The sequence below is a fragment of the Echeneis naucrates genome, chromosome 15 (genome assembly GCF_900963305.1).
Source record: "Echeneis naucrates chromosome 15, fEcheNa1.1, whole genome shotgun sequence".
Lineage (NCBI taxonomy): Eukaryota > Metazoa > Chordata > Actinopteri > Carangiformes > Echeneidae > Echeneis > Echeneis naucrates.
This window is the reverse complement of record NC_042525.1, coordinates 15153310-15441667: the sequence shown is the minus strand read 5'-3', so window position 1 is coordinate 15441667 and position 288358 is coordinate 15153310. Positions and strand designations below refer to the sequence as shown.

The 288358-nt window shown below is 40.3% G+C and overlaps 13 protein-coding genes across 27 annotated transcripts in view; 4 read left to right on the top strand and 9 right to left on the bottom strand.

Moving 5' to 3' along the window:
• Positions 1-59261: 59261 nt before the first annotated feature.
• c1d (C1D nuclear receptor corepressor) lies at positions 59262-61702 on the bottom strand. Of its 3 annotated transcripts, none has more exons than XM_029521483.1 (5): positions 61603-61702; positions 61198-61339; positions 60554-60620; positions 60190-60245; positions 59262-60091 (listed from the first exon to the last, which is right to left on the bottom strand). In XM_029521483.1, exons 2-5 carry the CDS (start codon positions 61333-61335, stop codon positions 59885-59887), a joined length of 468 nt encoding a protein of 155 aa, XP_029377343.1. In that variant the 5' UTR covers positions 61336-61339; positions 61603-61702; the 3' UTR covers positions 59262-59884. The 3 variants fall into 3 exon arrangements, with proteins under 3 accessions (XP_029377343.1, XP_029377342.1, XP_029377341.1); XM_029521482.1 differs by having other exon boundaries at positions 61569-61628; XM_029521481.1 differs by having other exon boundaries at positions 61598-61625.
• An 11978-nt stretch (positions 61703-73680) lies between these two features.
• On the bottom strand, positions 73681-78459 carry dnaaf10 (dynein axonemal assembly factor 10). The gene is made up of 8 exons (XM_029520424.1): positions 78129-78459; positions 77175-77275; positions 76872-77002; positions 76675-76776; positions 76241-76356; positions 75666-75800; positions 74955-75052; positions 73681-74858 (listed from the first exon to the last, which is right to left on the bottom strand). Exons 1-8 carry the CDS (start codon positions 78312-78314, stop codon positions 74651-74653), a joined length of 1077 nt encoding a protein of 358 aa, XP_029376284.1. The 5' UTR covers positions 78315-78459; the 3' UTR covers positions 73681-74650.
• A 171-nt stretch (positions 78460-78630) lies between these two features.
• pno1 (partner of NOB1 homolog) lies at positions 78631-82675 on the top strand. The gene is made up of 7 exons (XM_029520425.1): positions 78631-78922; positions 79668-79814; positions 79942-80025; positions 80498-80558; positions 80685-80802; positions 81009-81079; positions 81183-82675. The coding sequence occupies exons 1-7, from the start codon at positions 78719-78721 to the stop codon at positions 81248-81250; spliced, it is 753 nt and encodes a 250-aa protein (XP_029376285.1). The 5' UTR covers positions 78631-78718; the 3' UTR covers positions 81251-82675.
• Positions 81521-107588, bottom strand: LOC115055041 (calcineurin subunit B type 1). The gene is made up of 6 exons (XM_029520426.1): positions 107307-107588; positions 98395-98434; positions 89695-89871; positions 88478-88537; positions 87883-88067; positions 81521-83863 (listed from the first exon to the last, which is right to left on the bottom strand). The coding sequence occupies exons 1-6, from the start codon at positions 107307-107309 to the stop codon at positions 83816-83818; spliced, it is 513 nt and encodes a 170-aa protein (XP_029376286.1). The 5' UTR covers positions 107310-107588; the 3' UTR covers positions 81521-83815.
• Positions 107589-110973: 3385 nt separating this feature from the next.
• On the bottom strand, positions 110974-113918 carry cnrip1b (cannabinoid receptor interacting protein 1b). Its single transcript, XM_029521650.1, has 3 exons — positions 113740-113918; positions 111646-111790; positions 110974-111138 (listed from the first exon to the last, which is right to left on the bottom strand). The coding sequence occupies exons 1-3, from the start codon at positions 113916-113918 to the stop codon at positions 110974-110976; spliced, it is 489 nt and encodes a 162-aa protein (XP_029377510.1).
• Positions 113919-117249: 3331 nt separating this feature from the next.
• LOC115055450 (potassium voltage-gated channel subfamily KQT member 5-like) lies at positions 117250-204251 on the top strand. 4 transcript variants are annotated; one of them, XM_029521269.1, is made up of 17 exons: positions 117250-117782; positions 177006-177096; positions 178064-178190; positions 178709-178884; positions 179621-179746; positions 181045-181155; positions 181277-181372; positions 185119-185213; positions 185849-185875; positions 188371-188424; positions 190638-190879; positions 192683-192791; positions 196337-196468; positions 196725-196841; positions 198344-198457; positions 199514-199640; positions 199895-204251. In XM_029521269.1, exons 1-17 carry the CDS (start codon positions 117442-117444, stop codon positions 200957-200959), a joined length of 3150 nt encoding a protein of 1049 aa, XP_029377129.1. In that variant the 5' UTR covers positions 117250-117441; the 3' UTR covers positions 200960-204251. The 4 variants fall into 4 exon arrangements, with proteins under 4 accessions (XP_029377129.1, XP_029377130.1, XP_029377131.1 ...); XM_029521270.1 differs by lacking the exon at positions 188371-188424; XM_029521271.1 differs by lacking the exons at positions 188371-188424; positions 198344-198457.
• A 447-nt stretch (positions 204252-204698) lies between these two features.
• ddx43 (DEAD (Asp-Glu-Ala-Asp) box polypeptide 43) lies at positions 204699-213344 on the top strand. Its single transcript, XM_029521834.1, has 16 exons — positions 204699-205038; positions 205203-205258; positions 205913-206006; positions 206652-206816; positions 207179-207260; positions 207898-208057; positions 210252-210370; positions 210548-210658; positions 210758-210899; positions 211131-211231; positions 211564-211655; positions 211785-211908; positions 212078-212187; positions 212364-212502; positions 212600-212687; positions 213186-213344. The coding sequence occupies exons 1-16, from the start codon at positions 204699-204701 to the stop codon at positions 213342-213344; spliced, it is 2082 nt and encodes a 693-aa protein (XP_029377694.1).
• Positions 213345-214967: 1623 nt separating this feature from the next.
• cgasa (cyclic GMP-AMP synthase a) lies at positions 214968-218260 on the bottom strand. The gene is made up of 5 exons (XM_029521500.1): positions 217450-218260; positions 217123-217336; positions 216693-216959; positions 216255-216354; positions 214968-215776 (listed from the first exon to the last, which is right to left on the bottom strand). The coding sequence occupies exons 1-5, from the start codon at positions 218239-218241 to the stop codon at positions 215443-215445; spliced, it is 1707 nt and encodes a 568-aa protein (XP_029377360.1). The 5' UTR covers positions 218242-218260; the 3' UTR covers positions 214968-215442.
• Positions 218261-218602: 342 nt separating this feature from the next.
• Positions 218603-223274, bottom strand: LOC115055870 (elongation factor 1-alpha 1-like). Its single transcript, XM_029521909.1, has 8 exons — positions 223198-223274; positions 221824-222004; positions 221387-221566; positions 220905-221201; positions 220376-220526; positions 220030-220286; positions 219556-219790; positions 218603-219419 (listed from the first exon to the last, which is right to left on the bottom strand). Exons 2-8 carry the CDS (start codon positions 221965-221967, stop codon positions 219295-219297), a joined length of 1389 nt encoding a protein of 462 aa, XP_029377769.1. The 5' UTR covers positions 221968-222004; positions 223198-223274; the 3' UTR covers positions 218603-219294.
• A 1071-nt stretch (positions 223275-224345) lies between these two features.
• slc17a5 (solute carrier family 17 member 5) lies at positions 224346-234444 on the bottom strand. The gene is made up of 11 exons (XM_029521104.1): positions 234110-234444; positions 232111-232307; positions 231399-231632; positions 230776-230863; positions 230586-230672; positions 229670-229788; positions 228429-228590; positions 227538-227670; positions 227277-227424; positions 226893-226983; positions 224346-226083 (listed from the first exon to the last, which is right to left on the bottom strand). Exons 1-11 carry the CDS (start codon positions 234192-234194, stop codon positions 225961-225963), a joined length of 1467 nt encoding a protein of 488 aa, XP_029376964.1. The 5' UTR covers positions 234195-234444; the 3' UTR covers positions 224346-225960.
• Positions 234445-237604: 3160 nt separating this feature from the next.
• On the top strand, positions 237605-248598 carry arhgef33 (Rho guanine nucleotide exchange factor (GEF) 33). The gene is made up of 16 exons (XM_029521833.1): positions 237605-237692; positions 239754-239797; positions 241014-241178; positions 241695-241803; positions 242563-242658; positions 242801-242960; positions 243820-243952; positions 245029-245136; positions 245431-245523; positions 245769-245917; positions 246024-246113; positions 246363-246535; positions 246658-247118; positions 247199-247420; positions 247590-247732; positions 247902-248598. The coding sequence occupies exons 1-16, from the start codon at positions 237605-237607 to the stop codon at positions 248029-248031; spliced, it is 2364 nt and encodes a 787-aa protein (XP_029377693.1). The 3' UTR covers positions 248032-248598.
• Positions 248599-252876: 4278 nt separating this feature from the next.
• LOC115055057 (mitogen-activated protein kinase kinase kinase kinase 3) lies at positions 252877-287611 on the bottom strand. 10 transcript variants are annotated; one of them, XM_029520469.1, is made up of 35 exons: positions 287394-287611; positions 277963-278020; positions 277467-277557; positions 277175-277239; positions 276957-277012; positions 276568-276615; positions 276066-276108; positions 275751-275823; positions 275135-275266; positions 274628-274690; positions 274397-274478; positions 273771-273887; positions 271277-271355; positions 271074-271132; positions 268845-268907; positions 266537-266589; positions 266100-266138; positions 262902-262976; positions 260475-260526; positions 259930-260299; positions 258229-258335; positions 257534-257575; positions 257110-257194; positions 256910-256989; positions 256729-256789; positions 256503-256620; positions 256353-256411; positions 256009-256112; positions 255533-255704; positions 255365-255433; positions 255129-255221; positions 254883-254953; positions 254494-254549; positions 254340-254393; positions 252877-253572 (listed from the first exon to the last, which is right to left on the bottom strand). In XM_029520469.1, the coding sequence occupies exons 1-35, from the start codon at positions 287490-287492 to the stop codon at positions 253485-253487; spliced, it is 2976 nt and encodes a 991-aa protein (XP_029376329.1). In that variant the 5' UTR covers positions 287493-287611; the 3' UTR covers positions 252877-253484. The 10 variants fall into 10 exon arrangements, with proteins under 10 accessions (XP_029376329.1, XP_029376330.1, XP_029376336.1 ...); XM_029520470.1 differs by having other exon boundaries at positions 257534-257572; XM_029520476.1 differs by having other exon boundaries at positions 260098-260299.
• A 710-nt stretch (positions 287612-288321) lies between these two features.
• The window catches only part of thumpd2 (THUMP domain containing 2), a 5174-nt gene continuing 5137 nt past the window's right edge, over positions 288322-288358 (bottom strand). The window contains exon 11 of the mRNA XM_029521319.1: positions 288322-288358. This exon is cut by the window's right edge and continues 762 nt beyond it. The gene's annotated coding sequence lies outside the window, so the exon portion shown is untranslated.

Sequence of the window (288358 nt, the reverse complement as noted above, 5' to 3'; positions counted from 1 at the left end):
CCTATAAACATCTAGCACCGGGGCAATAACAATCGCATCAGGCCAAACGAAGTTATCTGAGAATGGAATTAAACTCGGTGTGACCCCGCTGTCTGCTCGGCTCACAGGCCCGCCATTAATAATGCCTAATCTAATCAAGGAGCTAAGATGGATGGATGGGAGGCCTGTGTGTGTGTGTGTGTGTATGTGTCCTTTCTGCAAATATGTGAGTCTGCACATATCTGCTTTTATTTTTCATATGCATGCATTGGTGTGTGCGCACAGCATGTGAGTGCACATACATGGATGGTGCATATGTACGTATGCCTGTGTGAGAGTGTGTTACAGAGAATCAGGGCCAATGCCAGGCCCTACGCCAGACCAATATTCTTCTATTCAGGCTCAAACCAGACCCACGCCTGCTGTACTGGGCTAATGAACACAAACAGAAGATGGAGGAGAAAAATATGAGGGGGGGTTGTGAATAAGAGTGTGTGTGGGTAAAGGAGGAAAATGAGGACGGAGGAAATGGAGGCATAGAAGGAGGGATGAAGAGGGGAAAACAGACAAAAGAGGGTGGAGGCTAGACTGAGAGGGTATGAGAGAAAGAGGACAAACACATGGTTTCATCCTCTGTTATCTCATTCTTGGCAAAGACATGTCCTTGTAACTGATATACAAATAACCCTACTGTGACTGATAAAGCCTGGTTGCAGATGGAGAAAGGGGAGTATAGAAAAAAATGGAAAGGACGGGGAGGAAATGAGAAACAAGGGGAAGGAGAAAAGGCACACAGAACGAGACAAAGAAAGAAAAGAGGATGGGTAAAGATGAAGGGAGGGGATGAGATGGGACAGAGGGAGGGAAGAAAGACTGTGCGAGTGTAAAGGACAGGAAGGAACAGGAGTGGGATGGAGTTATGGACGGGAAAGGAGATGGAGAGACTGAGGGAATGAGAGAGAGACGGAAGGAATGACAGCCCATGCAGACAGGGCTATACAGAGAGCTGTGACATGACTCATTCAGTATGAAGATTACTGGGAGAACAAGACCTCCTCTTCCTGTTATGAACTGTTTTCTTTTTGAAATACAAAACCATTATTAAGACTTCGACACACATATCACAACATAACTATATCCACACTATGATCCTATATAACTAACTATATACACTCTTAAGATGTGACGCTGGGGAAAATTAGGTAAAAACAACATAAAAACACACTGTGCCATTTAGAAGGCAAATATAATGTTGTCCTCTTACAGGTCACAGAATATAGTGTTAATGCCCACAGTATACCGAGAGCGAGGCTTCTTTCTCAAGTTATCACTGGAAGTCTTTAACACGTTGGACTTTGTGGATGTAAAATTTAAAAAAAAAAAAAAAAACTTTGGTGGTGTGGTGAGATCAGAGAGAGAGGGAGCGGCAAAAGAGACTAAGCACGAAGTTTGTGAAAGTTTTGATCATTGGTCATTGTAAACGTGGAGTCTGATCAGTCAGAGCCAATCCCTGTCTTGGTCCCCCATCCCACAAAAACAGCAGCTTTGACGGTACCTGTACTCCACAACACCAGTGGCCAGCAATATTAACGCTCTGGTGGCTGAGTGGAAGCTAATCCCTGCAACCAGGTTCCAAAATCGTGGAAAGCCTTCCCACAAGGAGGCTGTTAGAGAAATCCATTAATCCCTCTGGTTAGAGAATGACATTCCCTAACACACTTATACTCTCAGGGAGTCCATACACTCTTAGACATGATGGCTTTGTGTGTTTTACGTCACGAAATGTAACTTTTTTCTTTCCATCTAAATGACCAGATGTGTGAATGAAAACTATTTATGGTGGAAAGCACGAAGTTGTCTAACCTCTAAATGTTGGTGGAACCGGCTGTGTTGCTGTAAAAATTGGAAGATTCTGAGTTATTTCATTACACAGCATAGAGATCTGTGAAAGTCCAGAAAACCCTCTCCAGCTGATGCTCCGCACAGTTGGCTTTTAAATATCCCTGAGAGGAAAAAAATCCCATTATAAAACAATGGCTGTCCAGTCTGTGTTTGACATGACATTTTTCTGAAACATCTGGTCATCGAACTGAAAACTGAGGAGGAGCTATGAGTTTTCAAAGATGGAAAAAAATAAATAAATCGTGATGTCAATGAATAGAGAAAAAGAAAAAAGGGAGGGGGGGGGGCGATGAAGAAAGCAAACAGGAAGTCTGTGGAAGTGCAGAGACAGTACATTAGTTTAACAATAGACAGTATGACTGTGAGAAAAGAGAAATGAGGGAAAAAGAGATGGTTCAAAAGCTTTTGGCTCTTGGAAAATCATCTCAATAAAAACAATCTGTCTCCTGGTTTGATGATGTTTCACAATATCTGAGGGAACTAAACATGGGAATTTTTAAATGAGAGCCAGACGTAGTATAATATTTGCAAACAGCATTCATGGCTTGCTTTAACTCATTTTGAGTTTCTGGTGGTGAAACCACAAAAAGACATTGACGAAAGTACCATAATATTTAGACATTAGACATAAAAAAATATATATAGATATATATATATATATATATATATATATATATATATATATATGATTCTTCATGTAAAGCAGTTTCCGATAGACAGGGCAGGTTTAAACAAAAGTCTGCATGATTAGTGTATAATGAGGCATATTTGTTATTTTTGAGTGATGGTTTAGTCAGTCTAAATTTCATGGAAAATCAATCACCAACTCTGACTGTTGTAGCCTGGGTCTGTAGTCATATGCTGAGTGTTGAAAATCTGGTTTGTGAAGTGTGGCTTTGAGAACAATGAAATGTATCCTGTGAAATTTTATTGTAAACTTATTAATCTTGTGAATAGTTGTGTTTACACTCAGTGTTTCATTGCGTGTATACTTGAGACTTAACAAACCTGTTGGATGCATTTACATTATTTGCAAAGATATTTTTTTAGGATAATTGCAACCTACGTTGATTATGTGCCAATAGCTCGGGTCCTTTTTATCCCCAAGTTTTTCTGCGGCATTGCAGCTGCTCCTTGAGGTGATGGCACAAACAGCTGCTGATGAGTGGACAGCATGAAACAGATATTTCATCTGATGTGCACGGCAAATTCTTCGGCTGAACTCCCCTTTCATTTACCACCACAATGAGCCAATTGACATGCTGGCTTTACCTTCACAGCTTGACATGCTAATCTGTTTGAAGCCGTCAGTCATGTTTCTTGTTCAACTTCCTCTCGCTTGTAAGCATCACTCTTGCACAGCTGAGTGTGGTTTCTCGTCAGGAGCAGGTGGTGTCACTCGACAGAAGCTTCTGCCATCGCTTTGGGTTTGAGTATAAAACGCCCTCTGAGCAGTGCTTTATCATCAGGGCAGCTTAGAGGCTGGGTTGAGTTAAAAGATAGCAGGTTAGCATGCTAACGTCAGAAGAGGACAGGCCATTATAGAGAAATAAACACTAGCACCGCTTTCCTTCATTCAAAAAGGAGAATTTAAGTTTAATGCCAAACTATCAGTGTTTTGTTTTATTTTATTTTTATCTGGTAAATAAGGAGCTGTTAATGGTTGTTTCATAGTGATGCAGACTATTTAAAAAATTGCAAAACTTCACAGTCTTCCTTTACAGCATCTGTCTCTCAATTTGTCCAGAGATAGTATCAGTTTTTATGAAATGAGATTATAGTAATTGTTGCAGTGTGGCTATAGATTGAGCAGCATGTTTCCAGGAAACTAATGCATGTGGGTTGAATATATCTTGAGGAAGTGACATTATGACTACAGTATGTGTTTTGGTAAGAGAAACAAAATCATGTGTCGGTGTGAACGCTGGAATGTCATGTGTAAATATGAAAAACACAGACAGTACATCAAATCCAGAAATAATCTGGATACAAGATTCGCCTTAGTTTCAGGTGGGAAGGAAGCCTCCATCATTTCATTCATCTGTTCATTAAACATACTGCCTACAGTATATTCTCCATCACTGTGCACACCTCTATCTCCACCATCTGCTTCCGATGTCTCTCTTTTTCTCTTTATCAGCCCCATGGCTGGTTTTAAATTTATGACGTCTTATCTTTATATCACTGCTCTTCTTTTTTTATTAGATGATTTCTCAGCTGTGAACTGTGTTGGGATTTCTGGACCGTGGACATTTCTCTTTTTCATGGGAACATCATTTCTATCACCTGAATAAAACACAAGCTGTAGGTAAGCAGAGCCTTATCGCGAGCTTGTCTCAGCGTTCATGTGAGCTCTACCCACCAGCATTGCTCAGGATGGCCTCCTGTTTACTTTCATAACAGGAATTTACAAACACTCCACGCCATGTTATAAATGATTACATTTTAAACTGCTGACAGCCCGGAATCGCAAAAATAATAGTTGGTACCAAAAATAATAATTTTGCTTTTATGGTTCATTGAATTTATTTCGCCAAATGCTACTTGGAATAATGAGAATATTAGTGAAAATTCTAACAACAGAAGGAGGTATTATCATGGTATTCAGAGGTGTGTGTCACTGATGAAATAACTTAATAATTAGCTACATTGAAATGTTCATAACTTTATGAAAAGTATGTTCTTTTGTCTTTTTATAAGATTTTATATGATTTTGGTTTCATTACCTTTGTTATCTTTATTTTGATTTTATTACTCTTTCCTACTCATCTGCAGGAATTTCTTTTGCTCAGGTCTGATTTTTTTATTTTGCTTGTTCATTCCTGATTTTATTACTGCATCTAAGGTTTCCTCTGACAAAGAGGGGTTTTTTTTTACGTCCGAAATGAAATGAACCGGGCTAAGAAAGTGCATGCTGCACTACTTACAATATAAAAGATGGCTTGTGTTGCTGAAAAAGGCATTCCAGTGAAGCTAACTACTGGGGGCACATATTGGATGAGACATAAAGAATCAGATAAGCTCACCAACTAGCTTACCTTGCTGTTCCTTGTCCAGCACTCAGCCCTCAGCCTCTTCCGCCCCTCTCCTCCTTCACTTTCTGACATAAACAACTCTCTAATTTACGACCAATAATATCCTGATTCAATCACCTGATTGATTTTGGACTTGTGTCCCACTAATAAATCTTAGCTCTTCTTCTCTTATTGAGTCCTCAATTGGATCTCCACACACACTCCCCCACCCAAACACACACACACACACATATATATATAGTCTAATGGTATTAGAAAATCAAAGTCTCTCATTTTGTCTCAGTGTATCCGCAGGGCCTGGTAATAGATCTGGCCGTACTTATATCCGGAGAAGAAGGAAGGAGGAGCAGAAGAGGACGATAAAAAGAAGGAGGACAACGACTACAGGAATAAGTGGAATTAAGCTGAATAAGATGAAGCAGATATAGAGAAGACTAAAATTGAGAGAAAAGAGCAGCGCATTTTTATCTGCTTGACAGCAGAGGGACAAGAATAGCAAACCAAAAGAGGCAGCCATCGTAAAATTCTCTCCTCTATGAAAAAACCTAATTTCAAGACATTGCAATTTATGTTTGTGTTCATGATTAATTTCATTTTCCTTTTACTCCCCCAACTAAATTTTCGAATGACACATAAAATAAAACATCAGGTCCCACATGGAGGTCCTCAGTCCTTAAGCATTTTCATTATTAATAATAAAATGAGAATTTAAGTTTACATAACTAACCCAAAGTCCTGGACTGAAATCGTCATGAAATCCAAAGAAGAAAAACAGCGTATATCATGAAGGAACGTTGGAGGAGCTATCACAACTTTGTGTTTTAACAAATTATATCTCTGTTTATTTAGATAAATACTATACGTCATTCACAAACAATGAAACCCTGTGTCGGAGATTCGTAGCTAACTTTATTCAGGACAGAGGCGCAGGCTACGGTGTGAATGTTACTCAACACTCAACTTTTTTCTACATGATCTACCTAAGAGAAGAAAAAAATATATACATTTGTGATTTATACAAATACTTTTACAAAGTCCAGGAAATACAGTCCAGTCATATTGTGGTCAAATTATTTTTAAGCTCATACTTGGCGATCGTTACTACAGGTTGCCATTAGTCTAAACTCACCCCTTTTCTGGCATACCCCCCTTCAGTGGCCAAAAGCAGCCAGAAAAATTCCCTCATCATCCAGTTTTTTGGTCATTAAAAATGTTAGTGGAAACAACTAATAACAGGTCCATTCACACCCTATTTTTCCTCTGGGCATAACGCTCTACCAGGAGGCCAGGAGGCCAGCCCCCCCAGGGTGGAAACCACCGGTCTTCAGTTTGTTTTGTAGTGCCTGCATGTACAGACATACGCAACCGCGAGCAATGGCAGAGCTGTGTATGTGGCCACTGTAATCACATCTGCGTTTACATCCTTGTACACGTTTGCCAATCCTCTTGCTGTGCACCTTGCCCCCCCCCCCCCCCCCCCCCCCCGCCCTCCCACCAGCCCCCCAATATAATTAAATTCTACTACAAACTTTCCCTTTGAAACTAATTAATTAAGATGCTATTATTTAGCCATTGAGAGGTTAATGACCACCATTAGCAACAAAGGCTACATCCACCATCATCAGCCAAACTTGGTTATTTGGTCCATTCTGGTCATTTACTGAGTCTGAGATTGATGGCTCCTGATACTGCTGGTGACGCTAATTAGCTTTTAAAACATAACATACTCAATCACTGCTCAGGACCGTACAGCAGCTAGAGAACCATCCCATCATACTTTGCTGCTGTCTGAACTTAGAGGACAGAGAGTTAAATGAAAATGTATCTCTCTGTCCTTTATGCATTCAGCATAGTGTATTTAAAATGAAACATTGTGCAGTAATTCCAATATTATTATTATTAAGAACCCATAAAATATTAAAAGCCATAATCAAAAACGCTTTTAGCTATACTCTTTGCAGTTGTTTGTTCTTCAATGGCAATATTATGTTTTAATTATGTTTTCAATTATTATATCAAGGTATATCATTTTCCCAATCATGGGAAAAGTGATTAAAGACAAACGCTTGTGTCGACATCATGCAAATTTGTGTGACTTTGTATGCTTATGTTAAAGTGCTGAATACATATTTGCTTTGTGGTGTTAAGTGTGAAATTTTGCAACTGTTCAATGAATCACATTTGCTCAAAACCACTTAAACTTAAAATCCAAAGGTGGTTTAAGTTTCAGTGTACAGTTGAAACACCAATATTTAAAATGAGCTCATTAAAAAAAAAAAAAGAAAAACAATGCATGGGAATGTCCATGACCTGTCCAGAGAGGCCCTAACTTGAATACTGGGCCTCTTTGCTGGACATTGATCCCAGTCCCACACAGGGACTACTGTTGATGCCAAGGCCCTGTGCAAAGATTCCACATCACATCAGGCAAATAAACTAATCTACCGCAGTGACAACAATAATCCTGTTCCACAAATACACAAATGATCCCACCCATAACAGCGACATATTTAAGAGACGATAACCTTTTCCTTCCCCTTCGATTCACGTTCAACAGAGTTGAATTAATGGCCAGGCATCATGATGTCATCATGAGGACAGCCAGGGTCTAGTGGATGTTACACACGGCCCCATCGGGTCACGTGATTGGTGGACCCTGAAGCCACGGCCAATGGGAGCAGAGGTTGAAATCACAGTGGGGACCAGATGAGTAATGGCCTCACCAGTAAAGGGCATTCAAATGACATTGTGGGGATAACAGAACTTATTGTCAAGCGTTTACACCGGGGGCGATTTACAGCCGCTCCATAAATGTTTATTAGCTTTCCCTCTATTTATAACTTCTGAAAATCATGATGGTCCTGACTATGCTCCTGTGTCTCTGCACTTTTATGATCTCGGTGAACACACCCTGACGAGAAGAACTGTGGGATCTTTGTGTGTGTGTGATTTCCTATGGTTTTATGTGCCTACAGTATATTTGTGCACATGTATGTGTTTTCATAAGCCTCCTATGCAAACTTTTTCATATCTAAAACACATAACTTCTCTATTCCCTGTAGCTTCTCTCTCTCTCTCTCTCTCTCTCTCTCTCACTCACTCACTCAGGCAGATGTTCTGTGGAGGCATGTGATTTAAGATGGATGTGGCAGGCTTTTATCAGCGTGTGCGTAAATCAGCAAACTTACATCAGGAGGAAGCTAGCACTTTAAAACAGCAATACACAGTCAGGAAAAAAGGAAGCGGAGGAAACATTCCCTCACACACACCTCTATGAGAACGCCTGAAGATGGTTTGTTTAAATGAAATCATTTCTATTGTTGCTTATCTCTATTCAATTCCAGTGACAGGATTTTTCATGGTTGTGAATTTCTAACATTTACCTTTCCTACACTTGTTTTTCATCCTAATGTCAAAATCTGATCATGGCGTGATTTTAAAGATTTTAAAGCTAAATAATAACATGCAACTTCACAGCTATAGCTGAAAACTTGTGCCAGCAGTGATTCATTTTTGGCTGTTCAACCCAACGGGAAAATTCATTCTTCCTCCATCACAATCACATACTTGTGTGATTATTCATTTGAAAGTCAAACAAATATGGCTTAATGGGATTATTTTATAAGACAACCTCTCACAGCTCATCAATTACGGAAGATACACTCCTTTATGTCTGTGTAATTGCAGCATGTGGTGTAGCCATGAAGAATTTCAGACAAGAGGGACTATAGAGTATATAATATAGCTGTTCTCTGAAGCCCCATTGTCCTGTTGATTGGCTGATTGGGTAGATGTGTCAAAACAAAACAAAACATTTTCCTGTGAGACTTTTTCCTCATATGACTGATTGGTATTGGTAGGGGAGGGTACAGTTTTGCCCCAGTCTGTCCTCTGCCTCCATGTGCTTGCCATGCAGAAGCTTCTCTCATTGGCTTTTAAGTGTGGGCCACCTGTGGTCATCTGTGACAGCAGAGGTGTAACTTCATGAAATAATTACTTCACAGGCCTTCAGAGTATGTTGAGGGCTGAAAATAAACAGGACTATCGGAGAGGTGGGGGACAGAAGGGGGAGGAAAGGCAGAATGGAGGGAAGGCCAGTGAATGAAATGCAAATGCCTCTACCCCCCCCAGAGACAGAGATTTATGAGAGATGTACATGTTATGGCAGAAGCTCAGAAGTGGGGTCTCTCCCTCTCTCTCTCTCACTTGCTCCCCCCCCTCCCTTGATCCCATCGCAGCTGTTCTAGTCCTGTCCCACTTGCTGCACCTGCCCAAAAAGGCCCTCGATCAAGGGTAGCAAGAACAAATCTAATAGCTCTTAAAGGGGATACTGCTTTTTACCAAGACATACACGTCACTTCAAACCTAAATTACTGCAGCCTTAGAATGCCTGTTGGTGTTTTAAACTTTCAGATATCCTTCTTGATGGTAACTCCCTTCAGACTTTGAGACTGCTCATATTTACAGCATTGCCCGTTAACCCTGAGTCACATGATTCTTCTGTGCTGTAACTACTCCTGGCACTGGCTGAACAGAGGTTGTCTAGTGCTAGTCCCAGTGTCTGGGCTTCCTGGTTGATTTATTTGACTGAGAGTCTGGTGAAAATCATCACAGACTCCTTGTCCCAGACAGGAAATCAGAGAGAGGAAGACAGCATAATCAGTGGTGCAGCCTGACCTGGACTCGGAGTGCCCAGAAACCTCTGGAACAAGGCGGACAGCTGCTGTTACTTCAGGCCTGGCTACAGCTTGATATCAACCAGAGTATATTTTACACTCTGAAGATCATTCTGGGAAACGGAGAAACAAAACTGTACAATATGCATTGCAACAGAAATGTGTGCCAAAAGGCTCACTGAATTAATACTCTTGTGACTTAGGCTGGGATGGTCCTGATTTGTCATCTACACTAGGATCTGAACCTTAGCTGTCAATGACCCTCTTATTCAGCCTAGATGCTCCTGTGTACATTTAGGTTTTTATTGAGCATTCATTAAAAAGTCTCCTTGGTATCCTTCTGAAGGGCATAACTCACTGTGAACAATTATTATAGCCAGGTGAAGACACTGACAATTATGTATATGAAGGTATAGATTAAAGTGATTGTGAAAGGCCTTGGATAAGATTATGCTTGTTTATGTGTCTGTGTGCGCACACAAGTATGTATGGAAATGGTCAATATGCATATTTGCACATGCAAATGTGAGAGTGTGCTCATGTATCTTAGTGAAGTATGTGCCTCTAATTCTCGTTAGAGCCTTAATGTAGCCATGAGTTGACAGACTGCCTCAGCCAAGCGCCGTGTGCATTAAAGTGACGGAGAGAAGATAAACGCACAGTAGCCAGATTAAAGTGACAAATAGACTCAGCATGCAAAGTGGCAAAGGTAAATTGTGTTGCTAAATGCGAGCGGAGACAGTTTCCGTGACTGCTGCATGCAGACTATCTGTGATAAATGAGGGACAAGTGCTAAAACACTAAAGTCGAAGACATTAAATTTCACACTGCCCTCTGACCACTTATTTCCCTCCGAAAACATCAAGGCTCTGGTTGTAAATCAAGTAAATGCACTGATATGTAAAATCCATTCCATTTTAAATGAACCTCTGCAGTTTTTTTTCCACTGTTGTGTGAACTACTTCAGGGTGCACACTGCACTCTGGGGAGAGAGGGAGCAACAGTCATACAACACGACTGGCAACTCTCCAGTCGGAGAGAAAAAGAACACTTCTGATAGTTTATGCTTAAGCATCAAGACGAACTGGAACTGGAGTTCATGATATCATAGAACTTAATTAGCCTTTTTATGGGTTCATCAGAGATGACCTCTGACATCTGACACTGACATAAAAGAACTGAATCACTGACATGCATGCTGCAGTGTAATGACGTCTTTACAGGTTTCCCCAATAGCTGTCGTCATAGTCCCACATTAGTCTCTGACAGGTATGCAGTCGCTGATCTTAAACGTGCTGCAGCGGCTAGGAGCAGACCATGCACCAAAACCGTGTCTACAACTTTTCCCTCCCGCATGACAGCTTGTGAAATTTCATACTCAAGTGATACAGTAGCAGCAGCAGTTTTGACAACAGGTTTGGTTAAACACAGTGACAGGGAATTTGATGGCAGCAATTTAAGGAGAATGCTCTAAGATTTAAAATTCAGATTCCAGCCGTGAGGAATTGTGAAATTTTCGATCTCAGACAAGGCAATCAATAGAAAGCAGTAAAAAAATGAAGTGCACATGCATTCACTTAAGCTGAAAATTTGTTACGATGGGTGTGGAGGAGCAGTAAGAGACATACTGTAGTGACAACACAACTTATTAACAGCATTCAACCATACAAATCATGTTCATTTGCAACTTCTTCATGCTGATCCAGTGCCATTAGGTTGCCATTTCCTCAGTGCATGACAAAATATTCAACGGCAAGATTTTTTATTGATTATTTTTATCATTTCCATTACGAGAGAATCTCTTAAGTTAAAAATTAGGGCCAATAACAGCTTTGGTTATGTTTGAATAATAAACATGTGTCATCTGTAAAACATGATGTGAAAATAAGAAAATTATGTCCAAGGCAAATGATTATGCACTTACTGAGCAGCCTGCTCCACATACCTTGTTTTTTACTGTGCCTCACATGACTCACTGTACTAGCACATAAGAAAAAATAAGATCAGTGGTTGTGAACGACTGTTGCACAAAAATAAATCATAACACCTTGGTTAAGAGTGGCATCAACATTACCACAGGAGTTGTTACTGCTTGTAGCAGAAGTGCAAACGTGTGTAAACTGATTTGTGTCAGTGAGAAAGAGAGACCGTGGGGTGATCAAAGATAATCGTGATGCAGTGCAGGAAATGTTGATTTATTACTCTATTTGCATCTTTGACAAACTGCGTTGAAACACAACTCACTTCCTCTGGCTGTGAGGCGCCAAATTACAACTATACTCCTCACCTGCACCTGTGCCTTAATCATTCAGACCCACACACAGTCGTGCCAAAACTGCATGTTGGCAAGAAGAATGTGCACAAAGTTTCACATACGACAACGTGAGGTGAGAAGAGCTGGATCCTGCAGGCTGCAGGAACCATTTGAGATTGATTGTTAGGTAGTTCGTTGTAGTTTTGGTTTCTAAAGTAAACAAAAGAAGTGTTGCAGCTCAATTATCAGACACAGAGGCTTAACTTCAGGAATTTATGCTGAAAGTTTAACCGAGTGGCAAGTTGGATATGCTTGAGTCCCAGAAAGCAACTTTTCTGTTCATGCTTTTTCAAGTTTAATGCTCAATATCAAAGATAAAAGATTGTAGTTATCTGTATTTACTGCACTTGTTTTGTTTTTTTATTTTGATAGTTACCACTTAATTTTACTTACTCATGGACCCATTCACTTTAATTGTCCCTTACGTTCGAGTGCTTTATTTTATATTCTATTTCTACATCTATCCTGGATCGCCTGAAACAACAAGAATTTGCCCTTGGGATTAAGGAAGTATTTCTGATTCTGATAAAATACAAAAAGATTTCTAATTAAGAGATACTGACCATATACTGACCGTTCCTTTATGAAACAAATGGGTTTCAAAGGGGTAGAACATGATTTTTTTCTTTAAAAATATAACTTAAGAGACGCTGTTTCTCATTAAGCTTTGATCTGACTTATGTCTTGTTGCACTTATTGCACAAATGTGGTAATGTTATTCTCACCTGCAAATGCACTGACAGCCCAGTAAACACGCTCATTAAGTGGTACTCAGCCTTCCTAAATTGGAGACTAACTGATGATATGACTCGCACCTTTCTTTACTACTGGCCAGTCCGTCGCTGTTGGTGTGCACATGGATATTTTTGTGTGCGTGTGGCGGTGTGTATGTAAGCGCATTTGGGTCTGGCACATGTCGTCGTGTTTGCGCTTGAAGACGCACGCTCCTCTGAGTTGTGTGTGTCGGCATGTCGAGTGTTTATGTGTTTCGACACAGACCTGCCACTTTGACCTTCGAGGCTGAAACATGAACCAACAGAGCAAAGTTTACATCAGTACACAGCAATCACAGGAGCGAACTTCCCAAAAAGACTTGTCTCTGACCAGATCAGGGTGGCCTTGGAAACATAAACACACTTGATTTAAGCAATGATATAGACATATAAAAAAGGTGAATGAACTACATTTTACATTTGCCCTTTAGACATTTAACTGGCAACCTTATCCAGAGTGACATTTGTTTTGAATTTCTCTTAGTGATCACTGCAAGGGGGAAAGCCATCATGTTTTCATACCATTTGCTTTCATTTCAACTAAGCAACTTTGTTCTCTGGTGGCAGAAGGAAATAAGCAGTTCAACAGCTGTATGTTTAAACCGCTTTATTACTCCTTAATTATCCAGTTGGATTTAGCCAAAGTGAATTGTGCTGTATGATTTCTCTGTTTTCAAACTTCTCATTACAATAATTTAGAATTGATGGTATCTCTTTTGAAAGTAAAGCTCCTCGCTATTGTGACATTTTAGTTATTTTCTCCAGTGTACTGTTTTAATGAAAATTTAGATTAGATAAAATAACATGTACTTACCTCTCTCGCTTACTGTCTAAAAGCACATTTATCTGAAGCTTAAAAAGCAAGGCGAACAATGGACAAAACCAGCCATGTCCAGCATTAGACATTACCAAAGATTGACATGTGCTCTGACTAACAGTTGCAGCTCTTAAAAACAACTATGTCTGAGAGGACGAGTCAACTTTTGTTTTGGTTCTTTAACTCTAACTCGGATGTAGAGCTGTAGATTTCCTGATGTTGTGTTTTTTTTGTGTCCCCCACCCCACCCCCCAACTAAAAGGGCAAAAGCATTGCAAACAACTATCCTTCCAGCTGCTGCTGATGCAAGCTGTTGTTGGGAGATTTACAGCGCAAACCAGTGGAAGTTTTAAAGTATGGAGAAAATTCCACCCCCCCACCCCCCGTCATAAAACGGGAGGGGATTTAATCTACTGTATTTTTTTTGTGAAACTATGCAATTTTTCCCCTACTTTGAGTTCAGGCAAAGGAGGAGGAGGATGATATAAATCAGATGAAGGGCCTCCATCCTCGGGGCCGAGAGAGTTGAAACCCAAACCAAGTCGAGGTTAATGGAAGTTCAACTCTTGATTTATTTTAATTATTCCATTGTAATTTCTTGAACTCAAACAAAATGTCTCCTTTGTTGAAGTCACTTACTAAATTATACCACATCTGTAGTGGAAAATGTGAAAGTGTCAAAAAAAAAAAAAACAACCTTTTTTCCACTGACTTTGGGTTAAATGAATGTGTGATACGTTGTTTAGCTCAGTGATTAAAAGTCCAGAGAGGGAATACTATAATTCCCAAAAGGAAATGAGAAAATATGAGGACAGATTTCTTTTCTTGTTTTTCTTTTCTCTTCAACTAATTTAAACAGCAGATTTCTTAATGACTGCTTTCTTCTTTCAGTAATTCATCAGTTTATTCAAAGCATTACATTGCTGAGGCTTAGCTTTTAACATGTAGCTGCAAGGAAAAGGATTTTTCACAAGGTTAAAAATATCAATGATTTCATATTTACAGAATAAGTCAATTGAGGGATAATTATTCACCCATTTTAATAAAAGTATCCACTTAATGAAACCACACTGTGCACTGACTCCCAGTGGGAGACTCACACAAGAGCCGGTCTCTTTCATTAGATGACAAGCAAATTAATTACTCAACAGGAGTTACTCTGGAGCTTTAATGAATTTTAACAAAAGTATGTGTACCTCAAAGTGACGGTCTGTAAATAACCATTAGACAGGTGTAGCATTGCAAGCATACAATGAAGGCCAACTTTTTCCCTTGAAGGGTGAGCCAACCAGCGTCTGTCCTTGATTTCTGCCAGGGAACTTGAAGCATGGTTCTGCATGAATCAGTCCAAGAAGACACCACATGAAGCGTGAAAACCGCACAGGCCAGCTTTGGTATGAGCGTTTTCAAACAGGAACTAGCCTGCAATCTGCTCCTCCCTCCCTCCCTCCATGCCTGCAGCCCCAGCTGTGCAGGGGCCTATTTTAAACATCCAAACTACATGCTGCGATACACCGACACACAGTGAGCATTAATCAGAATGTCTTGCCATGATGGGAGCAGATGATAGGGCTATTACTAATCACCGAAATAACTTCCTGCCACCTGCCTTACTGTTACCTTGTGCCAAAGTACAACGCATAGTGATGAAACTGTTGAAGGAGCTTCCACGGGGCTGACAGCTGATGAAGGAAACTAACATGCTAAGCTCTGCCAAATATAATGCTTACTTTACTGGAGTTACAATGAAGGTGATGTGAACATTTTCAGATTGACTAAACGTTACTTTTAGCAGTGGTTCAGTCCAGTTTTTGCAGTGCTGAATACACAGTAGCCGATGTTTGGCAGCAGCCATAGAAGATGAAGACGACCAGGATAGTCAGCCACCTACAGAAAGTGACATTTTATCAGCAGAGGAGCAGAAACCTGTCCAGTTACTTATGCGGTACATTGTGACTCACACTTTAAGTTGTTTAATGGGATCAGTTATTTATAATATCTCATTACAAAACAGTGTGGACGTACCATTATTAGTGACACTGTGTTAACTATTTTTTCCAAATGCCTGTTCAGATATAGATCCGTACAAAGTATTTAAAAGATGTCTCTTTAGAAATGCTAAGCTCTTCAATTCTGCAGTATTTTAGCTGCAGGTTTGCCTCTGCTGTTGTAGTGTCACATATGTCTTACTGCAAAACGATGATCAGTATGTTAGTTTTTAAGGAGGGATGAAAAGATAATGATTGCTCATTCCAAAAAGGTAAAAAGAGGAGCATTGGTAGCCTTCAAGTCTTTTTCCTGGAAGTGTATAAAATCATGACCCACGACTGGAAGGATGGACATAAACTATTTTCTGTGGTGCTAATCCATCCTGAGTCATCGCCACTACCCTGAATCAGTCTGCCCCAACTTACATCCATCTTCAGCCGCACTAAGTACCAGAGCTCATGTAACTCACGCCAGCACAGATTTGCCTTGCCTCTTTAACACCTCTTCTAACTGGTCAAAGTGCTGAGCCAGCAAGGCAATGCTGAAATGAAGACCCTTTTAACGTTGCACATTTTCAATCTGTCAAATTCTGTGGCCCATTTGATGAATCCCAACACTATGGATCTTTGAATATTAGATCACACACACACGCGTCTTTGTGCTTTACCCCGCAACAACTTCTGCTCTGTAAGTAATTTTGTGCTCATAAATGGTGACTACCACCTGAGTTTCTGGCACCCATACAATCATGATCCAACACATCACCTTGTGCCCAGGTAACAGGTCATTTCATTGTATTCCTGTCATTCTTACTTGGTGTCTAAATTGATTTAATAATAGTTAGTGTGGCATGAACTGAATACCAGCCAGTCTTTGCTGGTCTAGCTAACTAGTTAGCCTGATATTACTAGTCAACTAGTGAAAAAAAACGTAAAACTCCATCGATATCATCATCATCATCATCATCATCATCATTGCTGCCAGCTAGTTACAGAATCAAGTAATATAGCAAACATTGTTACTTAGATTGATACACTGAATTTGTTCTCTGGGACCGTGTTTATCTTGTGTGGTATACCTACATTATTCACAAACTCACATCACAACTTCAGGCTGTCAGAAGAGCAGTGACCCCTTTTAGCTGGTCTGGGCTGGTTTGGAGCCACAGTCATTAATCTAGGATTTGTGACACAGATACCTCCGTTACTTACTTACTAGCCTTGCTGTCCCCCTTTCTTGTTTTAGATTTGAATATTATTACTATTCCATTACTCATCACCTGCTCCATCCATTTTTCCAGCCACAGCACTGACCCTGTAGAGTGAGACCAACGCGAAGTCTGTCACTATGTCAATTTTACAGCTCCATGTGCTAGAAGACAAATGGTTGTAAGTATACCCGCTACACTCCCTGGCATGATGGAACACAGTGCCAGACATACCCGGCTGGTCCACAACAACACCATCATCCACTAAAGTACAAGCTGCTGGTGTTCAAACCTAGTCTGCTATCTGGGAGCAGAGACTGAGACGCTGATATTTCACACTGTCTTGATTTCCTCCCGGGCTAGACGATGCTTGGTCGGCAGCCATGTTGGAGCCGTAACAGCAGAGGAAGATAAGTGTCATGACTCCGAGGTTTCATTACCCACTGCACGGTTTAGCACTGGATAACATTAGCTGTTAATGGCCCTTCTAACTAAAAAGGGTGATTCAGACAGACAGCATTCAGCCCATAAAGCCACCATGGAAAGCATCCTGCTAAATAAGGATACACTCTTAAAACACAGGGTGTCATTTTCAACACTCCATGTGTCTACTTTCAGAGAGTATGCATTTGTGTCACTTTTCATGTGTATTAAAGTTTTAATAACACATACTGAAATGCAAAGCATGCAATTATTGGACTTTCCGTTTGAAATTGATCTAATTTACCTTAAACTAATCATCAAATTAAGGGCTTTGTAAATTTTGTCAGCCTTGATGAATTAACAGTTAATTAATAGATTTCTTGTGTTAAACGATGACTCATTAAAATTTCATCATCATTTGTACTGCTAGAGCTAAGGGAGGCCATCGCCACAAGTAAATTAATATTTGCTTTAAAAGTTGCCTTGATGGTCATAAGACAAAAGCTGTACCTGAGCTCATCTACAAGTGTGTAACAAGGTTAGGAAGATTTCATTACAAGGAATCTAAATTTAGCTGGGCAACTTATCAAATCAAGTAGAAAAAAAGATGTACAATCAGAGTTTGGGGCTGCTAAGATCCATTATTTAATAAGAAAGCCCCAATGTAATCTATAGTGTATCCAAGAAATTTACTGCTGTGCACTGATGTTCCTGAAATTAGATCTGTCTTATTTGTTTTTTATTCATATGTCTAATGTGCATGTGTGTGAATAAATATATGACATAATTTCATTGTTCTGCTTGAGTCTGCTCAATTTGTACCTGTAAAATGAAATAAAGATTGCGCATGTGCTTGGTCGTACTCGGCTGTAATAGATTCTCAGCAGGGACTTTGTCCAATTCCACAACACTAATCCAAGATTTTCCATTTGCTTTAGTTACGTAGTGTGTTTCAGTCGTGTCAGTGTGTGCGTGCGTGTGTGTGTGTGAACAACGAAAAGAAGAAAATAGACATTCACTATCCTCACTGTGCCAATATCTGTCACAGTGTTATGACTGTATTGTTAGTCATGCATATATCGGTTGACTGTTAAACAAATTTAGACCTTTTTTTCCTGTATTCATTTTACAATGTAGGAAATTAAGGTGCAGACGCTGGCAAAAGTTCACTGAAGAGCACACACTTGCTCTGACAGCCCAGGACTGCCAAACACCTTGTCATTCTGGCTCTGTTAATGGCAGTAAATCTTAAATTGAGACGTTTATTGGGGCCCTGGGTTGGCCTTTGACAGGGCATACATTTATTATATGCTAAGTTACGGTCTACAGTATACTGCCCGTGTATGGGCTGTGCGACTAGGTTTTCCATGCTGTAAACTTGGTTATAAAAGGTCAAGGGCCATTTGAGCATGTCAAGTGGGTTTGGCAGCACATAACAAGCATCTTGTCTCTGTGATGGGTAATAAAAGCTAACAAATTAAAAGCCCAATGCCGCTCCCAGAGATTGGTGACATTTACACACTGATCACCCTGTTTATGGCAAAGGCATTTGCCAAACCCCTGCTGTTGTCTCGACATGTGTCACTGACCTATTTTTCTCCCAAATATAGTGTGTTATGTTGGCATCTTTGCACTTGTGGGAAGGGCAGTGTGATAGTGGCAGCTTTTACATCACAGAAGGTCAAATGTATACTTGACTGGGCTTCTGGATGTACACTATAGTGAATGTTAATGAATAGTGCAGCATTTGTTTCTGCTCTTTGTGCGTATTGGGTGTTTTCAATTTCCAATCAGAAACGTTACCTTACTGACCATGACAAGTAATTAGCACATGTTCAAATTACAATTTCTTTAAAAATTCAAAACAACAGCTGTCAAGTGGCAGTGTGAGCCATTTTCCATTAAAACAAGCATATGTGCTACTAACCTGATATGCCCCTTAACTCCCTGACAGTCTGAGAGTTCTGACGAGGTCTGATCTAACCCAATGCCCTTCCATGCCTCTTTGATATGATGATTTATGGCATACACACAGTATAGGAACATAATGTCAAAACATAGCATGATGTCGGCAGGGGATACAGGCTCAAAGACTGTTTGTACGGGTTCACAATGTTCAGCGGTTCTATCATTCCAAGACTAATCCTGCTTGTTCGTCCCTCGACTCACAAACAGCAGAGTCAGGTTTCCAGCCCTCCTCAGTCTACTCTGGGACTGTGATGACAGGGGACAATCCTGTAATAGAGTTCAGCTCTTATTATCAACATGCTATAAAACTGTATGAAGGTGATTTTCATGTGCTAACATGGAATCACACCTGTTCTATTTGTAACAGCTATTGATCTGATACGCACACACATATGCAATGTACAATACAGCAACACACTTGATTTATAGGTACCACTATATAAAGTTCACTCTTGCCCATTTAACTTACGTTTGACCGACAAATACACATTTGCTTATGTTTAAACGTTGAAACCCAGCTGATGGAAATCTTTAACAAATTTAGAATACATAACATGCTATCAGCTCTAGACAGGTCTGTGCCAGAAGCACAACTGGTGTCCCCACATAAATCATTTCAGCCTCTCTGGGAGAATGGTTGTCCTCAAAAGTTGTTCTTCCTGCCTGGATATATCAAACCTGGTAGAACAATCAAGAGGCATTAAAAAGAAAAAAGAAAAAAAAAAAAAAGTGCACCGTACGCACACACCAAAATAGGCTGTCACCCCCATACAACATTTAGACCCCCCCCCCCCCTCCCCTTTGTCACTCATCCTAAATGGTCTGTTGCTGCCCTCTAGAGTACTATTACACCTCCATCTTCCTCTCTATCTCACACACATACATGCACAAACACATGAACACAAATCAACACATATTTTTCAGTCACATCGGGGCTGTAGAGCACTCCCTTCTCAGAGCAATGAAGCAAGGAGAGTCCACATAAGTCATGACATGGAGCAGTTTGACATTTCCTGAGTTAGTGATCCCTTGTCTGCTCCACAGAATTTTAAATTTGGATTCTCATATTCCAAATATTTATTATTCTTTAATGCAAAATTAGATTGCTTACTCTTTACATGCTAAACATAAATGTATGTTGAGTTCAGACAAAATGGATGCCAGACATAAGAGTAAGTGGTTGTGATAGTAACAGAGGTACAGAAACTTTTAAAGGTGGAGTTGGACTTTAGGAGAAGTGGTGGTAGTGACTGTCGCATTAATACAATGAGCAGCAGTGATAATGGTGATAGAGTGATAGAAATGGCATGAGTAAAAGTAGCTGCAGTAATTTATTTGTAGAAGTATCAAAATTACTGACAGTATACTTTGGGAGTTAGCTACAATCAACGAGTGCTGCTTCAGTGTGCAATTGCACTGGTTAAAACTCTTAAAAACATGATGGTGCCTGCAGTCAGGGGATTCATCTCTCCCTTTGCATAGCTTTGTGGTGATGTCTTCATCACTGAGGCGTGTAGCAAGTTGCTTCCGTGATCCGTCTAGTGTCGGCAGAAGTCCTACATGTCCCCTCAGGTAAGCCTCTGTCAGACTGCAGACAGATAAAGCAATATGAAGAATAACAAAGTGGAGGACGTATCCCAGAGTTCTTCCTTGAGGCAATCGGGCAGTTTGTTTTTGCCCAAGACCTGTCAAATTCTGAAGAAGGGCTTAAAGTGGAGAATAACCCCAAGAGATGAGAAAATGGAGAGACAAAAACCAGACGTTCAGCCTTCCAACTTTTTAGTGAAAATATGCTCAATAAGATCTAAACCACACCATTGACAACGTTAATCATGCCGTGTAATTATTTATGAAGTAGAAATTAAATATTAAGAAATATTTCTCCTTATTTATGTGTCAGTAGTTCTACTAATCCAGCAAAATTATTGTGAGAAGTTTTTGCTTGATAATGACCTTGCTTTAGGTTGGATGGCGTTGACAGGGACACTGAGCCGACCCTTTCTTTCTTTTTTTTTTTTGACTGGCTGCTGAGTGGCCATCCAGGGTGGGCAAGGTGTCAGGCAGCCTCATGGGTCCTCAGGCCATCTGTTTGGGGTCCTACTTTAGCAGGGGAGATGTGTGGCCGTTTTCTGCTTAATTAGGTCCAGTAAACAGGCACTCATCAAAAAGCAGCTGCTAGCGTCCCCATTAAGAGACAAACACACACACACACGAGGGCACAAAAACAGACGTGCCATAGAAATAAAAATCACACAAACACCTCAGTAATGGCCGTGGTGATGATTAAGGTCAGTTCGGGGGCTGAAATCTCTCACCTTGACCACTTGACCTACACTGACACCTGTGAGCCTCCTCCTGTCTACGTATTTTGTAACAAAGCTGAGACACAAGGCATGTTTGGAATCCAGAGTGTCTTAATCTATGTCGTTTACCACAGCATTACCTTAGCACACTGCGCTGTGTGTTGACAGTGAATGTGTGTGTTGCACATGTGTATAAAGATGGAACAGTTGCCACATTATCACCTCAGAAAAATTACAGGGAGCATGAGAGTGCAAACAATCCAATGCCTAATAGCACAATTATGGAGCTGTGTGGATCGCCCCCACACTAAAATAAAACAAGCCAACAGGAGAAGCAGGAGCTGCATTTCCACATTTCACACCCAACCTCCTTGTTTGTGATTTCACACAACAAAGTTGTAAACTGGAGGGAAATATACTTAACCACACTGGACGTTTGCCAAATTTCCATAGGGCATTAGCAACCAACTGGTGCAGGCTCATTAAAGAGCAGAGAAACGTATAACCATTAAAAGGCCATTAAGCAGCATGTAATTTTGTGGAACTAAATGGTGGGGAGTAATCAAAAGCACATGAAGCCCAGCTGGGCGACTGGGCAAACTGTTTCGATTAGGGAGAAATCCATCATCAACAATGGCAGCATTTTGGGGGGTCAATTTTCCTGTGCACTTGATTCTTTCCTTCTGTCACTTTCACTCACTCCCTTTCTCTGTCTGCAGTTTCCATGCTCTTCGTCATTAGGACCGTTATTACAGCTACACCGCAACTGACAGAATTTCCATGTATACACCTGCATTACCGTACTAAATCACACAATGAAGCTGAAATGTCAGCTCCTCTAGCAGAGAGATAATAAGATACATTATCCACATTTGCCCACAGTAAATCCCTATGTCAGGAGGAGCAGAGTTCAAACTTTATGTTACAGACGACCCGCAAGGGACAAACTGTCTGCTAAAGTTGTCCATTCAGTTGACTGAGGACTCATCTTTACTTTTATGTTGACATCTATGTGTCCTGGTTGTGTTATCTGATACAAGACAACCAAAGACCAGTCATATTAGTACACAGCTGTGTCTCCATATATTCAGCAATGGAAATGCTTCTTGTTCAGGTTTTCAGCCTAACTTTATATTTACTTTTACCGTAATTAACAGATTACTGGGTGAAAATATTTCATGCAAATGATTTACCAAAGTAAAACTGGTAATATGTCACTCTTCATAGATGGGGAATTTTAACAACATTCATCAGATTCAATCTCAGTCTGAATCACTAACGACCCATCAGTTGTACACATGCACTAGATCCATTCACAAACTTCACTATAAATTTAACTGCAGGCAAAGGCATTTTAGAGAAAGTCAGCTACCATGGGTCTTGTAAAAGTCATGTCAAATTCTCAGACTGGCTCCCTGTAGTGGTAAATCGTGTCCAAGAGTAAGTTTATTACGTGTAAAATGTCATTAGGCCAGTCAAGGCACATATTTCTCAGGCTGTTCTGGCTTTGGAGGCCATTTTGTCAGGCCAGACTCTGATTAGTCAAATTAGGAGTGAATTTGGACAGACACGCCTTTCACGGGTTAAGTCAAGTGCATGCCACCTTGTTTCAATCAAAGCGCGTTCACCCTCAGAGCAGAACATTGGGAACATCCATCCTCTCCGCATTAAAGCTTAAAAGTCTTAAGTACACATTTTGGTCACTGGAGAGGGTGTTGATCGGAAAAGAGCAGCTTTTAAGTACCATATCAGAAATTATTCACAGGAGCCAGACAAAAGAAGTGTTGATGTTCACGTATGACATTCTCACAGAAGATTTTTCTGTATAGACCCTTCATATGTGGAAAACGGGTACCAGGTACTATTCAAGTCACCAAGTTTTATGATTTTGAGTTATACTCAACCACTGCAGTGCCATAAACATTCATCCATGGCTCTTAGAAATCAAACACAACAAGTTTTGAGGAGCGATCATTTGCTCCTTATTTTGATCAACCGGACAAAATAAAGGAGTTCACAGCAGGTGAAGATGCTGATTTAAGTCGGTTCACATCATTTCTTCAAAAAGAGAGAAGAAAGAAGGGGAAATTGTGCAATCATGTGGACAGTGACGCTTGACTGCATGGAGATGTTCACAGTCAACATTGACACAAAACATGCAATATCTATACCTCTCCGTTTTGCAAGTTTATGTCATTCAGTCGTTAAAAATAGTAATAGTTATATAATATTATGTGAATGGAATATAAACTACTATATCCCAGTCACATCTTTATTCAGCCCAGAAGAACAGCATCTACTGTTGGGGCCATTAGTTATTATTAGTTAACCTTAAATCAGATTTAACCAGCAGATTTTTTAATCTGATGCATTTTTTGATTTTTGTTTTTTTTTTTCTTAATTTTAGATAAATAATAGTACTATTAACATAATAAGAACTTTGAAACTTTGAGGGGTTGCTGGATCAGTATGTGGGTGCTCCATCATACATACAGACCAGGATTCTGAGTATGTACGGACAAAGAGAGAAGAAACTAGAAATTGAGGATGACAGCAAGCTCATCAAGTGCAAGAACTGGAGAAAAATGGAGGAGGATATGATATGTCAGTGGTGGAAGGTTGGGGGGGAGAAGGACATGAGGAATTTATCCTTTCCACACCTCATTTACTACCGCTACACATCTGTCTGTTAAAGCAGTCAGAGCACATAGGAAATATCAGGGCTTCACACGCTGCTCATTCTTCACAATAAAACCGTATGAAGGCCATGGTGGCCGAAGGGGAATCCCAAACCTGAAATGGAGTGCTAGATCTACTCACTCATTGATCTGTTCATCTACAGCAGTTTGTGGATGTTTGACATACAAATGGATGAAATGTAAGATTTCAATTTTGGCTTAGAATGTATTACACAATATTCTGAACATGACAGCGTACTTTCCATTGCACAATAACAGCAAGCAATGCAGTCTTTTAGTACTGCCAAGGTCTATTGCGCTCACTGTGAATAACAGCATCAAGTATATTTGTGAGTTACCTCCATTTAATCTCAAAGAGTGCTCAGAACACTTTGCAGAAATGCTAATTTACTCCAACAGTTTTATTTGCTCATTTTTGTAGAGGACAGATGCTGCAAATCCAACTCAGTTTAGTTGATTTCATTTATTTTACAGAGTTATTGACATCAAGCCAAGACTTTAACGTGCTGGCCAGTTAATCTGGAAAATGAAGGAGAGAAAGTGAATATTTGCCTCATAAAGGTGCAAAACGCCTTTGCAAAAGAAAGTAAAGTTTGAGAACACAATTCATTACCTTCTATTTATGGCTTTCAAAACACAGAGAAAAGCTTTTTGTTTCAGTTTGATGAGTAGCTTAAATGTTGTGTTTGTGAACACCTCTGAATGTGCAACAACTGCATTTCCACTATATGCTCAATCTGTGTTTCTACTTTTCTGACTGCTTTCCTGTATGACTAAAATAAAACAAACAAACAAACAAGATGCATGTATCTATGAGCTAGATCAAGTTTATTTTTTTTATTATTTTAATTAATTGTATTGCTGGCTTATATTTCACTTAATTCAACAACAAATTACAAAATAGTTAACAGTTTATGTCCAGATGGTAGGAGCAAAAACTGACAATTGTATTTTGTGTGTTTGGTTGATAGTTTTTTTCAATGGCTTCTGCAGAGTGGGCGATAAGCATCAAGGCCAATGAAAGGAGATAAACGGGTTAACAATGGAGGCTTTAATTTAACTGATATCAAGTTGAAACTAATTCATACTGAGCCGTAATACTTTTGAGAACATTAAGTATCTTGTTCATATTGTAGGATATAATTTCAGTTAAATGATTTCTAAATAAATCACAAGAACTGCAGAACAGAAAGATATTTAACATTTCTATGTGTATCTTCTTATAAGATGACCCCTACAATCAATACTAATAATGTACAGTATGTATCTACCAGCCACCATCTATGTAGTGTATCCTTTCTGAGACACCATCATCTTTAAAGAGTATTAGAGATTTACTCTGGCTGTAGGGCAGAGTCAGGTGATGCAATGTCTCATACCTCTCTGATGAAAAGACTGTGACTTGTCCCACTGTGAAAGTCAACTAATTATTTCACATGTTTTACAGGTGATAAATAGTGGAGAGTCAGGTGAAAACAGCAACTCTGAGCTCATTAAGGACTGTGTATTACAGAGAGTTTGGCACTTCAGACGGTTTCTGTCTGTTTGAAGTTGGGAAGGAACGTGGAGAGTTTCATTAATTCCGAGCATGGAAAACAGACAACCTTTACAGAGGTGATAAGTCAGAAGCACAAACTAATGTGGAATCACGTATGACTTGTCACACAAGCCGTCAATTAAAACTATGGGTTCAACTGTTACATAGCTTTTAGTGCATTAGTTATAACCCATGTTGTTAGCATTTACTTATGCTATGATTAAAAAGAACATGAGTTCCAGTGTCCAGCTTTCTGTGTTAAAAAAAATGTCATTGAGACATTTACAAGAACCACAAATAACTCATTTTAATCATTCCATCAATATACAGTATAAGACAAATCACACAAAAAAAAATAATTCATTAACTTCTATTTGGCAATCTTTAGAGGCCCTGACCCAACACTCTTCATTCAATGCACTGAGAGGTAGATAATTTTGTCCTCTCACTGAGAAGGGGGAAGCAAAGAAGGGTGTTAAAATCATCATACTGATGAAAAGCTTGGATGAGAGTCTAAAGTTGTAACTCTCCAGCTAAAGCTAGCAGATGTCTGTGTCACTGTGACCCAGTACACTGCCTGCAGCACATTAACAATGATATTAAAGTCATTATTTTGGCTTTCCTGTAGCTTAAAATATGGACGAAGCAGACAGCAAGAAACTCCTCTGTTGTTTATGAATGTTAGTTGCGGGCTTGCCAACAGGTCCATGCTTCAAACCCAAACCCCTTTTCAACAGTTGAAGTAGACACTATGACAGGAAGAAGGTTTATGTCTACTTAAGAACAGTATAATAAAACTTTTTATAAGGTTTGTGGTATTTTCCTGGAGAACATTCTTGCTGACTTCACACTCTTAGATATCCAAAGCTAATCATATTTTGATGAAGATTCAATCCAAGGTTGAATCCATTCATTATCATATAAATATTATATACATAAATAATGGGAATGGGTTGGAAAGAGTGGAAAATGCAATTTATGTTGGTGAAAAAAATATTTTCAAGTCACATAAGATAGCCGTTGTGTTAGTCAAATGTTTTCTTCAGTTATTTTCAGGATTTAGTTAAAATAGACACAGATTTTTCCTCAAGCCTATGCATTTTGTTGAAGACACATGTGGGTATCATAATATCTCAAACTAAATCTCTTTTGCAAAAGAATAATAAAAAATCATTTTTTATTGTATTCGGTCGTACTGACTCATCTCCATCGATACAGGACACACGGGGGTAGAACATAAAAAACTACTGTGAGCAGTATCCTGTCTCTTGCAGTGTTCACGTACAACTAAGGTGTTAAAGCCGTATTCACATCAACTATAGCAGAGCCCCTAAGACAATGCGGTCACACCAGACATCAAATGCTGTCCTGTCGAGCTGGACCGAGCTAACCATAAACACAGAGCGATATTTAGTGATATTGAGTTTGTATAAAATAAATTGTTTGCTCAGCAGATTACGGCACATTCCCTCTTCAGAAGATGGAAAAAGTGAAGATTATTTCCTTTAAATCCTCTCGTCAAGTCTTCTGTTTTGTAATATTAGCCATAGAGTTTCCAACTGTTTCCCACCCCACAATAAGACTAACATCAATTTTCATTTATTTATATTGGATCAGTAGAACTATTGACCCACTTGCAGAGGTTACAGGAGGTGCTCATTTAGTTGATGACATTCAAGCTAAAATTTTGACAGACTTTCCATACCCCAGATGAGACTCAGTGAGTATTTTGTACAATGGAGCAACTCTATCTCCTCAGCTTGGTCACTCACTCTCCCGCCTCCTCAGTGATGTCTGACTGATGTGTCCCTTGGCTGTGTGAGGCACTTAAGCCCCTGACTTGTCTGATTTACAGGGACGAAAAAGGGGGAGTTGTTAGCCAATAAGCTGCAGCTATGCTATCTTTCAGCGCTGTCTTCACGCCACTGTAATAGTATTTTACCGCTGCCCAACAAACACTACATTTAGCTTTTGGCTTTTCAGGAGTTCCAGCCAAAGAGAGAACAAGGCCAAGAAAGTCCTGCTGTCCCAGGCAACTGCACACAGCCAATTCATGCACAACCAACAACACAGACGAAAGCAAATAATTATCATCTGGCCTGGCAGGAGACTCTGATGTTAATTATATTACTGACATTCTAGTTATCCAAACAATGCCATCAGAATTAATTCCAGATTATGCATGATGCGGTTCAACAGTTTCCATTACGCTGCTTCAGGTTGCAAGATGCTTCTTATCATTCAATCCAGTTTTAGTTTATGCCTTATTTCCTTTTTTTGGGGTGCCACATTTGTGTGATTATTATTATTTATTTTATTTTTTTTCAAAACATAATGGAATAAGTAAGATATCTCAATTCTGCATCGCCGAATTGCAGAACTGAGATATCCCAAAACATGAAATTACTTTCTTTTTGCATAAATTAGACACATTATTATAAAGTCAAATCATCATTAACAAACAACATTTTTCATCATATTGTCCAAAATCTGATTGAATTCAATACAACAGTTGCGTTCGAAGAAACGCAAACTCCTGTTGAGCATCACGTGTCACAGATCTCTTCCTCCCGCCACAAATTCATCCCACTTTTCCACATCAACATCAGCCTGGCTCGAATGTGTGGGGCATTGAAAAGCCCCACTATGCACCCATACTCACACACAATGCATCATATCTCAAGCTAAGAACTTAGAAACCCAATATCTGGAGTTTCCCTTTGGTTTGCAGGCATTCCCACCCACCCCTGAGGTCCACCCTTGGCTTTCGCCCCATGATTAACTGAGGACAGAAAAGGCAGCGTGGAGACATGTAATCCATTACTAGACGAGACGGGGGGAGCGAGAGGAGGGAAATATGGTGTGGGGGGTGGCAGGGGAATGGACAGGAGGAGTAGAGATGGCGGGAGATATGCAGAATGGAGGACTGCAGACAGGGGAATTCTATGCTAGCCCTAGCCCTGGACTGCAACAGTTCACAACAAGACAACACAGGAAAAGTAGAGATGCTGGGCTGGGATAGGGTGGTCAAGTAAAATAAAAAGGTCATCCATGCTGATACTGTCAACACGATAAGTGTATCCTCTCATTTCCAGCTGCCTATTTAATTTCCGTCATACATACCTATTTTCTGGCTACACACATCAAGTGTAATAATGGCTCAACAGGGCGACGAAACAGAGTTAAATGTCAATTCTGCTGCGGGATGCAAAAAAACTCATTCTTGCCATGCCCATAAAAGCAGGGGTCTTGTCTCATCTGTCTCCTCAGCAGACTTAACAGAAGCACCCACTGCCAAATATCTGCCATGTTGTCCCCTTCATCATGTCCCTCTTCAGGTGAAGACAGAAACAGCGGAGGCAATCCTCAGATCTCTCAGTCTCTTTCTGTTTTCTGACATTTTGTTGTAGTTTCCTTCATTGTTTACCTGTACAATGTCTTCCTTGATAGTTTCCCTCTTCTGCCAAAGTCACCAACCCGCCCCGCTACACTTAACCTGCCGTCAGTCCTTCTAGAGGGAACTTCACAACCTGCCCACCATGCCTTTAGGTTACTGTATATGAAGCTCTTTTTGTCTGCCTTCAGTCTGATTAGATTGTCTGTTTCCAGTAGCATCCCAGCCATTTCTGTCTATTTGCCTGACTTTTGACTGTATTGCTTAACAGTAAGCTCACGATCTTTCATTCATTCATTCATTCGTTCTTCTTCTACCACTTATCCGTTTCCGGGTCGCAGGGGGTGCTGGAGCCAATCCCAGCTCACACTGGCGAGGGTGGGGTAACCCTGGACAGGGCCAACACACAGAGATGCACAACCACTCACACTCAGACCTACGGAAAGTTTAGAGTCACCAGTTAGCCCAAACATGTCTTTGGATGCTGGGAGGAAACCGGAGTACCTGGAGGAAACCCATGCAGGCACGGGGAGAACGTGCAAACATGCAAAGGAAAGACCCCAGGCCAGGGAATCGGACCCACAACCTTCTTATTGTGGGGCCACAGGGCTAACCACTAAGCTGCCATACTGCCCCCGGTAAAGATCATTTCAGCCATTTCTCGGAGGGTCATGTTTCTGCTTTTGGAACCACAATATATCTACAATAAAAGCACAAAATAAGAGTTTACATATAATATTTCCTTCTGAGGATAGGTATATTCCCAAGTGCTCTGTGCTTCCTCTGCTATGTCTTCTGCTGTCCACCTTTTCCTTTTATTCTCTTTTGTAACCTTTGATTATTTTGTGTTGTACTTTGTGACATAAGTTACTTTCATTCATTCTATTCCTACTTACCCTTTTCCAGGTCGCAACTCCCGCGACCTGGAAACGGAGCCAACCCTAGCCCACATTGGGCGAGGGCAAGGTACAGCCATCTCAGGGCCTACATACAGATACCAACAACCACTCACAGTCAGACCTACAGACAATTTAGAGTCACCAATTAACCCAAACATGATGTCTTCGGATGGTGGGAGGAAACCGGAGTACCCTGAGGAAACCCATGCAGGCACAGGGAGAACTTGCAAACTCCACACAGTAAGGCCCCAGGCTCGGGAACCAAAGCTGCGACCTTCTTATTGTGGGGCAACAGCGCTAACCACCGTGCTGCTGTGCTGCCGACCTAGGCTACTTAGTTATTTCTAGTCTCCTGCCAACAGTAAATACCTCAACTTCAAGTTCTCAAAAACAACCTGTTTTGTGCTTTGCTTCAGGAAGTAGTTGAACAAGTAGCCAGATGTTTACAACAGCAAAAATTTGCTTATTTATCAATGTCAAAAAAAATTTTAAATTTGAAATAATATTTATATTTTAAATATAGCAAAGTTTATGAAAGTCGCAGAAAAGAAGGCCAACTGCAAATCAGTGCTGTACTCTCCACTCATGACAAACTGCATTCAGTTACATTAAACAGGTTGATACAGACTGGCATGCAAATACTGTGTTCAACTGTCCTCAAATAACCACAGACAATCTCAAAGCGCTGTCTCTTAAGACCCTTGCTGTCACCCAAAAATGTATCTCCTTTGCTCCACAGGATCCCTGCTGCTTTTGTGGTGAGTTGTCTGTTTTTATTTATATCAACTGGGAGGAGAGGTGGAGAAAGCTGAGATGACGAGGGGGAAGGATTACCCCCCACCCTCACCTCACCCAGCACATACTGGGACAGGACACTCCAGAGTGCCCTGCACCTGCTGTGGCCCCCAGGCATGCAAGGCTCATCTCCACAAACACCTCATATTATAGACACACACACACACACACACACACACTTACACGTACTTACAATGTTGCATCTGCAGTCGTAATCCTTGGCCTATCCATACTCAGCCATACTTTCATTTTGAGTCTCAGAAAAGAACAAGTCATTGAAAATGACTGCTTTGTTTGTTGCTAACTATGATACATGATGGTAAGCTTCAATAAGAATTCCCTCAGCAGTCAGAGGCAATAACCTTTATATTGGTGAGTGCTGAGTGCAGGTTGTTAATAAAATCTTTCATACTACAACACTTCGTAAATAACATTGACATGCTTCAAAAATATTAGCCTTTTGGTGAAGCAGCATGTCCTTACTCATTGGACAGGGGGGTGCTATGGTCATTTGGCCTTGCATCGACTATGGAGGCCTTGCTATATCCAATAGCTAACAACTGGGTTTCCACGAAGCAGAAGGCATCAGTAAAGGTAAGATATGGAATCTAGCATATTTGAAAGCATAGTACATAAATAACACCATAGACAACTGGAAATAAGAGGATGCACTTACTGTGGCAACAATATCAGCAGAGTAATGAAAGACCTTTTTAAAAAAAAAAAATAGTCTATGATAACTGAAACGTTATATTTGAAATGGGTAAAGTATTTATTTTGTATTGTGTAAAAAAAAAAAAAAAAAAAAAAAAAGATACATTAACTTTAATAAGATAAACAGATTCAAACCAAACCATCAAATACCTGTATGACAATCACATATGTAACAGGGATTAGGCAGGTCTTCCTGCAAGGCAAAAAAGTTTGCTTCTGCAACCAAGTTCAGCAAAAAACGGGTCCTAAACAGTAAACAAACAAATCATTTTCAAGTCTACCAAGAGATTGAGGCCTTTACTGTAACAACACACATATAGCAACAATACAGATTCAAATGGTATACCAGAAAGTTTGACACACGAGTCATAGCCAGACAAAGTGGTTTGATGGTTTCTATATGCCTCGTGTTAATTAGGGAGATAATCTAAAGATTAGATCTAAAGATAATCTAAAGAAATAACACAATAACTCAAGTGTTGACAAGAGTTGACATTTTGATGTCTCATCAAAATGCCAGCCCTTCAGACCAAACAAAACAAAAATGCACAACTTCTAGGAGGTCTTACATGCTGTCAAATGCTGATTTAAACTTCATTAATTGTTAAAGAGAGGCTACATAAATCATCATACTTTTTTATTGAATACGTGCTTCCCTGTTAAAGCTCAGAGGTATTTGACACACTTTGAAGCCTCCACCTCTCACATAACATCACAAGCCATCACTGTTCCAATTTTGACAGATTAATCTTAAATCTCTGATTCAAAACGATGCCACATCCTATTCTAGATCCACTCCTGTCATTAAATCACTCCACTGCTGCCCACATTACAAGAAACCAAATGGACTCTGATAAAAATCTATGTCTACATGCTGGATTTGGTTACACGGGTAAAACATTTGAAAACACTGATTTGAGAGGGCATATTTTTTTCTTTCCTTGGTATGTGGTCACTTATACAATATGCGGTATGTTCTAAAATGGCTGTTAGGGCAAAAGGTAATTACCTGTCTGGAAAGCTCCAGTCCATTGCAGCGTTTGGCCTATTCAGCGGAGCGGTGGTCGGACATGAGGGGATTGTTTATTTGTCAAACGTGGTTATTACATCTGTCAGGCCCCCTTTTGAAATCTCAGGTCTTAGAATCACTGATCATGATGTGAAAGTGAAAGTCTTTTTTTAGTCAATTTAAGCCTCAGAAAAGTCAAACAATAAACAGGCAGCTCGAAAAGATAATATTTTCTGAATCAGGTATTTATTTAAAAGGCAACGCTGGACGAGCTACAGATTATTTGTGTGATCAAAAAGTGCTTTTTGCCGCTGAGTCCGCAAAGCTTTCAAGTCTGGCCACGTCCAAATAAATAGGGAAAATGGCCTGAAGTTTAAAATCACACACAGATGATGAGAGTTGATGTGTGTAGTCACACGCTGTGGGAGCCCATGTGCTCACTGCAGGAATATAAATGGAGTTTTTAATTGTTTCTGACTCAGGTCTGTGGGCTGGGTCTGAGTAAAGCCAATTAGGAGACTGGAGGAAACAGTGAAGGATTGTCTGCGGAAAAGGGCTATGACTTTCTGGTAGGCAGGCGGACAGTGCATGCAGCTGTGTGTTATTTAGCACACATGTATCCGTCTGTGCACGTCACGTGAGACTACTAGAGCATACTTTGGGACTGCATCTGCACGTGTGCATGTGAGTGCTTTTCTGCCTTTCTGACCGTCTGTGCCAGTGAGTGCACTTTGAGTTCGAAGGAAGAAAATGTCGTATGGCATATCTGATTACGTCTTGCGATGTTTTTTTGTACAGTATTTAGCTTTTTTTTTTCCTCCCCCCTGACACTGAAAGCCCTGGCCACTGCAAAAGTATCTGGAGATTGAAATCAGACCCAGAACTCTGGTCAGACTTGGAAGCAAAACAGAGGGAAAAGCAATGCTGAGAAACCAGCTCTTTGGTTTTATATGACTTATGTGGCGCTTGAATTTCACCCATTGTTTTGCATAGTCAAAACAGTGTTTCAGGATGAAGAGAAAAGCGGTCAGTAAAATTTATGGTGCATTTCACCAATGTGAAACTTCATACAGTGTGTGGGGTCGATGTCACTGTGTACTGTGGAGCTCCACGACTAGCTCTCCAAGACAGGTTCCTTTAATTTTATTGTATTTGGCATTTTAAGTAATTATAAATCTAAAGTACAACATTCAAGAGGCAGACAGAAACAGACGGGCAGGCAAGAGGAGTGCGTTTATACTGAGCAACAAAAACACTTTGCCTTTTGTTTGAGACATGTGGTGAATTATATGGTCCCACTCTTCTCCATAGCCACTATACAGCCTATAATGATTGCTTTCTGTCGTATTCTGGAAGTGAATGTGGCTGCTGAATCACTCCTTTGTATCGGCACTTTAAACAGTTCTTAACTAAAATTCATGGCATTTATGTTGTGCCCATTATCCACAAAGGGAAGAAAAATGCACCACAAAACAACGACAAATTCCTTCGCAGATTTAAAAGGAACATCTTCTTTTGCTCCTACATAGTTTAAACTCACTCCTTCTGATGCTATCATGGCATCAAAACTTGAAAAATTTTAAGCGCTCCTTCATGGAAAGCTCCATAGCAGCGTGATTTATTCAATTTGAAATTTCTGTATGAGGGTGAAGAAACTAAGAAAGAAGAACAAGTCCCTATTTATACCTCATATATTTACAATGCAGTGTTATTATAAATAATGAGGTCCCAAAGGTTTGCATGCTGACAGTGTGGTGGTTGTTACCAGCAGCTTTTAGCCACACTGAGCTCCCTGGTGGCCTTTAGAATCCCGGAAAGAGAGCACTGCAACACCACAGTGCTCATTTCACCACGGCTACTCAGAAAGCACATTACCCCAATGTGAATGAAATCACACACTCACATATACAGTGAAGTATGTGAGTGTAAGTATACAGGCATAGACACCACATTTGTCTATTTGTGGAGTGTAGGTATGAGTGCAGAAGATTGTTTATAGCCATATATCTGTGTGTTATATGTTCATGCATGTGTATGCGAATAAGTGGGCCATAGTGAGAGTGTTTGACGTGCATGAACTTGCGTGTAAGCATGTGTGCATCTGTGAATGTCTGTGTGTGTGAGAAGGGAGATGACCTGATTGGTGGCAGGCTGGCCAGCTGGTGAGAGCTTGTGTTTCTTCTGGCATGAGAACTCTCTGCTTGGATCATCACCATGGTCAAGGGGGGAAAATGTGCGTGTTTGTAGAGTAGTAGAAAGAGTATAGAAACAGTATTTTCTTTGTGTTTATGTTTTATGAATTTTGCTGATGTTTTTTATCCTGGGCATAAGAGAACTGAATGAAACCTCAATTCCAGTATCAACATCATTATAATCAAGCCACAGTCAGGAGTTCCACAGCCTGAGCCACAATGGTGGAGGAGTAAGTGTTTTTATAATATACCCCATTACTACGTACGTGTATGCTGTGCAGGCAGACATTAACACCACCCACAGATGCACTCATGAGTGCTATGGAAATACAGTTTCTTCTAATTATCAAATTACTTTTAATTTTATGGATTTGAGAAAACCACACAAGCACAGACATGACAAGAAGGACTAATTTCAACTTTTCAAAAGGCCGTGGAACCCAACGGCCCATTGACAAGTCCCTCAGCTCAGGGTTATTATCTGGAAGTCATTTTATAATAATTTATACACATATGGTGTAAGATGCACTAGTATAGACACACCAGATGTATCCATCTACTTTTTAAATACATGTTCTAAAAACTATGAAATGACACACAATTTAGTTGTTTAGTGTCTTAATTAACTGCATCTTCTCAGATTTTTAATCGGATTTAGGGGTTAAAAGTAAACAGAGTACACAGCCTAGTTTTCAACTGCAGCAGCCAATCACCTGCTTTTTCAAATGAGCCGTCTCTGTCTCACCTCATATTTCTGAGCCAAAGACCACCTCTCCCCTTGTTTCCAGCTCTGTGTGTGTGTCTCGCCGTGGGCTTGCTCAGGTCTGACCCCTGGCCAGGCAGGTCTGCCTGAGGCTTGGAGAGGAAACCTCCGCTCGCCTACAACTGTCCTGGTCAGATGAGACTAAAGGGGAGAGACAAAAAGAGGAAGCAGCTTTGAAGATAACAACATAAACTGTAGGAGCGTGAATTTAACGTTAGTGACTTATTATCACATGGATTACGGTTATTAGCATAGATAGCTCTCAAATACAACTGGGCAGACCATCAGACCAACTAGATCCCTGAGCCGAGAGGTAAAGACTGTTTTTACTGTTGTTCTTTGATTAGTGGGCACGAGACAAATCACATAAATGATCCTGACTGACTGAGGTAGAGTCAAAATTCATGGTGAGCCAATCAGAGGTCGAGGTGGACGGGTGTTGGTTACAGAAATTAGAAAGCACACAGAGTCGGACACACAACGAAGGACAAAAGTGAGTCAGACAATGAGAAATAATCCAAAAGTAGCCTTCTCTAAATGGAAGTATAGTCATTACTTTTCCCTCCAAGAAACACACACACATCTGAACATTTAAACATTTACTTGAAAGTAACTAGTTACTTTTATAATTTGTTACTGAGTAACAAATGTGGTTACTTTTTGGGAGCAGTAACTGTAACCACAGTAATGACTTTTTTTAAAGTAACTTGCCCAACACTGGTCTCAGTTGAAATTAATATCATAACTATCATTCCTGTCTCACATGTAGCAAGGCATTCCAAATCATGTTATGGTGAATTTAGGCTCAAAGCTGCATTTATTTATTTATTTTTTATTTTTTATTTTTTTTCCAGACAGAAAAACAGAAAATGCTGAAAAATACACAGCCACAAGTCATGGATTGTTTTAAAGTTGATTGGTTTGTATATTGGTAAGATATTTCTTTCACACTAAGCACAATTTATTTTGGTCTCCACTAACAGCTGAGGCTCAGGAGAGCCAGCTTACATGATCAATCATTTCATTCCATAGCAATATACTATCATGTATTTATATGGTGTAAATTGTCATGCCACTATGAAGTAAAATAAAAAATACTGTCCCATGACAGAGTTTCAATCTAAACATATGGTTTTTCCATTTTTGTTGAAACATTTAAGTTACTATTTCCGTTTGAATGTCAGAGGGAGCGAACAAGAGTAATGGGGAAGTGTCGGAGTAGGCAGTGTAGCAAATGAAATAATGGTGAAAGCATCAAGAGCATAGAGTTGTGGGGTATAAGTGACTAAAAGAAAAAGAATGGTGTAACATAATAAAACAGATGAACTGCATGCATTTGCCCCAAGACCACAATGACACACACACTGACTTTTACAACAAAATGAAAAATCCACTTTTACCCTGATTTATAGCCTGAACTGCAGCAATTCTTCCATTTTCTCTCCTTCACTCACTTTCCCAGTTTTAATCTAATTTGTAGTGGTCAGGTTGCCGTCTATAAACAAGGCACACACCAAAGATTGACGATACAAAGCACCACCCTCTCCCTCTATTGTGTAGGCATTTTTGGAAAGCCATGAATTGTCAGTGAATTGCGTGCACAAATCTGTGTTGGCTGGGTTTTCCCTAGTACAGAAAGGTTAAATAGTTTAGTATTTTGTGCTGTGCAGGGCAGTAGAAACTGATGAAAAAGCCTTAGGAGGTGTTTGTGGATGTGATAGCAAAGGTAAATGTCAATGCATTCATAGGCCAGACGCACACACACACACACCACACACACACACAACAAAGTAACAGTATGCTTCCAAAATCCAGAAGGAATAGCATAAAACAAACAAGGACACTTTTGAATGTAATGTGAGACAAACAGTTTTACAGACAAAACTGAAAACACACAGCCACAATACACAAGCATGTGTACAATAAAGACGGCCTCTCTGAAACAATCACAAACAATTGCACACATGCAAACACGAGCATACACACATGTACATTAATAAGCAGATCCACGGTTGTCAATTAATAACTTCCTTCAACACACAGATAAGATCCCCGGTCCCTGTACGACCAAATTCTGTGTCAGACTCACTGGGTGACAACAAACACCATGGAAAGCTAACCTTCACCGCCACAGAGGCAGAAATCACTTCATTAACTGCCACTCTGCTGAAGGCTGTGAGGAAACTGTAAGATGTGGTTGCAGTGAGAGCAGATAGTAGGCACATACACAAAACTCATCTAGCACAAAGCAGTAGAAATTCAGTGGAAAACTTAAACACTTCATCCTAACGACTGCTGTACATGCGATGCCATTTGGCCTGATACAACTTTGGCAATTTCAGTCATGCATAGCCACAGCACTGTATTAGTGCTGCAAAACGGTCCGGATTCACCCGCTATCATTCTAACCGTTTCCATTTAAATTTACCGATGAGTTTAACCAAGCAAGGTTAGTCCAGTTTGGTTGGCCTGGCCGTGCGTCATTCAGTAAATGGTCAGCCAGGAGACTGACCCAAAACAGCCTTTTTCTGCTTAAGTGTACGATATTGAAAAAGAAATTAGAATTATGCAGTAAAGCAGCGAAAACAATCCCACCAAACAACAATTTTTTGCCGTCTGAAGCTTTAGGTCTCGTCATTTGATCACCGTGAGCCATCTTGTTTTGGAATTGTATTTGAATTTCGTCCCTTTTCAAATTAAATCACTTTTTTCAGAGCCATTAAGAGGTAGGTCTTTTATCTAAGCTGACATAAAAAATATTCATTCTTGTATTTGGAAGCAGAGCTAAGGGCACAATGTTACCACAAGGTCCATTTGGAAGCTGTTTCGAAACTTTCCATGAAACTTGATTTGAGGTTAGGGAAAGACTTCTGTCATCAAAGAGCCAGCATTAGTTGTGGATGCTGGTCTCTGGCATCATAATCAAAGACATCACAAACCACCCCACCTCCATGACCTCTGCATTCATAATATTCCCTATGCTGCACACAGCAGTGGTCCATTTTCCAGTTGGGTAATTTTTCACAAAATTACAAATATCTAAATATAAGAATAACAGAAAAGGTATAGAGAGCAGTTTTGAGCTAAACAGTAGCCTGATTGACTTCCACTCTGTTGTTAAGAAATGGGGCTACACCTCAACACTGGATTATTGTTGTCATGGTTGCAATAGTTAACAGACTAAAGTTTATTTATGGTTGTTTTGTCAATCCACCCATCTACCTCAACCTCTTGCGAATGTAGACCTTGACTCAATATTGAATGTCACCTGTGTTTCCAGTATACCTCCCACACTCCTCTGCTCGAGGTCACCTAACAATAAAATGGAACTATGGCTTGCAATAAACTGCTGGCACAAATAATCCGTAGGGTAATTTTATTTTAGAGAACAGTCGGTCCGTGAGTTCTTCGGTGTTAAGAATCCAACTGGTATCACACTAGCACTAATGTATCACCTGACCTTTCGTACCTCCTGCAGCTGCATTTGAACACACACACACACACACACAGTAACTGGTGGCTCAGGATGGATTCTCTGGTTCTCCAGGGGGCAGTTTAGATGGTCACGCCTTTCCCTCTGTGCCACTGAGGCATTGCCACTGTCTGTTTCACATTTAACATGGCACCCCTCCCCTCACACACATACACACAACTTACACTGACATTGCCTGTTTCACATTACAAATGCATACAACACATACATTTATCTGACACTAACTGACAAGCATGCAGAAAGACACACACACACACAGTGACTCTGCCTGTTTGACATTAAAGCTGAGTCCCTCTGCACCAGAAGGCAGTGGTTTATGTAGATATAAACTATTGCTCTAATTACCCCATATGTAGTCCTCCAAAAACAATGACGCTCTCTGATGAATATTTAATGACTGAACTCATACACACACACATATGCATAATTAAGATATGTGTGCACACCATCAAACACTGACTTATTTGAATTTATTACAGATGAACTATTAAAACGGCACAGTCTCTTTTCTCCTCTGGTAATTATGGTTATCTCAAAACATCCCCTTCCTCAGACTCAGGTACTTCATTGGCTTGCTCGTGCGTAACATTGTGACACATAATGACTCTATTTGACATGATTCAACTCAATCAAAACTTCTTGTGATTAATTTTGTCCTGGCTGCTCTATCCGCAAAAATGTGTCCTGGCCAGTTCAGGGAACTGATGCTCCAACAGCAATTACTTCTGATAAGAACTGAAGTGAATCGTTCCAAGGAACCCAAAAGTAAAACAAATATTTCCCACCAATTTGTTGTTCTTGCATTCTCTCTTTTCATCACTGGTTATGATGTTCCAAAACGTTGATGAGGAACATCATTGATGCTTGGAACATCATCATTTGTGTGTGTCCACAGACCATAAGTGCAATCAGTCTGTGGCCATAGTACACTATGGTATTTTCATGGACATCTATGGCCTGAGTCAATAAAAACACAAAATATAATTCTGTGTGAATATTTTTTAGGCTTGTTCCTAGTGCCTGTTCTCGTGGTTGCAAATGTCAATATTATGGTGGGAAACTAAATGACAGCATGTGTCATTTCCTTACCCAGCGGAAATGAATAGGACACAGTGAACATTTAGACATTACAGCAGTGAAACCCAAATCTCAGGTGCTGACACTTGTAAGGTTGTAACAAGGTGCACTTGTTACAACCAGAGAGTAGAGGGTAGATTTCAGTCTGATCAGGTGAGTACAGAGAACGACTTTCATGATTTGCACCTGTGTGCACAAAATTTTGTCAGCTGTAAAATAATATATAAATAATAATAAAATAAATAATAATATGCTGCTCTTCCTATAGTCAAGTTTATTTGAAAGACCCTGCATTATGATACAAGCAGATGTTCCCTGACAGATTTAGCATCGGGCAGCAATATACTACTGCCTGTGGCTCTTCTTAGCCATTGTTTACTAGAGGGCATCATGAACACTCTCCTGAATCTTTAAAAACTCAAAAGCTGAGGCGCCTTTAGCTGCATCTATTTCTTTTATTATGTTACTGATGATGGATATGCGGCATAGGCCAGAAAAAAAGCTTTGAGCTTTAATGAAGAAAACCTGTCAGTGAAGTCGTAACTTGCAATATATACCCATAAAACCCATGCAGATTATTTCAAGGCATAACTACAAACTTATATTTATAAACAGAGGCATGGAGTTGGTCAGCCATATTTTCATCTTTGTAACATGCAGTTTCCATCTGTATTTTGACCACCGGGACACATGGTCTACCACAGTGTTTTCTAGAATTGTTTAGAGGTCAAAGCACAATCACCATCTTTCCTCAGCATAGATTAAATAAATTAGCACAAATTGTAACACAGCTAAGAGAAAATAAACTGATTTCTGTATACAATGAGTGAAACAAAAGTCTTTTGATAAAATGCCCTTTAAACATTGTAATAGGATCAAGATTAATACATTTTGGGATATGGGAAAATAAACAAAAATATATGCACATACCTCCTACAAAAGATATACATATACATATGTACACACACACAACCGACTGTGTGTGTGTGTGTATGTATCATATTCTTCAGAAACACACCCTTGTCAGTGTTTTTCCAAAATCAAACGGATGCAACAACAAAATTTTTGCTAAGCAAACTCGTACTAGTATTTCACATGAAAATGTGTTATGACTTGAATTATAAAACCAAATATAGCCAGTAAAGTCACTTTTTCTCTTGAATGGCCATCAAATATTAATATACAATACAACATGAAGAATGAACATAAATAAGCAACTTTCTGCACGGGCATTATTTAACTAAAATATCAAAACTAAGCTCAGTCAATACTGGTATTATTATTATTATTAGGCATTAAATGTTAGGCATCTTTATATTTGCTAGCTTACATAGTTTTAATTTGTGTTTTGTGTGTACAGTGTTAAAAAAAAACAACAAACAAACAAAGGAACCAAACGTTATTGATTTAATAATAATTTAATTATAAGCAGTGGATGGAAACTGAAATTTAAAATAAATTCTTTAAAACAACAAACACTGCAGCAATGTTAAATAAATAGATTGGAACAAATGAACCGTGGAATACATATGAACTTGCGCTTCAGTGTAAGACAGCTACTATTACTAATAGTATGATAGGAGAATCTGAGCATTGCATTCATCTTGACAACACGCTTGGACTGGAATGAGGTGGATGAAAGTGTATTATTGCTGAAATATTCAAATACGAGAATAGGTCAGTGAATGGGAAGAAAAGATCATTGTGAAGGAAAACTGACGCTTGAAAGTCAAAAATCTGAAGATCTGCAAGAGGAGGAGAACAAACCATAATAATTTAAATTATGTAGATATTATTTTGTACATGGGATATAAATACAAATATATGAATAGGACACAAAGAAAGGTGAAGAAAGAGGAGTTAACATGATATGGAGACAGAGGGGAGAGTATGAGTCATTGAATCACGGCTGAACCTGACCGTTTGAGCCCTCCAGGTAGCACTCAGTCTTTTGTGGTTATGATATCGCTTCTGGATGAAATTCAATAAGAGTAAAGGGCCGGAATTGGTCTGCTGGAACTGAGCCAGTCCTAAACTAAAACAACGCAGGTTAAGATCCGAAAAACAGCATGCAAAGATATTTTATTTACACAGTTTAGTGACTTCATTCTTTCTATTATTTAACAGAACAATTGACTGAATTTGCTTTAATTTTATCATAAATAAATTGTAATATCTGATCTGTCAAGTGTGTGACTGCCTTTTCTATTATGTAGCAGCAAAATAAAAGAGTTATAACACCCAAATTGGCTCCAGCACCCCGCGGCCTGGAAACGGAAAAGCGGTAAAAGGTAGATGGATATAACACCCAAGGATCATCCACATACCAGACATTTAGAAAAAAAATTGCAGGACAGGTTCTTCAGCATTTTTGAAGAGTTGCTCAAACCTTCCTTGTTGTCATTAGACTGTTGATGTTTACCAATCCTTGAGTGAAAAGATACAAGTCAATGTGGACAAGGAAAAACAAAAACAAAAAGTACCACATTAAATACCTTATTAAGAACCCAGCAGGGTTCTATTTAGGCAGTTTTTAAGGTTTAACTCTACCATGGTGGTAAGTACCAGTTAAGCTGTGCAAACATTTGTTTCAACATTTCATTCATTAGTACAATAGCAAAAACTGTAATTTCCCCAGTTAAACATATAGGAACACTGGACGTGTCGATAACGATGTATAGGCCATGACTCTTTTTGCTGAATTAACTTGTGTCCTCTCAGCTGCAAAGGGGTCTGCCATTGACGGAAGACAGCAAGAAAGATAAACTACTGGCACCCACCTATGCCAATGACACCACTAATATTGTAAAATAATAGTCAAACAGTGAAAACCCCCAGAAGAGGGGGGATTCAACTCAACAGGTTAAAAAAAAAAAAAACAGAACTCCACAGCGCATAAACCCGTTGCTTTGTCACCTTGTAACCCAGTTACAATAAAACTACACAGCACTGACGCGTTTCCCCTGGCGTGCCACCTCAGGCATAGACACACTACGGTTTTGGTGGATTTGTAAAAGAGGAGACAACATGCTGTATAGAGTGAAGCCTGGCCCAGAGGGAACAACAAGCTTGCCCTTCTCTGCACCTCCACCTCCCCAGTGACCTTTCACAGAAAACACTCCTGGTAAATATTACAGCTCCTATCTCACCAGGCTCTTAAAGGATCAAAATAAAAAACAAAACAAAACAGAAAACTGGAACAAACAGACACGCAATAAGAACGTGTACACATATATACATATATACGATGACTGTACTCTTCTCGGGTCATTTATATGAGCAAAAGTAAAGGACACATATAAACCTATGATCAACGTGAAACATGCCACACACACAGGCCATATGCTCTGTAACACACCTGCACACACCTTTCTTACTGCTCTCCCTGAATGAAGTCTACAGGGACAGATGATGGGAACGATAGAGAAAAAGAGGATAAGAGGATGAGAAGGTGCCTGGAGCCAAAAACGAGTTGGTTTTCAAGGAAAGAGTCATCTAAGCTGCCAGTCTCTGTCTTTTCTTTTGGAAAAGTTAATCCCCGTCCCTCTCCCAGCAGATATGATCCCTCGTCTACAGGAACCCACTGGCATGAATAGAAGCAGGTGAACTGTCGGGGGATTCTATCACTGGAGGAGCGATTGGATTCCACAATAAAGAGATGAGTTTTTTTTTTTTTTTTTTTCCCAAAGCAGGTCCAGGGATCAGAAACTCAGCTCAGTCTGTGCCTCTGTAATGTGTGTGCCAGGGTGAAACGTGAGCATAAGCACATCTGTGTGTATGCCTGCTTGTTAAAGGCCTACAGATTACAAGCCTATTCAAGCCCTCTTTTTGAGTCTCTCGACAGTGAGTAGGCTGTAGAAGTGAGCTGGGTACTACTTTTACAAGTATTCAGAATGGATAATGTGCCTTGCCCAATCTGGGCCTGCATATCTAACAAAATCTTGGTGCTCAAAGTCTTTGATAACCAGTAAGCCTGAACTGACTATTAAATGCTCAGCTTAAGGCAATAAAGATCTCATGTTGTTTACAAAGCTAACTTTACAATACCAGTTTGGAATATGCCATTTCTACAGATTGAAACTTGGCCCTTTTCACATAATCCCATGAAAGGGGGAAAAAAAACCAAGTGTAATTAATAACAGTAACAAGTTTGTGAGCTCAACAGCTGTACAATCGGCATGCTACTCACTGGCATGCCTTGTTTAGGAATTAATGGGTCTCTAATAAAAGGTTATGAATTACATCTGTGCTTTTCCTTTTGTGACAAGCCAAAATCTCTTTGATAAAATAAAATAAAATTATAATAATTATCGGCAGCACGGTGGCCTATTCATTAGTGCTGTTGCCCCACAACAAGAAAGTCGTGGGTTCGGTTCCCAGGCCTGGGGCCTTTCTGTGCGGAGTTTGCATGCTCTCCCGGCGTTTGCGTGGGTTTCCTCCCACCGTCCAAAGGCATCATGTTCGGGTTCATTGGTGACACTAAATTGTCAGTAGGTCTGAGTGTGAGTGGCTGCTGTTCTCTGTCTGTCTCTGTGTGTTGGCCCTGCGAAGGACTGGCGACCTGTCCACGGTGAATCCCACCGTCAGCCATTGCGAGCTGGGATTGGCTCCAACCCCCCGTGCGACCCAGTAATGGATACGTTGTAGAAGATGAATGAATAAACAATAATAATCCAACTCATTACTTGTCCTTTTCCAGTTGCTTGGGAATTTCACTTTCTTTGTTTTGCACTCAGGTAGCAGTCAATAACAGAAAGACAAGAAAGAAAACCATTGTTGTGAATGTTGTTCTCATTCATCATAGTCACTTAAAGAAGCCGTTCCGTGTTAGCATACACACTATATGCCTCTGCTGTTACCACTGACTCCGTATGTCTATGACCACAGGTGCTTGAGCGTTTAAAAATATGTTTGTATCTGTACAGGTGTGGATGTGTTCCCCCATGTGATCACAGTAAGCAGCTGTGAGGAGGCCCCAGTCTTTGGGTGGTCTCACACCCTTATCTATAAATTATTACCCTCCTGTTGCCGACCTTGGAGTGTGTGAAGGGTTAAGTTTACACACTTTGCTGGAGTGTCCGCCTCTTTTTTACATACATACACACACATACATACATATACACACATATACATATATATAGCATGTTGACAATCTTTTTTTGTAGAATTTTTTTTTTTTTTTTTGGAAAAATCAATCAGTTCATACACAATACACTTACTGACTTCTGAGAGTTGGATTTCCTGCACTATTTCCCTGATTCCTGATTCTGTGTAACTTCTGTTGGTAGTTTGTGTCAGGGGCCTGTTAGTACAACAGCACTTTCGTTCTTTTAAGCAGGTGGACTTTTATGAGCTACATAAAAAGGCTTCTGTATTCATTGAGAACGAAGAAATGCTTTTTTTTTTTTTTTATGTTAAATGATAAAAACAAACACACCACACATTCACAGGCCTCTTAACTTAAAATAGGCAATCTGTGATTGTACTTTGGTTTACTTTATCTGGATTTATGTCAGTTCCATTTTATTGCAAATCTGTTTGCTTGTTTGATGAAAAGTGATAAAATAAATCTGGAACTAAGTCGACTTGAACAACTTCCCAAAATTGCTCCATAAAGTTTTATCTAGTGAGAGCATCAATGCATTCTGAACCGTTTTTCTGCATTGTGCTTTACACATAATTAACAAAAGTTTATCCAAAGCTACTATTATCTGTCCATAAAGCTGAAACTGGCAGACTTTGTGTCTTTGACTGGCATTTCAGGCAATAAAGAAAACACATTCTTGAATAAAACACACAAACAAACCGCCACATGCTACTTAAAACATAATTCAATGCATATTTTGCTGGTGTTTAATCATTCCCATAAATTGCAGTTATTATCTTTGGCTATTATATCTAATTGTTACCATATAATGAGAGGTATATGGGGCCAGAACATGTGCCTTTCTAAAAGTGTTTGTGCATGTATGTGTGTAGACATGAGTGTATGTGTTTCAGTTTTCAAATTTCAGTATTTCCATATTTTTGTGCTTGCATAAGCATGTGCAGGCGTGCATTTGTGTTTCGTCGCACTTGAATTTGACTTAAACAAACAGAACATGTTTGGGAGGAATGCGGTCTGTCTAGAGATTGTAGGACTGTGAGAATACAGCACAATGGTACACTTAACATCGCTGTTCATCAGCAGTAGTATGTCAGGCAGCTCCCTTTCTACCCAAAACACAGACACAACTAAAGGTCTGGCATAGTTTCCGTTCAACACACCAGTTAACATAGAGTTAACTGGTGTGTTGAACAGAGAGCAAGGGAGACACACACACCACTACTATTGTCATGTGAGACCTCCCCGCGGATATTACAATATTAAAACCTTCTGTCATCATCAATCACTGTCATGTCTAGTTGTTTAAATTCTTTTACATGCTTTTAGCAAGCAGGTTGGCTGCAAAGTGCTTCACTGAAAAAAAAAGCACAATCACAGATAAAAACAGGAAAGGAACACAAACTTCTCAAACTCTGCCAAAACCAATTTTTTGCCATCCCTAGCTCACTATAGGCTGACTGAAGTAAGCCTGGTCTACAATAAAAATAATGACTCTTAGTGACTATTACCACAATTTCTCATGACCTGACATCAATTGTTTTGACTCCATCTGAAATCGAATGGAACCGTGCACTTGGCGTCTTACTGCAGTTAATGCTGCAGCTTCACAACCAATTCAAAACATGGCTCTCCACCAAGGGATCCACTGCACGGCTGAGTATTGTCAAATTCCCAGTGACACTTTCCTCACTGCTTAAAATGCAGAGTGAACTTCCAAGTAATATGCTCAGCTGTGTAAGACAGATCATTTTGATACTGTGTAAAGATTGGAAAAGCACAAGGGATATGCAAAAAAAAAAAAAAAAGAAGAAAAAAAAAAAAAACAACCTCTAAGATTGTATAACTTAATCATGCATGAAAGAAGGCAATACAGAAACATTCAGGGCCGATTTAAAAACACTGAGGAGTCTCTTTTTTTTTTTTTTTTTTCCACTGCCTGCTTATCCTGTCCAAGTTCTGAGTCTCGCTGGGAGTGATAGCATTGTTATGAAGCCAAGCTTTTATGAGCATTGGCCCTTCGTGATGATGATAGGATCCCTTTATAGCAGATGGACTGTTTTTTTGCTAATGACCTCTGGTTACTTTAGCATTAGTATGTTAATGCGGCAAAAGGAGACAGAAAACCCACAAATACTTGGCCTTTTCTTTGGTGTCTCATGGTGAGAAAGGAGAAAAAAAGTCATCCAATAACTATTGTCTTTCGTCAGACTCCATTGAATCACAGTAAAAATACAGATGAAGAGAGAATCATTCCTTTTGCCTTTTTTCAAACCTCATCCCAGGAACAGATGTTGTTCATTCTGCTTGGCTGTGCTGAGGAAGAGCACCAAATCGTGCTGTTTTCAGCCCAAATAGCTCACGCACAATTACTCTGCCGGGGATCTGTGTGCGTTGGCACGTCGCTGCGGTTCCCCCTTTGTTTTCTTAATAATTAGCTTGTGTTTTCACAGGGGGTTTGTATGTGTGTGGGGAAGCCAGGCTTTTCAAGGCTACTTAATCTACTCCCTAGTCTCTCTCCCTTCCTCCCTCTGTTTCTCACCCTTCCTTAATCTCCTCCATTGCTTCAGTCTTTCTACCTTATTTTGTGTCTCTTTATCCCCGAGCCCAGAGTTTTGCATTTGATCTAAGGAGTAAAGCAAAATGATGCAATGTGCCACAGTTGTTGCAGCATTGGCCTTTTCTGTCCAGGAGGGTTTGTGAATTCTATTGAGGATCAGAATGCCAATCATCGTGATTGTTGAGCAACTTGACAGCAAGTCATTCATGCTGTACTAATATAAATGTTTCAGAGCAATGGTTTTTCTCAACAACTTAAAGAGCCAGATTTGAAAAGAAATATTAAATCTGAGGGGCAAAATATACTGCCCAGGCATGGTTTATTCTCTCTTCTGTACTGTGTCCGACACATGAACACTACTGTTAAACACACTTCCGCTGTAAACATGTCAATCAATAGTGCCCGTGTTTGACCAGTGGTCAATATGCTCTGTGTTATCGACCCTCCACCTGCTCAGCAGCCTCAATCACCTTGACCTCGATGGGATCTGTTCACATGGGCCCCGTTAATTAAACTGAACCGAGGACAGGCATTTGATAAAGCACGCACAAAGTCACTTACACACACTTGTGAGCTAGCTGCACTGACTTACACAGACGCACATACACACACATTTTACATGTTACAGCAGGGGCACTGTTACTGCAGGGTCACCAGTCCCAGTTCAATCCTTGAACCACCTGGGAAAATGTGGGCAGGGAAGGTGAATGAGTAACAGTGCCATTAACGACTGCAGCAGAAGTGCCCTGAAGCAAACCATTTCCTGGACATATGATGTCCAGATTAAGGTTTGTTGATGTTTGGAAATACAAAAAAATGGGTTTTTAAGTCTGTAAAAAATATCTATGAGGTATACATTTAGAAGTAAACTTGGCCGAGTTGCAGAAAGAGAATGCACTTTGCAATATTTCAGATTTTTTTATTATTTAGTTTTATTTTTTTTCTAGGTTTGTTTGTTTGTTTTAAGGGTGAGGGGCTAAATAGTTACCAATAGTTGGCTGGTTGTCTGGCTGTGGCTGAAGTGGCTGAAAACCAACCTTTAGCTGCTGACAGTGAGAGAGTGAGAGTAGGCAACAACATGAAGGGGCCAGTCCCAGGTGTAAATGCACAAGACTGTATGAATGTGATGATTTTTTTTTTTTTTTTTAGAAAAGACCATGAACATTTTGCTGACTTAGAAACTGTTGAGCTCTCTCTTTTTGAAATGCACTCAAAAGCAACCTTGCGAAAACAATCTCTCATTTTCACAGTAATCATTCATCTCCTCAGTGGCCTGTAGAAAACCCTTTGTCTAATGGCTTTAGCAAAGACTGAACTCGGCTTGGACAGGTAGTAGAGGTATTCTGACATCGTAAGCGGTCACTGGAGAACATAAGCACCGTTGTTCATGAGACCGCTTTCAAATGGTCTAAAACACCGCTGAAAATACACTTGCGTACATAACATATATATATTTTTTTCTGTGTGTTGAACCCTGTGTGATGCTGAAGCTGCCAGAGAGAAAGTTTTCAGTTAAGGCTTCCACACTAAAAATGTATGCACGCACAGCACTGTGGGACACTGAATTAAAACGTCTACTAAAAGCCAAAAGCACAGACAAAGGAATCAGTGGAAACTGAGGTCACTGGCAAACAATCTGGAGGAATGATGGCTCGAATCCCTTTCCTTCTCAACTTGCCATTGACAGCTCCAAAAACCCTCAATGCAAACTGATGTCAAACAACAAAGATGTTTAATACTTGCTAAGCAAACAAATCCCACAACTCTTTTCAATATACGGTTGTTTTTTTTTTTTTTTTGGAAAAATCTTGCAATCAGTGGCAACGATAAAGGCAAAAGAGAAAAACAAACGAGTAATAAAATGCAGTAATGAATAGTAGTAAATTGTTGTGGGATGTTAATGGTTTTGATGGACATGGTTTGACATATTCCATAATCCCATTTATTATGTTTGGTTGATGTTGAACTTGCACACTCCAACAAGTTGTGTATGCTTACCAAACTGTGCAATTAAAAACAGAGGACAACCCAAATTTCAACTCATACAAAGAACTTAGGCAACACTCAACACAACATTTATTATTTCACCAAAAAAATACAATGGCCCTATTCGAGTTCAGGCTTAATTCACAAAAGCACAGTAAAAAAAGTTTTATGCGACTACATTGTTGCTGTTAAGAGGTAGACTGGTGTGTTCACGAATACACATCCATGCACATATGCGCTGATGTGCTTTCCCTCTGGCCTGGGCTGGTGATAAGGCTATGGGAATGGGGTCACACCTGCAGTGGCTGGCAGGGGTGATAAATGATGTTGCTTTAAACTTTGGAGACCGTCATTTTTGGGAGCCTCTGTTTACCCTGCATTGAAGTATAATGGGGGCCTTTGAAGGCGAGAGCACCAGGGACAGAGGCTACCCTCTGTCTGCTGTTTTGAAAGTTGTAAAACCAGCCCTCGATTAGCTAATGAAACATTCGGCTTCGATTTGCCATAATAGGACGGAGCTGCCCTCTGACATTAGGACCGGCATTTCTGACTCAGACTGTTTCGGAAAGTTTCTCATAGCTTTCACCAGGCGAATGAAAAAAATCAGTGTATATCATCATTTTTACACATTTTTCATCACCTGACACAAGGTTTATTTTACTATGCAAATTATGACGGACATGCATGTGTTTAAAAATACGTCAAAAAGTGTAAACCTGAAAGAGCTCTCTTGCTATCACACCTCCATGTACATGAACACAGCTCATGCTCGTCAGTCATCACCTACCCAAAAAAACTTTGACAGAGCCTGCTGTATCAGACACCAGAGCTGCCTTTTCATGCTACTTTGGAGAAGTCATCAGCAGATCCTCTTACCACCTCTCTTATCAGATGAAGCTGCATATCTGGGTGCTCCTCCTTATTTGTCTTTTAGGCCTGAAGCGATAAAGTGAGAGTGACAGTCTAGACTGCAGCTGTCTCAGAATGAAGCATTCCAAACCTTGACTTAAAAGCACTGTAATCTCTGCACACATTCACACACACACACACACACACACACACAGATGGACATTAAAACCAAACACATCTACATGAGTAAAAACTGCACAAAACTCAAGCACTAACACACCTATGCAGACATACACACACACACGCAATTATATGGGTATGCACAGTAAAAACAGCCAATTGATGCTAACCCAAGCATGCAGTGGCTATGCATTAGATCATGATTAGGCCATACTGCCTGCAGCAAGTGGAACATGGAAGATCCAGATTTTTATTTATTTTTAAATTTTTTGTCAGGGGATTTATGTAGTTAATTACACAAGAGACATCTATTGAAAGTCTTACATCAACTATCATTCAAACCCTAACCCCTAACCCACTACTCAATACACTTTGATTGCACTTTCCATGCAGATTTAGAGTTGTGAATGGACAGTTTAAGTTAGCAAGTAGTCCGTTGTTGGAAAACTGCTATGTATGTCTATGGACTGCAAAAACACTTACTCATGTGTAAATGAATAACTAAAGAGTAACTAAACAATCCAAAACATAACCCAACATTCATTTTACAGTCACCCTATTAAAAACTTTATTTTCTGTATTCATTGGGGGGGGGGGGGGGGGGACAAAAAAAAGGAAACTTTTCTTCCATCTCCTCTTTGAAATTAAGTCACTTTCCTCAGCTAAACAACCCTGGAGGAAAGTTGCAACCATAACAAATGGGTTTAAATAACAACCATGCAGCAGCAATCTTCTCACAGCGCGGTGCATTGCGGTTGTCATTCATCACACCACCACAGCATAACGTGGGACTTCCACAACAATTACTTCTGTCATTAAACTCCCCGTATTGTTGTCATTTTCTTGTGTGATAAGGGTGATTACCGGCCAAGCGAGAGCTAATCTTCTATGATCTGCGCTGCGGTAGGAGAAAAAGCAAACCTCAGCTTGCCAGTCAAGCCTGACCAAGGAACAGATCTGTGCTGCTGTATTGGACTGCCACCCTGTGGCTGCTTGGATGAACTTCTGCACAGGCTTCCGTTTCTGGTCTTTGCGTTGAATTAGAAACTCTGTAGGATTCTCAAGAGATTTTTATTGCACATCAAAATCAAGTTTCCTTTGGCATAATCAGTGTTTCCTGACAATACAACTCTAGTGTTAGTGTATAAATCACGGGGGTACTTTTTTAGTAGTAGACTGATGAGAAAACTACTTTACCTTAACAAATGCAAGATGTCTTAACATTATCGATGTAGCTAACAAAACAGTCAACTCAATTTTCTTAACCTCACACTGACTCTTTGGTTGTGGCTTTATAAGTCTTGATGATATTAGCAAATTTTATTGTCATCAACAAATCTCAAGAAAATGCCTTACTGTCACTCAGCTTTTACTGCAGTTGAAAATGTATCTTCTCAAACAGCAGATAACAGATATGGGTATTTACATTTCTTCAGGGCCAAATGGTTTTCCTAAATAGCTGGGAACTGCTGCTTTTGGCAGAATGTTCCTCTAACATGAGTCAACAATGTACGAACTGGTTGTTTACTTTCAGCTGCAGATTAAAGCACATTCAGTGCACTGGTAAATACTCAGGCAGCAGGATGGCGTGTGCGATGGTGTTTGACTTAAAACAAATTACAGCACATGTTCATTATAATGTAGAAAGGTTTCAACCAGTGCAACAGCATGGCTCATTACTGGGTTTGCAATGAACAGTGGAGCTCTATGTAAATGTCATGTGGCAACACAGTCTTACACTGGCACTTATTGAGAGAAACAAATCGAATATAAACATCAGACAACTTATCATATCAACCAGATGAAGATCACTGAAAATGAGCTGATTTCCGTTACTTTTTCCCCATCAGTTCTTTAGAGATGTTTTTCAATAAGTTATGTAGCTCTTGTTTACACATGAAATTAAGTAATGACATGCAAAGATATGCAAATGACAATGACTATGAAGAAATTCTGTCCTACTGATTTGCTTCATCGACACTGGTTCCACTGAAAATAATGTTGGATAAGAGCATGTGCAAAAGGTCTTAAAAATTATATGTAAATATTCCGAAGCCAGGCATATAATCTATCCAGTTACCCTGCAATCCAGTCATATACAGTATATGGACACGGCGCTACTCTCACAAGCACTTTTACTCTCTCAGGCTACATCATTCACATCATCATAAAAGCAGAGGCCCTTCATCACTTTACAGTACCCACCGCTACCGTTAGCCCCAGGCTCTCACATCAAGGCCTACAGCCTCCCGCCCCTTGCTAGCTGTAAACCTCAGCTCTGAATGTAAGAGGGGAGAGGGATGAGGGGTTACTGATGTGCCATAAACCCTGTTATTTTATTGAAGGAGAGAAGAAACGCGGTGTGCGGTGTATAGAGGAGGCATTCTAGCTGTTCATTCCTAACACTAAGGAGGGACAAGAGATGTTGTCCATGTGCGTGTTTTGTTGTTTGTTTGCATGGGAGTCCCATAAAGTGCAACAAACAGAATTCAGTTTGCAATTTGGCAAAGCATGCATTTCCCCAAAGTTTAGAAAAGGTTATTTTATTCGGATTAAGAAATAACTCTTTTCACAAGCACCATGTATCTATGAATAGTGCATAAGCTAGGCAATTCAATGTCACTCTTATTTGGGATTAATCACTTAAATCCATTTCAGTGCAACTCCTCAAAGTGTGATTGGTATGTATGCGTTTGAGACGTGAAATGATTAGCTGTACATGCTCTACACTGAAGATACTTGATAATATCTGAAGGTACAGGTCCCTCATGTTTAAAACTAAATCAAGTAAACAGGCTCTCAAAGTCACTGTGAGGCTGGAGCAAATATCCATGTGGTTCTGCAATGTCCAAATGGAGACAGATACTCGAGGAAGACACAAGATTGATACTTTTCCACTTGCCAAAACAATATCACATGCTACAACCCTCATGCAACCAAATCTATCCAAAATATGACTATAAACCGCCACTTGTACGATAACATGACTCTAGCATCAACTACTGTAGAGAGGAAAGAAATTCAGACTTTTTATGAGACCTGGCCAGCTGCCGTTGTTTTCTTCCCCAGCTGTCCTGCTACAGAGACCATCTCCTGTCTGCATAACATTACATTCTTCTTCAGAAGAATTGCAATCCTCCTCATCCTGCAAGTATAAACACGCGCACAGTACTCACAAACTCACTGTCGTAGCCATCGTGAATAAGAAAATCTGCAGAAACAGGAAAAGTGCATTTGCGACGTTGCACGTGCCGACATGAGAAACCTTTTCCACACACAAGCACACATGATCGCGCACACTCAAGTCCTCAGGGTGATCATTTGTCATCTGGAGAGGAATCTACAGTCATGCTCTTTATGCTGAAGGCTTGAACTTATGGCATTCCACTGGAAATTTATGTCCAAACAGCTGTGGTCTCATCCGCCTCTGTATAGGGTTAGAGGACGACACTGTCCCGAGAATTATGAGGGGGATCCAATTCATTACACACCTCTAGCTAACTCTGAGTGTGCATACATGCACATGCAAGACACTTTCTGTGTCTCTTTGTCCCTAAGCATGAATAACGGCGAGTGTTTATCTACTTCCACAATGCACTTGCAGCTGCCTAACTGTGTGTGTGTGTGTTGGATTGGGAGATGGTTTTGTGTTCAGGTCTTTGATGGCTGAATGATGATCCTGCAGCTTCGGAAGGCCATAGTTTAAAAAGTAAAAGTCCTGATTTCACATTGCAGACATATGGACTGTGATGTTTCCCAGTTAAAATGAGATCTACACCAGAGGAAAACACAAGGCCACAGCAATAGATGAGGTCCTAAATGGCCATAGTTTTTGCAAAACAGAGTGACATCATCACAAAGCTGGCCTGCACATGGTAGAAAGAAGGTGAATAGCCCCAGTTAAATATAAGTGTTTAATTTTAAAAACTTTATTTACTCGTTAAACAGAATCTGAAAGCAATTTCATATTTTATCTATATACATTAATATGGTGGAACCACAAAGTACATGGACAATAAGAGGTGCAACAGCTTCAAGAGAAAGGACAGCATTGACTCACATAGACGACCATTCCTAGTGAATTGCCTCCACACCAGTCCACACCCATCCAAGATTCTCCAAAATGATTTTAAATTTGCATTCCTCATAGTTCATTTAAGCCTGATCAATGGCAGGCCAAAGCTAATTCACTCACTCAAGAGTATTTCAGTGTTTTTGTTTTTTTTTTCTCTGTAGATTAAACACACTGGCAAGAGTAAGGTAATGTGAAAGATGGAAACTCAATGAAGTGTGATGATGAGGTGATGTGTTTAGCAAAGAAAGTTCAAGGCCTCACTTTGCATGTTTTCAGCATGTCGTCACCTTACAGCCAAACCCCACAGGGATGTACAGTAGTGGGGAAGGATGGGGGGGAGAAAGGGAAGCAAGCAACGAACAAAGCTAGAAAGGTGCCTTTGAGCTTTATGTTACTTTGGTTATCTTGCCCAGGTACAGCTGTTCCCTTTTTTTGTCCGTTTGCTCATAATTTTTTTAAAAATCACTTGGAAATGGGAGTTTTTCACAGCAAATGGAGAAGTAACACACTGCATGGGTTTTAACAGTCCTACTGTGTCAGATTGATTTGAATCTCTCTGCATGTTGCCATATTGCTTCTGCACAACATCTACAAGACTAATTAAAATTGCTTCATTTGTCATGGTAGTGATACTTAGAGAGGGAAATATGAGACTAACGTCAAGGCATAAACAAGGGGTAATAGTGGATAACGGTCAACTAACGACTCTCCCCTTTGTGGTGGAAAATTAATAATGATCTATCTTGGTTTATTTAATCTCAGTCTCCAAAAAAAAAAAAAAAAAAAAAAAAAACACCATCTCACGTCAAACCTAAGAGTAAAACTGAGTAATAGAAGGGTTAAAAGAAGATGTGGCAGAGTGGGTGGTTGAGTGGTTAGCATGGACGCTATGAACGCAGCTTCTTGGGTTCATTCAGGCTCAGGACCTATGCTGAAAGGTCATTTTCCTCTCTCTCCCTGTTTCCTGTCAGCCTCTCTGCCACTCAAGATGAGGAATAAAAGGTATAAAAAGCCCAAAAAATAACACTTAAAATAGAAAAAAGAAGACAAGAATGTGAACTTGGTTTCTGTTGGAAACCCTGGTGGTCCCAGTGTCAGTCTCACCTGCCGATTTCTACAAAAAGTAATCCGTCATAGCGCTGTGAGATCAGGGCTAAATAAAAGGAAAACATTTTTATCATGATAAATCAGTAACTCTGTCAGCAGGGCGTAAGTGGATAGAAAATGGCACAAATGACTGCATGGAATTCCTGGTGTGTCAGAGTAAAGCTGCAATGTCCGTCCTTCACTCACTCTCAATTTCACCCACTTATTCAAAGCAAAGCTTGTTCCATTGGGCTTCATCATTCCCTGCAGTGTCGGCTGCAATCAAATCATTTTTAAGTCTGTAGTGGGTGTACTTTAGATTTGTAAATCATAAGGCACTGCCAAGACACACAACTGCCTGCTTTAAATAAGGTTGGATCCTTTTTCTCCGTCATGAAAATGGATATGATGAGTTGAGTGAAAAAATGGGTGACAGAGAGCACTTGAGACACATACATTTGCATTTTCATCCACCTCCTATATAGGTATTATTTGTGCCTTTACAAAAAAAAAAACAAAAACAAACAATAGTTATATGTAAATTAGTGCACTTTAACTGCTATATAGTACAACAAAACAAACGTATCACATATTGTGCACCTTTAAAAGGTTTAACCTTACTTTGAATATCAACATTTAAGCCAACACGGAGGCTCGATATGAAGAAAAAAAATTAATTAGACTAATGCCTGAAAACTGATCGATAGTCAAATATAAATTAAACATCTTTTTTTTAGCTCATAACCCCAACCCTACTCAAGATTTTGTTGCAAAATTACTTTTCATGTCTAAATTTGCCATGACTTAAAAAACATTCACTTGTTCCTGATTTGTCCACCAAATACTAGCAGAAGGGCTGATTGAGAAATACATTTTCCTTGTAACCCAATGTAAAGAATCTATAAGTATCCTTGACTATATGATGTGATTGTTAAAATCACGAGTACTCAGAAATGACATTACAGGTGAAAAGCCTGTTTTTTTTTATTTAGTGATTTAACGGAAATTGCTGGATTTTAGGATGCTGTGAAAACACGCCATTGTGTTTAAAGCAATATTTTGACCGATATATTTTCATTATCGTCATGGCCCTAGTCTAGTTGCTGTATCTATTTACAGCTTTCCTCACATTATGTGATTTGCCCAGATGTGCTGGGCCCACTTGGTGCTTCAAGCAGGTTAGTGCAATCTGTTGTGAGCACACGTCATTCCCTGAGGAGATAGCACTCTGGAAAGAAGGCTGCTCCTCCGTTGATCTTGTCTTTGGAGGTCATTTGGTCTGATGCCTTTCACTCCATTCAGTATAAACTTCCTCACCACAAGCTGTACACAAACCAAGTAAATAAACAACCACAGGACAAACCTGGGTTTGAAGCTTGTTAGGGTACACAGTTTCAACATGAGTTTGTTTGCTCAAATTTGCTCGCAAAGTGACCTAACTTCTTTATACTGAGCACATGTGCGGATGAGGGCACAGGAAGGAGAACGTTACAGAAGGAAGGAGGGGGAGAGAAGAGAAGAAGGAACTGTGGAAAAATCCATATTTTTTCAATATGCAGTCCGGGCTGTTCATCAGGCAAACTTTGGCACATGTCTTTGAACAAAGTTAGAAACAACAACTTGGTGGAAAAAGTAAAAAGTTTGGAGTGGCGTGGCTTGGCTAAACAAATGTCATTTTTGGACTCGGCTGCAGGGGTGATGAGAAAGGGAAAGATGATGAAAAGAATGAAAAGACACATTCCCAAGTATCTAACTCACCGTCTCGCTGTTTCCTGGCCTTGATTAGAGGGATGTAGTGACTTGCGGGTACATTAAGATTAAGATCTCAGCTGTCTAGAGGGAATTACAATGTGGAAGCTATATGAGTGTCTTTATGTAAGGGGACGTTGGCTTTATTTTATTTATTTATTTTAAGTAAGTCTCATTACAGAAATGCTTACACAGTGCAGCCATGCAGCTACCGTAGTGTTTGGATGGTTATAGAGATCGTTGTGTAATCAAAAGTTTATGATTTGAGCCACACGGAATTGGTCTAAATTGCCACCATGAATTAAAACACTGAGCTGCATATTTGGATCATAGACTGTTCTTATATGAAGATAAGTGTCGCCTATTTGCCATCTGCCTTCATTACAATAAAAGAGACTGATCGGCCAGAAAAGCGCAGGTGTTCATAATTACTCCAACAATGGTTGGCTTAGTCAGGTAAGCCCTGAAAATGGATCAGCGCTCACAGCACAAGGCCCCTGAAGCCAAATAAATACAATCGCGCAATCAGTTGTATTATTAATGAGTTTTTCTTACCAACATAGATTTCCTTTGTGGGGGAAAAAGGTCGGTTGAAGAAAGCAAGATTGCTAACAGACGCTAACCTTATTATACCCAGACTATGGTGCGAACGCAGCAATAAAATATGACTCACCCAAACAAACACTCCTCGTGTTGTGTTCAACTGCGTAGAAAGTCCCAGTTCGGTCGGTGTTTGCACGAAAAATCCTCCAAAAGGCCCCACCCAGCAGGCCGGGAGGTCACGGTCAGAGTGACCGAGCGCACACAGCTAACAGCTGGCCACTGACACGATAGCGCCCGGGACTATATATAACTTTATGCGTTAATAAAATTTAAACAAGCGACTTATCAAAGAATTTAAATGCCTTCAGTAGATATGAAAGAGATTTTTTTTTACTGGGCTGTAAATGTGTTAATTTCTGTTGTAAATTGTGGCATATTAAAATGGGAGTCTATGGAGAGTTTTTATATACAGCGCACTTTATGGGATTGACTCACTTTGGAGTCAGAAGATGCAGCTTTTGCACGTTCTCCATTAGTTTGATTTCATTTCTCAGCCCTTGACTTTAGCCCTTTGGTAAAATACACAGTTTTAACTAGCTTATGGAAGCAACCTCTACTTCTTTCAGAAATGTCGATGCAGTTTTCCCTTGTCATTTAAGGCACAAAGGTTGTGCTATAGTTGGACATGTGATGCAATGTGTTATGCGTTTTTAGCACACATAGAGTTTGAAAGAACAAAAGACTGGGCACTGGAAGTCAGTGTAGCTACTACAGGAAAGATTATTGAAATGTGAACTCCACAACTTTGTGCACAGCCAGGTAATCCATTCTGACAACCTGGACTCCTCATGTCACTTTAAGTGCTGTCAACTGATTTTAGATGGTAGATCTGTTAGTAGGATATTTATCTAGTGGCTTTCATAGCGGATATTGCCATTGAAGGAGATGAGAACATCAATGAATCAAATTTTATAATATAACCCTCTAACACTGAAAAAAAAAAAAAAATCAATAGTTTGGACTGCACCTGTACCTAAGACAACATATGGCAAACAAACTGTTGCGGAGAAAACAATCTGAACCATTTTCACAGCAGCCACTGTAACTACTAACATTACGAAAAGAATAGCGGTTAACAATTATGTAAAAAACCCATGAAAATGAGTCAGTCTGAACCCAAAGCAATAAAATATAATTAGGAAATAAGAAATCTCAGCATTTCCGAAACCAAAACTTTGGTAAGTTGAAGAACATTGGAAGATCACATTAAATTGTTACACATTAAAGTCCATCACCAATTTCATTCCTGCAAAAGAGATAACACAGGGAACAAGATTTCAAGAACATTTCATCGGTATTGTCATGCTTAAGTAAATTCTAAAAGAAGCAACACAAACTAACCAGTACAATGTCTGGCATGAGTATTAAAAAAAGATTCATAGAATCACTTTCAAATAGCATGTAGGTACATTTCTCCAGATGACATATTTTGATACCTGGATAGATGTTTTGTTTTTATTTATGCATTACACTCTAGATAAGTGGCACGAATCCACAAATATGCTCAGGAAAATCTAGCTGAAGTGTTGTAGATGGTAGTCTATCTTGTGACATCCATTTGACTACTGCATTACAGTGTTGGCCAATGATCTGACTTGACATGATCCTGACCCAGATGAACACAAAACTTTATTTTGTTGTTGTCTCAAGTTGTCTTATGGGCCTTTTTTCTTCTGAGTAATATGGTTTGGCTGTCCCAAAAAGTGGTTCAAACTGCACATCTCATCCTTGAGCTCATCTCTGCTTTGAACGCTTTGACTGTGGACTATCAGCTGCTTTGTCTGCTGCCTTTTTGGATGCCTTTTTTTTTGTAGAATCTTTTTCATCTGGTTCATAGAGAGCACTCCTGACAAAGCGTGCAGCGGCACCCTTATCAAGTCGAGCAGCTTTCTTCTTGTCAGTGATTTCCTTTACTCTGTTCATGTATGTCCTTATACGCTCCTGAAGAACACAGAAAAGTAAATTAGACACAGCTCATAAATGATAAGGAAAATAGTGATTATCTCAAAGACAGTTGAGAGAGAGCATATAGTACATACCAGTTCTTGCTTGATTCCATGTTCTCTGGGATTTACTCCTTGCGTAACCAAGTACACTGTAAATATGACCAAAATCAAGACTGCATATATTGTATACTGATTGACTATTAAACCATATTCAACACATGTATCTCTGGCCATTCTATATACACAAGCTTTTGTCTTTATATTTTTTCTTACTCAAAAGGTTTTATCTGGCAGCAGGCAGAAGTCATTTTATAACCAGTAAAGGTAATTTAAATCAACCACGTTTCAACTTTACTCACTGCTTTTTCGATGAAATCAAAGTAAAATTAAGAGTCATAAAAGCACAAAAAAACCTGCTGTTGTTAATAGGCAATCACAGCAAATCCATGAAACTTACTCCAAAATAATGAATTGAGGGTGTAGGCAGACATCAAGTCCAGCTTGGCTTGATCCAGTGGCTCCAGCTGAGCATAAAGCAAATTTGAATATTCAATTAAAATTTTTTCATTTGTCCAACAGCAGGAAAATTACACTGCCACAGCAGCAGAGAGCTGCTATTGAATGAAGTGAAACCTGAATAAAAGATGATATAAAGAGTAAATTGGACAAAAAAAAAAATAATAATAATAATAAGCCATAAAATAAAGGCTCTAAAAACTAAAAGGGTAGAAAACTTAAAATGCCTATCATGTTTACAGTTGACAGCAGTAGCTTGGCTTGAGCTAATGGATCCAGCTGTATAAAGACCTTTGGTTACACATCACACACCATCATATTTATTACATTTAATACAGGATTTGCATGAAAAGTGTTGCTCTTCAATAGGGAACTTTAACTAGTAAGGTTGTCATAAAGCAGTCTACATGTGCATCAGCCCAGGGATGCATCCTTCCTCCTGCCCAGTGTAAGATGGAAATAAACAATATAAAACAAAAGTGATTATGCTTCTTTTTTTTGGGGGGGGGCAAAAAAAGAACAGAAAAACTCATTTGTTGATTTCCTGCTGTAGCACCATTAAACATTCCGCAGCCTTCAACCTACCTTTTGCAGCAGATCATTTCTGGGCATTGACATCAACTTGTCCAACATGGTTTTGACGGAGGAAACTGAGGAATCGAAGCCTGTGAGCTGCTCATCGATCTCATGAGGGTAGTCCTCCGTCCCCATGTCCGCTGCCATTTCCCTGGAAGTAAATGAAAGTCATACAACGATAGCAGCCCAGGTCCACAAATGTTTTAAATCTCTGCTGCTATCTTGTTAGCTAAACGGATGCACATGCAGCTAACAGGTCCTACACAGAGTGTTTACACGAAGAGAAATATAACGTAGTAACATCTATAAACACTGTATGAAGCCAATTATATCACTTGCGTAACGGTAACGGAGTGAGGCCACGGGAAACTGAAACATACCGACAATATTAATCGTGAATCTGTTTTACCTTACAGAAAGCACGCTGAGGAGACCGGAAATGACGTTGGAGAACGCCAACTCCGCTGAAGTTGGTTTTTGATTCGCAGTTTACGATTGATCTGCTTGGATAGTGAACAGCTTCTGTCTCAATCGGGACCACGCCGGACAAGGTCCAGTTTTAACAATCTCAGATCTGAACAAGAGAATGAATGAAAATAGAATACACCTAGCACACTTTTACACCAAAGAGCCGGAGAGAAGAGAAATAAGAAAGGGAGACTGTTGTATGTTTTCTACGTAACGTTCCCTTTAAGTCTCCGATCTGAGGCTAACTTTGGCGTGGCTTTTTTTCTTATGCACTCTACTGCCGCCTGTCGTTTAGGAGCCGGTTCACTGTTGACCGAGGTCCTGCTTTAAACCACTATCCTTTACGATCTTAATAATGCTATAGAGCATTTTATATGTGTGTGTGTGTGTGTGTGTGTGTGTGTGTGTGTGTAACAGCAGTTTTTACCAAGATTGTTTTTGCTGCCACACATGTGGCCACGTCTACCAGAGCTTCCCCTCTGTGTTAACTTTTAAATATTTTGCGGTACTACTCATCAAGTTTTGTTATTATTTAAAGACAAATAATGCACACCCCCCACACACTTTTTTTTTTCTTTTGTTGTTGTTGTTGTTATTTATCAACAGCTAATGCTAATGTCGTCAGCAGCACAGGTACTCGTGTTACTATGGTAACCGTCAGTGCTGCCAAGACTTTATCGTAGATTAACAAAACTGTACCGGCCGTGGTGGGAAAGAAAAATTGGACATGGACAACTGCGATTTGGAGAAGCTGTCTGTCTCTGTGGGGAAGCTCCATCCAGCCTTCACACCAGAAGTTACCGGCTACAGGGTGACCGTGGAGAGCAGTGTCAACAAAGTGTCCCTGGACCTGCTTACCAGTGACTGCGGGGCTTCAACCAGAATTGTGAGAGCTGCGCTGCAAACTACATTTGCTCCTGGTTTGCTTGCTAGGACTTCGACTTAGCCTCACTGTGTATATATTTGTATACATGTCAGCTCTTTGGCCAAGGATCCAGCACCATTATACTTAATGACGGTTTGAACCGAGTAGAAATCGAAGTGGTAGCTGAGGATGGGACGCTAAAGACATACTGCGTGGAAATCACCAAACTGTCTGCAGAGATTGCAGAGCTCAGTAATCTCACTGTAGATGGAGACGTTCCACTTCATCCTGCATTTTCTACCAAACTCTATGAATACACTAGTGAGTACAGACTGCATTCACTGTCATGTCACACATCCTGATTGTAATGTAGCAAATACAGTAATATATGTATCAATATATACATACATATATTTTCAACATGGAAGTTTCTTTAAAAAGTAAATATGAGTAAAATGTCCCTTTATGTCAGTTTTTCACATAAAATGCAGACAAATTAACGAGCATGACAATGCACACTTCAGAATGCCAGAAATATGAGATAACGTATATTTTCCTTGATGTTGCTGATTTCCGTTTTATTCGTGGTAAACTTATTTTCCCAGGCATTGTTTCCTTTCATTGTAATGCCGTGACACTGCTTCCCACGGTGCCAGACAGAAACATGAAAGTTACAGTAAATGGGGCAGACAGCTCACAACCAGTATTTCTGAATTTTGGAGATACTTTGGTGGAGGTCTCAGTCTGTTCAGCAGATGGCAGCAATTCACAGGTGGGATGAGACATCAGTAGGGCGACTGCTTTGCATGAGGTGGACAGGACTGGTGTGATTTCAAACTATTCAAACGTCAAATAATTCAAAACACCTTCATAGCTTTGTAAATCACCTCATATTGCCTGCCTGATCACCTCCACTAATCTTAAATGTGTAATCTTCACAAGGAATTTCACATTTCTAAACAACAGTACATACAATACATACACAAATTAAATACAGAGGGTTTTGCTTGTTTTACATTCTGTAAGACTGTGCTTATGTGTTTATTGTATTTATTTCTTAAAATTAAATCTGTCTCTAACTATCAGGTTTACACTGTGTTGGTGACTCGAGAGCTAATTCCCATGGCTGTGACCTTCGCTGATGGGAAGCAGCAGCTGGACTATGAATGTCCAGTGTCCCTGAGTGCTTTTTATAGGCCTGTATCTATCAGGCACAGGTGAGATTTGAATAGGAAGATATACTCCCTTCTCATTTCAACTGAATTTTCTCTGTGCTAGGTGCTTTAAAGCTGATGCAACTGTGAATCAAGGGTAATATACATTAAACTAATCTGCGCAGTCTTTTCAGTTTGCCACTTTGCTAAAAAAAAAAAAAAAAAACACTTTAGTTATTTATCACTAATGAATATGAAAATGTTGTGATGTAACACTCTAGTTGCAAATATTAAATACATACTATCATATATTAATATTTCTCTGGTCAAGCCTGTTTTGTTTCTGATCTGCAGTGACCTAAAACACATCTTCTCAAGACCTTACATTGAGATGCTGACCCGACGTTCAAAAGTCAACCCACTTGGTGATTGTCTTCTGGAAGAAGGCTGGAAGGTGGTTGAACTGGACCTTGACAGAGAAATGTCAGATGCAATGGTCAAGTGTTCCTTTATGTACCGAGGTAAAGGCTGGAGTCTTAGGTCCTCCAAAAGATTTTTCCAAAATAATCCTGCTGTCAGCAGATTTCTGGAATTAACACTTAGAAGGGAAATGGGTTGAGTCACTGATATTATTTCTGTAGACGTTTATTTAGTGAAAAAGTGATATAGATAGGAGGAAAGTAATAGTTAACTTCTGAAGGACTAAAATGTTACAGTAATAAAATTAATTGAAGAATGAAAAATGTATTTCCATTATTTGGTTAAAGATTAACTTTGTTGCCAGTTATGTTCCTAATGGTAAACCTCCAGAGTAACTGATTCTTTTGTTCCACTGTTAATTTCTTCTAAAATCGGATTTGTTTTTCCTGCCACTAAGAAAAGCATGCAAAACTGCTTTGTTCATAGGCTAACTACATTAAATTTAACTCCAACCAGTAAAGCAGATTTAAATCCAAACAGTTTTGATTACACAAGCTATACTATCATGTATCATGTAACATGATGTTGCTGTAGACAACTATTTTGTTGTTGTAATGAGGAGGATATTATTACTTAACTAAGTACTCATGTATCCAGCTGTCTCCGCTTAGAGACTGGATTGTATATCAAAAACCTGCAACAAAAGTGGTCTTTGAGTGGATTATACAATCTTTTTTTTTTTTTTTTTTTGCGCCATAGTAGCATCCAACCTTGGTGTTTTTGATGTTTTATTAAAGGATGTGAACGTGTGATGAAACTGTCTGAGTTGGGGTCACACTGTTTGGACTGTCCATACCGGCCCACAGGGGACCTGGATGCAAAGGTGAGTATGAAATATTAAAAAGCTTCATCCTTTGCCAAAATCACAGCCTGACCTTAACTTTTCTCATCCTTTATTCACAAGTCATAGCTGCCTTAATAGTGACTACCTTCCGTTTAACTTCCACAGTAAAAGTATTTTGTTCTAAATGTGTGTGTGCAAGAGAGAATGTGGAGTGCGCATGGACGTGGATTACTGTGTTGTTACTGAGAATTATGACCATATAAATGGTTGCTTTCCTCAATTTTAGGAAGTCACAGAGACAAGCTGGTACAAGAGGCACTTTGCATCATCCAGTTGTTTGGAGATAGAGACTAAACATATTCTGGAGGTTGGAAACCAGATTTATTTATTTTGCATAGCTTTATTTTTCATTGTGGTGGATTGTTTTAGCTTATACAGTGCTGTGAAAAAGTATTTGCCCCCTTACCGATTTCTTACTTTTTTTGCACCTTTGTCACCCTTAGCCATTTCAGATCAAGCAAACTTAAATAGAAGTTTATAAGATAGGACACAAGTAAACACGAAATGCAGTTTTAAGTGCCGATTTTACTTACTAAGAGGGGGGGCATCTGAACCTACATCGCCCATGTGAAAAAGTAATCGCCCCCTAAAGCTAACAACTGGTTGAACCACCTTTAGCAGCAACAACTGCAGTCAAGCGTTTCAAATTCAGGCTCAAATGCAAAGTCAAACAATATTTAAATTGCCATTTGTTATGAAGAACATAAATTTGTCTCTTTCCTTATCTTGTGGTCAATAAAAATTGTAGACCTGTTGCCTCAAGCCTTTGATGAAACTAAAATTAACAATTTCAACAACAACAACAACAACAACAAAAAAAAAAGGAAAAGCTTGAAAGCCTACATTCTGACACACTATTTGTAAATTTATGCTCCATATGAGATAGCATACATCAATCTTCCAACCTAAGTCCTAAGTCCAGTTGCATTCGATTCAATTGTTGGCTGGATATCCATCTTCTACTGCTTACCCGTTTCCCAGCTCACACTGGACGAGGACGGCGTGCACCCTGAATAGGCCACCAATCACAAATGAGATAACATTTCAGGAAATATTACACATGAGATCAAGACTATAAAAGCAACTAGACATTTTTTATTTAAATTAAAGCTATACAGCATAGACAGGGATTAAGAGGATTTGCCTCCACAATCTTTTAGGATTTTAATATAGTTAACCTTTACCTATTTATTGCTTTACTTTATGATTAAGCTTTACTTTTAGGTTATTTGTATGCATTGGATCCATGTTTTCTGTCTCTACTATAGGAACATAAATGGGAGCTAAAACTTCAAATGACAGCAGAAGAAGACTGTGTGGACAAACTGTGTGCCTTGGCTGAAGATCACCTGAAACTCTACCGACAACACTTGCCAAAACCAGGCATGTAAAAGTTTAAAAACCAAAAGCGTAAATTCAGAAATTAAATTCAAATTATCTATCAAAATCTATTAGCAATCGATATCAATTTATTTTCTGCAACTGAAATCCTCTTACGGTTTACAATTTAACAATTAATAAACAATTAATAAATCACTTAAACATAATTAAAACACTGTAGATTCGAATTTTAAAGAGGGACTGGGTAGAAAATCTATTGTCAGAGTGTTCAGAACTATAGTAGGTTTCTTTGTATTCCACAGCTAAATAACACAACTCCCTGCTGAGTATCTAAATACATTGTAACTCACTGGAGGGAAGTGTCATTTTTGTTGCAATACAGGCCTGCCAGATACTAGAGTTACAGCTTGTCTTTCCTTGGCTCCTTCTGCCTTGCTAATTTTTGATGAGTCTAAGACATGACATTCGAGATCAATCCCAAAGGACTGAATGAAAGTCAGTGGAACCACTGAGATGCAATGCCAGTGAGCGAGAGGAGGGAAACAATTATGGTTACGCTTAACCCATTATAAGATGAGCAATCCTTTTCTGTTGTGCCAGATGTTGAGCTGGATGATGATTAATATATCATTTGTGAAGATATTGTCAAACTGTTTTGTACAATTAAAGTAAATAAATGATCCAATCCACATAGAATGCATGTATGAAAAGTCAACAGAACATTTTCATCACTATGTTATTTTTATTCACAGTTTCTGAATTTCAAAACAGTGGCAGTGGTTATATTCAAGAACCCCATTGTGAAAGCTGTGGCATTAATGAAGTCTGAAAAATAATTAATGTTTCTACTAAGGGAAGTTACAGTCTTTGAATATTTCATACAAATGAAAAACGATTTCTTTGAGGATATTGCTCATGCATTTTACTGGAAATGGCTGTAGAGAATGAAGAAATGTTTGTGCAGAAACATTTTCACTTTGAGGTTAACACAAGTTTAAGCTTTGCATGTTTGGGTTGATTGGTGACTCTAAATTGTCTGTAGGTCTGAATATGAGTGTGAGAGGTTGTTGGTCTCTGTCTGTCTGTGTGTTGGCCCTGTGATGGACTGGCGACCTGTCCAGGGTGTACCCCGCCCTCATGCAATTTAAACTGGGATTGGCTCCAGAACCCCCCCCCCCCCCCCCATTAATTTGTTTGTTGCCAGATGCTGTGATGAAGCACTTTCCAGAGTTTTATGTTTCATTCTTTCAACAGGTGACATGTTGCAGCACGAGGCTGACCAGTCCCCTCTGCACAACCTGGAGCAAGCTGCTGCCCACTATGCATCAGCGATCAGACTCAGCTCCAGAGATGCCAGACTCCATTTCCTGTTAGGTCTCGTTCTGGAGGAGCAGCATTATGCCACAGAGATGTACGGCTTCCAGAGGAAGGTAAAATCAACGGGCAACAAATTGTTAGTACAGTTTCACCTTTAACGTCTTTTTCATTTGAGTGTAATTTATATTCCGACTCTTCTCAGCACGATGTTCAGCGCAGAAATGAAATGAATTACATCATTATAATTTCTTTAAATTTTATTTGATCTTAACTGGGAATTGTGCAGTAAGCCAACCCCTCACTTGTCCTTTCCTCAACCACCAGACTGACAGGGACAGAGACAAATTAAGTGATGCCAAATCAGCTGCATGTCAGGATGACATCCTGGCTGTGTGTAAACTCCATGGTTACGTTGGCAGCCCCACAGTAGAGGATCAGCTTCAGGCCTTGGATAAGGAGTATCAACAGCTCAAAGAGCAGGGACAACCCAGCAAGGCAGACTATGTTCAGACTCTCTACATCTGGCTCTCCAAGAAAACCTGCAAGGTCGTGGGTTTCTAAGATAACTTAGAAATGCGTAAAAAGTAAACAATTGGACATAATGTGTGTGAAAAGAGATCTTTATTTGCTGACATACAATAGGTCAGAGTATCCAACAAAAACAAATTCATCGTATTTTATCATTTTGTAAATGAAGTTAAACTTTTATTTTTAGAAAGCATTATACCCTATGTTTTCCTCTGCTGTGGCACAGCATATTGCCAGAAACTGTCACAGGTACTCAGGTTATGGATTCTGATGTAAGTTGTTGTGTAATGTAAGAGAGTTTTGTGACACACAGCTATTATTCTGTAAAACTGTTTGAATTAAAACACCCACTAAATAATTACTCATCACTGAATGACTCCCTATTCCCTCTGTGCAGGATAGAAGTTCAGTCGTGCGGGATGAGGAGAACTGTGTCCACCAAGCTCTGATAAAATACCTGGATGCCTGGACTCTGAGTCCAGACAGCTGGGAGTACAACCTCCACGTAGGAAGGCTGTTGCTGCTGCAGGGGAGGAGCAGAGAAGCCCTACAGCATCTCCAGAGCGGCCTGGCACTTTGCCCCCTGCATCCTGCACTCAGGTCACATAGCAGAAGTATTGGTGGTAGCAGAGGCAGAATGGTTATTGTTTCTGTAGCTGCAACGGTAATAATAATAACTATCATTTTGTGGTAAATAGTTTTTACCTTTGCTCATAGAATGAAAAATATCTGATATGGCATAATAAAAACAGCACGAGACAGACATGAAATGAAGGAAAGGAACCAGGCAGTTTGTCTGGTTAAATGTGGTCTTGATTAATATGTAAAAGTACAATTAAGACGTTAGAATTGAATTTACCGTCTCATCTGTGTTCCTTTCATTTCCTCAGATTCTTCACTGGGCTGGCTCTGTTGCAGCAGCAAGAGAGAGCCTCTGCAGACACAGAGAAGGAGGCTGCCCAATTCTTACAACAGGGACTGGAGCACTTTGTCAGCCAGCGCTGCAGCAGGAGGTGTGTATGTGTGTGTGTGTGTGTGTGTGTGTATTTTGTGTGTTTCTGGTGGAGGTGGATGCATTCAGCAGGAGAGTGAGCGAGTGAGAGGGCACAACAGTATCAGTAATATACCGGGATGTTCTGTTTAAAGCTGATTTAGAGAGAAGGGTAGAAACACTCTCAATGCCATAGGGTTTTCACAAATTATCATCTTTGACAGTTAGTCGTTAGAGCACATTTGATTGAAAAGGTTTGAGGTTTGTGTGAAGATTAAGAGATCAGATTCATAAAAAAGCTGAGATATGACTTAATTTTTGGATTTACTGGTGGGGATGTTTTATAATAAATGCGATTGTGATTGCTTTGAATTTGCTAGGTATTTTCATACTGGTCTTCACGGGTAGTTTTTCTGTGCTCTCATTCGTTTTTTCATCAGCTGGGTGGGACAGAATCCAACAGAGTGTCTGTCCAGCCTCAACACACAGTTCCTGCAAGGTCTTCTGACTCTGGGACAGCTGCAACACAGAAATGTACTGTCTGGAAAGGTCATGGGAGCTCAACAGGTCTATCACATGTAAGTTGTATATTGAGCAATATCTTCACCCTGCGCTTGTGTTAGAGCTCAGCTCTATTTAGTTCTCTCACTCCCCTGCATATGATTCTAAGCAACACTAACATCAGCGCAAACCACTTTGAGAAGTATTTAAAGCCAGCATGTGTGCTCTGTTTCAGTGTAGCAGTGCTGACTGCCCACAGTGTTAGTCAGTATGTGTGTTGTGGTAAAGTAAGCAGGCAGCTGGAGTGGGTGCTGCTGCAGGCTCACTTTGCCCTGCTGCAGCGTCTGTTCCAGCAGGGTGAGTACCAGGGCAGAGCTGACATCAATAGGCAGGTTCTGGTGGCAAAGAGATGCCAAGCCCTCTCAGCTCTCATACGCTTCACTTCAATATCCCCGTGCCAGGAGCTGCAGGACATGCAGGAGAAGGTAAGAGGGTTCTGGAGAGCAGATAAATATTCACGAGCATCTTATGATCTTCCTTGTATTTCAACAGTCTCTTTGGGCTTTTTCTTGTGTTTCTGTTTGCAAAGTTAAGTTAAAATCAGTACTAAAGATTTCTGACAACCACAGCCAGTTGACAAGAGTTCAGATTCTTACTTTCATCCCACCTTCCCTGCTGCTTTGTACAGGTGTGCCAGCTGGCAGTCCTTACCACGCCACGGGACAGCAATGCTCTGTTTCTCTTAGGTCTGGCACAGCTGGCTCAATATGACAACAACACAAATTCAAACTGTTCAAGGGAAGCAATAAATGATGCCTGCCTTAGCTTCCAGGCGAGCATTGAGCTGGAAAACAAGACTCAGAGCGGAGAGCCACCTGAACAGCTGAGCAGTGAGTCTCTTTGGTTAGCTACTGTCTTTGGCATTAAAGGCTTTGATCGCTCTCTCAATTGCAGCTGACTGACGAAGAGGTTTGTAGAGATGGGCCTCTTCTTACATTTATGTGAAAATTATAAACTGTTGGTTTCAAGCCAAATCAGGCTGTATATAATATGGGACCCTGAGTAATTCCCAATTAATACGTGTGGCCCTAATGTTAAAGATGCATACCATATTCATATTGGTGCTTTTATCCATATATTTATTCAGAAATTAATGCCACAGCGACATTAATCATCCTCTCTTTGCTCAGAACAAAAGTGGTGGCAGGATTGCCACAAGGCTGAAAATGAGAAAGCTGCCAAGCAGGAAAACACCCTCCCTGTGGGAGTGATGGGGCCTTCTGATACCGATGTGGCCAAGAGAGGAGCTATGCGGGGCAGAAGAGGGTGTAGTCAAGGGCGGGTTGCAGTAAGTGGAACAAAAGCTCCTGCTCATGCACCCCCAGCCAACATCAGGGGAGGGAAAGCTGCACGGCCTACAGCCAAAACCCCTGCAGTCAGGTGAATCAAGCCTGGGTGCAGATCTGTGATGTGGTTGTCTGTGGATGTTTATTAACATCTATTTATGGGCAATTTTACATGTGGATGCAAACAATTTGGACTGTTATTCCTTCATTTTCCTGCCAAGCACTAAGAAAGTCTTTTACTGTTTACAAAGTAGGCACTGATACTGACAGAAGTGTGATGTGCTTGCCATATTTTTTTGCATGGGCACAAAACAAGCTTTTGTAATCTAGTTCAGATTTTTTGTATTAAATGTTCTCTACTGTAGAGGGCGAGCTGGAGCAGCAACCAAGCTTGATAGATCCACAAAATCTTCCAACAGTGGTACCAAACCTGACATCTCCTCCAAGTGTAGACAGGACCAAAGCCCCGACAATGTTAAGACAGCTGAGGGTAAGGCATGAAAAAAGCATTAGCAAATGCAGTGAAATATGCAGTCACTTGAAAACTTTCTCTGTGCTGTTTTACAATTGGACTTAGGAGGAATGAATAGGTTTTTAGAATAGAATAGAATCCTTTATTGTCACTGTTCACATTGTCACCAACATTAACTGTGAAAATATGCTTAGCAGCTCCACATGGCAGCGAGAAAGAAAAACAAGAAAAACACAAAAGCGCGATATCTCAATAAAAACAATATAAAATATAAAATATAAAATATAAAATAAGTATTTCCAAGGTATGATAAATACGGGAATGGTTATGATAAATATGGGAATGGGTATGATAAATACGGGAAACAGTGTATACTGTAGTGCAAAAGAGTTTACATTATGGCAATGTCATTATTTACAGCAGGTAGGTGTCTTTGGGGGGGAAGGGATATTGCACTTGGTAGTGAGTGTGGCCATTGTCAGTCTTTGGGTGGGGGTGGGGGTGGGGTGATGGCTTTGACGGCCTGGGGGAAGAAGCTGTTAATGAGTCTTGTAGTTCTGGCTTTGAGAGAGCGGTATCTCTTTCCATGGGGAAACTCAAAGTTCATCCCATAAAAAACAGGAAGAAAAAATGATGGGAGGGGTGTGTGCTGTCCACTGTGTGCAAGAGTCAAAATGCAGTTTTTAGGAGTACAAATGATACAAATGAAATGATGTGATGATAATTAATTCCCTACATTCATGATGATTGTTCAGACATGGGTGATGTTGCATAATATTGCGTTATCACATCGTAGACCATTTCAGGTACAGTAACTATAACATCTTTTTGGCAGAATGTGTTAACAATGAAAAGGTAGACAAGCATTTGATGTCTTCATCCTGTGATCATCACTCTGTGTAGTTTCAGGGTCTCCTGTGAGCGACAGAGTCACTGAGTCCAGTCCAGTCAACCGCAGGTCTCATGTCCCACGGCTGGGTCTGGCCCGCGCCTTGTCCCGCTCTGCTGACACCCAGGACCAGGCAAAGCAGCTCTACCAGGACGTCATTTCCATGGCACCAGGGGTCAGTTGTTATCTGATACACTGAGATTTCAGACGTACTTCAATCCTTTTACAATGCAGTTTACGATGGCCATAAAATGACATCACCCGTTTCACAGCTACTCAACTGTGTGACTTCAGTCTTGGTGAGTCATTCAAGTGGAATGATCACATGCTCGTCCTCAGAACCAAACTATCACATAAACTTGGTTTTATTGAAAAACAAGACTGTTTATGGGAGAATCTTTTGTGATCTAGACAAGAAAGATTCATCTGAATTCCTGATTTCACTTAAGTGATGACTTGCCACAGTTTTCTGGAGATTTTGAGAACCTGTGAAATGTTCGATAAAGTCAGACATTTCATAGGTTCTTTTAGTTGGCGTATATTTTACTTTACTGTCATAACAAACAAAAGATAAACATAATTCTAAGGTTAGAGATTTTTCCCAAGATTTCTCAGCTTGTCTGCCAAAATTTTGCAAGTAGGGTTAGGGTTAGCCCTTGAGAGATGTCTGGTGTAAATTGCCTTCAGTTGTAACCCAGATGAAGTTAATGAATTGCCTGGCTGTCTAGGTTCATGATGCTTATATTGAGCTTGTGAAGCTGCTTGAGCCATCAGACCCAAAGGCTGCAGTGGAGGTTTACTGCAGATTCCCTCTGAAGCCTGTGCCTGAGCAAAGCTTCAATGATGCCTTCATCACAGGAGAGATTGTCCGCATGCTGATGATGACGGAGCAGTACGATCACCCGCTGCTGGGCCCCAGTCTTGTAGCACATGGAAAAGTCATGGGCTTAAGTTATTATTATTATTATTATTATTATTATTATTATTATTATTAACACTGTCGACATTATCGTATTACTCTTGGAAAAACTCTTGGACTATATACTCATTTAGCACACTAAATACTGTACCACCACTTTCCTAGAGGTCACCTTGACTATATTTAATAAATACGTAGTTAAAATACAGTGTTCATGAAGCTGGGCTCATGTGACATGGCATCTATTTATAGAGATATATCCACTCATCTAATGTGATGGTCACATAGATGGCATGACACATTACTTAGAGTTCATACATGCAGCATGATGTCAAATAAATAAATTACAGCACATGGGCAGTCCTTTAGTGAGAAGATGTTCAATCTTTTATTATTACATGAAATATCTCACTTGTTTGAGTTGAAATCATATATCAATGAAAGCCATAAAAAAATCAATTGATTTCAAGTACTGTGACAAATATTTTGAGTTATTTATGTGGAACTGTTTGTATGAATCTGCGCCTGTCTTTGTAGGTTGCATAGAGAAATACATTGACATCTTGGATGGAAAGTCAATGACCAAGCTGCTGAAGAGTGTCTACGCAAGGATCCACGAAAAACATGAAGATGACCAGGATCTACAGGACTTCTTCAGGTTCAAATGCTGGATATGATATTTGCATTAATCACACAGATTACTTCAAATATTATATTTTGACTTGATAAGACTCTGGTCATACATGCAGTGCTCCCCTTGACTTAATGTACCGCTGATGTCATAAATCAGCCTTTCACACGGATCACAAAAATATTTTTTTTATCCAAATGCACATTTAATTTGAAACACAGAAAACTCATTAAAATGTCATATCAAAACTTCAGCACACAAAACTGGAATACAACATTCACCAACAGTGCAAAAAAAGGGGTTTGGGTAAGCATCCTACAAAAATGGAAATAGTATAATTCCGAACCAGAGGTGGTATCACTTCTTTATCCATCCTAATGGATGTTTTTGGATCAGATGGGAACTGTATCATTGTGCGACAGGGGGTTTCTCTGCCCAACATGATCACTGCCTTCACAGCTCAGTCCAGCACTTCCCCAGTTAATTCAATTCCAATGTTTTTCTCACAAGATGAGTCTAAATAAATGTAGACGGATAGGTACTAAGACCCACAGAAGGAAATAGTTCTCTCCAAATGAAAGATCATCAATCCAACGATGACCAGAGGTAAAACTGTGCCCCAGAAAAAGGCGGTAACTTGAACACTATTGATACATCTGTGTTATTGCATCTTACGTTCTTGTGGGCTGCACAGTCCACCAGTCATTCTTGCTTTTTCACACCAAGTTGAGTTTGGTGACAATGAGCACACGGACGGACTGGTCGAAGCCTGAACACACACACAGACCCTGCTTGTCAGGACTCCAGTCCAGGCTGGCGATCGGCTGGGTGGACACTGTGGCGTTCTGTAAGAGGTTGACAGAGCCAGCCACGCCCACATCCACACCAACCGAATCCGTCTTGCTTCTCACAGCTGGATACTCGCTGGAAACGACCATGCAGAATGAAAATGTTTTGTTTGTAGTAAATCAGATAAAAACGTTGTTTTTGTATCTACGACGGTAACGATAGACTACTTACTATTTCCACACATGTAGATTCCCCGCTCCCCCTGCAGTCACGAAGATGTCTCTGTTTTGAGGCAAATGTTTGACCTGCCAGATTGTCGACTTATGGGCCTGAAAACAGAAGAGCAGTCTATTCAATCAGTGAAAATTCATTCCTAGTACCTATGTAAAGTCGCTAAACTGCACTTCAGAAATTTGTAAGATACAGATAGGGCTGATTTTAAGGAACAACACAACAGATGTATATGATGAAATTGCAAAAAAAAAAAAAAAAAAAAAAAAAAAAAAAATCTAAAATGTGTGCCACTTAAAAAAATTTTCTAAACACCCTTAAAATCCACTTTTACTCCATTTTGCGATGTAGATTATAATAATAAATAAAAAGATATAATCCAGTGCCTCAGCCACACGTTTAGATGTCTATAGAGCTACACAAGCAGGGCTGTGCATTAATGCCAGTTTAAGAGTGTTTTTCTAAAATTGGCTCAGAAATAGCCACACTCCTCTCTCCCCACTGGCTCAGTGTCACAAAGCCACAGAGAATATTAGACAAACACGAGCCAAAACACTTCCAGCTGTGAAAACGGCCAAACCGACACGCACCTCATTTACCTCTGTACTATACAAATGTAAAGCTAATAACAGTTATGATAATAATCTTTTGACACGTTTCCATTTGTAGGAGCCAAACACATGTCTGGCTCGCCTTGGCCGTGTCCATTACCTTTTCAGAAACAGAGGCAAAGCCCTTGGTGGGGTGCTGGGTCCTCATGTCAAACACATGGAATTTTCCCTCTAGCGAAGTAGCCACCAGCTTGTTCATGTTGATGTCTTTCCTGTCAAACTCCACACAGCATACCTGGTTATGGTGTCAGAAAAAAATAACACTCACTCACTGGGCATTCACCACATGGCTCTACGGCAGGTTTCTCCATACAATAGAATCTGTTGGAAAGAATGTAATGACCTGGCAGGTTATGAGTAAGATAGACGACTATAAAAATATAATCAGCGCCCTGACCTCACACTTCCCCTGTGGTTTTATTTTAAATGATGCTAGGAAGTCATTTTCAGCTATGTTTTTGTTTTCTCTATGAAGAAATAACTATGTGTGGACAATTTTTGCTAATCAAACCATCAGTTCTCCACGTGAGGACTGAGCTGGGTTGAGCTGGCTAAATTCCAATGCCATTTTGAGTTCCTTATTCCTTCTGAAAAGGTTGTCATTTCTTTCTGTGATCACAAAGTAGCTACATTAACAGATTCAAGAATCAAATGCAGAGAAGCTGTTCACCTCACCCCATTTTTTATGTTGGTTTCCCACCGTAGAGACATATTGCGAAGGTCAAAGAGTTTGATATCCCCATTGTCATATCCAGCACACACACAGCGGTCCTGATCATTAAAGGCGTGACCTGTAAAAGGAAAGTAAAGTAAAGAAAGGAACTGTTTTCATTCTTTCTTAAGGTGCAGGACTCCTTTCAAACATTCTATGGACAACAAACCTGGTAAATGTACATATTAAACCTCAGAGAAAATATCATTTCCCACTCAGTTTGTATGCTCGTTTCACCAATGAGGCTTGGCATGATGGAAGTATTCATTTCTCTTGGACACACTTCCTGCACAAGTTAATGGATGGAGGGCATGCATAAGCTCATATCAGAATTTAGCTGTGTGACTACTCTGGTCTTTCAGATTGTTTCATTCCGGAAAGCCAAAATTAAACTTACCAAATGCAACAGTCCAGCAGTCCCTCTTGGTTTCTCCTTCCATGGGCTCCATGTTGGCTACAGGTGAATCCTTCTGTCTGGAATCCCACACTTTTACTGTCCCTGTACCGCCCAAAGGAATAATTACTTCAAATTCATTTACTTAATTGTCTTTATGTCAATGCTTGAAAGAGGTTTTAATTGCAGTAAGATCAAACCATCTCTGCTTCCAGTGACTATTTCAGGTGCACCATCTCCAATCCCCAGACCACCAACACCATCAATACTATTCACAATTTCTTTGTGGGCCTTTACACTGTACACTGGCACTTCAGGCATCTCCAGATTCCTGTGCACAAAAAGAAGCATCTTCATTGACTGAACCAGCAGAGTCAAACAGCAAGAGGCCAGTTAAATAAAAAAATTAAAATAAAAAAAAGCCCAAACCTTGCTTTCAACACTTCTGTGTTATTACTTGCCAGGCACAAATGGTATGACATCAGTTTACTTTGATAAATTACCATATGTTGAGATTTCCATCAAAATCCCCAGTTGCTAGGTGTCTTTGTTGAAGAGATGTGGCCCCAAATGTCCCACACTTTATGGGCTTAGGTTTCTCCACCTAAAGTATAAGAGAAGAGAGGTTTCGTTCACGAAAATCATACGGCAATGCAGCATGGATAGAAAAGAATACACCCTAAAATTTAAAACCACAACATAAGGCAGAGAGAAATTAGAAATCATAATCATAAATTGGATTACCGACCAATCACAACTACACATGATTAGTCCAAGCCAGGGTCTACAGTACCACAGTTACCAAATGATACACAGGCTGCAGCGCTAACACACACTGTATGTTTCACCGGTCATGTAAAGCTGCCCTTTTGTTGTGTAAATCAAGCTGAAATTATTCCTCTCTTCCTTTGCTTTTGATTTTACAGCTCTTTTAATCTATCTTCAATTACTTTGACTGCATTTTAGCCAGTTAATACAAGGAAAATGAATGGTTGGGGGAAGGAATTGTTTCCGTCATTGTTGAGTCTTTTGAGATTTTGTCTCTGATCCAGATCACAATCATTCTCCACTGACTCAAAGACTTATGTCTTTGAAATGTCTTTCAGCCTGTCTCGCCGCAGACCAAATCTCAACACCAGAAAACTGTCTCTGATTCAGAGGATTACAGCTGATTGGCATCTTCCTGAGGGCAGATGGGCCAGGAAGGTAAGACAAGACAGCCATGCCATACCATAGCATCATCGGTAATGAATACATGACCGTAATAATTATAATAATTCTTTATGACAATCTGGCTAACAGAGGTCACTGCAGTTTTTGCGTTGCCCGTTGCTATGGAGACAACAACCTAGCAAGAGTTTTCTAGAAAGCCTCGGTTTGCCAGAATCGCGGTGGATATTTCTGAGGGCAGATGTTCACAGCAGCAAACGGCAGTGACACGTTGTTGTGCTTTCTACCTCCTTGATAAGCTGAGCCTCTCCGTGCTGCACTTCAAATATTTGCATTACTCCGGTTCCCCTCGGAAAGTTCCCCAGGCAGACAAACTTCGCACTGCACGGAATCCACTTGCTGTCAAAAACCGTGTAGTTCAGGCTCTTCTGAATGTGCGCAATGATCTGAGGCTTTGATAAAGGCGACGACATCTTTGCTGGTTGGAAAAGAGTGTGTAAAACCGCCGAAAAAGCTCGTGAAAAGTAACAAGACAATCGCTCATCAGTGCGTTTCTCTGCCCAAAACAAACTGCACTCGTCTATGGCGGCTGCCCAAAGAGATGCCTGATCAAAATGTTTACATCGAAAGTACACTGGCACTACGGGACAATATAGCTGAACATTTTCCCCCAACGAAACTAAAGTTCAGTAACAAACTTAGACTAATTTTCTGTATTCAACACAGTTTTTGCCATTATTGAACGTCCTCCCTTTACAGGCGCCGCCGACGTGTCGTTTGGGGTCCTTTTTGCCACACGAGGGCAGCTCTCCTGCTACAGTGTCCTCAGTCTGCTCCAGTTTTGACTCTTTAAACCAATTTTAAAACTCATTTCGGGATGGACGTTGATAAAAATATAGTCCCCGGCGCCAGTGCTGCCGAGGAGAGTAAAGATGACGGAGAGTCTTTCACAAAGGTAAAGTCTAAAAAGACTCAGAAGCGAAAACGTGACGAGGATGGAGTGAACATGGACACGGACGCGGACGGGCCAGCGGCAGTGAAGCGGCCGCAGTTTCCGCCGATTTCAGGCGACAAGCTGAGGGTAAGAACTGTCGGCACGGATTCTCCGTGTGTTGTCTCCACTTTATCCAACTCCATCTCATTCCATGGCGGTTATCTCTATCGCACGTTGAGGCTGTTACGTAATCGGCGAGTTTTGCGTGCTCTGAAGAAAGCTGCAGCAGTGCAGGGGGAGACAAACACCAGGAGACAGAAGTCAGAATGTATTTAGTTTACAATGTTTTGTTTTTTATTTCATCGAATCACGATAAAAAAAAAAAAAAAAAAAAAGTTCATTAAATTCACAGAAAATCACTGGCCCTCACACACACACACACACCCGGTTCATGTTAAGAATGAAGGCCTTTTATTCCAGCTGCAGTCAGCAGATGCCCCACAAAGTAGCTTGTAACGATCCAAAATGACAAACATCGGACTCATGAAATATTCATAACTGGTATCCATCCAGCAGCACAAAGATTAGAGACAGGGCCCACAGCTTGACTGCACATTAATGTGACAGGAAAATGAAGACAACGATCAGTCATGATGATGGCTGCACCTGATTGTGGGCAGCACTACTCTAACGTCGAAGAGTGTTCTTCTCTTTGATAGAGGATCTGGGTGGTTTGAATAATAATAATAAGATTAAATGCCAATCAACGTTATTGCTTGTCGTCTTTAATATTTAGGTGGAATCTTAATTTAGTGCTACACAACACACACAATTTAATGCTGTTATGCAGTACTAAATGATTTTATTTTTTTTTCACCCCCATGTGTCGCAGGGACCAGACCAAATGCGCAAAATTCCTGTCCCGGCTCACAGATACACACCGCTGAAGGACAACTGGATGAAGATTTTCACTCCAATTGTAGAGAACCTGCAGCTTCAAGTCAGATTCAACCTGAAAACCAGAAATGTTGAAATCAAAGTAAGTTTCCACATCTCCACCATTTGAGTGAATATTAGCTGCTGACACTAAATGTCCACCTCTTCTGCTTTCACTGGTACCCACAGCTGTGTGTGTAAAGTTTGTGTAATTTGCTTCCCTCTTTCAGACATGCAAGGAAACACAGGACATTGGCTCGCTCACAAAAGCAGCAGATTTTGTTAAAGCCTTTGTTCTAGGATTCCAGGTTGAAGTAAGTACACTAATGGAAGGCTTTGGTGAATTATGCATGATTTCATATGTCTAGTGTTTTTAAATCAGATTGTCTTTCTTTTTAAAATCATATTTTGGGGCCTTTGTAAGACCTTATTTTAGCTGGTATTTGGCACAGAGGTGGACAGGAAACAGGGAGAGAAATTAGATTTTATTTTATTTTTTTTTTTTTTTTTGTACACTGTTGTTGTTTATTTTTTCAGGCCAGTATTAAGTTTGGGGAGAGATTTGGCAGGATCATCTCTTATGATGGGTTTGCTGATATTGAGCTTCTGTTCCACTGCCCATAAAACAATAGTTGGTTTAAAGGCTTGTTATTTATACTTCAATGTCAAGTTACTTGTCTGTAGTTGTCAGAACGTCAAACATATGACACATTTCTATTCTTTATTATTATTTGAATGCTGTGTGGTTTTTGTTTGTGATGTAACACTCTCACTTTCTCTTCCCAGGATGCCCTAGCTCTCGTCAGATTAGATGAGCTTTTCCTAGAAAGCTTTGATGTCACTGACGGTAAGGTGGTACCATGTGTCTACTCTGAAACAGGCCACCATCTATTAACACAGTTTTCCCTGATGAAAAATGAACTAAATGTTTCTTGGTGTGAATTAAATTGCTCTCATGTTTCTGTCTTGGCAGTGAAACCTTTGAAGGGGGACCACTTATCCAGAGCCATTGGAAGAATAGCAGGGAAAGGAGGAAAAACCAAATTCACTATTGAAAATGTCACAAAGACTCGCATTGTGCTCGCAGACACGTGAGTTAAAATTCATAGTAAAATAATGATCATAACGATTTTATGGTCAGTTTTATTACTGTAATGATCGTTTCCTATTTCTTAAAAAAAAAAAAAAAACAACCTTTTGGTGCTCTCTTTACATTTAATTAATTCTTTCAAAATATTAGAACATTTTTATTTTATTCAGAGCAAATTCAAATCGGCACTCATTTGTGTCTCAACAGAAAAGTTCACATATTGGGGTCTTTCCAGAATATCAAGATGGCCAGGACAGCCATTTGTAACTTAATCTTGGGTAAGTGAAACATTGTTTTCATATGGTTGTCATATCTGGAGTTTGTCGCTTTGACTCGAGATGTCATGCTAAGTAGCGACCTTTAAACCTTTCTGTCCCACAGGAAGTCCTCCTTCAAAGGTCTATGGCAACATCAGAGTGGTGGCCAGCAGGACTGCTGAGAGATTCTGAAGTCTCATTGGCTCCACTGGCTGCTGGAATTCCTGCTCTGAACCTTGTTAAGACTGTTGACTGTCTTATGGACAGACATATCAGGTCCCTCTGTGATGATGACCTCATGTTTCCAGGTCCCTTTTTGGATCAGTTGGTCCAGGCATGAGGAAAAGGATCTGATACAGGCCTGAAAATATCAGTTTGTAAATAAAAGCAAATATGAATTCACTGAACACCGACTTGAAATCCATCAACAGACAGTGGCTGCCAACATGGGTTTTCTAATTAACAATGGACAGATAATCCTTTACTTTCAACATTTCAAAGTTTATTTAAATTTTATTTCATTTTCATACAGTATCAAGTTTTCAACAGTCCCACAGCATAAGATGCAGCATGCAGAAAAAGGAAAAGAAGGTTCTCAAACAAATCTTTTCAGATACCCCCACACAAACTAAAAAGAACCCAAGTCCCTCAGAGAAAAAGTAGCACTTACAAACTAAAGCGCGGTCTGAACTATACAGAGAACAGAGAGCCAGAACTGCATTTAACAAATACTTATATACAAAAGAAAGAAAATAAACAAAATTTTCCCCTTTAAGCTGAGTACAGTGTGTGGCAGTTTGAGACAGGATCAGATATGCAACTTTTACTGGAATAGAAGCATCTGGCTGACCCGGGTGAAATACAAAAAAGTTACATGTAGTTCAGTTCATTTGGATTACCTCTCATAATATGTGTACATTTACCAAAGTTTGGCAACATCCATATTGTATACCATTAAATTCTTAAATATATTAACATCACCATTCATGTGTAAACAAGAGGATTATTTCAAAAAATTGATCTACATGCACAACAAAAAATATATTTCCATGTCATGCAAGCACAGGGAGGCCCAAGCCGTGCAGAGCTTTGGGATAAGGGACAATAGAGCACTCTAGATTCACATCTCTGACCGAAAACTGCTCAAAGCTGCAGTCTGCCCCCAAAGTAAAAAAATAAAAAAATGTCCTGATGCCAATTTTGTAGTAGGAAGCTTTTTTTTCCCCGCTAGAAATTAAGTTTGTTAGGTTGTTGTTCTCCCTGTTTGTATGAGTGGGTGGAAGGGGGAGAAAATGAGGTGATTGTGAAGGAAAAAAAATTGGGAGAAGAAGCCTATTTTTGAAATGTACACCATCCCCCCCCAAAAAAAACTATTACTAACTACTATCCCATTGCATACCGATCATGCCAACGTGTTAAGATTTTAAGTGTTTGTGTTGCGTTGAAGAAAACTGACCTGTTCTGCGCTGTACTGAGAAAGGTTAAGTATTCAGAAGGGCTCACATAAAGCAGAGGCAAAGCCTTCTCCTCTCGCTGGTAAAGAATATGAGCACATTGATTACCTAATATACACATATTGGTTTAAAAAAAAAAAAAAAAATCGCTGCCTGCAGATAAGTCTCTTAAATTGCTATTTACTAACAAACAACATAGTCTGACCATTATTCACCCTTAAGCAAAGTCCATCCAGCCACTGTCCTTAATCTTAAATAAAACTAATGATTCCACTAAATTTCCTTTGTCACTGAGTGCAGAGCTATTCTTTGCATTGGAGATTGTTGTATGAATGCACACAGTCAAAATGCAAAATACTTCAGAGTAAACCATGTATCCCTTTTGCAGCCACAAATAATTTTTTTTGGAAAGACATTTTCTTGGCATTTTTTTTTCTACCTATAATTTCATGACAAGAGACAAGGATAATCTCCAACAATATAAAGTCATTCCTAAGTAGAAATAAAACTAAATCTTATAAAAAAAAAAAAAAAAAAAAAAAACATGAATTGCTTTGCTAAGAGTCACTGGAAGCTTCACTGGTCTAACCCAAGCTGCTTGTGTGTAAGCTAAAAGCAGAGGAGACAAAGTTAAAAAGATTTTAGTTTAGTATCTACTGTGACTCGCAGTCGTGCAGTCAGACGTGTCACGGACGACAGCAGTGATGACGGGTAATAACTTGGACTGGTTTCTGGATATTTTCAGGTTGGCACTTCATACCCTACTTCCTAGTTGTACTGTAAGTCAAGTGTTAATATACTACACACTTCCCCTCACAAGACAACGATAGATATATTTGTATTTTTTCTTCTTTATAAAAGACAAGAACAAAAAATAAATATCAAAAATAACAATTAACAAAAAAGAAAGGATGAAATATGAACAAGCCAACCAGTCTCCTCACTGAGCCCCCTTTCTCCCCCTTCATCCAAAATCAGAGATGCTCTTGCAAATGACAAATAGATGTCCTTCAGTCTCTTAAAGTGCTACGACCGGGTTATTGAGAGGATTTACAGTTCAATAACACTTCAAAGTTGGCTTCACGACGCCTGTGGTTTTTTGAAAGAAAAAGTGGCTCGAGAGAGAGAGAGAGCGAGAGAGGGAGAGAGAGAGAGAGAGAGAGAGAGAGAGAGAGAGAGAGAGAGAATACTTCCATTGAGTTACACAGAGAGCGATTTGCCGGACGTCTTGAGCAGATCTTCAGAGATGGTGGAGAAAGCGAGTGTCAAGGAGGAAGGGGGAAATTCAGCGAGCTGAATGTGCTCACACATCCACCACCATCTTTTTGTGTATATCAAGACCACCAACCACCTGCAGAAACAGAGGGGGGAGGGTTTGTGAGATTTTGGCTCATTATTGCAGAGAAAATACAATCTACTATTAACATGACTCAGTTCTCAGCATCCCAGTGCACAATGACAGTGAACTGGGATCCATATTAACAGGACCCTGATATGCTACTTCAACAAGATTTTTGTTATCAACGAAGCCACTATCCATACAGATAATTTCTAAAAAAAAAAAAAAAAAAAAAACTAGCAGTCTAACCACAGTGAAGTCTTCAAATTATTTTCATCCAAAACAGTGAATGTGAACGGTGAAAATTATCCATCAAAAGGCCAATCAGGAATTGACCATCACACTTTGATAAAGCTGGGACTCACAAACATAATTTCCTACCATGCAGCTCTATTGTGACGCCATGGGTCTCTAACACAGCAGAGGTTACTGTGGCATCCCTAACATTAAATAACAAGTCAACTGAACTTGTGAACCGTCCCTTTAATGGCCAGATTGTTTCAGCAGCCTTTTGACAGAATCTTTTTTTTTTTTTTATTTTATTTTACAGCCGTCTTATTTTTAAAGTTTAAAAATTTAACTTTAGCTTCTTTCATCCTCCAGTGGTAAGATCAGGATGTTTCTACGTGAGACAGAAATCATGTCACACAGCGCCTCCGTCTTCGAGCTGCGCTGTTTTGTTAAAAACAGGATGTGATATTCTCCTGCGCCAGCCTGATAATACACGCACACAAGGTTGAGAGCCTTTTTAGTTCAAGGCTCCGGAGATGCAGCCGTCAAATGTGGGCCTTGTGTCTGTCAGAGTTAGAGACGGTGCCTTTCATTTTAGAAAATGTCTCGGAGCAAAGTGAGCTCCACTGGGGTCCAACAGGAGACGAGCTGTGCGGAGGATTCTTTAGAGAGCGCTAATTGTGCAGACTTCATTCTTTGATCCCAAATTAGATAATGAAGGCCATGTATCTCAACTGTAAAAGTACTTCAGTTGGTCCGACAGCAAGTCCTCAGCATTGGCTTGGGTTGAGATCTTTACAAAGAGCTGAGCTCGATGATCCTCTGACAACCAATATCAATCGAGGTAAAATAGCCGTTTGGCACCTCATTAAAGCCACCTGCTCAACATTTTTAAAATAAAAGTAACACTGTCACAATTCTGTCATCTTAGAAATATCTCTAGGATGAACTCATTGGGTGAAATCCAAGAGTTGTGTATCAGTTTTAACTTTGAACTGCTGTGACTCCAGCTGTGTGGATGTAGATACCAGCACTCAAACAGGTTGGACAAGCTGATCAGGCGAGCTAGCTCTGTGGTTGGCACAAAGCTGGACTCTCTGGTGACAGTTGCAGAGAGGAGATCCAGAAACAAACTGCTGGCTATTATGGACAACGCCAGTCACCCTCTGCAGCCTGTCATCAGTGCACAGAAAAGCCTGTTGAGTGACAGACTGCTTCTCCCCAGGTGCAGAACCAACAGATTCAAAGACTCCTTTGTCCCCCGAGCAATAAAACTGTATAACTCTGCACTAGGTGGGAGGGGGAGGAGTAGCAGGAAGAAAGAGGGATTGCAGAAGATGGGACACTAAAAAAACTGAATATTTATGGTTGTACATTTGTTGTTTATATATTTCAAACTGTGTGTTTTCTTTTACTGTTCTTGTCGGTGCTGTACCTGCTGGAACAACAATTTCCCTGACGGAGACCTCCCAAGGGATTAATAAAGTCTATCTTATCTTATCTTATCTTATCTTATCTTACTTGTTGGGCTCGCAGAATCCAGAAACCACGGTAAAAAGTTAGAAGTATTTCAGAGACATCACACATTTCAGTCCTTGAGAGTCATATTTTCTCTGCCATTCATGGTTGTGTCTTATTACAGTGCTGTGAAAAAGTATCTGCCCCCTTCCTGATTTTTTACTTTTTTTGCATACGTGTCACTCTCAACTGTTTCAGATCAAACTAATTTAAATATTAAACAAAGATAACCAAAGTAAACATAACAGTTTTTCTGTGATTTATGAAAAATTCTATCCAAGCCTACATGATCCTGTGTGAAAAAGTAATTGCCCCCCTTGTTAAATGATGAGGTAACTGTGATTAATCATATTATTGTGGAAAGCTGAGTTAAATTTTATAGCCTCACCCAGACCTGATTGCTGCCAGACCTTTCAAATCAAGAGATCACTGAAATAGAACCTGTCTGACAAGGTGAAGTAGGCCATATTGAAAACAAGACATCATGCTGCGAGCCAAAGAAATTTAGAAGCAGATAAGAGGAAAAGTAATTGACATGTCTCACTCTGGAAAAGGTTACAAAGGCATTTCTAAATCTTTGGGACTCTAGCGGACCACGGTGAGAGCCATTATCCACAGATGGAGAAAGCATGTTACAGTGGTGAACCTTCTCAGGAGCAGCCGGCGTACAAACATTACCCCAAGAGCACAGCGACAACTGATCCAAGAGCTCACAAAGGAACCCAGAACAACCTCTAAACAACTGCAGGCCTCACTTGCCTCAGTAAAGGTCAGTGTTCATGACTCAGCCATAAGAAAGAGACAAGGCAAAAATGGCATGCATGGCAGAGTCAGCCACTGCTGACCAAAAAAAAAAAAAAAAAAACACACACACATCTTGAGGATCCCCAAAGCTTTTGGGAAAATATTCTGTAGACTGATGAAACAAAAGTTGAACTTTTTGGAAGGAGTGCATCCCGTTACATCTGCTGAACATCATGCCACCAGTGAAACATGGTGGTGGTGGTGTCATGGTTTGGGGCTGCTTTGCTTCACACACTGCTGATTGAAGGAACCATGAACTCTCTCTACCAACAAATCCTGAAGGAGAATGTTCGTGACCTCAAGCTGAAGCACACTTGGGTTCTGCAGCAGAACAATGATCCAAAGCACGTCAGCAGGTCCACTTCTGAATGGCTTAAAAGAAACAAAAAGATTGTTTTGGAGTGGTCTAGTCAAAGTCCAGACCTGAATCCAACTGAGATGCTGTGGCACGACCTTAAAAAGGCGGTTCATGCTCGGAAACCCTCCAATGTGGCTGATTTAAAACAATTCTGCAAAGAAGAGTGGGCCAAAATTCCTCCACAGCGATGTGAAAGACCCATTGCCAGTTATCACAAACACTTGACTGCAGCTGTTGCTGCTAAAGGTGGTTCAACCAGTTGTTAGCTTTAGGGGGCAATTACTTTTTCTCATGGGCCATGCAGGTTCAAATGGCTTTTTTTTTTTCCCTTAATAAATAAAATCGGCACTTAAAACTGAATTCTGTGTTTACTTGTGAGTTATCTTATCAACTTATATTTAGATTTGCTTGATCTGAAATAGCCAAGAGTAACAAAGGTGCGAGGGGGGGGTAAGAAATTGGTACAGGGGCAAATGTTTTTTCACAGCACTGTATTTCTCTTCAGATTGAATTAGCTTCATTTAATTAACGCTCATGTTTTGATTCAGTAAAGGTGGAGTTCACAGCTGGGAAGCTGTTCTGGTTGTCATCTCACTGCAGTAGACTGACCCCCCCCCCCCCACCCGGTCTGCTGCTTGTGTACTTATTAAGCAAAGCTGTCCCTGCACTTTTATATCTCCTTTCTCTCGTATTATATCAGCAGTCACCCCCTCACATGACCATCCTGAGATTTAAATTTTCAGCAGTCCTGACTGTTGCTCTCACTACATATGTAGTCTCATTTTACAGTTAAACAGGACTTAGCTGACAGTGTCAACACAGGATAAATGTGATCTTTTACTTGTTGCTTGGGTTGTTAGTTCTGTGGTATAATACAGCCAAAGTGCTAGCTCTATATTTTTAGTGCACCCTCACATGTAGCAAGAACGTACTGGCCTATATTTACAGCCTTTGACACCGTATTTCAACAGGAAACTGAAACCCAGCGCTGTCCACCCTCAGCAAAAAGCTGTTTCCAGGGTTTTCTGCCCCTTTGACATTTAGCTTCACCACAACAGGCTGCATAAGCAGAAATGTCCTGCATGCCCCCCTAAAATACCCCAGGAGGGCTTCTACTTACTGCACAGAACTCTTCAAACGATATCCTGCCATCTCCGTCCTTGTCTGCGTTGATAATGGTCTTGTCCACAATCTGCTGGAGCTGTGTGTCCTTCAGGTTGTTGCCTACCATCATTTTCAGTACCTGGAAGAGCTCGCCATTGGAGATGTAGCCATCTTTGTCCATGTCGTAGATCCTGAAAGCAACTGAGGTGCAGGGCGTAGCATGAGGAAGGGGAGGAACCCAAATAGGGGTAAATGTGAGTGCCACCGCTAACCACACAAGTGAAAACACTTGACTTCAACACACAGACACACGCATGCACAAAATCAATTAAGGCTCACAAACTGCTGGAATGATATTTCCACATGAAGTAATCTGGCCATAAGGATAATTATTTATGATAATTTCTGATCATTATTTACGATACACGACGTGTTCCCATCTGTTAGCAGGCGATTCCATTTTGTACAACAATTAACGGCTTCTATAATTTTCACAACTTGGTGAGACAAACAGGTGAGGGAAGGCTCAGGAGAATATGCCCAAGCAGGTTCAACTTCCAAAGTAGCAAAACAAATACATGTGGTTTTAACGAAGACGCAGCTTTACTTACACCGAAGCTTCTGTTCCTTGTCCCCCTTGACACTGAACTGCGAGACTCCTTCGATGAACTCTGGGAGACGAGAGCATCAATCAGTGTCCGTAAGGCTTTTTGCATGTGTGTGATATAATGGTATATATGTCATGTTTGCACTGGAAAGGCTGAACTGAAGATGGTGGTGAAGGAATCCACTTCATATAGGCTAATAGCATTGTACATATACACATTAAGTCTGAAACAACAGGTGGTATAAAAACCCAACAACATCCCACTGTTTTTATGACATGGCGAAAAATGAATAGTTACTACCCATATTTGAAAGCATTTCCTGATGTCCATCTTAAAAGGTTCATTCAATGCACTGAAGAGTTGAGAGACCAATTGCATTAAATCTTGTGCCCTAGTTGGATCTCAAATAGTTATAACAATAGGTCCTTTTTGTCAAACGCGTCTAAGACTAATTCCCTGTCATGAGTCTGGAAATAGATTTCTTCATGGCTCACTGGCTTTGTGCAGTGACACAATCCCTGCTATCAGTTAGCTTTATTGCAGAAAATGACCTTCAGGTGACACTGAACTCTATTGGACCATTGTACAGCTACTTAATATTGTTAGTTGAATAAATAAAAACTCACAGCATTCACATTACTCTTTATGCTCCCTTGTGTTGTCACCAGTATGTGCACCAGTGGTATTAACGGTGTGTTTTTGTCCTTAAATGCTTGTTTTGGAGTTTTTAATAGGACATTTGGCTGCTGAAATATAAAAACTCTTACGCAAAAAGCTGTTTTTGTTAACTTAATTTTCGACTGGGCTCCTTACACAGTCTGCCTATATTTAAGATCAGATGCCCAAGTAGCTGACGGCACTCGTCCTGTTTTTAGGGTCTGTACTAGACTTGTATGATTGTTGGCAACTGGATGATTAGAGCATTGATGCTCAATATCAACTTCATACAGATATCAATGCAATTACAAAGGCCTTCTTTTAGGTAGATAGAAGTCAAGTGAGCGTCCTCTGACTGAACTGGGAACTCTGACTAGTCACAACATATAAACTGTGATTAGGTGGTGGTCAAATTTGAAATATTGGTTACCTTACTGATACTGCCAATCTACTGATATGAAACTAGAAATGTTGTGATATCATCAAAATCAGCTCATAGACTAACAGACGACAATAAAGCTGTAACATCAAGTAAAATCATGCCTGCAGAGTTTATGACAAACCTTTAAAGTCCACCTCTCCATTCCCATCTGTGTCAAATATGTCGATAACCCTTTGCACCAGCGGGTTCTGTTGCAGCTCTGGCAGCGACATGAACTCCTCCACGCTGAGTGAGCCAGAGTTATCTAGGTCGAGTTTCTTAAACCTCTTGCCTAGCCTCTTAATCTCATCAGCATCGACTGGACAAAGAGAAAAAGAAAGGGGGAGAAGATCCAGAGACGTTACATTTACTTTGCATTAATTCTTATCAAATGTTTACATCCATGCAGTTGCAAGAAAACAAATAGTCACGTGTGCAGAGTCCGATTCATGGTGTGCTAATACAGGCCTTGGCTGGGGAACAGACATGTAAGGAAGTAAGAGAGTTAAAAGTGATGTGGAGAAATGAGCCAAGGCGCACCAGTCACCTGCAAAACCATCAAGACAACAAGAGTAAAGCATTAGATCTGATAAACCAATAGGTTGGTTGGTTGGTTGGTTGTTTGTTTTTTTTTTGCCAAAATATAAATATCCCTGCCAACACCTGCATGAACTGTAGTCATAAATTTTAGTAGCCAGCACTTGGAAGTTGCAACTAGATCAAGGACATGACTCCTGGCCCGCACAGGACTGAGCAAGCTGCTCCGACCTGTGGACCCACAGCAACCACGGTACATGTTGTACTGTGCTAGTACAGACAGACATGAAATGGGAGTGACTACTGGAAAAAAAACAAAAAAACTCTAGTTGTTAAGACTGTAAAATATTACACATGGCCAACCCCGGTGCTGCTCTAACAATACTGCAGTGATCCTAAAATAGGACAAAAAGGGTAGAGACATGAGAGCTGATGAAAAAGGCTAGAGAGGATGTAGCAGAGGAATTAGCTGAAAGACAGAGACAAATATGAAGGTACAGTTTTTGCAAACTTACGGCCTTTGTTGCCTACTGGAGCTTTTCTATCAGAGGGGACCTGGATCTTTCGTTCCCCTGCCATCAGAAGCAGCCTCAACTCCCAGGTCAGCGCACTGAACAATCGCAAGGACTAATCCAGAGGCAATAACAAAGCCAGTTGTTAATTACTATATAAGCTCATTCACGCTTTGTCACATGACCCCGAGGGCCAACCACAAACTACTACACCTCCTGCTTTAATCTGGGGTCCTAAATGAAACCAGGATATATACATTAATCTTAACACACATTGGACAAAGGGAAGGCGGGACAATAGAGGCGGTGTGACAAATTTACGAGCTTAAGATTTTAGTTCATTCCAATTCTGATCAGGTTTACTGACCTCCACGAGGACAGACAGTTCAGATACAGTTCAAGGAAAAGCTCACATCATAACAGATTTGCTTTAAAATGGACGTGACAACTGGGAGAGAAGCCTCCATGTGGTCACTACAAACAGGGCAGGTAGGCATTTATTCTAACATGGATATCACCTGCTTGTCTCCATAAGTAACGAAATCATTCAAATTTTGATCTATTACACAGCGTCTCTACCACCATCGCCAGCAACAACACGCTGACTGAATAGTGCTCATCCCCATAAATTCAGAGATTACTTGGTCACAGATGGTGACTCTTCTGTATCCACAGATCAAACTGAGGGACAAAAATTAAAAACCTGCCAGTTAGGTGAATTGTACAGTATGCAGATATTCTAACAAGAGAAATATATTATTGACTGAAGCACCAAGATGGTATTCCATCGTTCCACTCATCATGTGATGCAAAAGGAGGGAGGAAGACCGAGAGAGAGGGCTGTGGGCTGTGTTTTGGGTTTCAGCGTTCGGACACGCTGTGCTACATTAGCTCCATGACTAATCTGAGTGTGGTGGAGGAGTAAGGGTGGTGCAGTGGTTGAGGAAGAGAAAGTTGGAAATGGATGCAACCACAGCAGAAGAATTCAAGTGAGGAGCAGTGTATGGGTGCACAGACTGCTCAAGTCCACAACAAAAATAATCTACAGATGCAGTCACCTCTAATGATTATTACAGTAGTGATATATAGCCCGCAGTTAAGACTTCTGGTTTTGAACTTAGCACCCAAGTTCAAGCAGCCGTAAGTAAACAGTGGAAGAGAAAAGGAGAGTTGAGTTTATGTCAGTTCACCTTATCAGGGGAATATCCAAATCCAAAGTTAAACAATGTCATCTCATTTTATGATTAATAGGGGAGTAACAAATAACTGATTTGAATTGATGATGAAAATCACCCTAGAAATTATATGATATTCTTCTTTGATGTATAATACTTTTATTTGTCTTCAGCACCAGCATCAACATTGTGTGTGTGCACTGTCCAAGTACCTGGTGAACTGAATTTGTGATGCAAAAACCACCGTGGCCTGTGGATTAATGAGCTTTTGCATGAGCGAGACAAAGCCCTTTAAGGTACAATGAATGTTTATTATACTGCATCTCATTTCCATGTTCTTTGCAGATATAGCCTGTTTATTTCTGTTAAGGAGTCGTTGCCTTGTTTTCATGTGCCTGGCAAATCCTGATACACACACACACACACACAAAATCTGATTATACCACAGGGTTTCTATGTCCACAAGGTGCAAGTTATCAAAGCCAAGCACACAGCTGTCCTGTGACACAAAACACTTCCTTATCAGCAGCATACTGTTTCCTGTTCACAGCAGATGACACAAGCTGGGCTTACCTTTGAACAGGGGTATCTGCTACAGATAATCAGGTTCAGTGAACCAGTGAAAGCTATATCTATCAAGATGCTGTAGCAAAATGTGTAATTTTTCAGTTTATGTGTGGGCACCTGAACTGAAAACCCATTCAGGGTTCAATTTCCTCCTGACATACATCCTGCAAATACCCCCCCATTCTGCATGTGGGTGCAAAATCAATGGCACAGAGCAAATGGCAGAGCAGCGCTCCCTTTTTGTTCGTCCGTAACTTTATAATTAAGATGCCCTTGTCAACAAACAATGACATGCTATTTTTATAGCCTCCTGGTGAGGAGAGAGGAGATATCTGAACCACTTCAGTATGGAGGGGGGTTCAACTTGAACTTCTCAAAGCCTTATAAATATGTTTGCACTTTTGTTCCAGAAGGCCAAAAAAGTAGAACTCTCCACCAAGTAGCAGATGTAATATTAATCTTTCCCACTGGTTCCCTGTCACAGTTCAAGTATCTTTTGTTGCAGCACAGTCATGTCAATGTACAGCTGGAGTACAGCTAAAGAGAATTGCTCTGACATTTTAAAGACAAAACTAACTTTGGTGCAGTCACTGAGCAGGGAACATCTGAGCACTCTGCCCAGATCTCTTCTTGCTATCTGGAGCTGCCAAGTGAGTAGGTACATGTATAATTCATGCAAGCAAGGACAACAGCTTTCTCACAGTCTGAGTCCCCTTCCAGGTCCTGAACCAACAAGTTCCACTGCTGCTAGCATCACAGACGAGCTGAGCCAAATAAAAGCGGTGATTAAGATGGTGACTAGAGTACTTTTACTACAGCAGTTAGTTCAACTGACTTATCCAGCATATGGTGTTTTCTGATAACTTATGGCCATTAAACAGTGAGCACAACTCTATGAAGCTTTGGTTTACTGCTCAGACAAAAGCACCCAATAAACTAAAAGGTTCTCAAATTTAACTGTCAGTAACTTGCACTCTTATGCAAAATCCCTCCTCTGAGAGTAGTAAAATAAGTGAAAATCACCGGCTTTACAAGCACCAGTTCTTTTACCAGACCTCAAAATGTGGTGTGATCACAGGTGCCAAAAACTGTTCAACAGACTACGTACTAGTGAGCATTGGTTTGTTTACAAGAGGAGGAAGTAAATCAAATGAAAAACCACAAGCCACTGTACCACTGTATTTAGAGGACAGCTGCATCCTTGAAATGATCTTCACATACATTTGAGAGCCAAGGAAAAAAAGTGAAAGAGGTTCTTTTTAAATCCCCACACCTGTACATATGTGAGTGATCACCCTTGCTTCTGCCAAAAAAAGGGGGATGTAATATAGATGTTATAAGCATGAGCAGGAATAAACCTGCAAAATGGACTCATTCCTTGATGATCACCAGCCTTCTTTATAACCTCCATTTACAGAGGAGGGCAGCTTGGACATGTTTTTAACCCCTGTGTCATGCCATGGCCTTTGTGTTTGAGCCTCCGGCAGTAGACACAGTTGAAATTATGTGGGTAAAAAAAAAAAAGGAGTGTTTAGATCTAATGATATACAACTATATGGTTTCAGTTACTAAAATTATGGCAGATAAATATAACTATCTGTGCATTTTTCATTAAAAAGGAATATTCAAGGGAAAACTATTCCAAAACGTTCCCCTGTGAAACGAAGCATTTTCTGAGAGGGCTGCATAGCCAAAGAGGCTCCTCACACTGCTGTGCTAATAAGCAGCTCTGAGGGAGGCCCAGTGTAACTGTGAGATGATTATGATAATCTCATATACTCCACCGCAGATCACAACAGACACACAGACACACACACACACACACACACACACACCTTCATAAAAGCTGTATGCACCCTCAACTGTGTTACTAGGCAACTGGAGCCCGTTAGCCCCCCAAAGTGGGCACACACAAACACACACACACACACAAACTGAAAAGGAAGAGGGATGCTCAAACAATTGTTCACAAGGTATACGCATGAAAACACATGCATATGTAGATGTCCGAGTCAAGAGTGCACCCAGACAATCCCTGTCTGTTACAAGCATTAACAGAGATAAAATAGTGCAATGGCTGTGTGTGTGTCTAACCTTTGTCAGCAACCTCGTGTTTTGGGCAGCATCTGAGATTTGCTCGCTAAATGTCCTGCTAAAGACAGACTGGCACAGGAGCTAAAAGTCAGATAGCACAAGCTACCCATTTAACAGCAGCACAGCTGTGTGATCAGACAATCTGCTGAAGTGCAGCTGGCTTTTCCTCCCTATTTTTATATAATTATAAAACACAATGTTCCCAAAATGTCATTGTTCTCTTAAGCATGCTCAGCCATCAAAATGCTCCATCCCGCACATTAACGGAGACATGTGACTCCATTAACAAAGCTAACCAGAATTGGGGGGATGAAGGGAATACAGTGCAGTTCTGTTGGCATGTTGCTGATAATTACAGACTTAGACTCTGCTGTATACCCTCCTAAAACACACACGATAAGGTGTGAGAGTGGGTAAACAAAAGGAAGCTACATGCACAGCACAGTAATTACACTGACGCAGGACATTGTGCCAATTAGCATAATAGGTTTGTACAGAGCAAGTAAAGGTGTAGTGTTGTCTAGGGAACATGTCAGAGGAGAGCAGAGTTTGAAAGAAAGAAAGAAAGAAAGAAAGAAATAAGGCAATAAGATAAAGGTTCAATTAAGTGAAGATGAGCTCATGAATCAGGTTACTGGTCATGAGGAGAGCTGCTCAGCTTGAGAAAAGTGTTGTATAACATCCTCTCCCTCACTGAAATCTGCGAAAAAACCCTGATGAGGTTATGGTAACAAACCCCTGGCAGAAAGTTGGAGCGATATGGCTGATTCTATATAGAAAAAGTTCTTTTAAAAGAGATGTACCTAAAGAAGAGTAGGATTGAACATGTTCACATGGCTCCACTGATATCTTGGCCTTAGCTATGAACCGATATTATGTAGATCAAATACTAAATTTTTATGATTCATTCTAGGTCATAAAATGACATCATGACCTACATATATTATCTTAGCTTCGTGACAGGCAGATGAACGCTTGTACACACAGTTGTGCTCATGGTTTGTTAAATATTAAATCTTGGCCCTCTCCATTTGACTCACAATTATTTTAGCAATTGCAATATACATTTTCAGGTTCATTTTCACAATGCAAAATGATGATGCTGGGGTTTAGGTTTAGGGTATAAAACAAGCACATACCCTCCCTTACGTCTCCAGCATATGATTGGTAAGTCAGTGTTCCCGTGGCACTACAAAACTTATAACGCTAATAATGCACAACTACCTTGTGACACATTTTTAAAAATACAACTCCTGCAATTTCAATATTGTACCATTTTCAATAAATTATGCAGCTCTACTCTCCACCTAATATTTAAGATTTATGTTATATTAGAGGGAGATGGCTGGAGAGGAATGATAAAGATCAACATGCAACTGATGTCTTTTCTCTTCGAAAGTGCTGCACTGCCTAAAACTTTGGAAAAAACAGACTGTGTAATTCTTGATTACCTTTAGATTTGGATGTCATAACTGTACCTTTAAAAAAAAAAAAAAAAAAAAAAAGGGGGCTCACACACACCTCTCCTCAGTTTTATCTCATCTAGGTTGCTGGTAAGAGAAGGCCTTACAACTGAGTACTGTACAGTATGTGCAATGATGAGCTCCAACACTTATTGCATTAAGATGATGGTTCTGGCTGCTCTGATAATGTACAGCTTGCCTGCATTGGCCGAATGGAGGGTGAAGCAGGGCAGCACAGTGATGGTGAATATTTATAGCCATGCCGTCATCAGAAAACCCCCAACTCACCCCACCACCCCCATCAACACAGGCTCTGGTTCCCACCCTCAGGGAAACCCCTAGCAACAAGGAACTCCAGTAAGCCGCCTGCTGTTTATTTTGGGCAACAGGAGAGAGGCCTGCGACCGTTTCAGGCTCACTGCTGTCTTTCTCTGTGAGAGCATGGTGTTTTAAGGGTGAGAGAGAGTGAGTGTGAGTGTGTGTGTGTGTGTGTGTGTGTGTGTGTGTGTGTGTGTGTGTGTGTGCGTGCGTGTGTGTGTGTGTGTGTGTGTGTGTGTATGTGTGGTTGCAGAGAGTGGTGGAACAGAGTGGGTGTGCGCATGCACTCTGGAGAAGTGTGTATTGCATTTGAGTGTGTGTGTGTGTGTGTGTGTGTGTGTGTGAATGCGGTGTGTGTCTAATTATGCATGCTCCCACAAGTAGGCCATTAAATTTTGCCTGATCTGAGCTAGCTTAAGCCAGCGGCAGTGAGACACCACACTGAAAAGGGGGATCAGGCCTTCCAAAAATTCATCCTCCAGCATATAATAATGACCTTATTTAAAAAAATCAATCGTCTAGGCAGCTTACTTTAATGGACATCAACAAACTAGGTTGGAACGGACTGATAACAGGAGAGGGTACGTGAGTATTAAACTTGTTGGGTCACAGCAATTCAGAGCAGCAAGGCGGAGGTGCACCAGGGTGAATCTATCTCACCAGCAGACCAGAGCTAATTTCTTCACAGCCTGTCCTAACACTTGATGAGCTGAACAGCTGCTCCGTCAGTGCAGGAGAAAGCCAAAGAGAGGGTGAGAAAGAGATGAAGTCAAAACCCTGTTTAATCTAGAAGGAGAAGTCATTCTTGCAGTTTCAGTATAGATGCTAAATGCTCATATAGATGTACGCAGTAAACTTAAGCACCTGTTATGTGTTTAGCAATTTCTCATAGATTTGTCAATTCATTTGGTGAATAGCTTGTGGTTTAGTGAGTTCTTCCTGTCGACACCATTTAAAGCAAGAAGTGGGGTGGAGGGGGGTGGCACAGAGAGAGAGAGACAGAAAAATGGGCAGAGGCTAGAGAGAAGCTGTTAATATCCCAGCGTGAATGCAGAGGGCCTTGATCGGTTCAGTTCAGGGTCATGCATCATCCAAATCCACCTCCCCTTAACACAGTCCTGGGGGGAGGAATGCCTGGAAGTCCTGAGAGGCCAAGGTCTTGGCCCTCAAAATGTTCATCACTGAAATAAGTATAGACAAGCCACAGTGAGTACGTAGCTCTGCTCAGTCTAAGAGGATGCGCCATTTTGAATATGTTTGTGTGTGTTTTGGTTGCATTATCCTGCAAACAGTTGAGTAATACAAAGACATGGGGGATCTCAAAATGGCTTATCTGTGTGGTTAAATCCCCTAACAAGAGTCCTCTGTTGTTGCACAGTTGCTCACAACACAATCCATATTAATAATAAGAAGATGCCTCCAGTCACAGGAGATTACCATTTCTTTAACAGGCAAAAGGCTACAAATTTGCGGACGATTGGTGTAATTTGAACTTTCACAGAAGATTTGTCTCTTTCATCCATTAACTGTGGCAATATAACATTTTTAACATCTTAGCAAAACCGCAAAATAATTATTTACATGACTGAGACATGATGAAGTCAACCTAAACAGTGACATGCTCTCTGGTCCTCCCTACACTGCAGGGGGACCTGTCACGGTCTCGTGACCGGTGGGTCCATTTTAACCAGGTTCCCAACACTATCCCACTGAAACCATGCCATTTGCTACAGAACAGGCTGGTAAGAAAGCGGCATCTCTCAGGACTTTTTCAACAATGTAAAGCTCAGAAATTGTGTCGATGCATCATGAGGTAGGGAAGGTGAAGGAGGCGGACAAAGAAGAAATGTGAGTCATATCCTCAGTTCTCTTCCTCCTCCTGAAGCAAAGTTGTCTACTGGGCAGACATCTTGTAAACGTGAAAACAATGAGAGTTACTGAAATTCATTCTTTCATATTTTATTGTGTATCTACATCTAGATAGACAGACATACATTATGAATGATTTAAGAATAGAAGTAAATACCAGACAAACAAGGAACACAACACGTTGGCATGTGTATTACACAGTGGGTGAAAGTGATGAATTACAGCAGATAAAAATTCAAAAGGGCTAATATTTTCAACATAACACAGCAGTACGCATCTAGAGCAGGCAAACATACAAAATACTTACAATGTGAGCACATCTCCAGGGGGTAACTGGCCTCATTTCCCTGAAGAGAAAGACAGAAGTGGAGAAGTTAGAAGGCATCAGAATGGCTTCATTAGCGGTCCATTATAGCTGCTAAATTGCTTAAAATAGCTGCCAGTGATTATAAACCCTGTCAGAAGAAGCAACAAAGACAAAAGCAGCTTGGTATTGATGAAAATCTTTTCGTTTTGTTCTGTTCAGCCAATGGATTATCAGTCCAAGCCATTTCTCTCCCATACCAAGGCTTTTAGTCGTCAAAACTGTGAAACCATGTCTTATCTAAGCCCTTCACCCTGCTGATGTTAATTAAAACCTGCATGGCCAACACACCTTTAGCTAAAAGTGTAAAATCAATGCACAGACACTGGGGCCTGGAACTGCTTATCCTATTCAGAAAGTGAAAGCTAATCTGGTTATCATTGCTATTGTGGTGGGTACATTGCAGTGCTGGTATTACTCCAACAAAACAGCGAAGTTGAGTCATACATTTCAAGTTTTTTGAGGTCTTTTCAACAAACATTCAGCATGAGGCTTGACTGGCCTCAAAGCAAAACAGCTCAGCTGAGTAGAAAGTCCAACTGTGAATTCCTGCAGTGCTTTCAAACAAAGGTAACAATTCGTTCCACAGGTTTAGACTGGCTGATAAATGATATACTTCTCACTATTTTGCACAGTTGTGGGATTTGCATTTCATTAAGTTAAGAATGTCACTTAACTACAAAAGCTCATTTTAGTTGGTATAGTATATACACAGAGACAGTTACGACAGTTTGTGGTACCATTTCAAAATAAAGCTTTCCTTAAACTCCTTGAGGCAATTTACATGCGAAGCCTCAACTCTTTTGAAATCGTGCAAAGGCTCTTCAAATGAACCATACCATTCAGACACACTGCATGGTGGTTGGTTTGTGTGTGTGTTTTATTGGCTCATGTTCAACAGTCACATCCGCATCCCATCCCCATCCAACACTGCAGTGTCCACTGAGCCTGAGCCTGATTGCTGGCAGAGTGCGGATGAATGCTCACACAGGAGCCAGTGAAGAGTCCCCATTGGAGTGAGGTAGGGATGACGGATGATCTTACATCTAAGGAAGCGATGCCCTGGCCCAGCAAGCAATTGACCAGAATTGTCCTGCAGCTCCATTGGGGAATGCCAAACTGAGGCTGTGCTTGGCAAACTGTACATGCGGACAGGCAGCTCGTTTCAGCTTCCTGTGGCCAAGTCCAGAGACGGATGATATACTGCTCAGGATACCAGCTACTGACTGCAGCTACTCATTAACAAAGTTGGCTTAAAGCCCCTTTCACCTAGAGTTTTGCATTCATTGTGTGATAGTGTTTCCAGCCTTTTAAACTCCCATTTAATAACATTGAACCTGCATAGTATAAAATAACCACACAAAGAATGCTTTAAAAAAAATCATCATGTCAAATTGTACAGCAATTAAGGTATGTCCTAAAGTGTAAACTAAACAAACTATGACAACTTTGATTTTGTTGATACAAGGGAAGATTACTCTCATTACAATCCTTCTTCAAGAGGAATGAAAATCAAAGAGGATGAATGCACATGACTTGTGACAATATAAAAACAGAGAAGAATATTTGTCTAGTCTTTTGCTCACTCTGACTGATAGAAAGACGATAACACACTGACCTGACGAGAAAAGGCTAGTGTCAGTTATGTCATCCACTGACTTGCACTGCTGTTCTACCGTACAGCAGCAGACTCAGAAGCAGAGCTCAGAAAAGTTGTGGTATTTTAAGAGCAGTGAGGAGAAAGAGGTGACATAGGATTAGCCAGGAGAGCCACTTAGCATTTGACACCCTATCAGGACAGTGGAGTGAGCTGAAGTTAACATTTGCATGGTTTCCTCTGCGGAATAACTCGACAGAGACGGGGCACTGCCAATTTAAAAGATCAAATTCCTTGTAGCTCAGTTTGTAACATATGACTCCACTATTACCAGGGTTGGGTGTCCCATTGCATAATAGTGACAATGTGATATTTTATTGATCCCTGTGGGCAGAAAAATCCTTTTATTTTCTCCTCTACACAAAGATTGTGCAGCTACAGAGCAGCACTGTCAGAGATGTAGGTACGGGGCCTTGTAAAGGTCACTTCAACGTGAATTTGGATTCAAGCCCTTGAACCAGCGTCTTCAAGTTCAAGGACGGGCTTCAAATACACCCTCATTGTGCTATATGAGACTCGTTGTTCACACCTTTATTTTGGTGCTTTTGGTGTAGACTATAGAAAAGTAAATCATTGTTACTTCATTGTTTACTTGTAGTCTATTTGGGGTCCATTGTGATTCAGTTAAGTCAAAAGACAGGGATCTTACTCATTGTACTCATTATATGACTTGCATTACCAGTGCCAAATGGGTGGCATATTTGATTGCACTTCCCTCTGCCTTGACTTTGATTTATCTTGTCTGGTGGACAAAAATAGGTCATGCAGAAATAGCAGGTAAGGACACAAGCACAGTACCTCAATTTCAGCCCTCATAAAATATGTCACATCTAGAAATGGAGATGAGGAAATTAGGAGTCTTATTAATGAAACAGTTGCCATGTTCAGCAGATACATTGGGAGTTTGTGTTAAAGTTGAAGTAATGTAAATCAGAGTTCATTTAAACAACAAACCCTGCCACTTGTTGTGGTTTCCTGGCTGTGTGTAACTAATCCAAAATACGCATGCAACTCTGGCAAGACAACATGTTTCATAAAAACTAAAAAAAAACTTTGTTAAAGAATGTTGGACAGGAGAAAGAGAACTAAGTGCAAACATGTCTGTGTTCCTTAACCTCTGTGTTGTATCTATATTAAGACTAGGAGATGCTCCTATCGGGTGGACCTCGGCAGTTAAATGAGTGTTGGGTGCACTACAGCCCTGATGTCTCCTGTTGCTCAGGTGCTGGCTATAGGGTCCCTGGAGATAAAGAGACTTACAGTAAAGCAGATTTGACGTTGAGGATTACAGGTTTACTCACTAAGGCCTTCCTTAGGTTTCCGTTGTGGTTAACATGGGGTCAGGAGTAACTCTTGTCATGTAACAAACTAGTTTATGCAGCTCTTGTTGTTTGACTTGGCTGTCTCTTATCATAGATTCTTATGATGCAGACTGGATGGGATGATTTGTAAAAATATAGGAAGAGAAAGAGTGAAAAGCCATCTTGCTACAGAGAGGAAAAGGGGCAAAAAGAAAAAGAGAGGCCCATGCTGGCTGATCAATAATGCATGAATCATGCAGAATCAATTAGTCCATAGCACACAAAACACATTTTGCATAATGAGGACTTTGGCATCATCGCTGGTTCAGCAGCAACACTGAGGCTGACCAAAAAAATAAACAGCTAATTATAGACCAGCAGAACCCAGTCATAACATGAATGACTGGGGAGTACGTTACATTGGTACTGCAGTAGAATATGGCCCCATGGATGGCATCCATGGTACAGCCCTCTACAGTACTGCTCCTGTTTATTCTCCATTTCATTTCATGGATACCTGGAAATATTTCTGCAGATCTCAGTGGAGACAAAGTAGCTGTCAGTGGGACATGGAGAGGACACAGTTAGGAAATGGTGTAAGAAACAAGTGAACAGCAGGTATTTCAAACTACACTGCCATTGATTGCTCCAATAACTAAAAGGCCCAGCTCTGATATTATCTACTCAACAGGACAAACAAGTTCAAAGACACATTTGACCATCCCCTGCTTCACTGAAACCTGGTTCAGTAAATTAATTTCCAATAGTGAAGGACATCTGCCAGATTCTATCTCAATGTCCAGGATGCTACCTGCCCCCCCTCTTGCATTCTGTCTACTTGGAGGATGATTCAGTCAACTCAGGAGTACACTACATCCTTTGACACCTTGACTTCCCTCCATTTCGGAACTCAACGCTGTGTTCAACAGCATCCTTGCAAAACTCCTTTCCTAAAAACTCTCCCTATATCCCCCACATCCATTGTGGATCATAAACTTTCTGACAAGATGAGCCTTGTGGAGTCCAAAACTGATGTGCACGAAGGACATATCCTCTCCTTCAAGTTTGCAATTCACAATCTGATTTTCTAAGTGAATGGGGTTAAATGTTGTAGTCAGCGGCTTGGCGGTGGGAAAGGGCCGTGGTACACATCATTCATACATTTCCAACACCAAATGTGTGTTGAGTCACTGAATATATGATAAAAAGGACCGCATTTGTGGTCCCCTCTCAACATTCACATACCTAACTTACAAATATGAAAAACCGTAAAAAACTGAATTTAAGACCAAAATAAATAACATCATAGTCTGACATTTTCCACATATTTCATCCTTGAGCATGCACTAGTAAGAAGACTAATTAAACATATTTGATGTTGGAAATTAACAACATAATGTATGACCTGAAAAACACTAGTCTTTGACATTGTCATGAATGCAAATATGAAACTCAGCCCTAAGATCTGACCTGAGTGCATTTTAATGGCATTACAATACACAATGTCCAAGATACTGTTCCCCTTGTACTCAGCATGTTGATGTGTATGATAACACTGTTTACAATACGCCTCTGTGACAATGTTAAATCTGTTTATTGTTCTTGAAATACAACAGCTGCTGAACAAACATAGCCCAGGGTGTCAGGAGGCGCCTTTGTATTGTGATATGTTAGATAGCTGTTATTTATTTCATAAAAATTACATAAAACAACAACATACTGAATGTTAGTGCAATCTTCAATAAATTACAAATCAAAACGAGTACTTTTGCCACACGACAGTTGTTTGGATAAAAATATGCAAATTATTGTCCAAAATACCTGTTTGCCATACACCACAAGGCCATAATAGGAGTATCTGTGTCAAACTTTTAAGGTTTCCACAAAACAAATATTACTGACTGTTTTTTAGTGAGTGCACTCAAGTCAGTCACATTCTCCATTCTTATCTTACTTGCTCCCTTAGCTCAGGTATCACAAGGATCCCCTCCTTCCCACAAATGCATCTGCATCAAGCTCACCATATAACCAAGTGTTATGATTAGCACACTCAACCATCCAGAGGCACAGCAAAGTGCAGGGCAGAGCTGTACTTTCAGGCTGGTCTTTAAATAGAGTTCATCACTCCATTTTTCATCCCAACTCTGCTGACCAACAAAGCCAGTAACCTTGGCCAATAACCAGGAGGAGAAACCAGAAGGGGACATGTGCAACGTACCTACATTTTCTTATGCACTAACCTAGAGGGAATAAATATTTTCAAAAACAACAACAGAAACAAAAACAACAACAACACTCTCAAGGGCCTGAAGTCCCCAAACCACAATAATAATGGCAGGAATCATTTAAAGGCAGCAACTGACCCATTGCTCTTTTGTACAGTTAATTAATTCACTGATCAACGGTTTGGCTCAACAAATGTTATTCAAAGCACTTGTTTTGTCAGAAATGGTCCAACCTGTAAGGTGAAAATAATAAGGCTGGAATCAACACCTACTCAAAATAGTTACTGGATGAACACCTTGAATGTATTGTATCAAGGTATTTCAGTAGTAACATTTCTATGTGTACCAGGACAAAAGCAATACACCTTCATGGATTCATACAAGAGGCTGCACTTTTTAATAAATGTGTTGCAACACTAGCTTAAAGAGCAGCATCATTGCCGGTTCAGGAGAAGTCAAACTGATGCCAGACACTGATGACTTGATGATGCATTTTCAGCTGCGTTTTTTCAGATTTTTACCCCAAAATGTCATCACTGTAATGTACTGGAAAGAAGCATATATTTGGCTTGGCCACAATAGGCATTGAGCTTTGGTCATCTTTTTCCCTCTTCGCCACAGCGCTGGATTCAACCAATATTAGTTAAATACGTTAATGCACCATACTCACATAAAACGCAAGACTATAGGTGAATTGTGTTGCTCTGTGTAAGACACTGCAGGCAAAGGCCATTGGTGAACGAAGCACCACGTTGTGGTCCCACCGCCACCAGTGGCAGTGTGCAAAAAGCACAGCTATTATATGCATGCTTTCAATGCTAATGTGGCAGAAATAGGAAGCTTTATGTTGATGATTTAAATCAACTGAAATGAAACATCAGTCATGCATTCTGCTTCTCATCTACAGTGGGTGTATGTTATGATACAGCTTTTCAGACACCCCTCACCTTCTCCCGTATCAGCGTCAGTCTGTAGAATTCGATTGCTGGTTCCATCTATACAGCATTTTTCACCTCTCTAATGTCAGATCTCTCCTGAAGAGTATTTCATACATCCAATTGCCTGACCTGCTGTTCTTACTAGTGATTATAAAGGCCAGCTACCCTCAATACACCATCTGAATATTACTTTAAGCCCTTGAATTTCTCACAGTGCATAAGGGCTGGCATGCCAGACCAATTGATGTTTACTAAGAAAATTGACAAGAGTATGGAGTTAAGAGTTTGCCCAGTGCAAGCTGGGGGTTTTAGCAAAGTAATGGCCAGTGAGGAGAATAAATCTACTCTGAGTGGGCTGGTTGGGAGTGCAGTGTGGATCACGTAGTGTTGATCATCACTTCTGCTGGTGGTTCACTGTGGCTTTTATCTCTTTTACATTAGCTCCAGCTCCATCCTTATGTGGGTGGTGCTTGATTGCTATGCAGCATATGGTCCCCATCAGATCATTCCACTACATGCTAGAGCAACGGTGTATCCCAGCCCCCATCCTGCCCCTGAAGCTGAGATGAATACACTTTGATGCGCCATTAGTTGGCATGCTGTCTGTAGGACATGTATGCCCCGAGTCCCACCCCCTGGCAGAGAGCTGAGACTGCTGCAGGGGAAATGTAACACAGTTCTGAATATTTTTAGCTGACCTTTCTCTGCTTAATGTATTTAATATTGAAATGTCAATATGACTCTGGTGCGTGGAGGGTTGAGTGTTCTTTTGTATTTACATTTGCATGTCTTATGCACCATAATAACCTCAAGAGCAGGAAGCTTGAATCACATGCATGGGCGCCTGATCATTTTTACCAAGGGACGTCTCCTGGGGGTGGCTTATTAACTTATTTGATTTTTCAGGACTGAACTTTTCACACAGATCGCTGCTCTAGATTTCGAGTTTGACAGAACAATGACAGCCATACACCAGTACATCTGCTGCTTTAAACAGGCCTCATCTTGGTTCAGTCAGTGGCATCAATCCGAACAATGCTCAGTCAAAGTACATGTTACTGTATTCACTAGTATCAAATGAATGTGCAAATCTTACACAGAAAATATTAATGTAAAATCCTGTTCTTTCACGGAAAACAGAAGTGACTTTTGTTAATTACAGAAATGTAACTATATCAATTGTTCAAAAGGTTAAGAACTATGCAACAAAGATATCTTACTATTATTTACACAGAATTATGGCCCAGCTTTGCATTACACAGAATATTTTTACAGGTGAAAATTAAACTTCTCACTTGGACAAGCGTTTTCACATTAACATAGTTTCTAAATGCTCTCAACATATCATTCTCATTGTTTGTCACTTGCCAGCACAGACTACACTGATATCACTGCGATGAGCAAAGCCAGCATACAGCTACCTTTCCAAGTGATCGGTCTACCTCTAGTGTGTACACTCAATGACGGATGCCTAGATCTGTCCTTTTTATATCACCAATTTTTAAATCTACGGCCTAGGCAACCAAATAAACCATATAAACCCAAGGCAAAGAAAGTTTCAAGACAATAAACAATCATTTAACCAAAAACAAATTGACACAAAGAATTAAATTAATCTTTTGTTCCCACAAGCCAGGAACAGGTGACAGATGCTCAACAAATGACTGCGACTGCCAATTGTTGTGCTTTGGAGAAGTCAATAAGTGAGCAGAAAATTGATGTGTGGAGGAGTTTTAGATATATCGTTGAATGGAAGTAAGCTGTGGATATATGAGGGCAGTGAGGGGCGGAGCAATCCTTGGCACAGAACCCAAGATTCATGACAACACCCTTATTACAACTGCCGACTGACTACATGTCAGCACAGATACTCCATTAAGATGAATATGGATCCAATACTGCAGACTCTTATTGATAACTAGATGGATGCTTTCTGGTTACTTGGTTACTAGGCAACTCACCTTCATATATATATATATATACACACACACATATACATACACACACGTATATATAGGCTTATGTATGCATCGACTAACTAATTAATAAGGGCAGCACAAGCCAATGCAGTGGCTTGTTGTCACAGCTTCCTCCACAACTACTGTCAATAGAAACAAATAAAGCTTCGGCGTTTTTCAGCGAAGCTCATGATCAAATGAAACAATGTTTAAACTATCAACACAGCGCCATGCTACCTTCTCCACAAACTCTCACATTAATGACATTACACGTCCGACGCGGAGCGAGTATGAGCGCAAAGACGTAACTTAACCGGACGTTAGAATTTTTTTTTTTTTTTTTTTCATTTTGCTTATTTTTTCCCCTGCCTTGCTTGTAAAACATGCCACATTTAGCATCAACCTCGGGCCTATTAACTGCGACTTTCTGTGACGGAAACTCATTTGCACAGGCCCAGTTAGCAGCTCGGAGCAGGGATAAAGGTATCCGGGCCACAGGCTTCAGGCTTCGGGCTGTCGGGCTGTCAGCTCCGGGCTGTTGCACGGAGAGCGCGGCATGGAGCCAGCAGCGGCTGAGGGAAGTCTTTCAGCGTTTCCTTCTCGCTCCGCCGTCGACCGTACACTCAAAAAGCAAAGCGGGCCGCACGAAAAACAAAGGGGGAGGGAAAAAAAGAAAGCACAAGATGTCGAAACGACTCGTTAGCGGCGGTGGGCCTGCCCAGCTGCCGTGTTTAGCAGTCGGCGGAGGTATGAAAATGGGAGCCGTGGCCGCTTACCATCTTGCAGGTCGGATGATGAAATCCAGGCGATGTGAGCGGAAAGGAGGTAAGCTACAGCGAGGTGTCGGGGAGGAGAGGGGGGCAGGTGTTGGGGCGGGGGTGGGGGGGTCGGTAGGCCGCCGAGCTGAGGAGAGAAACGGAAAAAAAGAACACAGGGCGGTGGTGCTGTGCGGGGTCTCGTCCCGGCCCTGCTCTCGGCTTCAGGCTCTCTGCTCCGGCTCTCCGCTCCGTCTCTCGTTCCTTCACAGAGGCTTTCACCGCAGTGGCGCGGGGAGGGAGACCCGCTGGGAGGGGACACCGAGCGGAGGAGGAGGAGGAGGGTGCAGCAGTACTGTACATCCGGGAACTCCGGGTTATGGTTGTTTATTTATATGTTTACCTCCTGATCTGCCTTCATGCTCGCCCTCCCCCTGCCGGCGTAATGGCTGCGCTGCACGGCCCTGCTACATGTCTGCTCTCCGAGTCTCAGTGTTCACAACCGGCAGATGGACTTCATTTCATGTAATCCCTGCTGCTCGAAGTCCGCTCATCAATAGCACAGACTTGGCCTCATGGACTGGCACTAAATCCATCCTAAGCGCTGTAAGCCATAGTCAGATTTTAAGTGACTTTAGAGGTACAGTCTAGCTGGACTGAGAAGAAAATAGAGGCATTTTACGTTTCACAAAGAAATATTAGTACTGGAGCACAAACTACTTCTGAAAGTAATAGTAGTGTTTTTGTCTTCAGCAGGAGTTGTACTTGTTTCTATTTCCAGATGCATTATCAGTTCACAAATTTTCTGATCTCATGTATAAAGACAGCAGGTCTAATGTGCAGTATGTGCAATGAAAAAAGTCATCTTGCTGCTGTCATGGAACAATTGATTTGGGTTTTTAAAGCAATAAAATGTTGAGACTAAACTGAGTTAAATAGACTAGTCAAGCCTAAAAAGTTACGTTTTTTGTTTTTTTTGTTTTTTTTTCCAGCAGCATTTCAGTGATCATGTTTCATTGTGAAGCTGATTATGAACTTTAAACATTATTGTGGAAGTGCTGACAAAATAATCTAAATAATCTAAATAACCTTTTAAACCTTTTTGAAAATTTAACCCAGATACTCCCGACAGAAGACAGCTATGTTTTAGTAGCAATAATAAATGAGCGGCAGTATGCTGATTTATTCTGAGTTGTGTAGGCAATTGAAAAAAGGATGATTTTCCTTGTTGGATCTCACACCAAGAGGATTCTGAAATCTGCTGAATAAGGGCCATCCCGGCAGCATCAGCTCCACATGCTCCCTCATTGCTTCCATCACCCCGCCTGTTCCTAAAAAAGCCAGCGTGTACACCAAGACTGTCTCTGTGGCCACACAGCAAGGTAAATACTCCAGAGTCACATGCACAGTATGTTTTGCTCCCTTCCAAAGATGTATGGCTCTACAAGAGCTCAGTTTTTGTGTGGCATCATATTATACTGATATGATGCTATCCTTTCTCTTCTGCAGTTTCAACATATAGATCTTGATAGATCCCCTTCATATACTTTCTGCTGATTGCCATGTATCAGTATTTAATAGTTTGGAATAAATGAGCCAAATGAATACAACCGAAACACACAAAAAAAATAGTTTTAGTATGAATTAAATACTAACAACAACTTTCACAAAATGGTAAGAACGATTGATTGAATGAATGAGTTCTCCTCTATATTGCACAAGTTAATATTTTATTACTCAGATTTCTTGCATAGATCATTTAAGAATTTATCGGCATTTCTACCAAAACACACAAAAATATGAAAACAACTCAAATGGTTCACTGTACAAAAATACTATTATTCACCACAACAAATTGTTTTTGGTGTGTTTGTTTTTTCCAGATATGTCTATCAATATTGGAAATACAATATTTCTCTTTAAACACAAATATTCATAGCTAAGTCTTTTGGAAGAGGTAGACAGTAAACGGGGACACAACTTCATCCAAATACAAAATTCCACATATCATTATACTGCACATGAAATGGTACTTCAAAATAATACACATACACACAGTAGCACAAAAAGCTTCATTTGCCACAACAGGCCCCTTTGCAACCAATCCAGTAGCAGGCAGCGGTTCATTTAACTTCATTTAAATGTGACAACATTTCTGGTTATTTCAGAGTGTAGAAGTGTTGATGCAGGAGAGGAGCACTGCAGTGACATTGTAAAGTGATATAAGCTGATTCTGAACAGATACAAGCATGTTTTCTTTCTGGGTAACAGTAGTAAGTAGCAGCCAATAGAGGAGCTGACATGTACACTTTCAAGAGCCTTGGAAAATTTTTAATGAAGGCACCTGGGTGAAGTGTACGGTTTAAAATGAGTAAAATTCCAAATCACAGAGTGAATCAATCTTTTTCAGCAATGAGGCGATAAACTGTGTCACACTTTTGTATCTTGAGTATTAACTCAGTATTAAGTATGATCTACCACTATGTCTTGAATAATTCAAGAGTGGCTCAAAGTGCTTTTTAAAAGGGACTTTGAGATCACCAACACAGCTATTGAGAAAAAAAAATAAAACTCTCCCTAGTGGCACAGGCATGTTTAAGAGGACCATCTTCACGCCTCACCACTAAAGGAAAGAGTAAAACAGAGTGAAAGGAGTAGTTTCATCCTTGCAGCTGTAGCTGATAGAGAATGCCTGTAATACAGAAGCCTTCATTTGAATCTGTTTTTAACTATATGTAATGGTTTTCGTTGGTCGTGTTGTCCTGCTCTGCCTCAAGCTTGGAAAATATAGCCTACATTTTAACATTAGAGGCTGCAGATGTCATGGCAAGTTCCCATCTGACGACAGATGGAAAGAATTCTGCTTGGGGCCAGTCTAATCAAAATGTTGCTCATTCAAGGACACTGCACTGGGTTGACAGGGAAAGTCTACAAGGTAATACCATTTACCAAAATGGTATTACCTTGTAGACCTATAATACTTAACTTCGATTTCAGTATTAGTGGCATTAACATCTGGGAATACTGGAACAATACTCTTCAAGCATTCAAGTCCATATTCACAAATAACCACATTCGTACAAGCACCAATTGTAAAACACACACAGTTTTACACACGCTGACACACATGTACTCACACACATACAGTACTGCACGTATATTTGAGTGTGAAACAACCTGAGGGTTACTAGATACCACATATACATTTAAACTGTAATTTCAAAATGTTATGTAATGACATGTATTTTATGTAAAATACAACAGATTCTTTAGTAGGTTGTACCTCGTGTGCCATTCTGCCTCAATAAATGATGCATTCCTCTAAAGAAAAGATTGATAGTATAAACCCATTATATATGAACTTCTGTGAGATGTGATTAAGCAGTAAATCTGTCAAACAGCAGGCAGGAAGAAATAGATTTTTGTTCCAAACCCCCAAACATTTCAAATTTTCTCATATTTGTAGAACAGGTTTAAAAAAAACAATGAAGTCAGAGAGGAAAATAAATTGTAAGTGGAGCAGAGTGACAGTAGAAAAGGAGGGGAAATGCCAGCATCCTTTTGCAACAGGAAGTAGCAATAAACTTCCAACAAGAAAAGGTCTCACCTTCACGAGAACATATTGACATTAGACTCACACCCTGAACTTCTGCAGATTACACACTAACTCTTTCAGGCGATTCTTCCATCACACAAACATCTCCTTGTTGACCCACATGAGTGTGCGTGTGTCGTTGGGTTTGCATTCATACTCAATGCTGTTGAAGCTGTTCCCCCACTGGCAGTGATCCCTCTTGTTGTAATTGTAGTACTTCACCTGCCACACCGTCTCAAACATTCCCGCTTCTGTGAACTGAAGGAAACACGCACAGGTAACTACCAATGCAAACATGCATAATACACACTTTAAAACATCTTGTAGATGACCTACGGAGCAAATGAGTGGGAACACACACACACACGCACTATTAAGAAGTGAATGTAGACAAAGAAACTCTCAATGTGTAAAATCATTTTGAGGTGAGGGGAGGAAGTATGTTGGGTGGACGGGTGGACAGGTGGATACATGTGCAGACACATACTATACTTGCAAGAATGTTTATAAAATAGTTTGAACCTGTAGTTTACACTCTTTCATTGAGTATATCTGAACATTTGCATCAGGCATCGCTACTTCAAATGCCTTGCCAAGAACTCCAACAGCTGCTTCCACCAACTGCCTTTGCAGTGTGACCATACTGACTCCCCTTTGATTCTGAACACATTCTGTCTATACTATAACCTGAATGATTAATATCTTCCATCAATTTTTCCAGACCAATTTAATCAATTTGGTGTCCTTTCCACAGCTAATCCATACCTGTATGCTGATTTGAACTGGCTGCCTCTCCCCACTCTTGGTGTGCGCCACCCCTTCTGTATCATACTGGCCGGTGTAGACCACTGACTGTGGGTCTTTCGACTGTTGCTCCAGGGCAAAGGTCACCCCACCCACACTCATCGACCTGCATACAGGTGCACAACACAAGGGATTTATCATGTGGCAACCTCAGGGGATGAAAAACATGGAGAGCTAAATTTTCAGTCCCTTAAGGCTAACTCCAAAAGTGAGCCATCCCCATGGACTCGCATGTTAAGCTTTACAGCTATAAACATTAATATAAACAGTCTGTATAGAGCTCCTTATAAATCTTCAAGTCATACATAATTAGGGTGTGGCCATCTGAGGACAGATGAGCATGGTTACAATTGCCTGGTTGTTGGGCCTGTGTCTGACATCACTTCAGCTGTATGAGGCAGTGAGGTGATTTTCGGGATTGCGTTTTGGGACATTTTTCATTTTTCATGCATTTTCCAAAATAATTTACTTTTCAGCATTTTGACTAACATAATTGAGCCTGTACTCCTATTTCTGATGAGAGTCAATTTCTATTATTGTCTTGTCTAAATATAGCCAATTTAGTATTAATTAACATGTATTGCTGAGTGCATGCTCATAATTGACCTGTCATCTTGGGTTGATTACTAGCTAATTAGCAAGCAACTGAACTGCCTCAGGTTTAACCTTAGAGCAAGACCTGTGCCAACCATACTAATGGACCCATATGTTTGCCAGTTATTAAACCCAAATGTACTAAGGCATTGGTTCCATTAAAAACCTGAGCCTTTGAGTGAAATTGGGAGTCAGGGTCAAGCACTGTGCCTCCTGAAAAATCTGTGGATGATGTGACAGAGACAATGGCCATCTTTAAATACAGCGATTTTTTACAAAGTTTTCTTAGAAATAAAACATGAATGTGAATCTGGCACAATGGATGACTGACCCTTGCAAGATAACACATACCAGGGCAAGAGAAGATGAATCCTAAATTATGCGATGGACTGGATATGCTGAAGTTAAGAAAAAAAAAATAAAATAAATAACACTACAGAGAGGGAAATAAAAAAATATCAAATGAATCATGAATTCTGCTATTAATAAACTGTGATCTTTATATGGTCACTGATGATATGATTTAGGCATTGAGTGATATAGGTTTACAGCTGTACGAACATAGCCCAAATTCAATCCAACATCTCCAGTGAATCATGGCACATGGCCTAATTTTAGATTTCAGGCACTAATCATAATTTTGAGATGGCAGTACAACGACATCCTTCCCACAATCATGAATCGTAGGGAGATCACAATAGAGATAGCCCAAATCCTCGAATCCTCGAATCCTAATCTGTGGTGGATTTGATTTGTGGCCAAGTGGCGTTTATGCTGCCTTCACGAGCGCCTTGTAAAATCCTACTTTCAAGGGCTGAATTCGTCAACAGGGCATACAAATGTAACAAAGCCTATGAGAGGTGTTTGTAAGTGATGTAATGCTTTCTCTGCACAATAAAAATCCAGTAGAAGTTTTAGTATCTGCCATTTTTTTGTCAATGCATGTGCACCATAGACAGGACTGCTCTTGTCGATTCCTCCGCAGACCTGTAAAGTAATCCGTGCATGCGAGGAATGGGTCTAATCCCGAGTCCCGTCAGTAACTGTCAGTAAACCTTCACACCGCCTCATTAAGAAAACATGCAGGAAAAGTAGTTAAGGTTTCCAAACCTAACACGCAACAAAAGCCTTGTCGTAGTCATACAGTCTTTCACTTATTCAAAACCGAATAGATCAGATCTGGGCAGTATAAAATGATTCCTACAATAACGACAGTTTATGTAGAAAGATATATTATTGGGACTATAATCGTATATGAGCAAAACCAGTTTCAGACTAAATCTGCATTGTTCTCATGTGTATCCTCCGCTCTAACCCTCAATGGTGAAATGTGATGCTCAGCCGAGAGCTGCGCTGTGGGAATATGGTGACCAGGTTGAACCAATCAGAACCTATAACCTATCAATGATCTTGTGGCCAAGTCAGGACACATCTGAAACAGAAATGTACAGAGCTACCTACGTGGCCTCCACCGCTCCAGGTTTAACGACCACCTCGATTTTGTACTTGGATCCGGTCAGCAGCTTGATGGTCCTGGTCTGTCCGAATCGGGCTCCGTCGGATTTGAAGTAGACCGCGGTGTTGTTGGGAAGCATCTTCAACGAAATACCGATTTTAACTATCTGGGGAACGTCGGACATGTTTCCATATAGCTGGTACGGTTCTCTGTAGGGGGTGAGAGAGGTCGTTGGAGCTGGGCTGCTGGTCTCAGGTGCGGATCAGGTCAGGCAGACTGACGGCATCCATGCGGAGGAGAGCACAGCGAGGCGCGCCGACTGAGAACTGCGCAGCCGTGCGCTCCGTAATCCCCTCCACCCTGCAGGTCTAATCCCTGCCAATGCTCTTTCTCTCCTTCAATCTCAAATCTCTCTCTGCAGCTCCTAGACACCCCAGACAGAGGGTGGCCCTGTCTGCCTTCCTCACCTCATAACATATGGAGGTCTCGGTTTGCCTTGAAATTCTGCTAATTATGTGTTTGTGTGTTCAAAGGAGACCCCTTCCTGTAAAATGGGATAGAACAGAGGCGACAGACTGAGCAAGACATCTCCACCCGTCTCGGGTGCAGAATGGGTTTTTCCGATGTCTATACAAGGTCGAAATATGGTTGAAAAACGGTCGGTGCGGACTCCTCCAAACGTCTTATACGGTCTGAGTTTGAACGTAGTTTATATTTACAAAATTATATAACATGTTGACCAAGTCAATGCCTTACATATGGTAAACGTACAACCTTGTTCTCTATTGAAAATGTTAAGTACAGCATTCAAAAGAAACTAATTGTTGTGTTGCACTCTGTGAGCATACTAATACAATCCTTGGGGTTAGTGAAATGTGTGCTTTTAATGTGCATGTCTCACATCGTCCCTGTTTTTCCACGAAAAAGTCCCTCATGTCATTAAAATATACACCGTTGTTGCTTTCACACAAAAATTCCAATTCAGCCAGTTTGATCAATGTCGTGCATGTGCATAATGTGTCATTTCTGATTCTTCTCTCCCACTCTTCTGGATGGAGCAGGTTTAAGGTGTTCCCCATGTATGTTTGCAGACAGCTTCCTCTGTCCCCTCTTTATTGGTTCTCAGTATAGCATCTGAAAAAGCTGGGAGACAAAATGGGGGATACTTTGGCATTTATACTGGAAGAGCTGAGCGATTGAATCACCAAGCTTACAGTAAGCGCACCTCTTGAGCCACAGTCACCCCCTGTTAAGTGTTCCATCGTCTTACAGTGTCACAAACATTTTCACTAACTTCAAAAACCTCCACACTACAAGTCTTGTGCAAAAGTTTTTGTTCAATTGTAGGAATATAAAGACTGCTCCACGTGTTAATGCTAAAGGCGGGCTAACTGTGTACTGATCCGTTCAACGAGGAAAAAAAACTGTCCGGGCGGCTATTACCTGTTTCAAGCTGAAAAGGAGCTTGGGTTATAATTTTTTATTTATTTTTTTATTTTACCTGACTTACACTTTTAAGCAGCCCTGGTGCACCAGCTAAATACAGATACTTACCTTACACTCACGATCCGTGTCTCACCCTGCCTGCTAACTGGTCTTCAGTGTTGCCAGATGCTAGCAAAGTTTTCCAGCACAAAACCTCGTCAAAAACCGGCTTGTTTCTAATTTAAACACATTGAAACCATTATCCAGCTTTAAACGGATACTCCACCCTCAAGTGAAATGGAGCCAGTCGCCGTATTTCCCAGCGTTAGAAAGGTGCCGGTCCAGACATTGTCCTGACCTGGCAGCGCTGCTGTTAGCCTAGTTTAGCATAGCCGCTGAAATCTCCTGTTGCCAGTAAGCGTGTCATTCAAGTTTTTTCCGATTACTTCCGGTTACCTGTGAGTTAACTGCAGCACTGCCAGATGAGGACAATGTCAGTACCGGCTATAAAACGCCTTCTCTCACTTAACTAACTCGGAATATGGTGACTGACTCAAGTTCACTCACAATTTGTCAGTTTGCTAAGTTAGCTAAGCTAGCTAAGTTTGAAAACCCCGCGATCGGTGTTTTTAAGGGGTGGGCGGCACCGGCCTGTGTGAAAGTAGTTGGAGTGTGTCTGTTGTCAGTTCAATCCAGATGAGGTCGTCGTCTGATGTCCAGATGTTCAACCTATTTCGGAAGTTAGACGTACAAATCTGGGGCCTCGTTTATAAAACTGTATAAGATCGTTACTAACGTACGTATCGGCCGATGTGACTCCACCGCTGTATTTTTGTACCAACGCAACATAAAGCAAGCATATTTCGGAGAGACATTTCACCCTGGCTGATTGAACCGAACATTGTGAAGCGCTTACTTTGGTCTTCTGAATTTCTCAAAAATGGGATAGAGAAGTGTAGCTCCAGTGTTTGACCACCAGAGGCCAGGCTTTGATCATCAACGGGAAAATCTATTTTCGGCTGACATAAAATGCCCAGGCAGTTTGAAACGGTGGGACAGTGATGTGCAGGTAATTACTAAGAGCTAAACCGGACACAGCACCGTGAAGGCGGCTGAATTTACGGTAAAGGTCAAACTAAATAAAAACCACGAGTTAGAAGACTGACTGGGAAATCGCAGTAACAGCACAGTGTTTGAGTGAGTTTGAACGTGTGTGAAAATGTCCAGTGGGCAGCAGGCCCTCAGGGCAATGGTTTGGAAGGACAGGAAAAAGTAAAGGCCACATGACACGTGGTGGGCCAGTAGGGAGGAGGGTGATTCAGCTGCTGACAGCATCAGCATAAAGCATGCTTGGTTCCGGGAGGAGCAGAACCTATGGGACCTGTTCAAGCCATCCACTTAAAAGTCTGGCTTTCCGAATATCATCTGATCAAGTCAACTTCCTTCTTCAACCATTTTTTTGTTCATTTTTAAGTTGGCAAGTGTAACAGGCTATTGGAATGATGGCTTAACAGCGTCCAACCCGTTTTAGAGTAGCTATATTCAGTTATAGAAATAACTTCATTTCAACGCGGCCTCTCTATTCCCTAAAGTGTGATTGCACACGCTGAAGAAGAGGCTTTATTTCTGTGCACAGATGATGCATGCGGTGTGTTGGATTCGGATATTGTGTGTCTTGAATGAATCGACCAAAGCGATCACTCTTGCTGGTGTAACCATCGGGCAATTTGCACCTCTGCGTCGAGCCTGCGTCATAGGTGCACCGGTGTGTCTTCATTTGTCTTCTAGTTCAAAGTTATTGTTAGCACAGGAAGTCGGGCGTGGACACAGACATCACCTAAGAGTCCACCGGGTTTGGTGGCGGTCTCGTCGCGGCGCCCCTTCTCCGCTCGATGCGTAAAAGTGAGCCAGCCTTTTGGAGTGGCCCCGCGCGCCGTCACAAGGAGAAGCGAGACGGCGAGTGGATCAGAAAAGAAAGAGTGTGGTGTGGGAGGGGGAGAGAGCCCTCCCACTGCCAAATGTCTGGTGGATCCACTCCTTCATAACCCAACTCTCCCCCGGCCCCGCGCAGATGGCCCAAGTGTCCAAACCAGATTGTTAATCAGCTACCGCGGGATGACACGATGAGAAGCGACTCATACTGTTAATTGAAAGTTAAAGTACCCCCCCCCCAAAAAAAAAAAAAAAAAAAAAAAAAAAAAAACAACAGCAACAACAACGGCCGGCTACATGTGAATGCCTGCCGGTCCCCCAGCGCAATCCACGCCTGCGCCGGCGATGCCATGCCGCTGAGTCACACCGGCGACGAGAGCGGCGGCACCGGGCTCTGGCTGAAGACCTCGGCGGGGCGCGGGGCGCAGGACTACGCGCTGAAAGATGTGGAGTCTGGGCGAACTACGATGAATAACGTGGCGCCGGTCAATGACGGTCTGCTGTCTCCAGCCGCGGCAGGTGCTGCGGGAGCTGAGAGGAAGCAAGGTGCCCGGCTCAGCCTGCTGGGGAAGCCGCTGACCTACAGCACCCAGAGCGGCCGCAGGAACGCGCGCTACCGCCGGCTGCAGAATTACCTCTACAACGTGCTGGAGAGACCGAGGGAATGGGCGTTCATCTACCACGCTTTTGTGTGAGTACTTCCACTTTCAGCAATCAATTAGTGCTAAGTTCAGCAAGATAAATAGAAGTTTCTTTCTTTCCCTTTTTATTCCTCTCCTATGTCTGTCAGACACTTCCACCTTCTTTCACACTTGTTGCCTGGAAACATAAACACATATGCTCTGAGAGAAACAGTTTTCTCTCATTGGGTTGCCTGTTTGCTCTTCTCTCCTGAAAGAAATGATGATGATGATGATGATGATGATGTTGCTCCATCCGCTGGCCTGTGTGTGTGTGTGTGTGTGGTAGTACAAGTATTTTGAAAATTACATTTCACACCTACATGATGTCATGCACCCAAGTGCAAAAAAAACGAATGCCAAGTATTTCTAAAAAACACTACTGTATTGGGTTCAGTCTCTTCCTAATCTTTATGTAACACTGGAAGCTCCAACAGATTTTAAGCTCTTACAGAAAGTCAACAAGCTGTCAAGTGAAAAGAGTGAGAGTAAAATTAACAGTTGCTCTCTTGCACAATCTGGAGTCTTTCATCACTGGTTTTGGTCAGAGACTGGCTCTAGGGAAAGTCCTGCAGGGATTTTTTTTTTTTTTTTAATGCTGACAGGTTTTAAATCTTCAATTCAAACCAGCCCTCAGCTGACCACATCTTGCTTTTGCTGATGTAAAATAGCTCCAATTGGCCAAAATATCTGTACAGTTCTCATTTTGAGAAAAAAAGAGAAAAAAAGAGAAAAGAAAAAAACCCACATCATCCAGCATTTTCTGTCTCTATGCAGTTTCAATGAACCAATTTAAAAAGTGTTTTTAGGATTCAGACTGAGATTTACTGCTTTGTGCCAGTCCAAACTAATGGCATTTGTTGTTCCATTGTTGGTTGCATGCAAGGGCACTTCTTAACACGACACACTCTTACTGTGTTGTGTTATCTCAGTTCTTATCATATTTTGAGAGAGAGAGAGCTGCTTGATCACTGTTCAAAGTGGATACTTGTTTTTTACTCCTCTTTTGTGCAGGGCCTGTGCTGCATGTCTAAGCAATCACCTGTCAATCAAACTGTGTGGGAGGGGCTGTAACTTCATTAGGTTTGGGTCAATAACTGGCTGTCTTGCCAGTGTCTACCCAGCAAAGGTAGCAGTAGATGCCAAAGAGATCTTTCAGCAAATCATGATTTATTTAAAACATTTGGTGTTTAAAAAAAAAACATATTTTGTTTGCCAGGGGATATTTCTGTGTCTCACACATGCACATGCATTGTTACTCATGCTGTAGTGTATTGTGGGTGAGCAAACTCTGCATCAGCATGACTGTTGTAATTCCTACACACTTACCTTTTCTCACTACATAATATATCTATACAGCAAATAAAGCCTACTATATATTACATGCATGAATCTATATATATGTATCTCTTTCGCACACATACTAGCACAGCCACCAACTACCTTATGATTGGAGAAATGAAACATCACATCTTGCATCGTTCCAACAGAATTTTGTTGGGAGATGAGCGCTGTGAGAAGGAGGAAGCAGAGCTGTCAGAGGAGGGGCTCCGAAGCCGGATGTTGGCGTTTTATTCGGGACAGCTGAGGTTGCAAGGGTTAAATCGTCACATGTGCTCACAACCACAGCCTCCCACATTTAGTAGCTTGTGTCACCTGAATATATGAAGTGACATAGATGTGTCTTACTTAGTTTTAAACGAGACGGAAAACCTTCAGTGACTAGGAAAAAATTATCTTACTTAGGAATGAAATGGTCAGAAAAGGGTTAGGGTTAGTGAATCTGTTTCATCCCCTTTGATGTACAAAGATGGAAATCATATACGTTCATGGGCCTACTGCATACACAGCACTAGCAAAGTGCATTTGAATACATTTTACACCCTCAGTGTGTAAACATTTTGACTAATATTGAGTTTGCGAGTCAAGTTGAGTGAGTTTTAGATTTTTGTTTACTGGATGGTAAATGGACTCTTTTTTTTTTTTTTTTTTTTGCTTTTTGCTTTTGTTTTCTATTAAACAAGCATGCTGCCTTATATCTGGAGAAAGTGACTTTTTAGCCAGAGTAATACTGTAGCAACACCATGCTTCATTTATTAGTGTATATAGTGACATGTTTTACCTCCACAAATAATTACTGTTTCTCACAATTGGTGATTGCACTTGGTCATGCTGCAACTTATAGTGATACTGATAGTATTGGGGATAGGGTCTTCACTTCATAGTGGTTTTGTTGTTTCCTATTAACAAGTGAGGCATTCTGATATTATATTCCAGGTCTATGTAACTAATATATCAGCAGCATATAATTATTTAACTCTCTCATGCCATGCCAGAAAGGCATGGCTTTTTACACACACTCACGAACTTAGATAACTGAATTTATTCTCCTACAGTATCTGTAAGTGCTTGCTGCATATTCTTCATAACACTGAAACATGTGTCAGAGTTTATTTTACTTATAAGCAGTTGCATGTATTAACACTTTAACCAGAGACGTGATTATATATTAACAAAAACTGGCCACATGCGGATATGGTAACACATAAACACACATGGCTGCGCACATGTTACAGAGAGAATCATTCACACGTGGTTAAGAGATGATCATACACACAACAAGAAAGTACATGATTTATTAAAAAAAAGTTTGCTTTGATCGTTAAATTACTTACATTGGTTGTTATGTTGAAACAGATGCTTCTGTGTCTGTTGGCGCATATGGAGCCATTCTGGATAAATGTATCAGAAAACAGCTTAATGGTGTATAATTGTCTGTGACTATGTTTGTAGATAATTTGTAATCTTTGAATGTATACTAGTTTTACTGATATGTATATTTTTACTACTACTAATATATATTCTTGGGGTAGGAATCCCTAATGTCCCTCTGATAGTTGGTGATTGGCTGCAGTATGAGTCAAGACACTGATAAGCATCTGGGCTTGCTTCTTGCCAAATAGTGCTCCCACACTGAAAAACTCCTGGCATTAAGATTCCATCTCTTAATGAGATGGTGTGTTTCGGACTAATCAGATTTTGTGAAATGGGTTCCAGTCAGAGTCTGCATTGTGTGCTATAATCTGAAGATGATTCCTTTCTTTTCCAGTTGTGTTGGTGTTTTTGTCCGCATCCATGAGCAATTTCTCACCTAATTTTTAATCTGTGTGCTCAGCGTCTTTGTGTTTGGTGTGAAAGTGATAAATGCCAACTGTCCAAGCTTTGACGCACGTATGTGTGTAGAAGGAATTAAGCGTGTGTTTTATGTGTGAAAATTAGCTGCAGAAATGTTTTTTTCTCTCTTCTCTCCCTCTCTCCCTCTCTCTCTCCCTCTCCCTCTCTCTCTCTCTCTCTCTCTCTCTCTCTCTCTCTCTCTCTCTCTCTCTCTCTCTCCCCCTCTCTCTGTGTGAATGATTAATGCAGCCACACAGTGAGCATTGGACATTGATCCAAAGAGCTTTTCCAGTGTATCGATAGGTAGCACCTCAACCCACCTGGCATCAAACAGATACCAGTCTTGTTCTAATAATCAACTTCAGTTTAGTTTTATCCAGCTTCATTTGGCTTTTAAAAGTTGACACTTAATTCTACTGTCACGCAGGCTGTTATTCTGATGTGGACTGTTGGACCGGTTTTATTAAAAATCATTTGAGCAATCTTTCCCTCAACTTTAACTAAATCGGATAGAGCCACAAAGAAGGTTGGTCACATTAGTTCAGCATTTGCTCAGTATCAGCATTGTGATGATTGTCACAATCATAGAAGAGTTAGCTTCTGTTTTTTCTCTTAGTACTGCTGCTTTACCCACTCATGGCAGCCATAGCAGGTTTGTTTGAACCTTCAGTGGTGATGAGGGAGATATATCACTCAAAAAGGTGATCGATAAGTTGGCACAGTTGTTTGGTTGTTGAATCCGTTGGTCATGTGGAAACTGAAGCAGTACAGTGCTGACGTCTTTTTTTTTTTTTCAACCTGACTCTCACAAGATGGAGTCTTCTCAAACTTGTTAGTTGTGAGAATGGAAACTTGAATCACTTGATTTAAATTTAAAACAGTAGAAATTTATGTTATCCACCACTCATCAAACTGCAGGTGCAGTGATAATATATATATATATATATATATATATATGATGCTCTCAGGCCTGAAGAACATCAAAGGTACCCTGAAGAGACTGTACTTTGTTTCCTGGGAACATGGCGACATTTGAGACACCTGAGCACATAAAAGACTCTCTGTGTTTAGGTTCAGAGTTACTTCCAGGTATGGAGGGGGATGCTGGCTGGCATCCAATGGAAAATGCTTGAAAATGCTAAGGGCCTATTAGATAGGATGAATAGAAAGAGGCATGTCTGTGTGTGTGTATGTGTATAAATACTGTCATGATGTGTTCCGGTGTTTGCAGGAATAGGTACAGAGTTGGTACCCTATTAAAGGTACCATGTGCGTGAGTGTGTATTTATCTCATGTCTTCCCTGGACAGTATAACACAACACAGGCAGTGTGGATTTGTGCGTCCAGGTCACCAGTTGGCACACGCCATCCATGGCAAGCGAGCAAGAGAAGATGGAAACAGGCTAAAAAAGAGACAGGCACTGAAAGAGCATTGGAGAGGAGGTGAAGAATAAGAGCAAAGAGATTCAAGGTTCACCTTGCAGGAAAACACAGAACAGCCAAAAACTTGAAATGTATTTATTCCAACTGTCCTGGAGGGAAAAGCAGCATCTGTTTGTCTACCCTGGTTTGAAATGCAGAAAAAGAAGTGGAGTTACAGACAGCTCTTTTTGCATGATAAGGGACCATGCAATGAAAAACAGATACCTAAATATATAAGAAATACATGACCCAATAATGTTTGCATATCATAAGTAGAGCACATATTTAGGAGTGAGAGACTAAAACAGCCTTTTTTTTTTTTTTTCGGCCTCTAGCCTCTCAGGCTCATGGTCATGTGACCAGTAAACTTGTCACTCTTTTGAGCATTGAACCTACAATATATTGTAAGCCACACACCTTTCCTCCTCTATTTGCAACTTTCTTCCTCTAATGTCAAACAAAGTCAACACCAAGGCCAAAATGACTGTTTCGCTGTCGTTGGTGATGCTGCAGTTGTGTACACTTTTGAAAGTGTACCGTGATTAAAATTACTGTTCAGCAATCAACCTGCAAGTTTTATTCAGCATGATGGAAGTTTTCACGGTATTTTAGTGGAGCTGTACTGACCCCTAAAAATTACATTTTGTTCATGCTATCTCAGCTTTTATCACTGATCTCTTACTTTTTTGTTTAAAGTTTAGTGTTGTAAAGTGTTGTAAAAATCATCATTTGTGTATGATTATGTCATGTTGCAGTTACACGGCAACAATCTTTCCAAGTTGAACATTTCTAACGTTTAGAGAATAATTTTCCAACGGTAGGGATACTAGATACTATAAACAAGAATAAATCATGTATCTGCAGATTTTTCAGTAGCACCCAAAAGCCTGACCAAAGCCCCAGATTATCTCTTAGGTTCAAACTGATTGCTGATGAATACATTTATGCATTGCCTCCAAAGCACATCTGAAAATCTTCTCCTTATACTGAAGGAAGCAGAGTGTATTTTAACCATTGTCCCACGTTTTTGGTGAATTCATTGACACCAGCACCGGGAATGCTGGTGTCAATGATCCTTGGGAGTATTTAGCTCTATTACACCTACGACATATTATCCTCAATCTTTTTTGTGCTAAGTACACTTGTAAATGTGTTTTTAAGTGAAAGAGTGAATGAGTCTGTATCTTTGTGGAGGAACTTTATGACTGATCATATCAGCTTTGTTGTCATTAGAGAACCAGTTGGCCACATCAGTCAGAATTATCTGGTAAGAAGGTGAAAGATGGCAAGGAGAGCTGCGGTGACAAATATACTGTGACATTTGAGCCGGTCACAAAGGAAGTGTGGAGGTTTTGTTTGCGTGTGTCGAAAGGTTTGAAAGAGAGAGGGGGAGAGATTGTGTTTGCTTCAAATCACATTTGCAGCTATAAGAGCGTTTCTGTGAGAGAAACTTCGATTGGGGCAGAATTAACATCATTGTGTTTGTGAGTGCGTGCTTGTGTTTGTATTGTCATAATTAACAGTATTTTCAGGTGTGCTTGTATGACACACACACAGATGCAGAGGTACAGTTCAGTTGCATGGATATTCTGACCACTGTATGGCTGTATGAGTGTACACGGTTGCACTGTGTATCCCCGTGTGTGTACTTCTGCATGCAGGCATGTGCATCTTCTTGTTAGTCATCCGAGGGCCCTCTCGTACATCAGTGGAGGTGCCAGTTTGCTGAGCAGACTGCGGGGCTGATGGATGGAGACAGGCTGAGCTCGTCATTCCTGCTGCTCACATAGAAATCACCTCTACTAGGTTCACAGCACATCAGTCTCTCCTACCCCGCTACACACACCTTGGAAGCTCCCCTGTCAGTTCACTTAACAGGGACATAGTTCAAAAGCACTAACAGAATCCTTTATACTCAGACACATCAATACACACAAATCCACACTCACACTGTTAATTTGCGATGTCATCAAATGACACTTAATTTGGTGAAATGACTCAAGATGTCATTACCGCATGTAAGGTCCCTTTATATCACACATTTTTATTTCACAGTTTTACTTAAACTCTTGTAGACAAAGTAACTTGTCTTATGCTGATCTAAACCCAGTTCACTTACTTCTGCTTCTCAATAATAAATGGATAGATGGTCCTTTTATTTTATTTTTTTTAAGAGCCTGCACATGTTCTGTGTCATGTTTGACGTGAAGAACATGCAGGTACTAGCTGACACGGAGACGGATATCAGTGGCACATTCATATGTGACAAATTTTCTGATACCTTTTGTTTAAAAACCGAAAGCCTCTGAAACGCTGAAAAATGACGGCTCAGCAAAATGTTGTCTCTTCTGGCTGCTTATACTCTTTATTGCTGAGCTTTGCCTCTAAACCCAACACACAAACATGGCAATCCAGGCCGATGGTCCAGGCGAGGGCGGGATACACCCTGGACAGGCTGTTAGTCCATCACAAGGGCAACACACAGAGACAGACAGAGACCAACAACCACTCACACTTACACTTACACTCAGACCTACAGACAATTTAGAGTCACCAACTAATCCAGACATGATGTCTTTGGATGGTGGGAGGAAACCCACGCAGGGACGGGGAGAACATGTAAACTGCACACAGAAAGGCCCCAGGCCGGGGAATCCTACTTGCTGTCAGGTGAGCAAGAGTATTTCTAATTATCCCAAATATTTTCTTTTAATGTACATCAGCTATCATCATCTAAAAGTGAATTAGTTGAAAGTAGTGTTTGGTGGAAGTAAAAATTGATTACAATTATTCTTACAGTGACTAAAGTACCTGAGTGATTATATCCCATAAATTCCCACCACACCACACAGCTATCTTGCATATACTTGTGAACACAGATGTACACACTAGTAAAATATTCACACTCACTCAGGATGGTTAAGTTGTATACCGTTATATACAGTTTATAATTCTTGATATCTGTTCATTTCTCATGGGCCATATGCTGGGCTGCTTGTGTGTGCGTGGCAGCTCAGTCTGGTCTATAAAATCTTTATGAACATATACACATTAATGTAGGTCAACCCAACAGTCCTACACATATTGTGAATAATTCTTGTCAGAAACACTTTTTCCGTGTGACACATTGATTCAGACAAAACATCACCATCTCACCCACACAGACCAGGTTTTCAGAGTCAAAGAGAAAATTTAATGAACTGCTGTTTTCTTAATTTGACATGTTTTCTTCTGTGGATGGACTGGACAGCACCAATTGCGTTTCAATCTAGTAAAATAACTCCAACCTAAGAAATGCATTAAAGCAGATGGAGGCATTGAGAGGAAGAAAGAAGGGAAGTAGGAGGTTGGGTGAGGAAAAAATGAGCTGAACTGAGGGATGGTGAAATAATCTTACAGACAATTGAATGTGCTTTCCAAGCAGTGATATTAGTCTGTAAGATAGCTAGAAGTCTCCTACATTGTTTAATTGCCTCAGTCACTTTCTCTAACACACACCCCCAGACACACAGTTTTGTCAAGACATATGCACACTGACACTCATTCAATAAACCAAAAATTAACTTTCAACAATAATACATTATTATTCGTCGAAATTGTCCATTAAACATAATACAAAGCGACTGCTTACAGCTTTCTTTTGTCAGCGTTTGCTCCTTATCTCTGTTTGTGCTATTGGTCCAACCAGTTTGAAGACAGAATCACACACTAGAGGAGCACGGTGACATAGTGCTGTTGCCTCACAGCAAGTAGGCCATGGGTTTGATTCCCAGGCCTTGGGCCTTGCCAGTTTCTTCCCACCATTCAAAGACATCATGTTTGGGTTGGTTGGCTCTAAATTGTCTAAATTGTTTAATTATCAGTTTAACTGTTTTTGGAAATAATTGGCATTTGCAGGTGAATTATAAGTGGTAGAAGATGAGTGAATGAATGTATGTTAGCACAATGACATTAGTCAAGCTTTGTGAATTAGCACTAAGAATAACAAAGGTAAGCAGAGGATGGAGAACTAAGAAAACCTCTCTAAATGTTGGACTGGCCGTGGTGGGAAGAGACTTCACTAAGTTGACTGTTGACCTGTTAACTGAGACCTGAATCAACGACACTGAAAGATGCAGATATTACAGTGATTACCACATGTAACAGCTCTTCTGCTTGTATTTATATTCACACCTACTCATCATACATACTCATGTTCTGTCTCAACTGTTCTTCTTCTTCATTTTTTTTTTACTGTTCTCTTTTTCTATTACCCCATTTTTTTCAGAAATATGAATGACATTTTATAGCTGGAAACAGTATGTTATTATGAAATGTAATTCTAGAGATCTAAAAGGTCCATTACAATGCCTCAGGCCTGAAAACGTGCATACATAAGGACTTTTATGCAATTCAGATGCATTAGATATGCTTCAGTTTAAGAGGTACCAGCCTCAGACAGCAGAGGAGGGATAGAAAAAGGAGGGTTGAGAAGAAAGGATGCTATAGGATAGCAGTTATGTCATGTAGATTGCACGCTGTGATCTTAATTTTTGTCCGTCAGTTTCATCTCTCTGTCACACATGTTCCTAATGTGGGTAGGCAGGAGAAGAGGCTATTGTTAAAGTGTGAACTCATTACAACTCATCTGATAGAGGAAGACACAGCAGGAGCTCCACTCTGAAGGCAGAAGTCAGACTTGGACAATCTGTCGGCTCTCATCAGTTATCATCTCGTCACTCCGAACGTGTTTATTTCAGTGTTGTGTTAGGCATTTGGCATACAGACAAGCTATGCAAAACAGAGTAAACTGACAGGATTTCCGCAACATTTTGACTTAATTTTAATTTTCATAAAAAAAAAAAAAGTCTCTTTTCCTCTATCTGTGTTGGATCTGTTGTAAATCAGTGTTCCCCTATTTAGTCTGCTAGTCTTAGTCTTAAAAGATGACTCTATTGTTGTAGAGGCATCAGACCATGGCTGGTCTTTTAAGTGCTCTGAGTAAAGAATCTTGGGCATATGTGCATGTGTTTAAGGCGACTGACTGAGACAGGGCAGTTTTTTATTCTCCTTCTTTCTGGAAAAAAAAAAAAATACCAGGAACATGTCCTTCTTGCCAAGTGTTCCACTGAGAAGGACAAGAGCTATCCATCATCAGTTTTTCTTTCTTTACAGAGAGAAGAATCTTTATTGTCTCAAGCCATGAGATCATTCTATCATTAGTTTATTGGACTGCTCGGGCTGGATTTGAGTTGAGAGAGGGATGCATCTCCCCACCACAGCATCTTTAAAAATGGCATTAAATGACTCAAAAGTTAATTTCCAGTATGGGTCAGATCTCCGACATCCCAGGTGAACTGCTACGGTGTATGCTGATGCCTTTTGCAAACAGCAATATATTTGATCTTACAGATAATAAGGCAAATCATATTGCAACAATAATGCATTTCAATTCAGTCCTGCAATAAAATATCTTCTTCTAACTCTTTTGTGACAGATAGGTACAGTGATTACATTGACACTCAATAGAAAACAGGCTCTTTGGAGGCTACATCATTGAATGATACATTGTTTTACATTACTTGGTCTTAGTTGACTTTCGTTCAACCATTTCTGTAACCCACAATATGACATGCACAGCTATTGTCTGCCGGATAAAGGATGTGGATTGGAGACAATATGCAAGGTCTAAACTTCTTTCTCCAGCTGCTTTTGTCACTTTGAATAGCTTCATTTCCTGAATCCATTTACTTTTATCGTTAAATATCTTTTACCTTAACACTTGAAATTGTTCAAACAGTAGATTGTTGAAGGCCATCTCTTCCTCCATGATGTGTCAGCTACTCTTGAGTACCAATAGAGGTTGATTAAAATCCCTGAATTAGATGTTTTCTCTCATGCAACATGATGAAGGACAAGCCTAAAGGTTTTGTGACAGACGGACCGTGACATGTAAGAAAGACAAACATTTTTTGTTTGTTTGTTTTTGTGCGTACACGTGTGAGTGAGTGCCAAGTAGATTTCATTTCTGTACCAACATGACCAATCAAATGTCACTCTTGTTTATGATTTACTCTGCACATACTTAACAGTTTCTAAAAGCTGCTCAGCTTTTCATGCATTGGAATATTCTTGCCTACGCATACTCACGTGTGAGCAAACTCTCCCAAATGAATTAAGTTTGTCCCCACAGAACACATAGCCCCTAGCAACCAAAGCTTGGGCAAGCATCAAGAGACTCATGTTACACTACATGAAACGTCTGTATGTGGTGTGTATAGATAAAAGTGTGTGTGCATGGGTGTGAGAGGGAATGAGCCAAAGGCAGAGCAAATGCCCCTGTGTGTACGTGTGTGTGTGTGTGTGTGTGTTTCCGTGAATGTGAATGCAGGCTTTGGGCCCAGTCCATTGACGGGAGTCAGTCTAATGTAGAGTGAGTCTCTGTTTTCTCTAAGTAAGCCTTCTCCCAGGCCTGCAGCCAACAGAGCAACCAGCCTGACACAACAAGACAGCTGGCTGTTTGGAGAACATTACACCTTCTCACTGAGTATGTGAGTGTGTGTGTCGTGTGTGTGCGCGTGAAGACAAAGAGAGCCTTTTAACTTTTGATTAAAAAGTGTTGGTCCACTTGACTTGTTAGATGTGATTACATGCATGTGACAATATGTATGCGACTGTGTGTCAAAGAGGGGCAGATAAAAAGTTTTCTCATTTTTGTTCAAGTGATTGCAGTTGCCCACTTATCCGTCTATCTCTCATTTGTAGTTTAACTGTATTTTTCAGAAATAGCTACCTTGACGTCTTCTACATTGTAGTTTTAATGGGTAGTGGGGGAGTTTTTGAGTCCAAACTGGTTTTGCACGCATAGAGGATTCACAGGAAATGAGGCATACATGTAAGTGCAGTGTTACTGTGTCAGATCGTTCAGAACAGTCCTGCAGCCTAGAAATAACCATTTTGTTGCAGAATGATGCTGGATGAAACTGGAAATTAAAAAGACATTACAGAGATGATTTCTGAAAGCAACCACAGCTACGTGGGATATCAGTTATGAACAGATTTAGTGCTGCAGGACAGACCACCAAGGTGAGACACTAATGAGTTTTCAAATGCACTTATGTTCCATTAGACTCTTCAGCCCATTTTGCAGGAAATGTGGACCTTTGTGTCCTAGGTCATAGCTGGTTAGAGAGCAAATACCAGCATCAGAAAGGTGTCTAGCAATGTTATCTTGCAATTGTCCATGCACAGGATTTCTGTTAGTTACAATAAGTGCTGCTAATTCATATCAGCTGTTGAGATTTAATAGATTTTCTGAGGGTTTGTTGAGCTGGAAAAACTTCACTTGTGCTCAAACCTGAACTGCATGGTGTCCTGACATATTGGAGAATTTATTCACCCAAACTGCAGAAGCATATTTTCTCACTTACCTCTTGTCTTTCAAAACCAGGTTATTTTGGTGTCACTTTACCAGATTTTTAGGAATCTGGAGTTCCCAGGTGCAGAGAGTTGACTCTCACCAAAAAGCACATTTATTATAGTAAAATTTAATGGAATCAACTTATCTGACGGGTAGTAAATCTTTCTTTTTGAGTTCAACTTTGGATGCTAATGCACATATTCACACTGTTGACTAACAGCACTCATCTTCTTGGCAGTTCTGCCCTTTGAGGGAAGAGAAGTGGACAGTCCATGCAGAAAGCTATCACAACTAATGAACTGTGTTTTCAGCCCTCTCACCTTTTTATGGAGTACTCCACCAAAGGGTCAAATAATACAGTGAACAATATATATGAATTGATGTACAATCCCGAGAACAAAGTGTGAAGGGGAGAAGTAAATGGGGCAGTACGGACAAAATAGTGAAGAAGAGGTTTAACCTTTGAGTTGTTTCTCAGATTTTTTTCTTTTTTGGTGTGTGGAAAGGCAGGAAAGCTAAAAAAAAAAAAAAAACACAGACCTCTGCCTTCACAAAATATGGAACAAACAATACTGTAAAAACAGCGGAGGATGTACTTGTCATGGCCAGTGAAAAGAAAATTGCTCCATCCTCTTTTCTGAGGACTTTTTCCAGTTTCCAACTGTGGGAAAGAAGTTAAAACACATTTGGCGGTGTAAATCCAGTGCTTATTTTCCAATACACAATAAGAAAGTACAGTATTATTATTATTTTTTTTTATTCCCTGAAACTGTAGTGGCCCAAAGGATAAGATTGAGGAGACAAAATATGCCCTCAGAAAAAAGATAATCTCTCAACCTGCAATTAAATACAACTATCCTTAGATGTTCAGGGGCATCAAACCACAGCCAATAGATCCTCTGACTAACATTGCTTCATTACCAAATAACAGCAAGCAGTGTGGTAACTGAACCCAAATGAACATAAATTATCCGAATATATCTGCCCTGTCCCAGTTTTTGAAGTGGAATTCCTGTTCCTGCCACTTCACTGCAGATATAAAATCCTCCATTGTCCTATTTTGAAAACTAAAGCTCCCCATATGATGCCTTTTTTACGTATAAGATTTATTTAGCTCCAAGGCAGCCATGTCTTATAGAGAAAGACTGTCGATGATGTTAGAGGATAATGTCAGAGATGATGGTGGAGAGATCTAATCTTGTTCTCAGAGGTGCGCAGGGGTCAGTCACCTCTTCCAACCATGCATGATTATATAACATATAGTGTTAGAATAAAAAAGTGTGACACAGTTTTACATAATGTAGTGCAAGTGCTTGAAAGGATGAGCACTGGTCATCACACTGAATCAAACACACCTTAATTACCTGGAGTAATAATCTCATATTCAGCTCCCAACCACAATATATCATCCATATTTACAGAGCCAGAAACACACACATACACCAGTATGTACAAGCTGCACCAAGTGTGCAGCTTCTCCACCCTGACAGCCTAGTGACAAACATCTTCTCCCCCTCTGTCTCCTGACCTTGTTAAGTAAAGAGAGGAGGAATGGAGGAGGAGAAGATGGCATATTTCAGAGAGGCTGGGAGATAAATCATGTCCAAGGTTTCTGAGGTAAATGGTGCATAGAAAGCAGACTCAGCCACATTAGAGACATTAAGACTAACACTAAGCACAAGACCCGGCCAAACCTGGCCTACATCTAGACAGAGGAGGTGTGGATGGGCCAAGTCATCTCTTCTGGTCTCTCAGCTCATGGTTTCACTGTACTAGAGAATCACCAGGGACTGCCTGGTTATTTGTTGCCATTTCCTTTCCTCCCTTCTTCTCAATTTGTTTCTCTTCTTCTTCATATTCTGTGTGAAATGTGTTCATTTGGGTGAGCCTGGAACATGACAGGTGACTTTCTATTCTAATTCAGAGCAAATATCATGATGTGACCAAAGCCTCTTATCAGAAAGTCAGAAAGATGTCTTAAAAGAGCGTTTTGGTCTTCGGAGCTTTAAGTCTTATGATGTTGCTTTATTCAATAAAGGTCCATACATGAGTCATTACTTTTTAAGTATTGTCTCAAAAGTAAAAAAAAACAAAACAAAACTGCAGAACTACATGAAAAGTAGAAGCTGTCTTTGACATGAAAGAAATCAAGACCAAAATATCCATTAAAATGTCCCAAGCCACTTCTTCCACCTAATCTACTTCAAAACCACTGATCCAGCAAATTAATAACTTTGCCAATTATGGTTGAGCTGTGGAACAATGAAGATGAAGTAACACAGAGGCATTCACGCAAAATACAGTTGCTATACTTCTTCAGTGAGTCTGAGCAGCTATCTCTGTAGAAAGTGTAACAGAACCAATTCAACTTGAACCAATAAACCAAAATGACAGGTCGTTCAGTTACTAAAACAGAACTTACCTTTACTATGTGTCCTGAAGCAAAGGGAATACTTTATTTATGGTACTGTCAAAAGAATGTAGTCCAGTTTGTAGTGGAAGAACATAATGTTCGTGTAATTCACACTGACAACTTTCAATCTGCATTTCAGATTCCGTGCTCATTTTATTTATGAGAGCTCATTGGAAAAAATATGGAAGAGGGTGGAAGTCTCACCAGAACTATTACCACAACAGTGACACAGATGTTCCCCCCATGCAATGGCAAGGCTCAGTGCAGCCAAAACTGCATGTGTGTGAGAGGTTGTGACACAGTGGGAGGTACAGTGCTTGTGTGTCTTTTTTATAATGGATTTCTCAGTGTCCTTGTGCCACAGGGGCTGAAGAGTAGAACAATGATAAAAGTGTTGGGAAGCATTAACAGAAATAAGAAAAACGTTTTTATTCCATCGATCTTGAAATAACTGCTCAAAAACAATGATTGCCGGCCAAGAAATGTCCTTTTAACTTGGTGTCTCTGGCAGCCACTGTGTGTGTGATTGAGTCAGCTTCTATGTGCGTGTGAAGTTGTAATGCTTTTTCCATTATGAATCACTTTTATTATTCATAATTAAGAAAAGCAGTGAGTCTAATACAAAAAAGCAAAACAAAAGCACACCCCCGTTCGGCATAATACAGCTGGCCCATAATCGCATTCTGTAATTGGAAGTAGATGAGTAGAAGAGATCAAAACATCCAAACATCCGTGTGTGTGTGCATGTGTGTGCGTGCGTGCGTGTATGTGTGTGTGCGTGCAGACTATGTACCTTTCATCAAGAGAATGAATAACAGAATGGGAAACTTGATATACAACGTATTTGCTACTTGTCACTGATCAGACATTATGAGCACTCACAGGTGGAGTTCCTGTCAGTAGACGGGATATATTGGGCAGCAAGTGAACATTTTGTCCTGAAGGTGATGTGGAAATGAGCAACTCTGATGGTGGTCAGGACCTACCAAAAGTGATCCAAGGAAAGAAAAGCAGTGAATTGGCAGCAGGGTCATGGGTGGCCAAATCTCACCGGTGCACATCTGGGAGCGGAGGCTGGCCTGCGTGGTCTGATCCAGTGGAAGAGCTGGTGTAGCTGTGAGCAATGGAAGAAAGCTGCCTGGTCTAATGGAGCATGTTTTTTATTACATCTTGCGGATGGGCCAGTGTATGCGTTGGTTATCTGGGGGTGGCATTGCACCAGGATGCATGATGGGAAGAAGACAAGCTGGCGGAAGCAGTGTGATGCTCTGGGAGAAACCTTGGGTGCTGCCATTCAGGGTGGACATAACTTTGACACACACCACCTACATAAACATTGTTACACGCTAATTCCACCCCTTCATGGAGACTGAAGTATTCTTTGACGACAGGATAGTGCCCCCTGCCTCACAGCAGCAAAGCTTCAGGAACAGTTTGAACACAACCAGTTCAAGGTGTTAACCTTTCTCCAAACCCCCTAGATCTCAGCCCAATCAGGGCTCTGCGATGTGTCTGCTGGACAGACAAGTCAGAGCCATTAAAGTGATGGTGTTGTTTGAGACTTTGTATGGCCAACTTTGCCTGATGTCTTGAAAAGAACTGTAAACAGGGACAATGGCTCTAACACACAGCAGACACATGTCAGTGTTAACATCTTAGGCAGTGTCATTCAGTACGAATGCATTATGGAAGCTAAAAATGACACAGAATATAATGTTTTGTGCAGCTGAATCTGCTACAGCGTGAAGCTAAAAACATCTCTGCCTGTGCTTTGTTCCTCATTTCAGATGCTTCACTTTCACACAGAATCTTCATGTTCATTTACTTCACATTTTGACTAGTCTGATGCAATCGGAAAAATTATGAACGATTACAAATGGATTTACAGCCTCAGTTGACAAAATGATACATGTCACGAAACGAAGAGTCCAAAGCAAGGCAAAATTTTCCACTGCGTATTGAAACTGTAAAAGCAATCACACGCGTAGTTCACTTTTTTGTGTTCACGCAGCTTTATTCATGTTGATAGTGAGAGGTCCTCTACACTGATCGTTCCTGTAGCTAATTGCACCCTTTCTGGTTTCACAATTGCCTGCCCACCTCACATACTGTTAGAGTGAGCGAGCTCTTTGTAAATGACCCACTCTGCTCTCTGGTGCAGTCATTGCTTCCACCATTTAGCTCAAACATGAATATCACCCTTTCTCTCGCTCTGTCCCTCACTGCCAACTTGAAGGACCGCTGTCTCTATGCGGAGGCCGTTTCCATAGCGATGCCCAGCCAGATGAAAAACACAGACACCCCCTCCCATAATTCTAGAGGGGCAACTCATTTGATTACCTCCTGGCTTGTTGGGTGAGATGTTTGTTTGAGAAGACAGCAAACAAAGCAATAACAAAGCAAAGCAATATAAATGGCTGCTCATTGAAGAATGACGTGCTCTTGTGTGTTCACTTCCTCAAACTCATTGAAGGTTTCAAGCAGGAACTTCTTGTATGAAGCTCTTCACTTTTTCATTACTTTATATCAGTGGTCCCCCACATTTTTCACGCCACGGACTGGTTTAATGTCAGACAATATTTTCACGCACTGGCCTTTCAGTTGTGGCAGATAAATACAACACGATAAAATGATACGATCGGCTTAAAAACTGCTTTCTAAATATTTACTCGTATGCAACTTTATTTGCAGCGTCCTCGTAACATGGCGCCAACAATATAACATGAGTCGCAGCCTCTCTGCCCCCTAACACTCTCTGGTTGCTTTAAACATTAACTTTAAACATAACTTTAAACATGCCATTCAAAATAAGATACACCGCAAATATAAAGTGGATAAGTTATTTATTCTTGCGGCCCGGTACTAAGTGACCCATGAAAGCGGCCAGGGACCACTGCTTTATATTATTTCTGTAATATACTACAGCCATTGGATAAATTAACACTTTTTGAATGTATTCTCATATTCTGACGTGAATAACTTATAATTAACAGTTTTTAAATTCATACAAACATTTCCAAAGTGGCATCCTTAAATGGGGGCATTAGTATGTCCAGGATTGTGGGCTTTTATGAGTGACATTAAACAGTTAGTCAGCATTAAAAATAGATAACACCCAGAAACAGTACGACTAGTCACTAATGGATTTGCTGATGAAACCAGCAAATCCTTTTCTATTTTTTCCTCACTTTAATGTCTAATGCTTTTGCTCAGTGAGCCAATAAAGGCAGCCACTAGTTCAGATCTGCCAAGTCAATAAAAGCAATTAGATATGAAATCACTTCAGAGAGCAGATGATTTCTTACTGGAAATCTGCTGATCTGTGGCCAAGCTGAGCTGCTCATCTCGTTTCTAGTCTCTGGAGGGGTGCCATCACCAGTCTAGTCTGGTCGGATCCGGTCTAGGAGCTGGGGGGGGGGGTCACCGTTCCTTGCTGTAGCCCAGTCCATTACTCGTCACCAATTAACTTAGACATGTTCAGGTGCTCCTACCAGGAATCGAACCGCACCACCAGTCTGCTCAGGTCACCAGGTACATTTACATAAATTAAACTAGAGATGTTCAGGTGCCCCCACTGGGAATTGAGCCACGCCCACTACGCTCAAGTCACCACATTCATTCATTCATTTATTTATTCATCTGTAAGGGGGTGTGCATTATTAGTGACCCCCCTCAGCATTTTCATAACAGATACGTTTCTTTTTATTACGGAAAAAAAAGTTTATGTAAAATGTCAGACAGTTCCGTGTGGTCCGGGTTTATAATGAATTCAGTGTTTTTGTGACGGCAGATTTTATAGGCCCCTATTTACTGAATGCCCGGGAAGACCGAGCTTGACATGAGCTCCACCGTGTGCTAGGTCTGCAAAATGAGTAACCCATGTTTAACCGCACTATTTTTCAATGAAGAACACTAAGCCAAGTTACTTAAGCAATATGTGATATTGATTTTATGCAACAATTCCCTCTGAGCATGGATAAATGTTTCAAACTTAATAAATGTGAAAAAGACATTTGTCATTCTGTCTTGCAAAGCAGACTGGAGTAGATCCTTTGCATACCAATAGATTGAAGCAGAAATCATTATAAATCAAATTGTTTTGAATCAAAAATCGAGTCGTAGCCCTAAACGATTCCCACCCCTTACTAAATACTAACGGAACACTGAACATTTATCCACAATTAATAATGAATTTCAGAGCTATCCTCAATAAACTTTCGACAAAAATGTTTTTGCATATTTTTGTTTTAGGCCCAAGTGTGAAATGCTTATCCAAATACAAAGTTTTCATCCACCGTTAATGTTCAGGACAGGGTGACCTGCACTGCTGTCTGGATTTATTCTCAGTGTATATAGTGTGGAGCATCTGTAATAAATAGATGTTAATTTTGTTTGTAAGCTCTAACAAATCATTTGCAGTTGAATGGGAATGAAAAAAGGCAGATACCACCCACAAACTGTACTTTAGCCCACAGTTCAGAGTTGTTTACGTCAGCGGTATTTTTCCAAACACTTGCCGTAGCTCACCTGATAAATCTCTTTAATATAGGAATGGGGATTTGGCCTGTAGGTGAGAGTAAATGAATTTCTCCATAGTTTGATCCATTCTGCTCCCACGCAGCTCTGCTCTGACATACTGTGAAGAGCATAATGACTGTCTCCTCCGTCCATCAACATAATTTCAAAGCCACTTGTGTTTTGGGGATGTTCTGTACATTTTAATGAGTTCAAGCATACTGTTTTTCTAGTAGTTTTCCTTGCAGTATTTTTTTTTGTTTAATTTAAAATTTAAATATAGATGAATTAAAAACAAAAAATTGTTGCATGCAATCGAGACGCTTTATAACTATTTGAATGGTTTGTCATAGAATGAATATCCCAAATTCAAATTCAATACACTAGGGAATTTGCAATTGTTGCAGCAGCACAGTAAAAAGCAAAGCAGCGCTATTAAAAAAGGTACAGGGGGAAGATAAGAGGAAGGGAGAAATTTAAATAAGTAATAAGTTATTAATAGTTGTATTTAGGTTATTTACAGATGTGTACATGTACAGTATGTGGTCTAGTGGGAGCAGTGCTGTTTGGACAGTCTTGCAGCTGCAAGAAATGCTTCTTGTGGTGGGGCAGCCTCCCACTGAAAGAGCTCTGCAGACCAGATAGTGTATCCTGCAGGGGGTGAGACTCGGTCTTCAGCATTTATAATTTAACTCGATCCCTTTAAAGCTCTGCGGGCCATAAACAACATGGCTGAATTACTCGCCCCATAACAGGCAGTTAATCAGTTCCTCCCTAAGGCAGTCTGAAGACCTCAGGGACGAACTGATTGACAGTTTCCATGTTGAGGTGTCAGACAAAAGGGGTCAGAGGTGTTGCTGTTTGGGCACCACAGCTCTCAGGTGACCTATTTGATAAACTGGATTTCAGTACAGTGGCATAGTGGTTAGTGCTGTTGTGCCGCAATAAGAAGGTAGCGGGTTTGGTTCCTGGCCTGGGACCTTTCTGTGTGGAGTCTGCATGTTCTCTCCATGACTGTGTGGGTTTCCTCCGTCCAAAGACATCATGTTTGGGTTACCTGGTGACTCTAAATTGTCCGTAGGTCTGAGTGTGAGTCTCTGTCTGTCTCTGGGTGTTGGTCCTGTGATGGGCTGGCGGCCTGTTCAGGGTGTACTGGACTGGGACTATTGGGGTTGGCTCCAGCACCCCCGAAACGGATAAGCAGTAGACGATGGATAGATTCCAGCACGCTCGGTTTAATTGTTTTGTTTTGTTTTTGTTGTTTTTTGCCAAAAGGCATTTGTAACTTGTTTATCTTTCAAACATGTATGTAAATCGATGTACGTGTACAACAAAGCAGTTTCAAAGTGCTGTGTGCATTAACTCTATTAGAAACAGTATATTTTATGTGTGGTTCCAGCTAAAATGCTCACATATGTTGTTTGTGGAGCATACAGTTGCACTGACCTAGTTTATTGTTTATTATGTTGTGACTTTAATAGTGAAATAAAAGGGGAACAAACAGCTGGATGAATCCGAGATGTGTGTAAGCCAGTTAGGCGTACTGGTCGTCTTTTTTTGTTTTTTTTTTGCCATAACACTGCATTTCCTCCATTTTTTCAGATGGAGAAAATGTATTTCTGCATCATCAACTGCATTCAGTATCTAAATCATCCAAGTTGCACATCATACACAGTTTCCGCTTGTCTTTTTCAGTAAAATGTGATTGAGAGTATCGGAATGTTATGTATTAATATGAATTTGTTTTTATGAAGTCTTTTTGAACATACTGTCCACTTAGCTCACTGTAAGTGGAGCTTCTGTCTGTTTTGGTAAAAGATCTCTTATTGCAGCAGCCAATCCGAACTTTGTTGATAAAGGTTTAAAAGGCTTAAAAGGCTCATTACTGATTTTTTTTTTTTTTTTTTACCAAAATGTAAACTTTTTATTGTGATTTAAAGTCTGCACAAATCTACACAAGTACCCAGAAATAAAATAAAAATTATTTATCTTTCTATTTACTGCAACACTCCAAGATTATAAATACCAGCTATGAGGACATAATAACGCACAGCTTTAATTCTCAGAAGATGCTTTGATATTAAGTTAAAGGTCTTAGTAATTCATATTTTTATTTTGTCCAAAGTAAACCCCAATCTATTTTCTTACCTGTGGGGTTTTCACACCTATATTAACCTACTACCCAAAGAAATTTTATTTTGGTGAATATACTCTGACTGAGAACAAAGGAAGATTTGCACTTAGTTGCCTAATGAGGTCCTTCAGTCGCTATGAATTGGTTATATTATCTATTTCGTGACGTTTTTTTCACTCTACACAGTACACAGTACACTTTTATTTTCATTGCCATCACAACACTAACAATGAACCACAAAGCTCTAAGAGTCTTCTCTCAGCTTTCAACATGTGATACAATGCTGCTGTCTGTGCCGCATCCTTCACGCTTCTGACAGCTACACACAGGAACACGGTCTCTATGCCAGAGATTTATTTTTCCAGCATACAGAATGAAGAGCAGCAGCGAAGACGCTGCAGAAGGATGTGCAGACTGAGGAACAGGACTTATTGTGTCTTACAATGTGTCTGAGGGGATTTGCTCCCTCTAACTGCTCTGCTTATTGGGTTACACTTCCTGCCCTTCCCCTGCTTTAACAGATACTCTGCAGCTCTCTGTCTGCATCACCTATTCATAGACTGTAAACTCTTCTCCCTTATGGACAGAGATACAAGTCTCCCAGGCTGAGCTCTAAGTGTAAATATTCCTTTGTTCCAATTGCAATTAATGAAGGTAATTTCCGGTAAACGTTTACTGCACTGCTCAGCAGCACTTTATTATGGCCACCATTCCGATATATCTTCTTTTATGGTTGTTTGCTGTGACGGCTGTAATTGGTGTCCACAGTCCTCTCCTCTGTTATGTTTATGTACCCTCTCTTGTAAATCAAACTTCCCCCTGAGGGACAATAGAAAATATCTGATCTTGGTGATATTGATATCCACTCTTTATTAAAAAAAAAAGAAGAAAGAAGAAATGGTTCACATCAATAGAACTTGAAGATGTGACCGAGCGTGTTTTCCCTGTCCTGAGAAAGGATAAAGGTTCAAAGAGTAATCCACAAGCCCCTCAGTTCATAATCTATCTGCTTTTGGTGTTCAGCTCTTTAAAATTGATGTTTCAATAAAAGTCGAAGCTTCACTGGGTGGATTTCATCCTTTAACTCAAACAGAAATATTTCTTCTCTTTGGGGTCATCAAGGTCATGTCAATCCGGAACAGAAATAAAGAACCTGGTTATTTAATGATGTATTAATAGAAAAAAATACAAATACATTGAAAGCACAAAATGCATATAAAAACTGTATACAGGATAATTGTCTGAATTTTTTTTCACTTATTCATCTTCTACCGCTTGTCCGTTTCTGGGTTGCAAGGGGTGCTGGAGCCAATCGCAGCCCACGTTGGGTGAGGCCGGGGTCACCCTGGATGGGTCACCAATCCATCACTGGGGCCAACACACAGAGACAGACAACAATCAACGACCACTCACACTAACACTCAGACCAACGGACAATTTAGAGTCACCCGTTAACCCAAACATGATATATTTGGATGGTGGGAGGAAACCCACGCAGACACAGAGAGAACATGCAAACTCCACACAGAAAGGCCCCAGGCCGGGAACCCAACCCACGACCTTCTTGTTGTGGGGCAACAGCATTAACCACCATGTCGCTGTGCTGCCCTGTTTGAATTTTATTCATTCATTCATTCATTCTTCTTCAACCGCTTTATCCGTTTCTGGGTCGCGGAGCTGCTGGAGCCAATCCCAGCTCACATTGGGCGAGGGGCGGGTCGCCAGTCCATCACAGCGCCAAGACACAAGGACAGAGACAAACAACCAGTCACGCTCGCATTCACACCTACGGTGAATTTAGAGTTGCCAGTTAACCTACACATGCATGTCTTCGACCGTGGGAGGAAACCTACCCTGACACGGGGAGAACATGCAAACTCCGCCGTGTTGCCCTGTTTGGATTTTATTTTACTTGTAAATATCATTTTATAATGTGTAATTAGTATTACTATTAATTAGTCCTGAAAATGTCAAAAGAACATTTATTATTGTAGAAGAACAAAACTGGAGCTGTGAATTTGCCATCTGCATAAAAATGAATCAAATGAATAATTGTAGTTGCACATTTTACATCAAACAACTAACTGAAAAATGAACACCATGTAAATGCAATGAAAAATGAGGTGTCGACTTGTTTCAATTTGAAGTTAGATTAAAATTCTGTTTACATCAGGGTTATCATTTAGGTAGTTATTGCAGGAAATGTTAACAAGAGAATGCAAACTAGTTACGACACAAGGTCCATCCGTTTAGTCTGACAAATGTTTGTGTGTCAGTGTGCTCTCACCAGTCCAGGTCCACTCATTAAATCGAGTCCCGCTCATCAGCTCGTACTTGGTTTCTCTCTGACCTTCATAGTCTTTTGTTTAAATGTTAATTACGTATTTCATATCTGCTCCACTTGTTCTGCCTTGTAGCCTCAGAATGAGTTACCCTTACCTTTCTCATGTACTGTAATCTGACTTCAAGCTTTCTGGTTGTGTACGAATGAGGACGTTGACATGTAAACATAACTGTTTTGCCAAATTAGTAACAAACACACTCACATGCATAATTTCCTTCTTCTCAGCATGCTTGATGTGGCGACTGTGAAAGTGAGAAGTGCTTTCATCCCTTTGTGTCTGTTCAGTTCCTATTTGTACCTCGAGCAGTGAGTCATCAATGGTGAAGCAGTGACACCGTCATTAAACTCTAACGGCAATTTCATCTATATTGGATGATTGTGCACCTCTCTGTTTTATGTCTATTGCTAACATTTAAGTGCCAATTCAGGAAGTAGTGTGCACTTTCACAATTTCTGCCTTGCCAGAAATTAGGGTTGTGGGGATTATTGTGGAGTTGAATAGATTGTGGTTAATATTCGCTTTCTATTTGCCGTTTAACTGTTTTTACCTGTAACCAACATCTATGTGCATAAACCCTGAAAAGAAGATTTCACCGTTTAGTTTTTGAATTCAAACTAAAATCACAAATCAACTAACTTACACTCATGTGGTTTGTCGTCATCTAACAACCCGAGACCCTCCTCAGTTCCTCATTAAATCCTTTGTTACCTACGCTAAGACACAATACCTTGACCCTTGGTATATTGTCTACTGCATTTACGCCCCCTGTAATTGCTTTTGTTAAAAAGTGGACATAATAGCAAATAAACTAGTGAACAGGCTTTTTCAGATCCAGCACCAAAGTTTGGGTGAGTCTCGAAGCAATAACCACAATTGTACACTAAAAACGTAGATGGGCATTGGAAATACAATCAGATATAACTACATCATCTATCCACATTCCTGATGCAGCACACATTTTAAGACTGTCTCCTCACTATCTTGACAGGGCATTTGTGTCGGTGAATTTAGTGTCCTCATATGCAGTTTATCAGCTTGACATTACAGCTGACCAGTACTGGCTGTGCTTTCACAAATGTCAATGCAGCCTGTGCTCTGTCACAGTGACAGTTTGTGTTCCAGCAAAACATCTTGTGCTGGTCATCCCCGCCACTGGCTGACGCTTTTGTGCTAGAAAGAAGATGGTGGGAAAGGGCATGTGTTCCATCAAAAATGACTAATAATTACATTTTGTCTCACATATAAAAAATTGGTAAATGACTGAATGATTGTATCAGTTTGTCATGGTGGCTTCTACATACACATAAACAGGAAGAAAAGTTGACTTGTCATCAACCCTTTGTCAACACATAATGTAGACATAATATGTCAAGTGTTTTGAGTTGGGTTTAACTTTAAGGCACTTGTTTTAATGAAACTCTAACTGCTTGCCAGTTCACACATTAACATAATATACACTCACATAAACACTGACATAAGCATAGACGGATTCAGCTGATACTTAAAGATCAAATCAGGAAATGCAGTAACAAAAAACGAAATTACCTACATCATGTGAGGGAATATCCGATTGTCATCAAAATTAACTCTATAAAAATTAATATATTACATATAGACTACCTATAACACTATGTACACCCACATCAGTGACTTGTCAAATCCAAGATGGCAGTATTTGATGTCCCCTGAGAGAGAGAGAGTGAGCTGTAGCTGCACGTTGTGTGTTATTTTTACTTCTCATTTTTTGGGGGGGTCTGCAGCTCACTCAGCCATCTGTAAATTATGTGGTGACGTGGTGTTCCTGGTCTAACAGCAGGGTGCCAGACAGGTCACAGGTGTGTTTCCTGTGTCTGTCTCTGAAAGGCATCAATACATTTCCTATTGTCCTGTTAGGAGAGTGGACACGCAGCCCACGAACCCATAATTACCTCTGGAGCCTTTTAATCTGGTGTAAAATAGATATGTTGATTTTATTTTTTGAATTGTTAAAACATACAAATGTACATAAATATAACATCTTAAGAGCACCATATATCAGATAATACTTATGGTACTTCTGACCATTATCCTTCATCCTCTGCACACTGGATGATGATGGGCCCCAAAAAGGGAACATATGGAACACCTCGGTATATGTCTTAAATCTTCTCCTGACCACTGAAGCTTTGTGATTTGGACTTTTCTTCCAATGTTCTTGTTCCTCTAACATACATCAGATTCTCTATTTGATGATCAAATATTTAATGAAATGTTGGAGCAGTTTTCATGCTGTGCTACTGTCAATCTGATGAGATTCTGCTGCTGCATCATATGTGGAAAGCAATGGACAGCGTCTGAAAGGCTACTTTTATACTTTGAAATTTTTGAAAGATCGCAACAGTACAAGACGCAAAAAGGGCCACGGATTCATGCATGCCCAAAACACATTTCCCGCGGTTGTGGTGAACACTTCATCGAGGTAAACAACACTTTTTAACTCACACTACTAAAAAGCTACCTCTTGTGAACACGTTAGCTCAGGATGGTGCGGGCGTCTCAGTTCACATCAGACCACTAATCTCCTACTGCGACATTTTGCGTCTCTGGATCCACTCAAGTCACAGATGTGTTACATGAGTGAGCAAAACACTTAGTGGGATGTCCTTGGCTGAGGCGTGCTTCGGAAATGCGACAGGTGGTTGAGAATTTGCTGCAGTTTGAAGATCAGATGAAGTCAAAGATTATGTAATTTTTGCACCCTTACAAGATGAACAAAATAAATAACATAGCAACAATGTCCAGACGAGCTAAAGGACGATATGGTGTATAGATCCTTTCCCCACTCGCCTTTCTCCTCTCTCTGTAGCCCTGTTTCTCTCCTAACGATGTTGTACATATTTCATGCCACCAGTTGCCTCCCGCCATGTAATATCACAGTCACCAGGGAGAGAGCGGGCCCTGACTAATATGAAGGCCCGAAATAGTCATCCTGTCTCCATGGGTTTCTCCTCTTGAGCCCTTTTCATCTGCAGCATATGAAGCTGTTATTGATGGATATGTTTTGGGCCGGATGTGTGCGTGTGTTTTAAAGCAGCAGAAGCGATTCACAGTCTGTACCTGTAAAATTATTACATCTAATTTGGTGAGGAAAGCGTAATTAGTATTTTTGCATTTCACATCTTTGGAAGCAGACAGGGGAGGCTCCCGGCAACGATCTAATTTAGATGCCATAGTTTTCATCTGCTGTGATGTCGCTCATACATGGCTTCTTCTTTCCCTCTCATGGGCTCAGGTGTCCTTTACTCTGTGTAAGGATGTGTGTTTTATGTTGTAATTGTGTATGTGCACTATAACCATCATTCCTCTGTGTTTGAGCCTTAGCTCCATTTTATACCTTTATTCAGAATACTATCTCATTGTCTGCATGCTTACTTCAATTTCATGTTTTCGCACTCTGCACCGTTCTCTTAAAACATCCATCAGTCAGTCCATGTCTGTGAGAAGTAATCTTTATTTAAATATGTATGCATTTATTTATTTTTTTAAGCCAACCCCCTTCCTTTTTTCAGATTTCACAATAATCATGCCCCAATTTCCTATTGTTTTCCCCTCTTCTCTTTTTAAGAGTGGAAAATAAATCTGGTCTGAAGTTTGTAAAAATTCTTGGAGGCTTGTGAATTTCTTTTACTAGAGTTTTACAGCTCTTCAAACCAACTACCAATATGTCTGTCTGAGTTTAACAGTATATTGGAATTGTGGGTATCGTAGTGTAGTTTGCCACCAAAGTAGGAGACGCGATGGTTATCTGTTGGAGGTTCAGGTTTAGGTTCAGATCCAGATTACTTTATTCATACCTGTAGGTAAAATTTGTTTTGCATACATACATATAGATTTCAACATCAAAGCACATAATGAACCTGAGTGGTTGGTTTATTCTTTAACTAAAACAGATAGAAACAAACAGACTACCTCAGACCATGGACGAAGTGGAGCTAACCCAAAGTAACCCAAAGCAAACTGCAGAAAACAAGAAAGATGGAAAGAGCAGAAGGCAAAGGATGTCCATTACTTCTGAAAACTGACGTGATGTTTAATGAAGCAGGTAATGGAACAATACTTGCAGCTACATTTGGGCACCGAAACACTTCAGGCTGAATGGTGGCATCAACACGCTCGCAACATCAACATGACACCATCTCACAAGTCAGCTTATTAACATTCTAACATTTACTAATACAGTTAATACATCTCGTTCCGATGGGATTGTTTACTCAACCATTCTACGGTAGTTGAGGAATTTCACTGAAAACCACAAATTTCAACCACATGGTTGCAGTAGAATAAAAGTCAAGGGATCACCAAAGTCAACAAGATACTTGAAAGCACACTGCCCATCCATTCAACAGTTGTTGCTGTATTTCAGTCTGGACCACAATCTGACGGTTCTACCCCCACAGCTATGCTGTTAGAATGACTAAATTAGAACATTTTGTTTATTGAAAAGGACAATTAATACCAACTCAACATGTGGAATATTATCCTTATTGTTTCCCAATCTTGCACAATTGTAATTGTCCAATATGGCACCAAACATGTGATCCAATGGCTTACGCAAACATGAGGCACATCAGTTGTAGACTTCCAAAAGAGACCACATAACCGTTGCCACTTGACTCATTTCCCCATATGTGTGTACACATCAGAGAGACCAAGGAGGCTTTTAGTTATTTTTCCATTAAATCAAACACTGTTCACACTGGAATAGACAATTTGCTATATTATGAACTTCAATATGTAAGTACTGAAACAATATGTTTCAATAGTGTTAAGAAATATATACAGGTTGCAAAGTTGATTTAAAAGCAGTCGCTCCAGTGCTACAGACTTCTCAGTGTACAGGGACGGTTGTAACGTGCCTAAAATGCACATAATTATAAATCAAACACTCCAAATGAAGATGATGATTTCTAACTCAAGTTATCGTACCTGTTGCCACATGATTTGCCCTGTTCTATTTCATCTGAAGCCCTGTCCAGCAAAGGGATTGGGACCTCCCCTGCCTGATGTTTGGCATGTTTGGCATGCTGCAAACATGCGTTTTCACTGACTTTTAGCATGCAAAGGATTATCATTAACTTCAAATGTAATTTAGTTTATGTAGGCCTAAGGCGGAAGTCTATTGTAAATGGTTTCATTTATTGAACATTGGCCTTATTCGTTTTCTTTGGTTGTCTTTACATTTTAACGTTTATGTTAGTTACTGTCTCCCCGTTTTGATGTGAAAAACATCTTGTGCAGCACAGCCAGAAGAAAAAAAGTCCTATAAAGACATTGTTAAGCAGTTCGGAGGGTAAACTATGAGCTCTTAAAGCCAGGGTTTGATATTTGGTGATGAAGCAATGCGAGGGTTACAGTTAAACTGTATGACATCTGTAGGATTTAAGATGATGATTATTACCTATGATTTTAAAATGAAAGAATGAGAGAAAGAATTATAATGAAAATCACAGACTAATTGGTTCAGTTGTGTTTTCACTGCATGAGAACCAGCCAGACTGCCAGCTTGACGCATATTAAGCGTTTCTATTTTTATCCTACAGAGCAGTGATTCTGATAATATTTGATTGCAGGACAGAATCCAAAAAAAAATAAATAAAAAAAATAAAAAAATGCATCTGATAGAAATTTAGAACCTTTTTCTGCTAGTTTCAAATGTGACACATTTTTTTGTAAACAAGAAGACAATCGAACTGCAATGATTATGAGCAATCTAGCTTCCTGAATGGTGAAACTCAAAGTAAAACAACCGCCCTGTGTGACAACTGTCCCCGGTCTCCCCTACTCCCTTGAACCGAGTCACGCAGACAGGATTAATGTGTGTGAATGGGCTGGCTTTAGTGGTCAGAGTGGTGTGAATGCAGGACTGTGATAGCAAAGGGATGAGGAGAGCTGATCCTTCAGTAGCCCCAGGACATTACCTGTCACATGGCATCACACTCGCGCATCTATGCCAGACAAACCTGAGTTAGTGAAGGGTGAAGATGAAGGTGCGGAGGTAGTTTATATCCCAAAAGAAACAAACGAAGGTTACTGACGCCTAGACTCAAGCAAAATGAAACAAAAAATCAGTTGTTGGCTATGCAGATGGTTTCACAGGGATTGCAGTGGGTCGATTTCAGTAAGGCAAATGAAGACCTGAGAGAGAAGAACGATAAACACAGGCCATTTTATTGGCAATTTTAATGCATTTTCGGAATTATATCTGACACCTTTAAATCTGGCTGATTGTTATTAAACCTGCAGCAAAATTATTGCAACGATTAATGAATCTAAAACAGATTAAATATTAGAATTAAAGTGGCTCACTTTCTTTTTCCGTTAGCATTAGTCCTAAATGCTGGAGCCTAGATGTAAGTCACTCCAACATATCACTCCCCTCTCTCACTTAGTTTCCTTTTTCTTTCTCATTGCAACTAAAATGTCCTATGAAAATAAAAAAAAATAAATAAATCTTTGTTTTCCCGCCTTTGTTTTTCCTTTTTTTTTTTTTTTTATTGCCAAACACTGTGCAGTGCTCAAAAATATTTTTTCCTCTTGACAATTTGGCAAAGCACTAAAATCTTTAAATCTCTTCTCTACCAGCATGAGAACAGAAATGTTTCTCTTTTTCTTTCAAGGTGAAAAAACAAAAATGCGAGAGATTTGCTCACAGAATGTTAACAGAGGAGGGAAACGGCCTTGGCCAAAACAGAAGCAAACGTGTGACAAAAGAAAACATGTAGAAGTGTTTTTCCGACATTCTGTTTCCGTCTTTGCTCCAGAGATTCTGCTCTGAAGGGTGAGGAGCAGGACGGAGGGAAGTGTAGATGGATGGAGGCAGGTGAAGGAAGAGAAGTGAGGGATGCAGTCTCTTGTAGTGGAGGCGGATGTCTCTGTCCTGCCTCACTAAGCCTCCCCTAATCCCAACAGGATTATAGATGTTAATAGATATTTCAGATGTGAACAAACAATGTCAGAATCAAACAGCGACCTTTGACCAATGTCGTTCACTTGTGTTTGGGCTAGCACTGAGAGTGGGCGTTTCATCATTTGTGATCTGGGAGTGAGTCTCTGTACAGTATCTGTGTGAGTCTGTTTATATCCATGCTTGTATTTTTGTCATGCTGTGTGTCTTTTTTGAGTGCGCTTGCATGTGTCTATGTTTGGTGTGACCTAGCTAGTGTTTGTGTGTGTGTGTGTGTGGCTGCAGGGATGGACTGAATGGACGCATAGCGAGGGAACCTGTCAGCATGTCTGAAAACATATAGACACTTGGGTACAGTACTATCTCTGTCTCTCTCTCGCTCTCTCTCTCTCTCACACACACACACACACCTATGTATTGAAATCTTCTGCACTGTCACTTCTTTATGAGTATGAGTAAATAGGTTTTTATGAATGGCACAGCAGCACAGCAGCAGCAAGCACACTGGGAAATACTAATACAAGCAAGAGTGCAAATACGGAATAAAAACAACCTCTCTAATGAATATAACCTGGAAAAACAGTGACAATGAGAGTACTACTAAATTATGTAGGTAATGATATAAAAGGAATTACACGGAATATGATATTCAAAGATTAGATTAGAACCAATAATCTGAACAATAATCTCACCAAGAAACACTTTCCCATTACTTCGTATAAGTGGATAAATGCTTATGAATCAGCCTAAAAGAGACTATCTTGAGTAGCTTGTGCCATGCATACAATGATGGAGGTTAAGGTGACATCCAATCTTTAAGCAATAGTCTCTGACTAATCATAAATGCAATCTTGATCCCACTGATGTCATAGGGAGCCCAGGACAAGAGCAGAGATAAATCAGCTAACACATTCAGAAGTGCCTGATAGTTTTGTGTCCTTCTATACCATTTGTAAAGCGCTACATTTGACCGACTTGTTCACTAAAACATTATACTGTCCAGATATTTCATGACCTTGTCCCAATACAACCAATTATTGATTCGTTATTTTTCTCTCTTCAGGAGCCATATTAACTCCAAATTTTTGTTGGTTTTATATTTTTTTTGTGTTTGTTTGTTTGTGGTTTTTGCAGCTGGCAGGACAGTAATGCTATCAAGCTGTTGACTTTATTTCATTTTATTTTTTTTAGTTTTAATAATTTAGGAAGAATTTAGAGTTGAAGTCTGTAGAAGGTTTCCACCAGGATGAAACCTATTTTGCAACTTTAAACCCGTAACTTGTATATTATCTCTCAGCTCAAGTTACAAAGGCGTATTCAGGCAGGATGTCAGTACACATGAATGTGTAACTTGATCAGACCCATCATGACTGTCACATCCAGAGATCCACACAGGCTATAAATACTTCCAGGAGGGAAAATCCTCCCTCGGATGGGGTGAGAGAAGGGAGAAAGATGAAGGTGGTCTAAAAGAGAAGGACGAGGATAAGCAAAAAGTCGGCAAACACTTTACTGTAAAAGTGTTAACATTTAGATTTCATCAGAAGGACATCAGCTGAAACTGAAATTACGGCATATACAGATATGTAAACTAAAACTAAATTATTTCTCTTGCCATCAATATGGCACATACCATTTCATCACACACCTGCCTAATAAATATGTACATACATATACACAAACCACACTACAAATATAAAATACATCATATACAATATAAATACACTAAATATATCCATCTGCAAAACACCCAAATGAATAACCATAAATAATTAACAAATATACACATTTAAATGAAACAATAAACTCCCCTCTATCCACTTCCCACTTGGTGCCTCCCTCTCTAGTAAGCGGAACTAATAAATAAGTAGCTGGACTGCAGGGGAACTCTTTAGTCCGGACACCCAGAGAAGCACCCCCCCCATTCACAGGTGAACGTAAAGCAATGCCGCTTTACGTCGTAATGGTAGTCCGTCGTTACAACATGACAATTTGGATATGTCCTTTAATTTGTTATTGTTTTTTTTCTTTTTTTTAGAATCATAAAACAGATTAATGGAAGGACGATGGAGAAAACAAGCTCCTTGCTTCAACATATTTTCACAGTTCTACAACGTCATCAAAATCTGGTCAAATGTGTTCCATTTTTAATTCCTTATTATTCCCCCCTACGGTCAATGTGTCATTGACTTATTATTGTGAAAGGATGAAAAAGAACATTGAGGTGAGGTGCGTTATTTTCATTAACATAGTTAATCACACTGTCTGCACCTTGGGGGTGGACAACAAGGACTGCAATGATTATTATCATCGAGAAGACGGTGCAACGTTTGGTTGACAGGACACCAGAAGGGTTTCCTCTCATTTTGAAGGATCATGTTGATGAACTATCTAATTAACATGATGACGGATGACTGGGTGCTGATGAAATGGAGGGAGGCCAGCTGGCAGCAGAAGGGGCGAGCCCTTTATTGAATTTCTCTCTCAAACTGACGTTAGTTTTTTGCTCGGTACATCAAGAAAAATTGTCGACTCAGATGGATATTAACTGTCTAAGACTGTGTGATTTAATGTGTGTGTGTGTGTGTGTGTGCGTGAGTGTGTGTGCGTGTCTTTGTTTGACAGCATGAAGAGCATTTCATATCTAAGGGTGTGCATGTGTTTGTATCAATGGGAGTCTTTGTATCATAGTTTTTTGTCTGCTTCCATCTATGTAATTATACATTCACATGTATATAACATGTATACAACCGCATGTATATAAACGTCTATTCACATGTATATAACATGTGAATAGCGGGTGGACACAAAAACATGAGTACAAATATGTGTGCGTCTTTTCTAATTTAATATCTGTTCAGATATTGAATGGGATTTTTGCAAGCTTTTTCATTTCATGAAGCAGCTGTCAGAAAATAACATTACAGGTTATTATACAAATTGATCTGCTCAGGGATCATCCTCTACATTATGTATGCAATGTGTATGTGTGTGTGCATGCTTGTGTGTGTGCGTGTGGGTGTTTGCGTGTGCACATGTGTGTAAATGCAACTTTGCCTCTGTTTATCCCTCAAGCCTGTGCACTCCATGGTGGTCCGTGCTCACCACTGATGGCTGACTGTAACCATGCATGTGTGTGCAAGTTTGTCTTGTGTATTTTTGTCTCAATATGTGTATTTGGTGACTGGCTTACTTTCGTTGTACTCTCAATACGTTTAACATGCTTTACAAAATTCATGGGGACAGACAGCTTTATGAGGACCAAAATCGTGGATCCCACAAGTTAATACATCTATGTGAGGGTTAAGACCAGGTTCAAAGGTTAGGATTAGGCCCAGGCTAGCGTCAGGGAGAGACATTCGGGATAACAGGTTAGGGAGTGCATTATTCCAATGACATGCCCCCACAAATGTAGTCAACAAGAATTTCCGTGCATGTATGCGTGTTTTGATGACTGAAGCCTTCGAGCAGCTGTTGCCGTGAATCCTTCACAGTGACTCAGCCACAGTGTTGTTCACAGAGGACAGCAACCAGCTCACACAGAGGAAATTGCATCCTCCAAATGATTTGCCATCATCAGTGTCAACAAGAGCTAATTATATTTGTGTGTTTCCATCTGCGCAATATAGACAACATCTAATAGTTTTACGCATAAGAAATATCTTCAATGTCATATGATCATTTTAATATATCTTCGTCAACACACAACAAGCTGCATCGCATGTCATTTCTGCCACTCTCAATCCAAACAATAAGAAAAAATGGTGTGATTGTTGTGAAGTAGCGCAGGATTATGGGAGTTGTGGTCTTCCCTGTCAGTACAGTCGCTGCCAGTTCCCTCCTGTCAGGACCCCTTCTGTGTTCAGGATGTGTTGGCACTATTGGAAGTTTCCACTGTTGTCTCTTCCTTACCAAACCACATGGACCAGACCATTAAAACTGGTTAAAAACAGCATGTTTCCCCCGATGCCATAAGATCCAGATGTTGGAAGCAACCAATTTGTAACCAAAGCATATTGGAAAAATGTGGCTTGAAACTGGTTCAAAAAAATGATTCAACCACAAAGAGTTTGGTTATAGATTCAGGTGAATTATGCTTGTAGCACAAATAAGGAAATGAATACTAAACAACCACCACACCTGATGTGTCTGTTGACAATACTTGAGACAAATAAATCTGATTTCACGCCCATCTTTGTGAAACCTTAAAACACTCTGGAGAACTTTCATCCTCCCATCCAATATTACCCTTCACTACCTTCACAAGAACCAGCCATCTGGAGTTCCCCTGTATTTCCTACAAAAATGGCTTGAATGTTCGTGGACCCTTAGTTTTCCTATTGATTACCTCACAGCGGTCTCAGCATATCACACCACCCAGATTTTACAATGGCTGTCCCAAGAATATTACAGCTCACAAGACGCAGAAGCGCACAAAAAGCATCTGTGGATTTCCAGGAATACATAAATTGATGTGCATTGTCATAAATGAACAGCTTGCTTTTCATATTGCATTATTTAAAGGTGCAGGAAGTACTCCAGGAGAACAGTGGGCGTCTTGTGAATCACACGTCATTCCCTGATGCTGCACCGTATATGCACCTCGCTGGCACCGTCATATCAGGACTGATATGAAGAATCTTAATCATTCTGCTTGATTCAGGGCTTTCCTTGGCGAACGCCACTGTGACAAGCTGCGGCACTGCAGACCAGAGAGAACAGGGTTTCTTTCCTGTGTGGGAATACCTGTGTCAGCGTCTGTCTGGGAGAAAAGCTGGATAATGCAGCCTCATAAAATGAGTCACGCTTTCATTTTGGTTTGTGAGTCATATCACTGCATTGAGCAGAGGTAGCCCATCCAGCCTTGGTCGTGATTTAGTCTTTTATCTGATATCTCACCTCCATTATGCGCGGGGAATGAGCTCATACAGCGACTTCAGTGCATCTCGATGAGTTTGGATGTTTGAATGCCACAGCAGTGATAGCACACCTATCTGGTATGTTGACGTAGTGTTGTGTTGCACATGCTGTTGTGGTTAATGCTTGGGGGGCTTCAGAGACTGGAATATCTCAAATACTACTGGATAGATTGCTTTGAAATTTTATACAGCGAGTGCCCCCAGAAAAGTAAATCCCAATAGCTTCAGTGATGTCCCCATCTCTTCATCCACTTCTGCCAACAGGTCAGAATTGTTATTTGTCCACGGGATGGATGGGTACTAGACGTTTTAGAGATGTTATCGCAAGCAATGTGTCCCACAAACTTTGGAGACTCTTCATCATACTTTTGTTTGTGCACCTGCTCAATAATGATTTAATGAATTACCCTAAAATTCAATGAAGGCATTATTATTATGATTAATATTATGACCCCCTCATTTATAATAATATAGTGTTGTGATCCTCTTGTCTAATTTGTCTAATCTTTTGGTTTATAAGGAAATATCTGCAAAACTATCCACATTCCCATGAGAGTCAGTTGTCAGTTTCAATGTCAGTGTTTTAGTGCCAATTAGCAGAAAGAGGGAGATGTTATAAAGATTGCACTTGCAAGCACATACTTTTGAACCACTGTAATGAAACAATTGCAAAAGGTGGCCTTTTGTGACCTGAACAGATGTAATCATTCTCACGGAGCATGTTTATCAGATGGTTCATTGTTTATTCATGAAAATAAAGAACCACAATAAAATGGCATATCGCTCTCTGCCATTGTGACTCCTATCTTAAGTATAGTACATGCGTAAGTCAATACAAATTGTGAATTCCGGCCCTCTGAAATCAATGAACGAACATTTTCTGCCACAGCATAACCACAGAGGTCAGAAGAGTGAGTAACACAGTGTGAGGAAGGCACTTTTGTCGCTTCAGTAGCACATTAATGATTGAGTGTAGCGCGTTTCACAGACACGACCCAGCTTCCTCCCTCCACGCTTCCCTGACAGCCTTCCTCCTTCCCCTCACTCCCGGCCTGAAAGTTTAATGAGCCCAAACTGCAAAAGATGCTCAAATAAACAACAGTGTTGACAAGACAAAACTTTGTATTTAGTGCTCCACTTGCCAGAGGGCTTATCTCCAGTGCAGGGCAGACCACAGCCAGAAAGGGAGTCACTAGAAGGCTGAAAAAAGAATCAGTGCAGACCTCAAGCCTCGGCCCCGAACCCTGGGTACAGGTTGCTGGGAAACAGATCCACAGCAGTTTAGCTGTAACAGTTACCTCACAGTGGTCTAGTTGGCCGTGTTTTGCAAAAAGCCACAGCCATGCCCTAATCGCTCTGGGTGGCTTCTGTTTATAGGCTTTTAAAATAAACAAGTGTACCATTTTAGATTGAGTTGTTTCGCAAATCCACATTGCTTCGAATGATTTAGTGCAGATAATCATTTTACATCTCCATCCATCCATTCACTCCCTCCAAACCGGTGGGCAGGAGGCAGGGTCCGGACTACCAATCTGTCACTTTGTTTTTGCTGCTGCTACACCACAGAGCCACAGAAGGTGGGGCCGTGACCGCACCCATGGGTGTGACGCAACTTTTAAACATGTTCTTTTTTACGTTATTTGCTTTGAGAGAATCAACACTTAAGTGAATTGGAACACAACAGACTGCAAACCCGCCCTGTCCAGACTACACCTGTCATGCTAGCACTTACTAACGTCTAATTTCCTCAGTTGTTTACAACACTGTGACATTGACATTGGTTGTTGTTCTTTTGGAAGGATAAATGCACTTATTCCGATTGCTTTTTGGAAGAAAAAAAAAATGCCTGTTAGATCAACATAATGCCATGTTGTCATTGTAAAGTTGTTTTATTTTTTATTAAAACTTTGCAACTAGCTCTTTTTATTCATTTCAGATTCCTTGTTAAAGGACTGTCAGTGTAACAAATAGACAACCATTTAATCGTTGATACAGACCAATCGCAAGCAGCTACTGCTGATCACCACATCATACAACGCATGGTAACACAATTAAAGATGTGCTCCCTCCATGATACAGTGACTGTGCAGGCAGATCTGAAATATCTGTGCTGCAGTTGGTGGAAAATTTAACTTTTCCTTCATGACTTCTCTCAGTTAGATGAGTTCACATTAATCTCCAGTCCAGAACAGTAGTGAGTGCAGTATAAAACCAGCAGCAGAGTCAGAGTAGTGGTTATACCTCACTGGTCCCCGTGGGGGCAAACGCCTGCCTTCTGAAAGCAAAACTCAGACAGGACACACGGACTGAGCAGAATAAATCAGCAACATGCCGAAACATAAGATACAGTAAGCAGTACAAACTGCAATGATATACAATATTCCCCTGATAGCCGTTTGACTAAACACGTTGATTTAGAGTCCATGCATGTGTTCTCCAACTTGCACCACTATGACAGAGCCCCCTACTCCTGCTCCCCCCTTTTTCATTCTCCCATGGCAACCATTTGTAAGGACCTATGGTGTTAAGGCTAACCCTAACCCTAACCCCTACACATTGCAAATGCTTTAAATTGCTTAATTATTTTAACGCGTGTTATGACATGTCTACAAACAAGCTAACAAGCTGTGTTGCCCTTCTGTGGGCTTGTGGTTCCACTTTTTCTGTGTTTACTTGAATCATTTCTGTAGCACAGAGAGCCCTCATTAGCAAAACGGAGTTCTTCTTCCGTCAGTTACCGTTTGGTGGTATTACGGTCTGTAATCCCAAAACAAAAAGTACAAAAAGAACATAAGTGGTGGTGCGCCCGTCAGTGGCCTCGCTGACAAGAAGAGCCCCTTCACCAACCTAAAACTATGAACACCTGCAGTGAGAAACAGGCAGCCCAGTGAAATTCCGACCTGGAAACCCCAAAGGTCCTTCGTCTCAAGTTTCTCCCAGACGTAACGTCCCCGCTTTTTGCCCTTTTGAGCCATTAAGGCCGGTAAATAGGGCCGTGACCCCAGCTAGTGAGTCCATTAATGGGGGCGTCTGCGGGGGTGCAGTTTGGCCGGCTGCTCCCCAGTGCGGGGCCTCTCTTAAAGGGGCTCTTAAACACTGAGAGCCAGGGGCTCCATAGATGTCCATGCATCCTGCCAGTGATGGCTCTACCATAAACGGTGGTGAAGTGGGAATACGTTCCAGATGCTGCGGGGGGAAACAAGCACACACATGCACATGAAGGCACACATACACTTGACCGTACTCATGACAGAAGCTTTACACACGCACTCTCAATAACACACAGACGCACAATCACATGCTGAAGTCTCTACCAGTGTGAGCCAGTATGGAGACAAAAGTTTAAGGGTCAAAGACCACATGAGATCGTCCGGTCATTACTCATATACAGACCTCATTGTGTGTGTGTGTGTGTGGACAGAGGGAATTTAGGGCAGTTAAAAAGGGAAGGTATATCCTTTACACCACCGCGCCCTGCCTGTTACATACACTAAGCGGTAAGAGAGTGATACTCCGCCACACTGATACCTCGAAAACAGCTGTTGAGATGCTGCTTTAGAGGCAACCCAGTCTGCGAACAGTTATTTGAGCAGGTGATTACAGCTTTTTCAGAGCAGGAGCGCAAAAAGATGTACACAAGTCCGCCACCAGTGCTTTTAATATGGAGATAAACAGACCCACTCGTCCATTTCATACACATATTCTCTCTCTCTCTCTACCACACTGCCTTCTTTCTCTCCTGTTTCACAGTCTGCGGTCAGAAGCAACGTCTCTGTAGATAACAATATCATCACCCCCTAGTCCTCTCTGACACGAGCTACCTCACCATTATACTTGTACATGTAACAATCAGTTGGTTATTCTGTCTCACTTTAGAAAGAACATTTAACTGGATACAAACTGGGTTAACTGTCACCACCACCACTTTTATTTAGCTACTGCAGACGCTACATCAGAATGAAAAATGTCAAAATGACCAGACAAGGTTAATCTTGTGACAGAAGATCAAAAATAAGAGGGTTCCTGTAGACAGTAATATTCTTCCAATAGACTGATTTGTCTGGTGAGGCGCAGGAGGGCCTTCAGGTGCAGAGAAATTTGATTATTTAAATGTGTAGACTGAAATCTGAAGGTTTAAGAGGAGTTATTTTTCTACACATAAATGCACATAATAGAGCGCCATTAACATGAATCATTTCCAAGGAAAGTGAAAGAAGAAGGTCTCAAAACAGTCTGCAGCACAGACAGGGTATGAAGAAACAACATATACATTACATACGGTATCATTCATCACAATTACAATGGCTTCATCACGTTTTAGGGTCATAAATCTCCTAAAATGTTCATGTGCGCATTCTCCACAGGGAGAGTGCAGGAACATCGGCTCTTACAGCATCTTGCTCTGATATGACGGTTCAAACTATCGAAATGTACACATCTCTAAATAACAACAGCTGCATGTTTGGTATTTTGGAACAATTTAAATGAACAGGGCAGTTTGTCCCAATGCAGGAGGGGCTGGATGGAGAATGTGAGACTTACTGTCATTTTCCTACAATTTACTAGATAAATAAGAGAATTGTGGAGGTCTTTAGAAGTTGCATTTCTGTCTGTGCATGTCTTTGTTGTTGCTGTTGTTGTTTTTTATTCCTGTTTACCGCTACTCCTCCTCATCTGTTTTTTTTTTTTTTTTGTTTGTTTTTTTTTATGGATTTTCCCTCCCTCTAATCAGACAGATTTTACAGGTAGTAAACTCCTTTGTGACTAATTTTTGATTTGTGTTTTGGGGCTTTATCTGACTCTTTACTTGTCATTGCAGGACAATAAAACACACTTGTACACTGTTACATGGCCACTGTCTCCACTTGGTATCTGTGTGTATGTGTGTTTCTGTGTCTTTGAAGACAAGTGTAAATTGTGTATAACCCAGACACCGCAGTGTTGACCACAGCCTGTGATGCTGTCCAGACCACAGCAGCTTGCAGACATCACTGCTGTGTGTGTGTGTGAGATCCAACATGAGATGAAACACAGCTACAGTAGTAAGCCAGACACGAGACTCACTAATATTCCATTACGTAGTGCTCTTTTCCGCAACAAGGCTGCAGACTGTTCACAGTAACAGTAACATCATACAGCCATGATTCAACATTTACTCTGTAGATTAGTCGCCTCCAGGGAGATGGTGATTACATTTACTTTACATTTTAGGAATTTTGCCAACATTCTTTTCCAGAGAACCTCATAATGACTCTAACAATAAAATGAGCTCTAATTTATGCATTTACATATATAAAGCTGAAGTCCTGCTCCAGAAACGGAGGCCACACAAAGCAGAGTACTCAGAACGTATGTGATGAGTGTGACAGCATTTGATTTGTGGCGTAACAGAACAACACCTGAACCCAAATAAGCACAGAGATGCCCAGGAAATGTCAGTATCTTAATCATATTCTTGAATCCCAAACGCAACAGTTTATGGGGACGAGCAGATTGACAATGTTGCCAGTTCCTCATGATCAGAAAGTGAAACTTAGCGACAACTACCAGAGCTCTGTCCACCAAACTGGATGTATCTAAGATGCACGTGGGATGTTTAAACGCTGCAGGTCAAATTTAGGCTTGTGACATAAAACAAGCTCAGTTAAGTTGGGCTGTCTTTTAGTTATCTGGTTGCCCCGAGACTGACATCAGCTCATTCCACAAAGATGGGTTTTTAACTAGCTCTCCTATTCCTTGGTTTTTCTAATCAAGTTAAACATGTGGAGCCAGAAATTACTTTCAGGCTGCAGAATTTATCGATACACCAAGAGATTCAAAACTGGGAAAAGTTGTTGTGGAAACAGAAGACCCAAATAGACCCAAATTCACACAAATAGAGCACCAGGATACGTTTGTATCGAGGAATGCATAATCATGACAGCAGTAGCTGGTGATATCAAACATTATTATTCCTTTCTTACCCCCCTGCTTTAGGGTGCAGACATCTATGTGTTATTGAATGTACATATGAAATTGTTTTATAGATTTCATTTTTTGTTTGTATGAAATCAAAACAAATGAAACTTGAAAAAGTTTATTATGGTATCATGAGCTGCAGTTAGTGTATCCTAACCTACATTTTAGGGACGACAGGATGAAAGAAGTTTCAATTAAAACCTGCTAACAAATAGGAAAGCAGAAACATAAACAGCATCAGCATCAGCCAGTTCATCCATCCATCTCTGTAGCTCTGAGGTACTTGTGTGTAGTGTGGTCAGAAGGTGTGCGTCAGCAACAGACGTGACTGTTAAAACTTGTTGAATAAAGCAGTTTTTGATACGCGTTGAAGTTTACCAGCGCCCGTTTATTTCTGATGGGAGACCTGTTTCGATTGATTCTGTGAAAATTGATGGATTCAATTTCATTTCTGGAGACCACAGTTGTTTAGAGATTAGAAGAACAGGCATGTGTTCAACAATTGAGATGCAAAGACTAACTTTCTGTCATAAACCTCTTGTGGAACATTTAATCGGATTCAAAGTCCCTTTAAGGATGCCTTTGAGTGAGGAGCAGGACGTGTGCATGTCTAACAGCAGCTATATGATCTTTCACTGCTCTTTTGTTTTGTCTAATTATTGTATAATAATTGTCTCCTCTGTTTTCTTTTTTTCTGTTGCTGTTTGTTCTCCGTATGGGCTCCTTGCTGCGCATTGAGTAGGTGAGTACCATGGTCATTTAACACACAGCATGCACATACACATTAAACAACAACAGCCATGTGAAATGTGATGCATCAAATTGAAGATTACATAATTTGTGAATTTACCAAGTAGAGTTATAAGCTGTTGGATCTCAGAGTGACTTTCCTTACGCCCTCAAGTGTGTGTATGTGTCTGGGAGTGTGGCCACCCTAATGGATGGAAAATCTCTTCACACACTCCAAGAGAAGATCAAACCACCTTACTCACCCTTGCATACACAAACATACACACACACACACACACACACCACCACCAATGCACCAAAGTGTCTTTTCTCTTTTCCTTGCTTCTTTTGGCAATCTCAAACAACCCTGTCCCAAGTCCTGCTATTAATAAAGTTAATTCAGCCAAAAGTGTCGGATATTAAAAAATCGGTGATGGCTTAGTTTTTCTCTCCGACAGAGACTTTGGCACAGCACTGGTATCTTGGAAAATTAGCTTTCAATTTGCTGAACATAAAAAAAAAAAAAAAAAAAAAGCTAGGATAATTCAAATTAGTTAATGTTGTACCAAATAGACTTTGCCATGAACAGTTAATGTGTGCTCATCTGCTTGTGATTCTTCAAGAAAATAATTATTCTCTTATTTGTGCCAGAGCATAAATACTGTTTCTATATTTGCCTCCAGTGAAAGCCCCCCTAAATAATTTTGCACACATCACAGTACTTTTTTTTTTTTTTTTTTTTGTAGCATTTTTTGTAACTGTCGAACTGACAGCATTTTGTACTTCTCAGCACAAACTTAGCTCACACTCAACATATCGTTTTAGACTGTGCCAAATTATGGAGAAGCTGTATGCAAGCAAGTTTGGCCCTAATGGAATTCAGTGGATACCTAGAAGATGGAAAATCGATTGAAAAACCTCTTAAGCCTTTAGTATCACTGAAAAAAGCTTTCATAACTGATTTAGTCAATGATTAATGGTTAAATTTAGTTTGTGTGGTGTTGCCCTCTATTATGTATCCCATTACAATCCTGTAGATCCCTTCATTGTATGCAAACATTCTGAGCCTAGCGAGAATGTGCACGCAGCTTGGGGCCAGAAAATCAGAGCACATAGAAGAGAGCATGGATGTTGACAATTCTCCACCAAATTATTCGGATTATTCAGAATATGCGCTTTCGTTGTCCATTAAGGAATACCTGAAAAAATTACTACTAGACGACGTCGATCGTCTGCCTGACCCAGCTTTATTAAAAGATTGGCCAGACGATGTTAGCAAGTTAGCATTTAAAGTAAATTTTACTTTCTCTCTGTTACTTACTCTCACTGTTCAACATAGCATAGCATCATCTGTTATTTTAGCCTAATTAGCTTATACGAAAACATCTGCTGTCAGAATGAAGCTGACTGTTCTCTTTAGCAAGTAGGCTATGGCAAATGGATGGAGTGTTTATTGACAATAGCTTTGTCCAGTCAGAATCCAGGAAAGTCATAAATTTGGTTATTTTTTTCAAGCGAAACTTGACAGAATAGCAACCAAAACAGCACGGATCTTCATTATATATTGTGTGTTTAGGTAAGTTAGACCAACGGAATGGCCCTTAGGCATTTAACTGTCCTGTTCTCCCACAGACTTTGAGAGAGTTCAGTGGTTTTCTGGCCCCAAGCTGCGTGCGCATATTTCTGTGACGTTGCACTCGAAGGGGTCCATATCACTAGTAAGATAATGCTAATTAGACAACGAGGAAATGGAAAGCAGGGTTCATGTGTGATGACTGCACATATCAGGGGGTCCTAACAGTCCAATTCCACTTGACCTCACACAAATGCATGTTAGGCCAGCATACAGCCACTCAGCATCTGAGAGTCACGTGCACGATAAATGCCTAAATAGAGTTACCATCATTCAGTCAATGTTTTTGTCAGTCCTTTCTGCTGTATGGAAGCAGAGAGCAAAGCAGCTGCGAGTGCGATCACAACAGACAGTTCAGGAAATAGCAAGCAGTTCTGGACTCACACACACACACACACACACAGTTGGCTGTAGTCATGTCAATGTGCAACAGCTGGGCACTGCTTAAGACACAGACGCAAGTGTAAAAGCATGTGGCCGCAAAGGCTCTGCAGTGCTTCTGTGTGTGTGCGTGTGTGTGCTTGTTTTGCACCTGTGTGCAGCACACAAATGTGGCACATGCTTTAATGTTGCACAGACAACAGACAAATGTTGGTTTGCATGTTGTTGTCCTTTGGATGGCTGTCCAAAAGTCCATGCAGACATGACGTTGTAATTTGGAGTCAGAATTGTAAGACTGACTTTGAGCTTAAACGACAGGAAGAGACATCTACTGCTAGCTAAGCTGCTAAGCTAAACTTTCAAAACGCCTTAAACTTTGACCGGTTGATGTACTGTCTTTTCCTCTTTGGTATGACAGTTCATCCCATCAGGCAGTGCCAAGTTTTTACTTATTTATTTATTTATTTATTTGAGGGTTGGTTTTTTTTGCCCTAGTCCACACAGCTGAAGCTTTTCCAGATGGTTCTATGCAACAAGCCATCTGGTGTGTCATATTCTGTGTTTAGACATACCTTCAAATATCTCATTTTACTCATGATATGTTTTTATTTGCAGCAGTTACTATGAAGGACACCTGTCATCCTGTTTTTTTAGGTTATCCTGTGCCACTGAGATAAGGTTGTCAGGAAAATGTTCAACTGCAGGAGTTGATCAATCACAGCTTCCACTGCTCAGGTTTTTTCTAAAAGCTACATGGTTGTTGTAGATACAGTTTAGGGAAGGAACTTGAGGACATGCATGATTTTATTTGTGCACTAATATGCTTTGAGTTCTAAATCAGATTAGCTGCAGGATTAGGGGTCTGTCTTGTCTGTCTGACAGTTACTTCTGTATCTCGTTGATTTAAAGAAAAGAAAATCCAATTTTTCTTCCTCAAACACTTAATGGGTAAGTAATTGAACTGAGTATGTTCATCATTCATCAAGCTAGCAGGCACCTCACTCCTTTTTCATGTGTCCCACTGGTCTTGTTGTTTGCAAATGAAATGAAATTTGACAAGGAAATCCTGCCAAACTCTATGTGACTCCATCCGCCTTATCGGGGTGAGGTTGTGTCTAGTATTGGTGTAAACAATGTGGGAGAAAAAGTCGACATGTGAGAATACATAAGAAGAATGGAAGAAGAGTTGGTATCTGGAAAACCAGCAGGGAAAGACATAAGAAGCCTGGAGAGACAGCCACACAAGATAGAAGCAACGAGCTGGAAAGATGGAAGGAGAGTAAGAAACGAGAGCAAGACTACAAATTGATGGAAATAGCACATATTGAAGACATCGCATTTTGTGGCAGTTAGTGTTAATCAGGGCCGGGAAGAGCCTCACAGGCTGCTGCTCTTGATCGAATTGGCATGCTGGAATAATGTTTGGGTTGTGGCACAGCTCTTTGGGACAGGGTGGGAAGTGGATGCAAAAGATGATGTCAGGTTTTATTAAAAATAACAGCAGCCAAAAGTATTTTCTTCTTGCCATTAATCTCAATTTTCCACAAAATGTCAACACCAAACCTTCAACCCGGGCTTTCTCGGAGGAAATGCCTGAGCCAGCACACAGATTTTCTTTCCTTATCTGAAATGCCCCGACACTTATTGAAGGCCCCGGGGCGAATTCCATGTTTTGTTGGTTTTTGAAGAGAAAAGAAGTGAATTCAAACCCGGCAGTAGACACGCATTAAAAATGAGCCTCTCTTCAAATGTTCAAATGCCCAGATACTTTTCATTTTATGAAAAGAATAAACCAGATATATGGGGAAGATCAGTCACTGTGTTAAAAGTGACCATGTGTTGGGTCAGTATTGACCCAACACCTAATGCTACTGGGTGAAGCATCACACAACAGGTTATGTTGAGCTATAGTAACTCCGGACTCTGTAAGAAGACAACCCAACCAACCTGACTGAGGAATTTTTGCCCAGCCTTCTTGGGATGCAGTATTTTTAAGATCTACCAACAGATTTTCAGGCAACAGTGGAAGTTCTTCCAAAAGCTCCAGCTTGTTTCTTGAAGGACATCAAGATGGACTTTGAAGTTCTCTCTAAATTGTTGTCCTGTTGTAGAAGCCTCTATTTGTTTTAATTTTACTGAGTGAAGTGATACAATTTGCCCCCCACCCCCCACCCACCAAGGAGCTCAGTCTTGATTTCATCTTTCGTCATTGTGGCTCAATAAACCTTTAGTTTTTTTCTGATATCAAATCAGTTTTGTAGAGAAGTTCATGTATGTCATATGTCTCCACACGGTTTGAAGAAACAGATGAGTTATCATGCTCTTGAATGGCCGTCAGCTGACTTCCCTTCCATGTATTAGTGGGTCAATTAAAACCTAACAAGTTAATGAAGCTCTGAATGTTTTATGAGAGGACAGAGCACTCAGATATTTGCACATAATGCAATTACTCTTACACCCCCCCCCATTTTTAAGTTGAAGCAATAAAAGGGTTAGGGTCTAATTTAATATTATTTCCCCGGGGAATCTACTTACGTCTCTGGGGTTGACAACTATGTGTGTGATTTAAGTGCAATCCATTCGCTGTGTAAGGTGTTTCAAAGATTCCATAAACTTTCCACCAGCTGAAAAGTTTACACTGACACACTGACAACATACAGTACAGGCCAAAAGTTTGGACACGCCTTCCCATTCATTGGAATGAGAACGTGTGTCCAAACTTTTGGCCTGTACTGCACATTGAGTAAAATGTAGAAGGTGTAAGTACATTCATTTGAATCTAGACAGCATTGTGTATAAGTAAAAATATATATGATGATGATGAACTTTATTCTACCAACAGCTTCTACCAAAAAAATGAAAATGCTTAAAGTCTGCTTTAAGTGGCTGAAGACTTTAGGAACGCATTTTATCCTCTGGTAATCCCTGAATGTTATTGTCTTCCTATCCATCCTTTCCTCTTCAATAAAGTTTAAATCAGAAGGCAACAGCCTTTTTTCAACAGATTTTTGGGATTGGGCCCTTTATTTATTTTATTTTATTTGTTTATTTTATTTAACAATTGACAGTACATATTAAGGAACAAATGCACGTGTCTGTGCATGTCCCTTGATAGGTTGATGTAAACATTTATGTATTTATGCAGAATGGAGCAGAATGCAGTGCAGCCACAAGAGCACAGCACGTGTTTTTACTGGCCTCTCAATCTCCTCTGTGATGGATGACTGTAAGATTTAAAGCAAATGGCACATTCAGATAGTTAAAAAGGCCTCACTCCTTACATTTTAAGGACCTGGCACCAGCAGCTGACATTCACTGCACGTTTGATGTTTTTGCCTTTCTGCTGTCACACTCTTGATGAAGCTGCAGGATATATTCCATGTTGATAGTAAGCTGTGCACGCCTGGCCATGCACCCACAGGAATATGAGAATGAATAATTCATTCATTATATTAAGCAATTATATCAAATCAATACTGAAGAGGGTGAAGCAGCAGGTCTTATGGATTCCTGATGAGGGAGTTGGGATGGAAGCAGATGCAGGGTGCTGCACAGTGGATTCACATGCGTTACACACATGGCCACCTCATCAATACACTGCTACAATCATAAACATGTTACACACATTATGCACAAACAGACGAAAACATTAGAATTCCCACAATTTCCCCGCCAATCAGACATCAAACAGCAGTTTGAAGGTTCCCAGCAGGAGCTTTTGATCTAGTTAAATGGGTGTCACTGGGGCACACGTTTCTCCCATCTCCCTCCATCAGCAAACAGCCATTTGACCCTGTAGCTGATTTTCCATCTTATCTGGAAGGCATCAGTTTGGCTGATGAGGACATTCCCAGAATTCCATCTTTTTCTCACTGTTGGCATGTCTGCATTTCTTCTCCTTGTTAAGCAAACCGTTCCTAGTAATCCCTTGGCTGTTTATTTAAACAGTTTTCTTTCTCTTCTATCCTACCGGACAGATAATAACAATAGTGACATTCTGGATTTCGAACTTATAGTTTTACAGTAGTAATACACTCAAGAAATTTGAAACCAATGTTTTAAAGATTTGGAATATTTAGTATCAGGGTATTTTGAATCGTTCATTTTGTACAGTATGAGGAAAAACTATGTATTTTCATGTGGCTTCATGTGTCACTGCATTTACATTAATTTTGGGCACATATATTTTAACATGTTGTTGCAGTCAGTGTCCAGCTAAGTGTTGAATAACTTCTTAATTCTAACAGCAACAGCCGTGCCGTCAGCACAACCTGTCAGCCCGTATTTCACTGGTCAGCCAGTAACGACATGGATATATGGAGCTCAAAGCGAGTCCAGTGTGCACAGTCAGGAAAGTTGGGGCTATATTTCCCCCCATTATACGTCATTCTTCTTCTTTTATTCAACAATATGAGGTGGGGTTTCCATATTCTGTGATCCAATCAATATCAATCCAAGTATCGTGGTCTTTTTAACCATATTATTAATATCAGTTTGAGTCCAGGAAAACATCTTTTATTATAATAAGTAAAGAAAACAAATTTGTACACACTGAAGTGTTTAAATTATTTTCTTCTTACAAATGCAACAAGGGAAGGACTTTCATTGTGATCAATAATTCAAATTGATCACAATGAAACAAGAGCTTGGCTTGTCTTAAATTGTGCATTTCCATACTCACCTGTTGAGACGGTCATCTCCAGTGATGTTAAAATGTATTGTTTACATAGCAGAAATCATCAAACCAATACCGATTTAGGGTGATAAAGAAGGCCATCCATGGACCATCTTTTCAGAGTGGTGACTACAGACTGGGCAGTAGTACATTTTAAAAGTATTTATTTTATTTGAATGCTGAATTTTTAGTCTGATAATGGGCAAGGCCTTTGTTCTGCAGGTGATGGCTGATTTTTCCTTCACGTGATCAAAGGCATGCACCAAAAAAAAAAAAAGTTTTTACCAAAACACTGTATTAAGTAGCAATGAGGCACTGAATTGTTTGTGTGCTCACCAGCCTGCTGCTTCTTCTCATCTGAATCGTATCAGAAAATATTTCCATGAATGTAGGTTCAGGGGCCAGATCAGTGCAAGATGCCAGATTTCCCCCACTGCAGGACTGTTTATTTAATTTAGCACATTTTTTAACTCAAATGACGTGGACAAACCTTAAAATGTTTACTATCACGAATTTTCACTTTGCGCTATTAAAAACCACTATTTTGAAACAGTGACACATCTGGTGCCACGCATGACTTCAAACTGGGTGTTGGCTCTATGAAGGGGGAAAAGGTTCATGGAGTCTGTGCCTCTCTCAAACACACACAGCTCTCTAGGTCTTTGCTTTTGTTTTGAATAAAGAGAGAATGAGAGAAGAGACAATAACAGGAGGTATAGCTGATTCTTTTTTTTTTTTTTTTTTTGGCCTGCAGGCAGACCGTGTCCCATTTCCACCAGACTGGAAATGGGGAAAATCTCTTTCTTCCTCTCTGTTTCATCTGAATTTCATTCCTTTTCTTTCTCTTCTTCCTTTTTCATCCTCTCCAACCGTGCTCTTTTTCTCTTAAGGGTGTTTTGAACCCTCATCCATTGGTCTCCTCAATAAATCATCTCTGTCGTCTGTAAAACTTCCACAAATTGCTCTGTGTTGAGGTGCAAAACATTCACCAAAGTTAATGTTCCTTGTCACTTAATTTTTGTTAAAGCTGTCAAACCTTTTAGAAAATATAAACATGAGAATGACAATAATAGAAATTGTGCAGTGGTGTATCATTTAGCCGTTATTTCAGAGGATTTTTGACTTTGGCATGAGAAAGTGTTTAGTTCTCCTGAGAGTTTCTAATTAAAACCAAATGAAATTAAAAACCTGCTGATGTTGTTTAGCTGGTTAAAATCTTATGGAGCACATGATGTATTTTGTTTCCCCAGCAGCAGCAACAGCAGGTAATGGGGGAATGAATTGTTCTTAAACTTCATTAGTGGGAAATTAGAGGGAAAAGAGATAGTTGTACATGTCACACTGATCCACTAACAAGCAAAGTCTACTGCAAAAAGAGAGCAGTAATGAGAGGACTGACGAAGCTCGAGACATTAAAAACCAAAATTGTTCGTAAGCAAATGCCCACGATCTGATTCATGTATGTTTATTTGTTGTTTTTTTTTTCTTATCAAGCTTCAAAGAGGCTTTTTATTTGTACAGTCAGGTCCATATATATTTGGAAAGTGGCACTGACTGCAGACTTTCAGCTTTAATTTGAGTCTATGTGTATCCAAATAAGGTGAACGGTGCAATTGCAACACAACTGTCAGCCACCGCACTTGTTTTATGTGGTCTTCTTCTGTTATTGAGCTCACCAGTCTGTTCTTTTTTTACATTTTTTTTAAGGAATGTACCAATTAGTTGATGTACCCATACATAATGTCTTTGCTGTCTCTCTGATGGATTTGTTTTGATTTGCTCAGTCTAACGATGACTTGCTTCATTGGCAGTGACAGCTCTTTGGCCTTCATATTGAGAGTTGACCGCCGCAGACTCCAAAAGCAAATAGCACACTTGAAGTGAACTCTAGACCTTTTATCTGCTCCTTGTAAATGAAATAATGAGGGGGTAACACACGCCTGGCCATGGAACAGCTGAGCTGGCAGTTGTCCAATTACTTTTGGTCCCTTAAAAAAGTGGAGGGCACATTTGAAATGTGCTGTACTGTAATTCCTACACAGTTCACGTGATTTGGGGTAAATACCTTTAAAGCTGAGCGTTTGCACTTCAGGCACACACACACACAGAGCTTAAATGCTGAAAATCGTAGCAGTGTCCAAAAATATATGGACCTAACTCTATGTCCTTGTGACAGCTCACATAGATTTTGTACCTGGAGCTTCAGTGACCGCCATCAGAGCTTTTAACACACTTTATCATCCCGAGGCGATCGCATCCCTGTAACCTTCGCACATCCACATCATGGGCATCAGAGGACGAGGAGACAGCACTGAGACGCCCAATCAAAGACACATTTTTTCCTTTAAAATTACAATTTCAACCAAATTTCACCCAAATAATTGTTGCTTTTCTCCTGTAATTGATTTCAAAATGCGTATCAGAGGGCAGAAGGCAGCAGCACAGATGGGCCTGTGGGGGCTGACACATTTAATAGCTACTTGGACTGAGCCTATATGCATATTTGCGCACGCACACACACGCGCGCTCAAAATGCAATAAGAAGCACATATATATAGTGGAGACTCACATACTTGCACTGGCATAAGCTTCGCTGAGTCAGCCGCTCTCCAGTGAAGTTGTCCTGTCTCCGTGCTAAGGGAACCAGCGAGCCATCTGTTTGCCTAATGAGCTGACTCTACACCACCGAAGCAATTCAACAGCACAGCTTGACCCCTCTAACGCGCCCATCCAGAGTCCCAGAGTGTGTGTCAGCCTCTCATCTCTTCAGCACACAGAAGCACAGCTTTTGCACAGGGCCCTTTTTGTTTTTGTTTAGTTTACTTGTTTGATGTTTGTTTTTGTTTGTTCTTGTTTTTGTTTTTTGCGTCAGACTGTCCAATTAACAGCAACTCGCTGCAGAAGTGATATGAAGCAGACACGTTTCCAAATAAAGTGGTCTTTGATATTATTGAAAAGGATGCAATGTCTCCGAACCTAAAAGCAAAAACAAAAGAGAAGATAAAGGAGACTCCACTTATCCTAAGAAGGAAAGAATAATAGATAATGGAGCTGAAGTTTTGGTTAATATATCAGCCCATTTCAAATTCAAATTTAAATGATGATGCACCCTGAACCAGAGGATTCAACCTTCACCATTTCAGATCGAGCTCGTCCCTTCAACACCTGAACGTGTGTCATGTGATGTGGATTCTGTTTCATGCATCAACCTGCAAAAAATATTAATTTGAATACATTTCAGAATTAACCAACCAACCACTTCCATTCAGTATGAAGCCGAGATAGTGTGTTTATGTTAGCGCGTATTCGATACCTAGGAGCCTTTTGCAAGCTCTGGTTTCTCATAGGATCGGCCATTATTTCCTGTCCCTCATTTGCATCATTTCTAAATGTATATTTATTCAATGTGCTATAGTCACATTAACAATCTCCAGTTAATGTGACATTTCAGGCTTTCAGGGATTAAGGGGTCAGCCACAATGACAGTGCTCCTCTACCCTAAACACATCTTCCAGTACTCCACCCAATACGGAAAGCACTTTGTAGTCACCGCATATTCAGTGAAATATTGCATTTTTAAAATGCCTTGAATGTCCCAAAGTGTAAAGTTTTCTGCTGACTTTCATTTTCACCATTTCCCCATATTCCCAATACCATGTCTCAGTACTGGTAGAGATACTTAAGCAGCACTGTCAGTGCTGACTCCTGAGGCAAAATTCAGCTTTCGAACACTCAAGGGCAAAAATGTCGAGGAGGCACTCCATTAAATCAAAGGTGTTATTATATCTGAAGAGCCTACCACCAAAATGACCCAAACCGAGAGCAAGCGCATTCAGATCTTAAACTGGTTGTATTTCCAGATCTGCAAAACTTGCTCCTGCTGCTGTCCAAATTAGTGTCACTAAAGTGACACCTGACATGCCAAAATCTGAAAAAAAAACAAACATATTTTAGTTTTGGGTATACCGACTATACATTCAGTCTTTGGTTTGTACCAGCCAGCTCTGAGTAATGAGCCGCCATTCACTGACTCCTGCTGTAGCTCATAGTTAAGTGGCATCAATCAAGTCTGCCCCACTAAACCCAGTTGATTTCCAAAGACACAAAAGGTGCAAAGTCCTTTGTCATAATGTGCACAATAATGCTGGCTAAGTGGAAAATGGCAGTGTTTAAGCCTCAGCAAGAAGGAGGAGGAAAGTGTCTGCTGCGTGTACACAGCCAGCACACAGTTTATTGTAAAATAGATAACTTAACGTCTTTAATTGCGCCATGACTGCAGCCTTGTCCCTCTAATTCCTTTGGCTCTGAGCTTTGATTTGGATGGGACTGTGTTTATGTGTGCTCTGATTTCTCAGAAGTTAAATAAAAAAAAAAAGAAAAAAGAAAAAAAAAAAGATTGATTTGAAAGAAGGAAGGAGAGAAACAGAAGCTGAGTGCGTCTCCCTCCCTTGCTGCAGAGCAATGACTGCCATCTATTCGTCTTTTTTTTTTTGTTTTGGTCTTTGCTTGGCTTCATTAAGACGGACTTGTCAATAAGAATAAACGGTTTTGAAATATCTCTCTCGCTCTCGTTCTCATCCCACCTCTCTGGCATCTGCTGCACAGGAACAGAATTTCATCCGCGCTGAGAGCGGTGCTGATGTATGGTGTTCGGTTGTGTGCCTCTGCATTGCTATCAGCTCGTGCTTTTTAGCTGTTGGCTTTCTATAACATTATCTCAGTCTGTGTCTAGTTAGTGAGTACACACACACACACACACACACACACACGCAGTAAAGGCTTTCTGACTCTTCTCGCGCTCGTCACCCGTCATCCTCGGTGCATCCCACATCATGGAAAGTTGGCCCTCGTCCGGCTCTTTCTTTCTCTCTGTCACCCTCTCACAAACTTTGCTATCCATCTCTCTCTGTCTGTCTTCGATCGCATGGCTTCTAGATGTCGGATAAGAAAACAAACAGTTGCCTCAATACAACAAAAACAACACAACATAACTCATACACTAACCAGACAAAAATCAATACAGTTAACAGAGCATCCCTATTACACTCCTCTCTCACTCTTAATTTTAGGCTGTACATATGATATATACTGGAATATATATTATTTATTTTTATTAAATAAAAAAAATGTAATTTCAGAACATGAAGTATAAACTGTAAAATATTTCCAAACATCTGCTGGTGAAGCTTCATGATAATTTATTGTCCTGTTATAATTTTCAATCTAAATCTGGACTAGCGCCTTGGACCTTTGTTTTGGAAATAATATCTGGCGAGGTCAGAGTGAACGTGCTGGCCACAGGGCGAAGTTTTAACAAGAGAAACTGGAGTTGAGTTTTAATTTGACTAACTCGGCAGCGCACTGGCCTTGAAGTTACATATTCTCGCGTAATCATTCAGCCAGCGTTCATTAGTACAGATTTGCCTTTCGGAGGCTTCTCCAGCTGACCCGACCCCTTGAAACTACCGAGGTGTATTCAACGCTGTTATTACAGTTCAGCTTTGAACTTGATGAAGAAGTGTGCATAGAAAAAGCTGGCCCATGTCCTTGGCCCGTTTGTGTTTGGTCAAGTAGTTGCTTAGAAATAAAACCGTATGTTTTATTGCTGCCATCATCAGGTAAGATACTGCACTCGAATGGATAAACACAAGGATTAACCAATAGACTGTTGGCCAGGAGTGCGTTTGGCTTCATCTCTCCTTCCCTCTCTCTCGTCCTGCGTTTTTTTTTTTTTTTTTCATCTCTTCTTGTCTCCTCTTCTTGCTTTTTATTGACCACTTTTCATCCAACCCTCCTCTTTGCGCCACATGAGCTTGAATATGAAAATGCGGTTGAACGATTAGGTCCTTTTAAGAACAAGTATTAATTAGGAAACCAAACATGATCAATGCAATGATGGCTGAGATGGAAAGTTTTGTGTGACAGTGACAGAGACTTTGTTTAGTCTGTCCTCCAAGCTTCTAATCTCTTCCTCAATCTTTCCCTTGATCTTTATCTCTCTTATTTTATTTCTGATGTACCACTTCACAGCCTTTTCCTAGAGTGACAAATGTTGCTAACAGCTGAGCTCAATCTTTATCAGCCCATCTCAGATGAACTCCTTCGTCCGTTCGGTGATCGCAAATCATAGCATCCAGCATTTTCTTTTTTGGAGTTCTGCGCTGCTCCTCTTTGTGCATGGCCCTCTTATCATCTCTTGTATCTTCGCTTGTTTCTTCTTGTTTTGTTACCTTGACATTAGGAGACATTTACTCATGCACTTGGCCAAAGCAACTGGTCTCTCTTACACTCTTACTTTCTCTTTTTCTCTTTCAATCCTGCGCTGTCGCTTTCTGTTCTCTCCCTCCGTCTTGATTGAAAAGGTATGCATGGTTGGCACAGAAAGAAAGAAGGAAATAGATAATGACAGCAGGCCGTATTGTGTGGAAAAACCTGACCTCTCGCATATCGAATCCATCACACACACTGCTCGTTGGAATCCTCATATGATTATTTGACATAAACAAGGTTCCTCCATTTTTTTTATTAGCATAAACATGCATCTTATTTCATATTTATGTGCATGCGACATGTTTTCCCAAAGCACAGGGACAGTATATGAACTTTGTGATCCTTGGGAAGAGAGTAGATTTACATATACGCAGACACACCGCTATGAGTGTGTTTGGTCGGTTTAAATCATCTTGCACTTAGATGTGTCTTCTGATTTATTATCCTCATGAAAAAAACTAAGTGAAGTACTCCTTCCTCAGGAGTAGTGCGTTCAGTGATGTGTGTTGAGGGCTGCGAATCTTTGTATTTATTTGACCTTTAACTTGTTTATTGTTCATATTAGTGTACAAAGATTATGTTTGTTGTAACCTTTGCCTCCAAATTCCTGGTGAGTTTAAATGAAAATTTCACGCTTTTGCCATTTTCTTAATCAATCATCAATCCCTCTCCTTTCAAAGTACTCCCACATGCATGGTATACCCTCAGAAATAAAGTCGTGAACTAGCAGGATTTTGCGATTTAATTGGTAAACTATTATGTGACAAAGACAAGGAATCAGGCACACTGTCACATATTTCATTTCTAAGTTGGGGAACAAAACTGCTTAAAGTAGCTGCGCAGTTCAACAGTGTTGAAAGTTTAGGTTGCTGGATGGCTCGTCATTGAAATGTTGTCTGCTTTGCTACTGTTTGTTAGTAGTTACATATGTTTGCTTTTGAAGTCTTAAAGCTTATAAAGAAATTATCTTCCAAGCTCAGGCTTCAAATCTCCAGGAATCTGACACGCACACGCACCTCCTCTCATCAGGCTACTACAGGAGGGTTTTGGCTGTATATGGCTTTGCCAGTGTATTCTGTGGTCAGTTTTAATCAGTCTATGCACCAAAGCAGACACTTTCTCATACCTGCAACTTGTTCCTCCTGTTTGAGTGTTGGATCCAGCACCAGGAGATGAGCATAGCTTAGCAGGAAGACTGAAAACCAGTGGGAGCAGCTCACCTTGAATCCTCAGCATGTTTACTTGCACCTCTAAGTCGAAACAACTACCGCGTTTTCTCTTGTTTTTAAAAATGACATTTCGGGCTTGAAGGGTGGATTGTGCAGTGGGAGGCTGAGTGATATTCATCGCTCTCTGAACACCAGTTTATATACCTTCAGCCTCCTGCCCTGTCACCACCAAGGTTAGCAATGAATGTCACTTGTTTTTACTTTACTGTTTGAGTAATCTTTATTTGAAGTATTTACATGTTCTCCTCTTACTCTTGCTGGCGCTCTTGGGTCAATTTGCACACATCCACACATGAAACACGTGGAGCCACGCAGGTATTAGCACACAATCAGTCCTCAAATATGTCCAGAAGCGCGTTGCTGCGTATGCTGCATGTGTCTTGTGATTTAATAATAAGTGAAGTGATACCAATTTCACCAGCTTCAAGGAAAAATAAGAAGAAACATGTTCTCCCAGAGGTAGCCAGCATGTACCAACATTACAACAGTTAAGAAACATCTGCAGGAAGACATTACTTTCCTAATTTCACTTGACAAAATCTTCAAGGAACAATTCATCTCCTCTGGCAAATGCCCTCTTTGATGACTCCCACAGATAGGGAATTGCTCCTATAGTTAATTTGATTATTGGTATGCTGTAGGTTGAATATAAAATTGCAAAAGCACTCAGCCTGAGCAGGTGGCCTGAAGCCTGCAGAAACTGTAGTCAAGGTCTCCACTCTCTTGTTGCCATTCATACGTTCAGCGTTCAGTTTGCTTTGCTGTCTTTTATTTATTACCTCATGGTCTGTTTTTGCAATATGAATAGAGTGAGCGCAAACAGAAACATGATGATTTTTATGCCTCCATGCTGAGAGCAAGAGCCGTAGCCAGAGGCATGTTTAATTCCTTCAGACTCTTTATAACATATGTGACCGGGGATGGACACGGATTATGATTCTGGTTTATTTACAGCTGAGACGTTTAACAAAAACCTTTTACAAATGTGATTTATTCATGTTTAATTTCACAGCTGTACATACACTCACATAACCTCTGTAGGGTTACATTTAACTGAGATATTTATTTGACTGTGAAATGGTGAAATAAAAAGTTGTTTGCTTTTGAATTTTCTTTTATGAACCAACTCTGGATATCCAGGTTGTTCTCAACCCTCACATTTGCTGTCCCTTATACTTAAATACTTTTTGCTTGCAGCTTAAGTTGTCGATGACAATATCAACTTGTTTTCAACAATATTAATACCAGCTTTGTTTTCAGAGAGAGCATTAAGAGGAATCTCAGTACTTTTACATCTATGTTTTTCTCTTCACCTGTACCTGCTGTTGTAAGGCCACAATAAAACAGCTGGCTTCAGCTGTGACCACATGCCACAATTTCACACTTATTTGGCTCAGCATCAAGTATATTGTTCAGCTGGAGTAAATCCATATTTGAGCAGAGAAAAGCACTGACGCCTGATTTGAAATCAGTCTTTAAGGTTAGTGGATGGAGGATTTTCTTTGTGGCACAGCTAATGGCTTTTACTACAAGTACATTGTTCTCTATATTTTCCTGCATCAACAAATTGAAACAGCAGAAAGTTGAAAGCAGAGAGGAGAGAATATTATAGTCTACCCAAACGTTTTTATCATCCATTGATACTTTACTACTTTTGTACACTCCTCAGGTTTGCTCACCAGCTTATTTCCCAACACACAGACGTCACCACAACTGATGACGTTTGTCAGTTTGTTCTGTCATCTGTCTGTCTATATCACAGTGAAGAGCTATTATTGAAGTAGCAGATATCAGATGCAAATGTGGGATGAATGTTGGGGAGTGTCAGTCGTTCTCTACTGTTGCTCATCCGCAGGTGCAACACACTGTTCAGACAGACATTCACATATACCACCCTGCTCGTATTCCTCCTGGATCCAATGGAAAATAAATTATGGCATCAATCATCTGCCACAGCCAGGAGAGTTGAGGGAGTCCATGAAGAGAGAACAAAAGCAAAATGTGAGCTATGGAAGATGGAGACACGAAGAAAAACAAAGAGCATAAAAGATTAAAGAGAAAGTGAGATGGAAGAGGGTCTTGGATGGAGGAGAACAAGGCTGGGACTCATTCTGTACACAGAAAACAAACTCTCAGAGATCTGCAAAGACCATAAATATCAAAAAGACAGATGGCATCTTTAAAAAGGAAAACAGTTCAGAGATACTCTGAAGAACAGCAGGCTGGGGCTTGCAGCCAGTGCATATGTTGCCTGGAAGCCACCTTATGAATTTTAGTTTGTATTTGCTCATTAACTAAGTTACCATATGACTTACAAGGCACTGAGTGGTTCCCTTGCGGGCAGCAGAGGAGGAGTATTTCAGGTCAGGAAGGAGACAATGAAGAGCGCGCTGATTGGGCTTGCCAAAGGCTGGAAGACTGATGCAATCTCTGTAATTTATGCAGTAATTAGAAACAATATATTATGGAGATTTATTCTTGGAGTGTAACAGTGTAATCAAACTCTGAGAATGAGGGGAGTGTCAGTGTTGCTGTAATTTCTGAACAACTGTACATTAATATTGCTGATATAATAGTTTTCTTCTTAGACAGAAAATAGAAGTTAAGTCCAATACAATCCAATATAAACGTATATTTAGAAGTATAGAAGTATGCGTGGAAGCAGCAAGTGACAGAAGATTGATTGCCTCTTACCCCAAACATAATCACAGGTGGCGCAGAGTGACTTGCCGTTGTCCGGAGTGGTCTTTGATCAAGACACTGAGACTCAAGAGTCAATATCAGCACAGTGTGTGAATCGTCTGAATCACCACGGTAACAGTCATACACAAAAGCTCGGTGAAGCTTTTATCAACGTTTGATCTGATCATAATAATGCGGTGTGATTACTGCTTAATATGGCCATGCAGAGCAGAAATAGTCCTATCATCCTGTAGTTTGCTGGTTGACTTGCTGGTTTTGTGTGTGTGTGTGTTTCAATGTAATGAGTTCATTACCAGAGCTAATGAGCCAGAGCTTGTTATTCAGTGATTAAATGTTATTTAGTTCACAAAGCTGATTTGTGTATATTTCTGATGTCCATTTTGTCTCCACAGATTTATTCTGGTGTTTGGATGTCTGGTTCTCTCTGTATTTTCCACCATCCCTGCTCACCAGGAATTCTCGTCTCACTGTCTGCTCATTCTGGTAGGACATGCATACACAAACCCATACTCACATACGCATGCATTCGTGACAGTAAGTGTTTCAATCAAGATGGGTCTCCTGGGAAGATCCTACAGAGTTTGTGTTATTTTACTTTGATGAATTATGAAAGTGCCACGTTCGTCTTTTGCTGGGTGATGTTGATGCCTGTATTAGAAATGCTCATTGTGCATCCTCAAAAACACAACGTTACGAATCACCCAAAGCTAACAGGCTGTCCCTCAGCTGTATATCAAATACACAAACCATTTTTTTTCTAAACATTTTATATATATATATCTGCAAAATACCATTTCCTCCTGCTTCCAGTCAAAGAAAGGCAGCTGCAGGCTGGAAGGATCCTTCTGAGGAAAGCTGTGTTATTTTACAACTATGACAGCTAATAGTACTAGTTAAGAAATAATGCGATGCAATAAGCCTTTGTCCCTGTAGACTTCTTAAACTGTCATAGCAGGAAAAGCAGAAGTGTAACTATTAACAGTAATGATGGCTTCAGTCCACTGAAGTGCCACAGCAAGTCAAGACGGTGAGCCAGCATGCGTAATAAGGAGGCCGAGGAGCTGGCACACCTAAAAGGAACACAGTCATTTTTAATATTCTTAATTACGCCTGTGCTTTTACTGCAAGGGTACATGAAAATGTGACGTAAAACACCCAAGAAGACGTACTCAGTGTAATTATGATAGTTCTATGTTGTCATGTTGTGCTTTCCCCCCTCTTATTTCCCCTGTGTTGTCCATTGAAATGGTGAAAGACTGAAAGACTGCTTCTTACCGCTTAGTCAGTGTGTATCTGAAAGGTGCAGCCACAGTAAGAGGAGCCTTATAGCAACAAGATGAGCTCAATCCTTGACCCTTCTCTACAATTGTATTCATTGTGTATGCCTGTGAATCTCTGTCATTTTAAGGTTTAAAGTTTGTGTGTGTGTGTGTGTGTGTGTGTCTCGCAGGAGTTTGTGATGATTGTAGTGTTTGGTCTGGAGTACATCATCAGGATATGGAGTGCTGGCTGCTGCTGTCGCTACCGAGGCTGGCAGGGACGCCTCCGTTTCGCCAGGAAACCGTTCTGTATCATAGGTAGGTGTTTGTGTGTGTGTGTGTGTGTGTGTCTGACAATGTCAGGCCAAAAGGATGACATCATCACCACCAAAGCATTTAGATCTGATATACTCTTTACACAATAAAAAAAATACGAAACGAAAAGATGAAGACGTGTCTTCCTGTTAAAGTCATGGGTTCTTATACATCCCACAGTATTGCTCTAATCATTAATGTCTATTGAAAGAGCCCAAACATTTACAGGAAAGTGGCTCCCTGTCTTTCTGCCTGTCAGGCGGGGAGGAAGACAGTCTGCTGGGAAATACAGCAGAGGAAAAAGTGGGGTATTAGAGTGCTGCAGAGAAAGACTGATAGAGATAGAAATGGAAACAAACTGCTTGTAGTGAATCAAAAGTTGATATTAAAGGTTATGGATGGGCTTAATGGAGATGGAAGGCCTGGTGGATGGATTTAGAAAGTAGGTGAGTCAAGCGTCAGTTCCCATTGCTGATATTAAGCAAACTCTGACCTTTAATTTTCACTCTTCTGCTCCCCAGACATTATTGTACTCATCGCCTCCGTTGCTGTGGTTTCAGCCGGTAGCCAGGGTAACATCTTTGCCACCTCTGCGCTGCGCAGTCTTCGCTTCCTTCAGATCCTGCGCATGGTCCGCATGGATCGCAGGGGAGGGACCTGGAAGCTGCTGGGGTCGGTAGTTTATGCACATAGTAAGGTAGGACATGGTTGTCGTCTGAGTCTAAACGTTTGGATTTCAGTTTGGGGGGGTGAGATATTTATGGTCAAAGTGTGTCTACAGTGACTGTGAGTTATACGGTGGTGTCTTTTCCACGGATATTTTCTCTTTCGAAATTTCCTATTTGATGGTTTTTGTCAGTTGGGAAGCTTTCACTACTCTTTCCTCAATTGTATGCTCCACGTAATATGTACTAAGAATAATGACCTAGAAACTTCATCCTTTGTGCGGGCTGTTTTTGTGACTCAGTGTTTATGCCAGCAAATTGCATTTAATTTCTGACTCAATTCATTCTCATTAAGAAACCCTCAGCTTTGTTGTAAAATGCACGAGTAGCTGCAGGAGTCTCAGGAAAAGGATGCTGCAAGACAATGAAGAAAAATAAAAAAAAAGTAAGAACGCGTAAAAATGGAGGTCCTTATGCTTCTGAGTACACAGAAAGAAGAATTACAAAGAGATGAGTGTGCTTCAAAGGCATGGAAATACATTGGTCATGTTTAAATATATTAAACAGACATTAAGTGCACAGAAGCAGGAAAAAACTGGTGAAGAAAAACTACTGAACTAAAACTAAATAATATGGTGAATAAAGGAGGACGTGACTGAATACACATGCACTGCATTTTAAAGGTGGTTTTCAGCCAGTTAACAGGAATGAATGCAAGCTTTTCTTTATGAAATGTGCTTTTTGTATGTGTATGTGTGGTTGCTGTAGGAACTGGTGACTGCCTGGTATATTGGGTTTCTGGTGCTAATCTTCTCCTCCTTCCTGGTCTATCTGGTGGAGAAAGAATTTAACAAGGAGTTTGCCACTTATGCTGATGCTCTGTGGTGGGGCACGGTAAGAACACACCCAGATACACGGAGCACAATACTAGGATTTGATGCTTTTACTGTGTCGCTTATTGGATACATAAAATAATCCTAACCCTTTTTTAGCCTGACCAGATTAACCCAGTTTCTCTGCTTTTTAGAATTTTGAACAACAAAATACTGGAGTACGCTTTCTTTCAGTAGAGCCCAAATGCTCAATATATTTTCAATATTAACAAAAGGGAGGGAAAAAAAAAGTTTAGTTTTGTTTGGGTGTTTTTTGTTGTTGTTGTTTTTTTTTTTAACAATGATATATTTCCATTTACAGTTTGTGCGACTTTAAGGGCATCTGCAACAAAGCAACCCAACTGAATTGGGCTTTTACAGACACACTTGGCCAGCTGTACTGCACTGTGTCCTCTAAAACCCATTACAGCTTGAAAACGTGGAAATAGACAACACACACACAACAGATGGCCCAATCAATAAATTCAATTTTCTCCTTCAGCCAGGAGAAACTGGTCTGTTAGGCTTTGAATTGACAGTCAGACCTGCGTGTTGCCACGATTTGGGCCATTGGAGCAGCTTTTTTTTTTTTTTTTTTCCGCGATGGACACTACAAACTGGTATATGATTTCTGCAAAGTTTACCCTCAAAAAGGTTGAAGATACATTATTCAACACAAAAATTGATGAGGGCAAACTAAGAAACATCTCCGTTTCAAAGAGAGATTTAGGAACACAATGCACCATTCATATAAATCTGAAAGATTTATATGAATGGTGTTTTGCCTTTGTGTGTCAGCATATCCTGAGAAACAAACAGCTTTAACACATTCTTCAGTGGTGTACTGCCATTTGCCATTCAAAAACTGTGCAGTGCTTTGCAGGTGTGAACTTGGATGTACTTGGGGGTGGAAAAATCTATTTCAGTAGCACATTGTGACTAAATCAGCTGTCTAAACAGAAGGAATAAGAAATACTAGACTGCAGGCCATTATTACCCTGGATTTTTTTTCCCGCTGACCACAGAAATCAAGACTATTGTAGAACAAAGACTTGAATTTGCTGAATACCTCAAATAGCTTCAGCACATGCTATTGAAACTGTATTTCAAAAAAATAATACTCTGCTTTGATTTGTGTTTAAGAATTTGAAGCATGTTAGTTTCCATCCGCATTAATAGTAGTTGTGTCCATTGAACCCACATATCCATGGGCAAGTGTTCAAAATTACAATTTACTTCTCAAGCAAACGTGTGTCATGCAGGGAGGGACAGAGTTCAGCCAAAACCCTGGTTACCTAAGTGTCGACCTCTGACCCTTAGATCACCCTGACGACCATCGGCTATGGTGACAAGACCCCACAGACGTGGACAGGACGGTTGTTATCAGCTGGATTTGCTTTGCTTGGGATCTCTTTCTTTGCCCTGCCAGCTGTGAGTCTGTCACTCTTACGCCATGACTCAGGACATTCACTTAGCACACCTTCGTGAAGCTGACGCATGAGTATGTGTGTGGGTTTTGTTTTGTTTTGTTTTGTTTTGTTTTTTCACATAGGGCATCCTCGGTTCAGGTTTTGCCCTGAAGGTGCAGGAGCAGCATCGACAAAAGCACTTTGAAAAGAGAAGGAACCCAGCTGCCAGCCTCATCCAGGTATACACATACACATGCTTCACCTCGACTGTTTATTGTTTTGTTTTTTTTTGTTTGTTTTTTTTTTTGCAGCAGCAGCTGATAACCAGTGTTACCAGAAATAATTTTGTCCTCTTTTATATGCACATTGTATGTGTGTGTGTGCTTCATTTCTGTTTTAACCGTCTCCAAGCCTCACTCTATGTCTGTCTGAATCAAAGCATGAGGGTGTGCGTGCACTCTTTACCCTTTCATGAGTGTGTTACTAACAGGCCGAAGTATGTACATGTTTGATCTCCCTCATATCAGAATAAAGGTTTTCCATTAAGAATGCACTTATTAGTGTGTGTGTGTGTATGTTTTGCCTGTCTCTGTGCTCTCAGCATGTGTGGCTAATGATAGCTAACAGTGTGTGAGACACACTGCCGTCTTTTGGGTCCAACAGTAATGAATACTTCTGGGATTTATGAGCTGTTTCCATGGTGATTATTCCCTAGGTAGGCCCTCCTCCAAACTGTCACTTGTTGTGATAGACAAGACCAGCTGCTTTACTTTATCTGCTGAACAATAAATGCCTGCATATTGTGGATTTTCTGTATGTGTGTTTCCCTGTTTGCATGTATCTGTGTCTCTGACAGTGTATGTTAGTTTGTTGTGTCCGGGTGTGTCCTATTCTGTCTCACTCACTCTTAGTCATCTTCTACCCCCTTACCAATTTCGGGGTGGCGGGGGATGCTGGAGCCAATCCCAGCTCCCCAGCCCTCACCCTGGACAGGTCACCAGTCCATCACAGGGCCAACACACAGAGACAGACAGAGACCATCAACCACCTACGGACAATTTAGAGTCACCAGTTAACCCAAACATGATGTCTTTGGACGGTGGGAGGAAACCGGAGTACCCGGAGGAAACCCACACAAGCCTCAAACCCACAACCTTCTTGTTGTCGGGCCGTGCTGCCCTCCTATTCTGTCTGCCTTTCTGAAAATGAGAAGAAAAACTCTAATTTGTAGAATCATATTATTTTAGATTTGGTCATAATTCCTGTCAGATATAATAAAATAATACAGAGCGTATCAACTGTTTGACACGACTTTACAGCAACACAAGCAACCAAGTCCAAGTCTTCAGTGTTAACCCAGTTTTCACTCTTATAAATTTGGAAGTGTGCCGTACATGAAAAGTAATAATCCTAATGAAGTCCTAGTGAAGGGGTTTCAGTCATGTCATTTGTTTAATGGAGCTTTTGGATGATTCCTGTCGAATTGTAAGAAAAGCACAGTCGCATAATCATGCAAAGTTCATCACTTGAACTGCACCAATGAAAATAATGAGAACCGTAAGATATATTGTGTGTCCTGATCCCCCGTGCATGTTGCTAATCATGTCGTTTTGGAACTAACATAACTACAGACAGAAAGACAGACAGGCAGATATTGTAGAGAGACAGACAGACAGAGAGACAAACAGACAGGCAGGCAGACAGATAGACAGACAGGCAGACAGGCAGGCAGGCAGGCAGGCAGACAGACAGACAGACATATAGACAGACAGGCAGGCAGGCAGACAGACAGGCAGACAGATAGGCAGATGGATAGATAGGGCCTGTCTCACCATGTGTTCCTGGAGTTCCAGATCTCAGATTGGTGCAATATGTTGATACATATCTATGTGAACAATCAATTATATCAAATTTTGTTGTGTCTGTCCTCCCTGTTATCAATCCATATAAGTTTCTCATGTTAGACAAAGAGCAGTTAGAGTCCAATTGATGCTAAATAACCCACTTTAGGGAGCAATTAATCCTGCATGTTTTTATCTTGGTTCTGTCTTCCTGGCTTTGTGTCAAGCACCTGGTCACTGTCTGTTATCTGCCAAGCTTATAACATTTTCCTCAACAGGTAAAAGGAAACTTGGAAGCACTTTCGTGTGTTAAAGATGTGGATGACATTACAATACTATCCATCATTTCACTCCCCCCTATCACACAAACCTCTCTCCTGCTGCCATAAACCACTGCTCACTGTGTGCGTCTGTGTCTGCGTGCAGGGCAGGATATTACCACCGTCTTCGAGCTTCAGCAGCTGGTCAATTCCAAATCTCACCTGCTGAAATCACTATTTTGTCTACCATCTGAAATGTTAGACCAAGATTGAATTTCCACATGACTTTAAAGGAGATAGAGTCTAGAAGAGCATAACCGAAAGCAGCCGAAACTGACCAGCATTTGCCAAGTGGCTCGTGTTAATTTCCCACCCTGTCTGTGTAAAGTGTTTATATAAAAGCTTTCCAGTCATGTCACAAATCTTGTACTGTAACCACACCAAGCACCATCACAGAGGTTCAACTGGCTGCGAGTAAATAATGGCATAAGACTCAAAGAAAACAACCTGATAAAATTATAGTGGTGGACGTAAAACATTTCTGCACATGGAATAAACAGTTACATCTGTCTCCAAATGAGGGTTGCCACTGAAGCACATCTATGCATATGCAGATACCCGATTAACCGAACAACGTATTTTTAACCACATCCACGCACTTTCTGCTCAAAACTCATTGGAGTTGCGACTTATTTAAGCTCAAACAAATTAGATAAATGAGATCATTCATTCTGTAAGTGGTCAATGCAAATAGCAAGGTACTACATTTTTGCTATTCCTTTTGCTGTTGTACTACTAGTCTCAACGAAACGTTGTGAGTTTAGAATCTGACTTAAATATTTCCCTCAACAAAAGTGATCTCTAGCGGACGAAACCCTTCAGTTTCTTCAGCCTTCATATACCCCAGCTGGGCTATCCATGCTTATCTCTTTCCAATATCAAATTACTGTCGCGTCCAGTCAGCGCTGAGGACATATCCTTGCTCAGTGGATGCATGACATTGTCTTGTCTGAACATAACACTAGCTGACGCTCTTCGTAAACAGTGATATGTAAATAGCCGTTAATGCTAACACTTGCTATGCAGCACCAGCAAAACCCTTAAGTGGTTTGTCATTGTCTTCCAAAGTAGCCCAAATAGGACTTTTCTTATCAGATTACTTTATGTGCCAGTCTTTTATTAAAACCTTCCAAAACAAATAGTCATTGGTGATTTTCAGTCTTCATGATTTTTGGCTGGTTGCTGTCAGGCCCAAAAGCTGTGTGGCAGACACTGGGAAAGGCAGGCGTTTCTAACGGTTATTTTCAGCTCTCCATGCCCATGTTGAGGGCCTCCAATACGACTGCCACATCACCTTGTTTATGTTACATGTTCACATAAATCTCTGTCCCTCTCTCCTCATCGTGTTTGTGCCATTGCCCTCCTGTGTCATGTCCACGTGCACATGTGTCTGTTTGTGTGTTTGTGTGTACATGTGAACGTGTGTGTGCCCCACCCATCTCTGCTCCCTACACCACCCAGGCGGCTTGGCGTCTGTACTCCACCGACGGTTCTCGTCCTTACCTCAGAGCCACCTGGCACCACTACCAAAGTGCCCTCCCCCCCCTCAGGCATGTATCCCCACCACCACCACCTCCACTTTCACCTTCATGTGCACCATCATCACAGGCCAACCACCCTCCCAGAACCCCAATCACAATGCATCAACACCACCCAAAAAACTAATCAGCTTCTTCTTTTTTTTTCTCCCCTCTCACTTTCCTTCTTTCACTTCCTGCTCAACTTATACGTTTGTTCCTTGCCCCCCTTTTTTTCTCCCAATATTTACCTCATTAATTGTTTCATTTATCATTATTTAATTTATTCTGTGGACTCTGCACGTAGTGTGTCTGGCGTAGTTATGCTGCTGATGAACACTCGGTTTCCATTGCTACCTGGAAGCCTCATTTGAAGGCGTTGCATACCTGCAGCCCCGCCAAGTAGGTAACAACTTACAGACTTACAAACATGGCCGCTGCCGCTCAGCACCTCTCCTTATCTCTCCTCTTCATCTGGTGACTGCTCGTCTTCATCTGCGTAGCCTCATCTCCTCTTCCATTTTTTTCATTTTCCATTCACATTCTGCAGCATTAAAATCTTTCTTAACCTTTCTCTCCTCACCAGGGATGATAACCGAACCTTGCATGGTCTTTAACAGGTCTTCACACCTAAGACTTTCCCCAATTCCAAATAAGCAGTTGGTGATTAAATGCCTTGCCGTAAGGCACTTTGGCACAATTGTTAAAGTAAATTGAGCCCGGGTCAGTTTAAACCACAATACAAATTGTTTTGGGCCAAAACACACACACACACATGCACACACACACACACACATGCATACACTTCTGTCTTTTTCATTTCCATCCCTGTCTTTCAGCTATGCGTGGCCATAACTTGCATGTGCTTGGCAATAATTAACCTTGCTGAATTAAAAGTTTCCTTCTTTTTGCTTCCTCTCGGCTCGATGCTTCCCATATCCATTCATGGAATCGTCTGTACAAAACAATTTTAATCTGCTGGAATACTGATTTCTCTCCCTTTTGTCTCTTCCTCTTTGTCCCACTAACCCTTGAAGGAAAGAGCAGGGCGAGACTACTTACAGGTTTGTATGACTCTCAGCTGATTCCTCAAAAAACTCACACACATACACACACACAGCCAACAATTTATGCAATTACAATCAGATCATATGTTTAATGTGTTGTAGCTTCTTTGAAACTGTGAAATCTGGTTTGCAGGCTTTCTTGGCCCAGTTATTTTAGTTTATTTGTTGCTTTATTGCATTTTTACAAACTGAATCACTAATGTGGGCATACTCATGCATTTATGTATCTGAAAGTTTTCAGTGTTTGGGCACATCAACCGATTGTTCATTGTTTGGATCACCAATTTATTTTTGAATGATTGAGTCCTAATTTAACTTTAAGAATAAGGTGGAGAAAATAAATGCTGTCATGGCTCTGTGTTCATGTAAATCGGAGCAGAAAGGTAGAAAAAAGAAAACACTGTTGTGCTATGTCACAATAGGATAATGAACAGCTGAGCAATAATAAGGCGGAGGTCTTGGGATAAAAGGAAGGCAGAAGATTAAGTAAACATTTGTTTACTTGATGGGTAACACTGAAAACATAAGAAAGGTAGCAAAGACATTTTCTCGAATGCTCTGCTGAAGTGCTTTTATCGATTTGATGTAAAGCTATACAGGAAATAAATTACTCCATGAGTGGCTTTGAAATGACCTCCTATCTGCTGACTCTTGCTAATTTCTTCTGCTTTTATTCACCGTCTACTTCACTTTTCCAACTTTCTCTTTAGTCTTAATCTCCGATTTCATCTGTCCTCCTTTCACTGCCATGTCTCTGCACTTGACTCTCAGGCAGGGAAAGGGGTGATGGGCTTCTTTGTCTTTGCTGTGTGTGTGTGTGTGTGTATGCATGCACACATGCATTCAGAAACAGGAGTCTGTACCATGTCTGTACCATGACGCACTTTTTCCATTGGGATGGTATTTATATAACTCATCAAACACAAGTCTAGGAGAGACAGAGCAAAGTTGAAAAAAGGTGGGGGGTTAGGGGATTTCAGAGAGGGGAGGAAGACAGAGAGAGATTTGTGAGTTTAATTATGCTAGTATAGTTTTTACAGCGCAGCACTTCTTTGGCAGCATTTGGAGACCTTATGTTGAGCCAGCAACTTCTTAGCCATCTAAACTGAAGACAGTCACACATAGACAGTCACATGTGTGCGTGAGTGTGTGTGTGTGCGTGTGTAAAAGAAGTATATTCTGCTATTCAGAAAACACAACAAATGTGCTTCTGATCCTTAAACAAAAGCATTTAATTAGACGTATTTGCTTCCACATGAATATTTATCTTCCAGAATTCCTTGTGTTTAAAAGCCTGTGTTTAATTAGGCTTTCCTTTCTTAGAAACAGCAAATCCAATTTACACTTGTGAAATCATAATTACACGCACTTTTATGACACTATTTCTCTTCTGTATGGTCCCATCCAGCAAAACAGCACAAAATGCCGAGTGTTGTTAGTGGCTTTACAGACCGACGGCTGCTCGGTGGTGGTAGGTGCCGCGGTAAAGGCCCGGTGGTTTTCGTTTAAGCACACTTGTAAACACCAACAGTAGTAAACATTAGGCACACCGCAAAGTGCCACAGCGGACATCATGCTGAGTGTAAGTGCGCTGGGTACTGGCAGTGTGAGGCAACATGAAATAAATGATAATTTGGGTTTAATCTAGAGTTTAAGTGTGTGCACAGGTGCTCCTGGGTATGTTTGTGTGCTTTACCTCTTGGGGTTTCATTTAGTTTATTCAGTCCTCAGAGAAACATAACAATGATTGCTGTTTTTTTTTTTCTTCTGACTCCCTTCAGCCTGGGCACTGTTCCTCATTTCAGTCATTTCAAAACATACTGGAACCGGTAGTTGACTTCTTCAACTTCCTTATGGGAAAATCAAACAAATGTATTCCAAATTATGTTCCAAAATTACTGTATGTGCTGTTTAGTCCTTAAAAAAAGCCTCCAATAACAAGATTCCTTTTAAGCTAAGCAAATAAGGCTAAACTGGCAAACACCCTGAAGTTCATTTCAGCCCCACTAACTGAATGTGAATCCAACCAGGTTTTCATATTTCCACACTGGCTTTTATTGACTTACTTTACACGTTGCAGGCAGGCAGAGTGAAGAGATTAGCTGACTGTATGTCACAGAAGAATCAGTGGTTGGAATAGATATGATTTGTTGGCCTTTTTGGAGTTAATTTCGCATCTTTCTGAGCTGGTTGCAGTAAACATACGTAGTTGATGGCTGATGACATTTTTGGACGAACCAGTGAGGAAAAATAGGGTCCAGGCTATGCCTACGCAGAGTGATGCTTTACTTCAGGTGGGTTTACCTTCACTGTGGCCCTTCCCACCATTCCCATTCATCTCTGAAAGATGTCACCTGCCCTTTCTCTGTATTTAACGTGCATCGAAAGTAACATCAAAGAATTACTCTTCTCTTTCCTTTGCTGAACTCCTCTTTTATTCTCCTTCATCTCTCCATTTTCTCCTCCATCTGTCTCTCCCTCTTTCGGTCTAGTAAGGGTCTAAGTAATGGGAGGCTCTTCAGAAGGTACACTCGGAAATATAGGAGGTACCTACAGTACTACCCAGCATCCTCTCTGCCCTGCCCTTTGCCCTATAACCTATGAGAATGACTAACTACTAGCACTGAGGGGAAAAAAGAAACCAAATGTTTCCTTCCTACCTTCCTCCTTTGTCCTTTTTATCCCACCAAAGATTTTGTTGAGACAACCTCTGCTGCCTGCTGCCTGGAACAAGACTTTGTTACCCGCTTGCAAATTAAAGGGGAATTCCACCAAAAGAAATAAATGTTAACTTCACTTTTAAAGGAGAGGGGTTTTAAATTTGCTGCAGGCAACAAATTGCTCGTTTAGCCCACATCATTGAAGTGATCTTGAACCTCCCCAGAAAAAGAAAATAACAATAAATCAATGAAATGTCTTACTTTCTTAATCAGACAGTATAATAAGTAACTCATTGTAATGTAAGGTCTAAATTCCCCTTTATTTTATATTTATTTGTCCTTACGTTCCTCATAGCTCAGCTAAAATGTTCCTCCTTAGAAATCGTTCCATGTCCAGCCACATGAGTATCTTTTGTCTTATTTTTTGTGATCGACTATCCCTTTATCCAACAGCTTCTTTGAACCAGAAGTTGGCTCTTTTTAACAATTTTCTTATGCTAATTTCCTATCAGTTGTAAAAAAAATTATATTCTAAAAACAAATGAAAAAGAATCCATTCATGAGGCTGAACTGAGTTTACCTTAAATTACCCCAGCAGCATATATTACTTTAATGCATATCTCAGCACACAGATGTGCAGCTGTCCTCATTTTACTGCATGCTCCCTGCAATACTGCTGCATAATTGATGTTTAAAGGACGCATTCACCTCCCTCCATTGCATTTTACAAATGATTTGTGATTGTGGGAAGTCTACAACTACAGATTCAGAATAAAAAATTGCCACAGTCTGTTGTTCAGTAAAAATATGTAGTAGTAAATGTGCGCTAAGATGTTAAAGTCAGGAGAATACTCATAGCAAATGAATCAATATTAAAAATAAAAAATAAAAAATAAAAAATAAAAAATAAAAATAAAACGATTTGGCCTGAAAAGGAAAATCCACTGCTGTATTTTAAACCGATACAAAATGTCTGGAAAAGAGTGTTACATTGTGGCATGGGACATGTATCAGAACGCTGCATATCTCTCTCAGTGCTCTGCTGCATTGCATGCTGGTCAATTTACCTTAGAAAAAAGTTGTATTGTTGTATTGAGAAGTTTCTACATCACGTGCCCCATTTTTCTGCAGTTGTCTTATCACTTTAAATTGATATAAAGGAAACACAAAGATTTATTAACATATTTTTGATTAGTTGTAATAGTAATATAATAGTATTTAAAATAAGGCAAGTACAGGCAGATATTGTACGTACACAAACAGGTTATAACCTTTTCTCGTGATGCTGTGGTGTAATTACATTGAACATTTGAAATCAAACAAAAGTCGTATTTGTTGAAAACCATGTTTCTGTGAGAAGCCCCATTTCTTCTGCTGACTCATTTGTCGTCAACTTGCCATTACAATATCTGAAAAGTTCATCTTTTGGGTTGATGAAATAGTTATAGAAAGTTTATAAAAGTTTAACGATGGAAAACTAAATTTTTAAAGCGTCAAAAGCTTCTTTCTATGACAACCTCATTTGTTTAAGGTTGGCTCAAAATGAGTGTGAGGATAACGTATTCATGTTTCACAAATGGCCTTTAAAAAGCTCATTAGTTCCGCATTAAAAATGGATACATGACTAGGTTTTCAGCTGATTGGGTGAGGTTTGCAGCTCTTCAGGAGCCAACCCTGAAGGTTTGTTTCGGTGCCTTGGCAGACAGTCTGGCTTTGTTCTGGTGCTTTGGGCATGTCATTTGGATGGATGATGTTTGGTCTGAAGTTAAAGACAGAACGCTGGCTTGAGTCTGCACTCTGAGCTCTTCTTACTGTCTGAGGGGAAATTGGTGTTGACAGCATACCTTTTTTTCTCTCTCTTTTTGTGCCTCTCTATCAACCCCAACCTTTGTCACAATCATTCTCTATCAACTCCTTCGCATTCCTCAATTATTGTCACTTTTTCATTCTCTCAATCTACTCCATCATCATTGTATCTCTTCCTCCCCACATCCCAAAACTGTCTCTTTGCCTCCTTGAATGTTTTCCTCTCTTCTTCTCCTTTTGTCTTCTCAACTTCCCCCACTTTGCCCTCTCTCTTCTCCTTTCCGTCCCTGCAGTCAGAAGTTGAGCTTTAAGGAGCGGGTCCGCATGGCAAGTCCTCGTGGGCAGAGCATGAAGAGCAGACAGACATCCATCAATGACCGTCAACGCTGTTCCCCTGGCAACGAAGTGGTGGGTGGTGCTGAGATAATTGGCGGGAGCCCGGCTAAAGTACAGAAGAGCTGGAGCTTCAATGATCGGACTCGCTTTAGACCGTCCCTGAGGCTGAAGAGCCAAGCTCGTAATGTGGTCCCGGATGGTGAGTGGGACTGTGTGTGTTCTGTAGGTCCATCTTTTTTTAAGAGGCCAAACAAACTGAGACAACAGATAAATAACCCTTTTTATGAGTTTTTTATTTTATACGATTGATGAAAAGTAACTTCCAACTAAGTCTAATTTTTCAAACCTCAGACAATATAAACACGTTAGGGCTGCCAGTCTTTGTTCAAGTCTACAAAAATTCTGATCTTTAATTTCCCAATAAAAACTATTAAGCTCATCTAAAAGATTACGATAGTCATCCTTCATTTGCTATTACATAATTGTTTAACAATCTTTTAGGCACTGCACTGCCGGTCATCTGAACATGCAAAAACAACTACAGCTCACCAGGTGTTGAGAATAAAGTCTCCAATAATAATAATAATACGTGGAAAGAGCTGTTCCTTAAAAGAAGCTTCCCTGAAAGTCAATCGCTCTGTGAAACTCAACACACCTAACTAAAATAATGGAAATAACTGTGTGCTAGCTATGCCTGAGTTCTTACTGGGAAATATCCATGGGCAGATCCAAAAATTTTAAATACCACTTGTCAGACTGGATTTTGGAAAATGTTCAGGCTCAAGATAGTAAAGAAATAATGTAAAGTACATGATAGTAAAGTGTAATAAGAGATTGCAAAACATAATGAGAATATTTTAATTTGATGCAAAGGGTCCATTTGAAAAAAATCAAAGCACTCATGAAAAGTAAGAAATACTTAGAGAATAAGAACAAGAGATATTATAACGTGAACTGTAGCCTACAAGAAGATTGTGTGACATAATCTTTTCCAAATGAGCTGCAAGCCTATCAAACCAGTGAGATGTCAAAAAAACGGTGGCAGACATCTTTGACAGAAAAAACTTGGGCCCTGTCAAAGTAGTTGAGAAATGTGGTTTTGGGGGGTTTTTGAAATTTTCAGATCAAGTTTTTTGACATTTCTACCAAAGTTCTATACATTAAAGGGTGAACTGCCCAGTTTCCAGCCATTCGTTAAAGCCTAGACCGTTTACACAGCTACTAAAACTTTATCACTGTCATTATTGATTAGTATTATAGATGAGAATCAATGTTTTTCTACTCGTGAGAGAAGACATAACAGTAGAGTTCCTTTAAAATAATAGTCTCTAAACTTTCTATATATATTGCCTGTTCTTATTATATTCTAGATATATACTGGGGTGATGAACATCATGCAGGCAGATGTGTGTATATTACACTATGGGAAAAGTGAAACAATTTCTTTATGGACTGTAAATCTCAATTCCCATGTTCCTATCCTACAGACATAGACGGCATTTCTAACTGTTTTAATGGTACTTCAGTTTCTCTTCCTATTCCCTGGTAACATTAATTTAAATACATTTTAAAACCCCATATCATCATTCACTCTCTTTCCATTTCCCGCCCAGATTTTCTCTAACACAGCCGCTATATCTGTGTCAGTCTCTCTGTCTGTGTCTCCCACTCTCGCAATTACTGGCAGCATGAAGAATATCCTGTGTCCACGACCAGTCAAACGTTTGGACACACTTTCTCATTCAAATGAATAGGAAAGTGTGTCCAAACTTTTCACTGGTAGCGTTTATTCTTTTCTTTTGCCTTAAATAGCTGAGCTGGCAAAATGCTGATCATTCCCAAAAACCCCATCCAAGCGAGGCATAAATTTTCACCTCTTAAAAGCCAAATTGAAGCATTCTTGGAGACCTGGTTTGTAGAAAGTGCTTTATGCGTTTTGAGACTGGAAACAATTTTGCACTGTGCTACATATATTGATGAAATGACGGTGTGTCTTTTTCAGTGGACACAGGCATGACCACTGAGGATTCCTTCGATGAGAGGGGCTGCCATTGTGATGTTACAGTGGAGGATCTATCAGCTCCCCTGAAGGCTGTCATCAGAGCGGTCAGGTAAGCGCCTAATGGTGCCACACTTTAGATTCCAATCTGATAGCTGATGCTGAATTGCATCCAAATCAAGTGAGAACATGAAAGAACCTTCACTATTTGTTTGCAATAATGAACAGGTGGGTATTGCAGCGGACATAATACAGAAGTCAAAATCAGCTACTGCTCACAAAAATAACTGTTTCTCATATCTTTGTGCTCAGTATCATGCTTGTACCAGTAGCTGTGAGGGGTGGCTAAGTTTAGCTTGGCTACATTTTATCAGCACAAAAACAGAAAATAGGAAAACTTTACTAGGTGAGTATTTCTTTCTTTTCTAGACTTTCATGTGGTGCCTGGATATCTCAGGGTGATGGATTGCATTTATTTAGCACTCATGTTTTCTGGGATTCGTGGGATATTTGAATACGTAGACTGGAGGAAGCAGGGCTCAAAGCACCGTTTTTCTCATTAATGGATGACCCTGCGCATCATCCTTTTCTCTGCCCAGGAAGACCCCAGAAAGTGATTAATCCAGTTTAATCCATATTCTGGAACATAAAATATGTCTCATTTGCATAATCACTGATAGGACTCAGGAGAGTGCTCCGCTGGCCATTTCCACCAATTGCAGTCTGGTATCTGATGATCTGTTGATCAGCTATGTCAGGCTGGTAATACCGTTGAAGCCCTCCTGCTTTACTGGCTGCTTCTTGGAACTGATAAAGAGCACACAATTGAGAAATCTTATAAATCAGCTCCCCCCTCAGGAGTCTTTTTCTCACCTGTGTCTATTGATTCTGAGACCACTGCACTGACTGCGTTTTTGTTGAATGCTTGTGTAATCCATCTGTTTCCTGACATGTATTCCTAGTTGAAGCCAGACTGGGCTTTGCATTAATTGATAACCTGTCTATGGTTCTTGATAATCTCTGTCACAATCAAACACACATATGTGACACAGTGTTGAGGTTTTAAATAACCACTGCATTTTTGTGGTATAGTTTAATGAGGTATTGTTTGTACACCTATGTTTTGTTGTTTGGTCTTATGCACAAGAGTATCTCTCCTCATTTATCCCCCCATAAACGGGATATTCAAACAAGTTCTGAGGCCTGTCGCAACAACTGGCTGACTGCCACGATGTGACCAAGGCTGTATAGGCTATATAATAAAAAACAAATAGCTCCTCAGAATGAAATGGTTTTTCAATAATCTAAAGGTCACACATTCCCCTTCTGAAAAGGACAGCATCTGGGTCTGGATCACCTATTGGTGACCTCTGCCCTGATGCTTCTTCAGGGAGAACTAAATCTATAATGTAACACAGCAACCTTTGTTTGCCTACTCCAAGATCTACATGTAACTCTATCTGAGAAAAGCATATGAGTGCATGAGGTTCACATGATGTTTGGTTTCCTCTAGTGATGTATTTTTAAGTGCAATTCTTTGTGTTGCTTCTCTTTTTCTTTCTTTCTTCCCTTTTTTCTGCTTTCTGTCTTTGTGTTCATGACCTACCCCTGGGTGCAGAGGTTGTCAGGAGGCGGGATGCGTGCGTGTTAGCAGTTTGTATCGTGTATATGTGTGTGTTTGAATGAATGACTTCAGGTGTTGTGCCTGTCTTTAAGCAGAAACCTGCTGTCAGGCACCAGCACCCTGTGAGCAAATGTTTATCCAACTGTGGCCAACTTTTTCTTTGACTGCACCACTTCTTCTTGACCGCATCATCTTTTTTGTAAGACTGTCAATTTTCACTTCTCAGTAAAGCAGGAACTCCATGACAGGTTGGTTGGATTAGTTGGAAGGACAAATAGAAATACAGACATAATAGACATTGTTCTTTAATTTTGTGTAGTTTCATAAAAATTTGATGTTGTTGGCCGATTTCACTAAATTCAAAGAGAATTTAGAATTATCAGGTGCTTTCCTGGAATATTCTCCTTATCGTGGTCAGAAGGCCTTTTTTCTCACCAATGAATTTTCATATTTGTTGCAATGTATTTTATATGCCATAGTGTTCTAAAACATTTGGTTTGTAAGTGTGATACAAGATGAAAGTCCAAGCCAGGGTCATCAGGATTCCCTGCTTACTAATCCTCCTCTGGCTGTAAACAAATATTTTGCAATGCAACTAAATGTTTCCTCCCGTGTTCCTTTTCCAGCCACACTTTTTAATCTCACGCTGCAGATTATTTTTCCGCTAAACTTAAATCATTTATCACAAGTCACTCAACCATGAGCAACCATTTGAGTATATTTACAGAATATTGGCTTTTAAATTGGCTATTAAACGTATTGATAAAAGGGATAGAATATGTTGTTTTTTTTGTTTAGTTTTTTTTTATATACAGATGCTGTCCATGTGCAGCACAGAATCTTTTCTATAAATACATTCAAGCAATGCAAGCAGCATTCATATTGACATCTGTTATAAAGCTGTACATCTTTTCACATGCTGTGTCTTCACGTATTTATGTGGCAAATTATCTTTATTTATTTATTCATTCATCTTCTACCACTCATCTGTTTCTGGGTCGTGGAGGTAAATTGTCCTCAATGATTTCATTTGCAGGAATTACCTGTAGGTGCATTGCTGTGCATTTTTGATCCTGTCTGCCTTCCTCAAACCACTTTCCCAACAGCGATTAATAACATTTTACTATAAGATAAAACACCTGACCCCTACCAGCTCAGCATGGGAATCAGGTGGGAATAACCCAGCCTATCATCCAACTTTCACCTTTGCACCATCGAGCGTACAAATTATGTAACAATGTCCAGAGGGCCTTTTTGATTTTCACTCTTTACTCAAATTGAGAAGCGTTCTTGTAATATCCTTCCCGAAATAAAAGTTTGCAAAAAAAAAAAAAAAAACACTCATTGCTTTGGATGCACGTATTTGCAGGTCTGAAACATTTAACGTGCGGCGCTCGCACATATGCACACAAACACACAAACACACAAACACACAGAGCACCTTTATCACCCAACTGAGGCCAGTCTGCCCACCCCAGCAGGCCTCCTCCATGGGTAGCCACAGTCCAGGACTTTCCCAGGGTGTCGGGTTGATTGCCGGACACCCCCTCCCCTGTCAAGACTGTTATTACAGAGGGTCAACTGTCACCATTGTTTCCAGTTAGACAGTGAGAAAAACAGGCAACTGGAGACAAGTGGGAGCCATTAGGGAATATAAATGAACCATGGCGTAGATCTCCTTACCTCTATCAATATTATTCACCCAGCAGTCCTTCTGCTCATCAAATAGTAGGAGACAGAGGATTACCCTTCACAATCATTCAGTTTGGCTGTTGTGGAGTACTACTTGAGATATTGGAGATTTTAATAATATTTCTTTAAGTATATGCATAAGACAATAAAAGAGGGAAAAAAGGTGAACTGTAGCAGGAATTGTCCATAGATTTTCCTTAGATCCTGCTACCATCTAGTGATCGTATTTGGTAATTACACCTTCACGGGCCAATTCTGTTGGTGCTTTCCATTACTCTTTCCATCTTTTCTTTCTCTTTTTATTTCTTATGCTATGTGATTGTATGTGTGTCTGTGCGTAGAATCATGAAGTTCCACGTAGCAAAGAAGAAGTTTAAGGAGACACTGCGACCCTACGATGTGAAGGACGTCATAGAGCAGTACTCTGCAGGACACTTGGACATGCTGTGTCGGATAAAGAGCCTTCAGACCAGGTCAGGACCCGCTGGACACACACATTTGATGCACATTCCCACAAATGACAAAAAGCGCAATTTTAAACACATTGGTCATTTTTCACTGCAGATATTTATTTGTTTGTCATTCCTGCTGTTGTTAACTGTTCTTTACAAATCTTATTCTTGGGACTTGCTCGAAGGGATGCTTCTGTGGGTGTTTCCTGCTAGTTCCTCTATTTTATCTATTGTGTATGTACAATATGTGTACATGTGTGTCCCCTTTCTCTCCCAGACTAGACACTGTAGTGGGTCCCCCTCCGAGGCCATTCAGCAGCCGTGCCAAGACCTTTTCCTCTCCCTCCCTACATTTATGTTACAGCCAGGCTCGGAGGAAACAGTCTGGACTTGGGTTAGATCTACCCTGTCACCTGCCTGTCGACTGTTGTCCAAACTAACTTTATAAAACTGTCATACTTGGGTCAAATGGCATGCATTCATCTACTTTGTATGTTTCAAAAAGCAACTGTCTTCTTGTAATGATGGGCAGATGCAGATGTTAAACATGCGTCAAGACATTATGCCAATGATCAAACCGATATGGAGAAAGCTTGTTAGAAATCAAATGTGCGAAGAAGAGAAAAAATAAATGCACGTTTTCAAATGCTTTCCCATTTTCCATCAGACTATGTGCATGTAAATAATATTTACCATTTGCTTCAGTCCCTACATTCTTGAAGACATGGGCTTTACGACAATGGAGAGTGTTTAATTGCAACCATAAATCACGCATATAACTCTATAAAGAGTCTGGTCTAGACCTGCTCTATATGTAAAGTGCTTTGAAGTAACTCTGTTATAATTTGGCGTGATAAAAGTAAATTTCATTTGATATGATTTAAATGCCAGTTGACCCAGGTCTGCCGTTTAATTCATAAAAACATGCTTCAACTCTGTTGCAGAGGTCACAGGGGAGCTCAAACTTTGGATTATAAACTCGGTTTTGCAAGAAAAATGTTTGTGATACAGCAGTAAACAGGAAAATGTTCCTTTCATGAATCTTCTTCAGTCTTCAATTTCATGTGTTGTAGTAAAAGTGTTTGAAAATAATGTGTTCAAAATGTGTTATAATCCTAATTTGAGCCTCTTGAAAACCTCAGGTAGTTTGATCTGTAGGAGTTACATTTTGCATTTGTCATCTTTTAAAAGCCGTAGTCACAAATCATCTCACATACCGTAGATATGAAAATTCATTACTTTAATAATTTGTTGAATGATATACATTTCTTGTCAAATACACAGAGAGAAACACACCAGTTGTATCACAGTTTATTTTTTTCAACAGGGGGGCACTAGATACAGACTGAGACTTTCACATTTCCAAACTTACATTTTTTGTCAAAAGGAAGTCTGTTTATCACTCTTGGCATAGACTGTCGTGTGGTGTCTTGTATTGATGAATGAATTGTAACCTTGTAGATGTAGATGTTTTTTGACAGTAATACTACTGGAGAATAACATAGTGTTAGTTTTCTGTTTTGGCATGGATGTATGGAGTGTGTTCATCGGCTACGGATACACAGACCACATGAGCGTATCTGTGAGATGTCTGTAGATGGATGACTTTGTTAAATGATTGGCCGTTTCAAATTAAATGAAAATCTTTAACAATGACTACTAATCAATGGCTATTATTAAGAATCTAAAAATATAACTATATATATAACTGCAATCATCCTGCAAACAGTTTACCCCCCTTTTTATCGCATCATTCCTCTTTGTTTATGTTTATGCCAGTGTTATCTATTGTCATTGAGTAGGTGTGTGCATCTGTCTGTGTGTGTGTGTGTGTGTGTGTGTGTGTGTGTGTGTGTAAAAGACATGTATCTGACTGAGTCTTTCTCCTGTCTTCAGACTGGCCAGTGCAACTGGCTCTGGTCCCAGCCTGAGTAGTCGATCCAGGAACATGTCCTCTCCTGCCCTGCATTATTATTACAGCAACAACAGGAAGAAGCTCCCCAGCACGGGGTTACTGTTATTTCATTTCATTTGAATTGATTAGTTCCCTCTATGATGACCGTTCGTTCCCTTGTAGTCCACAGAGTTGTTCGAGTTACCCTGAAATGTCACATGCAAGCAGTGATGCAAATAATCCTCATTAGGATTAACTTTCCTACGGTACCAGATGGATGGAGTTTGCGCTGGATGAGACTTGATAGAAAGCGGCTAATTTATTTCAAACTTCATTATTCTAATTTGTTAAACTCCACCCAGTTGGTAAAGTTTTCATTAACCTTCTCTGACACAAACATTTGCATGTTTTGCAAATGCATAATGACGTGTACATGTACTGAAGCATCAGGTCTCATGTGTAGTTCCATAAAGGGGAAAGATTATTGTGTGGGAGTGTTGCTAATTAATGTGTGCAATCATGCCTGTGTAATTAATTATTGTAGTTTGAAGCTAAGAAAACAAAACAATCAGTGTGGTATATTTGCATGCTGACATGTATAATCATTAATTTCGCGAAAATCAATATTATTTTAATGCCAAACAACAAAATGTCTGATCTGATCAGTGCTCTAACAATGAAAGGCTGGCTGCAGGTTCACTGATAATTTTGTTGTTTCTTAGGGGATAATCCTCTAACATTTTCTAAACCTGGTCTGATGCATTTATCAAAAATACTTAAATATGATCTTTTCCTGGGAACACATTGCTTGTAAACTTATTTTGAGACACGGTGCATATAATTGACTTTTATTGGTTTTAATCTCATTTCCTTTCAAAATATGGTTTTCAATCTTTTTTTTTTTTCAAGAGCCCATGAAAGTAAAAGCTGTTTTTCTTTGTTCCTGAAATGCTGACATTTTGGAAATGCAGGGTTTTGAAATAACAGCAGTGATGCAGCCAAGCCATGTGTGCTCTGTGTTTTACTAACTCTAATCTTAACATCCTGCTGTTGCCTTAGGTGTGCTGCCTGACTTGGGATAACCTAAACTGATGCTCAACTGCATACTTATATCACGGCATCATTATTTTCTAACATTTTAACACGTGTGTGTGTTTGTGTGTGTGTATCAGGGTGGATCAGATCCTGGGAAAAGGTCAAATAGCTATGGACAAGAAGATGAGGGATAAACTGCACGCAGATGGAGACTCTATGGAAGGCATGAGCATGCTGGGACGTGTATGTAAGGTCGAGAGACAGGTGAGTTTGGAAAATAAAAGCAGAAAGAGAGAAACTATGTCAACTGCAAGCTTTGATTTGTAAGATGTGATTACCCTATAATATGAATGATGTATCTACCAAGAGCTGATGCAATGGGCTCAATGACGGTGACTCAGGAATTATTTTGCCAGCTGCTCTGTTTTCAGACTTTCCGAACCCTAGCAACCCTTTATGCATCACTTTCTAGCACTCTCTCTTTGCCCATGTTTTCACCCTGGTGTTTGTGGTCCCAGGTAACTTCCATTGAGTCAAAGCTGGACTCCTTGCTGGATGTTTACCGTCAAGTTCTGCAGAAAGGCTCCTCGGCGCTAACTCTCTCCTCCCTGCCTCTGTTTGAGCTGGACAGCCACCAGCGCCTGAGCTCAGACCTCACCTCACCCCAGGGCGGTGATCCAGTTCGTGGTGGAGGAGATAGCGGTAGGGGCATACACAATTCACTTAGTGCCAACCCCAGAGGCCTGCGGCTCATCCTGGCGCCAGCCGATGATGACGGTCCCCCAGACTCAGCACCTCCGTCTTACCCCCCGTCCACAGCCTCCCTCTCCCCATCACCTCTGTTACCACCTGATAGCCCCTACCCAACCTTGGTCACCCCTAATGGCACCTCCAAAAGAGCACACTTCCCCGACCTGCCACCCCCAGCTCCTTCAGCTGGTGGTTTCACCCTCCAACTGCCCCCCATGGTGCAATCCTCCCACCTTCGATGCCATACTGACTCTGCCTCAGATGATGTGACAGATGGAGTGACAGCAGACAAGAAGACCCTGGGGGGGTCTTCTTTTGCTGTGGGATCTAATGTGAATACTGACCAGAAAGAGGCCAGGGAGGAATGCTCTGGCCAGGGAGGAGTGCAACTTCGAGAGAAGCCTGGCTTCAAATCTGAAGGCGTCTGGAAGAGGCACACGAGTTTGGAGGTTAACCCTCTTCTGCTGCTTTCGTCTAGTCCAGACAGCAGACCTTCAGACTGGGAGGACAGCCTCGGGAAATCCCTCTCCGTGCACAATCTCAGCCAGCCTTTGACCAGTTGTACCACTGGTCTCTCCGCTGCAATCAACAGCAGCAGCAGCAGCAACTTTTGTGAACGTGGCAACGCCCATGGTGACCTGAGCAACTGGGGGGGGGCAGAACTCTTCATTAGTGAGCGCAAGTTAGAGCCAGCAGAAGGACATTTTAACTTCCTGTCCCAGGGACCTGACAATAGCCCCTCCCACCTTTTACAGACTGCAGAAGAAGCTGCATCTCACGCCAAGGAAGACACAGAGTTTCTCAGTCAGTCCCCACACATACAGCTAGCATAACGACACACACTCACACACACATATCATGTTGGGGAAACCACTTTTAAAGTATTTTTTACAGGACACTAAATGGATTCACTTTCAAATTGTACAATGAAATACTTTATATGAGGAGAAATAATGTTTTGATATTTTGTCAAACATGCTTATGCCCACTTTCAAACATGCTATACAGTTTTTTTATTAGGTTTTAAAAATATCCGATTAAAAAAAAAAGTTATCAAGTAATTATGGATGCATAAAATATTTATGGAAGTGGCCAAATCCATGTATGACAAAATACAGAAACAATAAAAAATGCAAATAACCCTCATTTACATGAAATAGATTTGCTCTTTTTCCAAAAACATGAAGAAGGGGTAATTTTATTAACTTTATATGATATGATGATGTTTTTCATATTAAAGTTCATGTGTTTAAAAAAAGGATGATGATAAAATTATAAACATTGAGTTTCATTTAAAGTGAAGAGGAGGAATGCTCAACGCCATCGTACTGGAAATTAGGTGCAAATCAAATAATAAGGTTCATCACAAGAAGAACTGTGATTGATTCTTTCCATCCATTTCATTTGCAGCCTAATTTCACTTAGACTCCTGCTTTGAAAGAGGCAGGAGTCTAACTTTTCATTATAAAGGATATGTCATCTGATTTGTGCCAACAGTAATTATTACATGAGTGAATAAAAACAGAAGAATATACTGTATTATGCTATCATGGCCAAAACTGGTAAGACATTTTCAAAAATTAAAAGTGCTAGTTATAGACACTGCAAATGATAAGAAAACCACTTTTTTCTTAGAGCATTTCAGAGTGCAGGTCCATGCACAGGCATGCACCTACTCTGTGATGCACACAAGCATACACAAAGGACACATATAGCCACAGACCCTAACCATCGATTGAGAGCTGAGACTGTTCTGTGACTTAAGTTTTCATACAGTGCTTGTATCCAGTGGCTTTCTTGGAAAAGAGGAGGTTTGCTCACTCTCTTTAGCCTGTGTCTCTTTGGCAAATGTAAAATGTCATCTTTCACTTATGCTTTGATACATATCAATGCATGGACTGTTTCCAAAAACAAATGAATGAAAAGAGAATAATGTTGATTAGGTAAAGCGATGGGAAAACATGCATTATAAAAACAGTTAGAGGTCAGTCAGCATGCGTCTAGAACATCGCAGCCACAGAAGTGTTTGTCGTGTTTAACATCGTTGTTGTTTGTCATCTGTCAGCGAGTTGTCAGTAAATTTTGATATAGCAAAGCAACTGGGAAAATGGCTTAGTGGCAGTCACTTGACACAGGTGTTGGACTATGGCCCTTGGTTTGGATTGTAGCCCAGTGAGTTAGTTACTAATGGTATGAATGCTGAATTGCAGCACGCTCATTGGACGGATTTTCTCAGCCAAGCACGAGAAACTGCATGACTAAGCTGCTGCATTACTTTAATCAAGAGCAGTCGCACACTTGTTGGTGGCCTGAATGCCCTTTTGCATGAAAAAAAGTAATGTTTCCTCCAAATTTTTAACGTAAAGGTAGAAACAAACTCTGCCTATATGCACATTATTATATTCTAATTTGAGCTAATTCGACAGTAATTAAAAACCTGGACTGATTCAGTTACTTTAATAATGAGCTTATTATAAATTGTTATGATGCACATGTTGTTTTTGACAAGCCCTGTGTTTTTATTGGGTGCTGGTTACAATCATGTGCATCAGTAATGATAAAAGGCTGCTGAATTGATCTTATTCCCTCCCACTCCCACTCCTGTGCAGTGTTGTATTTAAGGGGAGAATGCACAGATTACATTTTTAACAGAGCAGGTCAGTTTCACTAAAATATCCCATGATAACAATACACTGTACATGTATTTTTGTTGTTCTATAATGCATATGTTACTTTATCCATGTGCCCTTTTTGCTGCTACCAATATCAAAACATGTGATATATTCACATAACAAATAGGTACGAAAGAGAGAGTGACATAAGAAACATCCTGATTGTTATTTTATGCTACTTAAGCAATTTCAGCATTCATTTGAAAATATGAACATTGCTGTCCAGAGCAGTATGCTTTGAGATACATATGTGAAGAGTACTACATTCTGACTTGAGACCTAATTTGGCTTCTTTAATCTCCTCTGATGTGCCCCAAAAATGTATTTAGAATTGACAGGATTTTGAATGTGCATGCACCTTCTCTTTCTGTTCACCACTAAAAAAATTATTACCTAATTTAACCATTTAGAATTTATGAAATAGTCCGGGCACATATATATTCTGGTTGTATTTTGTCCAATTTCTTATTGAGAAATTTCATTTTTGATCGTCAGTTCATGAAAAATGGTGTGCTGCAAGTGTCTTAAATTATGTTATTGAAATAACACACTTGAACAGGAGCATTGTTTTCATTCCCATCCCACTTGTAGATGGGTTGACTGCTCTTGAATGGGAAATATGCACAAAAACATGTCAGCCATATTGATTTGTGTTTGCATGTTTAGGTCTTAAAGGGTATGCAGTCACAGCAGTCTTAAAAATTTATTTCGATGTGCTAATGACAACCTTTATTCATCATTAATTTTTATTTATATTCCCTTTGTTTTCAATGGTAAGTAGGGTAGTAGAACATAACAAATATTGTCTTTTAACAGATGACAGTTGTAAACACTTGTAGATTGATTTTGAAATACTCGACAACCCATGCAGGAGTTCCTCTGGTATAATGAAATATACTATCAACGTGAAAGCACAGTTGTTTTTTAGTGAGTATGAGGAACCTGGAAATGTGACATGGCAGTTTGATGCTTAACATTAAAATAGATTTGTTGTAGTTATGGCATTTTGCGATGTATAAAAAGAGGCCAACTAAAACTGTATGTTACTATGAAGCAAGGTCAAACAACAAGGAAAGCCCATAGACCAGTAACCCGTTGGGAACTTGGATGGGTTATTTCTCATATAAAACATACTTATATTTGCAATCTGTAAATTGCTTAAGGGTGCCTTCCTCGCAAATGAAAATTATTTTAATGAGGTATTTTTTTCTTTTTCTTTAAATGTCTAGTTTTCTTACAGCCTATAGCATTACTGTAAAGTTGATGTCAAACTGCTCATTTTGGATTGGGCATCCAGTTCACTAGCTTTAGTCAGACTTCATATGGCTTTGGTGGCAAATAATACAATTTCTCTACTGCTTGAACAGTAATTTATTACACAACTGGCCTTAAAGCTTGACAATGTTAACATTATTATTTCTTTGAAATTAATTTATTAAAGTGCACATTATGTTCTCTGGATGAGAAATGCAAAAATGATTTTATTATTCATTAATAAAGTACAAATTAACTAAAGAGTTCTGAGTTTGTGTTTGTTTTTAACCAGTCAAACATCATCTTAAAGCTAGCCTAAAAGCCATGTTGCCTTTGTGGAAGTCGGGATTTTACAAGGAGAAAATAGTGGTTTTGATAGATAGGGTATTATCTGTGTTATGTTCAGATTTTTCTATTATTATAATTTTTTTTGTCTTTCTTTGTTTTGCGTCCATGCTATCTTTAGAATTTTACATTTACATTTTACATATTTATGGATTGCTAAATTAATACACTCAACTTCTTCACGTCCAAATGCTCAGAAAACGTCTTCCGTCGGAAGTCCGAGCTAACAGAAAGGAAGTGAAGGTGTGACGGGCAGTTGAAGGTTAATTGGGGAGCTAACAGGTGCTCAGGCTAATTTAAAATGTCCGACTGGGAAGAAGAGTACGACGGAGACGGCGCCGCCATCTGCAAACCTGCCCCTAAATCCCCGCCACTTGAATCGAAATTGCCCCGCAATGACCTTCAACCGGATAATTTGTATTTTGGTGTGAGAGGGAGCTGGTCGGGGGAGCGGAGAGTAGCTCAAAGCGGTCCGTCCAGAGGCCACTCCAGAGGCCCCAAAGGTGGAGGCCAAGGCCGGGCGTCCTCCCCGGATTCGGACCGCAGAGGCCCGGGCCGACGACCCTTTGGCGGCGGACAAGCAGGCTCTTCTCTGCCTGTGACTGTCACTGTGGAAAATGCCTTAGTTGGGAGAGTAATAGGCGAGTTTTTAGAAGTACAGTTTTGTTTTGTTTTGGTTTTTTTTGTCAGGCTTTTAGCTAGCTAGGCTAACTCAGCCCCACACCCCCTGTCGGTTTTATCTGCGGGGTGTTCAGATCTCAGGGGGTTTCGTCTGACTCTGAAACTCATCTGAATCCTGTTGCAGGTCGTGGAGGAGCCAAGATCCGTGAACTTGAAGAGAGCACTGGTGCAAGAATCAAAGTATGTTTATCAACCTCAGTGTAAAACTATAAAGGCATCATTTCGTTTGGCTGTAATGACAATGTCTCGACCACGTGGCAGAAGAGAGCCACACTTCTTTGTTAGAATGATATAAACCATCATCTGTAACCAAAGCTTGCAATCAAGTAGCTCTGAATTTGAAAATACCAATCTATGATAATAAACTGGACTGAACTGCTCATAGAGTAAGCACTTTTCACCATGTGAAAATCACTGATGGGACTTATCTTGCTGATGTCCTATGTGCCAAGTACAAGTCAACTCAAAGACCACATCCAAATTATCCGAACTCCGCAGAAAATTGAAAGTGATAAACCGTCAGGGGAATGTTGTGTTTTTATCAATACAGATCAAGCACTAAATTCCTGTAACTCATCCTCAGACTTTGAACTGGTCAGTATGTAGAGCTGTGTATTGTAATACATTTCATAATAGATTAAGAATGAAACGTATTTGTTGGATATAAAAGAGGCTTTAACATTATGGCATGTATGTTACTAGAAATGGCATCAAGACTTGACTACAGTGCTGCAGTCCTGCATTGCTTCCATTACATAGTTACTGGTACTGTTTCAGATGCACAGACACTGTGGTTTGCTTTATCTGCTATGTCATTTAGCTGTTCCTTTTTAGATAAACAAAGGAGACTGTGAAGGGGAAGTTGTCATCTTTGGGTCCTCTGCTGCCCAGCAGAAAGCAAAGGAGAAGATTGAAGACCTGGTGGCAGGTTGCATCTCTCGATTTCGCAATGGTAAAGTCATCTGTATAGAAAATGTTGACCTTGATCTCAAAAAGATTCCAGCATGTGTGTCTTAAGCTGCATTTGTTTTGTTTTTGGTTTTTTTTTTGACTTGATGTTTCAGGATCAAGATCTTAATTCATTGTTAGAAATCAACCTAAAAATGGGGCTGCATGGGACAAAATTCTCTTTGACTTTTGCTTTGTGCATTAAAGCTTTGAATAATAAGAAAACTCTGTAAACAATAGGCATACAGAATGACATCTACCACACCTCCATTGGCCTGACTGAATGCACCCTTGTCACTTTCAGCTGTAAATTTATTCACTTCAAGGGTGTCTGCATAGTCACTTTTGCTGGAATAAGAAGTAGGGAAGTGATATGAAGATCAACACTTTAATCTTGACTGTAACATTGCTTTATATTAATATTGTCCCAAAGGCCTCTAGTAAAGTAGATGTCTGTCAGAGGAAGGAGTGACCTCAAGGCCTGTTTATTTCCACATTGATCTTTTGTCTTCATTATGATCATTAGCTTCGGTTAGCTGCTTATGCTCAGTTACACTTTTTATTGTATTTAAAAATTAACACAAACTTCCTGCAGCATACTGTTTCCCCCCCCCCTCCCCCAAAGGTCCTGGAGGGGTGAGAGACTATGGGGGAGGTGATGGAGGAAGGAACCGCTCTGTCTGGACTGCTTCACAATTACAGACTGCCAATGTTCCTCCTGTCAGTGTAGCCATAGACTGGAACCACATCCGGGAGAACAAGGACAAGTATGAGGAGCTGAAATGGAAGGGTGGGAGTTTATATTGTTCTACCACTGTACTGAAACTACTGTCCATGCAAGTGGACATTTGATATAGCTGTCATTGATTTGTTTCTTGTGCTGTATGATTAAGTTTATGTCAAACTATGACTCAAAAAAAGTGAATGGGATTGCGACTCCTGTAGCTTTTTTGGGTGAATGTCTGTTAAGTCTACAGTGGGATGGAATGCAAAGCAGAAACAAACCTGTTATAACCACTGCTTCCTTTTCTTTCCCTTTTTGTTGATTTGTTTAGTCTTATGGAACAAGAATTATAGTTCCTTATGCAAGAAAACAAATGGTACTAATCCAAGCCTTAAAAATATTCCTGTAATATTTTCAACCTCTTTCAGATCTCCCACCTCTAAAGAAGAAGTTTTACACCGAGGCAAAGAGTGTATCCATGCTTACATCTGAGGAAGTCAAGGAATGGAGGTAAATTTAAGTGATTTATTTTAGTATGTTAAGGGTGTTTTTTTTTTTGTTTTTTTTTAAAAGCACCAGAAATATCCACTCTATCTGCTAGGCAGTCCCTCCAGGATTTCACAGGCTTTCACACACATCACCAACTCGTGTTAGCTTTCCTTTTTATGCTCGTCAACTCCTGTGCATGCACACACGTGTACACACACACTTTGAGATGCAGACAAATCATAGGATGACAGGGCCTCACAGTAAGTCTGAGTGTGCATTGCTAAGGGAAACAGAAAATGTTGTTGCCAACCTGGAAATTACAATGGTAGAAATCTGTAGAGGACAAAAAAAAAAAAAAAAACATCTTTATTTCATTCAGTTACACTTTTCTCGGTCAAACTGTTACACATTTAATTTAGGTTTGGATTTTAAATTAAATATTCTCTTTTCAACTTTTAAACAAAGGAAATAAATGAGAAAGTATACAGCTGATATGCTTGATGTTTTTGAACCCTTGCATAGTTTGGATTAAATATGGTTTCTGAAAAATAAACTACAGCTAAATTATTCCTTATAATTTGAGATTGTGGTTTGGAATATACCACTCCAACCTTGTAAACAATCCCTCAATGTTTTTGTTCGTTTATCTTTCTTGCAGGAAGGAGAATAACAATATCTTTGTGGATGACCTAAAGGAGGAGGGGGAGAAGAGACCTTTTCCAAATCCCTGTCGCACTTTCCTGGAGGCCTTTGAGCTTTATCCAGAGATCATGGAAAATATTAACCGAGTTGGTTTTGTCAAACCAACCCCCATTCAGGTACATTTAGGGCAAATGTATATGTCAACTATATTGACAAGATAAACCTGTAGCAGATCAAATATGGCTGCTTTTAAGTACTTTGGTCAAATGTATGAAACGGTATAAATATTGAAACACACTCGTCTTTTAAAATTTGATAAATGTGAATAGCATGGTCCAAAAAGTAGAATAATGTTGGTTGAATTGTCAGTCAGTTAGTTAGTTGGTCCACCATTTTGGTTCAGATCGAAATAGTGCAACAAATCTGAAATGGTTCCCAAAACATTTTGAAAAAGATATCCGTAGTCCCAAAAAGCTTTGTTGTGATGACTGGTGATCTCCTTCTGTTTATTGCATCAGCAGGTACACATTGATTTGGATTGAAATGTCTCAACAGAAACGACATTATTTAAGAAAAGCTCTGAATGCTACCACAGTGTTTATGCGCTTGTTCGTCGCATAAATCCTCTGACACAGCTTTTCCACAGGCAGAAAAAAACATTACCTGAAAGGAACAATGCACTGTCTCATGGGCTATACTAAGAGAATGGCACCAAGTATAAATCACACATTACACAGAGAGTGTAGACTAAAGAGCCTGAAACTCATAAGAAATCATTTGTATTGTTTGAAGTTACCAACATAGTAATAGTTTGGATTAATTAGTTTGTGAATGTATTTTCCTGTCAGTCATGGAGATTACTTTATATCCATTATTTCAAGCTGTTTAATCCAAAACCTGGCATTATCCATCTCTTGTTCATGGTGTCTGTTGGGCAATCCCCATGAAGGTGTGAAGATACATTTTTGGAAACGCCCACATTAACAGAAGTCTTGACGGGAAATAATGTAACTTTTTTTTTTTCATTCTACATTAAACTCTGTGCTATTTATCTCCACAGAAAGCAGAAATGAAAGGAGATTTCTTATCCTTTTGATAAAGTTTTGAAACCTCATTTCACTTTCTTAATCACTTAAGTTGCTGATTCATGTCTTTATCTAGAAGGTGATTATGTAAAACGAGAGAGTGACATACCTTTAATATGAGACAGGTTTCTATTGAGACAAAAATGCTCTACAATTAAGGTCTCTTTATGCTTGTATATTTACACATCTGTCCTCCTGATAACTTACGAGTTACATCACGTTAAACATTTCCTTGGGTGAAATTTACCAATTTAAACTGTTTTGCTGTTCAGTGGATCTGATATCTGAATATCTGATTGGATATCTGGAGTCATATATATATATATACACACACGCACGCATAGTGAGGATCACATCATATGAGACAGCTGTAGGCAATTGTAGTGGCCACGACAATTGCAGGTTTTTTTTCTCACTTTCTCACTTACTAGACCAATGCTACAGAAGCCAGTTTAAAACATTAAGCATGTCTCTGTATCATTCCTAAATGTCAATCAGAGCAGTCACATTAGATCAATATAAAGTCAAATTTATTTATAAAGCATATTTAAAAAGAACCACAGTTGACTAAAGTGCTATCCAAGCTCAGCCAACGCCATTAAATACAGACTTCACAGATAAGCAAGTATGAACATGGTTTATTCGCACAATGACATACTGGAAAGATATGTGGGTATGTTTCCCAAGTTTTCCAGGGCCTCATAGGCAGGAAGTGTTGCTTTCGTCACTTATGTTACAGTAAATTGCACAGAGAAATGAAACTGCTGCATCTCGTTCAGATTTTTACTTTCATTTCTCAATAAGAGGTTTTATCAGATGGAATGCATTATCAATGCCCTGTCTTTTCATGTAGCTGCCCTGCTGGTTCTGTGTAATGCAGTCAGTTTGACAAGTCTGTTGCTGTACTGCCCCACCCTTGGCTTGGCTCACTCTTCATTGGCACTCACACACCACACACCTGTGTGGTTAGATTGTTATGTAAACCAACCTGTTCAGTGGATGCATTTATCAATTCTCTATGGAAGATGTATTTGACTGTTGCTCATCAAGAATAGGCTCCAATCTTTGACTACCCCACAAGTCTTTTGCCATCTTTTCTTGTTTCTATTTCTGAACAAATGAATAAAACAACATAAATGCATAGCCATTGAACTTTTTTGGTAGTAAATAACAGTTGTATTTGTTTCTATGGAATTATACTATTGAAAAATGCCTTAAGCATTACCTACTTAAATTCTCCAACTTAAAGATATCCCTACCTTCATCATGTTTGTTTTGTTACCAGTCTCAGGCATGGCCTGTGTTGCTGAGTGGGGAGGACCTGATAGGCATTGCTCAGACAGGAACAGGGAAAACTCTGGCTTACCTGCTGCCAGGGTTTATACATATGGATGGACAGCCTGTGTGAGTGCAAGAATTGTTACTTACTTTGCATATATTATTTTTCCTTTTGTATGTAAGAATAATGCTTAATGCCATTTGAACTGTCAATTTATTACTTACCTCCTTTTATTTTGGTCGTGTTTGCTTGACTGCCAAAGCCTTTCTCATTTTGTACTTCATTCTTTCCTCCCTTTCTAGTCCCAGGGCTGAGCATGGTGGTCCAGGTATGTTAGTGTTGACTCCCACCAGAGAGCTGGCCCTGCAAATTGAGACAGAGTGCAACAAATACCGCTACAAGGACTACAAAAGGTATCACAGCCTTATGAGTCATTAAGGATCTTTGAAATAGTAATTAATTTCAATGTAGAGTCAACATAATCATGAATTTCTTTCTGTTGCCTCTCTTAGTATCTGTATCTATGGTGGGGGGGATAGGAGAGGCCAGGTCAACCTGGTGAAGAGTGGGGTGGACATAGTGATTGCAACACCAGGCAGACTAAATGATCTACAGATGAATGAGCTCATCAATCTTCACACCATCACCTACTTGGTCAGCTGTTTGTCTTTTGCATTTTTGTTTTTTTGTTTGTTTGTTTGTTTGTTTTTTTATGATAAGCTTTGAAATGTTGGTGTCAACTGTCTATAATATAGCTCTTTCTATCATTTTGTGGTAGCTACAAGTTTGACACCACTGGGAATCTGAGAAGAATCAGAGAATCAAAAGCTTCTTAAATGTTGTGTGTAGTTATTTTATTGCAATTGCTCTGCTTACTGTGGAAAGGTGCTGGATGAGGCCGACCGTATGTTAGATATGGGCTTTGAACCTCAGATTATGAAGATTCTCCTGGACATCCGCCCAGACCGACAGACTGTCATGACCAGGTACAAGTCAAGTCACATTAAGCACTACGTGAACAATCCAGAATGAGAACATTTATATTGAGTACGTGAACCATCAAGTGTTGCTTACATAAACTACAGTTTGAGGAGTCTTGCAGGGTAATACTGATGAAAGCACTCACTGGCTACAGAGAACAAAACCCTTTATCACAACTTTGTAGAATTGATCTGCGTTTTCATGAAGTCATTATACAACAAATAACCCCTTCATACATTTAGTTTGTATCATACAAGGGTGCAATGGAGATCGTCATTGACACATACAAAATTCAGCAAAGAATTTAAGACTTTTTCCATTAACCTCCATGTTTTAGTGCCACATGGCCCACTGGTGTGAGACGATTGGCCAAATCATACCTAAGAAATCCCATGATGGTCTACGTGGGAACACTGGACTTACTGGCAAGTGGACTTGTCTGTATAGCTGTTGGACTGGGTATATTTTTCTATCGACCATATGAACACTGGAGTCACAAAGTCTTGGATGAGTCTCTGCTATGAAATAAACGGTAGTTGTTGTGTTTCTTTTAGGCAGTTAACACAGTGCAGCAAACAATACTGATAGTACATGAAGAAGAGAAAAAGTCCTACTTATTTGACTTCATCAGGAACATGCTCCCCCAGGATAAAGTCCTCATCTTTGTTGGCAAGAAACTCAAGTAAGTTGTGTGAAATAAGATTTGAACCAAGTTGGTTAAATGCTAAACCAAGGTGGTTTTTAAGAAAAATCCACAGTGTCTTGTAAAAACCACACAATTATGTGGACAGTGTGTACTACATGCACACACAAACAATTTTGTATTTGTGTTTTTTTGCATATAATCTCAGGGCAGATGATCTGTCCAGTGACATGTGTCTACATGGTCTAGCTGTGCAAAGTCTCCATGGTGACCGTGAGCAGCGTGACCGTGAAGAAGCGCTGAATGACTTTAAAGAGAGTATGTTACAGTATGAAATTATTTATTTAAAAAAAATGTTTTGGGGGGGAGGGGCAAAAAAGAAACACTTTCAATGCTTCTGACAGATTTCGGTTTAGCTAGCACTCTTTCAGCAAAGCTCAAATATCAAACTGTCCACAGAATAAAGTGGAACAATATGTTTCATCACTTTCCAGGTCGAGTTCGCATCCTGGTTGCTACAGATCTGGCATCCCGAGGGTTAGATGTCCATGATATAACACATGTCTTTAATTATGATTTCCCACGTAACATAGAGGAGTACGTTCATCGTGTGGGCCGCACAGGCAGAGCTGGGTAAGGGTCGCATGTTTAAAAGTCACTGGCAGTGGCTGGTTGTGTTTTCTTTTTTTTTGTTTGTTTAGTTTGACATGTCAGTGTATTTATGCTCCAGTCGTTCAGGCTCAGCTGTAACCCTGGTAACAAGAGATGACTGGAGAATGGCCCCTGAACTGATTAACATCCTGGAGCGGGCAGGACAGGTTAGCACACATTTTTCTATTCAGTGTAAAATATGTGTGATGGGAAACACAGTAAGTCATTAAGTGACTCATGAGATGCTTAAAATCTCCCATTCCATTTTGATTGACCAACAATAAAATGAACAGACCAAAGTATGTTTACTGGAATTGGCCTCACTTTATAAATGGCACATGCATAAAATGGTTTGAGATGTTTTTGTTAGATTTTTTTTTTATTATTATTTGAGGGGGGGGGGGGGGATAAATTAAAAATAAATAAATAAATAAAAAAATATATATATATCTAGCTATCTAGCTAGCTATCTATATATAGCTATCTATATCTATCTATCTATATATCTATCTATATATAGCTATCTATATCTATCTATCTATATATATATCTATATCCCAATAATTCAAGTTAATAAAACAGGAAAGAGTTAATTTCCAAGCTATATTTGCAACCTTAAATAATTGAATTGGAAAGTGTAGGTAATCATTGTGAAACCTGTACAGGATGTTCCTGAAGAGCTTGTGCTCATGGCAGAGAGATATCAGAAGCACAAGAGGGAGAAGGAAATGTTCAATTCAATGAAAGGACCTGGACGAGGAAGAGAGGGAGGAAGCTGGGGGAGGAGAGAAGGCAGGGATCGAGGCAAGAACTGGGGATTCTAATGCATGTGGATGGAGTCCACACAAACTAGATTTCCTGCACTTCAAATGGATTCATATTGTCAGTATTAAAGTACAGAGGTTAAATGTCAAATCTCCGACACAGTGTTAACACATTGAAAGTAATTTATCAGTGTGGTATTCTAATAGCACATATGTTAATTTCCTTAGCTTTTGTCTTGCCTTTGTTGTAATTTCCTTTGAATGGATGTTTCATTTTCTTGTTTCAGTTGATAGTTTTTGACTGAAAATGTGTTTGAGTAACATTTGTTATTAAGAGGCACCTCATTATGCCCTCCTGTTTTAAAAATGTTTGTTACTTTTTTTATTTTTATTTGGGCAGAAGAAAATCTGTCCAATAAATCATTCTTTGAAACAGACAAGACAGTTGTATCAGTTTAAGAAATTCACCATGTGTAAAAATTGAATTTACTTCACATCGTTCACATCCTTATTTCCACATTCCTGGGAAGGATCTGTCTGGAAAATACTTAAGGTAATTAATTTACTATGATAATTGAAATCTGGAAGTAGTAGTTACTTCAATAACACTCAAATTATGTTTTTCCCAGGAAATGTTGGCCTGCATCAGTTTAAATGGCTTGTCTGCAATGTATGGACAGACTGACTGACAATGTAAGATTTCATATTAAATACAGGCAATAAATAATGCGACAATAGGTCCCAACGTTAATTCTCTTCATTGATAATTCTCCACTGAAATTGAGCAGTAACCAGAGTGGAAACTGGGTATTCAGGCAGCGTTTCATTTTTGACATTACAGATTGGTATGGCCATCTGCTGTATGACCTGTCACCCCAACTTCAGGTAAGATGCTGTTATGTCTTGCATTTTTCTATAAGGCTGGTAGTGGAAAAAGGGAGAAAGGACACACAATATGTCTTAAATTATTAGTTTACAATGCATTGCACAATAGAAGGGAAAGAAGGCACATCATGCAGGCAGACAAATCAGGTCTTATTTCATCCACCCATGTCTAACTGCATTTTCTTATTTTTCAAAGTTATATCAGCTCATAATCTCATTCAGAATCTGGCCATTTATGATTCTTTCTGCTTCTCTTCATGGCACATTACTAATGTGTTTTTTTTTTAGATTAACTTGACCCTAAATTTAAGATGCAATTGTTGAGGCTATTGACAAATAAATTTGAATTTTATTAGTTCAATAAAAATGTATTTATCATTTCATCTCCATTATTTTTATCATCCAGTTTTAATATAGTACTCATACTGGTGTAGAAAGCAAAAACGTTTTTAACAGGGGCTTTGATAAACACAATTATTAAATAGTTCAAACATGGATAGGTTTTCAAGATTGTGCTGGATTTAGTGTTTATTTGAAGGATATTTCAAACATTATAGGATGGGAACATACCGTAATTTCCGGGTTATAACCCGCAACTTTTTTCACATGCTTTGAACCCCACGGCTAATTTATGGACATTTACGGGTAACGAGCTTCATGCCGCCAATACATTTAGCGTCACATCAGACCAATGAAATTACCCAACAGGTCACAGCAGACCAATGAAATTGTTTAAATTAAATTAAAGGCACCCGCACTAAATTCTTCAGATAGGTCATTTATTTTGCGTTTCATGCACACACCCATATCATGGAAAACACATAAAGCAATGCATATGATGCAGCTTTCAAGTTAGAGTTGATCGATCTGGCGAAAAGGCAAAATCTTTCTGTGGAATAATTCCTGCCATATGCCATTTCCGAACAGGGGAATTTTTAGGTGCGTTTTAGGCCCCCCTAAAATATTCCTAAGCCTCCCAATATTTCAACACAATATCAGTATTGTTGGTATTCTCAATTTGCGAGTGAAAACGCATTGTAGCGTTAGTTTTGACGTGGGAAATTTTAAACTGTCTTTCTATTCATTGGCTAGATGGATATATGAAGGTTTTTTCGATCTCTCAATCCTAGTGGCGTCCCTGTTTCTGACACCTGAAGCCTATATATGTACAAAACTGTTTTTCTGATTTAAAGTTAGCGGGTGCAGCTAATTTTACTGTGTGCTCTATAGTCCGGAAATTACGGTAAGTCACAATTTACTTGATGTGAAGCTTTCACATGAAAATTGGAAAGCCTTTTTCAAGCTCCTCCTTGATACAACAAGCCAGCTTTTTGTAGTTTTTCTGCTCAATACCAGCGAGAAGATTTTGACGTTTTATAAAGAAGTTAGGAAGTACACCTTTCTCCAAATAGCCTAGAAAGTCTTGCAGGAGCTGGATAAAACAACGGCTCAGACTTTCTGCCTCCCAGTCACTGTCTCTAACTCTCAGGCAGCAAGCATGTAAGAGGGTGGTCTTGGCATGGTAGGAGCAGAATTTGCTAAATAAACGGGGTTTCTTCTCTTTTAGCAGACTGAGGAGGTGCTTCAGGAGCTTCAAACAATCCTTCCTGTATGAACACAGAGGAAGGAACACAGAGTTAATGGCAGTTAGGGTGGTGATATGAAAATTCTTTCCAATATAGCTTTGTTATTAATTTAACACTAAATAAACAAAATGGTGTTTTACCCTATTTAATTCAAAACTTGACTTTTGAGATTCCTTTAAAAACATCTGTAGTCAGTCACAAAAAAAGTCATTTTTCAAATCTCAAATGTATGTAAAAATTAATGTGTCGATTTATTGATCATTGTTAATGAGTTGAAATTCGATTTTTAACCCATATCCGAGTCAAACTGATCACATTTTATCATGAGAAAGTAGTGTTGTATAGTGGTGGGGGATACTGGGAGGAAACCTTCATAATTTGTCTCGTGTGATTGTGGAACAGATATAATAAACCTTAAAAACTCTTGCATTAAAGTTGGTGAACCCTGCAGAAAATGCTGGGTTTGGATGGGGGGGTAAAGGAAATCTGTAAATCTAACCTGCAGCAGCGTTTACCCTCTCTTTCACAGCATGTCTTCTCTGATCCGTGATTCCTCATAATGTCCTTCTCGATATGAGAGAATGAAATCCTCCAAACATCTACATTGTAGAAGACAAAATTAATAAAACAAAGAAACCACTTTACCCATATAAAGAATTTACACGTTTACATTTTAATGTTTATAAGCTGTTAGAATTATTGTAAAGTGGTACCAGAACAAGATTCTTTGGAAGTTGAAGGTTGAGTAATTTTCATATAAATTTTGTCACCAAAGGACCTTCTATGGCTGAAGTCTCTTTTGTCACATTACTACATATTGTATCATTTCTTAAAGTATTTCAGTAAGAAGTGGTTCATGATTTGTGAAGGCATAATGCACTTGTTAATAGCCAGCAATTTGTTTCTATTAATCATGATGTGATTTGTTCTGTCTCACCTTTAGCTTTGATTCCATCATGTTCGTCTTCACCATCGCCTTCATGTTTTGCGACGAAATAATAGGGCTTTCGCTTGTATTCTTGCATCACTTTAGTTCCCAGCCAGCGCTGTATTTGAAAGCCATCATGGGTAAATTCTGGCCAGCTTGATTTAACTTTAAGACAGAGAACAACATCTAGTGAAATGGGTTCTGAATCAGCATTAACCCTTGGTCCAGTCAGGGTCACAGCAGGACAGCCTTGTTTCATTTTTGCCATTTGCCATCCTGAAATAACAAACAAGAAATAGTTTCATTAGACCTGGTCAGCTATGAATGAACATACTGCCAAGATGTTGATATGACTGCTTTAATCACAGCCTCAGTGACTGGTTCCTAACCAAGTCGGCCCTCTTCCCAACAATGCAAACATTTCAATTCTGGTACTTGCCTGGAAGTTCCTTGACACATTTTTTCACCTCTTCTCTGAACTCACTGAGCATTTTGCTAGCAGATAAAGTCTCATTCTCCTGAAATTTCTTCAGAGGGCTGTTGCCACGTTTTAACCCCACACTGAAATAGGCACCATCTTCTCCAAAGGATCTGATGTTCACCCGTTCAAGAGGAATAGCCAGCATAATGTCAAATTCATCAGGATCAGAAATCTGTATACAATATCAACAGAGTCGCCACAAATTGTACCATGATATGCATCTGTCCTCAGCAGATTAGCTAACAAATTAATGGTTTGATGGAGTTCAGAACAAAAGTGAATTACCTTCAGATTTTCATAATAACTTCCGGTAGGTACTGATTCCACTTCTTTAAACCACTCAATGTTCTGTTTCACATGATCAAATATTTTTTTTTTGGCAGGATTGATGATTTCTGATGCATTTGCTTTGTCATTTTTCCTAATTTTCAATTTTTCCAGAGTTGTGTAGAGGATGCTGTCAATTTCAGGATTTGTAGTGTGTTTAGGTGTTTCTTGCTGGTCCTTCATTGCCTCCTCTCTGAACTTTTCTGCAGATTTGGCTTTGCCATTATGTGCTTTTGAATCTGTGATCTTGAAAGACTCCTGTGTGATGGAATTTGGTGTCTCTGATTGTGTTGTCATTGTCTCCTCAAAGTGTTTTGTTGATTTGGAATTGAGAGGACATTTTCTTGGTTTTGTGGTCTCCACTGAAACCTCTGTGGTGTCCTTTGGAGTTTCTTGTTGCTCTCCTTTTATCTCCTCTGCAGATTTGGCCCTGTCACTACAGGTTTTGGCTTTTGTACCTTTTACAGGACCTCTTGTGTCATCTGACGGTGTCCTTTGCTGCTTGTTGAGCTCTTCTGTGGTATGCTTTGTGGTCTTTCCTCTTCGCGCACCCGGTACAGATGGTTTTGCCGGAGTGTGGTTTGCCTTTGTCTGATCCATTTCCTTTGGTTTTGCTGTGTCATCATGCTTCTCCTCTGTAACGTTTTTCCTTCGAGATCTGGTTACAGCTTTTTTCATTTCTTCTTGTGTGGTTTTGCTCTCGGCACCATTTGTCTTCTCTGCCTTGCGTGGTCTTCCTCTCCCAGTCATGATGGTGTGACAACCGGAGCTAAACTTCTCTGCCTGTAATACCAGGCTGTCTTTTTCCGGGTTGCGTATGAGAACACACCCACTGAAGTACTTGGCAGGCTGCCTTTAAGCTGCTTCTTTGTGCAAATTCTATTCAGTCATTTTTTTTCCATGATAGATTTATGAACTGAACACATTATGCATTTTTTTTTTTATTTCCATGATCCTCTTAAAAAATTGTTTGAAAATAACTTTACACTAGTAATTTTATTCCTACACAAATGGCTACACCTTGTGGACAAACGTGTGGATAGTAAGGCAGCTGTCACTTCTTTGAGTTTCCTCAGAAAAAATGACGAAAAACAAATATTTTGGTTGAAAGATGTTTAATGTTGCAAAGAGGCTCATGCCATCTTACAATAAGGTGCAGTAGCTTATACCAATTTAAACTTTTCCAGTGCAAGTGCAAAGTTAGCAAAATGTCAATCAAAGTGCTTCAAGAATTAACTAGTGGCCAACTCTAAACCCACCAGGAAGGACAAAACTGGACAATTTATTTTAAATTCCATTTAAAGCTTCAACACAACAAATCACAAAGTTCTACTAATCTACTACTCAGGAAAATAGTTTTAACCTCGTGCCATAGGCTCTTACACAGCACCGTATAGTAACAAACACTAAAAGCAAGACGACACACCATATAAAGAGACCAGTATCTGCACTCCAGAGAGCTACAGACACGATAAATTACAGTATCTCTACTTGTTCAAAGTCTGAGTACCACAGAAAGGAAAGGTATTGCCCTTAACTAACTAAATCACCAGTGAACATTTAAAACTACCTGTTTAATATTACGTGGTATGTAATGGTAATCTAACCATTGAAATATGGTCAGGTTTACTGCCCCAAGGACTACAGAGCTAAATGTTGTTCTTTCCTTCGAATGCTTTTGCGATGCATTGTGATGATTAACCAGTCTTTGATTATTAAGTTGAAGCAGCCAATTGTAGGATGGAGTTGGATGACTGATGTCCTGCCATGGGAGACCTTAGGGTCGGCAGAGTAGCACAACATTCATTTGTTCCTCTGGGCCTTCTGGGCAGACTTGGTAATTTTACCAGTGGTGGAGACCTTCTTCTCCACACCTTTAATCACACCGACAGCCACAGTCTGACGCATGTCACGCACCGCAAAACGACCTGCAGGGTTAAGAGGACAAGGATAAAAGTATATTTTTGTTGATTGTAAGAACCCGCCTAACTTACAGTTAAGTCCAAAAGTATTTGATGAGGGACTGTCCCTGCTGTAATTCAACAAATTTTTAGTTGAGCTTACCCAGTGGAGGGTACTCAGAAAAACTCTCAACACACATTGGCTTGCCAGGAATCATATCCACAATGGCAGCATCTCCAGACTTGAGGGATTTGGGGTTGTCCTCCAGCTTCTTGCCAGAGCGGCGATCAATCTTTTCCTTGAGCTCTGCAAATTTGCAGGCAATGTGAGCAGTGTGACAGTCCAGCACTGGAGCGTAACCAGCACTGATCTGGCCTGGATGATTTAGGATGATCACCTGCAAAGCAAAGGGTATGATAATAATTCAGAAGTTCATTTTGTGCCAGTCTAAACCAAACACACCTACACTGTGGGTGGTATGGTAAACATTATGGGGCTAAGTTAACTTTAAAGATTTTAATTGAAGTTATAAGTAAACAAGTTTCTTCTCAGGCTAAAATGACTTCAGACTTGAGCTGGATGTGTTGAATGATGCTCATCTTTAAGTTGTGAAAATAGGTCCTGTGCAGTTTTTACCTGTGCAGTGAAGTTGGCAGCTTCCTGTGGCGGGTCGTTCTTGCTATCGCCAGCCACGTTGCCACGTCGAATGTCCTTCACGGACACATTTTTAACATTAAAGCCCACATTGTCACCAGGGAGGGCTTCAGACAGTGCCTCATGGTGCATCTCCACAGACTTCACCTCAGTAGTCACATTGACGGGAGCAAAGGTTACCACCATACCAGGCTTTAGTATGCCTGTCTCCACACGGCCTACAGGCACCGTTCCAATACCTGAGAAAGAGGGGAAAAGGTCAACATCAGCATAAAGTAGTCCCTATACTGACAAATGATAAATGCATCAAAATCAGTGTTTCTAGTACCTCCTATCTTGTAGACATCCTGCAGGGGCAGACGCAGAGGTTTGTCTGTTGGACGGGTGGGAGGCTGGATAGCATCCAGAGCCTCCAGTAGAGTGGTCCCTGATGCATTGCCTTCTTTCCTATTGATTTTCCACCCCTTAAACCAAGTCATCTAGAAAGGGAGAAATAATGTGCCCTTTAAAACACTCTTAATTGTAATGTAATGCCATATCTGCATACTTAAGTAATTACTAATGACCAAAATTGTCGTTAGCTCAGGCTTTTAAACTTCTATACTAATGAATCAACATCATATTCCTCTTTTTAAAAGAGGGGTTAAAACCATAACCAATACTTTAGGTCTGCAGGGGTTTTGCCTTTATTGTTTTACTTTGATTGCTATGTAGCCTATTATGACTAATGTTATTAGACACATCAAGGAATAGAAGTGTAATTGGAAAGAAGAAGGCTGCAGTTGGGTCTAATTTCTCTGCAACTGGGTAACCTCAGAGATTCTAGCAGCATTTGCATTAATATGTGTTGTACTTACATTGGGGCTGGGCTCAAGCATATTGTCTCCATTCCAGCCTGAAATTGGTACAAAGGCAACGGTTTCTGGATTGTAGCCAATCTTCTTGATGTAGGTGCTCACTTCCTTCACAATTTCCTCATACCGCTTCTGGCTGTAGTTTGGCTCAGTGGAGTCCATCTTGTTGATGCCCACAATGAGCTGCTTTACTCCCAGGGTGTAGGCCAGCAGGGCGTGCTCACGGGTTTGACCATTCTTTGAGATACCGGCCTCAAACTCTCCCACACCAGCTGCCACGATCAGTACGGCACAGTCTGCCTAAAGGTGCAATAGATGAAACATTAGTACAGCTACTGCACTTATTGCCTTTATTACTTCTTTACTCATGTACAAAGGAATAAGTCTTTGTTATTCTAAGTATAAATTATTATAGGTAAGTGTAAGTATCCTAGAGTGGCACACACTGCATGCACACAGGACGGCTGAGCACTCATGTTACAGACCTGTGAGGTCCCAGTGATCATGTTCTTGATGAAGTCCCTGTGGCCCGGGGCGTCAATGATGGTCACGTAGTACTTGCTTGTTTCAAACTTCCACAGTGAAATGTCAATGGTAATACCTCGCTCCCGCTCTGCCTTCAGTTTGTCCAGCACCCAGGCATACTTGAAAGACCCCTTCCCCATCTGAGCAAATAAATTTATGCAACATATTAAAAATAGTTGTTGTTTTTTTTTTTTTAAGTATATGCTGTTTTCAGGATTTCCTGCTTCCTCATTAACGATGTTGCATTAGTCAGTGATCAGGCTGTATAATATTGTTCTTTCCTATTTGTTGAGGCCTTTATGCCTTTTATCTTAGTCACAGGGAAAGAACTCCTGATGTTGAGGGAAGATATGAGCTGAGTCACGGCGGCACCTTGCACTTTCCCAAAATCCTTTACCTCAGCAGCTTCCTTTTCGAACTTCTCGATGGTTCTCTTGTCAATGCCCCCACACTTGTAGATGAGGTGGCCTGTGGTGGTGGACTTGCCAGAGTCCACATGGCCGATCACAACAATGTTGATGTGGAGTTTCTCCTTACCCATGTTGACTGGCGGTGGCTGAGGTCGCAAGGTGGGCTGTCTGTTAAAGCCAGGGTTGAGTTAGAGTTAGGCTGATATACAGGTGGTTTACAGAGAGGGACACAAACCTTTGAACGAGGTCGAAAACTGTAGTGTGTTTAAAAAGAGAAAAACCCTCTCAAATGACTGGCACATCAAGAATTTCAAAGGATGACATGTTTTACAAGAACAATTACAACAATTAAATTCTTACAAGTTTCTATGACCTTAAATAAATTGACTATTACACAGATTATATTATCTGAGTGGCCCTGGATGTGTTTGACTGAAGTTTCTGACATTGAGAGCTGTTGACTGGCAGTAGGTGTTCTTGTAATCAGTGTCTCAGAAGATTAGTGATGGTATCAATGGCCACTGAACTGCGCCAAGAACAAAACCGTCTGCCTCCCCCCCCCCCCACTGCTCCTATTTCCCCAATCCATCCGCCCATCGCCCTGCTCTACTGCCCTTCTCTCTGCTGTACACTGACAGATCATGACAACATGGCTCTGATGTACCCCAGCACCATCCTCTGCTCACAGACGCACTGAAAACAGCCTCCCCACAAGCCCCAATCCACCATTTTGTCAGGTCCTATCCAGTGACAGTGTAGCAGCCATTTCTCAGACACTGCAGTGCACTGCCTCCAGGTTCATGCAGAGTACACACTGTTGTGAACTCTATTATGAGACATCACACATCCACCAAAAAGTTTTTTTTTTTCCCCAGCAGTGTGTGACATATTTTGTCTGGATCTACTTTCTGCTAGAAATGCCAGTAACTTAATCCTCCATCTGTAACATGAATCCCCCAGATGATGTTGGCCAGACTTGTTCAGGTGAACTCAGGACAAATAGCATTTTCCCTGCGCCTGTTTACTTCGTCCTTGGTGTGTAACGTCACCACGGCTGCCGCAGTGCGCCTGCATGTTCACAGGATGATCCCACCGCCGGACAGAGCCTGAAACACCAGCCCGGCTACCGCGGTAGATCTAAAGTCTGGAGGATTTAATTGAAATGCCATCCCTCCGCCATGTTCTGTCGTCTGCTCGCCTACATCCCCTGAATGCGCATTACCAAGCAACGTCTGCGCTTCTTCCTGCATCACAGATAGTAATTCCCCAGCGCGCAGATCTGCTGAAGAAAAGCACCGTCCATTTCCCTCACAGCACCAAAAGCCGAGTCCCCTCAATGAATAGACTGAATCGTGTCGTACCTGAGAGCTGCCCGGTGTCAGGTCGGCTGCTGGACCGGAGGAGCCGAGGAGAGACGCTGATCCTGTCAGAGCGCTCGGGACAGGCGGGGGGTGTTGCGTAATTGCGCGCACCCGCTGCTGCACGGCATCACAGGCAGGGACCGGGAGAAGTTGCCGCAAACGAGTTTAATATCGGACACACACACCGTCTGCTTCCATCCGCTGACTGTAGTCCCTAAACATGTGCAAGTGTTTAGCCACAGAGGCAGGAGCTGTGACGGAGGGCGGCATGTGTGCTCAGCTATTTGTACTCCTGTCCTTGTTCTGCTGTGGCTTTGAAATGATGGACTGTAACTAACTTGGAAGGGCCTTAAAATGTCAGCTGTTGTGTGCACAGTCTGTTTTTGTATCTGCATTAGTCGCTGTTCTGCAAAGGTGTGTGAGGTGAATAGACTGGAGGTATTTGTTGCTGGATGTCTATTCAGACGGACAGATGGATTTTTATTTATTTTTTTTTTAATGGTTTGGTTTGAGGCGTCACCTGCAAGTGCACCTCTTTTTCAGACGATCCCAAATTGGATTAAAATTAACCCGATGAAGTGAACTTCCTTCCAGCGCGTCTGTCTGCACGACTGGGTGTCTCATTACTACGAGCCAGCCTCTTCCACATAAGTTATTTTTCAAATGATGTTGTCCAGTGAAATGCTTGGAATTCTAGGCTACAGTACTCTAACCCTTTCACATCCTCCGATCTGTGTGTCCAGACATTATATGAAGGCTTTCTAAGATTTGGCCTTGTAGGCCATCTGAAGGCTGTCCGTGGACCTGACTGTGTATTCAGGTGTCAGCCTGAATACACAGTCACAGTCACCTGCCCTGTAGAAGAAAGTTAGTAACCATCAGGGAGTAAAATGGTCATCCTGCCTGGCTGAGACTTAACAACTCCTGTTACAGTTTATGCTCTCTGTTATATCAGTTGTAAGCCCTTTGGTTCCCCCTGCGTTAAACTCTGACTGAGTTTAGTTTTGGGAAGCTTTTTTTTTTTCTATAACTTAAACTTCTTTGTGAAATAAGTGATGGTGAAAATAACTAACCTTCAGTTACTGGAAATCTTACTGTACAGCCACTGTACAGCATATTGAAATAACATCCCAACACAGTTAGACTTGAGCATAGCTGTATATTGTAAGTATTTTCAATACATGACAGTGATTTAAGACACATTTCTGGAATGTTTCCAGGGTAAAAGATTACACTCCTGCTACCAAGTACGTACAAAATTCCCTTTTCCACTCATAGACATGAATTTTCTAAACTGAAATAGAAAAGGGCAAAACCCTTCATTGAAACAATCAGTCTATAATCCCAAATTTATACCAGTGCAATAAGGCACAAGTGCATTTCATCTTTAATGTGGATGATAGTGCTACTTGCTGTTAGCTATTAAACTCAAGACAAAGTTCTTATTTTGTGGTCTTAGTTTTGATTTCACTCTTTAGTAATAATGTATAAAGGGTATATGCTTACTTAGTTTTTTATTCACGTGACCTGAGAGTACAAACATACGTGGATTAAAAAAATAAAACCGTAATTGTAAGAGTAATTGTGACTGTTGCATCTGTTGAAGAAATGACCATGGTGTATGATACAACTTTAAAATGATCTAAGTCAGTTGACATTTAAGAACATATGACATACCTGAATGTGGCGAATGAATGTATAAAGCATAAATAAACATCCTTTTGTATTGACACAAGAAGATACCTGAGAATTGGCACTAAGTGCAAATCCTTTGATTAAAGTAACACTAGGTGTCCACCTGCGACATCTTTAGTAGAAAGGCATCAACATCTTAGTGTTACAGATCAGAAATATCACGAGCTGTCCTCAGATGCTTTAGCTCAAAGCTACTACTAAGTTAAGAGCTCCTTGGTGCACCAAAACTGAAAAAACACCAGACTGTCTCCACAAAATCCCTTAATGGCATAAAATGACAAGTAAATACACAAAAATGGTCCATTTAAAATTACACGAAACACAAAGAGGTTTAAAATCAATATAAGGAAATTAGGACTATAAAGAATTTTCCCAAACAAGAGTTTGTGTGTGCTGTGCTCACAACCTTCTCTCACAAGACATCTCCCAAGGTGTTGAGTGAGTCTGGAATGAGATATTTTTCTTGTTTGGGCAAACCCCTGTGGCAGTGGCACTCTCTTATGCAAATGTACAAAGTCACATTTGTTATGTTATCTCAAACTATACTCACAAAAATCTACAAATACATCCTTCTGAAGAGAATGGGTGTATTAAAGGCAATCAAAGTCAAAGGTTTGCTTCAAAGTTCTTGGGTAGGAAAAAAAGAGGCAGAAATATCAATAGAGTCTAGTAAGCTGGACAAACCTCAACGGCAATGAAAATGTTTGTCATGGACTTGTCTAAGCTGTCCTTTGTAGCCTGTGCTACATCTGCTACATTTTCTTCGATCAATTAGTGATACATTTTTGTTTTAAAACTAAGGCCTTTTACATGTTTGCCCCCAAAGCATTTCTGCTGAAACTGAAAGTGCTATGTGATTATTTCACAAGTGTAAAAGCAGTTTCACTCGTCACCAGCCTCCACATTTACAGTGATGAACGTGCTTGATTGTATCATGGTTGTTACTCACTGTCATTCACTCATGTTCTGAGAATTATCAACACAGCGAAAATATATTGCTCCCTTACGTTCCCTATTGAAGAAGCCACATCGATGAGTTGTGTAGTCATCTTGTCCCTCTGGATAAGGTTAGGATGTGTGGACAGCCCAGGGCTGCACTGTTCCTCGGCCACACAAGGTGTAGACTAATGCTCCAAAGAGGTTAATGGCAGCAGCAATGTAGAAGACTGTCTGCCATTCTTCAATGGTGTTCTAAAGACAGACAGTCAACACAATTAATTAGTATTGAATATAGAGGGTGTAATAAATGTGGGTGTGTGTTTACTGAAATCACACGGGCACTGGTAGTCATGCAAATGCACAGGGCCAACATTTTACATTTCCCCCCCCCCCCCCCCCCCCCCCCACTGCTTCTGTTTGAGAAGAAAGTAATCCTCTAAATGTCATTTCCAATTCTCTCTTTTCTTGACAAAATGGTAATCAAGCATCTTACAGAGGAAAAACTTCAAAACAAATTACTCATCACCATCCAATCATTGACCTGAGGAGTGGGACATACATACTCTTTTCTCTAGCTTACTTACTGCAGTTTGTAAGATAATTAAAACAAGGTAACATAACGAATGCTATCATCATCAATCATTCATTACCCCAAAGGAACAGTTGTCTTCTTTTACAGAGCAGTTTTGGTGGCTCCTGGTGGTCAAATTCACACTAGCATTTTAATCCTGTAAGAGCTAAACCTATTAAACATTAAATGGAGCATCAAGTCACAGCAAAAACACCATCTGCTCAGGCAACAACAGTACAGGTCAGGAAACCCAGAGTGACTGGCCACAGTTAGTAAGCAGCAACAAACTGCAGCTTTTGGTATGCTTTTTTAGTAGATGCTGCTCAGTCTTCACCATGGCTGGTATGAAACAAAACGTTCAATACTAGACTTTCCAAATTTCCAACAGTGGAGTGAAGTCTCCTGTTTAATGTATTAAACCTACTGTGCAGAATGATTAATGTGAGTGTGAGTATGTGTGTGTGTGTGTGTGCGTGTCTTTGTCTTTTACTTGTTTGGTGAGGGCTGTTGCTATGACTGGTCCCACCATACCAGGAATGGTAGCGAAAGTGTTGGTGATTCCCAGCAAAATACCAGCATATCTGTAGAGATAAAAATATAAAGTGTCGCACGTAATAAGTATTTATTAGCCTACAGCACAAGTATAAGAATATATTCTGAAGAACAAATACATTCCATTCAATAAAAAGTGCTGTGACTCAGATGAAAACAGCTGTTCCGTCCAAAAGAAGTCATCTTATTAGCCATTTGAATTATCATTATAATTGTTTGTTTTATGTTGTATATGTTTGTTTTTTTCATATTCCAGGTCAATTTTGATGATTCAGTATTTCCAGAGATTTGATTTGAGATTAGAGGTTGAAGGCATTCTTACGAAGGAGCAATGTCAAGATGGTTGATGTTGAAGCCAGAGGCTGACACACCGCCCAGAGAGGAGGAGAGTGTGAGAAAGGTCACAGCCAAAGTGTAGTTACAGCCTGTGTATCCCGCTGCCACCAGGAACACGGCAGGGCCCATCATACCTTCAGGAAAAGATAAGTTAGACACGTCTAGTGAATTTCAAATCAAGAGCCCATTGTCTTTCACACAAAAATTACACAATCCGTGGCTCGGCTGTGATACTGGCATCATTTACCAACAATGGTGAAGGCCTTCCTGACTTTGACTGTGGAATACTGGCAGCGTTCCCTCAGGTAATCAGCAACCTGGCCACTTAGCACAGCAAGCACGGCACAGCCCAAGTAAGGCAGAGCTGACAGCATACCGTTCTGTTGTGAACACGAGACAAAAGCATTCTGTGTGTGAATGTACTTCTATACTAACATAGTTTTAAGGATTTCAGCAGTGGCTATAAATAACTATACTTTTGATGGCATTCTTCACACAATTTGTTCATTTAAGGGCATTCCATTTGAGTTCCTAGTTTGTTTATCCATTTTTTTTACTGATGTCAACCCTTCTAGGGCAGCACAGTGGCATAGCTGTCGCCCCACCATAAGAAGGTCATGGGTTCAGGCCTGGGGACTTTCTGCACAGAGTTTGCATGTTCTGCCTGTGCCTGCTTCGGTTTCCTCCCACAGTCCAAAGACATCATGTTTAGGTGGACTGGTGACTAGAGTGTAGGTGGTTGTTTGTCTGTGTCTTGTGTGTTGGCCCTGTGATGGACTGGCGATCTGTCCAGTGTGCGCTGGAAGCATTTGCTGAATTTGGTGAATTTGTTCCTTCGTTGTTAAACGAAATACATTCTTTAGACATACTATAAACTGGTTGCTATCGAGGGTTCTAAGTGTTTTTGAAAAATGGGCCAAAAGCACTTACTCACCGGACACTTTCCAGCCTGTTTATAGTTAAAAAAAGCAAGAAGTCCAGGTGGACAATACGAATCTTCGGTATTGAAGGGTCAAAGTTGATTAAGCTTAACAAAAAGGTTTGGAAAGAATGGGTCTGACTATATTTTGACCTTGTTTGACTCTTCTCGTAGTGTTTTTCGGCTCTTCTAAGAGACTGAAGCTGATGTTGATCTCACCTGCTGTATGCTGAACCCCAGTATGTCATTCATATAGGTGGGCAGCAGAGTGAGGAGTGTGTAGAACGTCCAGTTGTAGGAGAAGTGAGCCACCACAATGGCCCACAGTGGTCTGGATGTCACTATGGCTCGCCATGGGATGTTGTTTCCAGACGTACAGAGCTGTGACACAGGGAACAATCAGAAAGTTGTTGAACACAACCCTAACCCCACCCTTCAATAACTAATAAATTACTACACCAGTAAATATTGCGTTAACAATTCAGATTCACATGAACATGAGCACTTTATTGTATTTGAACACTCTCTACTGAGCTGTGCTCTATATTTGCACTGAATATATATACATATTCAAAACACGCTTTTTATTTTAATCCTGCTTGCTGACACACAGAAAAGTGTTTGCGTTACACGTGTTTTTTTTTTGTTTGTTTGTTTTCTTCCCTCCCAACTGGCATGTTGTCTGTTTCCTCGTTAATGTTGTGCTCTCCTTTGTTTTCACATAAAAAAAATAAATAAATAAAAAATTCTGTTGATGTCACATTTTCATGCTAACATACACGTCTGATGACTGTAGAAAAACAAAACCCTTCTACACTACACACTGCCACAAGCTCCCAAACAACAAGAGGGGAACAAGAGTTTTTGTCCCTCCATGGCTGCACACGCTGGAAGGGGCAGACACCAGAGTTCAATCCCTAGTTGAAATAGTGAACCTTCACTGTGCACTGTGCATTGAAAACATGCAGAACTACAGGCCAGAGCTACGAACTAACAGCTGAGCAAGACAGATAAGAGACTAAAATGCCACAATGCCTTGAGATTACTTAACGTTATGATCAGACTCAGATCAGATCAACTTTAATGGAGTGGAAATGCCTTTCCCTGCCGTATTGCTCAGATTCTTCTGCAACCGTGTACGTAACAGAGTAAAGGACAGTAAAATATAAACCATCCTTAAACATAAATAACAGATGATATTTAAAACACTTTTAAAGAGATGGCCACAATTTCAAATGTAACTTTAACTGGTTTTTCTTACTTTCCACTAAATCATCTTTGTAAAATTTAAGATTGAGACAAGTGTGATACTCCATCAGTGATAAATGAAGCTATGGGGCGGGAAAACAAAAAACTAAACCCCATTTCCCCGCTGACTTTGTTTAAATGTATGTTTTTGATTCATTCTCATTTCAAATAAAATATTTGGATTTTGGACTGAGTCTGGGCTCTGGTGTTACCTCATTCTTCAGTGAGGTGGTGATGAAGACTCTCTCCCGCTCCGATATCCATGGGTGAGTGTTTGGACTGTCATAGACCATGAAGGTCCACAAGATGAACCACAGTATGCCAAAAGCACCTGGACACAGACATACACACAAACACACTGATTTCACTGCAAATGAACCTTGAGAAAGAATCCTCTGATACATGAAAGATTTTATGTACCGTGCACAACAGATGTGCAATATATTAGACTGAGTGTTTGGAATCTTGTTTTCTCTACGTTAATTATAACCACTGAGAATAATAACATCAAACGATTTTGTCTGGCAGCTGTTCAGTGCTTTGAGATGGCGCTTAATTGAAGCGTTTCAGGTTAGAAAGTTTTGAAGAAGTAGCACTGCCATCTGGACATTTACTTACTCAACTTGGTGAGTCATCGTTTCCACTGCCCAAAGAGGAAAAAAAAGTATCTGACACTTGAACCAGCTCATCTGAAGCATTAAAACAACACTGGTAGATAAAAGATTTTTCCTAATGAATAGCGCCACATTCATCCCAAAATCTCTCAAAGGTTTTTCTGACTAATGCATTACTGCATCATATATTCAAAAATTCCCCACCAGATCAATATGGCTGAGTGGACTCCCCATTCCCATTCCCTACTATACGCAGTTATACGCAGGTTTCATGGTGTTCTTATTCAGGTCCAGGTCACAGGGACAGCCATCTCTGTATGGAAGCACAGACACTTCTCTTCCCAGCCACCTCCACCAGCTCCTTTGAGAGGATCCTGAGGCGTTCCCAAGCCACCCTACCAGGAAAGCTAATTTCGCTCCCCAAATTTATCCACGACCTTGTTCTTTGAGTGACTACCCACACCTCATGACCATAGCTGTGGGTCAAAGTGCAGGCAAAATCCAGGTGTTTTACCGAATATGTAGAAGACGTAGGTCCAATCCAGGTAGAAGCAGATTTCACCAGACAGAGGAAGAGATATCACTGTCCCTATCTGGGCTCCTAGGATGGAAAAGGAAGTACAAAAATATATGACAACTGTCTGAATGCACATAGTGTAACTATTGGCTGACAAATATAAGAGAGTCAGTGAGCAGTGTCTTACCTGTGTAGGAAATGGTGAGCAGCCGGCTCCTCTCCAAAGGTGGTGCCCACACTGCCCACATGGTGTGCATGGCAGGAAATGTGACTCCCTAAAGGCAAGCACCAAGAAATGGACAAGTGTGCACAACTTAAACTGAACCACAACCAGCCATGCAGTTCCATGTCTATATAAATTATTTCTGTTAGTGTGCTGAGCTAAACCCCCAGATGACTTCATTTCCACTCCACACAACGATTTAGCAAAATTGTGGGTGCTCTCAATGCAACAATTAAAAAAGAACACACATTTTACATCATACACACAATATATACATTATATTCATGCACACTAGTAACAAAATGCTTATAATAATATTGCAAAGATTAAATTATAAAATTATTATAAGAATATTGTGTGGATGATAAAATATTGCATGGATGTAAAATTATTGCACACACGGTAGTATGAAGTTGGGGAAATAACTGTTTAGTAGTAACTAGATCATGGGAGCTCAGGGATTTTAATTTTTTTTTTTTTTACCAACTTGAGAAAGTTAAGCAAATAAGCAAATATTGAACATAGCTGCAGAACAGTTCCATGTTAATGCTCCAGAGAACAGAAGAGATAATTTAAATGTCCCTTACCTCTCCTATCCCCTCCATTACCCTTACAGCAATGAGATAGCTTGGACCCAAGTCAGCAGCCACAGGAGTGAGCAAGGTAAAAATTACAGTTCCCAGGATTCCAAACCCCATCAGCCACTTGGGTCCAAAGCGACCAGCCAGGTAGCCCCCTGGGATCTGTGTGAGGATGTAGCCGTAGAAGAAGGAGCCAAGGATCCAGCCTTGTGTCTCAGAGTCCCAGTCGTACACACTGGCCTGTTAATGGGCAGTATGGAAAACTACATTGATTTTATCTAACAATGACAGACTGCCGGTAATCAAGCATAAGCTGTAGTTTTTGATTCATTTAATGTTGAAATGTTTTCAGCTTTTTGGTCTTGGTTAATGGACAAGCATGGGGGTCACACTTTCCAAAGGGATTTTTGAAGTCTGTCATTGAGGCTCAGTCTAAAATGGATACTTATGCCAACAGTTTTCACAGCCTTCATGTCTTCTTAATAGGGCAAACTGTTTCTAAATCATCACCAATGAGCATACATAAAAAGACACTCACACTGTTGTTACTTAGTGGACCAGTCTTAAAGGAGTCTTAAATGGACCAGTCTTAAAGATGAAGGTTTTAAAAGTGGGACTAAACTGCACCAGCATGCATGTTAGAGTTCCATCAGCTTAATAACAATTTTGGGTACAGAATCACACTGACTCACTCAGCCACAGTCAGATTCTTGCTCACCGTGTGGTTGCGTTTGGGCCGTGGTGGATGGGAATGACTGGGACACAAAGAGCCGCTGTGGTTGCCGCTGGAGTGGTGCGTGTTATTAAGCATGTCCACCATCGCCACACTAAGGTTCACTCGCAGACTGTACACCACGAAGAAACCATAACAGGAGAGGAACGCCAGGCCATAGCGGAAGGAGCAGCAGGCAGGGGCTGCATGAAAGATAGATAATAGAAATGAGAAGTGCTTAGCAGGTGGCAGTGCGCGTGAATTGTTGTAAAGTGACACAGAAATTGACAATGTGGCTAATTTATCAAGTCATCTTAGCTGAGGTGAATGTGTGCTGCATCACAAGGCAACAGATATCTAATTAGCATAGCATGACGAAACTCTTCTGTCTGTGCACAGCGGCAGAGAAGCCATCAGAAAAAAACTCTCTTTTTGTTTGCTAATTTTCTAATGTGAGGATTTACTGTTTCTTGATGTGACCAAATGAGTGTAAAAAGTTAGTTCTCAGACCAAACAATCCATTCAATGTAATATTTTTTTTATCATCAAAACAGGCTGAAAAAAATATAAAAGCAAAATAATAAATGCTATACACTTTGCTATGTTTCATGTAGCAATTTGCGCTGAAATAATTTGTTGATCAATAGCTTTGTCAAGTTTTGATAATGGTTAATCATTTATGTCATTTGTTGGGCAAAAGTCTAACTTTATCTGAAAATCTCTTTCTTTCCCATATTCAATCAATTTGGGTTTTTGACCTATAGGTCAAACAGGACAAGTAATTTAATAGCATTTTCTTGGTGTCATGATCAGTTATTAGAATATAGGCAATCAATTTTTATCATTTAGCTTTAAATATAGTTGTGTCATTTCTTCAACTGAGCATCTTTTATTTTCAAGACAAAACCTTAGTGATAACTCTCTAGACTTTACGTAATGCGCTTGTTGCTGATGGATAGGTAACTGGATCAAGAATCTTATCTGTTGGAGCCTCTTCAGAAGTATAAGTTTATTGTCAGACTAAGTATATTTAATTAATGGGAATTACCCTATTGGAGATACATAATTAAAAACTGTTCAATCAGTTTAGGTACAACATAAGTAGAGTAGGGACGTACTAGAATATTAACTGGTAAATGTTGATGAACTCGACTCTACATTGCCCGTAGGTCTGAGTGTGAGCGGTTGTTTGGTGACCTGCCCAGAGTGAGCTCTGATTGGCTCCCACAACCCGGATACAGAAAAGTAGCAGAAGGTGGATGTATGTTCATGAACTCATGACTCATCAGTGTGTGTACAAAAGCAAAGAGTAGGTACAGAAAGATATTGAGATCCATTTTACTCAGTTCTATTCTACATTGGTTGACAGGACTTTGCTCCCTCACAGTAAAGGTTGGTAAATTACCAAGTTTGACACATTATGAACATCTGCCTAAGTTATTGTAGCAGAGAACAGTATCAAAGAGCAGCTGTGAGGAACAAGTCCTTAACTTGACATCCCATTTTTTCCTTCTTCTTTGCGCTATTCCAGACCGAAGTTCAAGCACAACGCTAGTAAATGTCAGAGGGAAATAATTGGCTTTTTACACCTTAACATATCTTAAACAATCTGCATCTGAACCTACCACCTTATTGAGCACCACCTACATAACAACACAAAGTGCAAAGCCAATGGGCAGACACTGATCAACGAAAATCTGCATTTTGAGTACTTGCTAAAAAAAACGACAATGGGTTTAAGTTTTTATTTCAGCCTTTACTCAAGCAAACACCATCCCTCAGGAAGGCTGAATTACATCAGCCTTTGTTTGAACACATGGGCTCCTTCCTGTCTGCTCTCTGGTGTTGAATTGAACTGAGCTATACTGTGCAAGCATGCAAGTGTCATTAATAACAATCGCACCTAATGACAAAATGGATGAACATGAATGATCAGTTGCTTACCCCTTACAGACGCTACCAGCTAGCTGCGGTGTTAGCCGCAGAGCTAACTTTGGTCCCTCACCTCTCTGCACTTTGTCTTCGTGTCCTCGGTGAAGCAGCGGGGTCTCCTGTTCGTCTCCCTCCGTGTCCGACTCGTACCGCTCCATTTTGTCAGAGACTGTCTGAGTTTCTGTGATCTAAAGCATCACGACAACAACGACAACGACAACAACAACAACAGCAGCAGCAGCAGCAGCAGCCAGATCAGACTTCCGTCGGAACCTCCGATCAGCTGATCACCACCTGTTCTCAGCCGTCACGTGGCCGACTAAACACACACACACACACACACAGACACACTTTCTCTGGCTTTACCTGACAGGTGACACACTGGAGTCAGAAAAAGTAGTGATGCTAACTTAGCAATTTTGTTGCTAGATTTAGCAACCTTTCAGACTTCGCTGGCAACACCTGGCAGCAAATTTAGCTCCTATTAAATTTTAGTTGGAAATTTTAAAGACTTTTTTTAAGGTGACTCAAACGCTAAATTGCACCCATTTTGACTTTGAATGACATAAAAACTATTATCTGTGTCACTCAGTCTGACTGCCTGTCTGGCAGCGGAAGTGACGTCAGTGGTGGTGACGTCTCATCTGAAAAAGGCTGACTGCCGTTAATTTAGTGCCACGGGCTATAGCTTAGAGAAGTAGTGGCCTCTGAGCATAGCACGAGGCACTACTTAATCTTCTCTATACTTATTATTATTATTTTTTTATTAAGGTTTATATTCTGTACTCATGTAACTACCTTTGCTTTTCTCTATTAGTTGTCTCATGTTTGTTTATTTATTTATTTTATTTATTTATTTTAGTTAGAACTCATTTGATATGTTGTCAAACAGGATGTAATGACGAATGTTTGAACTTGTACAGAATTTAACGTGAATCATCATGAACACTTGACACGTGACATGGAGATTCACTCCCAGTGAAAAGTACAGAATAGACAGAAAAATAAAAATACATGATAAAAATGTGTTGGGTTTTTTTTATATAATTTAGCATCTTTTTGCAACAAATGAACCTGCCTGCATTGACTCCCCCTGGAAGTTAGTTGGAAACAGTGTTATAAACACTTCATATATTTCGGGATTGATGTCAGCAGTCAACAACATACAAAGTGAGCATCCTTGGTGAGAAAATAGTCAGGAAAGTCAATGTAAGCCTGTTTATACTGTCCTCCATTTGTTTACGGACCAGCCACAGAGGACACGTGCTGTGAAACTGGGGCTCTTTGTATCCTGCCAGTAATTTTAGAACGGCAGCTGGTTCTTGCCCCTCTGAATTAATGTAAAAATCCTCAAAAAACATAGACAGTACAGATACTCCTGGGTGTTTTTTTTTTTTTTTAAACACAAGATCTGTAATTTTATTTAATCTTATTTTTGAAGATGATCAAAGATGCTTATCAGCCTTTAAAACTACGGCATTGAGGTCTGACCTTTTCCTCCATCGTGATCCTCTCTGCTCCTGTACTATGTCTAATCGGACTTGGACCATGAACTCGGGACCCATCAGCTTAGTTATTATAACTGACTGACAAAGATTCCCCTACTTTTGGTAGCTCCTGTGCAAGAAAACAAACTGCAGATCTTCAGAAGGAAAGGGGAATTTTATTCATATTATTATTACATATTCACTGATTTTCATGATAACATTACGGTTTAGAAAATGCACTGAATCTCACGTTGATCTTAGCATCCTGAAAACATGAAACACAACTTATTTCTCAGACTAATTTAACTTGTGAATGAATTTACAGTATTTTTTATATATGGAGGATACAATATATGCTTGCAAACAGATAATAAATAAGATATTCATTCCTTCATTCATATTCTACTGCTTATCTGTCACTGCGGGTACTGGAGCCAATCACAGCTCACACTGGGTGACTGCGGGATACACCCTGGACAGGTCACCAGGGCCAACACACAGAGACAGACACACACTCACACTCAGACCTACGGACAATTTAGTGTCACCAGTTAACCCAAACATAATGTCTTTGGATGGTGGGAGGAAACCGGAGTACCTGGAGAAAGCCACATAAGCTTATTTAAGGGAATTGAACCCTCTCATTGATGACTGTCTTGTTTTTGCACTGAGAGTAATGAGCGGATTCTTCTTCCTGCACATGTAGCCATAGAATCAGATGATGTGTGGGAATGATGCAATCTCCAAACACAGGTTCATTGTTGAAATGAAGAGCAGCTCAGCTGTTTACCTCTAGGCTTTATTGTTTAAGGGACAGGAAACAAAGTGATACATATTATAAACTGACAGGATCCGTCACACTGATTCCCAGTACAGTGAGGGACAGAGGCAGACAACCAGATAGTAACTGCCCTCTGGCAGCAATAAGGCAAGGCAACATCAACGTATTAGATCAACAAAAGTGCACGTGCACTCACGCACATGCATCTTCACTGTATCTGTGAGTGTTGATATTATTTTTTGGGAGCAGAAACACACAACTTGGTCTTTAGGAAGCTTCCTTTAAATGTTTGTAAAAATCAGGATCAGAAGCAAAAGTACTAAACTGAAACTGAAAGTCTTAATAAATATCATTATTACCATGTTATTAACTATGATTAACCACCACAGCATTGTTTAATAATTACTAGTTCTTATTGATTATTATAATAATCATTTATCAGGACATTTTTCAGGTTTATGTTGAATAGTAATAGAGTCAGTGCCTTTACAAAGGAGAGCCTGGAGATATTTATGCTCATAAGGCTGACCTCTGTTTTTCTCAACGGTTAAGAAGCTGATCAATAGCATATACTTTTATAATTGCTCATACATAAAATGTTGCATGGACCTAACTAACTTTAATTAAATTCAGCTAATTAAAAAACATTGGCTGAGACCAAAATAGAGCTGATAGAGTGAATACAGCACTGACATTGATCAGAAACCTTTTGCTATCGTGTTTGCTGAAATTACTGCATAAGGTCAGTAAAGACAGGTGTTGTGTTCAGAGCGTATTGCTCTGCGCTCAAGTGCCCAAAAAATGTATTTGATTTTGGCAAGTTGTTCTACATGTTCTCAGGGCAAACCCTAGATATAACCACACAAAGTTCACGTGTTAAACACACACACCCAATGATTGCTCCTAAAGCCACCTGCAGTCAGATACTTTTCTCTGCAGCTTCAAAGAGGCCTTTACTGATACTTTATTGGAACTGGCTTAAATCCTTGGTTTTACCGTTTACTACTGATTAAATAACATTTTTAATAGCTAGTCACATCTCCTTCAGTCTAATGAATTAGCTACAGTATGTGACTGCATGATGAACAAATGTCTCTCCCTCTCTCCTCCTGAGCTTTCTCTTGTGTCGCTCTACTCTCTACAGACAAGGGTCTTTTTGTGCAAAAAGGGAAATCATACGACTCACATGCTTTGGGGGAGAGAAAGCGAATGATCACAGCAAAGCACAGGGTTGTTAAGAGGAAGCAGAGAAAGCAGGCAGTAAACTGAGGCCATCTCGGGTGGGATAAGGAGTTAAGAAATGGACAGCTGTGAGGTGGACTGGACCACACCGGCCCTAAACATGGAAAATGGCATAACAGAAGAAAAGACAGAGGACACATTAGAAGGTAAAACAGGTGTCTTTGGAACAGATGCTCACAGAGGAAATAATTCCTATTTTTTACTAGAGATGTAATAGTCACTATTGATCCATTAGTTTATTATTCATGACCTTAAGTAATTGATATATTAGTAATATACTGAAAATTTTCTATCACAGATTCCCAAAGCCCACGTTCACATCATTGAAATGCTTGTTTCGGGACATCATCCAAAATAAAAACTGTGAACCATTTACAGTTTGTTGGATGGTTGGGAACTATTATAATGAGTGATGACTGATTGATTGACACCAGCCGTAGTCATGGCTCCTTCTGCGTTTATTTTACATACATCTTGAATCTTCAAAGAGCAGATCGGATTTATTCGCACAAAATGTCACTGTCATCATCTTATCTGGCTTTTTTTTTTTTTAAGCATACTATCTGCATAAAAGCAAAGCTTTTTGTTTTCAGCGACGGAGCTGAAGGGTGGCAGCAGTGTGATAAAAGCCTGCTGTGGACTAATCGAACTTCTTCATATCAGACAATCTGGGCTGGTCATGGGCTCAGTTCTATTAAGAGTCTCAGTAAGGAATGCCAGTGTGCACAGCCCCAAGAGCCGGGTACCAGCTCACCTTTAAAGTCTCAATTACATCTGTATTTTTCCTGCTATTCTGAATGATATTAAACACATCTTTGTCTTATCCTATTGCAATTAATTGGCACTTTGTGGTTGACGTATATGGCCCCAGTTAAAGGTCTGGTCAGATGCTCCCATTCTAATGAATGTGTGTCCAAACTTGTGGTACTGTACATTAGGGTCAAAAGCCTGAAGCCCTTGTGGACATCATTCTGATGTGTATTAGGCTAATATTCCCTGGGTCCATATGTTGGTCTAGCCATAATGATATTCTCCCCTTTGGGTTTCCTATTGGTGATCTAAGTCGTTCTGGGAAAGTGACCCTCTGGCATGCAACAACTGAGGCCAACAGCACAAACCACAGTGACCAGACGACCATATGTCCAACAGACAAAAAGACTGTTGTTGGACACTATATTCCTTCTTCAGTTTTTCAGTTTGGAAATGTGACACAAAAAAGATGTGGAAAATTGTGCCTCAGGGCATCATCTATTATGCATGATAATATATGTTAAGTGCGTGTTTCAAACGACCCCCACCAGTGTTGACAGCAGCTTCAAGCAGTGACATTTCCACAACAACCAGAAGCTTTGTGCCTTTACCAGATAACTGTCTGTGCATTTCTCTGCATTTAAAAGAAGAATATCGCAAATCTGAACTTGGCTTTGGAGCAACAGCCCAACTATGAACACGCACAACAGACCCTAAAATCTCTAGAACGGTGTAGGAATGAAAGTGCGATTCCATCAGGAGACGCACGGCTGTGATTGCATCCATTAGGAGACTCAGAAAATCACAGACGAATGGGAAACATGGGAAGATTAATTTATAAGCCAATGGACGTGAAGCTACGCTCGTACGTACTGTAGCTTGATGACTCTCCCCTGAGAAGGAATGGTATGTTCGGAGCTTTCATGTGACGGCCTAAACATTCCTAAACCTCACTGTAACTATGGCATAAAATATTTGCCATTTGACATCTGTTGCAAATGTTGTTATCTGGACTACATTACAAGTGGGCAAACACACACCACTCATCACGGAAACTTCCTATTCTCAGCTTTGATAGAACTGATACTTACATATTACATTGACTTTAATTCAATTAGAATTTTGCATCTTTTTCTGCGTATAATTTTTTAATATTTGAGGAAGATCTCAGTCCCAGTAACTGATCATGAGTCAGGCTCCACATGCCATGTCATATTCTTTCGGGAATCTGGAGTCAATCATTTTTGAATATAGATGAATAAACTGAATGATTTATGTTTTCTTGTGAGAACACCACAGTTCATTCCTCATCTCTCCCACTGATGACATTGAAGACATTGTTTTTCACTTTTACATTCCATCTAGCTCTTTGTGCCTTCTTCTGTATACATGAAGTAATTAGAAGGCAAATATCTGCCTGTGTCATTGCCTGACTTCATCCGTGCTTTTTCTTTTAGAGGACGAAGAACATGTGGGGGAGGTTAACTTGGAGATTGCTCAGGTAATCAAAAACTCCATCGACAGGCTCTCTATTTTTCAGCCGACCTGGAAAACCTAAAGAGGAAGGGAGAGTAAAGCACTGTGAAATGCCAGGGTTCTTAAAACTGACAAACCAGGATGAGAAAGTCACATCAAAAGAAATATTACAGCCTAAGGTCTCAGACAAAATTATATTTATATTCGTGCTGCAGTTTCAATGCTACAACAACACTGGCATGCTGAGCAAGATAACTGTTTGCTCAACATTCGTTCATGTGGTGCGGAAATATAATGTCTCATTTCATGATCTTTCCATTTTAATATTCACACAAAGGCAAAGTGACACGTGTTCAAAAGTCCATATTCACTCACTTCAGACCAAACAAAAGGAGTCATTGCCTCACAACATAGCACATAAAAGCTGATATTGTACTCCAGAGTGAGTTTTAAATGGATTTAAATGAGGCCACGCGTTATTTACAGTACAGCTTAACTTTGTATACTCATAGATTTTAAATTTGAATCATGCTCAGTCTCAATGTTAGCTGCAAGCTAAGGTACTAAGTAACGATGCATGTGAATAATTCCTTAGATCTATGTCCCTGAGGTGCACAATCATACTACAGCACTATCACCCAAAGAGGAAAAAGAGCAGGCAGCACACAGGACAGACGCTCTATTCAGTATGCTGGCAAATTTCTTTCACATGACTGAAGAAGAGTGAGCGAGAAAAAGAGGGAGAGACAGCGAAAGAGAGCGATGTGAAGAGAGGGAAGAGACGAGAGAGAGCTGCTCTACCCATGCCATGTTCCCATGAGCTGATTTGGTTATACCCACTGAGTAAATGTAATCAGCTGTGACGAGAGAATACATCATCAATAGAAAAGGAGGAGAAAACAGCAGGACTTGAATGAAACGAATGATTACAGCAGTGGTGAGGGGAGAAGAGTATAATAACGGCAACAAAAACAAAACACAACATCAGAAGCATTTACAAAAAGCCTTAAAAGTAGAAATTATAAAGATCTCTTGCTATTTCACACCTTAAAATAACTAATGAATTGAAGACTACAGCTACAGCAACTCAAAATAATCTGCAGGGAACAAACCAAACAACCAACTCATGGTATAGAATTAAACAGAACACAGAGTGAATTCTTAACATAATTTTTACCTCCAGCGTGCACGAAAATATGCGATTAAAAACATTATGCATTTCATAATGTCTTGTGATGCAGCTGCAGGGCCTCGTGGCTGAGCTGCGTGAGGGGCTCCATGCTGCCCTGATGGAGCTGGGAGAGTTGCGTCAGAGGGACCAGAGCCTGGAGGAGAAGCTCCAGGCCCATCAGACTGATGTGGATGACAAGATAATGAGCCTCAAGAACTCCCTCAACACTTTCAAGGTGCTGGCGATGCTACAGAGAGAAAATACACACACACACACACACACACACACACACACACACACACACACACACACAGTCTGTTCTCAAAATGGCGAGCAGGCCGCTGTAACATGATTGAAAACATCCGACTGCAACTCTGAAAATGTTAAGTAACAGAAAATAATTCAATTCATCAGAGAAGGCAGCTGTCAGATACTCACAAAGAATTTACTTTCCTATCCAGCTCCTGTTGTAAAACCTGTGGTTTGTATGATTTTTTGACTTTGTCGCTTTACAAAGCATAAAACAGTTTTTGAAATATTGTTGTTATGTTCATAAAAGGCTTCATTTGAGATTAAGGGAGGTTACAGTAGTCCAACATACACACAGACACTGAGGAAAACGGTCATTTATAGCATACCTAACACCTTTACGCCCCTTTGTGAAGGTGGTGTACAAACTTACATCGTCTTAATCGATCTTTGCGTCCGTGGTTACAGATATGCTGACACACTCATCTGTGCATATTTGCAGGAGGAGCTGAATATTGCATTGTTCCACATTAAGGAGGCGTCTAGCAGGCAGAGAGAGGTTCAGAAGAGGCTGGAAACGCTGCAGTCAGAACACACCAAGGATATCATCTGTGTCTCACACAGGTAGGTCAGGACTGAAACACTCAAAAAAAAAGGCATTACATGAGCAATGTGCAGCATGTGATATGACTCCAAAGCTGCAAATGTGCAAATGTGAAAAAAGCTAAAACGTGCTGTGCAAATACTGTATGTTGTTTTCGACTTCCTCCGTTTCTTTGGCCGTGCTGGTTGATCCGGAAGTAGAAAGAACTCTAAGGCAGATGTTCCAATGGCATCAGGGGACGAACACATCTGTGTGGCTGGCCTATCAGAAGTCAGCGTTATGCAACACTTTTTTTCCAGTCTGCCACACAGTGGGTCACCACAGAGGAGCAACACATCTACACAGAGTGAGTCTGTGTGTGTGTGTGTGTGTGTGTAATTTCATGAACACTTTGAGCAGGTTTAAGGTAATCTTTAATGCACTCTGTTTAAACAGTGCACTGCGATACTATATATTCATTAGTCATCTGTTTGCAGCCCAGCCTCCAGTAATGGGATTCACAGGAGTAGTTGTCATTGCTGACAAACGTTAGTGAACACCATCTGCGTATATTATAATGTGTTATTAACCATGCATTCGGTGTTACATAGTATACTGCAGTTAAATGCTTAACTGTGCAATTCTCAGTAAAGTGTGTGTAATTTCCTCTTCGCACTAAAACCGAACCGGGTGCTTCCGGTTAGGGAACACTGAAGTGAAGGAAAAGCGCAATAAGAGACTCTCACATTTGTGTATGCACGCATGTGTGCATCTTTGTGTGTTGCAGCCTCTACATCTGACAACGAGGCTCAGCAGCAGTTCGTGGGGGAGGGCAAGAACACCAGAGACGACACAGAGAACCCCAGCAGCCCGAGTGAAAAAAGTAAGAAAAATACAACATATTACTTTTAGTTAGCTTAAAAAAAATCTACCGCCACTTTGGTGGGAATTTGGTTTCAGTTCTCATCCCAAACTCATACAAGACTCCCCCTTTTTACTGCTACGCAAACAAAACAGGTTATGAGCTGTCAAACATTTCTCCTGTTCTGTGCGTGCAGATAAGAGACAGAGAGCGGCTCTGGAGCTGCTCGAGTCTGAGAGACTTTACGTCTCCCACTTGTCTCTGTTACTGAAGGCCAACATCTCGTTCAACGGATCAGAGGCCATCGCTCCCAAAGACAAACGGTAAGAGACACACAAAGACAACTCAGTCCAGATGAAGCCCGGAAATCTTACTACAACAGGCATGAAGAGAGATCATGCAAAGTCATTTACCAAGTCAGAGGGATGTGAGTTCTTCCGCAGAAGAATGTGGACATATACTTTCCAGGAAGCACAGAATGACCCAGATAATGCCATCCTAATATGGAATAGAGAAGTTCTGATGCTGTGATTCATTACTGTCTTATCAATCTCTCTCCCACACACCAGCGCAAACAGATGCTTAACACTTCATCCCAGGAGCAGCTGCTGATCTAATTTGAGAGGTTGCGGTGAGCGGAGAACAGGAAATGAACTAATCAAATAAAAGCAGGTTATGTACACCAGCGTGACAGAGAGGATACTCTTTAAAAGAGACCCTAATGAAATCACTGCTCAGCCCCCCCCCTCACCCTTCACCATGCTGCCAATGAGCCAACACACACAAAAATATGTGCAACTGCTCAAGTGGGTCAAATGGTATTTGGTGTTAAACGTTTAGACTTGATTTACTTGCTGCAAGATGTCCATCAATTAAGAGAGCACAATGATAAGTGCAGCACGTTAGACCAAAGTTCAAGCATGCTGGAATTACATTACTCGCAATAATTTTTTTTTCCTTTTTTTCCCCAGGTACCACAGCAAAGTCACATATCATTAAATAACTGTGCACAAACACAAACACACAAAATAACAGTTGATTTTTTTTTTTTTTTTAAACAAAACATGATACAGTGTGTGTACTACCATGCTTTAAAAACTTGGTTTCTTGTGTGATTTTGAAGAAAGTAAATATTCTCTGTCACTGATCTCTAACCTCTCATCTGGTTCTCCACGTGTTTAGTCCATTTCCCAGTTCGCTGAGGTTTCTGATCCAGCAGCATCTCGAACTACTCCACACTCTCCAGGAGCGTGTGCTCAGGTGCCAGTGGCAGGGCATCATGGGAGATGTGTTTATGAGGCTAACCAGCAAAGAGGTAAACATTTATATTCACGTCTATGTGTGGAAAACTGCATATTATGCGTCTTTGAACGTCTGTCTCAAACCGGAAATTCTTAACTGTGCCACCAATACGCTTATGATAAAAGTGGTATCACAGTCAGCTGGCTCTGACTCTGCTGCAGTAGTTATTGTCCTTTTCTAGTCGGGATCAGCTCAACTAAAAATGTCCTGTTGTTGTCTTTTAAAAAGAAAAGTCTGACTGTGTGTTATCGAGAAGTTCCTTCCTCTCCCATTTTCTGATCAGCTTGCACTTTGACGTACTTTGCCTGTGACAAACACAGTAATGGAAGGTTATCTTCCTGACAAGGAGCCAATAACACTTTAGAAAATTTCACCCGTACTGTAAAAAAAAAAAGCTCTTTGGCGGCCATGATGGACATTCAATGAAATATCAAATATCAAATTCCAGCAGAGCCATGCTGAGCACAGACACCATACAAACTATACAAATCAATGGCCACACACTGATTAAAAATTATAATTCCCATCACCCCCTGCTTGAATTTTATACGCCCATCTTATATAAATGTTATTTCTATCATATTTTGAATCTGATTTCCTCTCCTCTATTTGACCAAAAAAAAAAAAAAAAATAAATAAATAAAAATATTGTTTTGTTTTGTGATATTAGGAAGGTTTGGGGGTGACCACACCACAACTGAAAGCCAAAATTAGGTACAACACAATGAATAGATAAATCATAATTACTTAGTTAAGAAAAAGAAAAAAACAATACACGTGATATATTCACTGACAAACTGACAGACTAATGGAATCATATTTATACTTCTATTTAATGTGAGTAAGAAAGAGGAGCACAACAGAATACATTATATCGTGGAATAAATCACTTTATTCCAAAAAAAAGCACAACAGCTAAGCATCTGAATTGATAACAGCTAGAAGTTTTGATCTTGATCTTATTCAGGTTCGTTGTGTATTCTTCTATCAAACAATTAAAAGGAGGAAAGGAGAGGGAGGTGAAAAACGGTAAGGGATGATGAATAAACACATAAATGCAAACCCAATACTCGCTTTGTCTCTCCACAGAGTGATTTCTTGGACTTTTATGTGTCTTACCTGAAGGAGCTCCCCGACTGTTTGTCAGTCATCACCATGCTTGCCTCCAGCTCCACGAAATCTTCTGCCCTTCTGGAGGTAAGCCTCAACTCTGACCACGACAAGGCAGAATGTGATAATGAGTAAATATGATGACAGGATTGGACGAGAGATGACAACAGAAGAATCAACAATGCACTTCATCTCATTGCAATCCCAAGTCTGATGACTCTCAAATATTCTTTGACACTTTTGAGCGGCTGGCAACTCGAAAATTTTGCTGCTAAGTTGAATGATGATCCAAAAAGTTACATCCAAACCCCGATAATGCGCAGTAGCTGCAGACACAGCTGGTTTTGTTCCTCATCCCTCCGATGGTGCTGTTTCTGTCAGAGCGACATCATGGGCGATGAATCCAAACCCTCCCTCCACACTCTGCTCCTTCAGCCGGTTCAGAGGATCCCAGACTACATGCTGCTGCTACAGGTCAGACTGTCACACTCATGAAGTATAGATGGGGATTTCCATTTTAGGGTCTTCAAAATCTACAGATTGTATTTCACCAATTGTAGGAGGGTCAACACGGTGAGAAGAGTAAAATAACGGAATATTAAAAAAAAAAAAAATGAGCAGAAACAGAAAACAGTTTTTAATATCTCGTTCATGTTGCTGATTCCTCTGCTCCGAGCCCTGTGAGCATACGCAGGTATATCACCTACCTTTGTGTACAGGGGCTGCTGAAGCAGACAGATGCGGACCACCCAGACTACTACCTGCTGCTGGTTAGCATGCAGCAGTTCAGGGCCTTCACGGCTCAGTACCACCACCTCCTCCAGCACAACCAGGAGCTTCTGCTCCACCACCGCAAGGAGGTGAAGAGGTCAGAGATACCACTCTACATAAGCAACGATTCAATAAAGGACATTTAGTGCATGCTTAAGAGTTTGAAGCTGACGAAATAAGGTGAAGCGGTTGTGCCCCTGCAGTGCCTCCATGAAACAACTGCTGAAGACAGTGGAAAGTGGAATTCAAGCGAACAACATCGGATCACCTTACCCGTGCAGCAGTGCCATGATGTGAGTATTCATTCACCAGTTACCGCTAACTTTTATTGTCTGAAGCTGATAATTCTCTGGGGGCAGAAAAGCAGCCTGTAAAAATCATGAGAAATGAATGCCCCATCAAACTGCCCTGTCTGACATGTCATCAGCTTCACTATTTACACATCCATCCATGTTCTTGTGCAAAAAGAAAAGCCCAATATCAACTTTTGCTTTAGCTCTGCAGCTTCTGGAAACAAGGTGTGAATCTTTTGCTCCTGACAGGGAACGTTCTAACAAGGCGAAGCTCAGCAAACAGCATCTCCTGGAGCAGATCCAGTCCCAACGTTACCAGGATCGGGAACGGGCTCCTGAAAGTCATTGTTATGAGACGGAATGGCCGTCCCAGCTCCCTTACTTCAGTCCTGACCTGGACTCACGAAACCATAAGGCAGCAGGTCTGAACCGTCTGATTGTTGAAGCATGTAGCACATAAAAACGTGTTTCTGCCTGATGTTTTGGCATCACAGAGGAGCCTGCTCGGTAAGGTTGATGTTTGGAACTACCCTTTGGCCTTCAGGTCTTGGCAGCATCCCAGAGAGTGAGGCACCTGAGACGCCCCTGTCGTGTCAGCATCATCTTCCCTCCAGACCTTCAGAGTTCCGTCAGGTCCAACCAGGCTCTGCTCTGGCCGATGCTCTTGGAGAGTTCCTTCTCCCTCCAGACCCCCCAGAGATGGAGAGCCTCTATGACGAGGACGGGGGCTCCTTTCATGACGCCTCTATGTTCGACTGCTGCTCGTCTGCCTCTTCAGATTCCTCCATTGACATTGCCTTTGTGAAGTGCCCCAAACCCCCCCTGGCTTCACATCACGCAATAGCGGCTAACGTGTCCCCAACCCGAGTTGTCTATGGCAGCAGTAGAAATCAAGGCAATGGTTACAGAAAGCTGCCCAACCGAGGATGTGTGTCTCCAGACGAGGCCATCATGATGCGCCACAATCAGCATCGTCCCCTTAAGGCCAGCCAGCGTAAGAGCAAGGTGAGCTTTTTGATCCGGAGGAGGATTCTGAAATAGCAACATGTGTAACCATCCAAACCTTCTTCTTCTCTGCTATCCAGTCTCTGAACGGCCTGCAGATGGACACAGTGAGCAGTCTGGATGGCGGACCATTATCAGACCCTCTCCAAAGGGCGGGGCAGGGTAGCCACGCAAAACTGGAACGCCAGGGAAGCAAGGGCAGCAAAGGGGGCTCATCCACGTCCCATAAGGTCCACAGCCCCCTGGGAAACAGACTTGATACAGACAAACAGAGCCCTGATCTCCATGGGCTACTCAGCATTGTGGGTATCAGAGAGAACGTGAACAAATGATTGTGTTGCGCAGTTAACATTGATTTACAGTTTCAGAGATTGGGTGCCATGTTCTGTGCAGCCTTCATGGTCTTCCTAGACAGAAACGCTGTAAATGACTGCAGATGTAATCAGAGCATATTGTGTGAAACCCCACCAGGACTCAGGGATCCAATCCTGGGCAGATGAATCAAAGTGGAGGAGTGGGACAGACGAGAGTAACCACACACCCTTCAGTGAGAAGAGTCGGAAGCAGGACAAAGGAGGCTTCAGGAGCTCATTCAAGAAACTCTTCAAGAAAAAGTGAGTCTTAATGTAACACGGAAATATGCACATTAAAACTGAAATTTCAAGCAGAAAATGTTTACGCCCAAAAGTCACATTGTTTTGTCTTTTTTTTTTTTTAATCGCAATTAAAAGAAAGTGCTCACATTTTTAGAAATAAGAAGTACTACATCTTTATTTTGAACAGGAACAGTGATGAGAAGAAAGAGAAGGGAGAAGAGAAAGCACCAGAGAACCAAAACAACGTGGAACACGAGACAGCCGGGAAGAACGGCAAACTCGTACACGTGGAGATAAACCGCGGCACCGCTGTGTGAACATCAACGTTGTCATAGACTGAAATATACCGCAGTACACGTACATGCTTGAGCATATATACGCTTTTTTTTTTTTTTTTTTTTTTACTTCTGCAACTGCTGTATAAATGCTGTACAGGTATGAGTGGTTTAGTGAAGCAATGATTCCTCCACATTTAAGAGGCTAAATTAGACCTTTATTTGAAAGACAGAGTCCCGCCTTAAGCACTTGATTGTACAGTGGATTCTTTTTTTTAACGATTTGGTCTAACTTTTGCCCATATTCAGTATTACTTTGTGAATCTGCCTAAGATTAGACTATCACTCCCCCAAAAAGGTAGAGTATGTTTGTAGTCAGTTTGATTAAATGCACTTATACAGTTAAAAACTAAACGAAACTTGTGCCAGTGAATGTGTAACAGGTAGTTACAAACCTGACCACTCGATGTTTATCTGTTTATCGCTTTACAGCAGAGCACAGAGCTGTTCCATATATTCAGACCACAAACACTTTTCCTTCCCTTTCTGCCCTTTTCCCAAGGCATTTCATTTATACGCCAACTTTAAAATCTGTGTTCCTTTTTTTTTTTTTTTCCATGCCAGCTGAATTTCTTAATCGATAACAAGAAATTATTATACTGTGCGCATACTCGGACAGTACATTAAACTGTTTCAAACTGGTTTCTGAATGATTGTGGCAATTATTTCTGTAAACGGAAAGGAGCTGTTCAGGAAAGGCTGAACATACCCCGAAAAGGGAGTATTCAACAGAGTTAACGTCAAAAGATCCATCATTTGAATCAGCTCTTTAGAAAGAAACTTGTTAGCTTAAATTAAACAAACTAAAAATAAACCAACATACCAACATTGTATATAATTAAATTGGTGGTTATGAACTCTTTTGTGATCAAATGTTATTCTGTTACTCTGTGGGAAAGCAGTCATTGTCTGGGACCTTATTCCCCTCCAGGGGTCAGCAGTGTATGAAAATAATTTGAAAATAACAAAACATCTGTATGTTAGACATTTTCAACATCTTAGCCGAAGACTTGTTAACGATCGCTAGCAAGAAGTGTATAGTTGTTTTTTTTTTTTCTACAATAACCTGGAAATGCAGCTCCACATCTAGACGATATTAACAGGACCTGGAGTCCCTCACATAAGTTTTGAAATTAGTCCTTGTCTACATAAAAAAAAAAAAAAATAATAATAATAAAGCAACAACAAAAGCCTTTTTCAGCAGCTGGGAAAAGAACAGATGGCACTGATGGCTCTTCAGCACTAAAGTTTGCCTGCGCCATGACCGATAATCCATCAATGTTATTCACACTTGAGATTTTTTTTTTTTTTTTTTAATGCGACACATCAAAATATCTTCCATGAACAAATCCGTTCCTCATCAGAAATGACCTGCACGAGACAGCCGGTGGTTCACTTCCTTCTTTTTAATGTGTTAACCTGTCATCTCATAAATCTGTTACACTTCTGAAACAAAATATAGGCAATTATACAGTATGTAAAGAAAACCCATTTTTATTTTACACTATGTACATTTCATAACGTGTGCATTGCATCATGAAAACAAAAGACAAAGGTGATGTTAACGCGACAGAACAGAGGAGACTTTTTGTTTTTCTTTATAGTGGGAGATCTGGATCAAACTGCTTTTGCAAATAACTCATCAATCTGCTTGGAGCACCAAATAAATGGAGTGCTAGAACGAAGAGGCAACCCAGGGGAAACAAGCTCCAATTATTATTCCCATATTTGGTGCCCACTTCAGGTCAACATGAATTACTGTCCCACCTGATTTGACCCAGAAGTAGACGGCCATATTGGCACCTGCTCTAGTGGTTCATAGATTAAATGTATTATGACCACATGAATTAGGAATTCTCAAAGCATTATACAATCATAAAGACCATTCTTGGTTATGCCGCAATGAGTCAGATTCCCCAAACCTAAAAATGTATAAATTCGAGAGAAATAAAAACTGTCTGTTTCAATGAAAACATTAAGATACTATCAATGATTTGGGCGGAGCTGCTGCTACAGGGTAGTTTTTCTTGGACTTGAGATGTCATAAGAAATTTCTCTTTTGCTCATTCATACAGTTGACTGAGAGGTGATGTTGTACAGAGCGTCTCAGAGAACATAATACAATGTGATAAATTTCTTCTTTGTCATAAACAGAAACCTAATGTAAAGGAACTGTTGGCTGGGTTTTCTCCGATAAGCCATGAACCAGTGACAGAGTTGGTCATGAGATGCTGTTAAAATTTCATTAACTGATGAAACCATGAGAAAAAAAAACAAACAAACAAAAAAACTTGCATGATGCTGAATGAACACATTTTTTGTTAAAAAAAAAAAAAAGTAACTGTATGAAATTGAACTAAATCCTTTTTTCTCAGGCCTCATGGTTTGAGCAAATGTCTAAATCAACACCAACTCATATGCCATTTCTCTGTTTCACGGTTTCATGTGTGGGCAAATCTTTAACAGCATTCCGTCTCATACTGAGCAACACAAAAGATGACAGTTTCTGTTCCCGACTGACTACATGGAAATTTTGTACTTTGTCATAATTAATATTTCAAACTCTGTGGGCATTTCCATACGAGACAAGTGTGCACAGCAATGAAAAAAAAAAAAAAAAAAACTGACAAAATTTATATCCTCATAGTGGATTCGCACATAACTAGACTATTCTTGTTTGTTACTTCACCACAACAAAGCAATAAAGCATCTGCAGCTGGAATCCAGTGAGAGGATATGTAGACTCATAATCATGGTGAAACATCATGTGCAGGGCCACTGATATGATTTCAATCACTAATACCTGGATGAGAGATATGTCACCATGTTGGCAGATTGAGAAACACATTTGTGTCATCGACCATCAGTCCCCCAACATGGTGACACGTCCCTGATACAACCACCTCGGTAACATACACAGAGCTGAAACACTGTCATCCACATTCATGCATCTATTTACTTCACAGGTGGCTTCAAAGAAAATACTGCAGTTGCTCCCGATACTTTTTGTATTTGAATTTGGATTAGAGGTCAGATGTCTCATCAGAAGTCACTTGTCTGGGTTTGCACAAGATAAAATCATTATCATTACATTTTGAGTCCTATCAAGTAAAGAAATCAACGTTCCAGTGATCACAGAGAAACCAAGGCATCTCACTGTTAAAGGGCTTTAGCGTCACGTTGAGATAATGAAGAAATGCTTAGACATACATTTCTGGAAAGAGATCCACTTGAAAAATAAGCCCCAATGTTTCAGCTCTGTAAGTTCTCAGCCTTAGAGATGGTGTGTTATAATGACCTAAATGAGTTTTATTCTCAGAAAGCAACCTCTAGTGTCACATCTGTAGAAGCTTGTAGTGTACTGCCACATTTAGACTGACCAACACACCACAACCACACGGTGGACATCGACATGTGAGTAATGCGATCTCTCATACAGATGTTGGCCTTTAAATAAGTCCCAGCAAGAAAGATCAAAAGCAAATATGACTAAATCAAATGTTGCACAGAAATAAAAATCTACTAAAAAGTTCAAGACCAGCCCATCACCAAATTGCTGGGCGAGCTTCTGTCTGATGAGCAGCTGCTGCTAAATCTGTTGTGTGTGCTAAGTGTTATACACAAGTTTTGCTTTTTTTTTTTCCATTTATAGGCAACTTTTAGGTGGACAAAATGTGAATACTGTGCTAAATTGACAGCTTGTTTTCAAGCAGTGTTTGTTCAATTCAGGTGGTTGGTGTATTCAAATGATTCTAGATCCAGTAAAATATATTTTTCCATTTACAAATCCAGTTAGATTTAATGCTACAAATGATGGTTAATAGTTCGTATACAGCAGGTCTCCTGTAAAAATGTGAACGATTTCTTTCTGTCTCAATGCAGCGTTTTTTTTTTCTTGGTGCTTTTTTCAAGAGGCTTTGGCCAGAAACAACAGTCACTTGTTAAAGAGCAGAGTTGTACATAAAGCACTCTTGTGTGCATATTCTGACTTAACAGACACGCACACACTGCGCGCGCACACACACACACACACACACACAGTCACATATTCTAATGACATCACATTTGTTCACCCAATAAGTTTTTTTTTTCCTCTGTGCAAATTTTCAACACCAGTGGTTCGTTAAAAATAAAAATAAAATGTAAGGAAAACTTTTTGATTAAAATGGAATAAAGAAAAGGTGAAACTGATGATGACACAACAGAAAAAAAAACAAACAAACTTAAATGAACAGGAATCACAACATCTGCTGCCCGGGTGACAGTTGCTATGGTGCAAACAAGCAGGAAGTCTAAATGGTGATGCATGCAAAATGAAAATGACCAATCAGTGCCAATTCCTGTATTTGCTCCGAGCTCCAGATCATTATTAGAATATCAGGTGCTAAAGCTATCCACATGAGGAGACTGGGTCTAGTCTTCCTGGCCCTCGTCACATGATCAGGGAACTTGGAAGTGAATTTACTGCCCTGTCACTCCTCCGTGCCTGTCCGTCTATCTGCTTGTCTCCACAGTTGTACAGAGCAACTATACACACGACTATCTACATGACCAGTCTGTTTAGTGTTCGTCTCTGTCAAAAAAATACTACATTTATATTTACAACAATTAAATAGAGGTCAATTAAGCACTTGTGTGGTGTAGTGACAGGTACTGGAATTTGATGCAAGCGGAGGTGGCAAAGCTCTTTTGTCTGTCTTTTTATTTATTTTTATTTTTTTTTAACCTTAAAAAAAAAACAAAAAACAAAAAACAAATAAAACAGGAAAGTCATCCTGGTTGTTAAAGTTACATCATGCCACAATAAATTAAGGTGTAGTTAAAAAAAAAAAAAAAAAAAAAGAAAGAAAAAGAAAAAGAAAAAACTCAGAAGGCTAAGGGAAGATGGGAAAGACTAAAGGAGGAAGGAGGTCGAAGGAAAAGACGGAAGGAGGAGAGGAGGGCAGGTTTTCTGTGCAAGATGGCTGTTCTGTGAAGCTTAAGCGCGAGTAGCTGTAGCAGTAGTAGTACTAGTGTGTGTGTGTAGACGTAGTAATTGAAGTAGTGTTGAAGTCAAACTTGTGTGCTGGATGCTGTTTTCCCAGTGTGCAGTATGCAGAGGAAGGTGGGATGGTACCAGGATTCTGGGTTGCCATCTCTCTATTACAACTCAAACTAGCTTGATCTTGCCCTGGGTCCACAACCCACTGTCCAGCTACAACAAACCTAATTCACACACATGACACTGCTGTGCATTTGAAATGTCCGCAAGCGGGAATCCACATCTGTACCCACAATCTGCTCATCTCCCAGGCCAAGTGAGAAGGTGGAGGCTGGGGGGGGGTTGTTAGCGGTAGAGTTGGGCTTAGTGTGTCTCCCATTTGCTTACTGCCTAGTTTGCATTAGTGGTAGGCTGTTTACAGATTGTGTGTGAGGTGTGTGAGCATGTCTGTGTCTCAGTAGCTGTTTTCATGGCCTGCCAGGATGTAGAGGTTGCTGTGGGCTGTAGGGTTGTCTGTAGGCCTACTCTCCAGCACCACCACTCTGCAACACAAACACACAACCAAAAACACACATATGAAACATCGAATTGAGTTTCATGGGAAGATTTAGATAAAAAAGCATGAATCGCTTATAATTTTTTGGCTGTTTCCCTGATAAAAGAACAGGCAAGTCTGCTTCAGGAATATTACCGACAAAAATGAATGCACAGAGGAATATAAAGAAGTATAAAGACAGCGAAGACCCAGGATTTACTGAAGAGATATCTATAGACAGCCAGCAACCCACACATGATATAGTTCAAGCCTTAATAAAAGCCCTGTTGTTTGAAAGAAAGGCAATTTGTTTTGAAAGTGAGCCTTTCATGGAGTCCACTGTTTACCCTAAGAAGAACTAAGAGAGTTGTTAATACCCAAAGGCTCACACATTCACACTTCATAACTCTAAGGCACTCAGCTTTTGTGCAATGAGACAGTCTGCACCGACATGATGCAGTCCACACAAAAGTAGCTCTTGGTAGTTGAAAGAATTTATATGATTCAACACTTCAATCAATCCCAGGCACCAAAAATGATTGAGGTATTACCAATGCTCTACTGACAGTTACCATACAAAGAAGATTTTGGTGTTGGTGGGCTGTCAAGACTGGTAAATGCCAATAAATTCCCATAATTTTTTGCTGTATGTTTGCATTATCTTCTCATGCATTCAGTCTGAGTGATCAGTGGTATCTGATGTAAAGCCTTTAAAGTCCCGAGAGAAAGAGGTGGAGTAGTGGGCCATGTGTGGCCAGTAAGCAGTGAGTGTACCTGGGCAGAGAGAGGCCTCTGTCCTCATCATCTGGATCTCTACAGTCAGCACGTCTTTAGTGATAAAACATTAAAGCTGGTGTTAACACAGGCCTAAATGGGTGATTTGTATCGAGGGAGAAGTCAGTGTTAATGTGGCGGTGTGTGTTCTCACCTGTCTGATCCCAGTAGTCTGAAGATGCGTGTGCTATCAGAGATCTCCTGGGTGATCTGATGAATGGAGAAAGATAAGACAAAAGCAGGGACACACATACTAAAGGTCAGAGCCTGTCAGGAAAAACCACCTAGCCATAAATTGTGGGGTGTCAGAAAAACTACATTTATATATTATTTTCTGGTGGTGAAGTCAGATATCTATGTCTAATATATGAATTTAACTCCTGCACCATCACTCTACTTATATTACAGGAAATCAGCAGCTTCTACAAAGTCAGAGGTGGAATAAAATCCTCATTACACACGCCACAAACTCTATCATGTATGCATTTTCTTTTTAGATCCGCTTAAATGCACGCACACACACACAAATTCAGTCTATTGTACCTCATTTGTCTTGAAACTCCGTCCCTGCATGCCGTGCCTCCAGAATGCCAGTACGCTGTCTTGGAGACACACTGCAAGGACATGGACATACAAACTAGCTTGTGTTGTATAAGAAGTGCTAAGAGGTGATTTTCTATTCATTGATTTTATGATGATTTAATTGTTGATGCAGGAATGAGTTGCAATGTTTCAACATTTGCCTCCTGATCTATTTAAAATGAGCACCTATGGCTCTGTTTTTTTTACCTATGGATTCGATCTGGAAGTTGAATGTCAGCTCAGCTGATAGCTTCCTGCTGGATTTCAACCGGCCCTGGAGGTTCACTATCTTTATACACCCTGTGGAAAGAGATGGGGAAGAGAGTGAAATTTCATTGCTCTGTTAAAAAAAAAATAGAGAGAAACCTTTCCCATTCTGACCCGAAGTAGTCTATATTTCACTGCATAAATATGTGTGTAAAAAAGATTTGTGTGTTACTCACGGTCGAGGCAGACCAGGATAGTGTCTCTCTCCAGCTGGGTGACATGGATCACACACGTCTGTGGTGTGTCTGCAGGGAAAATGTTTTTATTTTTAATCTCAATATTACAATAAAATATGATCAAATCTTGCAATATTACCAAAACAGCTCTGGTCACACTGCTCTCACCTGCTTCTGTGAACCAGGAGGAGGTGGAGTTGGGGTTTACGGTGCCAAACCGGACCACCTGGTTGAGTTCTGTGCCTTTACTGACTGCTACACAGATCAGAGGGTAGGTCTGCTCCGGGACCACCAACATCTCAAAGACCTCCAATGGACATGGCAATGGAAAGTCGATATTCTGAAACACAGATACAAAGAAAGTAGATGAAACTTACAGGCCTAGAGATTTTCCTAAAGACGGGAAGTCAGCAGTATGTTCTGCAAGACATATACAGAACTAAATGAAATGATTTTAGAGAGAAATAAAAAAAGAAGTTCCTCTGTATCTTTATCTCTTCAGACACACAGCACACTGTCTGCAGTACTTGAGCTTGGTGTCAGCTGTCTTCTTGATGCTGAGTATCATATTCATAATTAAACATTTTCTGAAAATGGAGAAGAGAAGACACAAATGAGGGGTCCTGCAGAGAGGAAAGACTGACCTTGATGAGCATGAACTTCTGCATGGACTCCACCCACTCCAGCAGCATGACACTAGACTGGAAGGCTCCACACAGGTACTTATGGCCTGTATATGGGTTACGCACTGCACGGGGGAAAAAAAAACAAAAAACAACAACTCATCATTCCCTGTTACTTTGTCTCAACATGAGGATGTTCACCTGCATCGCTGGCTGTTAAAGGTCTTACATGCTCCTAAATGTGTTGTGTTTGTACTTTCGTCTGTCCTTTTACAGTGTTGATACAGTAAAGATAATGATCCACAATCTGGCATATTTTGATGAACTGGTTACGATGGATAAAATTCTCCATCACAATAACTCACCTACACAGCACTTTTGGCACCCTTTAGTATCTGGAATTTTATTGGATACAGCAAACTTCCTGTAAACAGATAGACACAGAACAAATGAAAATAGGTCTACACTCTATGACTTCAGTAAAATATGTTTGGCATCCTGCTTGAGGAAGTTACCTGGGAATCATCTTATCAGGCAGCTTGTGTGTGGGAATGGGTACAGGTAACTTCTGTAACTGTCTGGCCTGTTCGAACAGACCACTCAGACTATGGGAGTACAGCTGGGAGGCTTTTCCTGGAAGTGCATTTGATTGCAACAGATTAAAACAGAAAATAAAAGACTAATGTTGACTTCGGATAAAACTCTTTACATCTTAAAAGTGTCACATATTTCAGAGCTCACCAGATATGGAAAGAAGACAATTGTTCATGACATATAACCAGGTACACCTTCGAGGGAAAAGCTGTAGAGAAGAATAGATGCAGCCAGTGTTGACCATGGTGTAGCAGACATCTTATAATATTTGACACTGGAAAATATAATTATTGATGGGATTCTCACAAAAAAAAAGAAAAAGTCTCACCTGTTCCATTGTGGTCTCATGCAGCTCATTCAGATTTAATGTGTATATCCCCTCTTCAGCTCCAAATATCAAATACTGATCTGAAGTGTGCACACACACACACACACATTTAAGAATAGCAGCAGTTAAAAGTCGGGTTGCTTTAAATCAGGATGTCACTTATGATGTATTCATTGCTCTGTATGGTTCCCATTGGTTACCTCTGGTGTCGGGGTTGATCCAAGAGGTGGCACAGTGGATCTTCAGGGGACAGCCGTTGAACACCTTGGAGAAACATGCTCCCATCTGTGAATGATATCAAACAGTAATCAAATATGGCGCAGATAAGGACTTCTGAAGGCAATGTGGTGAGTAAAGTGCAGATTATGATACAGGAATGCGTGGCTTGTTTTTCCTATTACATTGTGCTTTTGCTCAGAGAATTTATTTTGAGCAAAATTCAGAAATTACCCCCAGGGTTAATTGGACACTTTGGAGGGATAGATTATTTGGTATGTGACTGACTTCCAACTTAGAGAATGAAATAAAAAACCACAATGTAATCCAACTAATGTGAGACGCATGTGAGTCAGTAGTGCAATCTCTTTTCTGAAGGGGAACAAAAAGAGGAGGGAGATTACTTACATGAACTTTGGGTGTAGGAGGGAGGCCATTGCTGATTGGCTTCTAGGACAGACAGTTAATGGCACGGTACACAGACACACACAAACACAAACAAATTCAGTCAGCGATGGCTTGGGAGTGATCCTAATAACACATTCCAAGGCTCAACAATGCACACAACCAGGGTCTGATATTAACTTTTCGGCTCAACAGCCAGTAGATGAAAAAAAATTTAAGTTGTCTTAATTGATCAGCTAATTGTGATGATTGTTAAGGTTTATTTTAACAAATAATATACTTGTGTTGGGCATGCAGTGAGTGCTAATTTCGGACCGTGCACACTAATGTGAATATTTACTTCAAAATCATCAAATCTTCCACCATATCTGGACATTTTGGAATTTACAGACACCATTCTTTGTGCAATTACATTTCAAAATCCGACCTTTCCTTTGCAAAACAGAGTCAAGTAATAATGAGATAATCCCCTAATGGGTTTCCTCACTCAAAAAGCAAACAAACTTCTAACTACATTCCAGGGTACCTACTTATGCGCTCTTACAAAAGTAACATGTACAAGAAGATATTTATTAATGAATTGTTTAGATGCAGAAGTAGTGAACACATCTGGATTTGAATTGGAAATCGATCCTCCATATTCTCCAAAGACCTCTGTAGGTCTCTGGGTGACTGCTGTAAAAGCCCAGACTGCTTACCAGAACATCCTTCTTGTCTTTCCTTATGGGAACACTAGGGGGCATGGTGGACTGTCTGTCTGCTGGACTGTCCCTCTCACCATTGTGTGGAGAGTTCAGCCCATTACCTACAACAGAACAGAACACAACATATCTCAGTATCTTAGCAACACAGAGAAACCGAGTGTGTAAGTGGCTGAGTGTATGTGCATCTGCAGAGAGTATCTGAACAAATAGATGCTGACACGACCACAAGAACAACACACAGTGAGTACGATCTAATCTGCAGGATTAGAGACAGAGGAGTCAAACTACAACAGTAACACAGACATACTGGGAGCAGCGTGGGGGAATGAGGGAGGGAGCAGGCTAGGATCAAATATAGTCACGGCCAAATGAAGGTGTGAGTGCACTATATGCCCTTGAGTAGACAGCAAACAATAGAGAGCGATTATGGCTGGTGGGCCAATATATATAGCACTAACAAGAAACTAATCTAGTCTGAACTACTGGGTTTTAAAAGCTAGTAAAAAGTGTACAAAAATGAGGCTGAGGAGCTAATCATTTCCTGTCAGGATTGAAGGAACAACACACACATTTGTGAACACTGAGCTTCACTGCCTGCTGAAGGACCATTCCAGCATAAATGTGTATTTCTGATCCTCCATCTCTCCTGTAGTGCCACTGCTTTCTTCACACAACTCACACTGCTAACTATTTTGCCCAATGTGTTTATGATGGATCCTCAAACACCACAAGATCTAACTTCCTTGATTCCTAGTGAGAACCATCTCCATTGTATAGTTTATCCCAAATACAGTATCTATATCTTCAAAAAGATGTAAGAAAATTTAAAACTTGCTCTTAAAAGCTGTTCTGAGAACCAAAAGCCAACATGAGCAAAACCAGATTAATTTACTTCAGCTATTTATATAGACCTAAAATATATATATTTTTTTAACTAATTTGAACAATTTCAAAAGCATAGATGTGTAAATATTGGAGATACACTAATAATATCATAATATTTTTGTGTGTATTATTTCAGAAGTACTGGGATATAGTCAGTATTTGTCTCTGCTAAGCTTCTATCCCTCATTGACCTTGACGTACTAACATACTAATGCGTTGGCAAAAGAGACCAGAGGTAGTTTACCTCAAAAATATCCATCATTGTTTATACTGAGTGCCTTGCTGCAAATGTTGGGTTTAATTATTCGTAAAGCTGCCAACGGGAAAGACCAAATGTAATCAAAACAACTCAAATAATTAGCAAAATCCAATCAAATACGAATTCAAGAGCAGGCTGCTGACAGCAAACATACAGTAAATGAATTTTGAGTGCTGAATATAATTAGAGGATTCATATGTGCATCATCATATGAATGTATGCTGTTGTCTGTGTTCTGATCAGCCAGGACAATGTTTTCTCCGCTTCCTTCTTCCTCCTAGGGAGTGAGGGGAAGTGGTGGCATACTACTAACCGACTGATTGGATTAAACAACCAATCAGACTTCACAAAAGATGACAAACAATTATATTGAGCGAAGACTGATGGACGGAGGGAACTACAAACAAAAAAGTTAAAAGGCATTATTATTAATGAACTAATGGAACAAATAAATAAGACTACAAGGACCGACTAATGGGAGACCACAAAACCAGTCGAAGGGGGGAACAGGGTCTGCGGATATAACCCATCTACCAATAGGCTGCTCTTACTCTCTTCCTCCTTTTCCTGCTCCTCTTTCACCTCCTTCAGCACCTCCCATGCTTCCTCCAGCTCCTCCTCTGTGTGAGGCGTGTGGAGCCATTCCCAGAAATGTCTAAAGCTCCCATCATCCTCTGGGGCAGAGTTTTCGACGTCCGTGCGCTTAGGGCTGTCGTTACCTAGGCTACTGCGGCGGTGGGGTGGCAGCTTTGGGGGCGGGGGCCGCGGAGGGACGTTGGAGGCAGGCCTGGCTGGGCTCGGTGTCTCTGGGACTGGACAGCGTTTGATGGTCCCTCCCCCTCCGCCGTCATCCTCGCTATGTGATTGGCTGTCGTCTTGTTTTTGTTGCTGCTGCTGCTGCGATGAGCAGATGGACTTGGGCTGAGAAGAAACACAGAAAAATAATAAAGAGCCACGTCTGTGATATCGTACATGCATTGACCACAGTTCGAGAACAAAATCAAGGATGAGGTAACTAGTTCGTGATTCAAATGACGTTTAACAGAAAACCACATTACAACTAAACACTACAGGAAAATCATCTGGTTGTTCATACCTTGGGTGGAAGTGGTGGTGGGACCTTTGGCCTCATGATAGTGCTTGATTTACTGAAGAATGAGAGGAAATGATTTGAGGATTTCGGCTTGATGAAATATTCATAAAATAATATGAACGTGCTTATTACATACAGGGGAAAAAAAAGCATTACCATCGAGGCCATGGTTGAACTTGTCATTTTAAAGCTATTTTTTTCTATGAACCTAATGGACAGTGTCAATAAAAACCCTTCAGTGTACTTGCTCAAAAAAAAAATAAAAAAAAATCTTACTTTAATAACCATACTGTGTGTCTTTAGGCTGCTCATCACACACAGAGGAGATGAGCGGTGCACAATCTAACAATTAATTTTGGTTTTAAATGCAGCAAAATGTGATCAAGTTTTTTTGAGCATAAAGATGAGATGTACTGTTTTGCAGGATGATTGGAAGTTAAAAGAAGCTGTGCTCGGTTCTGAAGTGACAAGTCTAACCATCACCTCACACTACGACAGACACATGGTAACTAATGTAAAAGGTTAACCACTACATACAAAGAGACGCTGACACACCAGAGCTCATTAGGAAAACATAAACATCTGTAAAGTCTCTGCGAATAGCAGCACTGATACTGCAAACTGATAACACAGTATAGCCTGTGCCACAAAAATTATTTTTATAATTATTATTACATTTGAATTTTTTTTTAAATACTTCAATTTATAATAATTCAAATCCAACGCATTCTAACATTTGTACTTCTTCCCATCTATTGAACGCAATATTTATAGAGCAAAATAATCTGTTTATGCCTAATAATCATCATCTTGAATGCAGACCAGCATTATATTCACAGAGACTTCAACATTTCATTTTATTTCAGACTGAAGATTTAAAGAGAAACCAGTTAATGTCTGACAAACAATGAACTGATCAGACAACAGATGCTGGGATCCAATCACAGTGAACACAATTACAAAGACACCAATAAAAATGAGTCACAGTGATATAGCTGAATCAAGGTCAACATTACCCCCCCCCCCCCAAATTATCTTAGTAGTAACTGACACAGTTTACTTAATATGAGTGCGGAGCTGTAAAAGCTCCAACTGTGTTTGAAAATGTGGAGTGACACACTCAAAACCATTCAGTTGAACTTGTGATGGTGCAAAGAAAACACCTTGTTGCAGAAATTGGGTCAGAAAGAGAGAGTTGTAGCACAGCACTCTTTTCAGTACATATGCTGAGGCAACAGATATAGGATCAGGATTTTCTGGATCAGTACTGGATTAAGATTTGAGAAAACAAAATCACAAAAACTTTTTGCAGCAACAGGCCACAGAAGTGAGGATGTTTTTGTATCATTTAACCTGGTACCCAGTAGATCTACATTACATCAGCATACTCACTGGAACATTATTGTGATAAAAAGCTTTATTTTGGAGCTATAGTTTGTGGTGTGTGTTTTACTTGGTCACAAATTAGTTTACCACTCAACGTCTTCTCTTTATAAATGTTATTTTCTGATGTCAGAAGTAATTTTGGCAATCAATTAATAGCCTGATTTTACTTTACACTACAATGGTTGCAGTAAATTTAGGAAAACAGGTTATCCCTGTTTTGAAGACGTGACCATCAACAAAAAGCCTAAAACTGAAAGTATTAAAGGCCTTTCTGAAGGTGGAAAATGTGTAGAAGGAATGCTCGGGTCTGCTGCAGACATTTGGCTTTGACACAAAGAGGGATGAGGACAGACGCCAAACATACATTTTTATAAAGGCAGTAGATGACAGAAGGCTGTGTGAGTGTGCACACATGCACACACAGCAAGGCGCACAGATGGTGACGCAAGTCGAGAACAAAACAAGACAATGGCAAATAAGATCTCAAGGTCATGAGGCTCTATACACCAAAACTGCACCCACACTAGATAATTTGTGCCTCACAAAAATCTAAATTTAGGATTGAGGAAAATTCAGTAATGTGCCTGATTTTGAGAAATTACCAGCTTTACATGTTCCTACAATGCTTTATTAATGTTGTGGTTTTCTGTATTACCTGTGGATAATTAGTCCCTGTCCCTGTGCATATATGAAAGCAAAATAGGGAAAACATAACTGTATATGAACAACCACCAGATGAGTTTGTTTGTTTCTTTAGGTTAGGGTTACTGTTAGTAGTTATTAAACTTCACACAAGGAGTAACAGCATAGAAAACACACAGGCTGTAAACAGACACACACACAAATGCGGGTGGCATATGTGGCATGATGGTGGGGTGTGCTGCATAGAGATGTATGGATGAAACTGGGGCAAAGACAGGAAGATGTCCTCCTTGTCCTACTCCTCATCCTCCTCTTTGAATAGAGGGAGGAATGCATGGGGAGAGAAAGAGCAATGGGGAGACAGGGAGAGGCTTCTGGTTCTAAAACTGGGAGACAACTTACTGAGTGTGAGTTTCATCATCATCTGCACCATCATCATCCTCATCCTCATCATCCCCTAAGTGTGCCACATGGCCCCTGGGAGAGGAGGTGAAGATAGGAGTGGGGGAAAAGGGACAAGGAAGGAGTGGGAGAGAGGAAGGAAAATAAAAGAAATGGAAGTAGAAACAGCATAGGAGGGAGATATTAAGGGATAAAGGGAGCAAGCAAAGGAGACAGGAGATGACAATAGGAGGAGAAGGAAGTGGAACAGGATTGGGGGAAGAAGGGGAGGGAGAGCTGAGTGAAGCTTGGTCCACAAACCTCTAACCCCTGAGCCCAGATCTGGAAGGACTGAACAGATCCAAACAGACAGTGTAGCCCCACATTCCCACTGACATCAATAAAATAATAACAATAAAAAAAAAAACATCTGATTTCCATCAGGGCTGAACCACAACGGGGAATTTAGAAACAATACAGCATGCCTCTAATTATGTCCACGACAAGACACGTCCTGAGCTTTACTGTTTAAACCTATACAGTCCTTACAGATCTATACAGCCCTACAGTGGACTTCAGCCCTAATCAGTCAATACAACTCAACCGCAATTTATATCCATCACAGGGAAACGATCCATTCATTGAAAGGTGTCACACAAACCACACTTTTTTGCAGTAACTGTATATTAGATGCCTCCCTGTTATTTCATTTGCTCATTGTAATTTGATTTGGAAGTTTGCTTAGAGTTCATGCAAATGCAACACTACCTCTTTGTTCAGGTGTCCTGAAAACTTCAATGCTATTTATATTTCCAAACCATTAATTCTACCAAGGCAATGACAGTCATATGACACACATTAATCTGCCCCTCCCTCATTTTACCATCAGAAACAGAGTCAATGATTCAACAACTCACTACCTGCAAGTATTTCACAGCAAAAGTCTGTTAGAAAGGCTTTAAATATGAAAGATCTTTGCAGGAAATCTTCAATAAGAGTTCAACGACAGCTTTACAAAGCCCATCAAAAGAACAGCAAAGTTGAAGCATGCAGAATTAAGCAGCAAATTTCAAATTTTTTTAAAAGCAACACAGACAGTGAGTATAATAAATACATATATATATATATAACGCATCATTTATGAACTTACTTATATTAAATTACTTACTATATTATTTACATATAAACACTTTATAAACACTTCTAGTTAGATACTTCTAGTTGAAATATGCCATCAAATGATTGGGACCTAGAAAAAGTCAAGGGCAGGCAGTTGACTCATTGACTGCTGTCTAAATATTAACATCTCTCCATTCTCCTGGGGAATACCACAGGGGTTGCCAACAGGCAAGAGAAAGCAACTTTCATCTACTTGTCACATTTCCCAATGTGACACTGTTACATGTTGAACGTTTTCACATTCAACATCCAGCCTTAAGTTAAATTTATAAGCCAAAACAAACCGAGGAGTCAATTTTCTGTAAGCCTGTAATCCACTGCCTGGCTAATATTACCATTGGAGAAACACTTGTGGCAACTTAGAACAACAATTGCTACCTTGCTTCTCACTTCTAGTTTGTCACCATTTTGATCATGTAAGTAAATTATTGAATGGATTCATCTATTTTAAACAATCAGAGCTTTATTTAGTTAATTTAGAATCTGTTTTCACTTTCTATCCTTTGTCTACAGACGAGAAAACTCTCTTTGACCTTTATAACTGAAAAAACAAACAAAGAATTAAATTAGGGATGCACGATATATCGGCACTATAATCGGTATGGGGCGATGTTGGTCATTTTTTAACATATCGGGATCGGTCCGATGAGTAAAACTATTACCAACTATTACCAACCAAAATATTAACAACCGATGTTTATTTCTGTGTATGTTTTGGGAGGGGGAGTGGGATTTGGCCATGCGGAATTTGTTTGGGCACGTGACTGCGTCAGTGACGCAACACAAGATTGTGGGATGCAGCGGCGCGTCATTTATAGATTGGGACTCTTGTGTATTTTTTGCATTGAAAATGACCCGTTCAGAGCCATACAGACATCATACCATCAATAATCCAATAATGTATATCGATGTCGCAATCATATAACGTCCGGTGTGCTTCAATAGCATTACAAATATTTATATTTTATATTTTATATTGTATTAAAAATAATTTTTTTCACTTCTGTGACACGTTGATAGGACCGTGTATTGCGCCTTGAACTGTTCCATGGTGGAAACCTGCTTGTTTTTACCGGCTTTTGTTTTAGAAAAGTCATACATAATGTACAAAAGCACGGTGAAAGGCAGGAACAGCGCCTGTGTGTACACACACACACACCAAAGCATGTTTTCACGCAACGCACACACAAGCAGTGTGTCCAAGGCAGTCAGGACATGTTTTGATATTTTTGATTTAGGCTTTTTTACAGATGTGAGTTTAAATAGAGGTGACTTGAGCTTAAACATGTTTTGCAATATAATAAATGTCTTTTTTCCATGAATACTGCCAAGTTTGACAAGTTAACTTTCTCAGGGTATTATTTGGATTTATGATGCTTAGTAACACTGTTCTTTAATTTTATTTATTTTTTTTTTAAACACAGATATCGTTATCGGTAAATATTGGTTATCGGCCATAACAGCAATAATAATATCGGATATCGGTATCGGCCAAAACTTTCGCATCGGTGCATCCCTAAATTAAATGACAGACATTTGCTCAAGTAGATCAGAGAAAACTGCAAAGCACAAATATGGTGATTATCATTGCCTTTTGGGGGAAATAAGAGGAACTTATCCACAGACTTGTCAGTAGTATTGCTGAGGACACCAACTGCAGCTTTGGCAAAGAGACAGTATATCTGTGTGTGTGAGTGTGTGTGTAGGTGAGTGCACACATGAGCGTGGTTTTGTGTGTGTGTGTGTGTGTGTGTGTGTGTGTGTGTGTGTGTGTGTGTAAGCCATGCTCTGCAGGAAGTGCCTATGAAGCACAGCCTTTTCCTGGTGACATCAAAGCGTGAAGCGAGCCACGGAGGAAAAAGAAAACCCAGAACCGTCCAAACTGCTGAGAGCCATGACAGCCGGGAGGCATTACAGCAGCATTAGTTGCGTGTGATTCGCCTAATTAGTCCTGCGTTAATGATGATTGGCTGATGGGTGGGCGTGGTTAGAAGAACAGCAAATTGAGACATCCTGTGCCAGTCAGGGTGTGACACTTACCTCTGTTGAAGCTCTTCCTCCACAGACTTGAGAAGACTCCTGTTGATTAAAGAGAAAAGAGCAGGAAGAAGACAGAAAGCAAGACATATCTCATTTGAGTATTTATTAGCTTAGAAGAAGAAGGTAGACATCTTTTTAGCTCTGCTGCTCTGAACTGAACTTGATAATCTGCCTGCAAAGTCCACAAAAGTCCTGCAAATACTTGTCATCAGAAGGCTCAAACAAGCACACACCTTTTAACATCCTCAATACTACAATTATGAATCAATTATCAAACCTGTACCAAGAAATCCCTTTCACATTCTGGCTCTCCAAAACTTTATCCCCAACTTTCTTCAATATAAAGGGCAAATTAAAAAAAAAATATGACAGTGAAGATGGAAGAATTGAAACCAAGGAGAAAAAAAAAAACTACAGACACAAAGAGTGAGACTCACTTGTTTCCTCCCAGTAGACTTGGTGAATCATGCCCATACTCCAACTGCAGGTCCTACAAAACAGAAAACAGATATTACAGCTGTGACATTATATTACACGATTGGCTCATTTAAAAGGATGCTGTGTATCTGATTTCCCCACAGGCACAAACAGGGCTGAAGCTCTGGGCTATGTGGCTAAACTAACCACACTGAAGTAGCGACCACAACTGAAACCCTGTTCAAGTGCCAAAATCGCTGCAGGGGCTGCTACTGTGGAGGCCACAGAGAGAGTTAAAGAGCCTGCTAGAAAGAATACCATCCCCGTGAAACTGCATCCTCCCCATAAGTAGCGGTCATAATCACAAATATAGAAAGATATATAGAATGAGGACAACTTTATGTGTACAAGTGTGACTCTTGCTGAGTTCACATTGTGGCCTCATGGGTGTGTTAATCATATTATGTTCACCACAACAGCCTTTGCGTCTTCACAATTTGATGATGTTTTGACTATTACAGATTTGCCCATTTGATTAACATTGTACCTGTAAATTATGCTGAATAATTCGGACAAAATGGAATTATCAGTGTCTCATTGTCTGACAGTAAGTGAGTATCTGTTGACTTCCTTATTTAATCTCATCAGAAAAAGAACACAATGACATATAGATTCCTGCAATAATCATGCTCATTTTTTATATATCTTCTTTGTTTGTGGAACAGAAGAGTTGCTTTTAGTACAGGCTATGGCAAATTATGTGCAGACATAAACTGTGAGCTGTGGCCACTTTAACTAAATAGTTTGACCTCTGAACCCAAGAAAACCACTGAAATAAACACACAAAATTGTGCTGTCTGAAACTACAGCAAGTTTCAATCAGAAAGTTAATTGCTAAATTACCACACCTTTTGATGTTTAATGTATTTGATAATTTTATATATATATTTTTTTTAAATGTACCCTGTTGCCTCAATCACACTATTTCAGCATCTGGTGAGACCCGGAGCTTGACAGCCCTGCTTTGCTTGTTATGGATGTGACGATATAACTGGACAATAGCTGTTCAACCTGTCGCAGGACTGTAACGCACTGGTTGATAAGGAGCCTTTCTATGCTTGAACACATGGAAAAAGACCCCCCCCTCGAAAAACAAACAAAAAAAAAAACAAAAAAAACAGAGCTGACCCCCCCCCCAAACTCTTTGAATATGCACTGGATTGTGGTGATAACTTATGAAATTTTGCATCCTGCAGCACAGATCACACCAGGTACAAGATGATTAGTGTGCAGGTAAACAATGAGCAACACTGGAGTTCAGTGCTGTTCTCGGACTGAAACAAATATTACAGCCACAATGTGAACGCCGCATTGTGTCACAGAAAGGTCAGCGCATAATGCCAGAAGCGTGCAGAAGGAAACGCGCATACTGCATATGAGCAGATAAACACAGACATACAGTCAAACACGCACACCCACACAAAAAAAGGCCTCATTGCTCTGGTCAACTACAAGACGCAAGAGGTTAGAGTACATGTAAGTGGTCGTATACAGAACAGAGACACACATCATGTAGAGGAAGATTCAGAAATACATCAAATATCAGGTTCAATAAAGCAAAAATAAAAGTGTTAGTGTTCATGTTTATAAAAATAGATATTAAAAAGTAAATGTCACAAAGTGTTCTTGAGCTAGGCAATGTTTCTCTACTGACCTCTTTCTTTTTCAGCATTTTTATTTTGTGCGTTTGTGTTTCAAACGGTTCTCATTTTTAAGAAAAGTGTAAACAACATAAGATTTATAGTTCTGATTAATTGTAATATTTGTGTGAATTACATGTATGCATCTGCAAACAGGAAGAGTGACACTGACAAAAACAACATCACTAAAGACTCTTATCACCATGACAACTACGACATCAATTAGTGAGGCAAAAGCAAAGACTGGAAAAAATTAAATGAAAAGTAACAGATGGATGGACCAGAACAGTTGGAACAAATATGTGAAAATGAACCAAAATTCATGTTTGACTCTGAGCAGCCAAAGCAATTAGCAGTCTGGAAAATGGGGGGAAAAAAGAGTGAGAGACAGCAGTGGCTCAGAGAGCAAGAGCGCCAAAAGGTGGAAAGGTACTAGTCTTTCAGAAAAAGATTAAGAATTGTGGCTAGAGGTGATAGGTGGTTAAAAAAATAAGGTGCAATGGTGAGAGAAACAAAGGCAAATTGAAAATAAAATAAACAAGACCCCACAAAAAGTAGTTGGTAAGTGAAAGAAGCAGAAAGAGAGAGAGAGAGAGAGTGAGAGAGAGACAGATAGAAAGAGTACTACCAGATTAGATCTCGCGGTATAGTAGAGCTCCTCAACACAGTCCAGATAGGGCTCAGATTCACACTGGTCAGCAAGACAGAGCGAGAGAGACCTCAGTTAATACATTAACCTGGACTGATGGAGGGGGGAGGGGTGGAGACATGGGTGCAAGAGAGAGGACGATGGATGAAAATGGATGAAGGCCTAAATGGGCTATGGTGTCACTGGATCAGTCAAAAAAAAAAAAAAATGGTATAACTATAACATTAATCTGAGGAGAAGCAGTGAGAGATGTAAGAAATCTGAGAAAACTGTAGCAGATGGAAGTAAGTAAGTAAATAAATAAATCACCAAAACTAATAAATTTATTGAAGATATTACAGGACCTATGTGAATTATTAGCCTCCATCTTTCACCAGATGTAATCTTTGTAGTAGTTCTTTGAATTAAGACTCCATGCTACCTCAATCAATTATGTTCTATTGTTGTCGCTATGAATATTTATTTGTTTAGTATTAAAAAAGAAATTACAAATAATGAATTACTCCAGCAACTGACTCTGTTGCACACCGTGTTTTAGCTTGAATTTCTTGCCGTTAATAAGGTTTTACAGGATTAATGCAGTAATGACTATTGATTTTAAAATGCTACGCACTTTAATCTTTTACAGACACATCTTGAAGGGCTAAAAACCACAGCAGTCAGCACCACCAAAAGAGATCCCATGTTATTGGATTACTTTTAATAAGAGTGTGAAAACTGCGGGAAAAAGAGGTGAAAGTCACCAGATGTCAGAATACTTATTCTGGTGCTTCTGAACATTAAATCAATGGAGGGACAGCAGCAATGACGAAAAATGAAAATGGATGAAACCAAAATATCTCAAGCGCATCCTGGTGGCTGGCTGCAGTTTAGGTCCTATACTCCGCCCCCTCCATGTTATCAGGTGGGACATGGGATATTTTTACCTAACATGGCTTTGGTCATTTCAAGCTGTTCTTTCCATGCTGATGTCAGTTTAAGAGTAAAATTTTAGAATAAGTGTGGTTATTATCTCTTTTATACAGCGAAACAGGAGCACAACATCATGACTGACTGCTGTGATTTCTCATGATCAGGTTATGCAGGTTCATGTAAAGGACTCTGATATGCTCACGAATGACCGGCTAAAACTTATGACACAATAAAATGGTTGTGCCCCCATCCAACATAAGTGATTGTAGAGTGGACGAAGTGGAGATGTGCCTTCCATCTTCAAATACAGTCAATAGAGGCAAGAGAGAAAGATTTAATTTTAGGATGAATTTTCTCAGTGGACTTAAGGGGATATGGAACAAAAAAAAGTGAGTTTGGGGAATATAACCAAGTGCAAAGAAAAGACAGGAAAAAGTGGAAGGCAGTGGGGGGGGGGGGGGGGGGGGGGGGGGGGGGGGTAAAGACAATGTGACTGTGCATGATCCCTGCACCCCTGCACCACCCCAATCACTTCCTTCACATGTGACAAATAATCTACACAGTGAGGACAGTAGTGAGTGACTCCTGATAGATATGTGCCCATCCATGCCTGTAAGTAAGGAGATTTTATGGCAAGAAAACTGTTATTTGCTACGCTTCAAAGTTTACAGGCATGTTGGGCATATGATCCCTCCAGAATAATCTAGGTCTGTAGCAGGGCGTGCTCCCTGCTAGGCTAGATTTCACCACAAGAAAAAGCCCTGAGCAGACACATGTACCACCTACGCTGGATCCTTTCAGCGGCTCCGTCTGGACATCTAAGGTTTATGTCTTGCGACAGACAAAGAGCACAGATACTGCAAAAAAATCGACACAATCTCAAGCTATGTGTGCACATGAAACTACATTACTTGGGGGAGGGGGTCCTGGCAAAAAATTCTTACTGTTGTGCAAAAACCTTACTGTTCCCTACTGTAAGCTGCTTTTAAAGACCATGATTGGCTCTATCTAGCCAATGAGAGATTTTTGAACCATAGCGGATCAATAAATGCAGATCAGGTCATCTAAAATGAAACTGCTTCATGGTCAGCTCACCACAGACCTACAACGACATGTGTTGGCTGGGGTGCATCTTGTGATTAGGTGAGGATCAGCCATGCCAATAGTGGTGAAGTAACAACCACACAAAGTATAAACTCACTCAGAGAGACATAGAGACACACACAGACAGACAGACAGACAGACACACACACACACACACACACACAGTAAAATAGGGTACAGGTAATAACTCACCGGCTCATGATGGGGCTCTGTCTCCTTTCTCAATGGAGGATCAAACTTCACCTGACCAACTGAGTTAAAAAAACAAAACAAAAACAAGAGGCAAGTGAAAAACAGACAACCAAAGAAAAAATGAATGAATTGAGAGAGCAGGATCAACAACAACAACAACAAAAAAAAAAAACATTCCATGTTGGCCTTGAGGAAAAACTCACAGTTTATCTCAGACAGTGTCTTTCCTTCCCTAGTGCTCCTGCTGGTGGAACGAATACGATGAGGAACAGAGACAGGCGACTAGCAGGAAAGAGACAGAGACACATACACACAGTCAATTGGCTCCTCAAAAGAATACACACAGTGTAGCAATATGCGCTGCACTTGAGAAGATTACAATAGGTTTAAATAAAACCTCACTGCTTTGCTATTTCCTGTCGGTTGGATTTGATGACACAGCAAATCTGCCAGCCGCACACTGGACAACCAAAACTTAGCAATGCAAAAGATAACAACAAAACACAAACGTTCCCAAGCAACAATGTGACACTCTACTGTTGTCCACATGAGAATCTCTAAACTCTGTGTCCTCTTTATGCTGTATTATATATGATATTCTGATTCAGACAATCGCATATATTGCAGGCCTTAACCTAGGTGAAGTTAATGTGTTGGCCATTAAAAATAGAGTCAACTGCAATATAGGATGCTTGTCACTGCTTTCCATTTTGGATTAATGGAGGTTAAATATAGTTTTTTCATCATCGTTTATTCTCCTCCAGTACAACAAATCGAACCACAGTACAATGCACAGATTTAAGTCAAAATCCACTTGACCTCACGGCTTGAGTATTTCATCATTCAATTTCATGAAACTATTACATCATTAAATTCAGAACACAGCAACTTCAAATCATGCTTGTAAAACCACCAGGGAGACCATAAAATAATGCACATACAAACGCCATATTTGTAGCTCATGGCAACCAACAGGTTTGTCAATTTAAAACCACCTCATATGGTTGTAATTGAGTCCATTCTGGTAACACAAATTGTGGTTAGTAACTAAAAATGTAGATAAAGATGGTTTCCATAATCCTAACCATTTTCATAACACATTATGCATCATGTGCTTCCAAACCACCAATTTTGGTCCTTTAACCATGGCCAGGTAAAATAAAGCAAAACCTAATTTCAAATGTTTGGAAAAGGACTGTTAGACTCAGTATATTGCTGATTTCCCTAAGGTGAGGGCCAAGTTTAATTTTACTTCAAACCCACCCACTTTAGGCTCAAACCATAGTATCATCACTATTTGTTCACAAGTACAATTTGACATGAATGTGGTTTAGAAGCATTATTCTAAATATAAGTATATGTTTATCTTCAGACTTTAGAAACCATCTTTATGACTCTAGCTATTTCTACATCACCATCAACTGCTGCCACGGAACAAGAATGAACTGATGTATACTGTAACTTTGTGATCTTAAAACTGTTGTCATGGAAATGACAGCTTTTTTTGTGAATATATAGTCAGAGAATTGTTTTGCCAAATTTAATATCTGCTATGTTGCGATTTTTTTTTGACTAATTAGGGAACAAGGATAATAAATACTTGCTATAGTTTCCTGATAGACTATTTAAGTAAAACACCTTCAATGCCTTGTCTGATCAAATGTCTCAAACACAGCAGTATAGTTTCATAAGTGATTAAGAAAATTTTAGATGCTAGAAATTGTTTTAAAAAATTATGAAATAATTGTTTTATTGCCAAAATAGTTGCCAATAAATCAAATAAATAAATAAATATACAAGTAAAACATTTCTGGTTTGTGATTCTATAAAAAAAATAAGCCCACCAGACATGACGGGTGTCATAGCATGAACGATTAAGTTCTCCCTGGTGGAATTAATTAGTCTATCGCCATGACGATCCATCAACAATCTGACTTTTACATGCCAATGTCAGTTTCCATGACAACATGAGTAGACATTCACTTGAATGGAAATTCAGTTTCCATTCATTCTGTTCTGTGGTTGTCCTCTGCAATGTAAAAACACGACCATCAGGCTGGTTTGTGTTAGAATAAAATCACTGCAGACACTGCAGCCCACGCTGGTACCTTCTTACGGGCCGCAAAACGGGGTGCACGTCGAGCACCCGGGCTTATGGGTAGGAAATGACCCCTGTACTTAAACTGGGGAGGAGGTTGGCGATGGGGTATGGAGACAAGAAGACGGGGGGAAAAGGGAGAGGGAGAAAGAAGAAGAAGAGAGAAGTAAGGAGAGAGGAGAAATGCTACAAGGAGGAAGAGGAAAGAGGAAGAATAGGAGACATGGAAAGAGAAGATAAAAGCCATTAAGAGTGAAATGAGAAACAAACAGGAGTGGAGGAGTGAAGGTAGAAGTACAAAGTAAAGTAAAATGAAGACGAGGACAGAGAAAGTAGGAGACAAAGAGCAGAAACATGAGTCACGTATGCAAATGAAAGGAGGGACTGTGGTTGAGGAGAATAAGGGTAAATGGTATTGGGCGGCAAAGGAATTTAATGAAATAGGAACAAATGAGGAGACAGAAGCACATTGTTTGAGGGGAAGGAAAAGAAGCAAGATCCACCAAAACACAATCATTTTTCTGATGATCTGTCTGCAAACTTGATGACAATTATTTTTCAAAGCATAACCTGAAAGGAGATGAAAGGTTAAAGGTTACCTCAGGCTCAGGGTCGTCATCATCAAAGTCATTGAAGGTGCTGTGATCAGGATTGTTGGCTCTGTCCAGCAGCTCAATTGCCAGTGTCCTGCTGAGGGGCTGTGACACAAAGGGGTGCTGGAAGAGCGACAGAGGAGAGAGCCAGTCAGAGTGATTGATCAATATTTTAATAAACCCACAATTAAAACATTTAGGTCCCAGAAGCCATTTTAGATGTTTGGTGGAGCTGACTGATCCAGTTTATTCATTAAACAGTTTATTTTTAGTAACAGAGGGATTCACCCAATGAATCAGCATTTTTAAAACGTTGAACAGTGAATAATGAGATTACTGGCCTCTGAACAATACATTTGGTTATATTCCACATATAATGCACAGTTGCTGCTTTTTGTAGAGTCAAAATGTTTAAAAACAGTCACAACTGCAACCTGCTGTTAGAGAACGTGAAGGGTTAAAATAAAATGGGCATATTCCATATATAATCTTCAATGAATTGAAACGTCTACATACATAGAAACAAACCTATTGGATGATGTGCTTTAATGTGAAAATGGTCTTGTAGTTTTGTAGTTGGAATCCTGTTGTGATGGCTGCTATTTGTGTAAATACATTGTCTTCTTGCTCACCTGAAGGAGTTTCTCAGCTGTGGGCCTCTTCTTTGGGTTCTTGGTCAAGGCTAGTTTGACAAAATGGTGGAAGTTATTTGTCCTGGGAGAAAGACAGAAAGAGAAGGAGTTAATATTTCAGGCTTGTAATAAGTTAGACAGGTCTGTTAAAACGCGGGAGCCTCAACAAAGGGGCTTGTGCATTACACATGCTCCCTGGCTGTAAATAAAAAAATACTAGTTGTCACTTACCACTTGAGTTTATCTTTCAACTTGGGAGGCTGGAAATTACTCTTGGTCATTAAGAACAGAGCCCTGTGGGAAAAAAAATTAAAACTGAGAATAATCCACAAGACTTCACAGTAATGTTAAAGCTATAGTAAAAGGTTGCTGGATTCTGATTGGCTGATTGTTTTCTGATTGACCTCATATAACAGATTTCAGGTTAAAGATTCATAATACATATCCAGCAATTTTGGATGGCGAGTCAAGGTGGGCTGTCTTGGGCCATAGCAGAGAGCAGTGACTATTGATGGCAAGCTATAAGGCCTTGTTTGTGTAGTGTGCATATCGAAGTGTTGATATAGCTCAATAACATTAAATGCACGTCAAAAATAACTTCAAGAATTGATCGAGTGCTTCAAAATTTGAGTGATGAGATGAAACAAATGAAATTACAGAGGCATCAGTGCTATAAACAAAAATGGGATTATTCAGATCCAGTCCAAAAGTGTGGTTGGAACTGAACACACACAATACCTCATAGGGTGCAGGTCAAACATGGGGGGTTGTAGTTCAGCCAGCTCTATTGCAGTGATGCCCACAGCCCAGATATCACACAGCTGGTTGTAACCTCCTTTCCTCTCCACTGCTGCTACCTCTGGTGCCATCCTACAGAGAGAGAGAGTGAAACAGAAGGAGGTCACGAACAGAGGAAGAAAAGAAAAAACTGAATGAAAAGAATGAAACTAAAATGTGTGCCAAATTTTTTCTATCGTTTTTTTTTCCCCACAAACTAGGTTAATTAAACAGCTACTACAGCTATACAGGGTTCCCACCGTGACCTACAACTTTCAGACTTCTCCTTGACCCTGTCGTCAGCAGAAAAGTACTATTCACTCCTGGTTTGCTAGGGTTAGGTTTTTTTTTACTACAATGACCATCACCCAATGTGATAAACATAAAAAATAAGCATATCCCTGTGGGATGATCCTTCACATAAATTCTTTCCCCCTGACGGATGTAACAATCTTATCAAATTTATACACTTTCTACAACTGATTGTAGATCTAATGCTAGCAGAAGACACTGGAGTTGGTACATTTACTTTGCCTGCATGCTTATTTACAAGGAGAGAAAAACAAGCACAACTAACCAGTACGGCGTTCCAATGAATGACTTCCTTTTGGCTAGAGTTGCTGTGATCTGGGCTGACACACCAAAGTCGGCTATGGAGAGAAAATGGCAAGAGAGAAAAAGGGGGATGGGGATGAAAAAGAAGAAAAAATGGTGAATAATAGAAGGGAATTGAAAAGCAAAGAAAGAGTGAAAGAGGTATGTGAATAAATAAACAAATTAGAGAAGCAGTGAGTTATAAGAAGGAGGAACAGGAGAGACGAGTCAGTAAACGAGGCCTTTCAGACTCAGTCTTTGGAAGAAGAAGAAAATTGCAGACGCATATTCCTCTCACCTAGTTTGACATAGCCGTTGTCTGTCAGAAGGATGTTGGCTCCCTGTAAGGGAAAAACACAACATGCATCAGGATGCAGCACAAGAAATCACACTCCAAGTCAATTCACACGGTGGTTTATCATTGATCAATACAGCCTGCAGCTATAATTAAATATAATTATATAATTAATGATGTCTCCTGTCACTAACAGTCAGTGTTGTTTAGAGCTCAGTTCTCATTCTTTCACCACTCATACTTCGATATATTTGATTTGACCCAAGGCTGGAAAGCTTTCATTACTGGAGACATTGTCTATGAGATCTTCATCCATACAGCTCTTTATGTAGTTGCAGTGGATTTGACTACACTGAAGATATATTACTATTAGTTGATATCCATGCATGATACACTGCCGCGAACTAACAAACAGTACACTGCAGAGCACACTAACGATAAATTGGAAAATGGAAATGATCATTTTTATAAGGGCATATCCATGCTGCATCTTCTCCAAACTCACCTTGATGTCTCTGTGCATTTTGCCTTTATAGTGTAGATAATATAAACCCTGAAAACAGAAGCACAATCGCAGAATGCACATGTGGAGGACAGTTTGGACCTCAGCCCATAAAATCCAGAGGCACTTTTCTTAAATCAACATGCTTAGTTTTCCGATTTTAATAATTCACAGCAAGAAGAAAATCGATTCAATCTTGAACTATTAGGAGCCAATGAACAGTTGCAATCATTCATCATTTTATTGTCCATTCTTATTATTTTACAGACAGAGAAAGTGAAGCAGTTCCAGCAAAACAAAAAAACATGCTCAGAAAATATGGCTCCCTGTTTACTCCCTTTCTTTCATCAAAAACACACACGCTGATCTCATAAACACACTGTATACACTACCTGCAGGGTCTCCCGTGACATGTAGGCTATCTGTGACTCTGACAATGGTCCAGTTACTGGAGGAGGGACATTAGAAAGCAATAGATAGATGAGGAAAAGGAAAGAGGTGGATGGATATTAACAAGTGAGAAGTAAATTAAAACAAAAGAAACAAAAAATTTGTATTTAAAACAGCAAAGGTAAAATTAAAAGGTGTGTGTATGAGTGCGTGTTCCTACCATGATAGATGTCCTGCAGAGAACCTCCTCCACAGTACTCCATACTGATCCATAACTTATCCCTCCTACACACACAGAACACTGTCAATATGCAACGTCTCGCACAGCTAATTACTCCTGCCACACTTTGACATGTTATTTTCTAACACACCAGCTCATCTCACAACACAAACACAGACAAACCTCATGCATGCAAATTACAATACTATGATAAGTTTTTATATGAACAACATGGACTTTGATGACAACCATAAATATATTGCACATCTGCCACATACATGCACACTCTTACCGGAGATAACTGCCAAAATAGGCGACAATGTTGGAGTGTTTACAGTCCTTCATCATTATAATCTCTTGCTGGACGACAGCAAAGTCCTCACCTGGAGAGAAAATGTGCACAGAATAATAACGCAGGAAAGAAAAATCCGTGAAAAAAAAACTAAACAAAACTGAGAAATTAAAAATCAGTCTACATATTTTCCTTTTTTAAATCCACATTGAAAACTTAAAGTTTTCAGAAGCAGAGTGACGATAAGCTTCTACATATTGTGTAAATTCTGTGCATTTTTAGTGGAACAGATGCTGGAAACCAGCAGGGGGAAATAATGAATGGGACAATGATGCAAAGAAAAGAGTGAGAGAAGGCTGGAAAATACCCTGATGGGAGAAAATCGCTAAAGGAAGAAACACAAAAAAGAGAAAAATACAGAATCTTAAAGAGATTGAGAAGGAGATATAACATAAAAAAATAATAGAGGGATAAAGTGAAAAATGAGATCACTCACCCGGTTCCAGTTTGATGACTTTGATAGCAGCCAGCTCTCCTGTGTTTACATTACGAGCCTGAAGGAGGGAGAAAAGAGAGACAATTTGTGTGTAGAGCCTTAGAAGCAAGGTTTCTAGCAATTTTGTTTGTGCAACTTTGTGGTAGAGTGGATTTGAACTGCACTGTTGCCATGTGTGAAAAAAAGAACCTTGCCTTGGATCAGAGGGGACATAGCAGTTGAACCTGGCACAGTTTGCTACATCCTAACGGGATGCAAACCAGCAATGCAAATCAGTCACTCAGTGATGGGCAAGCAAACAGATATTTTGTTTACCTGCCAGTCATCACAATGGAAAATGAAACAACTGTGGCTGTAGATTTTTTTTCAAGAATTGTAATGTTGGAACTTCAGATATAAAAAGAAAGTTGCACCTAAGACTAATAGACATTTCAGAGAGGCTTGATCCCATGATCCCAATTACCTTTGTGCATTACTTGTTATCAAATGCAGAATTATTGAATAAAAATAAACTATTACACAATGAAGATAATATGCACTACATATATATTATCAGGGTTTCAGTTTAGACCCTGATACACAACTTAATGAGCCATGTACTTTGGTATGAATGCTTCATCTAGCACGTTCCTTCTGCCAAAAGAAAAAAAAAAAAACTGATCCAAATTCAAAATATAGTCTGCAGCTGATTTTGCTAATGTAAAAACTGAGCATTCATCCAGGTGTTATTTACAGTGTGTTCCTGAAAAGATTACTTTTGTTGAAAAGTAGGTTTTTTCAGAGTACAGAGGCTGATTTTCTAAGAATACTAAACGTTTTTTTTTTTTCCTTCTTTGCAGCAGCAGCAGAGTGAGTTGGCGAGAGGAAGTCTATATGAAGTACAGATGAATAAAACATGATTTCTGAAAGGAGATGTGAATTCCTCACTACTCCTCGGCTAAAAACGTGCAAAAGAAACAGAGCCAAGTGATAAGAGATCAAACACGAGAGACAAAAAGAGAGCTTTAGTACTAGAATGTTGTATCAAACTTGAACACAAAAGCTCAAAAGCTCTAATTCCTTCACCTTCTAGTCTCAGAGAAGCAGCTGACAGAAACACCCTCATCTACAATGATTCTGGCTGTAGCTTCAGCCTATTTACCAAACATTAGCGAGGAAAACCATGACATTTAACATTCTAGTAAGTTCCCTTTATTTGGAAGTTGTCATATACTACAGTGTCCTATGAGGGTCATTATGCATCATCCATCAAGTGGAAAATTGTCAAGAGAAACTGACAAACATTTAATCAGATTTCACTAAATGTGTCTGATACAATCATGTGGTGACAATGTGCTTCAGGAGCTGCCTCGTCAGCATCAGCAGAGATTGTCCTCATAGCTGAAGGGTGAAAGAAAAAAGGAGCAAAAACAGAAACTCATCTTCAAAAGCAAAACACAGGAGCTCAACTCACACAAGAGCACAACAGAAACACAACAGCAACAAATAGACAAAATTAAGCCAGGACCTCAAGGGTAAGCATAGGAAAAACAACTGCACAATGAAATATTAATCAGTATTATACAATGAAAGCTGATTTTTAATTTTTCTGAACAAGAGGACAAGCACAGTTTCCTGGGATCAAGTGGAAAATCAAGGGAAGAAGAAGAGGAGAGGCAGAGGAGGAACTACAGAGGCCAGCCCACTCCAAAACGAAGCTGTGGTGGGAGGGGGGGAGGGCAGACAAAGAGACGCAAAGAGAAAAGAAGAGAGAAACAGTAGAGAGCACAGACAGTCTTCAGTCTGAGATGACTCACATAGAGCTCAGTGCCGCTGTTAGTCGCAACAACAGACAGCCTGACTTGACTGACTGACCAGCTGATTGAAGTAAGCTGTTTGGTGCAACCAGGAGGGTACGCTTTCAACCATCAGTCACCCAATTGGTCCTTAAAGAGCAGCTTGAATTACCCCCTGAAAACTAGTGCATAAGCTGTCACTCAGATGTGTTCAAGCACACAAATAAAATCATAGTTTCAAAGGCTGCACCAACACATCAGATACAGCTGGGAGACTTTAGGACAAACTTTCAAGCTCATTCAAGCTGAACCTTTAGTATCAACCTGTTTGATTCATAAAATGCCCCATTTGTTCTCGTGTGTGATTTATGGACAAAATGAATGAATGACATCTAAAAACAGTACTGAGTACGCCACAGTAAACCAGTGCAATCTGTCATTCTCAAACATCAGTGATGAAACAGTTACTGAACAAATAATGATCTACCAACTGATCAAACAAATAAACCAATTCACCAATTCAACTTTCTGATTCCAATTTATTCTGGGTGAGAACTCAAACCAGCTAAAGTGTCAAACCCAGGGCCAGCTGGCCCCTGGGGGTGGGCTCTGGTCTGGTGCCCTGGGGTCAACTCTGTGCCATTTGCCGCCATCAGCTGTGTGTGTGTGTGGGGGGGAATTAATAACTTACTACTAAGGTAATCACAACTAAGTATTGAGTTATAGTGTGATTTTGATGCATTAAGTATCCCTATTGGGAAATCTGTGAAATGACTAAAGACAAAATGCAAAAACACAAACAGAGAACAGAATAGAAAAAAAGAATAGCTGCAAAACAATGGAAAAGAGACATAAGAAGGCGATAAAGAGACTTGGCGCAGCTACAGCTTTTAGCACTGTTTGTCTCATAATCCATCCATGCTGAACAGTAGTTAATGTATTGTATGCACATTTTGTGTGATATTCAGTCCTGTTTGATAAAATTTTACGTTGGAAAACTGACAGAAAAAACAAAAGGTACAAATCAATGAAGGAATCGCATTTTAGGACTTCAGCGGCATACAGGAGTAGACTTAGTGCACTGTCCAGTCAGAGCAGCACTGACATGATGTTACTGCTACAGACTAATGGACAAATTTAGCTCACATCCATCATTAGCACCTTTCGCAGGCTGTTTTTCGTGTGTCTGTGTTATATACCGAGCATATGGTCAGCTCTGTGGAGGATCAGTGTGGCATTTCACTGTCTCCTCTCTCTGGCCATGAAAAACAAACACAAACAACCTCAGCAGTCGCAGCTCGCCATGTTAATCATCCCACTCAGCTTGAGCTGGAATCCTGCAACTACTGTACAAAATAAATAATGAATAAAAGAAATAAAGGTGGACAACCTGTTGTTATTCTAACATTGTGCATGCATTTTTTTTTTTACTGAGTTGCTGTATGTTCACTGCAGCTCTGACAGACAGCTCCTATTCTGTTTATCTAGTGTGACAGTATTCTTGTGACTTATCTGACTGACCAACATACAGAGGTCATGTCAGTGTATCGGTCCTCACTGCAGAAACGAGTTACCAAAAGTCACAGATTCATGTTCAAGGCTTTATCCACTGCAACATTGCACTATTATATGTTAAATTACACTACACTTTAGGCTCATGCAGACACTAACAACAACACCATTATCTTATGGTGTTACTGGCACTACACTACACTGAATGCACCTGAGTGTCTTCTGTTGTAATGCTCTAAGAAGCTACTTTTCTCTGATCCACATACTTTGTAATTCTTTCCTAAAGCTTGGAAAACAAGCTGAATTTATGTTGCATTGAAACGTTCTATGCTAAAGCATACCAGTATTACCAGAGCCTCAAGCTAAAAGCAAGTGAAGCGCTCCGATAAGTCTGGATGTTGAGGGCCGGCCCTGGGGCATTCTCCACAACAGCAGTTGTTCTTTTCTTCCTTGAAATGAGATTTTTCCAAGAGATCTGAGGTTACGAACAGGTGATAACCAAGAACAAGCATGCTTCTCTGATCTTTGAGATAACCAATGCCTTGAACCACGGCATGCCTCCTGATTAATGTCTGTGTCCTTATTATGCATTTCACAATTATAATATTAATGCTGCCATCTATAAATCGTTGTGAGTTCACATGAAAGATTATCTCTTCATTTTTTGAAGCTTGAGCTTTTGCTACATTCCAAAGCACACACTGTCCAAGTCTCTTTTTCAAAACAAAGAAACCAAATCTCTCTAGTAAAGCACTGCCATTTTATCATTCTCTCCTTGGAAAGCAGGGAGCAACAAATGAAAACATCCATTAATTTGTATGAGAACTGAGTTAAAGACAACATGATTAAATGGTATTTTGATCAAAACTGTGAACTCACTGCAGCTTGTGTTCTCAGATATCTGAGTCCTAATAGCTACACAGCTCAGCTATTACAATAAAAAAAAAAAAAAAAAAAAAAAAAAAAAAGCACCAGGAGGGAAAGAGATGAATGCTGAATACTTTTAAACTATCCAATGGAAGTGTGCTAACAGACTATATTGTCTGCATGATGGATAAGAAGTGACTTTTCAAATATGAGAAGCTTCAAACTAATTTGTTAACATAGGTTTACTTCACAGAGCCCGCTTAATTTGAAATGTAGCGGGTTTTAAAAAGGAATTAATCTTTTAGATTTCTGGTAACTGATAGTAGCAACTCCTGCGCTTCAGTGGAACTAAACCTGCTGAGGGGAGGTTTTCCTCGCCATATGCTGCAGCATTGTGCTATAAACATGTGTCTGTGGGGGGAGGCCCAAAGACTTTCTCACCTGTCCCAATGCTATTTCATTTGTGCTGACCCACCCTGCAGGGAGTACAGTACAGAAGACTGTCTAAAACACGACATCTATAGCCTTGCAGGCATTTAGATTATCATTAAGTAGTTAACAAAGGGAGCAAATACAAACTACTGGCTCTTCCAGTGAACTGTTTTGAATTGGCTCAAGTATGCTTTAGATAGCTGACTACGCCCTGGCTGAAGCTGAATTAGCACGAACCAGATGATTTGTTTACATACTTAAAATATATTGAATGTGTTGAGCAGGATAAAGCCAAATCACGTCTGACAGGTTATACAAAGGAACATGCAGAAATTACTATGACCACGACATGGTGTTATTCACGACCCGACTATATGAGTTATCAATATGTCACTGCAGTAATGGCACAGCGACAAATCCCTGCATAGTGCATTAACTTTACTTGGCGAACAGAAACCAGAGAGCCGGGATGGGGGACTAAATTTCCGCTATTGCTTTCCTTCAGAGCTTTTGTGAATGCAGGCTGAGATTTGTACATCTCAGTGAAAACAACTGGAGGAACAGTGACAAAAACAGGATGGTTCTGGGCCAGCAGCTTTTGCTGCGACTCCACAGCCATCTGTGCATGTGTGTCTATACATGTGACAATACAATCCTCTTGTTTTGTGTTTGCGTTATGCCGCAGTCCACTGCTCTGCTGTCTTCCTCTGTTGGAGCAGCAGCAAACAATGGGACATACGCGCGCGCACACACACAAATGCAAAAACTCTCGTAAGAAGGAAGTGAGGATTCCTGCATTCCTGGACCATGGCCGCCCAGCTGTGCCACACACACTTAGGTCTGGCCAGAAGAAATAGTTACCATCAACACATTTATTACTGTTAAGTATATTAGCTATTAGGAGTGAGTGAATGTATTAAAACACAATGCTTAATATGTCTTCAACGAAGACATTTTTTTTTTTGTCGCACAAGTTTCTTGTGTTTCTCTAAATAAAAAAAGTCTTCAACGAAAATAAGGTTTTCAATCTTACTTTTTAAATCAAGGAAGGGCATTTAAGGCAAACTGTGGCAAATGGCTCTAGCGTCCTCTTTAAGTCTGTCCTTACATTTTCATCAAGTTTAAAGGGATTTAAACAATAAATTCTTCCCACAGATGCAGCCCAAAGTTCTGTCTGGACGCAAAAGCAGTGAAGAGTAACAAAGGAACAGGTGGCGTTGCTTGCTCCTTATATGCATACCTCTTTGGTGAAGTCCAAAAATACCCAAATTCCTGGTGTGTTTCAAAAGGACACACACAGGTACCACTGGAATTGATGAGCCATTAACTGATCCTTTCTCCAGTGAAGGCTGTTGCCACTGGGGGGGGGGGGGGGGGGGGATACTTTGACTATTGATGTAGACCTAATGATCTATGTTTAGAAATAGTGAACTGCATGTATAAGTGAATTCATTCATCTTCTACCACGTATGTGTTTCTGGGTCGGGGCTGACATTGGGCGAGGGCAGGGTCACCAGTACATCACAGGGCCAAGACACAGAGACAAACAACCACCCACACTCACACTCAGGCCTACGGACAATTTAGAGTCACCATTTAACCTAAACATGCCTGTATTTGGATGGTGGGAGGAAACCTACGCAGGCATGGGGGGAACATGCAAACGCCACACAGAAAGGCCCCAGGCTCGGGAACTGCAACCTTCTTGTTGTGAGGCAACAGCGCTGACCACCATGCTGCTGTGCTGCCTGTGCAAGTAAGTTGCTCGTGGTATTTACACAAGATTGTATGATTCATTATGATTTTTAATCACACAAAGTTTTTCAAATGTGAACCTGAAAAATTCTATACAAGCTAAATAATCTATTCTCCCTTTTCTTCCACTCTGTTTCACCCTGCCTAAAGGAAGAGCTAGAAAATGTCATCAGTCTGACTATGAATGGGAAGTTTTGGTGCTACCGAGTAACCTAAACGCTGTTAGGGTATTTTGTCCCTGCAAAAGATACATTCCTGAAGGAAATTTCTAAATTTTTAATCTTGAAACACACTAGTATACGGACATTATCAGTCTACAGTATTGGCAGCCTGAGACAAATATCAGTTTCTCTTTCATCACAAAAAAAAAAAAAAATAACTTTAAGTCCCGCAAAAATGCTCTGCGGTGGCTCAATCCTGTGAACTCATGACCAGGAGGCCTGTGCCACAATGTGCCACCAATCCTATTCCTCCTGCACAGTCTAGCTCCTAACAGACAAGAGAGGAAGGGCCACAAACAGATGAAAACAAGCTAGCAGAGTTCACACTTTGTTTCCTGCTTAAACATTCCTGTCCAAACCACAGATTTTCACCCAGCAGTAGAACCAAATATAGGCATCACCGAGGTTTACCCAGTACCCCGGTGTTTTGAAGAGCAACCTTTAATGTGGAAGTTTCAGGCCTGAACCCCCAGGCGTCCGTCAGCAAAACTCCTGATACTGTGATATAGATGATCAGTTACATAATAAATATATTGCTTTTATGTTGTGTGGCAGCATAATTTACATTCTTCAAAATGGCTTATTGGAGCGAACATTAACGTGTGTTTTATATGAGTCCACATTAATCAACTGTCTGTGACTGATCTAGTCCGGGCTGGGCTACTGGCCTGGTAAAAAGATTATGTCAGGCCTCTCTGTCCACAACTGGGCAAGATACTGAACTTAAATTAGAAACATACATGATTAGATACAGCATGGAGGGGTGAAATATAATGATAACACACAAAAATGATAGACCTCTTGAAAGAGGACGGGTTATTTAAAAAGTACAGTTGAAATTATATTATATTATATTATATATATATATATATATATATATTTACATATTCCTGTAGAGTCACAAGTCTGGAGGTTTAAATCTAAGATAATCTACTTCTATTAAGTCTTTTAATGAATCTCCAAGCTACCGGAAGCCGCTCTCTCTAACACAGAAACTATTGAAATTAAATTCCACAACACAGAGTGGCTGCTACACAAATGACAACAGGACTGAAAGTGGGACTGTTTAACTTTCATAACCTGCCCGCAATATGACAGAAATCTGATGAGCAAAACCGACAGGCAAGACTGTTTCCAAAACAACTGAGAATTAAAAATAACCCCAGAATTTCAATAAGGAGATCTGCAGATCATTCCTTCATGCATCTGTAATGTTCTCGGTAGATGAGATACATACATCAATCTGTAAAAAACATGCATACAACTGTAATAACCCCTATTCCCCTAATTTACAAATTATTTCATTTTTCACTTTCCTTTTACCTTTACCCCCTTGGTACCCTGTTTAATATCTTTGCTATGTTTTTCCCTCTGCGTTGCTGTAGAAATTGCAGGTTCTCCATTGTATGAAAAATAAAGTAAAATGAATTTGGAGAAATTGTTTTTCATACTCAGCTGTGTACATCTGCTGGAGTGATCGTACCTAAAGGTATTTTAAATGACAAGGTGATGTCAGTATTATTGAGGAAACTGACTTATATCTGATGGATAGGCTGTGGATTTACAGCAACCTAACCCTGCAGGAGGGCATCTGTTTTGTGCTGCGGCTCCACTTCACGGTTTCCGGTGATGGTATGAATTTTACATGACATGAAACAACCTTTCTGCGTTTTGGACGTGGTGTTGTTCTCAGCTGGCTGTTGTTGTGTGCAGCAGATCGTAAACACGGCGGTGGTGCTGCTGTGTGACAGTGATGGGAGTTGTGTTGTGGTTCAACAAATGCCCTCCGGTCTGGATCCCGGGCTCTCCAACACAAGGCCCAGAAAGAGTGCGGGGGCCAAATATAGCAGCAATACGGCGACGTGAATCAGACAAGTTCCACAGAAAGAGGCGTCTCTGTTACCCAAAACGGTGACTAGTTCTTCATGATGTCGAAACATACCTGTGATGACGGAGGCTGTTGCGGCTTGCCTTCGCACCTAAAGCGAGACGTGGTCTGCAGGCGGGCAGCTGTCAGTCTCTGTCAGGGCTAAAACAGCTAAGGCAGTTTTAACTAACTCAGCAGCTGCCCCCTCGTCTATTACATTTACTGCAGCCCACCATAAACCAATTGGGTTGTCTCTGCTTCGGTCTGTGTTCCCCTGCAGGCTAACGAATCACTGCGTGTTGTCATGTTGTCAAAAAAAATGTTCCCAGGATCGGCTAAAAGGCTCGTTAGCTTCTCGATGCTATCAGACGGGCTGCGTCCGTTGTCGGACAGCTAACGGCTAAAAGTCTGTAATAGGACACATTTAAGTCAGTCCCCTTTCCTCTAGTACTAATTGTAGTCTTTCCCTCTTACTGTTTATACTATAGCGTTGCGGAATGTGAATAAACCTTTTGCAATTTCTTTGTAACAGCCTAAACTTTTGCGGAATATCTGCTCGACGAAAATCTGATCTAAGGTAGCCTTTCGTTAGTGAAGGTTTACAAAAAGGTCAACATTACCTGGCCATTATAAATGATTTTTCGCTGCAATTGGATTTTAGATACAAAGCGATAGTTGTACAACCCAAAGGCAGGTGTCCATAATGTCGACAAATGGTCGGAGAGAAAGGCCAAAACAATAACAATCTGAAATCAGCGAAGACCTGCCCTGGAGGTGTCCGACAACGGAACTCGCTATGATTGAGTAGCAGCAGCTTACATCCAACATCAATGAACGCAAAAACTCAGAACGGCCCGTTATCGAGAAATGAACAGATAATGGCTATTTAATTGGCTTTCTGCTGTCCTGGCAATACTGATGGGCCACAAAGAAAAGCTATAAACCAGCCATAAACGTCTCACCCCCCCATCTGTCCGATAATGGAACTCGCCGCAGTTTTACCTTGTACACATCTCCGTATGTGCCGCTTCCTATCCGCTGGATCAGCTCGAAATCCTCCTGTGGATTCCGCCGGGACAGGTCGACACTGGAGTTCATCATTTCCACTGCCGATTACGGCGCCGATCGCGCACGGTTGACGAACCGCAACAACGTACGAACACAGAAATTTTAAGAAAAACATACGGCGTCAGAAAATCCCAGCCCGACTCAAGCGTTGCTCCAACATGGCTTCCACTGCGCATAGCGCATGCGCAGTGAACCTCATGGCCTGCCCTGTCCGTGGAGTCTGAGCAGCCTGACCAAGGTGATGGAGATGGTCAAGGTTTAGGGCTTTTGTTATTTTTGTCAAATGTGGTTTGAAAGTGAGAGCAACTGCAAAAAAAAAAACCAAAAAAAAAAAAAAAAAACCGTGATAATTCGGTTGTGCACAAGGATTAGCAAATACCAGAGAAAAGCCCATTTTAGACCGAATTTTAAGAAAAACGGAATTCATGTCCTATAGTTTCAAATCCATGCAACAAGAGAAATCTGCACATCTAGCAAAGCACAGGCAGTTTACAGCTAAGGGAGAAATAAATGAAAACTCTAAGCCTGGTGTGGCCTCGGGACTTCCAATGTAAAACTGGGCTAAGCAGGGCTAAACAGCGGCAGATGGCAACATTGTGATTCAGCTAATGGGGGTCTGCTATAAAACCAAAACAAAAGTCCCATTTTTGAAAAATTGTGACTGGGCCAATAATGACCAGGATGCCGAATTTGGCACTCCACAACAAAGAGTTTTTAGCCTCATATTAAAGTTTTACAGTTTTCATAGTTTGTTTCAAGGCTATGACAACCAATCATTGATTTTCTATCACTATAAGTTGAAGTCTAAAAAAATTATGTGTGGATATCCTGTAAGTTACATTTGAGTTTTGAAGTGCACAAACCATGTTTGTATATAACAATCAGTTATTGCAAGCCAA

Coding starts and splice junctions, on each gene's coding strand:
- cgasa (XM_029521500.1), bottom strand. CDS start 218,241: ATGACTGGGAGAGGAAGACCACGCAAGGCAGAGAAGACAAATGGTGCC. Junction 217,337..217,449: donor GTTATTATGAAAATCTGAAG/GTAATTCACTTT, acceptor TATTGTATACAG/ATTTCTGATCCTGATGAATT. Junction 216,960..217,122: donor ATGTGTCAAGGAACTTCCAG/GCAAGTACCAGA, acceptor TTGTTATTTCAG/GATGGCAAATGGCAAAAATG.
- LOC115055041 (XM_029520426.1), bottom strand. Junction 88,538..89,694: donor TGGAGAGGTGGACTTTAAAG/GTTTGTCATAAA, acceptor CTCGTCTCCCAG/AGTTCATCGAAGGAGTCTCG. Junction 83,864..87,882: donor CGTTTGAAGAGTTCTGTGCA/GTAAGTAGAAGC, acceptor CTGTTTCTGCAG/GTGGTTGGTGGTCTTGATAT.
- c1d (XM_029521483.1), bottom strand. CDS start 61,335: ATGGCAGCGGACATGGGGACGGAGGACTACCCTCATGAGATCGATGAG. Junction 60,246..60,553: donor CCTCAATTCATTATTTTGGA/GTAAGTTTCATG, acceptor TCATATTTACAG/TGTACTTGGTTACGCAAGGA. Junction 60,092..60,189: donor ATGGAATCAAGCAAGAACTG/GTATGTACTATA, acceptor TGTGTTCTTCAG/GAGCGTATAAGGACATACAT.
- pno1 (XM_029520425.1), top strand. CDS start 78,719: ATGGACGTTGATAAAAATATAGTCCCCGGCGCCAGTGCTGCCGAGGAG. Junction 79,815..79,941: donor CCAGAAATGTTGAAATCAAA/GTAAGTTTCCAC, acceptor TCCCTCTTTCAG/ACATGCAAGGAAACACAGGA. Junction 80,803..81,008: donor CGCATTGTGCTCGCAGACAC/GTGAGTTAAAAT, acceptor GTGTCTCAACAG/AAAAGTTCACATATTGGGGT.
- ddx43 (XM_029521834.1), top strand. CDS start 204,699: ATGTCCGACTGGGAAGAAGAGTACGACGGAGACGGCGCCGCCATCTGC. Junction 205,039..205,202: donor CTTAGTTGGGAGAGTAATAG/GCGAGTTTTTAG, acceptor ATCCTGTTGCAG/GTCGTGGAGGAGCCAAGATC. Junction 211,656..211,784: donor AACACTGGACTTACTGGCAA/GTGGACTTGTCT, acceptor TCTTTTAGGCAG/TTAACACAGTGCAGCAAACA.
- LOC115055057 (XM_029520469.1), bottom strand. CDS start 287,492: ATGATGAACTCCAGTGTCGACCTGTCCCGGCGGAATCCACAGGAGGAT. Junction 277,558..277,962: donor AGTCATCAAACTGGAACCGG/GTGAGTGATCTC, acceptor TTTTCTCTCCAG/GTGAGGACTTTGCTGTCGTC. Junction 262,977..266,099: donor GAGGAAGAGCTTCAACAGAG/GTAAGTGTCACA, acceptor CTCCTCTCCCAG/GGGCCATGTGGCACACTTAG.
- LOC115055870 (XM_029521909.1), bottom strand. CDS start 221,967: ATGGGTAAGGAGAAACTCCACATCAACATTGTTGTGATCGGCCATGTG. Junction 220,287..220,375: donor GGATGTCTACAAGATAGGAG/GTACTAGAAACA, acceptor CCTCTTTCTCAG/GTATTGGAACGGTGCCTGTA. Junction 219,420..219,555: donor TTCTGAGTACCCTCCACTGG/GTAAGCTCAACT, acceptor TTAACCCTGCAG/GTCGTTTTGCGGTGCGTGAC.
- dnaaf10 (XM_029520424.1), bottom strand. CDS start 78,314: ATGTCGTCGCCTTTATCAAAGCCTCAGATCATTGCGCACATTCAGAAG. Junction 76,777..76,871: donor AGTCACTGGAAGCAGAGATG/GTTTGATCTTAC, acceptor TGGGCGGTACAG/GGACAGTAAAAGTGTGGGAT. Junction 75,801..76,240: donor AAACCAACATAAAAAATGGG/GTGAGGTGAACA, acceptor CACCATAACCAG/GTATGCTGTGTGGAGTTTGA.
- slc17a5 (XM_029521104.1), bottom strand. CDS start 234,194: ATGGAGCGGTACGAGTCGGACACGGAGGGAGACGAACAGGAGACCCCG. Junction 230,864..231,398: donor TAATGGAGGGGATAGGAGAG/GTAAGGGACATT, acceptor GCTTGCCTTTAG/GGAGTCACATTTCCTGCCAT. Junction 226,984..227,276: donor CATCTTGACATTGCTCCTTC/GTAAGAATGCCT, acceptor TTATCTCTACAG/ATATGCTGGTATTTTGCTGG.
- arhgef33 (XM_029521833.1), top strand. CDS start 237,605: ATGGACAGCTGTGAGGTGGACTGGACCACACCGGCCCTAAACATGGAA. Junction 241,179..241,694: donor ACTCCCTCAACACTTTCAAG/GTGCTGGCGATG, acceptor GCATATTTGCAG/GAGGAGCTGAATATTGCATT. Junction 245,137..245,430: donor AATCTTCTGCCCTTCTGGAG/GTAAGCCTCAAC, acceptor TGTTTCTGTCAG/AGCGACATCATGGGCGATGA.
- cnrip1b (XM_029521650.1), bottom strand. CDS start 113,918: ATGTCCGACGTTCCCCAGATAGTTAAAATCGGTATTTCGTTGAAGATG. Junction 111,791..113,739: donor CCTGGAGCGGTGGAGGCCAC/GTAGGTAGCTCT, acceptor ACCTGTATGCAG/GTCGATGAGTGTGGGTGGGG. Junction 111,139..111,645: donor CAGTTCAAATCAGCATACAG/GTATGGATTAGC, acceptor TGTTTCCTTCAG/TTCACAGAAGCGGGAATGTT.
- LOC115055450 (XM_029521269.1), top strand. CDS start 117,442: ATGCCGCTGAGTCACACCGGCGACGAGAGCGGCGGCACCGGGCTCTGG. Junction 178,191..178,708: donor GAAACCGTTCTGTATCATAG/GTAGGTGTTTGT, acceptor TCTGCTCCCCAG/ACATTATTGTACTCATCGCC. Junction 181,156..181,276: donor CTTTCTTTGCCCTGCCAGCT/GTGAGTCTGTCA, acceptor TTTTTCACATAG/GGCATCCTCGGTTCAGGTTT.